Source organism: Phalacrocorax aristotelis, chromosome 2 (genome assembly GCF_949628215.1).
Source record: "Phalacrocorax aristotelis chromosome 2, bGulAri2.1, whole genome shotgun sequence".
In the NCBI taxonomy this organism is placed as follows: Eukaryota; Metazoa; Chordata; class Aves; order Suliformes; family Phalacrocoracidae; genus Phalacrocorax; species Phalacrocorax aristotelis.
Window position 1 is genome coordinate 73,706,973 of NC_134277.1, and position 288,358 is coordinate 73,995,330.

General features: G+C 43.8%; 3 protein-coding genes and 1 long non-coding RNA gene across 4 annotated transcripts; 3 read left to right on the plus strand and 1 right to left on the minus strand.

The window, feature by feature from the left end:
• Positions 1-20,715: 20,715 nt before the first annotated feature.
• Positions 20,716-46,518, minus strand: LY86 (lymphocyte antigen 86). The gene is made up of 5 exons (XM_075084098.1): positions 46,240-46,518; positions 32,218-32,304; positions 30,633-30,761; positions 23,465-23,517; positions 20,716-21,472 (listed from the first exon to the last, which is right to left on the minus strand). Exons 1-5 carry the CDS (start codon positions 46,355-46,357, stop codon positions 21,377-21,379), a joined length of 483 nt encoding a protein of 160 aa, XP_074940199.1. The 5' UTR covers positions 46,358-46,518; the 3' UTR covers positions 20,716-21,376.
• Positions 46,519-81,695: 35,177 nt separating this feature from the next.
• LOC142053035 (uncharacterized) lies at positions 81,696-135,869 on the plus strand. The gene is made up of 8 exons (XR_012659060.1): positions 81,696-81,772; positions 109,537-109,767; positions 112,852-112,956; positions 113,506-113,642; positions 129,368-129,512; positions 132,232-132,462; positions 132,824-132,893; positions 135,203-135,869. It is a non-coding gene; the product is annotated as an uncharacterized LOC142053035 (long non-coding RNA).
• Positions 135,870-141,503: 5,634 nt separating this feature from the next.
• On the plus strand, positions 141,504-201,121 carry F13A1 (coagulation factor XIII A chain). The gene is made up of 15 exons (XM_075084100.1): positions 141,504-141,722; positions 142,646-142,797; positions 148,606-148,794; positions 160,174-160,425; positions 167,072-167,190; positions 172,681-172,788; positions 175,304-175,478; positions 179,081-179,219; positions 185,270-185,373; positions 186,178-186,266; positions 187,240-187,393; positions 187,947-188,234; positions 191,597-191,757; positions 194,759-194,895; positions 198,848-201,121. Exons 1-15 carry the CDS (start codon positions 141,529-141,531, stop codon positions 198,990-198,992), a joined length of 2,406 nt encoding a protein of 801 aa, XP_074940201.1. The 5' UTR covers positions 141,504-141,528; the 3' UTR covers positions 198,993-201,121.
• A 42,444-nt stretch (positions 201,122-243,565) lies between these two features.
• Positions 243,566-251,751, plus strand: NRN1 (neuritin 1). The gene is made up of 3 exons (XM_075084101.1): positions 243,566-243,731; positions 247,871-248,015; positions 250,927-251,751. Exons 1-3 carry the CDS (start codon positions 243,677-243,679, stop codon positions 251,156-251,158), a joined length of 432 nt encoding a protein of 143 aa, XP_074940202.1. The 5' UTR covers positions 243,566-243,676; the 3' UTR covers positions 251,159-251,751.
• The last annotated feature ends 36,607 nt before the right edge of the window (positions 251,752-288,358 follow it).

Genomic DNA, 288,358 nt, shown 5'->3' on the forward strand with positions numbered 1-288,358 from the left:
GACATTACAACACCTTTATTCCTGGCATAAGACGGTATGTGGCTGTACTGCCTCTGGGTAGGTGCTTAGCTGCCTGGCTGACAGTGCTTCTTTAAGGCAAGAATTTTATTTTTGTTTTAAATACCTCTTCTCTTGCTTTGACCAGTGAGTTCTGCTGGTTGGGACATTCTGTATCAGAAAGGGACCCGTCAATACATGTGTTAGATACCTGCTGCCCTCTAATGGCTGCCTGTCCCTGCGAGCCTTGGGAGCACAGGTTTTGTACATTCAGTGAAAGAAATCTGCTTAACTCAGGGTTTTTTCCAGCGATTTCATAGCGTGCAACAAATATCTGGAGAGGGAGTGTGGCGACATCTCTTCATTACTCTTTGTGGTATAACATGCCTCTTCCTTCTCCCCGCGCTCAGTGCAAACCCCATCTTCTGCTCCTTGCTTCTGCCACATCCCATCCTGCTTTGATTCCTGTTAGGGAAGTACTTTCCTTTCCTAACAGCTTTACATAGTTTAGAGGGTGAACAAAGAAGAAGAACAACAGTGCAGTCCTTGAACTCTCTCGGCTTTCTGCAGACCAGAGGAGACCTGCAGAACATGGTCAGAGAGACACTGTTGTGGACTTGCTGAACACTTGGAGAGAGTTCAGACAGCTCTATTTGTGAAACGCTTCCATGTGGTAATGGAGACGCGTAGTGTCAACTTCTGCTAGATCACCACCAAACATGTAATAATGTCTCCTCTGTTCTGAGAAAGCTATCGGTGCCCTGCCTGCCTTGTTGACTTAGAGGACTTATATTTCTTACCAAGCAGGGACCATGCAGTTCCCTGCTGAATGGCTTGCTGCTTCTTATCTGCGGGCAAGGTACAGTGTGTTGCTCCCTTGGGAGCATTTCCTGCACAGGCTTCCTGGAAAGTCTGGTGCTCATCGAGTGTTGTGGAGTTGTTCTGGTTTTCTCCCCAAAAACAAAATCTTGAAGACTGTCTGGAGGTACCCTGCTGTATTGGAGCAGCACAAGGGAAGCAGTAAGATATCTGGAAGGAATTTTGCAGATGAGTTAATGATTAGTGGAGTATGAAAGAATAATACCGACTCAGCCTGCATCTGTTTGCCAAGGAATCTAGCATCCTACTGAGGACTGGAGGCCGTAAGCGACAGGGGAAAATGGAAGATGAATTGCAGTTAAGCAGACAAACAAGCTCTCCAAGAGCTCTTGGAGGAAAGTTCCAGGGGCTGGAGCCTAACTTCATTCACAGCTTTCTCCCTCTTTTGACTTAACTACTTTTGCTAATTTTGATAACAATCTCAATGAGAGCACAGGATCACAACTGTTGTTTCATCACAGTTAGCCAGCCTTGGTGAAAGTTTAATGAAAACAGCAAGGCTGCAATCTTTGATGTTCCCTCTTCTATCCAGCCTGGAAAGAACAGTTTTAATGCTCTATTTATAAATTGTACTTTAAATCTGGGTTTGTACATTTTGGAAGGTGGGGGTGAAAGCCTGGCTTCATTCAAATCAATGGGAATTTTGCCATGATTTGTACAGGCCAGATTTTCATCCTTGTTTATGTAGTTATGCAGCCAGACTGAAGAACTATTGGGATGCCTGGGCCAGAAGAAGAAATCTTGAATCTCAACATTTTCTTTTCACTGCTACAAGCAGTTCGGGTGAACATGCTGGGAAAGTCCCAAGGAAACTGAACTGACATAGAAGTCATGTGTTTAGCTGGCCATGCTTTAGACACTTTTTTTGTGCTCTACATCTCCTTTCTCACTGCCTGAACTGAGAATGATGTGCCTCAGACCAACCTGATCTGCAGAGAGCTGCAATTCTGACACACAGCCATCTGCAATGCCTTCACCGGCAGGGGAATGCCGGATAGCTTTTTAAGATCAGATAATAGGCGGGTGCAAGACAACCAGAAGTCTGAACATACTTAGTAAGCAATGTTCCTGACTAATGTAAGCAGCAGTCGAATTAATAGCAATCTGCATTTGGTAGCCAAGGCACTATGGGATGTGCTTGGATCAGGTTTGGGCACGCACCGGGTAAAAAAACTGCTCTGTTAGATGGGTTGCTTTTTCTAAGCTGCCATTATAGGTCAGTGCAACACACTGAACTAGGAGCCACGTGTGAAAAGGATTTCTAGGTCACATCCCTATGACTGTGAATTTGCACCCCATGGGGTTTTCAGGTGGTCTCTCTATATCTAGTAGCACTCATCAGCTTCTAAATTCCCCACTCTGTGTCTGCTCAGCAAAGAGCATGTGCAGCTGTTCATTTCATTTGACAAATCCTGCACCTCATATTCCAGAATAACAGTCAACATACTTAAAATTTCTATTTTGGGTAGAAGAGTGAAACCAATTAGTTGCAGTGTAGTTTTTACTCCAGAAGCTGCACTGATTTTAAAAATGGCTACATCTGTGCAGCTTCTTCCACTAAAACACAGAGATCCAAGGTGCCAGACAAACCAACATGAACATCCACATATGTCTGCAACACTTGAAAGCAGCTGTATGATTTTAAACTAATTTAGTTTAATATTTTGCCACCCAGGCATAGCACCTGTGTAGGGAAATTTTCACGGGTACCACCAAGGACTGTGCTGGATTGTTAGAACAGGCAATTCTTAAGGTAGAGCTTTGAGCTAAAAATAAGTCACTCGGACCAAGTCTCCACATAAGGTTGTGCTATGCTCCATAGCTTATCTGGTAGCAGTGACTTCAGAGGAACTTCATTGAAGAACGCAAGAAGAAAATTTGATCCCAAGCTCAGAACTCAGAACCTCCCGTAGGCCCCAGAAGTGCATAAACAAATGCTGGTGTTTGTTTGGTGCAACACTGTCCATTCTTTCCACAGAATTTGCCTCAGATGAATGAGGATCTGGTCAAGTACAGACTAATCCTGGACCTGAACATGATGGCTGAAGAGTTGCTGGGCTGGATCCTACAGGCCTTGTTTAAAACAAGACAAAAGAAAACAAAAAAGACAAACCCAACAGTCCTGCTGACACAGTTTGGATTTTTGCCTGAGGGAGACCTACCAGGTTTGACACTTTGTGAATGAAAAGTGGAATTGTTAGGGTGATTCTCCCGTTTTCTTCAAATAAACACACCAACACTCCCATCAAAAGCAATGCTCTGAACAGAACCAGTTTGGCTTCCTCTCCTAGGCAGGACCCACCAGAGAGAATTTTGTTGAATCTTGCCAAGATGCTCGTGGCTGTAATAAGCTGGATATAAACAGGGCAAAGGGACAGCCCACAGGCCTTCCCTTGCCCCTACCAGTGGAAAAGGGATGGGTGAGATTTCCCTGCTGTTGTTCGGCTGTTGGTTAACAGAAGAAGCTGTTTTCTATTTGGGCTTGCTCTGGTTGAGCAGCCCTGTCTGCAGCTGTATCGTGTTACACACACTGTTATGCAACCCCATCCTCTCTTGCAAACAATGACAGGAGCAACCTAAATCATGAAACATAAAGACTATAATTAAAGAGGGGAAAGTGCTTATTTTGCATTCAGATACCCACAGCCAATTCAGGTTAGCTGAACTAGCAAATCGCTTGGCACAGGCTTAATGAGGATAACATTTGCACTGGACTAAATGATGGTTATTTTACCCCTCTGTCGGCCAAGACAGTAGTGTAACCTGACTAATGCTGCCCTGGCTTGGGCAGTTCTCTCTCTTCTCACAGACAGTGAGATTTATACCACGAACAGGAGGAGCCTTGTAGTCAAAGGCTCTACCTCAGGTTTCAAAACCATTAGCATCTGCGGGAGCTCTGGTCCAGGATGAAGCTTCAGGTCTGTTTCTTATAATTGGAAGTTTGCAGGTCTACAAATCTGACACTGTCTGCTGAGACTATGCCCTCTGTTTCCCTGCTGGGCTTACCCTCTTCACTCTGGTTTATGTATCCATGCAGCTTGTTCCTGCAGTCGGCTGCGAAAAGTGGAAGCCCCCAGCCAGGAACTCTGAATTTAAAGAGAGTGTGCAACTGTGCAAAACCTCTGAAAGCTTTGGAAAAGAAAGTGTTTCTGAACCCCATACTCCTTCCCTTCTTCCTTTTCAAGAAAAAAGAGCCACAGTTTTTAAGATCTGATACTTCTTTCAGATTTTTCTTGCTGGAGGTCTTCCTTGGGGGAACACAGATTAGTAGCTTACGCAGGCATTAATAGAACAGCAGCTGTTTAATGTTAAACAAAGAGATATTTTCATCCAACTGATTGCTAGATATTTGAGTTAAATAAGAATTAATTAAGAATAAAGGCCCTGCTTCCCTTTTAGCTTGCAACTTTCACACTGGTGAGCATCTGCAAGGGACTCAGTTGAGTTTTCTGATTTGTGCCACAGTCATCAGGACTCCAAAAGTTCTAAGAAAGATGAAAAAAAATGGATGTTTTTATGTTGCTGCCTTGGGGACTATGAAACTATATACCTGCTAGATCTTCTGTTGACCCTAAGGATATCTAGGAGGCAGAGAAAAAGAATTTAAGTTTAAAATGTAAAATATGGGGAAGGTGAATCAGCACAATTTTGATGCTAGTGGCTCCACCCACCTGTTTTAATCATGCATCTTCCCCTTTTTCCTGCTGTAATCATTCTCTGCACGTAGGCCGAATTATTTTACAGATCACTGAATGCCAGAAATGATGCAGGTTACACTGACCCAGTATCAGTAACACCCACATCTTGCTAATTTGTATTGGATATGAAGATAGTTACCCATGACTTTGGGCAAGAAGGTCAACAGTTTACTTTACAGAGAGTTCTGCAAAATACCGATGGCAAAACTCTGCAGCATCTGGACTGCTGGTTGCATAGCAAACATTTTCTTGTCCCACTGCTGTCCAAACCCCTGCGTTATCCTTTCCCACAGCCACCCCATCACAGCCAAAAGCTTATCTATCTGAAGAGTAAGGCTACTCTTCAAATGGAAAGACGTTGCATGATATTAAATAACAGCTCTGTTTTCCCCATATGCATATATTTCTCACAGTTAATGTCTCATTCCTTTGCCTCAGTCTCCAAGAGGAAAAGCTCAGGCATCTTAGCCTTGAAAATAGCTCTGTGTTGCCCAGGCAGTTAGCTGAATTTGATATACAACAGGTCATTCCACAGAGGCATCATTAAAGCTGAGGGCTGTGTTAACCAGGAGGGTGCAAGATCACATTTTACTGACTGTGGCATTAGTCAGGCACGAGACACTGCCTCTGTTAACACAATGAACCAGTTCTCCAGCCCAGGTGTACCTATACCCCCGCTTCTCTCAGAGCCCCACATCTAGAGACACTTCTTAACCTCCCCCAGGTCTTAAGCCCCTCATTTTTTTGTACAGCCTGGGATGAGAACCTCAACAGCCCTGGGCCAGCCTAGCTCTGTTCCTGCTTAGCTTTGCTATAGGTTTTGGGTGGGAACCATGATGATTTTGCATGCTAACAAGCCCTTAATTGCACCTGCATTTAGATGCCTCCTCTCCTTATCTTAGCTTAGCTCACAGCATGTGGTTCATCATGTGCCTGAATGTAACAGGTGACCAGTCTTACGTGTTGATGGAGAGGAGCTTATTTACAGCTGGATCATTTCCAGGCTATAAGGCCAAAAGAGCCTAGGCAGGAGGTTTGTCTTTGGAGGCACCGGGGGGATTGCCAAAGTGGAGCTAATGGGGTTAATTCAGCACTCCCTTGCCTTTAGGGCTGTCCCAGGTTGCTCACCTGCTTTTAGTCAAGTGATGAAGCAGCAGCTGGTGCAACCCACCATTTTCATCACCTTTATATTTGGCCCTCCAGCAATCAAGACAGTTGGGACTTGACCTTCCTAGCAACTCTTTCTTTCGCTTTAGGAAAGATGGAGGTGGGAGAGGAGGTGACTGGAAACATTGCTCCTAGTGCAGGTTCCTGCCCTCTCCTTCACGGAGAGACAAGCTGACCTGATGTCCTTTCTGTCTACAGGAGCTTCTCTAACTCTGAAAGTACTGTTGCTAGCTGAGTTTTTAAATGAAGTGCATTGTTTATTTTTGATTCTATAAATATAGGCTTAAGTTCATAGACAGCTGTCCCTTCTATAGCTTTTTTTAAAAAAGAAAAAAGCTACTTTAGGAATACTTAGTCCTAAGCTGATGCTCAGTACCAGAACTTGGCTCTTTGTGATGCTGTAAGGAGCACAGGGAGAAACAGCTGCCTATGGACTGTAAAAGAAAGGCTCTTTAGCAGCTAATGGTGTCACCCCTGCAAAGATCCTGGGAAAGCTGTTTCCATAGAGGATCACAGTGCCTTGTTGGATGGAGAAGCAGTTGGGTGTTTGATACTTCTAAAGAAGTCAAGTATTTACAAAGCCAGATGCTGACATCAAACACTTGGTAACCGAAGAAGGTGGAATTGTATGTTACGTTGGTGTATTCTTCTTTTTCCCACCTCTTCCCTTCCTCTAGATTGCCAGCCCATTTTCTACTTTAACTGTGTAATACCAACAGCCATTTGAAACAGGTTGTTCTTTTTTTCAGCTCTCAGTGACTCTAAGTCAAATTCAAATAGTTAATTTCTTCTACATATGTTAAATACAAAGGTTTTTCTTCTGGCTCAAGTGCTGCATTGCTGAAGTCTCTTTTCTCTATTTTTTTGGAATCAAATTTATGGTTGTCTCTCCACAGAGTATGAAAGTTTCTTTTTATTATTATTTTAAGTAAAAAAATATAACTGCCGTGGTGTCCCACTTCCTGGATGACATTGGCAACTTTATGTGTGGCTACTGACATTTCAAGAGAACCATCTTATACAGGCAGCCTGTGTTTGGCTAAATTTAGCAAGCCACGGATCAAGTGGCAAGTATGTTCCACCCAGAAACCTATTTTAGGGAGGAACTCGGCATAGGCACCAAGAGGTTAAAAAGCTGTGTGGGGAGAAGGAAGAAAAAAAAAGACAAGAAGCAAAATATTTTGCAAGAATTGTTGCTATGTTCTGAGCTTCAGCTCTTGAACACTGGGGCTCTGAATCATGTTCATTGGGGAAACAGCTGCAGCTGTTTAAGATGCTACTGCTCCTCAGCTGTTTGTTACCTTCCCTTTGCAGGCTGGGCTCTCAGCACAAACCTTCCTCAGCTGCTTAGGCTTAATGTACTGGCTTCTAACCTGAAGCAAATAAGAACCAGGCATATGTACCCTTTTTCCCCAGCATTACTGGGAAGTGCAGCAGTCCCTGTGAGAGGGATGGGGAGGGTATGGGTATTGTAAACAGCCCCAGCAAGTTTCTGTAATGGGTTTGGAAGGGCTGCATTTATGTGCGCTGTGTGCCTGAGATTCCTGACTGTACCCTGATGTCCCAGATCATGAAATATGTTTCTACATATTCAGTTGTGGTGGGGTTAGTTAAAATTGTTTTGGAAAATTGACTTGGCTAAATCACAGAGAAACTATGGTGTGGACATGCTGGTCTATAATTAATTGATGAGCGCTAACCAGATAAAAACCGGTTGTCAGCTCGCATAAGCGCATTCATATGGGTTTGTGCGTGTTTAGCCAAACAGTTCAAACCCTGTTTTGATTCAACTGCTTCTAGACACTGCTTATTCCCTCCTATAAAAGTGTATATTAGCAAAAATGAGGTGTAATGTTGTGTGCCCATCCTCTCCCTACTAACCGGGCTGCCCTCCGATGGAAGATGCAAGGCAGACTGCCTCCCTGGGAGCCCTGCCAGGGGCTGGCTGTAACGGATAAGAGCTGCACCCGGGCTGGTTAAGCAGCGCACCTGGTGCTGTCTGCTTTGGCAGTGATTGGGAAACACATTGAAGTTTGCTGGCATAGCCCCCTGACAGTGTGCCTGCAGCTCACCTGGGCTGCAAGCAGGCCTGCGAGCTCATGCAGCTATGAGGTCTTGTGTTGCCCCAGCCTGTGTGGGTGGGGAGCTGGCACAGCCCCTCTCCTCCCCTGCTGGAGGAGGAGATGGATGAAACTAGGCTGGGGGCAGCTGAGTCACAGGCTGGCTCCTTGCTTACTCTTGGGGCAAATTCTTGATTGAGGATCCAGAGGTATGTTAGAAACAGGAAAGGGACAGCTAGTTTCTAGTGGGGATGCTGGGCTGAGAATCTGGAAGTATAGGAGATTCCCAGCTGTGCTACTGGCCTCAGCTTCCCCTAGAAACAAAATAGGGCTAATAACTACTCTGTCATGAAGTTCAAGCTCTGGAATATTGAACATTTCTTAAGGGAATATTCATGGGACTATCACTTGTGTTTTTATTAGCAACACTGGCACTTATTAAAATGGGAATAATCTGGGGCTCTAATAGGCTCTTCATCGTGTAGCTTGCTTATTCTTTTATTGAGCTCAAGCCAATTGACAAAATAGTTCATGGTCTTCTGCAGCAGCTGTTAGTGCAGTGTGAGAATAAGCATGACTAAGATTTTTTCCTTTGCAGTTTTTGTACCATAGTTGCAGAAAGAGTGTGTTCCCTTTTTTTCTTAGGATGTACTAACCAGGTCCTTATTATTAAATCTTGACTCAGAGTTCTTGACCAGCCTGAAAGGCATCTTAGCAATGAGGAAACTAATGCAGTAACTGCTTTTGGTGCCCAAATGTTTAGGAGAGATGCTTCCTTAAGCATTCAGTACTTCTTTCACAAAAGTCATGAGAGCACTCAGGACCCAGCCCTAAAAACATCTCAATCTCTGGAAAACCAGAGAAGGCCATGTTTACCTTTCTTGGTATTCTTAAATCTGGAGGTGGGGGAGGAACCCCACCCCAGACCTGAAAGGAAGCACATTTAATTTCCCCACCTCATGGGGAAAGGTCAAGTATTTCTCAAGTCCCAAGAAACTCCCCTGAAAAAGAGCAGAAACCCAATTTAATAGTAACATTTTTTTGCAAGCAGCCTTAAAATCTCAACAAGAGGAGGCAGAATAAAACCTCCTGAAAACACTACCTTATTTGACTTTATTTGGGACAATAGATTGGGGTATAGTTTTCGGATCAGACTTGTCCTCCCCCATTTTCACTTCTGTGGAAGTGAGCAAAAGTAGAAGGGGTCATTTCAGCCCCTGTTTGCAGGATGCAGCAGTGTTGAAGAGCAGAAAGCAATACTTCAAGGCTGCTTGGAAAGAGAAGGAATTTAATAACCACCTTAATCAGTGAAAAGGACTTTTTCCTATTGATTTCAGTGAGGGCTGCCACAGACACTAATAGATTGAGGAGAAATTGCAAATAGACTAAACATCGCTGCAACTGGGCGGGGGGGGGAGAATCTGTGGCACCCCACCCCCATTTATGGTAGGAGTAGGAAACAGACAAGTTCCCTAATGGAGCCCCTGCCCCAAACACACAGGCGGCAGAGGCTTCAGCTGGCTATTGGTTTATCAAATAGGAAAGGATTGAGAAGAGCAGGGAAAAACTGATGGTGCCATTTTAATGATAGAGGAAGGCTGCCCTAATGCCTAACTGCTGCTGAGCACACAATCCAGCTCTCCCCTTTCATCTGTTCCTCCTCCATAACTCTGAAGCAACCTACTTGGGGAGACACAAACAAACCCACCACCCCTCACCCTTCCAACAGGGATTTTTTTTTTAAATTGTTTTTTCAGTAGCATCTGCTTGCTGTGGGATGGTGGGGATGGTTGCGCTGGCCTGAGAGAGAAGGACAGCTGCAGACAGAGGTTGTGAGGAGGTAAGAGGCAGGGATCTGAGAGTGATTCTCAGGAAAAAAAAATCTGCTGACTCTTGTGTTGGCAGCTGAACCTGTTAATGAACTGGCTGTGGATCTGCTGCAGGGGATGGGCAGCTGGTACTGACAAGTTTGCTAGTGCACCAGCCTGTTACTGGAGGTGGCTTGGGAGCAGGTACGTGCCGTGCTCGGCTGTCCCCTCGGCAGGGCAGTAATCTCTGGCAGAGAAGGGGTTGGTGGCCCACAACTGCTAGTGTTCTTGAGTCCTGCAGCAGGAATAGCCAGAGTCACTGTCAAGGTTTGAAGAGGGTTTTAAACAGAGTATGAATTTCAAAAGGGGACATGAGAATGTGAGCAAATACATTGCTTTGCGTTATTTGATCTCTCCTGCGTTCACGGTGGGGGTGTGTGTGTGAAGGGGGGAATAGAAAAAAGGAATTTGTGCATTCTTTGTAAGGGATGGAGGGAACACCTTATTCAGCTACCAAATCCGCTTGTAGAGGGAGTTTGCCGCTCCCTACATTTTTGGCTGGCTGCTGAGGTCAGAAGGGATAACAGTAGCACTGTGCTGGGGTTAGCGTTGCTCTAGTTATGAGGAGGGAGCTCTGTCTTGTCAACATAGGCTGGAACCATCTCATAGTATGGACACAGATGATGTTGAAGTCATTAACACTTCAGTGATAAATATCTCCTCGCATGGTAAAGTCCTAGGAAAGTGGCTTTGATAAAAATCAAGAGGATTGCTTAACTGCTGGAAACTCTCTACATTTATGGCACTTGCACTCTTTGGTGTATGACACTAGGCATGCTCCAACAAGTAAGGGCCCAGCAGGACAATTCATAAGGCTTGTGGCCTGGTCCTTTGTTGCCTTTTTTGGGAGGGCCCTTCAAAGCAGGCGACAGGCTACTCTTACCCTGCTGGTAATGGCAGAGGTAGAAACTGAGGCACTGCAGCCCCCTCTGTGTTTCATAGTGGTCTTTCCTGTATCAGGAAAGCCAGGTGTGAGGTCTCTCTACAGGAGAGGAGGGGCTGCCAGATCCTCAGGAAAGCTGGTAATTGGGTTGGCTTCCAGAAAAGTGGTGCTTGTGGGTAGCTCCTCTAACGAATCCCGGGAGCTCTTGGAAAGTAATTTGCTCTGGTCCCACCAGCTGAGGACCATCCTCTCAATGGCCTTATTGGGAAGCAGCATGGGTAGAGGCTTGTGTGAGTGCCTGTGGCAAAGGCAGTATTTCAGAGAGGCTTTGAGCTGACTGCAAGTACACAGGTCAGCTCTCCCACCTCGTGTGTGATATGTGATGTTCAGGGATGATCAAGTGTGTAGTACTCATGTGGTAAGAAGAACTTGTGGCCTGCCTCTAGCTAGAAATTTGGGCACTGCTGTCCCAGAGCACATAGCTTGCAAAGCCTCATTTCATTGGCTGGTAGTTCTGCAATTGTGGTAGAGAAGGGACAAGATTCAGGGAGGAAAAAAGTGGCCATGAGAACTTTTAAATCACTAAAAAAAGACACAGACACTGCAATCTCCACTATGACTCATCTGCACTGTTATTTGAAAGAGGCAGGGTGAGCAGTTGTGGACCTCCTTGCTCAAGGGAGCAGCACTCATTTGTGAACTTGCTGAAGACCTGAAAGCAGAATTGGTGGAGGTGAGCGGTTCCCATGCTGAGCCTCTGACCACTGATTTCCCTCCAGCCATGGCCAGATGCAGCTTAGGGAGAGCTAGATGGTCATGGCTGGCTAGTTTCTTCCCACCTGTTGTTTCTACTGCTGCTAAACAAGTTTAGCAAATATGTTCACATCATCATCTTTCTCCTGCAAACAAACAATGAAATAGTTGTAGGAATATCAGCAGTTCCTGGATGATGGGGCTTTGTACTGCCGTGAGCGTTGCAAATGGGAGGTGTCTGTGAGGAAAGCTGGTGTCTGCATTATCAAAGTGTGAGTGGAGATAATTTCAGGATGTTTCAGGAATGTTTCTCCCACTTTGAACTGTATTCCAAATTCACAAAGAGTCAAAGCACTGCTGTGAACTGCAGCAGCTTGTTCAGTCACCTTCCTTCAGTGAACAAGCCATGCTCCCGTGGGGCCTTGCTGGGACATGAAAGTGCCGACAGATGAGTTCTGGCAAACCTTGCAGCATCGCTGCCTCCTCTCTGGGGATTAGGGACCCGTCGAGTCCCAGCAGGAAAGAGTATGTCCCCTCAGCTCAGCAAATCTTGGTGCAAACTGCTGAGGGGGGAAGGTCTGTGCTGTTTCACTGTCCGGCGGCCCGGGCACAGGGCAGAGGAGTGCTGCTGTCCCCTGCCGCTGCTGCTGTTTGCTCAGGGAGTGGGAGTCGGGGTGATAACGCGTCGTGATAAAGCGCTTTTGTTGTTTGCCTGCTTGGTCAGAGCTAGGTAGGTGCTCTGCATTGCTGTGCCTTAAGGGTGTAGGCTGTTTAAAAGAAATTAAAAAAGGAACTTTGAATGGGCTGGGTCCAGGTGTCAGAGGGTTAAAACCGAACAGTTCCGGCAGTCGCTGGAGGGAGAAAGCTGTATAACATCACCTTACACTGAGTAAACATCTCCCTCTTAGCTAGCCAGACCTTTAAAATTTTGATGCAAGAAAGGAACGCTCGTACAGTCATAAAGCCATCGCCTGTTTAAGGAGCTTTTATTTTTTTAGCCAAGTTTTTGCAATGGTGTATCGCCATCATCAAGGCAGGAAAAAAGATTACTGGGGGGAGAAGAGGCTGGGGGGGGGGGGGGGGCGGAGGTAAGACTAGTTGCAAGGCTCGGTAGTTTAACAGTGCCACCTCCTGGATGGCCGGGCAAGGCAGGGATGTCCCAGCTTCGCACTGACGTGTCCCAAGCTTACTAGTTACCGGCAGCAGCCGTGAAGTCCCGCACGTGGACTTCTTGCCAAGCGGTGGGCGGTGCGGGGCTGCAAAGGGGAAAATCAGCTGCAGCTTAGCCTAGTCAGCACAGCAGCTAGGTAAGGTCTTTGGTGTGCAAAGGCTGGCCCAGGCAGGACTCTTCTGCTTCACGCACAAAACACAAGTCTTCAAAACTTTTCATCTGCATGGGATGAAAAGAAGTCCTGATCTCACCTCCTTTTCCAGAAGTGGGGGGCTCAGAAAATCAAATGTTTTGATTTATAGAGGGGCAGGACAGATCCTCTTTGATAAGGTCAGCTCAATTGTCCAAATGCTGATACTTACATTTCATAAAATGTTAATTAAAGGCAGCAGGTATTTTGAAATGAAAAGCCCCTTCCTATGGCACTGGTGTAAAGCTTCCTCCTTAGGAACAGGCCAGGATTTCCTGGTGTGAGGGGGTGTCTGTTGCCCCATCCTCTAGACCCCTGATCTCCTTATTAGCATTAATAGGCAATTATTATTGATTATTAGCAATAATTAGCAGTTAACACCAATTAGCACAGGACATGTGCTGCTGCACCAGGCAGCCCTGCTGGGGCTGCACTGGGTGCTGCTGCAAATGCCTGCTGAGCCAGGATGATGTGAGGATGGCATGGCTGGGTGGCCCTTTGAGATGGGGCATTGCCTGGAGAGCAAGGACTTGCCTGGAACTGAGGAGCTGGAGCTTGGGGTACTGTGGAAAAGGCTGTCCTCAGGGAGGCCAGCAGAATAGAGTCTCAGCTTTGCAGGAAACGTTGGTTTCCCCAAAGGGTTTGGTTCGCAGCCTTATTTTTACTGCGGCAATTGAGTTTCCGTGAAGCTGAGCAGGATCCAGGACTGCTTTGCATGTGGGTGGCAGTCCCACAGCAGTTTAGGCAGCTCTTAACCTCTTGCCTTGTTTTCCTGCTCCTGGCTACGGTGCTCCTATGACCCCTGCAGAGCCAGTTCAAGAAGTTAAACCAGCAGAAAGCGTAAGACAGAGGTGAGCAGCTTTCTGCTGGTTCAGTTTCATGAACAGACGTGCAAGCAGAGCAGGGTGAACCTAGTGTGGGTGTGAGGGAGGGAACAGGAGTGCCTAGGTGTGGTGGCAAGGGCATGAGCACAGCCCCAGTGGCCTTGGTGCTTTGCTCTGCCCTGGATGCTGTGTTTGTGACGGCACCCAGTGCAGCTGGGGCAGGCCTTCAGCAGCAGGGTGCTCTTCCTGAGGCATATCAGCTGCCTCAACATACTCTCAAGAGCACTTAGAGATGCTCAGGACCTTATTATCCCTCTCTAAGGAAACAGTTTATCTTTGCAGAGGTTCCAGTAACAGCATGGGGTGGTTTCTTGCCTACTTTTTTTTTCCTCTAGATGGTACAAAAAATATACTCAATACAGCAGACTAGCTTTCTAATCTTCCCTCTGTTGTACAGCTTTGGTGAGTTCTTTGGATTTATATCTGTATTACACAGTCTTCCCCACCCTCCTCACTTTCATCTCATCCTATGGTGTTTCCTGTGGGTGTAGTTACTACCAAGGGAGCAGGAGTGGCAGGAAGGTCTTGAAATGGCTGTGATAGAAAAACCTGGTAATGTGGTAGTGCTTCCTGAGTGGCACTTCAGCCCATGGTGGGGCAATGCAGAAACCTCCACAATGCTTTTGACATGAGGAATGCTGTGTCTTGGGACCTTGACCCTTCAGCTGGGCTGAAGGGTTTGTGGTATGAGCCAGGCTAGAGAACTGGCTGAGACTAAAATAAGCAAATAAAGCTGCAGTGTAAGTCTAGTGTGCTGACACAGCTGGGAATTCCTTCAGCCAGTTTTGCTGCTGAAGCCCCCATATAATCAAGTACAATTTAATAGTTTTCAACTTTCTTCCATATCACTTGTGAGTGAGTCTTCTTTCTACCAGTCTGCTGTGTGACCCCAGTCTGTGTCTGGGAGGTTGTCTGTTTAATCAATCCTTTAGCCACCATCCTTTCCAGACAAACTACTTTGCTTGATCTGGCTGCTTCCCCTGAAACTGAGCACCTCATCTTCAAACCTTAATATTTGCCTATTAGCTCTGTTTCACCTGTGTTTGGGGTTTCATGCCAAGTGGAGGAGCTAAAAACCCAGAAAAGTTGCTGAGAAAATGTCTTTCAATCCTGATGGTGATATCAGTTGTGTGAAGGTCTGCACAGAGATTGTGATTTCCAAGCCAATGTAGAAAATTTTCCCTGAACTGTGACAGGTGGACTGGGATTTTTCTTTTTGCCTCAGGATACTCTGGTGTGGTTAAACCCTGACGTACCCATGAGTCTACTTGAGACTAAGTTTCTTACCTCTGCTGTACTTGGGTTTTATGTCCATGTTGCTCCTTTTTTGCTGGCCAGTAAATGCCAGAGTGGGAGCAGTTTGCCATTGTAGACACAATATGAGACAGCTGTGTGAGCAAGCAGCAGCAACTCGGAGGCAAAAAAAATCCTGCAGTGTTGTTTGATTGCCACCTTCTGCAATTGCAGTACCAAAGCTCATTGTAGTTGTGGCTCTAGGCCTGTTTATTTATACTCATCTGCAAGGTACTGATGTATTTTTGAACTCTCGTGTCTCTTGTGTGTTTACCCTTGGAGATGTTGATGGAAAAATTAGAGATGGAAAAGTATTGTGTATTCCTGATCTGGATCTGCAGTTCCCTAACATCCAGGGAGACCTTGAATTTGATGCTACTTTCCTGTTTCTTAGGGAACAAACCAAGCTATGAATAATAAATACAAGCTCTGGGACAAAACAGTGTTCCATTCATAAAATTCAACAGTAAAGACTGAGTAGTAATTTCTCAGCCTGTTGCAAAGCAATAGGAGCTCCATGTTGGGACTAGAAAGCTACTGACAGCTGCTTCAGTTTTTGTTGTGCCACTGTTAAATTGGTTCAGCTTCAATTTTTATCTAGATACAACAAAGGTGTCTCCAGCTAAGTGATACAGATTGAGAACTATACTAATCTGAGCATTTTGAACTTGAAAAAATAAAGGTAAAACAAACCCCCTTCCTTCTGTTGACCTCTCTCTTGGCTTTCAGAAAGGGAAATAGCTGGGGCATAACTTGAATAAATCAAATAGAAAGAACAGAAGAAAGTTATGGCATTGTCTTTTGGGCTGAATTAAAACCTATTTTGCAGACACTGAAGTTTCTGCCTCAGTGATTATGTGGTGAGAAAGGAAATTATTTGCATCCTATGATTTGACGTGGTCCTGTTTCTGCAGTTATTTGTGTTTCAGCACCCAAAGGGTTCTGTGGGAGCTCAGGCAGAGCACTGCTGGGAGGGAGGTAGGGAGGAGGGCTTAAATCCCTGTCAGCACAGCGGTGCAAAGGTTGAGAGGGATCTTTGATTTGGGTGCTCTAGTAAAGAGCATCTCAAGCATTCAGTAGGGAAACCTGATTATGACTCGCTCGCCTACTTCCCTGGAGCGGCTTGTTGTTTTCCAAACTGATGTTTGTCAGGTGGTAGAAGGAGGTGAATTTTGCAAGGGGCAAGAGATCCTGGATCGAAGTATTTGGTTTTGCAAGGTAAAGCTGCATTAAACTGGGGAGAAGCAAATCAGCAACAGTGTAGAATAATCTGTGCATTTTATCACTCTGCTAAGCCCAGCTGTAAAACTTACCATAGGAAAGCTAATAAAATGGGAACGACACAAGCAAACAGAGGGCACGGGACTATTGGCAAACATTTATTTTGGCTCTGGTGGAGCCACTCCCCTGATCAAAGTGGCTGGAGTTTGAACTTCTTTTAAGTCGTTCCCTGCTTGGTCTGGGAGTGCCCTGCTCTTGCATTGATGGCATCAGTACCCTCTTTGCAGTGGAGTGGAAGACGGAAAGTATCAGTAGGGAGAAGGAAAGTATGTGTGAGGCTGCTTTGCTGCAGTGTGAGACAACAGTGGTTTATTTTAGCTTTGCCAGCCACTGCCTCATTTAGGAAAACAACCTAAGGCTTATTGTATAACTAGATAGTACAGGCATTATCACAGGGCCAACAGGGAATGCTGTACCATCTTGCAGGCTCATGCCTGGCAGACTGAGTAGCTCTGCAACCCTTATCAACAAAATACCCCACTGGCAGAAATCCCCTTGAGCCTCAGTCTGGGCCCTTTGGGAGCCTCTTCTCTGTCTGATCTGTGTTCAGGTTTCCCCTCTCCTCCCCCAGCTAGAGATGCTTGAATCCCTCTTGGCAGTTGGTCTGGCTGAAATGAATTGCTCCTTGCTGATCCTTCCAGGCTCCATGGTTGGTGTGTGGTGGGGGGGCTCACTTGGTGAATGTGCTGTTCTCGCTCAGTCTCACTGGCTGGGGAAGCACTTGAGCTTCTGGGAGAAGGTAACATGGGTGAGGAATGCAATAGCGCCATGGAGAGAGGCAGAGGGAGGAGGAAGTTTTAAGGCCTCATGAGCAGGATTTTTCTATGCAAACATCTTGCATCTCACTTTATAGGTTAAGAGCAGAACAAAGGCAGCTTTATTTCTGACTTTCTTTCCAGTCCAGGGTTTCTTTTCTCACCATTTTTGTCCCTTTTTTTTTTTTTGGTACTCTCTTGGGGAGATTGCTGTAGACACCAGTGTGTTTGAGTTCATATCCAATTTCAGGCCAGTTCCTAATGTGTTTGCACTGGAGAGGCCTGAAAGACGAGTGGGGAGCTGGGCTTGAACGTACCTTCTAATACTGTGGCTCTCCTCACTGGGTCAAGGTGTGCTGAAGAACCACAGAGTGTTCCTGCCTCAAAGGAGTGGCCAGGCTGAGGATCAAGGGAAGAGAGCAGATGGGGGGAAGCTAACACTGTGGGTGTTACTCTGCAGAGGATTGCTTCATGTTTTTTTTTTTTTTTAACAATTCATGTTTTAAATGGTTCTGCATTATCTAGCTAGAGTATTTGTTATGGGGGCCCTCCCTGAAGGTGTGGGTATTGAGGGTAAACTGGAGCAATCTGGAAGGCTGGCATTGCAATCCAAGCAAGGCTTTCCCCTCGCTGTCCCAGGGGACCATATGTGACTTTTTGTCCTCTTGTCTGCCACAGCCAGCTCTCTTGTGCTGTGTGAGGAAGGTACTGCGTTCATCATGTGAGGTCCAGGAAGACTTTCCTATTCTAGGCTGCTTGAACACTGTGGCATGTGCCACATTAGTCCAAGAGCTGTCCTCCAGGGCAGCCCCATCCTACCACTGCTCAGAAGCAAGGGTCTCTGCAGTGTACAGCCATGTGACAAGGCTGGGTGGGTGAGAGCTAGATTTGTGGCGAATCTTCATGCTGACCTAGGGATGTGCTGGTGTAAAGGAGTGGTGGGAGCTCTGTTCACATCTGGCTTGGGCTTTGCCTGCTGAGATACAGAAGTCTCTGACTGGGCTGTGCATGACTTGGTAGAAACATTGTAGTCACTGTTTTATTAGCTTTAACTGATTATTGAGTGTATTTGTGGCACACTGATCATTGTGTTTGTCTGAGCCCTGTGGGAGCTCCTGGAGACCAGACTCCTATCCCATCTTTCTCACTGAGCCATTTGTTAGTCCTGAGAAGGTTAATTGAGAATAATCCAGGAAAGAGACTGGGGTCTATATTCTAGGCAGATCCTTCATCATAGTCCACTGCATGAGAGCCGAGGGTAAATGTATCTTCATGCTTTACCTTCCCAGTGTCCTCTGGGACAAAAACTTGATTTTTTGTTGGAATAACACCCTTCAGATGTCCTGTGTCTCTCACTCCCCTTTCTCATGCTGCAGAGCACTATCAAAACAATAAAATGGAGCCACTCTGGGATTATTTTAGGGCTACACTGGAGAGAGTAGAAGATGGTGTATGAGAAATTTAAACAATGGATCTGTATGAAGCATATGTAGCATCTTTCAAAAGACACAGAAGTAACAGTGTGAAGACACTTCCAATTCAGGCATTCTTGCCAGCAAGGGCTGAGAGCCCAGAATCTGGCCATGGGGTTCACTTGTGCCTCATTCCCCTGACTTCAAGGAGAGCTGGCTGGAAATGTGCAGATCTTTGTTTTGGCAAAACCCAACCACCTCCTTGCTCAGGCTGCAAATCCCTGGAGGATAGTGTTCTCACCGTTGCACAGCTGAGCTATGCTCAGAGCCTGGATGTTGCCACAGTGCCCTTACTAAGTTTTTTGAGGCTATTTCAATATGACACCTGTAGTAGCTACCAAGTGTATTTGAATTCTGGTGTGATAGTGTAAATACACCACAGACCTTCTGGGACAAGGGGTTTGTTAGCTGTGCTGGGATCAGTGAAGCTGAGCCCTGTTTTTGTTGCTTGACCATGAACAATGGTGTCTGATTAGAAGCAGGCATTCACAGAAGAAACAGAGGCATTTCTTAGGCTGAAGGGGCAGAGCTGTTTTTAATTTAGAGAGCAGTTGAGGCCTTGAGCTGCTAAGGCCTGAATGATTTTTAGACAAGGATGCTCCATGGCTCCGTGGTATGGCAAACGTACATTTCTCCTCCTAAGGAGAAAGGTCCAGTTTAAGCCTTAGAGTACTGGTTTAAGATTTAGTCTTGGTTCTTCAGCTTAATTCCTGGAGAAAAAGGGCAGGCAATTTTTGTAATAAGAGGCTAAATGTTGTTCAGCTGGTGCTGGGAGTGAGGGTCTGCAATGTCTGTGTGAGCTGGGCAGTGAGGGGTCATTGATGGAAGATGTGAAGGGTTAGAAGTCTGATGCTTGAGAGGTCAAATTCCTGCTTTTTGGGCAGCTGAGACCTCCTGCCACAGCTTCTGTGACAGATGCTCTAGGGGATCCCCCGCACTATGTGGAGGTGAAGGCGAGCTTGTTTGCTGTGGTGGGCTTGGGGGCCCCTCCAGGTGTGCCCCAGGGTGTAAGGACCTGGCAAGAGGATCTTGGCTATTATGAGATCAATTTCAAGTAGAAGTGCTTAAACTAGCACTGGGTTTGTTTTTCATCAGATAACAGACCAAGAAGCTTGATGGAAGGAATTTGGGTTTTAGTCATGCTTTTGTGGTGTGGAAAGGAGCTGAGCAAGTGGACTCTTGTGCGAGTGCTGCTGCTGAATGCAGTTTTGTTAGCTTCTCCTCAAGGTATGGCTCTTCTGATATCTTATGGAGAGAGAGGTGAATCTAAAGAACTACTGACTTGAGGAGAAGAAACTGAGCTTGTGTCTGTATTGTAATACTCTTATTAGTTATGAATACCTAAAACACATCAACAGTGATGACTTGGATGAACTGCTTCCAAAACAGCATCAGCACTTTAGACTTGAACCCTGATGTGGAGAGTGGTGGCCAAACCTGTGATGAACTCCCCTGGCCTTCTTTCTTCTCTCTTCCCACCCCCCTGACATCCCCCCCATAATCGGAGTGTAATAGAATTGGGCCAAAAAAGCATTGTGTTAAACGTGCTCGGTCTCATTTTATGGCACTTGCTGGTTCATGTTCAGCAGTGGTAATCCTCCCTAATGTGAGTCAGGCCCCAAAGACTTGCTCATCTTTGCTAGGATGGCAGGTGAGAATTTTGCTGCAAGGGACTATCCCTTGCTGCTAGCTGTTGGCTGCCCTGCAGCATTGCTCATCTGTGCAGCAGGGATGTTCTTGCTGCTGAGGAATTTGTCTGAGCTGCAGCAAGTGGATGTGTAGAATGGAGGCCATGTGTCAGAGCTCCAGTGTGGCCAGCTGTGAGCCACAGCTGCCCTAGCTGTACATGCTGAACCTCTCCAAGATGAGGCATGCAGCCCAGTGCTTGCTACCGTCCTTTGTAAGCCTGTGCTCAGCTCCAGGACCCTCCTGCGGCTCTGATTTCTGCCCATACCTTTCCAAACCAGAACTCAACCCTACTCCTGATCCTTCCCCTACACTTCGAGTCTCCCAAACAGGTCTCTACACTCTGCAACCCAAGATCCTAATCCAATGTGCTGCCCTATGCTTGGTTATCTACCTACCCATCAGCTATACCAGCTGCAAAGGCTCCTGGAATGAGAGGGTTTGGGGAATGTGCTGCACCTGGGAGTATAATTTGTGTTTACTTCTCCCGGGGCTTCATGCTCAAAGCAAGAAACAGTTTGTCCTCTGCTAATGTAAAATGTGTGTCAACATGAATGATATTTCATAGTAAAAAAAGTGCTCATTTTTTTCCCCTCAATCTTTTTTCCTCCTCCCCTTTTTTCCCCACTTTAAGCTTTGGATAGATCCTAGAATCATGAGGAAAAATGAGGAAAAAAATTGTTCCCTCATTATGAATTTATTGAGAAACAAGGAAAGCACATAGCTTAGGTACAAATTGGTTCACATATCACTTAAAAGACATTAAAAACCAAAGAATTCCAGGTAGACTCCAGAAGACTCAAGTGATATGAATCCAGTGACAGGCCATGGTTTACTGGAAAAAAAGGCATGCTCATCCTACTTGGTCTTTGTTCTGTGGTTATAACAAAACCTATACTAGTGGAGGCTCCAGACAGGCCTCAGGAAAGGTTGAAAATGTTGAGTGCTGTAACTGCATAATATGTGATACATATGAAAGTCATCTCCAGCCTGTGTTAGAAATGGATACCTCTAACTTACTGGGGGAGGGAGGAAAAGTTTAGGCTCTCTCCTGTTCTGCCTCATGTTATTTTCATCCTAAGATGAGAATGTTGGTATCAGATACTTTCTACTTGCAGCTGTATACATTAGAAGCAAAAAGTGGGCCACAGTGTGCATTTAGAGATAAAATTGCCACTAGAGGGTTTAGTGACTTCTTGAAAATAGTGAATTACAAAAAGGAATAGCATCAGAACCATCAAGTGGGGATTATTTTCTTCAGAATCATTGTAGTATGCAAGCAGCTCACTTGGCTTGAATAATTTTGGTAGTCTGTAGCTTTCATGAAATTGGTTTGTTGCTAATAATAATCTAAATAATTTTTCACGGTAAAATCGGCACAAGCAACAGTGGTGTGATCTTCATTAGTCAGCTTTGCTGAAATGGTGTAATCTCCCTGTATGAGACAAACACAAAGCAAGAGATTAGCCCATCAGTAGTATATAACTGCTGCTGTTTCTCTGAGGGAGTCCTCTTCCTAGAAACAGAATAACACTTTTCCTATCAAGTTCCTCCAAAACCTTTCCTATCCAAACGTTTCAGAACTGGTAAAGGACTTGCCCATATTTTCTGCCAAAATACTCTCATCAGGGATATCAGTGCTGACAGCAAAAGTTCAAAATTAAAACAGAGCAAGGGGAACAAAATGTATTGATGTGTTAAAAATTCCTTTCAAATCTGTATAACTTCTTACATCTCTTATGAGCAAGCACAGTATGGCCTGTGCTGTTTAGTAACTGGAAGGGGAAGAGGTGCTCAGTTGTCTGGCACTTCTTTCTTGGATCTTGTTATTCAGTGTATACACTCGTATCGGTAAGAATTTTTATAAAAGAGAGCACCTTGGGGGATATGAGTGTATAGCTGACTCAATCTGTGATAAATTCCTATATAATAAAGCAAGAAATAGTTTAATTTCAAATTGTATAGTTAAAACTATTAATAATTCAGGATTTGGGGAGAACTTATATCATCACAGTGCAAAAAAATCTCAACCTTAAAGAAGCATGGATTTTTTGTACTGGTCAAAACTGTTCTCTCCAGGCACTTGGAAAAGGAGAAACACTGGGCAGGGGAGGTGACAATGCTCATTTAACAGCTTTGGAGGAAGAGGTGAACTAGACTTCATTCACTCTAGATTACTGGCACTGCAGTATTTCTTTCTGTTTTTTCTGGAGTGTGGAGGGGAAGAAAAACTTGGGGTAGGAGAGCTTGGCAGCAGTGGCTCACTGGCCTTGAACCACAGAAAACTCTTGCCCTGCTCAGGAGTCCTTCTGGTTGTGGAGTAGAAGGAGGCGCAGCTAGAATGAGTCAGGTTTCTTGGCATTTGCCTTTTACCATGGGATTTCTAAAGCAATAACTGGCCTGTGTCCTCACAGAGAGGTTCAAGCTAAGTGTAACATCCAAATTTAGAGGCCCAATGGCAACATGCTCATGAGAATACAGCCTTGTTGTAATTGCTGTGCAGACTGTGCAAATGTCCTTCGGGCTGCTCAGATGAGGCTGTTCTTTGTAATGAGAAGATGATGATTGCTGCATAGAATCACTCCTTATTGCTGGCATGGAAGGATGGAGTTATTTGCTTGATTGATTAATTAACAGAAGAGACTTCCTATTCCCTTTCTCACAAGCGTGTTAATTCTCCAAAAGCGTATAGTTTCATTCATGGAAGGGAGTTCATAATAAGTAATTTCCATTGCTACTTAGCGATTATATTTTTTTTTCTCCTTCAGAATAATTTTTTGCTTATGGGTAAAGATTGTTATTAAAAGAGGATTGTGAACAGCCTTAGAATTTCTTGCTCCACGTTCAGCTAATTTGCCCAGAACTGGAGTTTTACTCGTCTGTGCGGATGTTTCTAGGGCTTCCTTTTGGTCTAAAGACCTATTCCTCAGTTTGTCTACAGCCTTTACTACAGAAGTGTCCTCAGTATGTTAGTAAAGCTGCTCCTGGAGCAGGATGCTGACTGTTATGAGCTTGGTCATTCCAGTGTCAGAGAACAAAAGGCATTGCTAAACACAGCATCTCTAGGCATAGCCTTTAGGGAAGCAGGCTGGTAAGGGCAGGATAACAGTCTGTATAAGAGGCCCTAGCTGCCTGTGTGAAAGCCTTGGTCCCAGTAGTGACCACGATCTTTTCTTCACCACATTCTCAACCAGATGCCTTAATGATCCAGATCTTACTTTCTCCCCTTCAATCCAGCCTCTTCATGTCTGTGGCTAAAAATCTTTTGTTGTGTACTGGTCAAATAGAGCTTCATGTCGTGCCCAGTTAATAATCGCTGTGCTATGTCCAGCATTTGAGACCATGCTGATATGATTTCTAGTAGTCCTCTGACCATACCTCATCCAGAAAGCCCTTCTGCTTGGGAGCACAGCTGCAACCAACTTACCTGTGGGATTTCTTTGATCCCCAGTGTGACTGGTCCCTCATAGTACAGGTGTTCTGAAAAGCAAAAATGGTGATGGGTGGTTAGACATGCAGCACATGAAGGAAACAAGCAGCTGATCATAGATGCTTTTTAGTAATGGTACTTCAGAGTGCTCCAGTGACAAGTGTTATGGAACTGCAAAGTGCTCTGTACACAATCTTTTAACAGCCCTCCTGAGAGAAATGTCAGGATGTGTACTGCCTTATGGGGAAAGCAGGGCAGAGCCTGGGCTAAAGAAGGACCTGCAGTCCCTGTCTGAGTGGAGGAGGGAGGCAGGCATGTGTTTGCACAACTGGGTGGGTGTTCTTATGTCAGCATGGAACCTGCAAATGGGGAAAAAAAAAGGGAAGGAGGATTTCCAGACACAAGTCCTTTAGCATGATCTGTTAAACACCTGCAGCTGCAATAGTCGAACTATAATATTTAGGTAACTTTAAGAAAAACCAATCTGAGCTGGGCATTTCTGTAGATGTGGACTTCTGACTGCTTGCCAACATGACCTTAAAGTAATAAGGACACCTCTACCCCACTGCTGAAGGAGCATTCACCAAGATATTACATGATGTGCTAAAACCATCACAAGTTCTGTTGGTGACTGAAGAGGGGCCCAGGAGTTCCACCTTCCAGTCCTGATTTCCCTAATCGTGAGGCATGCTTGCTTTTTGCTGTTGAAGAAAGGGAAACTTTGGCATTAATGGACAGAATTAGCAAGCTGTTCTGCAGTTCCTCCTACTTTTTCATAGCTTACTGGGCCAAACTGTGCAGACTCGACTGAAAATAAAATTAGTAGATGTTTCAGTATTTCAGAATTTCTTGCACAACTTGGCCTCCACAAGTCATGGAAAAGTCTAAGAACTGTTTAAGGATTCTCTTTTGTAGGTGTTATGATATATTCTTTACTTTGACAGTGACAGAGGAATAAGTGTTTCATCATATTTATATGAGTATGTGCTGGCATCTTGACGCTTGTCAATTCTAGACAGTTGTTTTAGTCCAGTCTCACTGTGCTGGTTTAAACTGTTTCTTGTGAAAGGTTGGACAAAATGTTTGTAACATGTTTATGCCGTATGGTCCATCCCACCATGCAGTAGGTATCTGACTTGGAAATCAGTCCACAGAAGGTCTTCCCCACACAAGCTATGAAATGCTAGTCAATGCCTTATAACAAACTTCTATGAAAGAATCACGACTATAAGATAAACTAGGAAAAGAGTAGGAGAAACCTGAGACATCACCAATGTCCTACACCTTTGCATTAGTGAGGAGTTTGTTAAATGAAATGCCCTGATGATCATGGGAAGTGGAGAATATTCGGAACTTCTTAGTGTTGCCCTGAAAAACCTAACACAAAAACAGAGAGCAGAATAAGTATGTTTTGGCTTGTCACTCTCAAAATGATCAACTATGCTGCAGCACTTATACTGTACTCATTCCCCTCTGCGTCCCTGGCTACTTCACCTGACACCAAGAAGTCTTTTGTTTTTCAAAAGAACAGTCCTCATCGCTGCTTCCTTCTGTGCATGAAGCAAGAACCCTGGAGTCTGACACTTTCCCACTGCTGAGAGTGGTGACTCAAGGATTTTAAAAATGCAGTACGGCCCACTTCTCAGTTCACAACTTACTGGAGTCTAAATGGGAGTTAAAGACACTGTAAACTGCACGACTTGGGTGATGAGTGATTCCCTTGGGACTTGAGCTGTATATGTGTTGATGTGTGCTAAGCCATATTGTGAGCTGCCCACTCAGGGTGGTGTGGACTGTGCAGTGGCGTGGCTTGTGGTTTGTGTGTCCTTTTGTTCAGTAGAGATCCTTGTTTGACTGTCTTTCAGTCAGCTCTGAGCCTAGCAAATCTTGGATGGCAGCAGAGGAGGGTGAAGAGGAAACTGGGCTGTGAACTATCAGACTTTCCTGAAGTCCTTCTCCACACAGATGTGGAAACTCCTCTTGGATCACGTGGCTCCTTATGGTCTCACCTAGGCTGTTGGAAAGCCATCCAGAATCTAAACATACAGATGCAGCATTCAAGCTCTGCAAAGCCTATATTTTAAAATGAAGTAGGAGTCATCAGGCCACAAATTTGCTTCTTAAATGATGGCAATGCTAATCTCCCCTTCAGTGTAGGTAGAAGCTATTTTTTTCCTACTTTGCTGTGACAAAGTAATGATTGCATCAGAGCTAGATGAATGCAGTCTTAGGGCTCTGCCCCAGCTGTCTCTGAGAAGTTTTCCATGATTGCTCTGAATTGGGGTAGCTATGCCTTTGCTCAGTAATCAATGGAGTTGCTCTCATGGGCTGTACTATCTTTTAGGGAGCCTCAAACTGTGGTGTTAGGTGGTGTTAGGTGCTGTGTGTCCAGTTTGAGGTCCACGTTTACTGTCTTGTGCTTCAGTGTTGCCCTTATTTAGCTCTTTCTAACCAGGGGTCTTGCAGTGATTCACAGTTACTAATCATATGGAGCTACTGGAGAGGTTCCAGTGAACGGCCACTGAGATGATTAAGGGACTGGAACATCTCTCCAATGGGAGAGGCTGAGAGAGCTGGGACTGTTCAGCCTGGAGAACAGGAAGATTAGGGGAGAGCACATCAATATGTACAACCACCTGAAGGGAGGGTGAAAAGAAGATGGAGTCAGGCTCTTTCCGGTGGTTCCCAGCGGCAGGACAAGAGGCAGTGGGAACAAACTGAAACACAGGAGGTTTCTCCTGAACATCAGGAAATAGTTTTGGTTGGTTTTTTTTTGGTATGAGGATGTCGGCAGAGCACTGGCAGAGGTTGCCCGGAGAGGTTGTGGAGTCTCCATCCTTGGATATACTCAAAACCCCTACCTGGGCATGGTCCTGAGCAACTGGCTGTAAGTGGCCCTGCTTGAATAGGTGGGAGTTAGACTAAATGACCTTCAGAGGTCCCTTCCAACCTCAACCATTCTGTGGTTCTCTAACCAGGCTTCTAGAAAGCTCTTGTGACCTTCCTTGCTTCAATAATGGGGGGCAGAGGGAAGGACTATGCTGCTTTGAAAGTATGTCCTGATAGGAGAGCAAGGGCAGCTTTCATTTTCAGCTAGTTGAGACCTACCAGGAAATAATATGAAGCCATAGATCTCCTGAATTTTATCATTCATATTCACTTTGGACCATGGTAACCTCCTCAGTGCCTATGCTGGCTGGATCAGACTTTTCAAAGCCCATTCAATGTTCTTGTCACATGAGGATTTCTGCTATCATTCCAGAAGTGTAAACATCCCCCAAGGCTTCAGGGACTGTAGTTTATCACAGCATCATCCATATACTCATACATTTTTCTCTATATATTCATATATTTTTGCATTCCTCCATTTAAAGAGGATGAACACATCTGTTGCAGTAAGTGTAACTGTCACAAACACTGAGCCTAGCTCATTGAAAGAATTCTGTGGTCTTTTTAGAACAAGACCAGATGTAGTTGCAAAAATGTGCAAACATTGGGAACAGCATAAACCATGAGTGCATTTTTCCAATTAAAAATTCCCCTATGTCTTTATTGGTCTGCTAGTAAGTTATGGTATCTGTCAAGCATGCTGTCATCAGTGATGTGCTTTCAGTCCACCTTCCATTTTCATCCCTTTTTCTTAAACACTTAACTGAAGGAGACTTCTGTAGAGCATCCTCGAAACATTTCCAATGTACTACTGATTCAAGGTGATATTACTGTATTTGTTGTAGCAGCTTTTCACTATTGTTTCTACCAAAAGTAACTTAGTCCTCTTCCTTGCCCGTGAGCAGGCCTCTAGTAGCTTCCAGTATGAAGCAGAGCTTTCAAATGTGTAAGAGCTTCCTGAGGATTACTTCAAGTTACTAGTCGTCATTTATCGTGAAGATGCCTCTCATTCCTGACAAAACACCTATAATGAAATTCTCACTCCTCTTTCTCAAATCTTCCTTGCACTGAAAAATCTTTAAACGTTCTCACACTCTTGTACTATATAAAGGCCCTGTACATCTGCACCCACCTCTTCCTTTTCCTATGTCTTAAATCTTTTTAGAACTTAAACGCTCCATGTTGGAGTTCTTCTAGGACACGATCTTGCAGCCATGCAACAGACACACAACTTCTGTGAGTTTTAGGGATGCAAGAATGATCTGAATAACTGCCAGCTACAGATGTATAGTTGAGTGAGAAAAATGTATATAAATGCATAGCTGCATGAGAAACATCCACTCTCTTTACTGGGGAGGAAAAAGTGAGATGAAGGGGCTAAGCAAGATGGCATTGTATATCAGCCCAAAGATCTAGCTTTGTGGTGTGGCTGCTTTCTCAGAAACGTGTACCTAAAGTCTCAATGTGATACCCAGTTCTGTAACTCATGCCAGGTTCTCTACTTTTATTCACAAATATTATTTTAGAAACTTGATCACCGTAACACCTACCGAAAAAAGCAATAATGTAAAAGAACGGAGGTCCAAAGCAAAAGGATTTTTCTCTATGGTCTGGGAGTGTGCACAAGGAATCATGCAAGTGCTCTGATGGTGCCTTTATCAGTTGGGGCTGAGAGGAAATTTGTGGACTTGCAGAGGGATGCAACAATCTTTTGTCAGGAAGCTTTGTTTAAGCCTGCAAGTTGTGGTTGGCACATTGCTAAATACTACCCTGGTAGGTCTCTTTCTCTGATTTTAGTGATTGCATTGGGAAATCTGTTAAATCTTATGTAACTACTTTGTTTGGAGGAAATGGGGAATAGCTAGCACTTTATACTAAAAAAAAAAGGAAGAGCTGAGTTCATTTTATACCACAAAGTGTTTAGCAGTTTTGTTATTATTGTTTTTAACTGGACAATGGCCTATTTCCTTGCAACCTTTGAGCTAACAACTTCACAACAGGCATATAGCTCAAAGAAAAAGATCTTGGAATCCTATTTAGGAGTCCCAGTGTGCAGTGCCAGATGTGACCTTTGCCTAACATAGTAAATACTATATGATTATGATGAACATGAAACCTCCAGCTATATTAAGTCTCCTAAAGTATTTCCAGTCATGGCAAAACTGTAGCATTATAGGAGAGCAAAGAAAATGAAACAACCCCAAACACCCAAGACTTTGCCACGTCCGGCTCTCATAAGTCTGTTTTTCTTGTTACTTCTGCTCTGCTCATCCACACGAGTGAGTGGACCAACAAAGCCTGTAGCAGAACTATGTTCTGGCTCATTTTGGGAGAGGGAGGAACAGGCAATTTGTGGTCTCCTTGTGGAAGGCAAGAAAATTCTGTGTGGGACTATATTTAAACTCAGGTCAGCTCTGGCCAGATGTTGGAAATGTTGCCTGTACAACAGGGAAAGAGGGTTTCTGCATGAAAAGCTTCAGTTGAAAGGGCTATCTGCTCCTCTGAACCTTTGCTTGGCTGCAAACTTGGCCATTCACAGTGGTGAATGGTATTAGGTCATATTTACAGCTGTGCTAATATGGTAAATTGTGGCTGTGCTGAATTGCCTCAAATTGGTCCTCAGCTCAATTCTATGTCCTAAAACATGGGTTAGACTCAAATATCAATTAAATAAGAACTAACCACATTTTCAGTTCGAACCTTAGTCTGAATAAGCTCACTTCTTTCCCACTGTGACTTAATTACTAAATAAAAACAGCTACTGAACAAGATGATGTGTATTAAAGAGTGTGTGGCAGCGGTCCTTGTTCTAACTTAGGGATGCTTCTAAATGAAGATATATAGTATTATTTAAACAATCAACTATGGTTTTATATCATAATGTACTTCAATTAGTAGGAACAATTACCTGCCAGTTTAAGATTAAGGGACTTGGAAACCCCAGGAGGCTTTGGCTTTGTGGTTTAATGTGTGAATAGCAGTTTGTGCTCAGCTCAGGACTGACTCTACTTCTTCTTAATGTATTCTCTAAAGGATTTCATTTAGTGTTTCATCAGAATAAGATAGTTTTTATTCAGTAGGTCTGAGTGGGTACCCCACCCCCCTTGTAATTCAATATACAATTGAAGAAACCTCTGAATTTAATCTTTTTGTCTATCATCTGGCTTACAGGATTCACCTGATTGGTTGCTCATGCAGCATTTCTATCTTATTCTTTGTGATATTTCTGTGCTGTGTGAAATGTCTTAGTAATTTTCGAGGGGCTGTCTTAGCAGTAATGCTGTGCAAGGTCTTTAAATTCATAGCCCTTGCACGTGAATGGTTGCAGTGTTATCAGGATGGGGATGCAAGTGAACAGAAGGGAAGCAGAGCTTCTGAAACTAACTGGTGCTCTAACAGCTCTGAAACTTCCCTGCAGCTCCACCTGTTTATTTTAAAATCAGCCTAAAGAGATGATCATGGTGTAAGAAGGATTTCAAAATAACTGTTGAAGATATGTGTATATTACAGTCCAGAGGCATGACCATAGCTCTTCTGGACATACCATAGCTAACTTTGCACTACCTGGCCTGGGTTGTGGCAGAAGAGACCTTGAGGTGCCCAGGCTTACCTGGGACCAAAGATGCCTGCTTTCTGGGGGCAGCTAATGCCACTGTAAACCAACTAGTGCAAGCCTGCACCACTTGGCAGCTTGACTGACATAAGCTAAAATCATCTGACTGATGCATAGGCACATGTTGAGCATAAACAAGGTGCAAACCATAGATGGTATCAAATAGTATTTTGGTCCAAATATCCTTATTCGAGCATAATTCCTCTTAAAGTGAGTTAAGAACTGCCTTTAAGGACAGGAAGTATTACTTGCTTAATAGTGAAGAACAAGTTCAGAACAGCTTGTTTGTTTGCTCAGCCATTTCTTTTACAGAACTGGCCTTTATTTTTGTCATACTTCTTGCTCACATGACAGGCATGTAGCTGTAAATAGGGCTTATGGACCCCTCTGCTCTCTGACGTTACTACAGTTATTTTTCATGGACTTGAAATCCCATGTGTGTGCAATATTCTGTGATTAAAAGAAAAACAAACAAATGGGTTAGGAGAAAAGACAGGCTCTGAAATTAAAATGTCTCTGTCCTACTGTGTTTCTGTCATCCATTAACATGCTGTTGAAGTAAACACAACATTACAATGTATTGGTACGTTCAACAGCACAGCAGGTGCATCCAGCTTGCAGTATTTAGTAGCCATCAAACACTTAGAGCGCTACCCAAATTACCTCCTTTCTTCTTTCCACAGAAAATAAGCTTAGAAAGACCCGGCTCGCAAAGCGCCTCTGAGTAGGTTAAGATGGTCTTCCCATTTATGATCAGGTCAACGTTGACATACAGTTCCTTGATGCTGTGTCCTAAACACAAAGCAGAAGGACCGCTCAGAGAAAAAGCAAGGGTAAACAGGTTTGTTAATTTTAAAAAAGATTCTATTTTTCTTCCCCTGCTGCTCAAGCCATTGAATGTTTTCTCTTCACCGAGAACTCCTGATACAGAGAAATCCATGCTTCACAAACAGGTCTCTAAGTCCCTTAAGGTATATAACAGGAGACATAATGGCATGTATCTTAATTGTTAAATAAACTATGCCCATGATGGTGCCAACTGGCATAGAAGATCTTGTGCCCATACATCTAAACTTTGTTTCCTGCTGTCCCCAGCAGAGGGACCATATCCAATGGGACCCCAGGAACAGCCTGTGGCCTGTACCTGCTGTCTGGGAAAATGGTAGCTGGCCTGAGCTATGCCAGGGACCAGCGTAGCAGCTTGGCAGTGCTGGGAAGTTGCCTGCTTGTGCCTGGCTTGCTAACATGGAGCCAGTGAGGCTACTGGATTTAGAGGGAGGTCCTGTACTCTGAGTTGTTGGAAAGTATTTGCAAATGCCTGTAGTATGATTTTGCAGGCTTGTTTAACTTCGCAGCCACCTGAAAACTGGTGCTTCCGAGGCAAAATGGCAGCATGTGTCACAGGAGGGAGACCTTTTGCATGCAAAGCAGCATTCCCAAGTGCTAAAAGGTACTTGGCACACAAACATTTTTAACACCAGGAGCATACAGCAGTGCTCTCATATTTCTGCTCTGGTAGTAGAAGTTCTAGGTGAGCTTGGGGTCAACAGGGTTGCAAGAAAGTGGCTTTCCCATGCAAGGATCACAAGTCAAGCTATGGCTAATATTAACTTGTGCCCCTAGCCCATTAGGTCAAATGCAGTTCTGCTTTTGACCTTTTATTGCTGATCAGTCGAGTGCTGGAGCGTATAATTTCAGCTAGCACAGGTGGTGAGCTGATGGCATGTCTGTGCCTTAAGCAAGCACTCCTGCAGTGCTCCCGATCCCCAACACTCCCCAGCATGCTTCTTTGCATGGCAGGGAGGTGCCCCCACCTTACTCTGTGGGGTTCCCTTAGTTCAGTCTCCCACCTGCAAGGGTCAGCCTTGGTGATTTGGCAAGCACTGCTGGTGCTGACACAAGAGTGTTGGTGCTGTAGCTGTCTCATTCAACAAGATTCTCCCCAGAATACTTAACTGTGAAGACACTCTAGAGAGGCCCCCATGCTGGCTATACATATGTACAGATGAAGGGTAGGAGAGGAATAGGGGCTGAGGGCTGATACGACCTGCTTGGGGTGACACATGTAGTCTGATACAGAGCTGATAACAGAACTGACATACTGGTAGCCCCACATAGGTTTTGAAATGTCTCAGAAATGAAGCCCATTAATATTTTATAGGAGGTTGTCACTCTTGCTTACTTCTTAATACCAGCACCCACACATGAATTACCCATTTATGGTGTGAGAAAATAGCAATTCACTTACTTAGGACGATGGCAGCTCTGATGTTGAAGGTGTGGGTTGTGACATCAGAACAACGGTCAATGCTGAAAGCAAAATCTTGCTGGGAATCTGTTTGGAGACAGAAAGCAGTGGGTTGTGAGTTGTATTTTTAATGAGACATTGACTGTATAGAAGAAAATAATAAAATATGGAAGTGTTATAAAAACCCCTAACAGATTACATATTCCTTAGAAATTCTCCAAGATGTGTTCAAAGCTCCCATACACTGTGTTTAATAGCTACTTCCGTCCTTCCTGCCACTTCAGTCTGAAGCACATTCAGATGATAGCCTATATGTGGCTTAAAACCTACTGTGTGGGAAAACGAGCCAAGTTCAGGGAAAGCAAGTTCCTCACATTGGTGGGTAGTCACTATTCATTCAACGGTGAAGTCTTAGCACAGCTGCTCTTCCCAGGTTCTGCGCATTGCCATTCCTTCCTCAGCACTGATGAGCAATTGGTTATGATGAGGTTTTTAAATTCATTTGTATCACAAGATGGCTTGGTGAGGCTATCTGGGAAACTGAATCCTGAAGTGGGATGAAAAGTCCAAAAATGAAAATAAAATTGTGTAACTGAGATCCTGCAGTACCTCAGGCTTGGTCCACCATCATGTGATGTTTCTAACCCAGAAAATATTCTACATTTCTCCCTTTCTGGAATACTTTAGCAGAACTGGGAACAAAGAAAGCCCTACAGCTGATGACTGACAAGAATGTGGCTCTTACCAGTTCCTGCAGTACCTCTTTCTCTGCATCAAGCACCAAAACTCTTGTACAAACATAATTGCTTTCCCCCACTAGCCCCCATGAGACCCTGTGCCATACCTGAGGGCTTGCCAACATGTCAGTCTCTGGTGGCAGCCAGCAGCAACAACTTGACTGCTCAGATGCTGCAAACAGCAGCATGTGCAAGTGTTTTCCAGAGCCGTGGCTGGGGGTGAAAGACTTGGCCAGTTTGGCATCATATCATCTTGAGCCTCAAGGCTTGCTTAGGCATAGGTTTATCTCTCATGGTGGGTTTCCAGCCAGCCTGTGCATCCAACGTCCTTCTCTGTGGAAACCAGAGAAGAGACTGCGGCATGTGCAGAAGCAGTTATAGGCTCTCCCCAGTTTACATAGACCTGGTGGTTACAAAATATAGGCTAGGGAATTGAATTATCTTTCAAAGTTATTGTTGCTTGAGGCAGTCTTCTCACTGAATTGAAAATAATTGATTGGGAGATTTTACCTTTGACACTGTGGTGAAACTTGAGTTACGAGTGTCCTCTGTGAGGCTGATCTAGCATCTCCGTAGTCTGACTCTATTTTTGTAGCAGTGCCCCACAGCTGTAGTGGCTGTCAGGGAGCAAGCCTGGGTGACCAAAGCCTGATTGTTTAGAGGGGAGCATGAAATGAATGGAAGTGTTGGGAGGAGTTGGGGGCTTTAACTAAGGCAGGCTGTGCAAGCACACGGATTGTCAGTGTGGTCCAAAAGGAGCTCCTGAGTCCTAAGTTCTGGTAAATTAAAATAACTGTTTAAAGGAGAAAGAGAAAAGTCACTGGTATTTCCCACAGCTCTGTGTCCCTGTGCTAGATTTTGCCCTCCACACCACTAAAGCAGTCTCTGCAGTTGCATGATCTGCTTGGGACAAAATGTTGGTGCCTGGAATTGCTTATCAGCTCAAGTGTGACAAGAGTCAGAAGGTTGTCTTTCCTCCCTTTCCATATTCCTGTCAGTTCTTGCTTTGTTATTGCAGCTTCAGAAGCTGTTGCAATCGGGTAGGAAAGTAGTTTCCTGCTCCAGCCAGAAAATGTGTCAAACTTCTGTTTTCTCCAGGACCGTTATGCCTGCTTCCCCTCTGGTCTCTACTGCCTTTCAGGGCTTGGTTTCTACTTTCCTCTGGACTTCCGCAAGAGTCCCTCTCACTTCTGTTTTGTGTGTGGTGCAATGATAAGGTTCAGGAAGCAGCTGCTCAGATTCAGAGCAGCTTGGGCATTGATGCCTACAAACAGTGCTAGTTGTCAAGTGACTAAAATTGTTGGTTCTGTAATTTCCAGAGGGAGCTATGGTCAAAAATGGCACTGCAACATATACGATGCTCTTCTCTTTTCAAAGAGACTAGGCTCGGCTTTAGTCAACAAATTAAATCATGGTATTAGGGCCAGAAGTTGAATTTTTAGTTTAAAATTTATCATCAATAACTGTTTGAATGGAAAGGGGATGTTCATTAAACCAATCTTCTCTGGAAGGCATGGGTTTATTACAATGAACCTGACCTCAGGGTTGTTTTAGGTTGGATGTCTCATGCCTGTTTGGATTTTTTTCCTATGGGTTGAGCTCTTTTGCCAGATGACATATTTCATGGTGCATTGTAGCCATAGGCGTCTTCTAGTGCACTGCTAGTGATGCAGTATAGGACTCTGGTGTATCCAAAGAAGTGTTGTCTGGTCCCCAGAGAGGAAGAGAGTGTGGAAGCACTCACATGAGAAATACCAGCAAAATTTGTGAATTAGAGCACTTGGATTTTGTATTGTTACTCTGTTGCTGAGAAATGTAAACTTTCCCACCGGCAAAAGAAACCCCAATTAATTTTCTGATCATCTCCCTGTGGAATTCAGGATATGAATTTACAGTCCAACATCTCATTGTGGTGTATGTGGAGGCCTCCCACCAAAATCAACTGAAAGGATGGCTGTGTTGCTAAAGCTATGGTGCCAGGGAGTCTGGATTACAAAACATGTAGGCAGAAAGGTTGCTGCTAAAAGGAAATGAAAGAAAATAGTAATTTTTAACTGTGATAAGTGAAGGTGTCTGTAAATTCAGCTGTGAGCTATGAACTAAGGTAGTGTGCCATACCCCTCTTTCTTTAAATGTCAAGGAGTCCCTTGTGTGGCAAAGGCAACTCGAGACAGTTGCCATTTTTGTGTTTCATCTCAGATGCACAACTGTGAGTCACTGTGTGTCTCTTACAGAGGTTTAATACTTATTCTTCCTTGTTTGCCTCAATCTGAAGTGAGCTGGTTAGACTGAAAAAAATACATGTTATGTCTTTCACATGTGCAGAGCAATAACATTTACTGTTAAATCTCTAAATTACGTGGGGCTGCCCTTCAGCCTTCCACTTCCCTGCAACATTTCATAGTGCACAGTACTGTATGTTCCCAGACTTCCCTCCACCCACTCCCTTCAATCTGCTCCCTCTTCCATAATTAAAGCTAGAAACTCTTCAACTGGTTGCAGAGTTTTGCTTTTCCAGTTCAGCTTTGATATGTTACCAACACTTAAAACATTGCTGGAAATTTTGCAAACACGTGGAGGTTTATCAGTGAAAATCTGCTTATTGGGGGGAAAAGGCTGCTTTTTTTTGTGTCTCTGTATCTATGTGAGAAGGGCTTGGGCTGCAACATATTTGCAGTTAGCATGAAGGTGCCTGGGAGCAGGATTTTGACTGAAGTTTCTCTCTAGACGGTTCTAAATCTTTCAGTCAACTGCTCTGAGAAAGAAGCAAGTCTTTGGCTTTTGTAAACAATCAATGCACTGTAAGTTGTCTTAGACCTGTTTTTTGAACGTGATGCTGTGGCTAAAGCTGAGCTCTCAACTGTATCTAGCACTGAATGTACAGCTCTCGCTGAAGACTGGCTTCTGTAGTACAATCCTGCTTTGTGAGAGATAAATTTGGGACATACCTGGCATCTTGCTACTGATCACATCTTATGTGGTGTAGTGTCAGCTGACCCCATGCCTCCCACCTCCCATTTCACCCTTATCCAAGTAGCCTAGTGGAGATTTATTGCTGTATTGGCTTGGTATGTGGTTTTCCTTGCATATGACCTGTAGTGGCACCACAGTGCAAGATTTCAGCCTGGCTTGCTATTGAGAGGTGCTCACAGCGATTCATTTGGCTGGGTTTTTCTAGAAGACTGAGCAGACGTGTGGTACAGCCTAGAAGCTCAGATGAGTTCCTTACCTTTTCTTAGAGTTACTTTTCCTGCTCTTGTTCTTGGCAGAAGGCTCATAAGTAAATTAGCTCAGACATATTTGCAGTGGTGTATCCATGTGACCCTCCTGGTTATAAGTCCTGTACCTTTGATGGAGATTATTACCGCAGTAAGAGGGACACCACATGGGAACACACTTTCACGCCTCAGTTACTGTAGTTGTGGGGCCACCATCTCACACTCCTGCTGAACATGGGTGTGCACCAAGCGACAGGGCTGTGAGCTGGGGCTGCCCTTATGCCCCACGTGTCTGTTCAGTGTCCTGTGCTCTAGGAGTTGATCTCCAGCAGGAAGATGAAGGAGACAGCTGGGAATAATAATGTGCTAACCCGCTATGGCTATGTCCCTCAGAGCCTGAGCTGCCAGATGACTAACTGGGCACTACAGAAACTGCATGGACAGATGTGAAGCACCTGTTACAGGAATTTTGTTGGGCTGGTGTACAACAGCTTCTGTCTTTTATTCTTCTCCCTCCCCCCATCTTGTTAACTATCCTCTACTGGCTTTACTCTCATCTGAATCCGCTCTAAAATCACATTGTTTCCATATGGGCATGAAAATCAGTGGTACAAGTGAATAGAAGCAGCAAGCAGGCAAGGCTTGCTTCTAAGAATCCACATCTGTAAGTCTTGCAGTGGTGAGAAGACCCTCCAATCTGGTAAGCTTTGGGTGTTTCAAAATAATGCTTTTTAGGAGCAGATAGGCCACATAATTGAATGGAATGACATAGCTGCACTTGGATAGGGTCATACAAGGACAGGCTGGTGCTGGGGGAGCTGGAAATTAGCACAAGGAAGAAACATATTTAGTAATTACCTAACACGCCTCACCTTCAAAGCTCTTAATAAAATTAAATCATTAGTCCTTATAACATTCAAGGTGATGAAAGGAGAGGGAAAGAATGAGGAACTGTTTGGGATCTCAGACTTTATGTATTCACTCAACATTTTCCCTTTAATGTCTATTTAAACGAATTAACCTGAATGCTCAAGGTTATATTTGATGCTGGAATCTACTTATAAGGTACTGAGAAAGAAGCATCAGCTGAATTAGCGGCTCTCCAGTTGTTCATATAGATTTCCCTGCACACCTTCAGTTTAATGAGCTTCCTTTTGGGCCTGCCTTCCCTGCATGCCACTGCCATGTCCAGACATGGCTGAGAGAAGCAGAGTGACCTTCTGTTCAGAGGAAAGCAGAACAAATTGTGAGACACAGGTCAGCTGTGGCTAGTTTGTCATGAGGATGCTTCATCCCAAGATGCTGACCTCTGATATGACCAGCTCTGGCCTAGTTTGGACAGGCACTCTGGCCTCCTTTACAGAAGCCATGGTATGTTTTATCTCCTGTACCTTTCTGGTTTGCTTAGGCAACACGGAGGTGAAGGAATACGGAAGATTACAGTTCATGTATCCTTAACGTCCTGGAGGTACAGACTGTGGGAATTCCCCTTTGCAAATAACACTATCAACTTGTGGTCTCTGAGGTCTGCTTAAACCTGAAGCTCTTGGAGATGGCTGGTGGAGTGAATAACTGCTTCCTTTATGATAAAATTTGCATGGCTGTAGAGGGAAGCCTGAAGATTTGGTCTCAGTATAATCTATAATCTAATAAAAGACCTCAGAAAACTAGCAAAAGAAACTTAAAATATGGTTTTAAAAAATGTTTATGCAATATTTAAATCATTTCCACTCCTCTCCCAAGAATACTGAACACTAGTAATGCAAAGAGCAATTATATGCTGTTTGGTTAGATTAAGGCACAAGAATTACTGCCTTGTATTTATGACTCTAGTTTTGGAGCAAGGCAATTCCAGCGTCTTAGAAAATTAGTTTAATTAAAGGATGAAGACTTAGTGTCTTACTATTTCAAATAAAACTCATTATTGAGTATAACTGATGTCCAAATTTGCAAATATTCAGAAACAGTAACTCGGAAGGCCAGCAGCTTCTCCAGACATGTTGCTGGAGTGCTGACTGCAATCGTAGCAGCATTTGGGACGTGAAGAACAGACATGGGTGGAGGGCTCAGCCGTGAATAAAGGGCTTGAAGTGTTGCAGATAGAGAAGAGAGGAAGAGATTTGCTCAGTACCAAGCCAAGGTCACCCAGCTGCCACCTGTGGCCATGGACCTGCTGGTGGCCTGGGCGAGGAGGTGTGTGTGGTGTGATGAGCTGGAGGGAAGCCCCGTTAAAGGCAGCAGATGTGAAGGTCTCTCTGCAGCTGGAGGGCTGTGTTTGGGGATGGGGGTGTCACCAGCGTGCACAAAGCAGCCTTACCAAAGATTTGATCTGAGTCTCCCTGCCTTTTCCTGCCTAACCCAACTTTCTTGACAGCAGGCTTGTTAGAGCTGTTTGCTAGGACTCAAGGGGAGTGTCCGAAGGTTCATGGAAAGGGGGGTTTCTGTGCTTTGTGCAGTATGACAAAGCTTTGTCTAAGTCTGTTTGAGAAGGCAAAACTGAAAGATGCCAGCTTTGAGAGACAGCACATACAGATCTGTATTTGTATTTGATAATCCTGATTTGTCCTAGTTAGCTTGAGAGAGAAAGGGAGGCAGGGCAGGCTTCAGCTACAGCAGTGTAACAAGAAAATGCTGCATTAATTTGGGCCCAGCAGGGAATGTATTAGAGAGAGAAAGTCTTTGTTCTTCTGTTGGTAAGAAAACACCATGCGCTGCGTGAGTAAGATGCATACAGTAACTGCCTGTATTCCTAATCAGTTCTGTCTCTTCTCTCTTCGTGTGTTTTTTTTTAATCGTTCTTTATACTGCTCTACTTGAGACAGAGCTCTCTGGACATCAGTGCTTGCCAGTATGACTGGGGATTCACAACAGACTTGCAGACTTGTGTCAGAAATAGAACCAAACATTACTAGAAACTGCCCTGCTGTTAGACACATGCCATGCTCTGGGATAGCAGGCTTTACCGCTGATTATACAGAACAGTAATCAGCAGCATATAAATGGTCTAAATGTTCCCATTTTCCCAGGATGGGTTGAAATCCACCGCAGGAGCGTGGCAGTGAGCTATAATTGGAATGGCACGCTCCCTCTGCTGAGGAAACTAGCTCGGTTCCTGCCTGTGGGATCACCACTGGATCATTTGACAGGAGCCATCCATCTTCAGGTGAAGAGGAAACGGGTGCATTGAATTAATTTGTGGTAGCTTTCAAGATCCTAGTTTTTGGCAACTGGAAGCTCTCCTGAGTCTCAAGGCAGCATCTGGGACAGATCAGAGGTTTTGGATTTGGTACGTGGTTTTGTACAGGGTATTTAGGTATCCTGTCCCTGATGGTAACTGCTCCTCCCTTGTTTTAGGTTGACATAAGCCTCCTTGAAGTTGGTGCAGTGACACCAACACGCAATAATGCTGAAGTCCTTTTTGCATTTTTCTGAGGTGTGTTAATTTTTCATATATTATTCTAGATATTTTTGCTGATGGATGTTAAACTGCTGCAAGAACCTGACCTCCTGCCTCTATTTTCTTTGGTAAACTGTAAGCATTGTAGGGTCCAGAGCTATTTTGAGGCCTTAATGACAGCTTTAGATGAGATGGTGTGGCAATGTCAAGAAAGCCTAGCAATGCTTCATATGCTTACACAGAAAGCTTTACACTGGAGCACTTATTTGCAGCTGTGGTTTGTTTTTGCTCCTGACTTGATGCAGTGAATGTGCCTTTTGATAAGTTCTACTTTATGTAATACAGGAAGCTGATCTCAAATTTTCATCAAACTATTAACATAGCTGTGACTCACCTGTTTAGTATGTTAGACTGCTCCCTCTGTAGATACTAAAATTTAGTGTACAGTAGCAAGTTCTTCCTTGCCCACAGTACGTCTCGACTGTAATGCAATATACAGTTTTCTAGGTATGTGTCTCCTATTTATTTCCAAAGGGGAGAAAACCTTTCCTATGGCTTGCCTTGCAGACTGTTACCCCTCTTGCTTGCAATTGCTTAGTGACTCAATGGTTACAACAACCAAAGACATGGCAAAATTCAATAGGTGGAAGAGGTGTCTACTAGTTTAGATTTAGCAGCTGGAGATAAGCAAGGAGGGGCTGTCACAGGCAAACAACCCTCTTTTGCAGTCCATGATGCAGGCCCTTCATTGATCTGGTGAAGAAATGGACACTGTGAGGAAACTTCTGAGAACTAAATTAGATGGGAGAATTTAAAGCATGGTGGGAAAAGTTCAGCTGAGGTTAATTCTTTGCACTACTAGTCTCAGTGAAAGCATTAATATTGATTTTGCTAAATGGTTCAAAGTCTAGATGCTGAACCTAATGTTTTTGACAGATTACCTTGGAGGTACGAAATTTTTCTCCCGCTCGCCCTTAACATTTACATTTTAAAACTTACTAAATACTCTCCTCTCTCTGAAAGAAGACATAAAATTAAACGTGACCAACCTTAAGAGGTCACATAGGAAAAGAAAGTTTTAATCCTCTTTAATGAAGCAGAGAATGAAATAGATAGGGTAGTTTTAATTGATGGAGGGACAAAAACCCTAAAAGATTTGCATGTGCACTTGTGTCTATGCTACCTTGATTCTGAGGATAGTTTCCACTTGTTAGGATCTTGTGCCAGAAATATGCATGTCAACATCTGGCCTTCCCCCTGGAATAAGTAAGCTATACCAGATGAGTATAGCAGCAAGGCTATGACACTAAGATGGCTTGGTCAGAGCAAACAAAGAAAGTGTTTTCAAGTGAAATTTGTAAATTCTTTGATTGCTTGCCCGTTAGCAACCTGTGCAACAAAAGATCAGAGGGGAGTTGGTGTCGTGTGTCTTTAAATAATTTAGAAGCAGAAGCAATTGCTGGAGACTGCTTGAGGGAAATAAATAAATAAGTAATCCAAGAGAAGCATCTGGCTCAATCTGTCTGCCAAAAAGCCAAAGAATAATGGAAAAAGAACCTTCTTTTACCAAGTGTCTAGAAGAACATTTGCCCTGAAGATGCATGAGGTGAGAATTTTTCGCAGGCTTTTCTTTGCCAGCTGAAGCTATTGAATTACTTATATTCTTTAACTAAAGGATGTAAGTCTGTGGCCAGTGAGGAAAAATGGCTAGTAACATTTGGTTGACACAGGAGAGAAAGCATGCTGAAAATTAATGCTACACTGATGACAGTTTAGCAGGTTTATTTGCAAGTTGGTATTGTTGATTGAGCAGGAATGGGTGTTACAGGTCTAGTTTTAAAAAAGAAAAAATAAGATTTTAAGAGAAATAGTATATTCAATCCTTCAATATGTAGGAGAAAGGATATGACCTGCTGAGGGGGACCCTAGTAAGACTGAAACTATTTGGCATGGACAGACAAATCATCAGAAAATTGTAATGTGACTTAGTCTATTAGTCTCCTCTTTTTCTTTTCTTTTCTTTTCTTTTTTTTTTTTTTTTAAAGCCCTGAAGAGTCTCCTCAAAGCAGAGCTTAACAGGAGGGTGTCTATACTGCATTTTCTGAACAGAGCAGGTTCTACATCACAATAACCCTGTGGACTTCAAGGGGCCATTTTAATGGAGATTCAAATCTGAGCTCACAAGTTTAAAGAGAAGCCATACAAACAGGTGGTTCTCTATCTGTAAATGCAATCCAGTGGAAGCTTGTACGGAAGTAGGCAGTACTGCTCACTCCTCCTGTACCAATGTAGGGCAGTAAAAAGCTTTATAGAACTGACCCTGCTTGAAGCATGACAGAGCTATCCAAGCACACATGGAGCTCAGTGGGACATAAGTTCAGCCTGACTCTGCTCTGTTTAGGAAGAGGCATTGGCATGTAAAAATAATTCTCTAGATGACCATAGGGCTCTACTTCTTTGTCTAGCAGAAAACAGTAATTAAAGCAAATGGTTACCCACATCCCTAAGTAGGTTTTCTTATTTTTAAATCTGTAGGTGTGCAGATATAAAACTTGTAAAGAAGGGTGCACCCAGTTTAATATTTTTTCATACTTAGGTTCTGGAGGTTGAAATTAATACTGATTGGTTGCTCTTCCTCCTGAAACTTCAGCTAATGGCTCTTAACCTGACTTCACATGAAAAAAGAAGAAAAAGCAAACAAATTAAAACATGAATTGGGAAAGATGTTTGTCTGTGATAGTAAAATATCCCATGTAGTCTGAACAGTGTTTTATAAAGTCTAGGGAATATCTCTCAAGATGTCAACTTCAAATACTACTACTTTGACTTTCCTGAAGATCTCCCTTTAATTCCCTGTTATTTACTCCTGTGCACAGAAAACAAAGTCCTTAATGGCTGATGCTCTCCAGACCCTTTCTATGAAACTTCTGCCTCACCAGTAACCTTTTCTGCACTGTCAAGAAATCTACAATTTCCGCCAGCTCTAAAATCTCCCAGGTCCTAATCTAAATGTAGAGCTTTATTAATCACAGAGCATACTGGTCTGGGTTTGCAGGTTGAAACAAAACCAGGCATTCTGAAATACTGATTTGTTGATGTAGGCCCAACTAACATTTCAAGAAAAAGCTGTAAAAACAGTTGGAAAATGTTTTTCATGTGTCTGCAGCAGCGATCACCTGCTTTACCCTATGCAGAGGGCCCCATTTGAACAGTACATTGTAAGAATGTTTTCATGGCTAATTAAGACAATTAGGCTTACATGAATGGTCTGGAAGCAGGTGCTGGTAGATTTGTTGAAGAGTTATATTTTGTAGACTCTCACTGCATTGCACTTTGCACTTTGAGGAGGGTGACTGACACTCAAATAGCACCGGAATCTGCTCGGGGCACTTCGCTGCCATTGCCTTCCTGCCTTTCCCTTCCCAGACAATCGCCTTTTAAAATGTAGCTGGAAAGATCAAAGCCTTATTACTGTAAAAATCACTGTGAAATTAAAAGGGATAGGAATCAACCATTTGTGTAGCAGGTTCTTTTCATGTCTCTGCATAGACTTGCCAATTATGGTTCTCTTTTCTCAGTCAGAGATGTTAGCCTGTGCTGCTTTTATCTCAGGATCCCTGCCCAGGTTTCTAAAGTGATTTGTGGTCATTCGAGATCTTCCTTCATTTTTGTCACTTGTTCCTGGGAGGAAGAGTGGCACTGATGGGAAATGTCTTGCTACTTATAGACTGTCTCGGTGTTATGTTTGCTGCAATTATATAGAAGAAGCAGCATACTGTCTGTTTACTTTTAGACCACCCATCTCTCAGCCCAAGTTTCTCACTATGGGCTTGGTGCTGAGAATTTTTGTCAGATTTCTTTTAAATGATTGTTTTACAAGTGCATGATATTGATCAATGGGATCTTATCCAGCCCTTTTTTTTAATGCATCCCTAGGGGTTCTGGTTACTGAACGTTTAGTCTGACATGGCTGGGTGGAAACGGGATCCTTTCAAAGGATCCAGAGCATGGAGCAAGGCTGGGGGCTTGATGCATGTCTGTATCTTATGCATTATAGGGGCAGGATGCAGTTAGAGCAAGGGCTTGCAACAAGGAGTTGGGACTTGCTTCTGGATATAGGAGCTTGCTACACTTTCTCTGCCTGTCTTCAGTTATCCACCCAACATTGTCTGGTACATTTATCACAGTTGTATTAGATCATACTTTTGGCTTTAGTCGATTTTTACTGCATTATAGGAGAGGATCTGATAAACTGCAAAGTGAAAATGAACACTTAGCTCCTTTTTAAATGCTTAAACGGAACTCTATTAATCTGTTGATAGAGGGCATTCAGCTCCAGAAATAAAGCTGTGAAGTACCAGGCTAAAATTCTCTCAGCTTCCTTAAGTTTTACTTGATTCAACTCTGATTCCCTGATAACATCCTAGAGTTTTTAGTAACAACAATAGAGGTGAAATCCTGACCCTCTTGAAGCCAACAGGGAATCCTTTACTCAAGATTTCATACTAGATACCTCACTGTGGCCACTGTATCCCAAAAATGCACCATCCTCTGGCATCTTCAGCAGAGCAGGAAATACCATGGGCATTTCTCAGACTGGAGGGGTATGCGGGGAAGTCTTCCCCTGAAATAGCTGAAAAGTGTTGACAGTTGCCTATCATTGACTCTGTGCTTGCTGACATTACAAAGTTGTCATGAGGTTTGTTGGGAAAGGGTCTAGGTCTAGTCCTAGGCACTAGCATGTGTGTCCCCTCCTGGATAAGAACAGTTGGTGGGATACAGCTAAAGAGCGAAGCTATGTTCTGCCCATCTAATTGTGGTTTACAGTGAAATGAAGTGGGGACAAATTTTCCCCTGTCCTGAAAGGGTAATTGGCACCTTTGGCACTGTTGTGAGCTTGCCAGTGAGCTCAGTAAGAGCAGTGCCTTCTCTGAAGGGAACGGAGAGTAGTGTATTAGGATTTATCCTCCCCACCTGTAGATTTTTGGGCTCAGCCCAAAACACCTTTTATTTTTCTGCATTATGCAAGCTACCAGACTATGAGCTGGGTTAGCAGAGATGCAGACGGTACATCCTGGTCTGATGCTACAATTGTCGTAGCCTCTGGAAAAAGGCAGAGCAGAACATTGTGACAGCAGCTGTGAATGTTGCCACAACTGAATCTGCCAGAGCTGTAAGGGAGTGAGGAATTGGGCTTCAAACAGGGAACCTGATTTAATTCTTGCATTGTTTCCACATCTGTGTAATCTTCTCATCTCCCGTAGCTGTGTCTGGGAGGACAGAAAACCACTCTCAGTGTTGGGACCTGACCTGTATGATCTCTGGCTTGTGCTTCTCAACCTGCGAATTCCTCCTGAATGAATGTACCTCTTACCTTTCTGTGTGTGGCAAACCAAAATAAGTGACACATAAGCTCTAAACAAATGCATTTTGTTAGCTAGGCCAGTGGTGTGCCTGGTAAGAAGCAACGCCTGACTGATGTGTGCCCAGCAGGCAAATTTCATCATCATTTGAATTGACTCAAACTGTAGCCTGTGCCTCTGTCAAGGCATCTCACGCTAACTCAGACCTGTTGAGGGAACAGAATTAACTTATACAATGAATTCTTACTAAAATAAGGTAATACCAAAGCTTGTATTCAATATCTAATTAAGTATTTTCTTAATGGAGTATACCCATTTATAATATGTGAAGCCTGACTTTAGTCTCCTGGGAGCAGGCCAGTAAAGAATAGCATTACAAATATTTATTTACTTCTCTTGTCCCTCACTGGCTTTATTTTAATGGGTGTGCAAAACTGCATGAAAGCTACAGGGGAGAAAAAGCCCCCCGGGAAACCCTTTGTATCAGGATGAATTGGCAAAACAAACTCTAGGGTGCTCATTTGCCATGAATCGCTTTTCACGTCACGTGCGGAAAATGAATGAGGCGTCTGTGAATCTAATTCCCTTTGTCCCAGTTGTAAAGCAGATCAGCACAATAGGAGAGGCACAAGGCCAGCAAAGCAAGAGGTGGAAAGCAGGCACCATTCAGTGAATTCATTTTCAGTCATTCCAGTGCTGCCTGCGCTTTTTCTTCTCCACAGATTTAAAGAACAAACAAAACCTTATGGTCCCTGGGAAGTGCCTCTGTTAAGTGCTGCTGCTGAAGTCTCACTAAGCACAGTGGCAGTGGTGGAGGACACGTATCCTTCCCACTGTCACACTGGGTCCCGTGTCACTCCAAGTGGGAGGACAGAAAGCACACCACCACAGCCCTGCCACACATTAGGAAAACGGCAGATCAGTGCATTGAAGAGTCTGTGTCATCCCAGGGGTAAAAAAGATAAAGATTTAGGGTCCTCCTTTTTTTTTTTTTTAAGCGAACTTCAAGATGAAAATCCTAGTCATCTCTTTCATGCTGAACTGATTTTTGAAAGCTGTTTATTATTCGGAATTAGGTTACACTATTTCCTCTTTGTTTTCTTCTATCTAAATACGGTTAGATTTGTGTGTATGTCAACCAAACCAGCTATATTTGAAAGACTGAAAATATTCTGGCTGTGAAACCTAGTGCTGGCTTGGGAGTGTAACCCTTCCATTCATTGCCTGGCTTATAAGCCCTTCTCACTGCACAAGAACAACTTTGTTGCCCAGCTAAAAGGAAAATGGAAATTAAAAATAAATCTCACCACAGCTTTTGTAATATATTTCCAAGTTGTCCTCTTTGCAGACTGTGTGCGTAGGCCATTCTGTGCTGGCATTGATGTAAAGCAGGACGAAGATGAGAACAACATTTGATATCTTCATGGTGGTGGTGGTAGTTTGCAGGATTACTTCTCTGTTTCTTGCTAACTCTCTGTGGAGGGAGGTGTTCCTTCCTTTCTCCAAGGGAAACAGGAGTTACTACATTTGCGCCTGCAGAAGGATTAAGCGAGCCAATGCAGCCTTAGCTTACCACAACGTGGTATAAACAAGAGGCTAATCAGAATTGGAGGGTGCTATTTCTGTGCGCTTAGACTTCTGCTTTCTGCTTCATGTTAGTTTGAATTAATGATAAGATAAATAAGCTAATAACAGTTACTCACTGCATGGCATAGCCCTGCCTTGGTGCCTGCTGGAACAATGTAGCAAACTGTTTAGTTTTTCTCTCACTGCCAGTTTCTTCTCTTGAAGTCAAAGCATTTGGGTCAAGACTTCAAACAGGCTTATTTAACACTTCTGGCTGCAAAACATTGTGATAGAAATCACCCCATCTTGATCATACAAAGTCAGATCAGATTTTTCAAGGCGGACAGTTTGGTTACTGTGTTCTTTTTAGTAACATATCTGTCTGCTAGAGGGAAGAGACGTGTGTCTGATGAAGCTGACACCAAATAAGCAAGCCTTGAAACTTTTAGGAATGGGTCCTTTCTGCTTGACTGTGCTAAATACTGCATTTACATTCATTTTGTTCAATGGTTCATAGGAATGTACTATTTAACAGTATAGCCAATCAGGTAAACCTAGACTTAATTTTTTTTCCTTCTGTCTTCTGGGTTATTTAACTGCCCACTAGTGGTGCTGTGCACTTGTTATTTGCACTAGGTTTTTCCAAAGCTGTGCTTTATGCAAAAATTAGTGGCTATTGCAGATGGCAACAAATGATCAGTAAGGAAAGAAGGGAGGGTTGCTGTATCTCCAGTAAAATTCTCCAATTCAGTTTAAGATGCATGACTGGAATAAAATTTCAAACTGCAGTTGCCAAAAAAAGTCTTTCCTGGACAGAGCACCAACTGGAAAAAAGCTACAAGCTAAATTCAACCCTAAAGGAAATGTCTGCAATAGCCTTCTCTGAGCTGGAGACAAGGAGAAATTTGCTCTGTAGCATGACAAAGTTGGATAGAAAAATCACTTCGGCTTTCTTCCTCTGAAGGCTGCAAGTATCATTTGCTCTGCCACTGGGTAAAGCTGAAGAGAGGAAAGCCTATGTACTTTAGCAAACAGGAGAGCACCTAACAAGATAATTATGAAATAATGTTAAACAGTAGAGCTGTTCCTCAGGCAAAATCCTGGCCTGAATGAAGGTAATAAAAATAATCCTATAGATTAAAGTGGGGCCAAGATTTTAACCATGATGTATTAAATTTAAAAGCCAATTCAATGCAATCCAAGAGACCTTGCTTTGAATAATGCCTGCTTCATGTTTTTTGATATTTTCACAGTGGTAAATTATACAACCAGGGCTAGGGTGAGAATCCAGGCAACTGTCCTTAGGCATGGAACATGTACGAGTCATGTAAAGAGATTTGGGTTACAGATCTGTCAAAATTTGTCTGGACTTTGGTTGTACCCAGCTGATAGTTGATGAAAACAGGCACAATTGCAAAGGAAATAGTAAGGAGAGACAATGTCTAGGATTACTGTAATACATTTAGACTAGAATCATGTAAAGTAAAAGCCCCTTCCCACTAAGGTCTACAAAGACAGTGAAAATTTGATATAGCAGTTTATTACCAAATGCAAAGGCGCAAAGTACTTCATATCAGGACTGTGAGAACATAACGCCCAGATTTTTTTTTTTAGGAATTACATCATCATGGTCCTTCATTTAAAATGTCATCTTAATGCTCAATGGCGTTGAACAAAGCAAATCAAATGATGGGGCAAATGTTTGAAAGAGAGACCCACTGGGCATCAATAAATAAATCAAACCAGGCTCAGGACCTCTCCTGAGATTAAAAGCTTTAGAAGCTGGGAAAATACATGGGAGACATACAATATATGCCTGCCCTGCTCTTACTCTTCTCTGCACACTTGACTGTCCACACAGCTGGGAACAGGTTACTGGTTAAATGGAGCCTTGGTCTGGACTAGAATGGTTTATATAGACACTGGGCTTGTTCTACCTCCCCTTCCCTCTGCCCACCCCGTCCTCTTGGAACAGTGTTGCCGTTGCTGGCTTTTGAAGTGCTGACTCAAAGCAGCCTTTTGTCTCTGCAGAAGCTCTGTGGTAGCTGCTTTATGCATATCCAGGGGTCTAGGTCTTGCCTTGCAGAGATTTCAGTCTAAGCACAAGCAGACAGCCTGGGAAAGTGGAACAACACTGGACTCTTGGGATACAAGTCTTCCTTCTTCACTGAAAGTAGGATGGCTGGGGTAGGTCTCCTAGCAGAAACTAAATACAACTTTGTAGATGAGCTCAGGAGCTCTGCTGTACACAGGCAAGTGCCTGCACTGTTTCCCCGTCTGGTGCATAGACTCCCTTTTGCTCTTTTGAGACAGCTACTTCATCCTTTTTCTTGGCAGTGCTCCTGACACTGACTCAAAATGACAAGTCACAAGATTTTTTTGTGGGTGCGAGGTTGGAACATGTGTCTCGAGTAGGTCTTTGGGTAGCCAATGTTCTGAGGGGAAACAGCCATGCTAGCTAATGTTTTGGAAAGCTGTGCTGTCACTTCCACTTTGCCCCACCACGTTGTTTTCAGTGGGAAGGGATTTTTACTTTGGTTCAAGTTTATAATGTGTACTCCAGACACTGTTTCGCCATTTCATTCCCTGTGTAATCCTTGTATCTCCTAGAAAGAGCTTTATTACCAACTCCATCTGTTCTGAGAACTGCTTTCCCTTCAAACAGCCGAAGCCTGTGGGATGAGAAACTACATCTAAACGAAGTGGTATTGGTGCTGGCAGTGGGAATTCTGTTTTGGCAGGTTGCTTAGCTGGCCAACAAGTATGTTTCTTTATCTGTCTGATTGAAGGCTTTGACCATGGAGATAAGCAGCTCAAAAATACCTGTAAAGAAAGCTATTTACCTAAAGAAGGGCAGTGACTTCATGTATCTAGAGCACTCTTCAGCTTGTTTGCACGCTTTTGCAGTATTAAAGAGTGGAAAAGCCTATTTCTCCTTATCAAGAAGATTATTATATCTGTAATATAATTGGGAAGATTAAAAGATACAAAGATGGCAGACTAGTAAGCAGATAAATCTTACATCCATGTCTGTAATGTCTTGAGTTGGCTGCTACAAGACTGCTGATAGAACTGTATCAGCAAATCACACCCACCCACCCATGCCCCTCCCTCCCTCCACGTACCTTATACCACTAGCCTCTCATACCTATAACCAATAGCCAGTACAAGCTTCTTGAAGAAAGTATAGCAATGAAGAGAGTTTTTTTGTTTTTTGTTTGTTTGAGATGTCTTTTTTTGGGGGGGGGGGTGTGTGTTTTGTTTTGTTTTGTTTTTCTTTTTTAATTGGTTGGGTTTTTGTTACTTTTAGATTGCAGTCAATATTGAGTGATAACTGATTTAATAGATGTTCTATTGATTAAACAACATACTATTAACTAGCCTAATTATATCTATAATTATAGATATACTATTAGTAGATACACTGTTACCATTAATTTACAATTGTATCATTTTGCACAGTTACAACCAAATATAAAATTAATTCTTATTCTCAGATCTTATAAATCACACCCAACTATTTTATTATAATCTTCCACCCTTCCCACCCACACTACTTGGTGCCAGAGTGCAAGTCTGTCGCTCTTTACTCGCCCCATGCCTTTTCAGCCACGGACCTGATAGAGAGTTGCATGGATTGTCTGCAGGGGTTCCCTTCACTGTCCTGGTAGGCTTGGGTGCACAGGTAGCTTCAGTGCTGTTTGTAGGTGCCTCAACCCCTACTGTCAGAAGATCCCACCTTCTTTTTTTCTGTACCTGATTTTATGTCTTATTCCCCCTTTTTTCTGTTGCAGAACCCATCCTTTTTTCCCTACCTTTACCACCTTCCTTTCTTTACCTTAACAGTTTGTGAACAAGCAATTCACCTTTTGTTGTTGTTGGTTATTTTTTCTTTTTTTTCCCCTTCATTGGTCTCAATTCTGCTACATCTGTACTCAAATTTGATGTTTCCAACACCTTTACTTAGGCAGTGTTGGCCTTATGGGGTATTATTGATACACTTGCCAAGGCACAGTTATCCTCTTAAGACTACATCCTAAAACTCCCTTACAATTACCTGGTTCCTACTGGCAATGGTTTTGGGTGTTTTTTTTTTGTTTTGTTTTTTGAATTTCATATACCCACTAAGGCAAATTATTCTGCTTTAGCCTAGATTCTTCTACCTACCTCCAATTAATACAAGTAATTTCATATCTGAGGTGCAGCCTGCATACCAGAGCAATATAGCTACATGTTTTTCATGCTCTGTTTTCTGCTCACACAATATCCTTGCCCTTGAATTGTTTTAATTACTCTCTGGGTTCCCTGCAGAGGTTTAGCTAGTCATGAGGCCCAGTGCTCCAGCAGGGCTGCTTGCTCTTGTTCGTGTGACTGCACCTACCCTATGACTTTTGCCACAATTGTTATGGGTATGTTGTTTTTCCTATGTTCCTAACTAAGTAGTCGTGTTTGGAAAACTTTTTCAAATGTAGACCTGGATAGTGCTTTGCCTGATCTCAATAATGGGGTTTCCTCTTAAAAGTTTCTTTTAACTAAAGACTTCCCCCTCACTCCCCTCCCCCACCTCCCCCACCTCATTGCGCAAGTCCAGTATAAGGTGAGTCCTAACCAAAGTTTAAGTTCTTTCTTTCAAGCCAAAATCTTTTTTGCTCTCCTTTGGCATCTTTGTGTACGCCTGTATCATATAATGAAACATTTCCACAGGGAAAGCTTCACATTAAAAGCTTCACTGATTTCTCTTCCTTTTTCTCGCAAATCTTTCTGAACAAAAGCTTTCCAGTTCATATTTCTCAGAGTGGGTCTCCTGCTAGTGAAAGATCATGAGTGAAAATTTCTCGGCCAACAAATGAGACTTTTCAGAGGAGACACCTTCACTCTCCATAAAAGTCAACTTTTTCAGCTGTGCTTGTAATACTGTATTTAATATTTTTGTTAAAAAAAACAACAACGCCTAGAAATGTAATACAAGCTAATGTGCCACCACCTCCTCTTTCCAGCTGCACACAAGCAGGACTTGCAGATGGGGCTGCTGTTTCGTGCTTTCTCTGAGCACTGTAAGGCTGAGCTTTGCTGAGCCCTGGCATGCTCTCAGCACAAGCCTCTTGTGGCTATCTGGGCTTGGACAGCTGCTCAGGGGTACCTGCTCCTTCTGAAACACTGGTGCTGTTTGTATATAACAAGAACCTACATGATTTTATATAGGTCAGGTTTTAATTACTTTGACACCTTAAATAGTAGCAGACTACTATGTAGTTACCTTGCTAATTTAAATAGCTCTTTTTAAAATTAAAGCTTTCAGGAAAAGGGAGTAGTCAGTGGTATGGAGAAAAGGAAAGAGCTTCCTCATTTTTACCATTTATATTAAATGTTCAGAAAACTATCTGACTTTGTATGTTGTTACAACTTTTCAGGAACCCACCTGGATTCTACAGCCTGTGACACAGACTAAAGGTTCCTGGTTCATCTGCTGCCAAGTGAGAGGGTGTACATTTGCACCAACGTACACACCTTAGACCATACAGCTGTAATAGATGTGTGCAAAAGTGAAGCCTTGTACAGCTTCCTTCTGGTTCCAAACTAGCTTTTTCCTGAAGGAAACTGGTGGATGGTCATGCAGAAAGGGTGAAATTAAGCTGCTGTCGTGGAGCAAGCATGCTCCTGGGGTCCAGAGGAGGGCCACAAAAATTATCAGAGGGACAAAACACCTCTTCTGTGAGGAAAGGCTGGGAGAGTTGGGGTTTTTCAGCCTGGAGAAGAGAAGGCTCCAGGAAGACCTTATTGTAGCCTTTCAATACTTAAAGGGGGCTTATAAGAAAGATGGGACAGACATTTTAATAGGGCCTGTAGCAATAGGACAAGGCGTAATGGTTTTAAACTAAAAGAGGCTGGGGTTAGAATAGATATAAGGAAGAAATTTTTTAGAATGAGAGTGGTGAATCGCTGGAACAGGTTGCCCAGAGACTTGGTAGATACTCCATCCCTGGCAACGTTGACGGTCAGGTTTGGACGGGGCTCTGAGCAACCTGATCTAGTTGAAGATGTCTCTGCTTATTTCTGGGGGATTGGACTAGATGACCTCTAAAGGTGCCCCAAACCATTCTATGATTCTAAGACTACTTCTGGATTTTAACACGTGAATCCTTACGTTAATAATGTCTAATATTTCAAAGACTTTTATGCAATTTCTGTGCTGTTCTTATATAGTATCTTCATATAAAGCCATAGTTTATTTGTTAAAACTCCATATAACTATAAAGTGCTGGAAGACAAGATGGAAATATTCTGGCTTTGGGGCTTGTAGACTTCTACTGGTAGCAGAAACAGCATTTGAAACATAGGTATGAAGTTGACGAGTGGTATTCAGGCAAGAGCAGTTGTCTGGTTTCCAGCTTTCATTCATCACAATATGTTTTTATTGCCCTCAGTTGTACTGTGCTGGGGACTCCTCTGTAGTGACACAAACTCTGTGCTCAGACCCAAGGAAAGAGCTAGGTTGGCTCCTGTATGGCCTCTTCTCTTTGGCACCTCCTTTCCATGGGGAGAAAAAGTATCAGAAAACATTTTCTCTTGGTAGGTTTGGAGCAGGAAGGTGATTTTTGTATACTATCCCTCTGCCATTTGCTTGCATGCAGGAAGAAAATGTAGGACAAGTTTGTTCTGGTGCTCTCTGAAGAAGATAGCCATACTTGTGAAGTGGCTACAGTGACATATGTCCATGTAGGGAGTGAGTGACTGAGAATTTGGGATGTTATTCTTGGATGGGTGTTGCCGCATTTGTCAACTTGTCTGCAGTGTGCACTTTTGAATAAGGTGACAGGAAGGAGGAAAGCAGACTTAGCACTACTAGAGCAGAGGCAGTGATACGTGCACACATTTATTTGTGGTTTTCATGGCATGCTCATGATGCAGATGGACACAAACCTAAGGCTGGAGAGATAGTCTGGCCTTAGAGTCATGTGGTCTCTCAAACCATAGTAGGAGTGGAAGCAACAAAACCAGCTTTGGTGCAAAGAGAAAAGCATTCATCTGCATCTCTTCTCCTTGGTTCCACCAACTGGCCTCGATAACTGTGCAGAGTTATTACTGTGGAAGTTGAGTTTTGAGGTGGGTGGGAATCTTCTAGTGAATACTGTTCTTCTCAGAAAATACCACTTCGCTGAGTCCAAAGCTTCTTATGGAAATGATGGTAATATGTGGTGGGAATGTGCATACCATCAGGGGAGTTTTCTCAGCACCAGGAGCAAGCACTGCGGTTAGCAGAAAGCTCCCTTTCCAGAATAGCTTGTATAAGTTAAGGAACATTTTTACTTCTTGTGAGGCGGGACTTCAAAGCAGGGACTTGTATGGGAAATTCTCCTGGGCTAACAGACTCTGAGCTGCCATGGGGATGGCCTCCTTTTGTTCAGGTGATGCTCAGAATGGTAGAAGCTTTGAAATCTCAAGCTTCAAAGCAGGGTGAGCAAAGGTGTTACTGGCCGCTGTGCTGTCCCTTCGGTGGACTGCTTCTCAGTACCTGGCAGTGGCAGCAATATGGTGAGGAACTATTTTGGTAAACCACCTTTAATTAGCTAAGCAAACAGCCTCTGGCTTAGCATGAACTTGGCAGGTCTCGTTATGTTAGGAGCTAATCTCTCCTGTGTTACTTCATGGCTGCACTTGTGAGCCGCTCTTTGGCCAGGCAATATGTTTAAACTGGTGTTGAATCAGGATCACAGTGGATCAACAGACTCTGTTAAAACCCCATGGCCCTCCTGGATGGACTGAATTTGTTTGCCAGCATTGTGGTGCTGGTGTGCAACTTCAGATCGATGCAGATCGGTGCTGCTTAGGCTGTAAGGAATGGCACACCAGGACAGTTGAACGGAGGCATGGTGTTGGCTTTTGTAACTCTGGTGGAAATGGGTGTTGCTCCATCCTGGCTAATGGTGTTTCCTCTGTGTTCATGGGGAAGTGACTCTTTCTGTAGAATAAGCTCAGTTCGCTGCCTGGGAAATGCTCAGTGGTGTCCAGGTGTTCCTTTCGTAATACGCCCTGGGACCTTGTGATGGAGCAGGCTCAGCAAAGGACTAGTTAATATTTGATATAAGGAACTTACTATTTGATATAAGGAACAGAGTTTCTGGCCCTACAGAAAAATTCTGTTTACAGGTGATTTAACAGGGCAGGAAGCTATACCTATAGATACCAAATATCTATAGCCAAATGTACACTGAAATGGTGTGAAATTTCGTAGTTGCACAAGTATTGTGTTGGGGAACTTGGCAGCTCTGCGGGGTTTTGGACTGAATAATCACCCACAAGCAGGGATGAATGTCTAAAATAACTGCCCTTGTGCTTCTGGATCACCTAGCGCTGATAGTCTTTCTCTCCTACAATTATCCAGTTGACTTCCACACAGGCCTGACATGAAATCTTTGAAAATGTTCTCATAATCACATGCTGGCAGGTATGTAAAGAAGTGTCTGTTCGCTGAGAGCACTGTAAAAGGGAGAGCAATTGAAAGTGGAGGTCTCTTACCAGTAATAGATATTGTGAACAAGTACCTTGGCCCTTCCAGGCAAGAAGGCAGGGCTTAAATTAGGCAAGAATTTTGGATTTCATTGACCTATTTTGTCATTTGCTACCTTTTGGTACCTGGGCATTCCCTAACGTATTTTTCTGCTTTCCTTTCTGACTGATGGGTGTTGAGGTCGGATTTGTTTGGATGCATGGAAAAAAAGAGACGAAGGAACTGCAGCTGAAGGAAGACTAAGTTTATACTGGATTCTAATGGATTTTAGGAGTGAATTTCAGACTGGTCAGCCTACTGCCAAAACGTTGTGAGTGAGTGACTGTAAATGAATTTCATAGCTGCTCCTGCTGTTCTCCCAGCTATGTTCTTCCAGCAGAAGCATGTCTGCTAACGGAGTTTGCAATTGCTTCTGGTGAAGCTATTCCTGAGTTTATCCTGCTGTCCTAAAACTGTAGAAACACAGGGTTTCTCAGTGTCCCCTTGCTATCAGCATGATGCCAATGACAAGAACGCAATAAGGTCGCTTTCTTGGTGGCTTGTACAGTTGTTTCAAATGCTGCTTTGGTGGAAGATCTCTCCCTCGGTGTTGAGCATTATTGTAATTGTGCAGGGAGAGCTTGCTGCAACCAAATCTAAGTCTGACAGGAAGGAGCAGAGCCTGGTACGGGCTTCTCCTTCTTAGATGGGGGGAAGGACGTGCTACATCCATTCCTTACTCAGGCCCTCAGGGGACAGAGCTGGTACAGGGATGGCTTCAGCTGAGGCAGGGTGTTCAGACTTGCCAAAATCTGAGTTCTCTGCTCAGTCTCCCAAGGATGCCAGTGCAGTGAGTTGTTCTCCACCCCGCTACCTCAGCCAGGCGCTCCAGCAGGCACAGGTTGGTGTAGATTGCATCTGATGTGAGGGTGGGATAGAGCTGAGTGCAATCTGTGACAGGAATTTGCCAACAAGGCAGCAATTATAGATATGGGATTATATGTGTGAAGGGCTATTGCCACGTCTGTAATGTTTCTAGAGAGAATGGCAGGAGCCATTTTAGGATGTGACTGCTATTCCCTGGTCTGTGTCAGAGGTGGGACAGCAGGGATCCTTCTTTAGTGGTATGAAGAGATTGAGTCCAGAAGCAGACAACTGTAAGCTGTGCATTACCCCTGGTTTCTCCAGAGACAAAACAGTGAGAAAAGCATCATCTTTGGTCCAGGTCCTGGCCTGATATCACATTTCAATGCTGACAGTACCATTATGTCTCTTCAGGAGGCCAAACTTGCTTTCTTTAATAAGAGTTTCTTAGGGATGGGGCAAGTAATATATTAGGGTGGGCTGCTTTTTCTCAATGGATGTTCAGAGAGCACCATCTGGGAGAGCTTCCAGCTCATTCTAGCTTCTGTTTCCGTAATAGAAGTCAGTATGGATCAGTGCCACAAGGTATTTCTAGTACGCAGATTGCCAGAGATCTAAAATTAATGCATGGACCTTCTTGTCCCAAGAGACCAGTGTGGCTATGGATAGCTTTCTTCAGAAAAACCTATCTAGCTGTCTTTGTGTGATAGCTTTCCCTTCCAGGTAGGCAAATGCAGCCTTTCTGAGTTAGCAAAGACATGACAGTTTGGACTAGCTAAGCCCAATTTGGATGTTGCTGAGATGAAAAAAGTGGGATTTTTTTAGAGTTTCCTCTGGCAGAGAAAAGTTCCACTAGCAGTCTTGGTCAAAGCCTGTCTGAATCTGTTTCCTAGCAGAAACGTGCTCATCTTTCCTCCCACTTCTGTTGCAATCTCTTCCAGAGGATTGGTGATGGTGGGAAAGAGCAATTGCATTGGTTTTGAGGACTCGGTTTGCTGTGAGCACCCCAGCCCAAGCTCTGTGCTGGCTGGAAAGAATGACGTGAGGAAATAAGATTGCAGAGCCTGGGGAGAAGCTTTGCAGACCACCTGGCCTTCAAATTCCTGGCACTGCTCAAACTTGTCTCTGTAGGAAATCCATGTTCCAAGTCAAGATCAGGTCACATGAGAAAATGAATTTGGCAGGAATATTATGAGTCCCTACTCATCTGCCAACAAATCCACCCCAAGCATCTTGCTCCATGGCTCTCCGCTTAGAATAGAGCAGCACAACTGACAGCCCAGCATAGCAAAAAAGTACTTACAGAAGTGCCTCGAGGTGGCTTCTGCAGGCTTTCCCATGAACCAATGCTGCTGCAGGCTGACTTTCTCCTTGCTGTGTTTTCTGCTTTTACAGAAAAATAAAAGGAAAGGGCTGAGGAAGGGCTTGGCAGCAAAGAGAATTAAGGTGGCAGGAAAAAAGACATTCCTTCCTTTTAGTTTTCTGTGTTCCTGCTGTCCTAGGAAGACTTGAGTTCTCCTGGGTGCTGTTTACTCACTCAAAAAATGTACAAATGTAGGGACAATTCATACTTCTGTGCCCACCTGACCTCCTCTGACATCATTAGTAGCAACTGGTGAGATGTTGCCGTGTGCATTTAAGTGCCATTTTGTGCATTGTTTTTCCCAAAATATTTCCACTTCAGAGCAAGGTGCATAAAGAAAACGAAATTCACGACGACTCTGGCACAATTATAGTAGCTATTGAGCTTAATGTAGATGCCATGATGGGAAATATAATCTCATTTCTTCTCCTTTTTTTTCGTCTTTTGTGTTAGGTTCTCTGTTATCATCTTTATGTAGCATGTTCAGAAATTTTATTGTGTTGAGCATATCTGGGGATTGGGAGGTCTCTTTATTACAGAAAGCAGAGATTTCTGAGATGGGTTGTCAACAACTTGCAATGCTTAAACATCCCTTCAAGGTGACTGGATGATGAGCTTTGTACAGAAGTGCCCCTTGGGGCAGTATAACTGGAAACATGGGACTTCCTGTTCAGGCCACAAATTTTTTAAAATTAGAGGCCTGAAATTAGATATGTAAATCAACCCTTCTATATGCATAAGCACAAACATAACTTTGGAAGATCCTGATTTTCAGGGTTGCTGCTGTAATATCTAACTGAGCACTCAAGGCTGAAACTCTGAGCTGTGGTGTTTCCTAGTGGAACTGAGTAACCACACATTTGAATAGTTTTCTTTTAAATTTGTGAACACAACTATGTATCTGTTTGTGTATTTATTTCTATATCTTATATAAAATAAGACATAAAATATTTATCTTCTGTAAATATATGCATGTATAAACAAATATACAAACAACTAAATATAAATACATATTTATATGCATTTCTATTTCGATTATCTAAGTTCTGATAAAAGACAATTAGAAGTACCCTAATTATTCACTGGAGTGGAGAACACCCTGAAGAAAAGTCTTTTAAAATCCAGGTATGGGAAAAGCAACTAAGACTGGCGGGATAGGTTCCTCCCTTGGTAGTCATGCAAATAGTGCGGGTATGGCTGTAGTCACTGCAGCACTGTGGGTGAAACAGTATTTTGTTTTCCTTCAGTTTGTCTCATCCAGTGCTCTCCTGTCTTTACGAGGATAGGTAAGGCTGACAGGTATGAGACTGAGGGCAGAGGTTGTGACATGCCCAAAGTCTGGAATCTGGGAGCTGAATTCCCATGTGTTATCTTTGTGTGTGTTGGGACTGTATCTGCTCTGTGACTCTCAGGGGATGGAAGGGGCTCTGCCTTGTCAGTGGGAAATGCTTCTGCTCCCAGTTTGCACTAACCAAGTGTGTAATCTGCAAGAGAAGGCAGAGGCAGCAACGATGCTGAAGGAGCCGAGTTATTTCAAAGGCAGTCTTTGGTGAAAGAGCACCTGCTTGAGGCTGAATGGGGTATCCCCCTTCTTCTCTACGCAGGTGGGGGAGGTGGATGCCAGTGATGGCTCAAAGGGGGTTTGTACACTGGGGATAGTTTCCAAGGTGAAAACATCAATTTTTCAGTGCTCCCAAAATCTGAAGAGGGTGAGGGAGGGAGTGAAGTCTTGTACTCTGTTCAGACCGGCCCTCTGGATACTGGAGCAGGTAGCCTGTTAACGAGTCAGTTAAACTATACAGTTAAAGCTGAGATACTTATAACTGTCAGCAATAAAAAGGAACAAGACACAAAAGACTTGCATAGCAGCGGGGGAAAAAGCACACAGGAAGTTTTCCCCGAAGGCTTTGCCTGGATATGCTTTGCTGCCATTGAAGATTTATCTTAGAATTTTGTACTTAGATTTTCCCAGGAGAGGCTGTGGGCCCTCCTGCTTGTTTGGGAGGGTGGAATAGGAGGGCAGAGGGATGGACAGGTCCAGCTGGAGATGTCCTGGGTGGCTCCACACATCTATTTCCAGGCGAGCCACCTGATGGTGCTGTTTGTTCAAGTTCCCGGCCGTGGTGGGTGCTCTTTGCCTGCAGAGCTGTGGACCTGCATCTAGATGTGCCTTATCACAGGGTGTTTAATTAATAAATAAATAAATAAATGATAAAAAAAGATCTGCATCGCCCACCTGGCTCTGGCGGTGGGAGCTCACCTTTCTGCCAGGCCTCGAGGCAGCAACTGATGGGTCTTTTAAGCTTGATTTCAAGAAAGTGCCTTGGAAAAGGTCTGGGGGAGGCCAGGCCTGGGTGCATCTGCATTTTGTGGAGGCTGACAATGGCTTGCTAGGTTTTCCTAATTTATTTTGCATTCTCCTCACAATTTCCATTGTGGAGCTTTCCCATACGAGAATTAACCATCACAAGCGGTGCAGTGCAGCTCTGGCAACCTCCCTGGAAATCACGCAGCCTGAATAATGATAAGAGCTGAAAGCAGGACAGAAAATCCACCCTTATGCTCCCTAAATCAGCACTGGGTGACACCACCCCAGACAAAAAGCAGCACTTGGTGACACCCCTGTCTCCATCGCCTGCCCCCCTCACAAGCCCAGCTCCTTCTCTGCAGGGGCTCGCATAGAAATGCACAGGCAAGGCAAGAAACGCAAACTTGGGAAGCTTCTGCCCAGTACCAGGCACCTATCTGGGGAGGCCAGGATCCCCATTTGCTCTGGAGGGTACAGGCTTGCATTTGCCATCTTAGGGACCAAACCCCTCAGTTAAAGACTAGTGGTGCTTTACAGCGTAGGTACTGGGGACAGGGGTGACTGGTGTGAGCAACCAGGGCCAACATATAAGGGAGAGCAAAACAGCTTACTCTCCTGTCTTGCCTGGTTCATTTTCTCATGGTGAAAGAGGGCAAGGAGTAAAATTTAGCCCAGGTTGCCCCACTCACTTCTGCCACAGGCAGCACTACCAGTAGGTCCCTCTGAAGTGGACAGGCTGGCTCCTCATTTATTTCTCACCGTCAGGATTATTAGTCCAACTAGATTTCTTTCTGTTTGTGTTTGCTGCTTGTCTGTGCTGACAAAACATGCGTAGTTTGTAGCTCCCTCGCTTCAGCTGGCTGCTGTTCCATTTTAATGTGAGGCGCTTCGTCGGAGGTCATTTACTCAGTATGTTGCTGGGCCATTTACAAATATGAGATGATGAATATTTCATTGTCATTCACGAGGAATTCTGTTGAAGTGTACAGCTTCATGATGGTGAGTCAGTACGTGATGCACTCAACCTGAAATTGTTTCCTTGCTGCATCTCTTGTCAGATGTGCTAATCGCTGATGGTGAGGAGGTAATATTGGTGGAAGGGGGAGGAATACAAATATGTATTAACATAATAATACTCTTTATCTCACCTTGATTCTACTTAAATATCCCTGGAATGAGCACTGCTCGGGGAAGGGGCTCTTTTGATGAAATACTAAGAGCAGTGATCTCTTCCCCTTGGCTCTAAGAGCAATACCCAGGCTGCCTTTCCTCCCGCAGTGCCACACCTCCAGGAGGGAGGCTCTGCTGGATTCGGAGACTCCCTCTTAAGTGCCAGGAAGAGTGAGTACTTGCAGTGGAGTAGGTGGTGAGACCAATTTATCTTGCTGCAAAACATCCTAGTGGAGGCAGGGCACAGTGTGCAGGGGATGCGTGCCAGTGTTAATGCCTGCTTGAGACTGCAAAGAGCCTGGAGCAGTAGCTCTGCAGAAGGAGACCCAAGCCATTTGTCTCAGAGTCCAATGATGATTCAGGCACCAGTATCACTAGGTATTTGATTGCTGATCCAACTGAAGAAAATGGAGGCTGGGATATAGTGCTAAGGTTGACAGCAAGGGTCTATAAAGGTAGTTTACCCAGCAGCTGTCAGCTGAGAGGGAGGATGTTGCTGTATCATGGCAGTGGAGTGGCAGCAGAAAGTCCCAGCTGCATGCTGAATTGTGCAGATATGCTGGTGGCAGTGCCTCCCACCTCACCCGCTGACTGGGGAAAAGCCAGTGGGAAGGTGTTTCCATGTTACAGTGTTGCATGTCACTGTAAAACAGTTTGTGTCGCACTCCTGGGTTTTCTGGATTGCATGGCTTTCATGGTGAACAACGTCTCACTGACAACTAGTGCTATGAGGAACGTTAGGGCACACTGTTTCACTAGAGAGAAAGTAATCCAACCAAAGAGGTCCTGTAACCATCCAAGCTTCTCCAGCCCTCTCCCTCGGTGGTGCTCAAGTTGAGCCCTGGGGGTCTGCCAGTAACAAAGGGTATTTTAAACGGCAGAGACAAGAGAGGGAAAGGAGGCCACGTGTACCTGGAAGTCATCTGCTTCCCTGGATGCTCAGAAGCTTCTCTCTGCTGCCCGGACCACAGAGATGGTCTGCAAAATGTGCCTGCTCTTCATTTACTGCTGGCTGGTCATCTGGTTCCTCAGAGGTAGAGCAAGGGAGAGAAGCTGTGAATATATTTGTTCCCCAGTCTGCTGGCTTTTTTGGGACCAAGCAGGAGTTTCATGACAGTGACACTGTCTAGTCATTGCTGTCCAAAGGGGTCTGGTGTGAATTTACGGTACACGAACTGGCCCTCAGCACCAAACTGACTGGAAGGAGGTTTAAACTGAATGCTCTGTGGGGTTTTTACTTTGGGGGATTTTTTTTTAGTTTGTTTTTAAGATTCTGTAAAGTCTCTATAGCATGGACAGTCCATCACTGTGCTATTCAAGTCTGCCTCTGTGTGTGTGTGTGTGTGTGTGTGTGTGTGTGTGTGTGTGTATAGATACATCTGGTATGTTTTCTCTTATCGGATGTTTTGGCATAGTTTCTGGAAGCACCCCCAGGAGAGGTCTGGTTATCCTAGGTACAATGTCATAGCTGTCCTCTGGTTCCTGGGGTTGGGTCCCCCCAGGAAGTGCCCAGACCCATTGAGGACAGTGGGAACACATGCTGTAGAAGTAGGGTTAGGCTGAAATAGACTTTTGTGACTGGAAACTAATCTCCATCCTGCCAGAAACTTTACTTTTATGCCTGGGAAAATCAACCGTTTTGACTCCTTTAATACCCTCTGTGCTTCATCTCTTCTTTTTTGAGTGGATTTTGGAAGGTTTTTCTTTGTTGTTTTGTTTTGTTCTTCTTCTCTTTTTAGACTTGACTAATGTCTTCATGGTTTTTCACGCTGGTAGCCTATGATAAAAAGTGCTCACTGAAAACCGCTGAAGGACAGGCTAGCTTCTAAAAGGAGGATATCGTCTGGAAGTTAGATGTATGGGAACTTGATGCCAATATTCATGAAATGCAGTAAAGGCAGGCTCTATGGAAAAAAATATGAAGGCGTCCTAGACTCTATCATAGTCTTTATTGGGATGCTTAGTAGATTTTTTTTTTTCACTATAATTGGATTATTAATTTGACCAATTGTAACGACAGACTGAAACTGATTCTGTAGCCAGTTCTTCCAAAACAGCTCGATTAACCTGTAGATTTTAAAAATATAATTAATAACTTTTTGTAGAGTGAGACTTCTTTTCTGGGGGGATGCAGGCGTATGTGGGTGGTTACTGAGAATACATGGTACTCTAATCACTTCTTGCTGTCTCTTTTTCACTCTCTTTCTGATGCACATAGATATTATGGGCCAAAATCTGCTACTTCTGTCATCCTAGAAATAAACAGGACTAGTCATAGGGCAAAACATGACTTACTACAAATACAAGTGACAAACAGTACCTGAAGAATGAACAAAAATGGTCATTTTTTAATAACACTTGGTCAGTTTCCAGAGTGGAGAGCAAACGAATGAACTCATATTATGCTCTAGGAGAAGAAAGAAGGATTACTCCCGTTCTAGAAAAACTTGGTGAAGGGAGGGCAATTACAATGGAAATTGCTTTTTGAGGCAGGGTGTCTAAATTTTGATTCAGGGTAGGTTTTCTCAGCAGCATCACTGACGTTTCCCAGTTTTTCACACTATGATTTCACAGTACTTCAGCTGTGAGTTAAGTAAGTTCAGATATTGCACAAAAGAGTAAATATAGCAGCTTTAACTTTTTTTTACTTAAAAAGTAGATGCTCCACCCGTCCGTGTCCTCCATTAGTCACTTTTCTCACCAGACATGGATGCTGTATACTTTGTGAGTCCATCTGCTGGCTGATGTCTTTTCTTGTCCATCTCTTAAGGAAGCCTGAACTGTGAGAGCCATTAAATGTGTTTCAGACCACAGTGTAAACTAGTGTGAACCCTTCCTCTGTTCTTTTCTGTATCCAGGGTGGTGGTTGGGCAGATGGAGGTGCTGGTAAGAATCCCAAAGAAATATGAAGGGGGAACCTCCCCTAGCAAAACATCCCTCTGTTTCTCTACCTTTTACCAGCCCATGCAGAACTACCTGCATCTCTGGCAGCCCTGTGTTTGGTGATACTGAAGACCAACTGCAGACTGAGCTGCATTAGCAGGATCTTCTCCATCAGGTCAAAGGAGGGGGGTGGTTATCGTCCTTTGTGTGGCACTTGTTAGGCCACGTCTGGTGTGCTGTGCCCAGTTCTGAGTCCCTAGCACAGGAGGGATATTGGCAAATTGGAGTGAGTCTACTAAGACATGCAGGGGGCTGGACCATATGATATACAAGGAGATACAAGAGGATACAAGGAGAAGCAGAGGGAGGATGAGAGACAGCAGACACAAGTCAAAGCACAAGAAATTCCAGCTACATATAAGGAAGAAAATCTTCACAGGCAAGGCACTCGGACACTGGAAGAGGTAGCCCTGGAACATTGTGGGATCTCATCTTCGGGGGTATTAAAACCTGGAAGTTGGACTAGAATGACCTCCAGAGGTCCTTTTGTACTTAAATTATTCTGTGGTTCCATGATTTTGTGCAGGAGTTTGAGCGAGTGTCTTACACAATCTGTACTGCCTCTAATGCACCACAAAGACTTCCACGCAAGCGTCTTTGTGCTCCCTTTCAGAAACGAAACTCCCTCAGGACTCTCCATACCACAGCAGCTTTGCCACAACTTTACAGACTGCCACTCCTCACCCCATGCACAATGAACTTAGTCTCTGACTGCCTGTGTTTTCCTGTATGTGAAAATGACTGTTAGACCTATCTCAAGCTGAAAACATCATCTGCTTTAATGAAGAGCCTGAAACGGTACAAAACACACATGGAAATTAGGTCTACTTCAGTCCAGTGCTTTCCAGGTATTTCCCTGTGCTCCTTAACAGAAAAGGAAAGCTTCTTCCTCTGGCAAGTCTTATGAAGGGACTTACGAGGGAAGGTTCCTCTTTCTTTTCACCAACAGATGTCATTGATGAACTCTCTCCTCCTTTTTTCCCTAAAGTTTTGGGCCATCAGGATTAAATAAACAACAAATAACCACTATGTTGACATCTAACATGAAACAAAGAACCTGGCTTGGGTCTCAAGAAGTTGAAATTAGGATCCATGCTTTGGATCATCCAAATGCTGTTTAGTCCATACCAGCATATCTGAATAGGATACAGGACAAATAGGAATTTTTCTTGAATTTCATTTTTGAAAAAATCTCATCTCCTATTCCATGGGAGAAAAAATTAGAGAGGACTGTTTGTTCACAAGTCTTCCATGTTTTCTAAAGATCATAGGATAATTCAGATTGGAAGTGATCTTGGGACATTTCTAGTCTTGCTCACAGTAGGGTGGGAAATGAGGTTAGACCAAGTTACACAGGGCTTTATCCTGTTGGATCCTGAAAAACTCCAAGGATAAAAACAGTACAACCTCTTTGGGATATGACACTTCCAAAGAGGTCAGTTGTTCCAAATTTTCTGGAAAAACATCGGTAAGATGAAGCTCTAGTTCAAAGGAATATGTCACACTGTCAGCAGAGAACTTTGAGCAACCTGACTATGGCTTGAATAAGTCATTAAAATGTCCTCGAGCTTTCCCTTTGTAAAGTTGATCCAGTAGCACTGGAGGTGCCAGAAACACTGTATCCTAGTTCAAATTGCAGCTGAGCTTCAATGCAGTCACAAGTGCTGGCACTCTCCTTGTCTTCAGCCCTGGAACTCATCCAGTTCTGGACAAAGTCACACTGGCCTTAAAATCCAGAGCTGAACTCTGGAGGCAACGTGGAGGTTTTTTGTTAATTTGGAGTGAATGGGAGAAAAAATCACTGAAGGGCGCTCTCTTGTTAACAGTCAATAAAGTAAGAAAGTTCAGGATTTCTGTTTGAGTTCCCATGCAAAGATATGTTCGCTGTGAAATTTCTTTGCAGAAGCTGCTGTGAGCTGGGAACACTGCAGCATATGCCAGCTTAGCAGAAAGATGCCACAAGTTACTGGGTTTGACCCAGGAATTCCTGGTCGAAAGATTATGGCCTGCAGTCTTTGGGAAGCCAGACAACTGCCATGTTTTGGATCAGCAAAGTTCTTGAGCACTGTGTAAGCACTTGCAGAGTCCACTGCGTGAGTCCCCAAAGTCCTCTTTGCCAAACTTTTTGTGGTCTCAACATTAGGACCACTTTCTTGAGGGAATGGATTTGTGATGGGAGTGTAGAACAGCAAGGTTAACTGTGTCTAAGCTAACACCATTCACAGAAGCTTTCTTTGAAGCATCTGCTCCGAATGCTGACAAAGACTAGCTAGTTTTTTTGATAAGATGGAAAAGTTTCTTGCTTCTTTGTCCCTGTCTCCTTTCTTATGCACTTGAACTTTATAAAGCACCTTTTCCTGGTCAGCTTCAATAGGATAGATGAATTTCTGGCATTTATCTTGATGCCCAATGCCAGAGAAAAAATAATCAATAAATAATAATTCCTTCTTAATACAGCCCTCCTGTGTCCCTGCTCAGAATATTCAAGGTCACCAAGTGCTGTTCAAAGGCATGGGAACAGTAAAGCCTGTGCTCTGAATGCTATCATATACTGTGTGTCATCAAGCTCATACATTGCTCTCAGGGACTCCCCATGGCAGCATATAATAGCAATCTCAGTCTGACATACTCAGATGGCTTCCTTGTTAACCAAGTACAAGAAACAATTTTATTGGACTGATGCGCATGTTTCCTTTGATAATGATGCCCTCCATCAGCCTATTTTAGCAATGTTTAATTAACAGCTTTCCTACAGCCCCTGTTCTCCTCCAGTCTTTCTCAGAGCCTTGTCATGGTGGCTTTCTCTTATTTGTCCATTGCCATAGAGGTCTCTCTTTTTGTTCTAGAAATGGATGTCAAGCTACTGTTTGTAATTTGGGATCAGTTAAGGAGATAAACATGTTTGACAGTCCCCAGCTTGCTGAGTTTACTTCATTCAAAGGGAGTGAAGGAGTAAAAATCATCAGAAGTGTGTAAGTGATACAGGATCCAAATTTAAGGAGATTGGGGTACCTAGAATCCCACTCTCTGCTGATGCTTAATAAGACCTAGACTCCCAGATTTTTTTTCAGGATTTAGACATTTCCTTCACATTCTCTGATCATAGCACAATGCAGACAAGCTTAGACATATCTTCTACATGACACAGAGCTCTTTTCAGCGGTGGTTTAATTTCATGGTGTAGACTAGACATTCTGTTTATATTCTCTGATTTTCCGCTTTCAAACTGCACTGTTATGTATCTTTAGGGTTCTGGTTGTTGTTCCATATAGGGGCCAAATCCTTATGGGAGGAGCTCATGCGCACTCATGGATCCTTGGGTAGTTCCCTGTAAAATTCATGCAGCTTGGTACATACATGGTCATATTTTACCTCCTGTTTTGATCAACTCTCCCACTTTTTACTTTTTAGATTGCGGTCCAAGTTTCAGGGATATTTCCTGTTTGTATCTACACCGGCCCTACTTTTAACTTAATTTTGTATTGTGTTTTTCATTACGTCTTCCAGATAATCTACTAGCAAAGTTGCAATTGATAATAAACAGAAAGAACTTCTCATTCTACTGAATAAACATAGGCCTTTATTTATGGCTTCACATGCAGAGCACTGTGTTTTAGAACCACCGGTTTCCATGATGAGCGACTTTTTCCATGTTGATGCTGCAAATAACAGTTGAAAAAGTTTGGAAACCTTGTCTCTGCCTATAAATACAGCAAATGAATCCTTCTTAGCCTCTTCTGAGGTCTTGCAACTTAAACTAGGTGGTAAAATCCAACCACTGAGGATTTATGAAGCTTGGGTAATGGTAATTTATTGACTTCAGTGTTCTTGCTCATTTACAAAGACAGTCAGCTGAAGGAGAAGCATTCATACTTTATTACTCTTCCTTGAACAATGGCATTTTTATTTCTCAGGAATTGTTTTTCTTTTTCATTTTAATTTGAAGGCAAAACACAATTTCCCTTAATCTGACACATAACAGAAGATTGTCCTGAGATGCTTTGAATTCCTTTTTTAATGATTACAAAATTCACTGTCTGATCTTACTTTCTAATAGTTGTAGGATTAAAAGTTAAAAAACAGACTGCTCAAGGAGAGTAAAAGTCATTGCTGAGATGTCATAACTACATTTTTTTTCTATAATAAAATATGTATTTTTGACCACTCTTTCACTAATCATCCTAACTTCAGTGGATGCTCTGATATTACTAATGCCTCAAGAAAATAATAAAAACTGTTATGAGAATAACAGAACTAATTAAACCTGGATGCCTGTGAGTTTGTGTCCTAAACCATACACCAGTGTAAAACTACCAGCTCTGGCAAGAGCAAACATCAGCGATGTTAGTCTGCTGCCGAATGTGTATGGGTTTGTTGGCTGTCTCAGGCTTGCTGGAATATATAGCATCTGAGATTTGCCCGGTTTCCCTTAACGGAAAGCACTAATTTTGGTCTTTCTTCTCTCTCCAGCTGCCAGATCCCTGAAACTTATAAAAATACAATTATCTGTGAGACTCCAGTCCTTCTTTCAAATTTGGTTAAAATTAACTAAAGAGAAAATTCACTAAGGGGAGCTGACAGACAGGAATCAGGCCAAAAATATGTCAGCCCTCATGTCAGTTGTGCATGTCATGTTAATTTAATACCGTGTTTCTCATAGACCAACCTGCGGGGTTAGCTACTCCGGTGTCCAGGAGGTGTGATTATTCTGTGCCTGTTTCAGTGAGGAGCTCCTCAGAAATGTTCAGGTCCATCCCCTCCAAGCACTGCTCAGCACCGAGAATCATTGCATGCTCTCAGAGGGTGCTCAGAGGTTTTTCATTCCTCGTGGATTTGGGGGCACACCGGACAGCTCTGCACAAGGCAGGTGGGGATGCTTCTGTGGGTTTGCTTGTGGCTAAAGGCTTTAGGCAAGAGCAGCAACCAGGCTGTAACAGTTTGGGACTCGCCTCTGGAGGAAGACTTGGGCTCTCAGTGAGCACCAACCTTCTGTGCACAAGCTGGTGTTGCTCTTTTGGCAGATGAAGGCAGAATTAATCTTTCTCTCTAGATCAGAGCTAACACAGTAAGTCCCCTTGTTGCTGTTGCATTTTTGACTGTACAAGACTCAGTCCAGCTCTTAATGTTTTGAGCTTGTGTAGAGTAAGGTGCTTTCAAGTGTGCAGTAAGTGCTGTATCCAAGGTACAACACCCACTTGTGTTTGGCACTGTCACCCCAATAGCATAATATCTTGCACAGGCTCTGTTGAAGAGCTAGTTTTCATTGCGTGGGGGGGTTACCAATTTTAGGGCCTACTGCTGCAGAAGACCCATATGCCTGGATTTAACTTTGCGCCTGAGAGCACTTCTGTTGAAATCAGTAGGCATATTCATCTATGCACAGTTAAGCTGCATAGGTTGTCCTGCCTAGGGTCTTTTCTGCAAGGTGTATTTAACACCCTATGTCTGCAAGGGTACCATAGCCACTATTCCACTGGTATAAAGGAGGTAGTAGTGTGTTACCTGCCTTTTCAAGGTGCCCTGCAGAGCTGAAGGCTAAAAAAAAGTATTTCTCCATTGCACAGTGAAATTTGGTGAAGAGATTTCAGACAGAGCTCTAAACTAGTTAGCTGTAAGTACTGTAAGCAATATAGCTGCATTAGCACAGAGCTCAGCTGGGTAAATTAGCATTGCGCAGCGTAGACATACCCTAAATTTCTGGTATGGTTTCCTCAGTGACACTTTTTCAAACCACAGCTTGAAAATAAAATATGATTTTTTTTTCACCCCTCCAAAACACTGTGTTAGAAATGCTTGCACACATTTTTCTTTTTTTATCATCGCACTATCTCCTCTTTTAAAGTAAATTCTAACCTGACTACCTCTTTTTTGTTGGTGGTGTTTTGTGTTTTTTGGCTTTTATTGGTGGCATCCTCTTATTCATCTAAGCCTGGAACCCTTGTAACCAAAGCTGTTTCATCTGGGATACAGGAGATACAGCCTGTGCATTATAAAATCTATTGTTTCAATTCTCTTATTGACCTCCTGATGGAAGACTAGACATGATCAGGAACGGAACCAAGATCTATCATTACGTCCCTATATAAATCTGTGCAGTTCTGATCACACCTTCTGAACTAGGATGCAATAGGACTGGAAAACGCTCAGAAAAGGGCAAGAAGGATAATAGATGCTGTAGCTTTTATAGCATGAGAATAAGTCATGTTCTTCAGTCTGGGGAAAAAAAAGGGACTGTGGGAAGACAGTTGAGGGGTACCGTGGATGTCTGCCATCTTGACTGGCACGGAGAAAGTGAGTAAGGAACCGCTAAGGGCTGCTACAATGTAAGAATGCCTGGTGAAATTCACTGGGGGAACAGGTTTCAAGTCTTTAAGGAAGAAGTCTTCTCACAGTGATTGATAAGCACTGAAACTCATTGCTACAGTGTGTGGGCAAGACCAAATATTTAAAAGGCATTAAAATGATGACATGGATGAAAGTAACTACGTTGATGGTAGTTCAGCAATGATTAAGGGGTTTAGTAGGTGGAAATAAGGAAGGTAAGCATGGGTTATTCATCTCAAAGGGAGAATAAGAAATCATTGCCCTTTGTCCCTCTAGGAGTGGTTGCTGGCATCACTGTGTAACCTACAGTGTTATTTTAAGTACTAAGCTTGTTCTACCTGTGACAGCAAAACTACTATTTTGCAGTGTAAGTTCTTAAGCTAAAGCATTGAAGAGCAAGGGAGAAAGACACAAAACATGACCAGATGAGGTATATTTGCTCACTCAGTCTCCCAGTGAAAGAGTAGCATCATAACAATATCTGTTTGAAAAGTTTGTAAGAAAATGAAAACTGCCATGATGTGTCAGAGATTGATGCCTACCCTGATATACCTCCCCTGCATCCCACAGTCAGGTGCTGAGGGAATTCCCAAGATTAAAGTTACATCAGGATTGCTCTGTTTAATCAATTACAGCAGCTATTTTAGATCCCTGTAAATTGGAAATAAAGGCAGGGGAAAAATGATATACAGCCAAGATCATAATAACCTGTATGAGGCTTCAGTTCTGCAACTGTTTAAACACCCGGTACAAGGTTCTCCTTCAAGAAACTTGCAAAGGGGAAGGTGTTTTTGCAAGAAGAGTCTTGGTTCAGTAGAGAATGGACTACATACAGTGTTTGTTGAAGTCTTACATAACTTTTCTTAACAGCATTTTTTTAACAGCTATGTGATGATTTTCTTCTTCCTGGCTTCACCATCCCAAGAATTCGATGAATGAATGGAGTGAAAATCGTGGACTGTTGGCATTTTTCCATCCTCCAAAGTGGTAAGAGACAAAGTTCTTAGCTTATTATTTATATATGGATTTTGGAGTTGGTTTCATGTTTGGACGAGTAAATATAAAGGTTCTGGGATCAGATAATTTCTGCCCATCCAAATGCTCATTCTGGGGCAGAACAATTACCAGAAACTGGACTGCAGGCAGTAAAATACAGGTTTCAATACACAGAGTCTGGGGTTGGCTAAAAAGATAGCATGACTGACATAAGAAATCTGATCCCTGATCTTAGTTATGTGCGAGCAGTCAAAAATAGTGTTATTTTTGCTAGAAGAGTTTGTTCTGTCTCTGCCTTTATACCTGGCAGAGAGGCAGTAACTCCAAGGCACAAGTCAGGAACTCCCACGCACAGCCCTTGATTGCTTCTTTTTCAACTCACCATGCAATTGCCATATGTGAATCTAGCAAGTGACACTTCCTAATGTAAAGCACTATCACTTTTCTAAAATTACGAGCTTAAATAGATTGTATGGTTGTGTAAATGAAATCAATACCAAGCCTAGAACGTGAAAAAGGTGGACTTCTAATAGAGGACGAGTGCTCACTCCTAATAACAAATAGTAGTTATTGATACTGGCAGCAAGAGACCAGGAATTCAGATACCACAGAAACCTTGATTCCTGTGTGTATGTGAAATAAAACCTAGTGACAGGTATATTGAAACTCCGCAATGGCGGTCAGGTTGTCCCCATCCTTTTCTGTTTTCATCCTCTGCCTGTTCTGCTACTGAGATAGCTAACACATAGATCAGGGTAGAGCGGCAGGTAATCACATCTGATCCTTCATTTTTCCAGTATTTTAAGACCCATCTTTCACAGATTCTGAGTATCCTAGCAATATGGATACAACATATAGAGGCTGTTTGCAGAGATTGGAGAAAAAAAGTGAGGCAGCTTGGGAAATGTCTGTTTTGGTCTCCTCCAAGTTGAAACAATAGCACTTCTTTAGAGAAGATCCAGAGCCAGCACGTGCAGGCACTGCAGTGGTGAGTAAGATGGATTTGGGTCTGGATCTCCAAAGCACTGACAGGTAAATTACAAAGGGCAGAATCTTCATTACTGGTGATTTAGGAGGCATAAAGAGACACAACTTGATTTGTGGATCCCAAGTGGCGTTTTCAAGGCTGACAATTAATAATATGAAATCGACTTGTAAACTGAATGAATCTGACACAGGGTCATGGAGAGAAAATTAAATTTGGAAGCACTAGTGCCATTTTTCTAGTTACTTGTGAGAAGAGTGTAGAACTGTGTTTGCAGATACCTTTCTACTTATCTCCTCCTGTGCTTTTTTCCTGCTCTCCCACCCCAAAATTCAAGCCTTTCTTTGGGGATTTAAGCATTTAACTTCTTAATCTTGTAATTTGAAGTTACAAGACAGTTGGGTGACATTTTACAAGACGGAAACCATTGAGTCAGCCTCTCATAACTACACAACTGTTAAAATCCCCATATGACTAATCTCTAATTCCCAGCAGTCTACTGCAAATAAAATCATATATTGAACTGTGCTACTTTAATATCCCAAATAAAGCTCCCACACCACTTCCAGTTCAGCTCAGAGCTTGGGTAGCCTAATACCATGGTGATGTTTATACAGATCAGACTGCATTAAATAAAACTCTCCCCGTAAACATTTGTGGGAGATTATATTAAGGTAAACAGTCTGTGAAATCTCCTTAAAAATGTAGGGTGCTTAGCCTCCTGTGAAATGGTATTTAGGAAGATAAAGCCACAACAGTACTTCTGAAAGTGTATCTTTACTCCTCCACAACCAAAGGACTATTCTGAAAAAAAAAAGATTCCTTTGCCTATGCTGATTTTCAGCCCCATCCTTTCAAACTTGCATACAAAAGGCCCTTTGGGAAGCACCTCTCTTGGTTTGCTCTCCAGACACTTGTTCCTGGACCCAGGAGATCTCATTTGCTCTGATTGCTCTGATTCCTTTCCAACTAGCTGCTCACAGGTGATATTAGGGGATGTATGGTATTTGTACTGTTTCACAGCTTCTCTGTTAACTTCCAAAGGAATGGGATGATTTCTGAGTTGGAGGCAAATTGAAAGATAGCAAGTATCAAACCTCTGCATTTGCAAAGAAAAGATGGGGTGCACAAGAAGCTTCTTCGGGGCTTCGTAAGGATTGCAAATAGTTGCTGTGCAGATCTGTGCAGCACAGGAGCTTTCTTCTGTGTGAGAGAGCAAAGTGTGGCTCCTCTGACTGATTTCAGAGGGACAGGCAGTACTTCAGGTAAGAGCCATGGCAGGGCTGGGATCCTCCAGGCCCTCAGATTCAGAGAGTTTTGGGGATGGATCCAGGCTCTCAGACGTGGAGGTGTCTGAGGATGAAGTCCTTGCTGGGGGAGGCAGAGTGAGCAGTAGGAGACTGGTACATGGTAAATGAAGATTTTGCTGGCTGGCTTGCTAGATCAGGAAGCCTGACCCTTTCCTTTACTCACCTTTCAAAGAGGGCAGTGGTACAATGGTGGTATATTCTGGTTCTGTAATATATTCTGTATTTTCAAAAATGGCTTATATCTTTACTAGTGAATGTGTTTCACTTAAAACTGCAGTTTCAAGACTTTGTAAACAAAACAAAACAAAAATCCCAACAACAACAAAAACCACTTGAGTATTACTAATTGCTGTGCTGAGGAAGCTTCCCGCATGCAACCTGAGCTACACTGGATGATACAACATTCGGCCTTGCATGTTTCTCTTCACTTAGCAAACACTGTGACTTGGAGGATGACCTGTGCTACTGTGGATTTTCACAGTATTTTTATTGTGATGCACACAAAAGGAGATCTCAGAAGCACTGCGTGATGTACAGCCTGCGCGACTGCTGTCAGTGATATGTTCCCAGTACCCAACGTGGGAAAGGGAAATGCAAATGAAACATTTGTCTCCTCGGAAAAGGCTCTGAACTGCTTGAATCAGAGGGACAGGCTGAGGCTGCTCTGCAGATCAGAGCTCCCCTCTACCCATGTAGCAGAGAGCAGAAACTGCCTTTGCACTTCTTGACTGTTGGTACAAATTTGCTACTCCTGCTCACCAGCTGGTGAAGTGAGGTGGTGGCTTCTGCCCAGAGGGGGACCCTGCATAAAATTAATTGATGGCTGCGAACTTGGCACCTTTCAGCAGAGAAGCAAAAAAGGCACTGACTCTGAGTCCAAATCCCACCCCCGCTGTGGTCCCTTTGCATCAGGCTGATGTGGGGGGACACGCAGTACTGCCCACTGTGCTGCAGATGCTCTGAGCTGCGACAACACGCTACTTTGGGGTTGTTAGTCCAGCAGCTGTCACGGTCCTTCCACGGATGCAGACTTTTAAAAGGAGCTACAAAATGTCAGGGATTTTATCTGTGTGACCCGCTCTTGCTGTGCAGACCAGAGTTGATGCGCAGCACAGAAATGCAGGTAAGATGATGCAAATAAGCACACAGACACACACATGCATAAGAACTTTTGCTGGGTGTATTTTAGGATATATGGTTATTTCTGATGGCTATGCACATGCACAGTAGGCTTTCACCTCCTTGTGGCAGAGAAGACCCTTGATCTACCTAGGGTAGAGGCAAGGTTTTCATTCACTCCTCTACTTATTGACCTCATGCCATAGCTGCAAAAGATGCGGCTCATCCTCTGCACCTTGGTGAGGATGCTCGTGCGAAGAGTTGCAGTTCTGCTCTTACCTGCTGCTTTGCCTACCCCTGAGGGCAGGGACCTCTCACCCTGCTGCTGCTTCTTGTCCCTCCAAAAATCAAGGACTACCTATGTCTGGTCCTGAAGCTTTGCTCTAAATTGTCTACAAAGCTTGTGAAGTTAACAAATGAACAAAGCTGTCAAGCTTCATGTATTTATTTTGACTATATAGCATGGATTTCTGGAGCCGTGTTATTTCATATGACTTTTGTGTGTCTATTTTTAAAAAGTAAGATTCTGATGTTGGTAGCAACAAAGAAAAGTTTGAGAACCAAAACTCATCCATGTCAAAAATCTGAAGACAAGTAAATCTTCTCAGAATTCATAATTGTTTAAAAAACCATTCTATTCCTGAAGCAGTAGTCTGATGAGGAACTGAGTCATTAATTTTGAATGCTAATGGCTGGCAAGTACTGGTGAGAAGGCTGGGTGTGCACTCCAATGAATCAGACATGGCTGAGTTCAATGCTGATCAGAAGATCTAGAAATGTTAAGGAAAACTGCTGCACGTTTGGATTTTATAGTAGGAAACACTGCCATTATGCTATTAAGAAGTTTTTCAGCTAATGAAGTGCGTGGGACATTTTCATGGCATCTAGCCAAACATGTAAAATACTGTGTGAGAGAATAGAGTGAAGATAGGTAAAGACCAAGAAGTTGTTAGTCTTGTATCTACATATCCTGGGGCAGCTAAAAGGTAGGTGAGAGATCCCCTTTTGATCCTGCCTGTGACTGTGTCTAGGCTAAGGCATATGCCTAAACAGCTCTCAGTTTCTAGTATTTTTGAGCATTGCTTTTAAAAAATTTTTTTAGAGCTTGCACATGCTTTTACCTGATTCTTTGCAAGCACGTAGGGCCTCAAAGGCACATAAAATAAAGCTCCTTCATGTTTTTCATCATTTTTTTTCTTCAAAATAACAATAGAAAATACCACAAAAAAATCCAATCTTGTGAATTTTTTGCTTCAACCCATTTGCTGTTTCCTGATACATTTGGTGAGGAACTACTATGAAGCATCTGATCACATCAAAGGGTGTTTTCCAGTAACATTCATGCAAAGGATCCCAAGCAGAGGTAAGTGTGCTTGATTTTCTGTGCTAAGATTAACAGTGTGGAATAGCAGCCACTCCACAGTAAGAGACTCTTGTATTTTTCCCACATGTCTCAGAAAGTCATGCTTTTGAAGATGTTGAGAGCCAACAGATGTTTTAACTGAGATGTTTGAGGTAAGTGCTATTAGAAGCAGTAACCTACCTGACTGTCAATGTGATACCTACCATACACAGGTTCTACAGAGTAGCTTACCTTAAATTTTAGGGTAGATTTTGCAATATGGATGTAATATGGAGAATTCATTCTTTGGATTGATGGACTTAGTTAGAAAGTTAGTTAGATTAATGGACTTAGTTAGAAAAGCAAAAGCCCAGCTTGAATTGAAGCTGGCTGTAGATGTCAAAAATAACAAGAAAGGTTTCTGCAGGTATGTCAACCACAAGCAGAAAAAGAAGGAAAACATAGGCCCACTGTTAAACAAAACAGGAGAGTCAGTCACCAACAATGCTGAAAAGGCAGAGGTCTTCAACACTTTCTTCACCTCTGTCTTTACCAGCACTGTTGGGTCAGGCTTTGGGAGCGAAATTCCTGGTTGATCCAAACACCTGATCCACCACCAGTGAAGGAAGAGGTAGTATGTGAATTAGGAGCTTGACCCCTACAAATCAATGAGCCCTGACACCATCTACCCGAGGGTGTTGAGAGAGCTGGCTGACATCGCACGGCCACTCTCCATAATCTTCGAGAAGTTGTGGAGAATGGGGGATGGCCCAGAGGGCTGGAAGAAGGCAAATGTTACCCCTATCTACAAGAAAGGCTTGAGGGAGGATCCAGGTAACTGTAGGCCCCTCAGCCTTACTTCAATCCCTGGAAAAGTTATGGAACGAATCCTCCTGGGGGCCATCACAAGTCAAATGAAGCATGTGATTGGGAAAACCAACATGGCTTCACTAAGGGCAGATCGTGCTTGACAAACCTGGTGGCCTTCTATGACAAAGGGACTTACCTGGTCGATATGGGGTGGGCAGTGGACATTGTCTACCTGGACTTCTCCAAGACCTTTGATACAGTCCCCCAAGGCCTCCTTCTGAAGAAATTAATGCATTATGGCCTAGACAAGTGGTCTGTGCAGTGGGTGGGGAATTGGCTGATGGGCCACACCCAAAGGGTCGTGGTAAATAGCTGTTTTTCAAAGTGGTGATCTGTCACAAGTGGGGTCCCCCAGGGATCGCTATTGGGCCCAATGTTATTCAACATCTTTATAAGCGATCTGGATAACGGCATCAAGTGTAGCCTGATGAAGTTGAGTGGGGAAGTAGACACTCTGGAAGGGAGAGTTGCTCTGCAGGAAGATCTGGATAGGCTGGAAGAGTGGGCCAACAAGAACCTTATGAAGTTCAACAAGGAGAAGTGTAAGGTCATGCACCTGGGAAAACATAATCCGGGAGTGCAGCACAGACTGGGATCCCCCTGGCTGGAGAGCAGCTCTGTGGAAAGGGACCTGGGTGTCCTGGTGGACAGAAAGCTCAACATGAGCTAACAGTGTGCTGCTGTGGCCAAGGCGGCCAACAGGATGCTGGATTGCATCAAAAAGGGGATCACCAGCAGAGATGATATAGTCATCACCCCACTCTACACAGCGTTTATCAGGCCACACCTGGAGTACTGGGTACAGTTCTGGTCCCTGCTATACAGAAAAGATGCGGACAGGCTGGAAGGGGTCCAGAGAAGGGCCACCAAGATGATCAGTGGACTAGGAAGCCTGCCATATGAGGATAGGCTGGGAGAGCTGGGTTTGTTCAGCCTTGAGAAAAGAAGGCTCAGAGGGGATCTCCTCACCATGTATCAGTACTTAAGGGGTAGCTACAAAGAAGATGGAGACTCCCTTTTTACACGGAGTCACATGGAGAGGACAAGGGGGAATGGACACAAATTGCTCTTGGGGAGATTCCAACTGGGCATCAGAGGGAAATTTTTCACAGTGAGGACAGTCAACCATTGGAATAATCTCCCCAGGGAAGTGGTTGACTCGGCCACGTTGGACACCTTTAAGAGTCGTCTGGACAGGGTGCTGTGCCATCTTGCCTAGACTGTGCTCTTCCTTGAAAGGTTGGACTAGATGATCCCTGAGGTCCCTTCCAGCCTGTGATTCTGTGATTCTGTGATTTAGACCAGATAGTAGGATAAGGGTAGTCTTAAGACCTCAGTTGAAGACCTCCAAAATCTTCCAGCATGGAAAGAGTAGGTCAAGCACAGGGCAGAGGGAAGAAAACCCTGGAGGGAGAGCCACTTGGTGAGTCTGGCAGAATAAAAGCAAAAAAAAAGGCTTTTGTAGATCAGGTGCTCATAAGGAGTGGTGACAGTTATACAGCTATTATACCCCACCTAGTTTCCCAGGCAGAAGGCTGAGCATGCAGTACTTTTTGCAATCTGTTCTGCTTGAGAGTGGTCTTGGCAGAGGTGCCATATAGAATCATAGAATAGAGTCATAGAATCATTAAGGTTGGAAAAGACCTCTAGGATCATTAAGTCCAACCATCAACCCAACACCCCCATGCCTCCTAAACCGTGCCCTGAAGTGCCACGTCTACATCTCCAGGGATGGTGACTTCACCACCTCTGTGGGCAGCCTGTTCCAAAATATGCACAGCATTGTATTAAAAGTAGGTTTGATTATTTCTCATGGCAATAGTAGAGCAGTAGATGTGGCAGTAGGAAGTGAAACAGTAAAATGAGTGCAAATGGAAGCTCATTTCAGTGAATGTTCCTATTCTGCTGCTGCTTCTGCTGCTGCTTCTGCTGCTGGAGGAAAGGTGGCTGAGAGACAACAGCGCAGCAGCCTGTCAGCTACCTTTCTTCATTAACTTAGACTGCAATAAAACACAGCTTTTAAAAACAAAGTTCAAGTAGCCAGAGCCTCTCTGTGGAAATTAATTTCCTCTGGGAGCTAGTTTCACGTAACTCATCACCTACTTCACTGAACATTATTCAGCCCTGTCACTGGTGACAGAAGTGCTTGACAGAGCTGCTGAAAAACTGGGTCATGTGGTGGATAAAACATAGCCCACTTTCCCAGGCTGTTTTTAGTGTGGACCTCCTGAGATCGCAGTAAATAATAAATACCTGCAGGCCACCATGGGCACTTTGTGCACTGTTGCAGAGCTTATCTTTGGTCCATGCGAGGAAGAGATCATCTAACCATATAAGCCCATGAAGTAGGTATGCAGAGAGAAATTTTTGACTGCCTGTCTCTGAGCTGTTACTGTGCTGTTTTTTTCCCGAGTATGGGTAGGTGTATACTGTTGGACAATGCAATTTCTACCCCCACAGGCCTGCTTCCCAGGTTGGGGATGACTTTTGAGGGCTTCATTGGTGTGGTGGTAGCAGCTGTTGGTCATCAATGGCTTAGCAGTCTCACTGACAAGAGGAGCCCTGTGGGCACTGCTCCTGGGTAAGCACCCAGCTATGCCTGGTTACAGAGGGAGATGTTTGGCTGGGAGATCAGTGGTCGCTGCCAGAACAGCCGTTTCATGTCTTCCCCATAGGAAAAGGCTGTGGGCCACATGGAAGTTAATGTCTTTAAGAAGTCTTTATTAAAAGTGCAAAGCAGTGCTGTTACAGGCCTTTTAAAAGTCATGTCTTTAACTTGAAAAGGAAAGGCAAAGGACTAAAAAAAGGAGAAATTTGTGATCTATTTTTGCGGTGTATAATTCTCTATTCCTTTCTCTTCCCTTTCCTTCTCCCCTCCCCTTTCCCTTTTCTATTCCTCCCTAGAATGGTTAGGAGTTTTCCCAGTTATTGTTTAACAACTTGTTATCCAGCCTGTAAATGCTGGATTTCGGTGCTTCCTTTCACTGGAAGAATCAAGGCACTGAATCAGTAACAAGGCTATTCTTTGTGCCAAGTGCTTGTTTGTGATTAATGTTAAGCAGATATAAGATTTAAAAAAGATTAAAATATCCTCCCTACTAAAATACTTATCGTGTAATTTTCTTCCACAAAAATATATGTTTGGACAACTCTATTCACACATATTTTCTTTTTTCTGTCAGAGTGTACTCCAAAGTATTTTTACCCTTCCTTCCTCACCACTCTGCTTGGATACCTTTGTAGTGACAGGAGACAATATCCGCGTGATCCCAAAGGTGAAGTTGCACGTTGTGGCTGAGCCTTGCAAACAACTTCTATCTTCTGAGGAAGAGAGATCCTCCTCCTTTTTGTCCTCCCTAGCCTTGCTCTTGCGCTCAGCTGTGCAGTCTTGTGCTGACTCCGCAGCTTGTAAAACTTTTTACTGAACCATTTCCGCCTCTATCGTGGCAGAAAACTCAATTGCTTTTTCTGAGGTAATTTGCTGCTGGAGTACTTGTAGCAATTCCCAGAGGCTCCCAGCAAGCACCAGAACTTGTGGAAGGTAAGCAAGAGAACACGTCTAAGTGTGATGTAGAGGGTGTAAGACTTCCCCCTTTCAACAGTGGCAGCGAAATTTTGGATGGTCTTAGCCGTCCTGTGCTGCTTCTCCACTGAGACGGAGTCACTCATCACTTGAGCCATAATAACTCACCATATGTGAACTCTCAGCCTGCCTCAGGAATGAAAGGTGGGTATGTTCGCATAGAATACCATCCTGAATGTTCAGGTGAGATGAGTGTTCCTGCTGTCTCTCAAGCCACATCTTACCAAGATGAGGGCTGCTTTTACAGCAACTGTTCTCTAGCAGCAGTGCATCCCTTTAGTGTGGATAGGAGTATTCCTTCAGGGGATTTCTCAGCATAGAGAGAGATGTGGATTTCATCCTTCCAGAGTTTTTTTGATAGTGATAGGTCCATGGTTAACATTGAGGTGATGCTAGTCAGAGGAAGAAGTGAAGAGAGCTGCCCACATTGGAAGCGGAAGATTGGATTGGCAAATACAAGTTGCAAAGGACTGCAGAGATTTGAAAGACAGTGCCAGTGGATCAGCTCCATTAATCTTGCCACTGTCAGCATTTCATCTCCATTGCCTAGCAGTTACATCCAGCTGTCTCTCAGTTCCCTCAGTACAGGCAAGTGAGGAAACAGAAATCCCTCCTGGGAAATGACACCCTTGTTAGGCTTCAATCCTGGTTGGCGCTTCACAAAAGAAAAAAGCAGAAAGGGCTTTAATAGCAAAATAGAGAGCCCCAGCAGTCTGAGCAGCATGAACATTATGTTGGTAGATGGGCACCATTGCCTTTAATAGGTTATCTTTTTCCATTAGAAGACTGTTTAAACTTTTAAGTGGTGCACAAGCTCATAAGGGCTTTTACTGTGTGGGTTCTGATTTTCATGTGGGTTTTGAATGTGTAGGAGAAGATGGTGCATTAAGAACTGCTCATGAATCTCCTCTATTTCCAGTCTTCCCCCTGGGAACTATTGATGGTCATTTCATCTTTCTTATGTGACTTTTAAGATCAAAAAAAAGAAAAAAAAAAGAAAAAAAAAGAAATGGTTTTCTAGTTACTTCCTAGTGGCTAGAAACGAGAAGTAGAACATAAATTCCCAACAGCTTAGGTTCAGCTAAACCCACAGTCAGGATCCTTGAAATTTATTCTGATGTAAGTTCCAAATAAAGTTAAAGCCATGGAAAAATAAAGGAAAAAAATAGCAGAAATAAATTATAATTTTTCTATCGTGATTTGGGTTAAGAGTGCTTAAATGGTTGTACTGATGCACAATATATCCAGTGATATGACTGGCTTCCAGAAGGGAGGTGGGGAACTGTATAAATGAATTACAGGTCTGACAAAAGGTCATTTTTTTCCTATCATATAGGCTTTAAATCAGTCAGTGTGTCTCACTTGCTCTTTCTTCTGATCAGAGTGCTGCATATTCCAAAATCTCCTTTCCCTGGAGTTTTGCAGCTAAAGTAATTTCTAATTTGCTTTAAAACTTGTTATAGGTATGGTAAGAAGCTTAGTCGTATACAGAAAATGCTCCTCACTTTGAAGATCTTGTTTGAAGGGCCAATGGAGAGATGTCCTGAAATTAAAGATATTTCAGGTTCAGAGAACAAAGGGCAGAAGCACACAGATCCAAGAAAGAAAGGTAAGCAGCTTATCTACTGGACAAATTTCCTTGAAGTAAGTGAAATTATTTCCCCAGAGATAATTTAGTCTTAGGAGTCAAATTGTCACTAAACAAAAAGCCAAATTAAGAGCAGCAAATTGATTTTGCTTCCAGTGTCTTTCTTCCATTTGTTCACTAATTAAAAAGTGAAGGATGTGATAAATCCAACTTTTTTTTTCCTCACTGCTGCACTGTGCCCTGAAGAACCTCTTCACTGTATCCATTTTATTGGGGGGTGGTGGGTGGTGGAATGAAAGCTCCTAGCTTAAATTTTCAGAGGTGAGCACATACTCGCAGTTTAACTGGAAAAGCAATTGTTTTACAGGCAGCAAACACCGGCATCTCTGTTTATCATTAAGGAAAGCTGTATGTCCAGCATCCATGAGAAGAGGGCCCATACATAAATATGAGATGTAAGCAGTCAGGTCTGTGGTTGTGGTCAGAGTCAACCAGTCAAACACATACAGAAACAGGGAAATGAAAAGGCTTTTTTTTTTTTAATTAAAATGAAGGAGTTCAAGTCTCTTTCTTCTTGACAAAAGTTTGCGTGTGTATCTTTTGCTATCATCTGTTTCCTCTCCCAATACATGCACGCATAGAGACTACATGTTTCTTCCTGCTTTTTGGTCTTGCACAACTTTCCTTTGCTGCTCCTGGACACCCAAAGCACTTTGCATAATACTTCCCTTTTGGCTTCTCATTTTGCCATATCTGAAGCTAGCGTTTCTCAGCAGGTTCCTTCTCTCCATTATTCATTTGTTAAATGAACACTTTCTCCCCTGAATTAATATCTTTTTCCTGAAGAATGGACGACAGGGCTGCATAAAACACATCCAAGTGTTGTTTGCTTATTTGCAGACAAGAAAAGCAAGGTGCCAGCTCTAGGGGAAAGCTCAGGGTTTGTGCTGTGTCATTTATGTTTAACACTACAACAGAATCTGTTTTTTGTATCTGGCTCTTCAAAGATGTAACTTCTGCAGCGTGTTTTGCAGCTCCTCTTGTGCGTGAGAGAGTAAAGGACACTTTAAAACACTTGAGATCCCTAGAAATATTAAGAAAAGAAAGGGAAGAAGAAAGTACAAGAAAACACACTCATGGAACGGCTGAGGTGATGTAACCAGGTGTCTTTTCATGTGTATCCTTTATATTCCCTTCTATGTCATCAAATTTAAATGAGCTGATCCTATGAAGGATTAAAGCTGTAATGTCTCCATGCCATGTTTCAGTGTTCTGGGCTTTTTTCATGGGTTAGCATTTAGAACTGTAATGAGCTTTGAGGTTTGGTGGAAGCGGAAGATGCAACCATTTACACATGAAATGGTAGAAAGTAATGCCTTTTCCTTGGTGAAGGGATGTAATTCTTACTTGCAGCCATGATGAAATCCCCTCAGTCAGTCACATGGCCCCTTAAAGCACCTGGGAAATGGGATGTTTCATTTGGGTTCACTGAGGCCTGATTTGCTCTTTCTGGGTGGGGAGGAGGAGAGCTGATGCTGGAGGAGAGATGGCCTGGACACAGTTCCTGTTCGGGTGCCAAAACCAATTCTAATCTGCGGAGGCAACTTGTGCACCTCTATGTGATGGCAAGCAGAGCTAAACTGTTACTTCTTTAAGAATGCAGACGGGCTGGCACAGCTAGTGGTGTGGGTGGGGTAGCTGTGGCCTGCTGCCACCCTTGCTGTCAAAAAGGGTGGCATTTGGGTTCAGTGGGAACAAGGAATAGCCTGGAAAGAGTAAGAGAGCTATACAGAAAATTAGTGGACTATTAGAGATGTGGAGAACATCATGCAGTGACCTGCTCTGGGAGAGAGCAGAAGACACTTGTGCTGATGAAAGAATCAGCAGTGCTGCCTCCCTGCGAGGAGTAAAGAAAGTAAGAACAGCATTGGGCAGACAGGCAATGGCACCTCCATTTTTTGGAGATGCAAAGCAGTTTGTGGTGGGACTGGTTGGCTTGATTTTATCCAGGCAAGGAAGCTGTTATCTTCTGGTTGTAACAGGGTTGGGAAGCTTCATGTTTTAGCCTTCTTGTTACTACATGATTGGCTTCATGGTGTTTGCTTAGGTCTGGCACATCTGGCAAAACAAAAGTGAAACCTGCATGTGGAAGATCTGTGTCTTTTGGCAGCCTTGCTGTACAGTGCATCTGATCTCTGCCCCAGTGGCTGCCTAGTTGCTTCTTGGTTCGGCCATGTTGGGTGCCTGGGCAGCATGCGTGGAGCAGTCCCCACTCCCCAGGCATACACAAGGGTGGTGACTAAGGCTGTCTGTGTGCTGCCAACACCAATGCATCTGGCCAGTGTTTTCCCTCCAAGTTGTTTCCAGGCCCATCATGCCAGCAGGAGAGGAAGTCAGGAAACATGTGTGTTTGCGTGTTGTTGGTTAATAACTTGTTTATAAACACCTTAGGCTCCACCCAAATCACACTGAAGTCGATAGGATTCTTTTGGGCCTGAGGAGCTGGACCTGGCCTGTTTGTAGCCACGTACAATGAAAAACCAAAGAGCCAAATTCAGGGTGCATCTCCCTTGCACTCTAATATTATTCCATTATGAATTTCATTCAGTGTGTCTCTGTGTACAGCCATGATCATTTGGCCCATGGTCCCTGCCTGAAGCCCTTTGCAATCCAATCTTGATTAAGTAATTTCCTACTGTGACTAACAGTCCAAAGAAAACACCCTGGGCCTTAATCCATCCTCTGTCCCACACTCTGTGGGGTTTACTCTGGGTTGAGATTGTCCTGAGTATAAATGGTAGTTGGTTATGAGGAGTCTGAACAATTCTCCATAATGAGAAAGAGTTGGTTACCTCCTTCTCTGTATGGTTAGATGTTCACATAGGGAAGTCCTGGAATTGAAATCCTACCTTCATGCAAGGGTGTAGCACAGACCCTAACATCACAGGCTCCTTAACTACTCCAAGTGGGTAGAAGAGTTCACTCCTTGTTTGTGGTCCTTGTAGAAGCAACTGGCAAAAAGCGACAGTGAGTTCTAACTGTAATGTACTTACGTGTCTGCTGTGGAAAGGACTGGATCCTGAAACCGGCTTTTAAAGGTCTAACTCACTCTGATCTGACCTTCCTAGTTATTTGCAAGCACAGTTTGACATTTGGATGATTAGGCACATAATTTATGGCTGAAATGGGGGTCAGGTTTTTTTCCTGGGATCTGACCCAAGGTGTGGATAGGTCACACTAACAGAATTCCTTATATATCTTTCCTGACTTCAGCAAACTCACCCTGAACAGGTTTATAAAACTTTTATTGATAAGTCTTGGCTGAGAGAGAACAGGTATGGACAATCTCTACTGAAGTGAGTTGGTACTGTTGTAGGTAGCATGCTTCAGGATAGTCTCAAAGTGGTCCCCACTATCCTTTCTTCTACATGAAGATAATGCTTATATTAAATATTTATATGGGCGGAAATATTTTCTTTGTGATTGGCATTGTGGTTATACTATAGCAAGATAACCCATGCAGTTCCTGTGAAACCACTGGTCTATCTAACTGACATAATATCTGCTGGCATGAATAATAAGGATGGTCTGAATCCGAAATGGCTTGACAGGCCTTACTTTATCAGTCATGGCATGAGCACACAACTGGGATGGAGGGGATTATTTGGGCATGCAATGAGAGCACAACAGTGCAAGCAAACAAGCACCTCTGTCATCATGAGAAGTCGGGTTTCTGGAGAGAGCTTTCCGGTTGCAGGAAGCCACCTTTTGCTGTATTTCATAAGTTTCCACATTTTCTGTAAGTTCAACAAGTATACATATGCAAAGACAAAATCAGTCCCTGCTCTAGCTTTATGGGAGCAGAGAAAGCTTTCATGAATGATGAGCTGCCTCGTACACAATTGTCGTGGTTTAGCGGCAGCTCAGCCCCACACAGCCGCTCGCTCACTCCCCCACCGGTAGATGGGGGAGAGAATCAGAAGGGTAACACTCATGGGTTGGGATAAGAACAGTTTAATAATTAAAATTAAAAGAAACAACAGTAGAAATGCAATGTAAAGGAGAACAACGAGAGGTGCAAAGCCCCGGGGGAGGGGGGAAGGGAGGGGAGAGGGGGAACGAACCGCCGAAACAAACCGCACGCGCCGCAGCCGCCCGCCGACCCGACGCCGCGCCGCCTCCGCGCTGCCGCTGCCCCCCCTCAATATATTGGTCATGGTGTCACATGGTACGGAATGAACCTGCCATTGGCCAGTCGGGGTCAGCCGCCCCCACCATGGCCCCGCCCCTCCCAACCCCCCCCCCCCGCCACGTGGCAGAGCGCGGGAAGCTGGAAAGGTAGCCGACCCCCACAGCGAGGAGAATTAACCCCTTCTCAGCCAAAACCAGCACAACAATTCTCCAGCACCAGCCATGGCTGGGTATGTGCTTACTCTTTTGCGCCTTAATAACGGTCGGTAATTGCTGTGTGGCACTTGGTTGCAATATGGGCAGGACTTTTGCCTCTGAGCACCCTGGGTGGGTGCAAGGGGCTGGCAGCTGTTGTCCAGCTGGAAGTGGATGTAGCATGTTTAAAAAGAAGATATCTACATTATGTTTGTCCAGAAAAAGCTTTCTCGCTTACAGCTTTTTTTGTTGAACCCTCTTCATATTAGTTTAGATTACAGTTGTACTGCTTGCCCATTTTAAAGATGGTGCATGTGTCTCTGGTGGTGAAGGAGGAGATGGGTGATTAGAGGTTGGTTCTAAACTGGACCTCTGGATCCAAACCCTGTCAAACTTTAAAAAAAGTCTGAGTCCCATATTGAGCTGAGCTCTAGGGCTCTGGGTCATGGCTGATGGGCAGCTCTAACGCTGGGCTACAGTATAGAAGCACAAAAACCAGTTGCGCTGTCAAAGTTTGTTTCTGAACTGTATGACGCTAGCTAATGGCTAAGACAGAGGCCTCTCAGACCAGGTCTATAACATGCTGCAGTCTTATGAAAGGGAACTCAGAAGTTCTTGTGTTGGAAATTATCTCTATAGCTTGCAATATCAAATCTTGCTTGCATATGACCTTGTGCTCTTTAGAACCACATTTTCCAAACCTTACGTCTGTTGCCTAAAAGGTGTAGCTGTACTTGAACACCCAGATAGTTCACTCTGTGCCCACAGCTCAGAAGCATGTTTCTGTCACCATTTTAAATATAGTAGCTGTGTTTTTCCTGACACCCTGTAAATTTCCTGCAGAACATCTAGGAAGATTTTTTTTTTTGTTTACTTTAGATGGTATAAATAGCCCCATAATGGCCAATGCTCTGTTTTGTGACACAGGTTTAGGCTGCTGTTCTTTCGCATGTTTCCAGTGGTACAACAGCTTCCCCTTTCTGCATATTACGGTGAGGAACCGGCCTTATAGCATTTGCCAACACAGTTTCTGTTTTCTCACTAGGATTGTTTCAAGTGAAGGAAAAATGGGCTGGTTTATGAGAATGGGGTGTTCTCTGCCACTCTAGAGGAGGAAAAAGTTCCTGCCTTTCATAAGGGATCTTTTCTAACTGGTTTGAAGTCCCTTCTTTCTTGACCTGTCAGTGCATAAGGGTTAAAATGGAAAGAAAAAGCAATGAGAATGAACCTTCTTGGCAGTAGCCATGAAAGCTACAGCCTGGCCTTCTTGCCACTCTATGATTTGCTTTATGGGACCTGAGGCTTTACTGACCTGCTGAACAAAGACGATCAGGTCAAATGAAGATCAGGCTATAGCTCCTCAAAGAGCCTTTTTATTTTATTTTTTCTTTTAGGGACACTGAATATCTAGGTCTCAACTGAAGGCTATTTTGCAGCATGCTGGTCTGGAGAAAGCACAATAGTTTCTCTCTTTTTCTTTTTTTTTATGTTTTTCACTTCTTGGATTTCTCATCACCTGAAAAACATGCAACCAGCTGAATGGTATTGAATGTTTTTTAGCCTTAGAACTGAAAACACTCTCTGTAATTGATGGTTTGTTTTAAGTCCACAGGAAACTACTTGTCACTACACATTAATAAGCACTTTTCTAGCTGTTTGCCATCTTAAGAAAAATAGATGATGAAGCAGAAAACCCTACCATCCAGAGTCTGCTATTTTATCCCTCTGTCAAACTAATACTGAACTAACTCCACACAAAACACCATTTTCATTATCTGTATTCACTATTTTTCCCAGCCTCATTAAAACCTGCCAGAATAATAAAAAATGAGCTAAATCCACAGAGCGCTCATTCTGACTTAGGAGCAGGGAGGCTGTTGCTCCTCCTGATGGTGGCTGGACCCTATTCAGTGCAAGAGGGGGGGATAACCACCCTGGCACATCAGTAGGCATCTGTGGTGCAGGATGGCCTATTTGTCCTAGCTGGTACAGTAAAAAGTGGTGGAGAAGACAGAGGGGCAGACATTGACCCACATTCACAACCTGAGCACACAGGCAGCATGGCAATGTCATCCCCACCCAACAGGCACGTCTGGCTGCAACAGGGATGTAAATAATTTAACAGTGAGATTTATGGGCTTCTTTCTCACTGTGGTATCTTAGATTGTATTTAGTCACTTTCACGAAGATAATTGCCCTGAACTGGTGTGCTAATGGCATGTTAATATGTAACAGTAGAGCTGACATCTTCAGGTCAGTGATTAAAAGGGAAAACCTCTCTTCTCTCAGAGAAAAGTGTGAAAGACTATTTTTCTCTCTCTCTTCTTTTTTTTTTTTTAATTTTTTGGGCAAGTTTTCAAAGGCACGATGGAATATCTCTCTACAGGTTGAATTTGCATCTATTTGAATTGAAGGCTTTTTTGGCTGTAAAAGCTCATTGTTTTGCTCATTCTCACAGTAATCAAACCAGTGTGTCAGACTTGATATGTATACACCATACAGAGTAGGATATAGCAATTGTTTTGAGAGGGGGGAAAAATGGAGCCATTGCTTGCAGACAACTTATTTATTTTTAAAAGTTGGAAAAAGTCCCTTTTTGTTTATTTGCTGCTCTGAATAATTGATGTTTCTGTTTTCCACAGCCATTTTCTGACATGCAAATAGCAATTTATTTTTATGTGGGATAAATCCTTCCTGTGTGCTTCCCACTCTGTGAAATGAGGTTGGGGGAAATACGCCTTTTTCCATGAAAATTCTAATGACTGCATTAAAGCATGACTCAAGTAGGCACTGTTCTAAGCAATAATATCAGAGTTGTCACAATTGTGTGGGGGCTTCAATGTTCCTGGATGGTACTTACAATTAGTCTGCAGATCCATGAGTCAAGGCAACTGTTAAATTCTCTCTGAATCTTAGATGGGGCCCAAATGACTTATTTTGAAGTGCTAATAGAGTCATTTGAAGACATAACAGAGAACTGAGTGCCAAACAGGACCAGCTAGAAGCATAGGTGATGCAGGCTGTTGCCTTGGGCAGCAGCAGCCTGCCAAGGATGCGGCAAAATGGTCATGTCTTCATTGTTTGCTACGCCAGTGCCCAGGGAAATCAGGTTTGCTGCTGCCAGGGTAGGAATCATGATGCGTGAGCTTGGGGCCAGCTGCTTTTGGTGGTCACTGCTCCTGCCTGGTGATTTAACTTCTGAGAACAGGACATGCCTGAGATGAGATGTATGGGATCATGATTTAATGGGATGCTTTTTCCTGGTGAACATAGACATGATCCTGACCAACCATGGTGGCTTGTTCAAATCCTGCAAGCTTTGTAGTCTGTGTAAGCACTGGTAGAGTCTCTGCAACGTCCCTGCCGCCAGCCAGTGCTGCAGCCTGGATAAGGCCATAACCCTCCGCATCCTCCTCTGTCCTCTGAGTTGGATTTTGTATGAGTCCCTGATGTTCCCATGGATGGGATGTGGCAATACAATTTGAAGCTTTGACAGCTCTGCAGTGCAAATAGGGTAGTTATATTTTCCAGCACATGGAGGTATGGATGTTATTGGAAACTTTTATAGTGAATTTCAATGTAAAACTAAAGTAGATTTTATTACATTACATAGAATTTATGTCATGTGAATAAAACTTTTAATAAAATTCAGGCCCCTGAAGTCATGAGTCTGAAGTTCTGGAGTCAGTGTTACTTGTGGCTGACAGGCTTCTTATTGCCTTGACCCTCTCTGTCTATGCTGTTAAATCTTGATAATTAACTAAGTCACCTCTCTGACTCCCCTTTACAAAATGGTTGTGTCTTCCATGATCTTCCACAACACTGGGACTCTGCAGCAACCTAGTGTTAAGGGAAACCTCCTCATGGTTTCTGGAGACGGAACCCTCTGCATAGCATAAGCATCAGATCAAAGTGGATTTCTAAAGGATATGTCCAGCTTTGACCATCTCATTTCATGACTTCCCTCTTCAGTAAGGAATCTGAGTGAAACAGAAGTACAGTCCCAGCAGTGTACTCAGAGGCTGAAGCAGAGCGCTAAACAGAACTGGGTAGAAAATGTTATGTTCCAGCTGGAAAAAGGTATAATTTCCTGCTAATCCTCGTCCAGTGCCTACACATACTCTTCATGCAGTTGTGGATATACTATGGTATTGATTGATTTCACGAGTAGAATGGGAAGTATTTCTTTGAGAGTTTGAAAGCCAGAAATCATTTTGCAGTTGGCTGTAGGATGGATGTCATTACTTCTGAAAGCAGCAGCTCAGGGTAGTGTGACTGGCTTGGAACAAACATCCTAGGCAAGACTTGCTCAGCTGGTGATCTTTCTAAGCACTTCCTCCCTTTTTTCTCCCTATAATTATAGAAGTATTTGTATGGGGAAATATGCTGACCATTTTTAACCTGGATTCCACTAATTAATGCCACAACAGTCATCTGACACTGCCGTAGTGGTTTCACTGGCAGAAAGTGGTGGCAGAGTTCCCAGAGACTGGCAAATACAGGTTTATAAGTTAATTTCTTCTAGTAGCTGTAAAAGGTAAAGGTTTCTCCTTTGCTGTTCTAAGAGTCAGCATTAAAGACAGCATTGTCTTTAACCATCTTATGCATCTGTTTTTAGAGATATTTCTGTACAGTTGCAAATTAGTAGTTTATTGTGGCTGACCAAGTGAGCTCTCATCAGTCAGCTGAGCTGTGGCTGCTGAACAGATGCCTTCTTGAACCTACCCCAGCTGCTAAGGAAAACACATTAGTGTAAACTGCTCCCTAATGGTCTTTGGTGTAATAACTCTCATGTGGCACTTCAGACATGAAAAGAAAAATCCAGGTCACTGGAGCTCTGGTGTTGATTGTGGTGAGATTTCAGATGTAACTGCTTCAAGTTGCTTGTATTTAAGCACCTGAATTAAGACCTGGTTTAGTTTTGGTCCACAAAGTTCAACACCCTACTTTTGTGTATGACTGAACAAGCCCCACAGGAAAAAAATAAAAAAGGAGAAGCTTTGGAAAAAAAAATATCTCTAGAATAATTAAAACTTGGCAGAAGTGTTTCCAGGCTCTCCAGCTACATGTTTAGCTCAGAGTCCAGCACAAAAGCAGTATCTCCATTGAAACTGTATGAAACGTGTATGTATTCACTGGTACTGCAGCAGTGAGAGAGGCAATATATGTTTTTAGCTACATACAATTTTATTTTTTTTTACGTAAAAAGCAGCATATTTGATGTCTTCAAAATTTGGTATTATGGTATGCAAGGTGGGTTCATAATTACTTTTATGTGTGCAACTCTTTTATGGCAGGGAGTATGTGGCTCAAGGCGGCTCCTCAAGAAAGCGGATGCCTCCTCTGAAAAAGTCTGTACGCCTCTGATGGATGTACACAGTGCCTGCAAACCCTTTGGAGTGCTGCAGATTCAAACTTGGCTGTTGCTAGGAATGAACTAGATGACTGTAGCATCAAAGAGGCTTCAGTACCTGATGATGAATGTTAGGCCAAAGAGCTGCTTAAAACAAAAATCAAGTGATTTTCAAAATATGTATTCCTGGCAAATAAGTTACAATTTATTGCCTTATTGCAGAGAAGGGTACTCTCAGTAATTCTAAGGCACTGTTTCCTAAGCACTGGTACTGCCACTGCATTGCCTTATGGCAGCAGGAGCAAACCATGGAATGATGAATATTTAATGAAAAGGTTGATGTATATCTACAGTGAATCATTTGCTACAGAATTGTAAATAAAACAGTATTTTTAATTTATTGCCTCAGGCTATTTAAGTATACCATATATGAGTTATGTCCACACACGAGAGAAGCTAAGGTTAGAGTAACCTGCGCTGCAAATTTGGTAGCATATAAGTATATATTTTTATCTGGTGGCAGTAGGAAGTGTGAGGATCAATTTTCAAAGTATGTATGTGTGTGCTCATATGTCTGTGCACTGAAAGCTAAACGTTCAGATGCGTCCGATTTAAATTCAGCTGTCTAAACCCCCCAGTTTGTGTCCCCCCCCATCCTTTTCCTCTGTTGTGTGTGTTTTTGCATTAAGACAGTCTTCAAATAGGTGGTCACACTGTATTTTCTTGCTTTGGACTTCTCACCTTGGTCAAGATGGGTGGTGCTTTTTCATTTCCTTTTATTCTCGTTTACATTACTTCATACACTTCCTCTGAACCCCGCACTGAATACAGACTTCCCTCAGGAACTGCAAATACTCTGATTATAGTTTCTAAGCTGTTCATGAAGATGCAGGATTTCTGCCTGCAGCTAGCATTGCATGAGGTGGTGTTAACCCCATCTTGTATGAAAGCCTCTGAAATGCAGATGTTAAAGCCATTACTGCCTGATGTGCCAGGACTTGGCACATAGGCAGTTTTTCTCTCCTCCTCTGCCACGTTCTCCTAATGACCTTAAAGTAGAGGATTTAGGGCAAGAACAGGGGCTCTTGCTCTACACTATGAAGTCTTCAGTTCCTCTGTGGGTATGCAGGAAGGCAATCCATGATACCTTTCATTTGTAAAGCTACCTTATCTCCAGGTTTATCATCAAACGGAAGCACCACAGATCTCCCAACTTCTGTGACTGTGAGTCCTATCAGACCAGAGTCCACTTTAATATGCCCCCTTTGTGTCCAAAGACAGAATTCATCCTATACACTGAATGAGACTGAAAACTGTGGGAAAATACTATATAAGTAAACATTGGATCCTGGAGTATATAATCCATGGGAATAATTTAAGCTTTGTGCAGGCTTCTCCTGACTTTTGGGAGCTAGAATTTGCAACACTTCACTTCTTCAAACTGAGTAGTATGGACTAGTGCCTGGCCTTTCTGAAAGGGAAGGAACTAGCCTCTGCAGTCTGCCTGAAAATGGGTCTTTGGTTCATTTTTTTGCTCTGCAGGTATGTGGTTTCTTAAGGCTGACTTTATTCCTGAACTTGAGCACCTTCCTTGACCAGTAGCCTCACAACTTCAAAGCAATGTGCTACAAAGTAACACTAGTATGGAGATCAGTATCTGGCGAGACTGGCTGTTTTAAGTGCTGTAGAAAAATAGCAAGAAAATAAGCATATGTGAGACCAGAAGGCCATTTATCCTACTAGCAATTCTCATATGTGCTCATTCAAGCTTACTGTGACATACCCTGGGGACTCAGCTGAAACATTAAACTTTGGCATTAAAAGAATGGACTGTGTAAATTGGTCGGAAGGGTACCCAAGAAATTTTACTATTTTTGCTTATGATATTTATGGTGAAGAAGCTTCAGCTTTCTAGGAATATGTCTTATTTAGTTTCCTTCCGAGGCTTCTTTGTTATACAGAAGTGTCAATTTAAAGATACTATGCATAAATAAGTAAACAGTGCATTTCTCAGAAATGTTTCCATTCTGTTTTTTCAAATGTTGTAGATGTCTATAAATCTCACATTGTTCTGAGAGATGGGATGAAAACAGAGCTGGAGATCAGTTTGGGCTTTTGGCAAACAATACATATTCATGGAGCCAAAGACAGTGAGAATGATTTGCTATTGTACCAGCCAGGACTCTTAGTGGGAAAAAGAGACAGCCAGTTTAAGTATGTTAGGTGAAGAGGAACCAGGTAAGATTCAAAAGCCAGGACTTCAGAGTAGTCTAGCAGGTGAGAAATTCTCTTAAGAAGATCAGCTCCTGCTCCTATTTCATTAGGAAGGAGAGTCCTGGTCTTCAGTGCCCCAGATGCATACTTTCATTGTTGGAACTAGGGAAAAAACTCAGAGACTCCCACCTGCCCCCACTGACTTGGTATGAAGGACATGTCTGAAAAACTCCTCATCCTCATTTTCAGATTCCTCCTGCTTGGATTCAAACCTTAATCTGCTCCCTGATTGATACCATTTTCCTTTCTCTTGAATTTCAAAGTCTTTTTGAGGGGGATCCATCCCAATGTAATTGACTATCACTTCCTCAAGCCCCTGACACGAGCCATTGCAGTGGGGTTCCTTGCAGGGCTTGCTGAGCCCCAACGGGGTGGCAGTGAGGGAGTCAGCTTTGAGCTGTTGCTGCTTCAGCTCTTGGCCTGACAGAGAAACAAAATGGAAATTAATCAGGAGCATGAACCCAAGTGGAGGTGCTCCTGGTACCGCTGGAAGAGGCAACCCAGAGGCCTTTGGCAGGGGATTATAGATGTCAGCTTTTGTGTTTCCTTGGTGAATGAGTCACTGTGGCTGTGTGTCTTCCCTTTTTAAGCATTCACAGCAACATTTTTTCCCTGTTCATATGACTGCTCCCAAATACTACCTTCAGATACATCTATGTGGGCTTTTGCAAATCTGTATGAACTCTCTCTGCTTTGCTGGATAGAAGAAGCCAGCTTTGACCCAGCAGCTATTTAGCCATGTTAGCACAGTCCAAAACCTAGCCTGATCTCTCTGGCAGGGTTTAAAAGCTCAAGCTCAGGTTTTGCTAGCTGGCTTTCCATTGTAAAAGTGGGTTCTTATGCAGCTAGATGGATCAAAATAGAGGCAGACTGATCTTGCAGTTACTTGCAAAATAAGGCTGACTTTATCCTATGAATTTGTAGTATAAGAAACAACAAACCTAAGTAGCATGTCAGCTCCTGACTCAATTTTTCGTGCTGCTTCTGTTCTGGGAGAGCTGCTACCTTGTCAAAATACGACATGTACAGGAGAAAATACCAGAAAGAAAATCAAGAAACTTATGGGATGTTCTCATCATATTAAATTTTGTGGTGGAACATGGGACTGTTCCCTGTGATGCCACGTGCTACAGATCATGCCACAGTATATAACTTTAGTTTGAACTTTCTCACTGCCAGTTTTGTTGTGTCAATATTTGAGTGCTCTGCTGAGTCGGCACCACCGGATGCAGGTTGTTCCTTATCGAGTGCTGGCAGGAAACATTGCACCAGAAGGGTGGACACAGAGCAGGGTGGTTGCTGTGTGCTTGCAATGGGAGATAATTTCCCGAGTGGCATGAGATAGCATGGTTTGTTCATCATGTCTAAAGCCCAGCTCTTGTGGCATTTTCCTCTGATTGCAAAGTCCACTGCAGAAGAGTAAAAACATATGATACTTAAAAATAGGATATATCCTGAACTATTGCAAATGCCATCTGTTCTCAAAGAAACAACTGGTGATAAAAAATAACCTTGGGTTGAAACCTTGCATGAAGTTGCCATTTAAAATAAGTGGGGTTGGCTTTGTTATTTTTATTTTTTGGAGGTGTGGAGAAAGGGCTGTGAGATGGCAACTGAAAGAAAACAGAAATGTGGAACTGGAGTGTACGTGTTACAGACATGTAGAGAAATCGTGTCATGAAGACCTGTTAAATAGCAAACTCTGGGATCTAAAATCATAGTGACACTGGAAGGGACCCATGTACTGTTTTAAATCAGCTCATGCAGATGACTGCAGTAAGGTGTCACCAGAAGGTGGTTTCTAGCGAAAATGTCTGCCTGACTAGTCATAGTCAGATAAGACCTAATTTTCCAGTTGGGTCCAGTTCTCTGGTGAATGGAATGGCTTTCTCACCCATTCAAACCCATCCAGTCTGGCAGTGAGGGGTGGATCAGTAGCTTAGGGAATACCAACTCCATCCCTGTATGCTGCTCCCAAATTGTACCGAGAGCCATCGCCTGTGGGAACATGAGCAAAGTCTCTTGGGCTTTAGCGGTTCCCAGTGGTCAGCACTGCTTCTTCTAGCCCTATTAGGGTGTGATTACATGATTGGAAGGAATTGAATTTTCACTGATGGGCAAGTTGCTGCCCCCCACATTAATGCAGTAACCAGCTATGCCACCTGCCCCAAGTCTGATCAAAATCCTGAAACCCTGTTAGTAGTCTTGGTCACCTGTGCTGTTTTGGATACCCTGCTGAGAAGTGGGATACCCTTAGTGTATTCCCATGGTTTGCTTTGGTACTGGAACAGTCTGAAGGTGAAGGGCCAGTTACCAAGCTGAGGAGCGAGTTGCCTCCTTTTACATGAGCTCATGGCTTCAGAGCATCTGTCGGCTATTTACAGATGTGGTAGCATATGAAATTGTCAGGCCACAGTAGTGATATAAAGGAGCCTGCGTCTTGGGACTCTTACACCAGTTAGAGATCTGAAAATGGAATGCCTGCATTTCAAGGAGTTTGTGTTCTACACTGATGTGAAGAGCAGCAGACTTCTACTGAAGCCATGTGCCAAGAAACTGTGTGAGGTAACGTGAGTGAGCACCGCATGGTGTTTACTCTGACAGGATAGTCATGTCCCAGGAGAGTGTCCTAATCCTGTCAACCTCACTGGTTTTGCTAATCCTAAATGGGACAGTGGTGAGGTAAGAAAAGGGTGGTTTAATGAATAGATTTGATAGTGATATTTCTGAGTCTTTTCTTTTTTTACATATCACAGCCCAGGAATAGCTTCAGTGATGTAATGTTGCTATTTAGAATTTTTTCAAAGCATGTTTTGAGTTTGGTGTCTGTGGGATTGATAATTTTGCTTTAGAAATGAGTGCGCCTAAGGTAAAAGGCTGCACGCATGCATTTTCAGGCTCTGTCAATCTATCTGAATTTGGCCTGCCATATTTCCAGTCCTCTTATCTCTAGTCTGAATGTCAGAAGTCTTGAACAGTACTACCTTGTGCTCAGCCTTTGACAAGCAGCTGAGGGATGGGACAAATTTACCAATCACATTCTCTGCTGTGTGGGGTAATAAAGCAATAACCTGCTTGCCAGTGTTTGGTCCTAGTAGACCTAACTCCTGAGGTTAAAGACTGTTAGGTACATGCCTCAGGGAATGAGTAATTCTTTTGTTATGTGCTGCTACAGCACATTTCTGCATTGTGGGGACATGCCTTTCCTGTGCTGCAGCAGAACCTTGCAGCGTTGCCCCACAGGAGAGTGACAAAAGACTGGGGCCTGATGTGGCTGGCATAGTTCACAGTGGGTGGAGGAACAAGATTCTGATTTCATGAGTGATAACAAGACAAAACCTCAGTTTTGCAGGAACTCTTTTTTTGCTGTTGTTGAAAGTAGTTTCATACCAGAACAGTGCAGCTAACTTACCAGCCCACAGAGTAGAGGTAACGCCGAGCCCTGTTTAAACAAAATACGCCATTCTTGCAACACAGGTTGTATTTCTAGTTTCAAGCCTTGCATGTGGGTCAGCTGTAGTTAATGTTTTAATAATCTATGAATATTTCAAAAATACTCTGCTTTTGTCTACCAGCTTTTTTCATCTCTTGGCAATGGCGGTCTTGGTCTCCTATGGCAGAAGTTCGATATCTCTCTAAAGTTGAGGTAAAATCTTCTGTACTCTGAAATGTTAGATCAGCCTCATTTTTTTCCAGCTGTCAAGTTTAATGCATTTTTAAAGGATCCTTCTACTTTAAGGTACAGCTAAAGTTGTGAGAGGTTAATATGTAACAGTGCGCATATATTTACTGTACATGTATCTGTTTGTGAGAGACCACGACTGAAAACTAAATTCTGCCACCCCCTAAATTTGGTGGAAGTTCAGCCCTGCTCACAGGTTTCGATCTAGCTGTGAAGTTTGTAGCTTTGTGGATCTTTATAATGGGATAAATGAAAACTCTGGTTTTAGGCAATGCTAAATTTTGGCCCAAAATGTATGAGTTGGCTTGCAATACATTCCCACTATGAGCTTCTATGTCTGTATCCTATCGCATTCTCTTCTGTGACTTCCACCTCATGTTTGCTGTGATGCCTAATATTTAAACAAGTTCATTAGATACGTCCGTGTTTTAAAAATATAAACTGCATTTTTCAGGCTAGGGACCAACATGTTAAAAACCATCTGTGATATCAGTTGCTCAACTTATGCTCTCAGAAGAGTCTGCTTTACTTAAAGCAAGTGCTCTGCACTTACAGAAAATTAAAATGGGTATTAAGTACCTTAATTCACTTTTGAATATTTCAGCTGAGACTCTACCATTGTAAAGCTTCTATTGTACCTAACCCTGTGGGCTCTTTTGAAAATGTGGCAGGGTTAAGTTCTTCTGTCATTCATCCTAGTTATTTGTGAGCCCAAATGTGGAGTTAGGTAAGTGATTTCAAACACATAACCTTGAAAACAGCTGGTGAAAGTGGTGAGTAAAAACTACATGAAATTCCACAGCCTGAGGCTTAGCCAAAGTGTCCCTTTGGCTGTTCAGGTTAATGTGATTAGCAGGGAAGGCTTCTTTTTCCTGAAGCATTTATTCCAGATACATTTCTTTAGCCCTCTGCTCTGCTTGGTTGACTGCAGCTCATCCTTGCTCTTCTGTACATAAACAAGTTGAATTCCTAGATGTTGAATTATGAATTATCTTCTGCTATCAGAATGATCTCTAAAGAGGGTAAGAATACTTCTGAGAAGAAAAAAAAAATCTATTTCTGTGTTGGATTTTTGTAAGCCATGCTGGTATGGCCATGCTAGGGGTTACCTAAAATTGTAGCCCTGTAAAATGCAGCAAAGCTGACATAAAAGCGCAGGGGGAAATGCATGTTGCACAAAAATTCTGTGTTTAGAGAGTGACCCTCTGCACTGCAGGGACACGTTAAAGAGGAATATTAAGGGTGGTAAACTTTAGTTGTAGAGCTCTTCTGATTTTAGTCCTTTTAAACATTTTTGATGATCAGTACCTTATGCCACGTGGGAACAACAAAGGTCTCCTCAAAACAGCAACACCAAATACTGCTTACTTGAGGTAAAAAAATCTCTAACACTTCCTCATTTCTTGCTCAGTATGTGCTGCTCCTGTCCTCAGCCATGGTGGGCATCTTGATTTAACTGTTCAAGTAGAGGGGCCTTCTGCAGGTCACTGGGGGTTTTTACTCTGTCATATAGTTCAGAGAGAAAGACATAAAAACCTCCCAACCCCCTTCTCCAGCCTAGGCTGTGAGCTTTTTAGACTAATGCTTGGATGTATCCTTGGCTAATGTAACCCTACATTCAGGTTCTTCATTTGTGTCATTTTCTTCTGCCCAGAATTTGAGGACTTCAGACTTTTTCAAAAGCAAATTGCAAAAGCAATTGCAGCAGCAAAAAGAGCTATAGTAGTTCCAACAAGACTGTGGACCATGAGGAAACCTGGTGCACATCCCCTGCAGACCCATTGTAGGGGTCCAGCACTGTTGCTCACAGTTCTGCCCAGGTGCATCTCTGTGCATCTTGGAAGTGTTGGACTCACAGTTGTGCCCCATGTTGTGTACATACATGTACTTCTGCTGGGGGAAGCTTTACGCTCTGCCCAAGCTTCTGACTTCATGGCCATGAACAGCCACAGTCACCTATTATAAGTTTGTTTTCTCATATTACAACTGCTATAGTAAAAATTATTAATTCACTGCTGGTCATGAACCAAGACTGACCACGGAGACCTGTAGACTCAATTCTTATTTGTACACAGACCCTTTATATCTACTTGATGTATCATCATCAACAGATAAGGCTCTTTGCCCTTGCAAGAATGCTACAATGGGTTTGGACATACATAAGAATCAGGAGCCAAGTATCTCAGAGTGCTGAATGATTTATGAACATACATTTACAGGAGAGATGACCACAGCATTCGCTGTTTCTCTAATGCATTTTATTTTGCATTCAGAAAGTAAAATGTTGAATGAGGCAGAGCATCTGAGGGCACATCTACATAAGTTAGGGATGACAGCCTTACCTTCTCTGCCCGCACTGAGAGCTATTTAAATTCCACACTGCTTCATGTCGAGCCAGCGTGGAGCATGAGCAGTGAAAAGTTTGAGTCTGCAAGAGTCTGTGTACATGTGCCCTTCTACGTTTCCCAGTTGACACAGTGGCCTGAGTTGTTCCCTTGCAAAGCTGCTGTCAGGCACTCAAAGTGGCCCATCCTTCCAGTAAAGATTTTAGATGCCCAGAATGTACTTCTTTTGTTGTTAGCCGTTGCTGCTTGCAATTCTGGAAAATTTCGGTATCTTCATGCAAGACTGTATTGACCATTACTATTTGCCTAAGATGTTGAATCATACCATAGAAGCTGTCTTTGGTCATGTAAGCCCTTGGCTGTTCACTGAACTTTGCTCAGACTTCTACTTCCACCGGTTTCTTTCTCAGAACTCCTCCTCAGGCAATCACTTCGGTCAAGCAAGACTCCAGGCTTGCTTCTGCTCTTCCAGCTCTTTCTAAAATACACCCATTTTCATGTTTGATTAGTCTGTGATCAGTGTTCTCTAATTTGTTGTTTGTATCTTGTCACGTGAGAGACCAGAATTTTTTTGGCTCAGTTTGGCCAACAGCTGATAGAATAAAAAAAATGACACACTAATGTGAAACAGCTCTGTGCCAGGACTAGATGGTCCCCACACTTCAAGATAATGTGGGAGATTTGTATTTTTGTAGAAATATCAGTTGAAACATTTCAGGAGCCTCACTTGTTTTAGCTCTTGTTACATTTATTTCTAGTGTTTTGGTTTGGATCACCTCAAAAATTCCCTTTTCCTACTGGATTCCTGGCTTACGGTGTGAGTCTATCAGCATCCATAATAAGGTACAAGGATGGCATTTACACACTTTTTTTTTAAAAACAGTTGGGATTGTCAAATTCTGATGGTATAGTTGGTGGCTGAGTTACCAAGATAACAAAGTTTCTCCAGAACAGAGGTCTGCTGCTGTGCTTGGCTGATTAGCTCTTCCATTTTATGACAGTGTGGTCATAGCTGAAATTAAAAAGCGAAAGGAAAAATTTCCTCCTTCACTTAGCAAGAGCTTGTGGCAGTTAATCAGCTGCATGTAGATGCTGCATGGTACACAGAAGGCACATCTGCTCGTTGTCACCTTTCAGGCCAGAGACTCTGTAGAGACACAGAACATTATTGCTGATAGCTTTCCCACATTTGTTGCCATTTTCACGCTAGCTAATCATGCAAAGATGGTCTGAATTTTGTAGGTAATATCCTGCATACTGAGAGAAATGTCAAACTGAACAGAAACACAAAACCCCTTGTATTAGCTGATGAGTTGCCCAGAGTTCCCAGAAGTAAATGGGAGTTTGAAAGAGTTACCTTACTGAGGAGAAGAAAAACCATAGGACTCAACTCGTGCTCAGCTATGCTTTATTTGAGCAGCTATTTCTGTCTCTACTTTAGTGTGTCCTAGAAGAGCAGACTCTGGATAAAGATCTTAATTTTCCAATCAAATTTTTTTTTCCAGTAAAAATCTGTATCAGATTCAGATTTTTTCTGATAAAAATAAATTTTCAAAAGCAACACACAAAATACTTTTTATTAAATCAGCTTTGCTCCCTTCCAAATATGAATAATGGAAATCATATGGTTTTGATGAAGCGATATGAATAAGGTACTTGGCTGAGGTTGAATATGGTGTGGAAGCCCATTTCAGTAAAAGCATAAGAAAAAGTGTATTACACCTAGCTCCTAGCCAGGAAAGAATGTCTTTGCAGAGAACCCCCTTTCTTTTCAGCCTGTTCTACAGTTGCAGATGGTAATCATGACTCTAATATTTCTGGCTGGGAAGTAGAGACATTAATATTCTCCCAGAGAACACAGAGCAGTGACTGTAAATCACATGGTACTCTGGAAACACAGAAGGAGATGTTTTCTTCCTTGGAGAGTTTAAGGAAGGGCCTTATTCCCATAGTGTATTACCCATATTTAACTGGCATTTTGAGTGATACCATTGTGTCAAATAACAGTGTAGCACATCTCTTCCTGGGTAGAGGGCTGGCAGGAGCACCTGCCCGTACTGGTGAACTGTCCCTTGTGGCCTCTCCCGTGTGAGAGCAACGAGATGTAAGGTCTGGGCTGAAATTTTCAGTGTCTTCCTAGGGATTTACCTGCTGTCTTAAACCAGATTTATAAGGATTCACCCCTTCTCAGCCTTGAAAATATCTACTCTATTGCCTTTACTTACGGCAATGCCAAAGGTTTTGAGAAGTTTCTTTTGCTTTATCTGGAGCCATTGTTTTGGGCGTGAGATGCTATCATTGGCAGTATGGGACTTTTTCTAAATAATCATAGTATCAGATTAAACACATTTGTGGACACTAAAGAAGGACCCTGTCTGAACAACCTCGTTTCAGTCTAAGGGGAGAATGATATGTTCACCTGGAATGTCTGTTTTACTGGGGACAATTCTAGAAGTTGTTTCACCTGATGGTGGTGAATAGCAATGACTGTTTCTTAATCAGGACAAATTAAGACACTTTTGCATAATGAGGATATATTCAGCTGGAGCCAAGTCATTAAGTGACGCTTAAATTCATATTACAGTCTAAACTTCTGGAAGTTTCCAAATAAGCATTAAATGAAGATGCAAGGCAACAAATGTAATTTTTAATTGTTGAATTTTTTTGCCATATTTTACATCTCTTAACAACTATTTAGACCAAGATTTTTAATAGCTTTTCTTTTTTACAGCTGTTAAAATAGAACAATTTACTGTTCATCAAGGTACCTCAATTCAGAGGATTTTAGTGTATTGTTATTGGCAGGTAAACGTACAATTTTTTCATGTATTTTTTTAAGTTGAGGGTAGTCGTCTATGGGCAGCTTTTTCTGCACATTCTTGCCAAAGCTGTGACACAGTACTGTTTCCTTATATCAGTCACTGGGTTACCGTAGGCACAGGCTGCCGCAGTGGGTGGAGGAGGCAAATTTCTCAGGTGCTGCCCCATGCCCACTGTGGGGTCTCAGAGAACAGTACCCAGCTTTTTGCTAGCACAGCTCTCATCTTTGAGATGGGTGGGGAGGGACCTCAACCCACGTGGAAACAGAAGCACCAGAGTGCTGGGCTGGGGGGAAGAAACCCTCAGAGAAATGGAGGAGTCAGTGGAGCACTCCATATTTTCTGGAGGAGCTGCTACAGGGGTTGGACCTTCCCTGCTGCTATTTCTGTATTTCCAAGACCTCAGCAGCATGCCATCCTCACGGGGACAGGGAGGAGGATTGAATGATGAAGTCACTCAGCATTGTTACTGATTTTGTTCCCACCTGAACATTGCCTGTGAAAAACTACATCTTCCTGATGAGAAATCAGCTGCTGCCTGAAGCCTTTGACTTTGAGGTAAAGAGAAACCCAGAAGTTGTGTGTGTACTTGCACAGGTAAGAGAAGGGCTGATGGGTAATCACAGTCTGTGTGACAAAATGAGTTCAAAGAAAGGTTCCTGCAAAAATCTAACTTCGAACAGACCTGTGATGTCTCTCAAGTGGGATGTTCAGGTGACAGTTTTGGCCACAAATATTTTCTTGCTGATATTTTGGATCCAGTGCATTGGTTAGTCATTAATAAGAACCTGAAAGCATTTTTTAGAAGATCATATGTGTACTTAGAGGAAAAGAGCCAGAGTCTCTGCCACCTTAGATCAACAGCTTTATTTTGAAGTCACACAAGTACAGCTGTGTGTCACCCTGAAATATCAAGCTCCTTTGGCTGATCTTACTGAATTACATACCCTTTGTTTTGCCCTGAGAAGGTATTTGGTTTGATTTTACAAAGAAAAAGTCAGTAGTTTCGATAGATGGATACATCCCTACTTGTATGCCAGTGAGGGCTTAAAAAGCACTTACCCTTTTTATTTCTTACATGGTCCTGAGACAAGGGAAAAAAGATTTCTATTAAGCATCTTTATAGCTGTCAGATCTGAAGCCAGTAGTGTTCCTATTTTTATGTACTGTGACATAATGGTATAAAACCATCCCAGCTCTGAGTGTAAATATGAGGAGCCTGAGACCTGTGCTTTGTCATTTGTCTACCTGGTAGGGCAGGACTGGGTTTCCCCGTGGTCTGGGAAGATGCACGCAGGGCAATCTTCCCAGCCTTGCTGCAGTGTGGTGTCTCAGCTAACAGAGCAACACGTTGCCACAGGGCAGCAAGCCAGGTCTGAGGATTTCCATATACACTTTCCTTCTCGGTCAGTGCATTCATATATGTGTGCAGAGGAACCGCAGCTGAGTGCTGCACAGTGGGTGGATGTGGGGCTCTGTGGGAGGCCACAGAGGAAGGTGAGCAGGAGCCTAGGCAAGGCTCTGACTGTATACCAAAAAGCCAGGCTTCTCAGAGAACCAGGATTTAGACTCGTGGCTAATAAATGAATGAGGCCAATAAATAAATTACTTCCAGCTATGCTGTGATGGGCAGTGGCTTGTTTCCTGCATTACCTTGTTTTTCTACCTTGTAGTTTCCCTGCTGCGCTGCATACTGTTGATATCAAGGACCACAAGCAGACCAGGGGTCAGTCGCTCAGCTTGTTGTGTTTTAAATGCAGCTGGCAAGAGGTTTTTATCTGTCAAAATACCTTAACTGCTTCTTGGGCAGGATCCCTGGAATCCAGGAATTTACCTTGCTTAACACATGTGGAATATGGCACTTAGCTTAAAATGGAGACTCCTCTTTTTCCGCGACTGGAAACCTCTTCAAAATCTCAGCACACCCACACACTGAAGGTCAGGCTCATTTGACGCGTACCCAAGATCTCCCTGGGTGGTACAACACATTGCTGTCTCTGCACAGTTTTCCTTTTAATCTGCTGTGCTGGGCTTTTCAGCAGTGAGGTTATTGCAGTCTCTCAGAAGCACTTTATTTCTGTGAGAAAAAGGGTAAATTTTAAAAAAGGACATACTGCCTGTCTTTCTCATGGGGTTTGGGTCTTAGTGTGAATCTGTAGCCTTTGCTGAAGCTTATATTGATATGATAGGTGTATGAAGAGACAGATTTTCCTTTATGAAATATATACTGTCTTCTAATTCTCTCTGTTATGGTAAGCCTCAAGTCCTGCTCAAAATCCCATTTTGGTTATCCAGCCTACTTACCAAAAATAGCATAATGCTGAAATACAGCAGAGGCAAATTATTTTTTATCTGTCATAATGGAGGACATTATCAGCACAGTAAAAATGTGATGATTCCTAGTTAGTGGAGTCAATACCTTCAGGGCTGAATTATAGCTCCTTTTGATAATACCTTCAAAAAGTGGATGGAGGGCCAGGAAATGCCTTTATCTGGGAGAATTTCTTGCCAATCTCTTTGCTGCAGGAGGATGACCTTAGCATTTGCTCTTTTGACTCAGTTTCACGGCTAGCTTCTCCATAGTGTCATCTGTCTGTTGGTGTCTGTTTTGGCACTATTAGCTGAGGTAAATATGGAAGAGAGAAAAGGAAAACATGGCTGCTAGGGAACTTTGAATATGCATGAAGTCTTTAAAGTAAGTAAATCATGGAGGAGAAAGAGTTACGGAAGATGGAAATGAGCAGAATGGAAAAAGGTGATTAATTAAGGAGTTTTATGTTATACCCAGGGTCCACTAGATTCTGACCACATCACTTTGTCTCCCTTGGGCCTTCACGAGCCAGAACGAAGTTCAGCCAATGGCTTAAAGACTTAAGAGGAGCCTACTAAAACGCAGCCTAAATGACAAAGGTCATGAAAAGAGAGATTTCTGTCCTTCAGTATATCAGGATCCCCTTCTTTTGTATCCAGATCTACTTCAGGTCACACCACTGACAAACACAGGTCTCATTCTCAAGGTGTCTAATTACTAGGAATCAGTGATGTAAATTTCCTCAGTCTGAAACTTTCTTGAAACCTGAGGCCTGTGCTAGGTATTCCAAGGTCTTTGCTTTAACCTTTCCCAAGAAACTCATTGTATTGGCAGTCTTTGAGTCATATCTGTACTTATACTGATTGAATATTTAAATATGTTATTGCAGGTCAGAAAAAGTGTTTTTTCATTTCAGTGCCATTTTTCAGTTCACTTGCAATGGTGATACTTCTCATGGCGGCAAAGGAGAAACTAGCATCCTTTATCCTCTTCCTCGGACAAAGAATGGCTTGTTGGACTAAAGTAGTGAGGGAGACCCATGTTATGCTGTTCTTTTGTGTCTTGCATGAGTTCTCTGAAAATTAGCAGGTAACTGCTGCTTTAGAAGTCAAGAAATCTCACATGAGAAACCTTGATGATGATTTTGTCAGAATTGACATTTTTCATCTGAAGTAGTTTTTGATGACCAGTTCGGTATATTCTAATAACAGAGCTTGTTCTGGAGAACTTCTGGTAATCTCTCATATGAATAGCTTGTGTAAAGAAGGCCACAACTGGAATGCGAGTTATAGTTCCAGGGCATGAGAGATGTGAGGAAGGATTGCAGTGCTTTTAGAACAAGTTAGAGGCAAATGCCTTGTACTCATTCCAAAGCAGACCTTTGCAATCCCAGCATTTACTCACCTCTGAAGAAAAATAATAATGACTGTCCTTCTCAAACTCTTTTCCACCATGGCAGCATATCTATAAGTAATGCAAACCATGGAAGGTCTGAGTGTATCTTCAAAAAATATCATGCAGCATAGCCCCATGGAATAGCCATGATTCAACAGTGGCTGTTTTCTAATTCAAGTCTCAGATCTTTTAAAGATCTTGGCATCATTGAAGATGAAGGTTATAAATCATTTTGAGAGGAGCAGATTTAAAGTGGAGAAATTTTCTCTGAGGAGACAAATTTAGAAACATGAAATTGATAAACCGCAATAAATATAACCGAAATGTCTGAGCATATCCCATTCAATTTCCTCTTCTTGTGTGAAGTATAATCAAGAGCATTTTTGTTTTTTTCAGAAAGCTGTAACTAGGTTAGAGAGCACTACTAGGTCAATTCTTAGTCTGACAATAACATAATAGCCTGAAGCCCCAGTGCTGACCACTGAAGTGCTTCTTCAAACATCTCTTTTGAACAGCGCTGGCTGTAATGACACTTGGAGGTCCACATGAGGAAAATATGCCTACGTAATAGGTCAAATTGGAGTTCTCTTTCTCACATCTCTTCTAAATACCCGTTAGAGTCATAGTCACTGGGTAAATTTATTATTATGATCTGTCAGTAAAAGCCTCCAGATTATTCATTCAAATGGTGCTTTTTAAGGCCAGTCTTGTAGGGCTGGGTCTCTGGTTGACCAAATGATATTGTGTTGATGGAAATAATTGTATGTAAAGAAACTGCATCTCTTGGCCTTTTAGTGAAGAAATGACAGGCTTCAAAGATGCAACTGTCACAATGTGTGAGACTGCATTGCTTAATATCCCAGCGTTCCACAGCTGGAGAAAAATTACTGTGATGGTTTGCTGAAAAAAAAACCCCACAAACCCAAAACAAAACAAAAACCCCCAAACACCTATCACCAGCTCTTCTGATCAATAGTCATTGTTATAAAATCTCAGACAGGCAGAAAAGTTGTTTGGCTCTAAAAGCTGAAAGAAAATAAGTGGGTGGTGAAACGAGTTGGCTTGGCTTAGGTTTTTTTGAATTCTGTGGAACCACTTGTGTCTTAAACTTTAATTTTTAAGCACCATTTGTCAAATGTCCTTGGGCAGCACCCCATTACTGACTCAATAAATATATTACAGGTGCTGTTATGCCTCTCCAGAGCAAAGGCACCTCTGCACACTTCACATGTCTGTTCCAAGCAGTGACTGTGAAACACTATCCACACTTGCAGCCACAACAGGCTTCCCACAACTCTTACTAACACTATGTGATTCAAAAGGCGTTGGTCTTTCAGCAGCCACCATACTTCCAGGAGCAGATGCAATCCCTATCTAAATGGTTAAGATCAGCCAGGTGACATGTGGGATTAAGTTCTGCTGGTGCTAGTGTAGCAAAAAGTCCCTGTACCTCCTCACGTTCCTCCTCTTAACCTCTCACACCGGGTGCTACCTGGTTTCCAACCAGCTAGCTTTCTTGGTGACTCTATTTGTTTCCTTAACTCATACTCTTGTTTTTGGCAGATTCCAGGCCTTTTTCCTAAAATGCCTTTCTTAATATAGCATGCCACTGCTTTCCTTCATGCCAACCCAAACTCTCAGTTCTAATGTGCCACATGCCCAAGCCCTCTCACTTCTCTGTGTTTGTTCCAGTTGAAGATGAGCGCTGTGTGTGCCATAGGCTTTTATATTCTTGCTTTTACAGGGCAGAATGTTTATTTGGCATAGCCCACCTTACATTAAGGAGCCATTTCCAATGATGGCCTACATGGGGAATCTTATGATTAATTTGAAAAAGCATTTGACAGGGTGAAGTGAAAAGATTTCATGCTCTTTTGTGCCACATGTTGGACTATAGCTTTCTCTTCTTTTACAGAGAAGAGGTTATTTTGAAAAGTTTTCCTTTCTGTATCTTTGGTTATTTATATTGAGAATCAGTCCAAAATATTACCTGTCTTTCTTAAAAAAAATTAATTTTGGATTTGAAAAACTATTTAAAATACCATTTTTCCTTCCTTTTTCCCTGCTCATTCTGCTTTCAACATACAAATGTACATATATATATATATGAAAATGAGAAATGGAAAAATAAGCCTGAACCTTTTTTTTTCCAATTTGAAGGAACCATGCCCATCTGAAAGGATCTTTATTCAGATAGGAACTGGTAAAAAGGAGTGTTTCACTTGATTAATTTAAGTTCTGCTCATGAGAACACGAAAGGAAGCTTTTTGCAAAAGTTTCTTTTTACAAATTCTGAAGAACTGGGTAGCACTAATTTAGCAATATTTCTTAAAAATTGAATAGTTGAAGGGATAAAAATGGAAGTATGTTATCTTTGGGTTTTTACTGTTACTTTGCTTAGAGATTAATATGTAAAATTTAGTTACCTTCAAAAGGCCTCACAGTCATCATCAATTGCTTGACTATTGTTATATTAACAATTTATTTTGTCAGACGTTAGTTATTATCCAGTATCTTATCTAAATAGTACCTGTTCTTATTAAAAAACAAAGCAAACCAACGATCCAAAACCTAAAACCTGTTTTTTTAGGAACTGAAATTTCAATTCCACAGGGAATTCTATTATTTGTAATGTATTTATTTGAGCTTCAGAAGAAAAGCTTAATATTGTACATTTCTTAGAAAAACAAAAATTGCTTGATTTTCAAGTAAAGGGTATGAAAGTATTTATATATGTCAGTGCCAGAAGGATTAATTTCTTTACAGTGTTTTTATCCGTTCTGTATGCATTTACTTCTAAATTATAGCAAGATATCAACAACATTAGAAGTATGGTAATGGAGCATCCTAAATTAGGCTCTTTAAAATCAAAACTGTGTACCCACTTCCCCCGTGCACTATAGAAATAGCCTTGTCTGGGGCTTGATCTCAAAACATCAGGGACAGAAAAAGGGTCTTCCACAGGCTAACGACATCTGGGTAAAATCTGTGGCTCGTAGCAGAGTGGCAAGCAGATACCCACCGCCTGGGAGGTCGGGAAGGAATTTATGACATACACATGGACTCATTATATGGTATTTTAAATGACATGTTCATCCTGAAGTGAAGAGAGACATTTCAGTAGTTTCCTAAAGAAATACTCCCACTTTCCCTGCTGTAGAGTACCTGTACCTCAGCACTTTCTTATTTCTATGTGTCTTTTGAAATTTCTCTGTTTCAGAACATCCTGTGATTGGAAAATCACAAGCGTGCCTGCAGCCCTCCAGAGGAAACAGAGTGATTCAAAGGCCCTTCTTAGGCTGTGATGGGAAACAGAGAACCAGACTTCAGGTGTAAACTGGAGAGCACTTCGCTGCCAGCAAGATGCCTTTTGAGGTAGCTGCAGCTCAAAAGATTGTTGAAATGAGCAGAACCAGAGTTTGACTAGAAGCCAAGAAAAAGAGTAGCTCAGGTCAGTTAATCTACCATGTTGTATGTGGGGGATCTGTGATATGGTACTGTCTCTGCATGCTCTGAAATAGTGTAGTTGAAGAGAATCAAACTTCAAACGTATCCTTGCCTGAACAGTAGCTGTTAGGGCTTGCTAGACATCACTGATGTAGGGTTCGGGAAACTATCCCATAAAAACCATGGAACTGGTGACAGAAATAGTTGTGTAGCCTGTAGACGTCCCAGGCAGGGGTCTTTGGGGAGGAATAGGAAAAGCACAGAGAGGGAGACCAACCTGTTCAAAGGTATCAAACAACTTCTGTACAAGCAGCAGTGGAATAGAGTTGGAGTCTTCAGCCTGTGTCAGTGATGGCGTGTCATGACAGAAGCTGGTAAAATTATGAGTATGAGCTGCAAAAACAGTAGGTGACTTCAGATTTTGTTATTCTTAGTTGCCATTTAGACACCCCAAAACCTGAGCAAGCCTCCTGTGCTTTACACACAAGCTTTCTTTTTATGTCTGAGCCACAGCTGAGGGTACTTTGCAGATACTTAGGAAATCATGTTGGGAGGGGATGCAGAAGCAGAAATGTTCAAAACTAAATGGATGATGGAGCTTGGAATAATAAGTATTCAAAGGGGAGAACTGAAATAATGGGCAACGCATTCACCATCACCTCTCCATTTTGAAGAGAATGTCAATGCTAATTTATTTATGATATTTGGTATTTCAGTACTCTGCTGATAGGACAAAAACAAGCAGAGAGAACTGTAATTATTGAAAGAGGAAATATCACAAGTTAAAAAAAAACCCAACCATCTCTCACTTTCTTGGAAATTATCCCCTTCGTCTTTCCCCCTCTTTCATCACACATGCACAGTCACACCTACCTGTAGTCTCCTCCCCACAAATACTAAAGGGCAAGGCCCTCAGTGGGTGATGAAGAAATTTAGAAGTCTTAGCCCAACTGCACAAGAGGATATTAGCTGATGTCAAAGTTCTTGTTTGGCATCCCAGCAAGGGTGTAGGGTTGATGTATTTCTGGAAGATAGCTCTGTGTTTTTCCTTTAACCTCTTCTGACTTCCGAGAACTCTTGTGTAATTGCTCATTTCACAAATCTCTGGCTGTACCAGAAAAATTTGTTGCCCTAAGGTCAAGATTCAGTTGTGTTGTGTCATCTTTGAAGCCTGTTCTCATTTCTGGTTCTGGCAGGCTAGCTACCTGGCTTCAACAAAGGTGATCTGTGTGAACCCCAGTCCAGATCTGAAGACATAAGCAGAAAATTCACGATGGTGAAACTGGATCGTTTGAATGCAAATCTGAACATCATAAATACGTGTCTGTAGCTTCTTCCACAGACTTTGGAAATGCAATAGAAATTTCCACTGAAAATTTCAGCTGATTCATAATGGTTACTGCTGCAGCTAAGCAGGTTTGGAGTGGGTCTGCTGACTGGGTTTGTTGATCCCTTGAGCAATAAGCCTTGCAATAGAAACAAGCAGAAAGCAGAAGGATTCTAATGGAATTTCCACCTTGAAAATTTCATTTGAGCCTAACCTAGGGAGACATGCACAGCAATGGAGAGCTTGATCTTACAAACAGCCTACTCCCTGATTCCTTCCATCGTATTTGATGGCACCCAGCACTTCATACAATCCTGTGTGTGTCAGGTGGCCATGGATTTCTTCATGTCAGTACAAGACCACGCCAGCAAAAATTTTCCTCCAGAAGCAGTCAGGCAGCTCAGAAGACAAATTTAGTCCCTTAATAACTGAACCAAATGAAGTTACTCTTTCAATACTATCGTTGCTGGTCCCGTGCTGGTGAAGCAATCATTTGCTCTGAATGAGATGACTCAGCTCCTTCCAGACAAAAAAGATCTGAGCTCTGAAGCTGGTCTCTGCATGCCCCCTGACATGCTACGGTGTCATGGTGTCAGGGAGAAAGCAGAGAGAAATCCTGAATAATTGGTGGTAAAGAGATTGTTCTCTTATCATAAGGTTTTCCTTAGCACTCTAGAACAAATTCCATCTGTCTGACAAATAGTTGACTTCTAGTTTAAGGTTAGAGGCGAGATCATATTTATTTTTTTAAACTACTTTTAAATATAATGCAATTTGTATTTCCAGTGAGGCGCTAGTCAGAGAAGGTGTGTTGCTTATGAGATACATTTATTATCCCCAAATCTCTCACCCTGGGGACATGTTAATCACGTCTGGATTGAATTCACACGGACTTTTCTCCTCTGGGAATACTGGACCACATCACACTGAAATGGCAATAGCTGGAATTATATTTTATTTTCATCAACTATATTTATATGATCTTACCTTGGTAACAGTATCGATGCTCCTGTCAATCCTTCCAAAAGCAGTTTCTTCTATTGTGGTTTCATGGCTCCTTTAATTGCAAGTTAGGCTAAGCAAATTCTTACTCAGCTTTCATTTGGGGAAAAAAAACTCCCACAGAAATGTCTTTGAGAACTTCTGTAAGTGAGGGCTCAAGAAAAATGTAAGCCAAAATATTTGGTCTGGTTAAAGGGCTATAGAAAACTGCATCCCTCAGTAGTCCCATCACTGCTCTATCACTTGTTTCCCCAATTGATAGTGGTGAGTTTAAGCTCTGCCATCCTTCCTTTAATTCCTTCGTAGGCTTACTATAAGCTGAAACTTCTCCCATTCAAGACCATTTACTACTACACTGCTGCTGACTACACTGACCTTGCCCCTCACTGAATGCTCTGTGTTGGGCAACACTTCCATCCACTTCTTGGGTGCTATATTTGAAGGTCTCTTCTGGGCATTGGAGTCCTACTGAAGGGCTGTGTGAGAAGCCACTGAACAGTGTCTCTCCCTGACCTTGTAGCTCTTGAGTCCTCTGTGTTTTTTCCTTGGTGGCTTCAACTAGGGTTTTTATCTGTTCATAAAGACAAATGCTTTAGTTAGAAGATTTAATTTTTAGAGTTAAAAGGAGATCAGAAAATCCCCCCAAAAAGTTAAACCACCTCATGACACTAAATAGAAGCCTCAGAACTTTCCAGGACTTCAACTAAGTCCATTCTGCTCCCTAGAAAACCTGAAAATTCTCTATATCCTTTGTCACAGAGCTCTTACTTTGGTTCTGGCAGCCTGGGAGAAGGGGAAATTATGAAGAATTCATGAGTCCTGAGTCTTGGGCTGGAGGAGCAAAAAGGAGAAAAGCTTTACCAGGTAGGTTGATTTATAGAATGTTGCTGTTTGGAGTTACCTGTAGGACTGGGATGTGTTATCCTATAAAGCTGAGAGAGATGGATGACTAGACAGAGGGCAGGGGAAGCCGCAAGAGAGATTCAGTTATTAAAAATCTCTATGATTTATTGTGTTCTGATCCTAGGTAACCTGACGGACATCACCTTCACATGGTAGCAAGGGTCATGTAATATACATCTAAAAGGTTCCTGTAAATTTGCAAGGGACTGTTACTGGTCATTTTCCCCTCTGATTTACAAACATTTGCCCAGGAAAAGGAAGTAAAGCTCTTTGAGTGAAGCCCTTTTATCTGTGGCAAAATATTTTAGGAAAACATGCTTGGGGCAAAAGCTGTTTTAAATCTCCCTGGGTTATTTTCTTTCTTGTTTTGTGAGACTACTTTGTTGTCTTCATGGTTTTTTATCAGTATAATGCTTGTGGTTGGTGTGAGGTTGGTGTGGTTAATGTTTTATTCTGGCAAAGCTCAGATCAATACATTGTGCTCTCTTTTTTAAATCTAATTTCATACAGGCTGCTGCTTTTCCGGGGTTGGCAATTTCCTCCACAACCTTTCTGTCTACAGGTCCCTGAAACTGATGTGAATTTGTCTCTCACAACTTTTGACTTAATATTGATGTTGTGACTTGGAACAAGAGCTCCAGGAGAGGGTAAGACGAGGTGTCCAGCATTTATTTGTTGTGCAGCCTTTTTTGGCCTGTGAGTCTCAGCTCTCATAAACTATGTGGACTCTGGCTTGACCCTAGCTTGTTAGGAAAGCTGTAACCTTCCTGCACGTCCTCACCCCCTCAAAGAATATTTGGGAGGAGACAGAAGTAGGGAAAGAGAGTAAGGAACTTTTGAAGGGCACAAACATGTGACCTAGTTTTCACTGCCTTTTGGTGAAGAGTGTTTGTCTGACTGCTATTTCTAAGTTCATAATACTTTTTTCCATAAAATAATGATCCAAATTGTGTTACAGAGAATCTCTTTTCCTGATGCCTCCTTGTCCATCTACCTGGTGGAAAACTTTCTGTTGCAGTGTTCAGCAAATTGAAATGACAAATTGAAATGTTTAACAGAAATCTATATGGGCTTTATTGTAATTTTCATTTCAGATACATTATAGTCCATTCATTTACGTAAAAGTCAAAAAGATAATGATTTTATCCAAACAGTCCTTTCAGGCTTTCTGAAAAGCATTCAAATTAAATATTTATAAAGGATTCTGTTTCATGAAACATTTGGAAGTTTTGACTTTGAAAAGTTGTTTTTAAAGGTCTGGTTTGGTTTGATTTTTTTTGTCTTGAATAAAATCTAGGTGTTGGTATCTTGTAATTTATTGCGTGATGGAAAGTTCGTCTCCTAATTAGCTATATTTGTAATGAGGAAATTTCCCACCTCCTTTTCATAAGAATATTAGTGTTCCCTGTAGCTAAGTGACTAAATTCCATTCTGCAGTTTTCAGGCTGTAAGAAGCATTAATTGAATGTGATATTCTTCTTCACTTCTTGACCTACAATTACGCATAGTCAAACAACAGTGTTGTTTTGCCCTTGAGTTGAATGTATTTTAATTCCAGATTAAAAGAGTTATTCTACATGGTGACACAGAAATTATTGTATTCCATAGGTGTTAAGAATACTAATATACTAAAACACAGAGCTGTGTAATTATGTGCATTTATCCTGCAGCATTAAATACCGAATTTCTACTCAGTCTGAAACCTGCTAGGTCTCTGAAAAATCCCCGACTATATAGAGCAAAAGCTAGGAATGTAAGTGTAATACTGCTGAGGAGTAGAGATTACCAGCACTACAACATGCTGTACAGCTTTTGCTTCACACTAGAAGAAATTTTCTGAAATGAAAACCTGGTTTAGTTCATTTTTTGGTGATATTTCTTTTATCTTCCTCTTGCTGCTTATAAGATCGGTAGAATTGGTACGACAAGCAGCATGTTGTAGAAATCATACCAGTAAAACAGAGGTGATACTCTTAAAAAACTTGCTTAGCTTAGTTCTTCCAGTAATATATTTGGAATGTGCATATAAATTGGGGAGGCAGCTTAAAAGCTTTGCTGGAAATTGTTTGGGGTGCCCTTCCTAATGGGTTGTACCTAATGGGTTGCACTCCTGGTGACGAACAGGATCAGACATCATAAACCTATTTGCAAGAAGATTTGTCTGATGTTCTTGGTCTCAGGGACCACTACCAGCCTGATCCAATGGTGACCCTGCAGCCCTCAGCATTGTGCTACAAGAAAGGATGCAGTGGGGTTCTCTTTTGCTGGGAAGGTACCACTGAAGAGAATCTCACCGCAGAAAAAACTGAGGACTATTGCTTCCTAAAGCCCCAGTCAGTGTCACTGAAGTGATTGGAAGGTTCTCAGGAATGTAAGTCTTGACAGTTTTTGTGTTTTTTCACCGTGAAGAGCAGTTTTGTAGTTTCCAGAGGATGTTCTGCAAGCAGATGTCACGAACTGGCAAATGTTTGCCTGTGACCTTCCTAGCTAAACCTCAGGCTGGGCTTCTGCCTGTGCTTCTGAAATAGACTCTGCTGCAAGAATAGCCAAAGGACTCCAGTTCTCTTCCTGATTTTTGTCTCCCTTTGCTGCTTTTGTCATTATGAGGATCTTTCACACAGATTGCACTGCCTTGCTGCACCTTGGTGTAGCAGGAAGACCAGAACAGGCTCTCAGTCCTAGACTGCTGCTCATCTTGTGCTTTGCTCTCCTCAGAGCTCTGAGGAGCAGCACAGGAATGTACAAAGAGTGTCTCTGGCTTCATCCATGTGAGAACCTGTGTTGTGTAGACAAGCAGATGAGATTTTAAATAAACGAAGTGAGTGCAGGTAATGATTGTTATATTTTAGCTTCTGAAGACCATAAATGTAAGAATCAACAGTTTTAAAATATTTATACTCTAACAGCACACAGGTATTTGTGTGCTGAAAGGAACTGGAAATGTATATATTCACTGATATCCAAATATCCCTTGTAAGGATATGAAATACTTAACTGGAATGGACCCTGATCCTTGGCTGTCACTGACTTCCCTGGAAGCAGGTTTGGGCTTGTGATCTGATGCAATTTGCAAGGTGGGATTTTAAGCCAGGGATAAACTGCAAATTTCTAAATTTCTTAGTTTATCTTCTTTTTCTTTTTCCCCCCTTCCTAACAGAGTCATCTTAGATAGACTCTCCCTCCCACCACTGGCAACATTAGGAGTTTGCTGAAGGCTGCTCCTTCTTCAAGTCTTCTAGTAAACACAGGGATCACTCACTAGAAATCCCCTCCCTGTCTTTCCTTCCCAGTAGATCACGTGCAGCACTCCAGTAGGAAATACTCACTCTTCTAGGTCAAGTGGGATCCCATTGTTCTCATGCACATGGCCAGGCTCTGCCTTTTGCTTTACTGTTGCCTTCCAGAGCACATCAATGAGGTGCATGAGGGTCGCCTTTCTTTTGCTCACTTTATGAGTGATAGCATTATTTTACCAACAACCATGTGTGGTAGCTTAGAGTAGCATTGGTTTGTTATTTCAGTACTTACTTTTTCCCTGCCAGTATGGATAGTCTGACAACATATTTTGGTAGTATGTCATACAGACTTTTTTTGATGTTTGCTCAGCAGGCTAGGAATTTATTGATTTATTTGGGGTTTGTCACAACAACCAGGGAAAAATATTTTGAACAGCATTTTGGACAATATCAGCCTGAAAAGCTGTACAAATTGGCAAGGGGAATTAAGAGACCTGAAATAACTTTTAACTCTATTATCAGGATATATCCTAAACTGAAGGAATACCATATTAAATAGTATTGTGAAATCAGGAAAGGAGATTGAATTCTTTTGTGTTTATAAGTAGGACTCGCTGACAATAAAGATACGCAGGCTCTGACTTGACTGTGCATTGCTTAGGTTGGACTCAGAAGGACATAAAGGAAAAAAGAGACTATAGATGTGGACATCAGTAAAGTCTTCAAGATTCCCATTTACAGGCCTAGTAGGAATAGGACTCCTAATGATAATGAGCAGAGAGAGAAGATTTGAGGCAAGAAGGAAAGTATATATGAGACTATTAAGGAGAAGCAGGCTTGAGAAAAGGTGAATTTGTTGATTTACAGAGATGACAATCTTTTCATTGAATGAATATAATATAAAAAACTTTTTTGGTTGCTTGAAGTTTGAGGTGGGGAAATTGAGGATAAATCTAGATTTATCTCTTTTTATTAACATTATGGTTTTATAAGAATATATAGAGATGTATTTGTTATAATAGGCATTCTGTATTAATTGGAAAATTATCAAGAAAGGATTCCCTGCATACAGAAAACACTTTCCAAACTCAAGGTTCACTTGCCAAGGAGAGAGAATCAACTGGTGCTGTAATGACTTCCTGATTCTGAAAAAAAATTGGAAGGGCATGATGAACAAAAAAAGAAATGTTCATAAATCCAAGGTGTCCTTGAGTAAAACAAGGCTTCTGAAGCTTAGAAGATGAAGCAGCAAGCTTTGAGGCTCACGGGGGCAGAAATTAATGGCAAGCAGGAAAAGAATTAAAAGGCTTCAATCGTTAGTAGTTTCAAAGGAACCATTTCCTTTTTTTTCCTTGCCTTAAGTGGAGGCTGATGTGGATCCTGGAGAACTAGGCTTAACCTTGATGCAGTCTGAAAAGAAATTTGAAAGAAACATTTGTAGCTGTTGACCCAAATGATAACCTAACACTAGCATGATGTTGCACAGAACTGATGTCAGCCCCACAGACCAGTGCTGAATATGCCCTTATGGTCCTCACAACCTCCTGGGGGCACCAGAAATCACCATCCCCACCCCCAACTTGAAAGTGATAATGGAAACGAGAGGAAATCTGGGCTTCCAGAGAAGTGAAGCTCTTCATCAGTCAGTCAGTCTCTGTCTTTCAGATCTTTATTATTTATGCTGTAAGGGTGGCACTGCTGAACCATAGCCACCTGAATGTTCAGCTTTTCATCTTAGAGCTTGCTGCCTGACCTCTTGCTCTCTATAAGGTGATGCATTCCCCCTCTCTGGTGTACCTGAATACAGTGGGATGAACAGCTCTCTGGAGCTGACTCTATTTACTGCAGAGAAAGCACAGACAACTGATTTAGGCTATGCCTGGCTGGTTGTGGTGAGAGAAGTATCCAACCCTCGCTCACTTGGTCTAGGTCTGAGTATGACAAAGAAAGAAAAAAAGGAGTGAGGGCTACAGTGAAGGCAGGTGAGAAAAAGCTAAGTGGAAATAAAGACAGCAGATCCTTACTGCAGACTCTGTAAGTAAAATGCGATGTGTAGATGTGACTGGGTTAATGGCACTCACTGTGATACCATTGCCTGCTGAAACCTGGCTATCCCAGAGGACAGGGGTATCCCTGGAGCAAGAGTTATTCAAGGGGCTAGCCAAGGATGATATGAATGGCCACCACATTTCATTCCCTCTGTCACTGGCTGTGGTGAGCTCCAGGATGGGTCTGTAAGAGAAAGGAGAATGGTGGGCAAAGAGGAGACAGAGGTTTGTGCTGGACAGGATGAGATGGCAGGGTGAGGCAGTGTCCAGTGAAGTCAGGGAAGTAAAAGGGTGGGTTTTTCTTTGTTTTTCTTTCCTGAAGAAGCCTTCTTCCAGCAGAGAAGTTTAGGCATGTCCAGCTGAGGGGAACCACATTTATATCTTGTATCAGGCCCCCAAAGTGACTTGATGAAAGAAAGAGACAAGATATCAAAGACATTTTCAGAATAATGTGGTGTTGAGATCTGGGTCATTGGGCTGATGTCCAAAGAGCTGAGCAGCCCCAGAAGAAAGCAGGAGGTCTCTGGCTTCAAGTTCCCACTCTTTTCACAAAGGTTGCAATATATGAAGGAAGGACAGTACTCCTCCCTGGGAGAAGCAAAATTTGGCTAACCAAGTACCTTGATGCCCTGTTAATTTCTGTCCTTTTATTTTGCCTGTGACCTCTTCAGGCAGTTACCACTTGAAACACGTTGTGCTGCAGTTTCGTTCACTTTCTTTCCTTGGAGGTGGAAGATATGCAAAGCCTGTTGAAGAATACATGCATTTGAGAAGTTTAGGTAGCTCTTGTGAGTTCTTTGATCAGTTTTTGAATTTCTGAATATCTACTTTTGCAACCATTCTACAAACTGAGAGAAATGTCTATAGTTCTCAAGCAGGGAGGTGGGGTAGCCAAGATTTTCACAGAGTTCATACCATACTGGCATAGGCCAGTGGGAGGCTATGTTGGGGACATCTAGCAGTTTGCATTCTAATTAAGAAACAGTCTCTCAGTATATCTGATTGCTGTAGTCTGAAGTTATTACCTTGGACAAGAACCAAGATGGCTGGTGATCCAACATCAGCTGCATCTATGTGAGTGGAAAAAGTAGATGAGGGTGGTTTGGACATAGTGATCCCTGAATGCTAATGAAAAGAGAAACATATTTGGCACCATTACAAGTCAGGCACTCTGAAGATTTCAAAATTGTGTCCTTTTTTATAACAATAATAAATTTGTCAGTTACGTGGGGAATCTTTGTGAAAAATGGATGTCTTTTACTGCATTCAGAGTCGTTGCTCCAAATCCAGCAAGATAATGGCCAATAAAACTTTGAGCTGGGAAGTTGAGTTCTGCATTGCTAAAGCCTTCATTATGTGTGGTTTTAGAAAATGTACACATGTGCCAGAGTGTCTCATTGTTCTTTTGCTGTTTTATTATTTTGTCTGTATGAAGTGGCTCTGATTCCAGCCATGGAATGTAAGTTTAGCTTATATCGATCCTGCTGTCCGTGTATAGGTCCTTAGCAGCTTTGCAGGATGCTATTAAGAGCAGTTAGGTTTTATCTGCAGGTGATCCATACTGAATTCTGTTCCCTATTGAAACAAATTGCATCTCAGTCTGAATGTACTTGATGTACTTTTTTTTTTCATTGTAGAGGGTTGTAATTGAAACCCCCAATTTTTTTGAATGCTTGGAAGGAATCAAGAGCCAACCTACCTGGGCATGTGACTTTGCAGTTCCCAGAACTGCATTGCTAAATGGCAGTCTCTGCTGTGGGCCTATAGCATAGCATCCAGACTACTCTTGCCTTTATAGTACAGGCCAAATTCTTCATTAGGTGTTAGGCTGAAACTCACCATTAGGTTATCTGCTGCAGCTTCTGGGAAAACACAGGTTTCCTTTACATCTTTAACAAATACAGTAACTCCTTGCTTGACAAAAGTTTATATTTGGCCAGGCTGGAATAAAATTAACTCTTCTATGACCAGGTTCAGTTTTCAGCACTCAGTGAAAGTACTCCACCTCATGAGAAGTTAGCATCAGAATCTGTAGATGCATCACATTACCAGTCCACTTGTTGGTTCTTTAAATGTTATAAATCCAATTCACAAAAACGATACTTCCCAGGTAGTGCCTGTTTTTTTCCTAACTGGAGTACAGTTTAAAAAATTTTGTATACGTTAGCACCCTTCATCAGATCCTTGGAGGGACAGGGTTATAGACATGATGACTTCAAACAGCATTCAAATACTGCAGCCTTAAGGGTGGGAAATGTGAGGTCTATTTGTAGTGCGACCAGTGCTATGCTAGGAAAAACGTAACACCTCAGGCTGGAACAAAGCCAAGAGACAAGGACATGTGCTTGCATAAAAACTCTATCCAGACAAATCACAGAATATTCTAAAACAGAAGAATGATGTGGTACCCAAGAAACTAAAAAGATTGTTGGTTTAACGTAAACCAGGCAATGTTCTGGCAACACCACGGGTCTTACAAAAGACTCTGAGGACTGTGTATTAGTGTGGCATCATTGATATTTCTCATCAGATCCAAAATGAACTCCTTAAGGGACTGTGCCTTGTGTTTCCTCCACATAGATGGAAAAATGCTTGATGAAATTATGTTTGTAGACAGCATCATGCCTTTGCAGGGGAGACTGGGCATAAAGCACATTGAGAGTAAAACCTTACCATTTAAGAAACTAGGTTGTTAGAAGGGTGGCAGGAGAGTTTAGGATAGGCTGGCTCCTGACATGCTCTGCTCTGAAGGACTCCTTTCTGAGAGGGCAGCAATGTATTGGTTGTAGGTCCCCTCCTTGGGTAAGAGAAGCTCAGTGATGACAGTGGCATCTGCCAGAGGATCAGAAAATGGAAAATGTTATTCTCTGCTATCTCTTTACTATCTCTGACACATTGTCTGTAGTGCATAGTTTTAGCACAGCATCATAACATGTATGGCCTTGTGTAATGGGTGTGCTGTACCAAAAAAGTGTAGAGAGATTTGCTGTTCCCCTTAGCAGGTCACAGCACAGACGTACCACTAGGAAATCTCTTCCTGAAGTGACCCAGCCAGATTTTGCTGCTGGTTATATGCATTTGGACAAACGCCATAGTCTTCAGTACTGTCCCTTGGATGTATACAGCCAATGATGGAGGATCAGACACTTCTTTTTATCTAAGGAATCAGAGGATTTTAAAGGAGAGAACTGAAACCAGAGGATTACTTTCATTTTATTTGATTTTAGAGGCAGACATTAAGGTTTTGAATTTGTTATATCTGGCTGTCAGATACAGTGAGGTTTACCACGGTTAATTTTACAGAATGAAATATAACCCAAAATCATTTAAAAACAGAACCAACTTTCATCCTTTCCCAGCCAGCATATTTGTAAACAATACAGTATTACAAAACTTACTTCTAATTGTGTGTTACTGTTTCTCCTGTAAGGATGAGCAGGCATTTTCACCCATGGGGAGCAGTGTTCCACTAAGTATTTGGAGATCAGCTGCAAACCACAGAAAGAGGTCCAGATGGTTCCCCGACATCCATCTGCTTTTGATAATGCAGCACACTCATTCTTCTCTGCAGCTGGGAAACTCCTTCCTTAGTCTTCTGCTCCTTCTCCTACTGCTGGCCAGCAGGCTACAAACCAAGTGTCTCCTTCCAGTTTACTCTGTGTTTGCCAAAAACTCTGGTAAGTCTGCTCAGGCCAAGTGCTGCCAGAACTCATCTCGTCTCTCCTCACCCCCTCATCCCTGTACTCCTTTCTGGGGACAAACATAGGTGCTTAAAGGGCTTCAGTTGCCTGCTACTATGGCCTGCCATATTCTACAGCCCCAGCTCAGGAAACAGCATCTGTAGAAGGGTGCCACTGAAGTCCTGTCAGATGTTTTTGGCAAAGAAGCAAAAGGGAAGGCTGGGTTTGAGCATGGGAGTTTGAGGGGGAGAGGTTTAAAGCTTCTGTGCTGGTCTCCAAAATCTCTCCAAAACCACAGCACTTGAACAGGAGTTGTACGTGGTGTGGGTAGGCCTGGGTCTGCACCAAGTCACAGGACTGAGTGGTGGGAAGATGGAGAGGGCTTCGGCTGGGGGCACGCGTCCTCCATAGCTCACCGTGTGTTCATTGTTTTCTGATGGAAGGTGAAATGTTCAGCCCCTCTCCTTTTCTCTTTTTGTAATTGCTTTGCCCACCGCTAATTTACATCTCAGGCATAAAAGAAATCTTTGTGTTGAAATGAAAAACATAAAGCTTCACTGTAGAGGCGATGTAAGATGAGCAAAATGTTATAAGATACTGAACAATATCCAAATATTTTTTAACTTTTTCCAGAAAAATATGTCTGCAGATCTGTGTGCCATTGCAGAGATTATTCTAGAGGGATTTGATCCATCAAATGGAACAATATAATGACTTGTGACCTTTACTGAGGTGGTGAGAGAACAGAAATAAGAAAAAACAGAAGAAAAGCAGCACAGAAGGTAGAAATTGTGGAGAATACATCAGGAATTTCTGGAACATTTTACACTTCAAAAATATGCACATGTAGGTTGTGAACTGCTTCATAATAGTTATAGGACATGCCTCAAAAAGTCTGTCAGAAATGCCAGAGGGGCCAAGGCACTAATTTCTTTTTAGACCAGACTCTGACAGTAAAACAAACCCAACAGGAAGGTCCACAGGGGTGTTTTATAGAGATAGTGGCCAGACTGTATAGAGCACTGGTGCCTTGTGTATCATTCAGGTGTCTCCAGGTATGGATCTGTGGTGGTTTTGGCTGGGATAGAGTTAATTTTCTTCACAGCAGCTAGCATGGGGCTATGTTTTGGATTTGTGCTGGAAACAGTGTTGATAATACAGAGATGTTTTAGGTACTGCTGAGCAGTGCTGACACAGAGTCAGGACCTTTTCTGCCTCTCACCCCACCCCACCAGCGAGCAGGCTGGGGGTGCACAAGAAGCTGGGAGGGGACATGGCTGGGACAGCTGACCCCAACTGCCCAAAGGGATATTCCACACCATATGATGTCATGCCCAGTGTACGAATCTGGGGGAAGAAGAAGGAAGAGGGGACATTAGGAGTGATGGCATTTGTCTTCCCAAGTAACAATTACACGTGATGGAGCCCTGCTTTCTTCAAGATGGCCGAACACCCGCCTGACGATGGGAAGGAGTGAATGAATTCCTTGGTTTGCTTTGCTGGTGTGCATGGCTTTTGTTTTACTTACTGAACTGCCTTTATCACAATCCATGAGTTTCTTCACTTTTACCCATCTGATTCTCTCCCCAGCCCACCAAGGGGGAGTGAGCGAGTTGGCTGGGGTTAAACTACAACAGGTTCAAATGTCCAACGGCTGTCTGAGGTTGGAAATGGCAATGACAAATTTTGCACCAAAGCAGATATTACCTGTATCTCAGGTACTATGACTAACTTGATAGAAATTTTGCCTTCTGCCCAGATCCAGTCCTGATCAAACTTGTACTGCTGAGTGCTCTGCTGGTGGAGAGACCCAGAGCCTGTGTCTGTGAAACCCTGGTGAGAGACTTTGTTTTACCCCTCTCCTCCCAGTATCAAATATCCTAGTCCTATGTCACATACAACAGACAGTAGAATAGAAAGATAGTGCTGATGGTTCCCTGGTTCCCTATCTGTCACCTGAAAGTTGTCTGTCTGGCCTAGGGGTAGCTTCTCAAAGATATGCTTCCTGCTTTTCTTATGGCCAAACTACACTAAAGAGAAAAAGGATTTATTAAAACAGAAACAGAAGAGATGCAGGAGCGGGGGAGGGGGGGGAAGCCACTGGGTGGGATAACTTTCTCATGAAATAGTGCAATTAGGTTGTGTTATGATTTGACTCTGTCATGGGAAATTAGCCTTCAGTAGGACCTTAAGAGATTGTTAAGCCATCTTTCCTTCTGAAGGCAAGTGCAACTATATCAACATCATCCCTGACAGATATGTGTCTAACTTCTCCTTAAAGGTATCCAGAGATGGAGGCATTAAGTTGGGGCCTCAAAGTTTAAATAAGCATTAACAAGCTATAGTAATGAGCAGCTGCAATTACTAGAATTAAGCCTGTGCTCTGAGAAGCTGGAAAAATTAATCGACATTTTAAAATATCAGTGTGTAGGATAATTAGCCAAGCCGCAAAGCTGATTCAAAATTAAGCTCTGGAGAAAGGTGAGACAGTGAATATCCTGATCTTGCTTTTTCTTTTTTTTTGTCTTTTGCCCCAATAAAATTGAGTGCTCTCAGTGTCTTTTATTATACTGATTTAACTAAAGATGCATTAACATTTAATACCTTTTGGCAGTGGGAAAGGAGGAAGGAATGAAGTCAGAATTTAAGGCATTCAGTGTGGTTTTACCCATGAGTTACCCTCTGTCTTCATTTCACATGGGGTGGAGGTGAGCAGGTGGTGTGTGTTAAGGCAGTAACTTGTTAAAGCTGTCCAACTTCTTACCTACCTTGACTTTGGATCTGCTAAGCTCCCCTCTATGGGTTTGCAAAAACTGCTGCTGAAAATCTGTATTTATTACTAACTTGAGTTTATCTGCTTTGAATATCTGGCCAACAGGTTTTGTCTCTTTTGTGTTTACAATGGCCTTCTTTTAGCATCCTTTCTCTCCAAAATTGCTGAGGGATGTATGGGGAAAACTATTTGCCTTCAGAATTGGGTCATGAGTTAGTGTCCGAGAATTTTGTCCTTAAAACTAAACTGTCAGCAGGAATCATTGAAATTGCTACGAAATACGCTGTTAAAAAAATCAGTTTGTTTTTACTTGGACAACTTCTTATCAAGCCCTGTGAGAATTCAATTCCAAGTCCAGTACAGCTGAAGGAGACTACTGTTTGTACTTCAGCAAGGCTGCGGTTTGGACATAAGTTAGGCTTGCTTTATAGCGCAGACTTAATTCCATCACATATTTTGCTCTAGAGCCAATGGAGTTAAGGCTACAGGGTTTTCAGCTGAGTGCATCCTTTACAGATATAAATCCCATTTCTAAAATGGGAAAAAGAGAAGTATATTGTGACTGACAGCTCAATCTGAGCTTTGCATCTAAGCAAAACCCCAGTCCGCGTGCGAGGCAGGAAGTGAATTGCAGAGCTTCAGAAATAGCACAGAAACCTACATTCTGCTTGCAAATGCACCGTTCATAGCTCCCACAGGGGCTGTAGCTCAGCCCCCTGCAACAAAGGCAGCAATCCAGGTGTGGAATAACATGTAAAAAGCTATGTTGTGATATGCACTCACAATAAGGCTCCTTACAGCAGGTAGGAAATCTTCTAATTGCTTGGAGTATGTGTTGGAAGGTTGCCTTAATGCAGAAGGTTTGCATGGAAATGGAGCTGAGCGCAGCAGAGCCAGACTTTGAAGGTTCAGTCTGGTCCCGTGAAGCTGCACTTAGGTCAGGCTTGGTGCATGCTAAGGGAAGAGAGCCAAAATCCAGCACCTCCGGCTGAGCATGGGAAGCACAACCTGGCATTTGTGGCTAATGAGAGGTGTCCAAGTAGTTCTAGGCAGGCTGGGCTCCATCCAACAGGGTCAGCTTTGCTTTGGTTTTATTCCTCTTACAATGGGACTGGGTTTAAATTACAGTGGGTCTGTGGAGTGAAGTCTGACTCTCTTAAAATGACACAGAAAAGAGAGAGGTTCACCTGACCGTGAATGCTTTTTTTCCCAGCTCCCAGGGCTGTCACTTCCTTTCTTTGCAGAATTCTGTCATTTCTAAAGCATAGTGTGGGCAAGAATATACACGCACACAATATGCATAAATGCATGCCCACAGATTACTCTGGTAGAGGCAGCATCACAGTACAGGACAGAGCATGGAAAGGGCCAAGGTGAAAATGACCTAGTCAAATTCTGCCCTCCCCATGCCAGTGCATGATTAAGGTCACGAGCTGGATTGTGCCCTGCATGGTCAGGTGAGGGAATTGGCATGGAGTGGCGACATGCTAGCTGCAGCTGTGGGAGGCCTCCTGGCATCGCACAGATGAGCACAAGCACAGCGTCTCTGTTCAGCTGCTGCGTAGGATCTATGGCATCCCCAAAATATCATGCAGGGTACAGTCTAGCCACAGGCATGTGTCTTCCATGTCTCATGCATTGCTTCTAGGGATCAGTGGGAAGGCAGAGTCCAAGTGCCCTCACCAGGCTGTTGATGGTGGGAAAGGATTGGAGGGATGGTAGGAAGCTGTGTCCTAATTCCATTAGTATGGCATAGGTGGTTTTTTTGCATCCCTGACGTAGTTAGCTTCACCAACAGGCTGCTGAATCTACCAGCGTCTATCCAGAGAGTGTTAAGACCACGGAGGATCGTATTGCTTTTTTGGAAGGCGTGAGTTTCTAGCACTTACTGAAAACTTGAGGATGAAATGTTAAAAATCTTGAAATTTCTAGAGAAGCAGTGAGAAACAAAAGACACAAGCACATTCATGCCATGGTATTCTGTCATCATGTTTAATGCAGTTCATACTAATTGTGTGTGTCTGTATGTAAACAAATACTTACACGTCTGCTAAGCAGCTTGTCTGCTTATGATTCTAGGAGTTTTTCTTATTAAAATGAAGAAAATATATAGTTTCATATCACCTATATTTGCAATCCCATTGTAAAAGAAGTTTTGTTGTAGCTTCTGCTAGTGCATCTCAATAACCACTATCTGAATCTGGTTTATTCAGATACACCAAACATATTTGGTTGCAATGATGGAAATTATAACACTGGAATGTCACTTTTTATTTACCTGAATGCAAAATAAACAGGCCTCTTGTTCATTCCCACCTCAAACAATAATAATCTGGAAATTGTTTTAAATGCAGGAAAACACCCGTAGGAGATACAAATGGAGAAATGGAATTGTCAGCTTTCCAGAATTATTAATCCTGGATTTTCAACTAGGCAAACAGAATTTCATCTCAAAGAGTAATTTTCAGAAAATCACGACTAAATGAGAGGACAGCCTTCCATTGTCCCAGTTTAGTTTATTTTCATCTATACTGCATGGTATCCTTTTCCGTGATTAATCCCATAGGAGCACTCAGTGTGAAGCAGATTATGGGAAAGCAGTCTAATGAAAGTAGTTTTGCGACTTTAAAAATACAACCATTCCCAGGATGCTCCAGTTGGCTATTCAGAGTGAAGGTGAAGGACACTAGTGCTGGATGCTTGAGGGCTGGACCTCCACCCACCAGCTGCACTTCCTTGTGCACTGTGTGCTACAGCCATGCAATGGCAGAGCTATAGGTTTGGGGGGGGGGAGGTGGTGGTGCTACCACTGTTACTTTGGTAGAACCATAAAAGGATACGTCCACAGCCCAGGCTACAGATGGGAATAACTTGCCCTTGGCCATTTCCATCAGTGGGAGAAGTTTTGTACTTCTTTTATTACTGTGCATAACAGTTTTCTCTGCCAAAAGCTTCATTGATCAAGGTACAAATGAAGGTATGGAGCTGACATTTGCTGTCCTCTCTGCAGAGAGAGGAATGCTGGCTCTGCAACCTCAGGAATGAAGGAAAAAAAAAAAGAAATTGCCCTGCTCCCCTCCTGCAGAGCAGTCATTAACCTCGCTAACAGGGAAGGAGGTAGCTTTTTTTAAACCCTATGGCTAGGGTATTACACATGCAACTACTTTTAATGTCAGCATTGATGTTCCTGAGTAAGTATGTACCCTCCTGAAAAAGTAACTCAGGTGAGCAGAGGTTCTGACTGTGCATCCCAAGTAGATGAAGGAGAGCAGGGCTTACAAAATAAAGGCTAAAAGCAGCCCTGTTTATGATAAAGGAATATCTATGTGTTTTCAACTGTAAGTGTGAATTTCAAGGAGTAGATATATATATTATTGAGTATGAAAAATGAAAGGCTATTCACCAGTGTTTTAATATTATGCCTTAATAAAATGATACTTTCCAGAGCCAGTCATGACTTTAAGCCAGATCATGGCTAAAAATATTAAGGGAAGGATCTCCACAGCAACAACCACATTGATCCCCTTCTGCAGAGGAAACGGAAAAAGACTCACGCTTTTCTAACCTGAATAAATTATCCAGATTATCAGAACTGTAAGGAAAGCTGTATGTACTTAGCTCTGCCTGTGTGCCCATGAGTGTGCACACATGTTAACTGGATTGCAGCCCTTTAAATACCTATGTCAAAGGGGACAGCTCTGAAAATATGCACAGGAGAAAAAAATCACCATGGTTGTACTTTAATAGGCCAGCAGATACCATGCACAGTGCAGTGCTCACTGCAGCACTGGGTGACTCCAGTCCAACTGCTGGGCTGGGCTCTCCTGACTGTGGTGGTCTGGAGATGGGATGGAGGTCACTGGTGCTCTCCTGGTCTTGCTTCAGCGTGAAGCTGGGAAATGGCTAGTTTGCTCACACTGATTTGGAAGCACAGACACATTCTTACTCCAGTCTGGCAGTTGTTTTTGTGTTGGGTGCATTTTGCTTTGCTGAAGAAAATAATCTTGGTAGCCGGGGAGGGAAGAACAAGGATGGAAGAGTGGCGGGCAGGAGAAATATTGAAACTGCTTGACTTTGAGCATCTTGTGCAGGAGTCTGCACTGGAAGACTCCCCTTACTGGGCTGCCCGTATGGTCAGTGGAGAGAGGCTGGCTTTTTTAGAGGCAGCCCAAGGAAAGGACATGACTTAGAATAGAGGTAGTGATGTCAAGATCTTTGGCAAATTCAGGATGCGTGAAAGACTCCTAAATCATGTTAGGGAAGCCCAAAAGCATGTGGCTTTCAAGCACAGGAAGACAAGGTTAGGTCTGGAGTGCAAAGGCTGTGTCTTTCCATCCCTGCTTCTCATGGTATTAGGAAGAGCACTTGTTTAGCTGCTTGTTGGTCCCATAATAACCCTGGATTGTCAGCCAGCGAGCAGGCTGCCATAATTTTCTGGCTTGGGTTTCTAGCTAGAAACATCCCTCAGTTTTTCTGGGATCACACATTTTAAATAAATGGTGTGCGATTGGTCTGTCTTTTGCCTTTTATACTTTTCAGGCTCATAGGTGTTTTGCAAAGGAGGTGCATGCCCCTGCTAACCAGTCTTATGCCTACTGATAATAGACTTGCTTTTCCTTATTTTCTCCCATGCAGGCCCGTGCAGACTTGGTCTTGGCTAGATGTGCTAAGTAATGCCAGCTGTATCCTGGCCCCGTTTGGAGCATCTGCTGAAGGATGGGTCCAGTATATACTGCAATGTTGATGCAGACTGGATTCTAGCAATCACCTGTACCTTATGGTAAGCTGGCTGGAAAATGGTTAAGACGGCTGCTGTCAGAAGTGTATGAGGCTTTCTCCTGACTTGCAGTACATGGTGTTCAGGTCCTTCAGGTGCCAATGGCAGAGGGGTACATGAACAAGCAAGAGGTTTAAGTTTGATCACGTCTGCAGAGCCTCTCTGGCTTTCACTGCCATCACCTCCAGATTGTTGTAAAGAACAGTTTATGGCAAAACTCGTTACTCTGCTTTTCATTTTTTAACGTGCAAATTTTAAAATGCTTGCCAATTCATTTCAAAAACCCTATGGGCCCACCCCTTGCTCTCTTTTCTGTCCTTTGCTATCTGCCACCTTGCTGTGCCCACTGTGGCTCAAAGGCTGGCAGCCTGCTGAAGTGCAGAGCCTTGCCACATGGCATGCGCTTTTGGGCAGGATTTTGTGCTGGCTGGCAGTCACACTGGACCGTAGCAGTGGGGAAAAGCTAACAGTGGCAGCTGGAGTTAATGAATCCTACATCACCCTGGAACAGAGACAGGAATCCCAGAGCTCAGGGGGTTTTCATGGAGGTCTGCTGCAATCTTGATGTGTGAGTGACTGCAGGAGATGAAAGCATATCTGGGTGGGCTAAGGAATACATATGCACTCAAAATTTTTTGCATTATGTTTAATTCAGTGCTTGCACATTAGTTTTTTCTCTCCATCTCTTTTTAAGGTTCATGTGTCTTTCTGGGTAAGGAAAGATATGAGTGGTGCATATGGTTAAATGAATGTCTACTATGATTCTGTTATCATGTGCAGGACCTTTAAAAATAAAGTGCTCTCCAGGTTGTTGTCTGAGAGGGATTGCTATACATCAAGGCAAGATGGCCCTTACAGTGAATTACACACTTGTTTTTCTCTCAGGTAGTTGTTATTTCTCTCTTTGCTTGTTTGATTTAATTTGAAATAAAGCTATTCTGGTTGTAGGCAGTTTTGATTTAGGTATTCAGAAAATTGAATAGGATTAGGTCTGTGGAAAAGACCACCAAGGAAATCCTACAAGAACAGCACATTGCTTCACCCACCATTCTGTCAAAGCCAGGTCTGGTCAGAACATCTCCTCTGTGTCACCCCAACCTATCTGTTAGGGGGACAGATTCTGAACCAGGCCATAAGCCGGGGTAATTTGCTTTCCCCTTCACACTCCTTCCCCCCAAACTAAGGTCCATGTGTTATAACTGACAGTCTGGTCTAGAAAGCTGAATGGATTCCTAGATGCAAAACTTATGCCTGGGCTCCTGATAACGAGATAATATCTAAGAAGCCACCAATTTCTTTCATCCAGATCTACTGGATGAAAGTCTTCTCAAATATCAGAGATATATCTAGACCAGCTGTGGGTCAGATGCTTCTACTGTGTATGTGTTTTTGTCACAGAATCAGCTCGCTTGCATTATAGTTTGGGAATAAGAGACTCAGCAGCTTTTAAGCTGAACTCTGCCTCACAGAGTGCCTTCCTGGGGGGTTATTTTAATCTCTTTGTTGTACCTTCCTGTCGAATGTAATGGGAAATCAATGATGAATAAGAGGTCCCTAATCTCCATGGATACTTGCCCCTGCATGGTGTCAAAATCTGAGCTGGCTGTTTATTTTCTCATAATTTCCATATGACTAATTTACTTAAGAAGGGGAGGGGAAAGAAGGAGGCTATTTGGGGTTGAAGTAAAAAATGAGAGAAAGGAAATTTGGCAGTGGTTCTCAGCTGGAGATGCTGGGAGGCCTCCAGAAGCCTCCCATACCTGCATCCCTTGAGCTTGTCATCAGCTCTCACGCTTTGTTCTGTGCTGGCAGAAGGATCTTGGAAGACCACAGCTGCTGCAGCTGCTCATAGACCAAAAGGTGACCTTTTGAATAGCTGAGGACTGATGCATTATTTAGTGCATTCCTGGCTAAAATCGAAATGAAAAGATTTCGTGAGCAGAATGATTTGTTTGTCCTTTCACTTGGAAGCATTCTCTTTGCACCACACAACAGTGTGGCATGCACAACACTCCTAGTGTTTTCTTCTCGGCAAAGCTTTTGATAAGACAGGTATTGCACTTTGAAAAACACTGACTGTTAACTAGGAAGACCCTACTAGCCAAATGTAATAAATTTCAGTTTAGAGGTACTAAGTTTGCAAAAACCAGCCTCTATTTAAATAATGTGTAGGAGTCAAAGCTTCCTGATGAAGTGTATGTCTCTGGACTATTAGCTGATACTGATAAGTGTCATAACCAGCTGTTATTTCAACATGAAGTGTTTTACCTCTTTCAAGTAATCAAGAATCTCTTGGAAGATGCCATAAAAAGGACATCCATTATGGGGTTGTCTAATGAATTTTTTTATTTGTTTATTTGTTATTCGTATAGACAGAGGCTGAAGAAACTGCTTCCCAGTGATCTGTGTTAGTCACGTACTTAGGCACTCCGGATATCTGTTGGGTGAAGAAGGGGAGGCAGATAGGAACAATGTTTCACAATGCCAAACTTTAATTTTCCTGTGTGGTCTTCCAGACAGAGATTCAAAGAACCTGAGGCTGGAGCCTACCTTTCCTGCTGACTGTGAATGACCACTGCAGTATACTCTGCTTCAAGTCCATCTGGTCTTGGGTCTTGAACTTTATAAATACCTTCAAAAGATCTACCTAATAGTATTTTTCCTTTGAAGTTTCCAACACCATTTATGAAGGCTTGAAAGCAGTATTATTCATGTATTTCAGATAAGATAGCTGAATTGTCAAGGTAACAACTGATTTGAGAATAGCCAGTTTTCTTCAAGAGATGAGCACGTGGAGGGACCTGGGGGAAGATCCAGTGCTTACCAGGGATCTCACTGAGCTCAACAGGCCCTGAAATGGAGGAAGGAGAAGAAATATGCCCAAATGAAGAGGTGCCCAGCAGATCATGCTACCTCATTGGAGAACCCAGTGGTATAAATTCTCCATAAAATGGTAGGTATCTGCTTTTATTGGATTATTTTTATTAGTAAAAGATTAGATGGGGTAAGGCAAGTAAACAGGGATTCCATAAATGACTACAAGTGTTTCAGTTGCCTGTTTGGCGTTGTCTTAATTGATACAACAAACAACACAAGATGACCAGAAATTACCAATTCTCTGCTCAGAAGATAAACTGCCTTTAAAAAGAAAGGAATGAAACCCAGTTCTATGATTTCTAGGATCCCAATTAATTAATATGGACATGACTGAAGAAGCATAAACACCTGAGCAGCTTTCAAGACTTTTCTCTGGCATGTTCTTACTGACTCTGAGCCCTTATTTCTAAACACGGTGTCTGTTCATCCTATTGCAGCACCCTTCAAACCAGCCTCCCCTGAAGGATCCAGCAGACATGGTCTGAGAGAAGAACTGAGCACAAGTTGGTAAGCATTCGCTGCAGGGAGTTCTAAAGGCTGTGGGATTTAGTCAAACAGTAAAGTACAAGCTTCTACTATGACTCATCTGGTGTAAAACTAGTGCTAAGTATTGTACATAATTAAGACAACATTATTACAGTGAGATAACACTTCTTTTTTTGGCATGGTTAAAGTCTTGAAAAGGTGTAATGTTTTCAGCCTTCAGAGCTGTGAAGAAGATGAAGAGTTCTGATGGGAGTTCATTCTAAAAGATATCATGGCTACAGTGAGTTTAGAGCATACTTTGCATTATTCCTGAAGCTCTGTGTTTTTCAGTTTCCTTCATGAAAGGCTGTGTTTTTTGTTGGAATAAACATAACCTTAAAGTAATATTCATTAGATAAGACTTGCAACAATGGCATCTCTAGACTTCCCAAGGGTTTGCTAATTTTTATGCCCACAAAACACACATTTTATTTTGAGCCACATTTCTTAAAGAGGTGCTATTGGTATTTCAAGTAACAGATGCAAAAAATTATATTTACCATTGAATGCAATAGAAAATGTTGGCAACAGTGGTGTCAGAGAGCTAAAGGTTTGACATTTGAACACCAACTGTCATCAGGTATGGAACAGAGGTATTAGTCAGCCAATGGCCCTACCAATGAGAAAAGTTAAACAAATAGGTCATTACAATTTGCCTACTTGCCCCAGATTTTTCTTCAGAGGTCCACAAACCAACTTTGCTTTTTATGAATGCATGGTGATTAAAATTTATTGTGGTATAATACAAACAAATTCAAATTATTGGTTGCTCAAAAGCCATTTCTTCAGGTTACTTGCTTCTCATTATCCTTAACTAGTAACTGCTTTTCATGACATTGTTTCTGTTCATTGGTTAGCTGTCTAACTTGCAAACAAAAGGTAGGAGATCAGGCTGCAAGATGGTGACATGAACCGTTTTAAGGGACAGGACTTCGAATGAACCCATTTCCATCTGTGTACTCTAGTGGATGCCTTTGAAGCTTGTTTATGCTCTTACTTGAAAATATATTGGCTACTTCTTCAACTTAATGTTACCAGCACTTTTCTTATCATTCCCTAACATGCTGCTCTTACCTCATTTTCATTCACATCTCCAAGGAGTTATACAAGTATGTCACAGGGACTACAGAATTTCAGGAGGAATCCCAGGGAAGCAAGGCACTTGGGTAAAGATATCTGAGCCACAGCCAGTGAGCCCCTTCTTTTTTTATGAGTTGAACTATATATTTTTATAAACATAAACTATATTTATATTTATAAGCTATAATTTTTTTCAAGTCTGAAGATTAAGAATTCCAGGGGCCTTTCTGAGAAAATGATCGTGTAATATAAAAGATAGATCAATTCCCGTTTTGTTTGCACTGCTGTTTTTCAGATGAGTTTCCAATCTATTAGTGAAGCAGTAAATGCTCCCCCAGCAACCAACTACTCAGGTTTTGAAGGGAAATCAAAAGTAGTGTAAGGCTGTTGAAGAAAATGGCTCTAAAGGAAAAGAGTGGAAGATCCTACTATTCCTATGATACCTGAAAAAGTTTGTGAAGATTACAGCTGGGAGAGAGATGGGCCAGAGAGAGATGAAGGAGTCAAGGACAGGATATCTGCCTGCAGAGCCTTGCCCTAGCATGCCTTCTTTCAGGCTCACAGCTTAAATCTTTGTTGAGGTTGAGCTGCTAGGGGCACGCAACCAGAGGTAAAATTGTGGGAGAGGATGGATAAGCCTCAAATGGAGAGGGCACCTGTCGACCATGGTTATTACCTTGGACTTTGTACAGCTTTGACAGGACTTACACAGCTTCTGGGCATGAGAGAAATACTGCACACACTTATTCTGCATAACATAGGGTTTTAACGTTAGTGAGCAGCCAGGGACCTTGCTGTGGGTACACACTGGAGTTACCCTCCTGATGCAGTGTCTCTCAGCTGGTCTGACTTTTGTCTTTGCTCCAACCATGAGCTCACTAGGAGCACAAAGGATAAAGTATTTGTATTCCACTGTGCACATTGACAGTAATTTTGGGGATGCAGCACAGCACCATAGAAAGAGACAGGTATGTGGAGTATTTAGAAGGCATTAATTTCTTCTTAAGTTCTCCTTTTTTGAACCACTTTGCAAAAAGTTACGGTGGGAATAGCAAAGGAAAGAACTTGCAGACTTCACAAAAATCAAAGCCTATAGCTTGTGCTGGGCGGGTATATTTTGCACACATCTGTGATTATGAAATTACTTTTAAATTGCTTTTGAACTTCATCTGGATAATGATTCATCATTTCAATTTCCTTTCTCCCTCCAGAACATCTGCCATTAACAAAGCCAACAAGTTGTGATGTTTTACAATCCACATTTGAACCTTCTTCTCAAAACATTGCACACTTCCTTAAATAAGCAATTTACTCAGCTCATTTGTACAAAGATAAGGTCAGTCTTGGGATGGAAAGATGGATCCACAACCCCCTTTGGCAACCATCTTTGAAATGAGTCAAGAATTGGTTGCACTAGAGGCTTGTTAAACTGCAACATCATGTTGCAGAAATGCAACATCAACAGGCAGCTTAAGTGTTTCTGTACAAACAGATATTGTACAGCCTTGATTTGGCTGAGCTGAACCCATTACAGGATTTAGGCATATGTCTAAATATGGAATTACTTACATGACTGCAGTTAAGATGTGCTTAAGTGTTTTGTTGTGTATGGGCCTACACACTACATCTGTGTTTGTATTAAGAGGAAAAGCTGTTCTACAAGACGTTCGAGCATTTTAAAATGTATTTTTGTTCTGAACTGGAACAGGGAGTTTTACCCTGAAATGAAATTTTAGGAAATCTTTAATTCTAGAAATCTTGTAATTGTGCGTACTTGAAACATTGTGTGTCAGTAATGTTGTAACGCTTTGTGACATTTAGATTGAAACATTGCATGTCCACATATGTTACTAAATTAAATAGAACCAACTGTCAACTAAGCGTGCTGGAACTGCCTGGGTTTTGTATTACCGGCCCCCTGGATGCAGGAAGAACTCTGGTCTGGTCTAGCTTCTATGCTGCATGAACACTGTTGTTCAACCTAGCATTAAAACAAGGATATTCATCTGTGCGTGGTGTAGAGCTGAACCTACTAAACCCTGCTCAGCCCAAATGGCTTTATCTACAGACATCTCAATTATCTCGTACCAGGTCTTTGATGTGAGTGCTTCAGGGACACGAGGGACAGACCCCGTGCTTGTGCTTGTAGGTGGTTTGGGTCTTCCTTGGCTTATCAGTTCTCACCTGGATGTGTCCAAGACGACTCCACACTGTCCAAGAGCTGTGGTAGTTTGGGCACAGCACAGATGGATGACCCTCATTTTCATCTGATGCTGTATGTGACGAGTCAGCCCCTCTGGAGCTGAGGGCTGCAGCTCTGCAGCAGCCAGTCTGATTGCAGGACTGAGCTGCAGCTACTTAAATGCAAGCTGGGTCTTTGCAGAAACTTTAAGGTTCCCTTCCCTGAGGTCCCCAGCCCTGTCCTGCAATAGACATCCTAGCATTCAGCATCCGGGGACTGCAGCCTGACTGCAAACTTAAAAGTTAAAAATATTAAATTGAAGCTAAGCATATTTTGCTGACTTCTTACTAATTGTTTTACTGTAATCAACTATCATTTTCTTGCAAAATGTTTCAATGTCGTGAAATCAGCGTCCACTAAAAGGAGATGGATGCACTGGAAAAAATTCAAACAGCTCTTGTGAGTATGTAGCAAGAATGATAGAAAAAGTCTTACCAGATGGAATATATAGTTTGCTCTCCCTGTCTCTAGATACAATGGCTGTTCATAAGGGAGGAGGAATCTGTCAGTAGTCTCTGAAAGGGGATTACAGTCCCTTTTCTCAGTCTCATTGCCTGATGGACCAAGTAGGGTTGATCCCTAGGCCAAGAGCTTCTTTTTGGGTATGTGGTGTTGAGCAAAGTGGTGCTTAAGAAAAGTCTCCTTCTTTGGCCCAAACATATGGTGTGTGTGGTGAATTTTATTCAAACAAATGGTTTATCTAAAACAGTTTCCCTGCTTAAGTCTCTAGGTAGTCATGGCTTTGCTTTGATTTCCTGTCCTTTTTTTTGTGTGGTTGAAATAAAAATCTAAGGTCTGCAGCCTTTGTGTCTCTATCAGCTTCTGGGTCAGCTGGCCACAGCAGAGTAGTTGTCCTCTCCCATTTTTGAGAGATGTTCTTTCATTCTTTAGGGCCTCAACTCCAGCAAATCATAAACCAGTAAACTTATCTGGAGCCTGTGAATATCATGTCTTATTAAAGACCCCTTTGCCCTAGTTTGGCTTCTTTCTTGCTCTTTCTGTAAGAAATTAGGGCAGTCCCTAGTATCAAACCAGCTGAATGGTTTGGACTCACATCAGTAAGAAGAGGAGTAGGAACCTGGATTGTATGTTCATAACAGACAATATGATTGTTTTCTTATTTTGTTGTGGTTACTACATGTACAGTTATATTTCTGTCTGAGAAAGCAAAACGCCTTCACAGATGAGTACAAAAAGATGCAGGTGTTTTCCCAAGCCTGAACTCATGAGCTTCTATGTACTTTACTGTAATCTGAGACTTATTGTAAGAAATATGTTTTACGTAATTGGCAGTGGCAGCCACGTATGCCAAGAAAAAATAGTGTATTGAACTGTATACTGTGCATCACTGATAATGATTTGCAGCAGTATCTTCCATGAAAGTGAAGGATAATTTAGCACTTGAAAACCAGGCCTCAAAAGTCCCTTTTCTTTTTCCGTGCCTAGGCTAGGATTCATCTCACCTCACCGTAGACATTGGCAGTGTAGACATATATGGTAGGACCCATCACCCCAAGCTCCCTTTGCAGTCAACACAGGGAACAGGCACTTTTAGGCCATGATTCATCTGACCTATTTATGTGTCTGCTGTAGGAGGAGATGAATCACTCCCTAGACTAGATCTGTGTGGAGGATAAAGGGAGCCTAAGATGGCCAGCTCAGATGTAGATGTTTATACTGATCTACAGTTTGAATTTAGTCTTGCGGTTTGGAACAACAATTTTTCAGAGAAGAGTTAAATTTCCTAAGCCACATTTTCCTAGCAGAATGTGTATATGAATATATATATATATGTTTTTTTTCTTTGTGCAACAGAAACATTTGCAAAAATATATTTTGAAAACTGTCCCTATATCCCCTTATCCAAATGTTCTACCATCTGAAGGCTGCCATTTTCTCTCTCTCTCTGCCTTTGCCCCCCTTTGACACATACAGACACGTGTACACATGCCATGTTTCAGAGCTAGGCCTTCTGAATTTTCAGCATCAACTCAAAATATACTCCTCTGTTTGTGATAGCCAGAGCTGTTACACACAGAGAGATATATTAGCTGGTTTTGTTTTTTTAAAAAAACCAAAGAAAATATGCAAACAAAACCACCAAATGAACATTTCTGAAATTTGTTTCCATTTTAAAATATCATCTTTTATTCATATTTTCTGCTAGAATCTGCTCTACTATGCCTGCAGCCTTGGCATGGCAGGGCATCGTAGGAAGAGGAGCATCAGTTTCTGGGAGACAAGTACTGATGCAGAGGGAGGGGGAAGACAGAATTGATCATCTAAGAAAGGGTGCAAGTTCCTGAGTCAAGCTCTGAGAAAACAAGAAAGAGGTAATGTTTTATTATTATGTATAGAAGATCAGAGTTGAAAGAGTCTGGCTTATGGTGAGTGAGGATGATATCCTCACAGGTACACTTGTGCACATGTTGTAGTATAATGTCCCAGTGCATCTGAACACCCATCTAGACTGCAATTGGCACGAGGGTAATATTTAAAAGGAGGAAAGGAAGTTACCCTGTTGCAGAGCTTTACAATGCTCAGCTGCTGTCGAGGAGTGCTTGGTGTAGCTACAGTAGTGGTAGGCAAAATATCCCTCCCATCCAGCCGTTGGCATGCAGCACAGCAACCCATTTATGTGAGCACCTGGTTGATCAGTTTGCTTGTGACAGATCTTGGCACGCCCTCTGTTCTGGCTGTAAAGCTTTACTGACTCTTGTGTTTTGTGGGATTTTTTTGTCACCACAAACTCTTGTCTGGCATGGGAGGACTTGGAACAGAGTGACACTGGCTCTGGTGACAACAGGAAACTGCATTTTGGATAATGCTTTACGGTGCAAGGTTTCCAGCCATTTAAAGGCTTTTCTGTGGGGATCGGAAGGAGACAGTGTCCATCATCCAAAGACCATTGCAGTGGGAAGCATGCCCATGACTGCAAAGGTCTTTGGCAAAGGCCATGAGCATCTGAAGGCTGCCTCTGAGAAATGGGCATGGGCTTGCAGTTCCCCACAGAATGTAGTGCAGAAGCGGCTTCAGGAAGAGAGAGTCACCAGTCATCCCAGTGCATCATTCATTAAATATAAGGCCCTACAGGAAAACCAGGGCTTCATGTTCTCCGTGCCCACTCCTGCATGAGCCCTGACGTCAGTAGTTTCAAACCATGGAAGTTAAATTAAGGCCAGCAGTCTAATAGGCAAGGGAGAGCAAATGCTAAGAAGTCAAGGTAATGAGAAAATACCTGCCATCTGGAGCTGTCATAAGCATGAATTTACATCACTTCCCACAAAATAAATAAATTACAGCCTGCGGAACGTTACTCTCCCTGGATGCAAAGCCCCGCTCCTGCTGCTACTGCCAAAAATTTTGGCCTCCCTGCTTTCTGTGTGATCATTGGCTTCTGCCAAAAGCCCCAGAGACATGTGCATGGGCACAGGGAGGCACCTGCAACCACTGGCTGTTTGAGCGTGTTGGCTGGAGTGGGATCTGTTCGGCTGCACCCGCTCACTCCCTTCCTTGCTCTGACAGAAAGTTTTCCTCCTGGCTCTGACAGCACCGCAGCCACTTGGGGAAGCACATGACTTCCTCGGGAGACAGCATTTCTTATTTGTGTTGCAGGCCTCCAGCAGGCATGGCACTGAGGCAATATTTATATCAGTTTTTGTAATGTCGTTGCAGCAGCTGCAATTTTGGGAACTGAAGTGCTGGCTGGAAGTGGAGAGAGAGGCACAAAGCACACCATGCCACATTGAAATCAGGGTGGAAAGGAAAAAAAAAAAAAGAAAACAGGATATCAGCAACCAGCCTCCTCCTCCAGAAAGCTCGTTGTGTTCCCGGGTGCCAGGGGTGCCGCTTGCCCTCCAGATGGTTACCACAGGGCCCATCTGCCTAAAAGTGAGTCAATGGAAATCACAGCTCAGGGTGCCAGCAAGGGGACTGGATCTTTCCCTGCAGGGTGCCGGCACTCCTGGGGGAGCAGGGGAAGGGGAGTCCCTGGGCTAGGTGGCTTTCCATGCTACATGCCTAACAGGTTGCTGGGGTAGGTGGGAGAGACCTAAAGCCCTTTGGCTATGAGACATCATAGTGCAACACTTGCGTGCAGGTAGCGAAGCTGCCTCCAAAACTGCAGCAGCCTGGTGCCATGCCTCAGCAATCAGCCCTAGCAGGCTTGTTAGCCCAGATACAATGCCGTGCTGGTGCAGCCACACTGCTCCCCGGTCCCCAGCTAGCATCTCTGCCCCACGCTGTGCAGGGTCCTGGCTTGTGTGGAGCTACCTCGCTGTGGCTGTGGCCTCTACTGGGCAATCCCCAGGGGACCAGGATGGGGGTCCTGTCTTAAAGATGATTTACTTGCTGTTTCCTGTTACAGGAATGTGACTCGATTCTCTCCTCTTTGACCTCCTGGCTTGATTTCAATGATGTTAAGCCATCAGAAGTTTGAGGCTTCACTGATATGACGGGCATGGAAGCCATAACTGGCTGAAAGACAGTGGAGTCCTCTTCACTGTGTCTGGTCCCATGTGTGTAAGAGGGGGTCTCCACTGTCCATACATGCTCTTAGTAAGTGACTTGTTCCTCTGCTGCCAAACAGCAGTGCATGGCAGGACAGGGCGACTGAATTCTTCCCCGTACACTGATTTTTCTCCACATAACTCCACTGGTCTGTGGAGTTATGTCTGACTGAGGAGGTGTTGCACAGTCCCCAGTTACATTAGAGCTTGGTGGAACTGAACAAAGTTGACAAGGAGTTAAAATGCTTCTGCTAGGTACTGCCCCAGACACTGGTTGTTAGGTGATACACATTTTATCATGGGCAAGAACTGAAGGTCATTTGCCCCAAAGGTAGCTGTTTGGTGCAAAATACCTTCACTCTCCTGAACTGCACAGGGTCTCAAGAAAAAAGTCCTCTCTGCTGGGCCACCAACGATGTCTCCATGCCCATGTTCCTCACAGTTCTCTGAAAGGACTGCCATGAGGCACCAGGCAGGGGAACCACTGCTATGTCTGCCTGGGAGTACTCTGAAAACCAGCACCTGAAGATGTATTGCAGGCACCATGAGGTAGAGACGCTGTTAATGACTGGCAACATGGGAAGTATGGTTTCTTGGGCTGTGTCCCTCAGAAAATCCCCTCTGATGTCCCACTTCCTATGCCTGTGTGTCATGAGCAGCTCTACTCCGTCTCACTAAGAACAGAAACTTCAGTGCCCAAGCTGTTTCCTTAGCCCAAGCACCCTGAAATGCTCCTGGTGAGTGTGGTTGGGTGAGACAGGCAGAGAGGGGGAGGGAGTAAGCAGACATGCCAGCAGCAGTGGCAGATCCTCAGAGGTGGTGTGGGGAGGGCTTGGCAACCCTTTCAGCACTATCCTATTGCAACAAGAGGGAGGAGGTTATACAGAGGTTACTTAAAAGCCCCCAACTTTTTCCAAGCTTCTATTGCACTTCAGAAATTCAGCAAGGGAGAAGAAAAAAAAAAGACTATCTGAAAAGAAGGTACCCTTGCTAACTAAAAAAATTTCCTTTAAGATCTTATTGCTATTAAATAATTGTTACATTTTGAATTGCTGTTTTCAGGAGCTTTGGGAAGAAGTTGTGTTCTCAGCTATGAATATTTTCTTAGAAGCATGGCATGGCTTTTTCATAGCTACATGCTTACACTGAAATAGATGTGAAAGCAGTTTTCACTAGCTCAAAGAGAAGTCTCTGATCAGCCTACATCTGAGATTTCCCTTAAGGTCATTAGTGGATAAGTGCTTTTTTCTTTTCTCCCCACCCCCTTTCCCCCCACCCTTCTTTTTTTTTTTCTCTCCCTGTCTTTCTCAAAAGTGGATTTTCTGGGTGCAGAGTTACCCTTCAGATACTGGGTGTTTGTGTGCATAGGGGCAAAAATACAATTCTCCAGTAATCATCCACAGACTCTTGTAGGCTGTAGTATTTGGGATGATTGCAGTATAACTTAGAATGTCATTTTTATTAGGGGGAGGTAGTGTGTGATGTACTTTCTGGAAATATAATTTGCTATTTTGGATTCAATAATGCCATTTTGAATGGTGGGAGAGTGAATGATTTTCTAGTGCTTTTACCTGAAACTCCCTAATGTTTTTAATGCCCTGCTTCTCCTAGGCAAATACTTCTGTGTTAGGCTTCCCTCTCCTTCTCCCGCCCCCCGTTCTTCTCTTATTCATGTGTTTTGACAAACACAAAATGCCTTCCAATCCTTAGAGAGCTGTACTCCATCATTAGACTGACGCTTTCTGCCTCTCAGTTTTTATTTATGTGAGTCTAAAAATGTGTACCTCGCTGGCATCTCACACTGTTTTTGGTTTCTTCCATCTTACATGTTCCATGATGCCTCATGTTTGCTTTTTCCTTGCACTCTTTCTTTCTTTCATGTTATTTCAACATTTTTAATACAGGATGTCTGAAACAACAAACACCAATGAAGAAAAGAAGAAACCTCTTCTGAATGGGAGAAGAGCCCTCCCATTAAGCAACTCCAATGATGAAGAAAATGAAGTCCCTGAGATGGAGGCTTTTGGATTGATACCTAGAGGATTTAATCCAAAAGGTACAGTGTACAACTAAGACATGAGTCTGGTTTTACATCTTCCATACTCACCTCTGCCCAGGTCTGTGAATTAAAACCAAGCCACTTTTTTCCTTACATGATTTAATCTCAGATAGCTTTTATTGCTGCTCATGAAAAAACTTCCTAAAAACACCCGTGAGCATGGAAAAGTTACTGCAGGTTATGGGTAGGGAAAGTGAGGAGTGGAGAAGCTGAGTGACCAATTTTCAGTGTGAACTGTGGCAGTGGTTATAAAAAGGCAAGAATGGGTTTTCCCAGTTTGATCACAATCACAGAGTCACTGTAGGACCTGCTGGCTTCAGGCATGGCTGTGGGAGCACTGGGGTGAAGGGGGCAGGAGGACCCTCCCCTCTTAATGGCTCTGCTGGTTTGTGCAGCCTTAAACTGACTGTGAAACTACTGTAAAATGCCGTCTGGCAGGGAAAACTTTCGCCTGATGTTCAGCTCACTCATAAAAATGAATGCGATACTAAAAGGAATCCCTGTATTTTTAATTATTCTCCTTTGAAAAGTGTTTCAATCAGTTGGCTGGGGAAAAAAACAATATCATGGTAGGGGATGGGCAAATCAAACCACGTTCTCAGTGCCAACCCTTTGAAGTGAACCTGAAAAAAAATAGGTAAGATTTGATTTAAAAGAAATCAGTATTGGCTCCTGAATGAGTCACCAACCAAATGACGTTAATTTTTTGACCTAATTGAAATGAACAGCAGAACTTGTTGCACGTGGCAACTCAGGGTAGCCAGGTGTAATAATACTTAATGGTCATACGGGACTTTTCATCTAGGATTGATAGCGTGCTTAATAAATGTGGACAAGAATTAATTATTGCATTTTACACATTGGGAAACAGGAAAAGAGATTTTTAAGTGGCAAGTTCAAATTTTTATTGCAAAGTATTATTTCTGTAATCCTAATCATGTGCTTTAAGCACACATCCCTCCCATTTTAATACATACATATTTCTTTAAAAAGTGTTTCTTTTTAAAAATGCCTCAGCAAACCAACTGGCATGTTAAGACTGTAGAAACTTTGCTTGAACATTTTCAAACAACCCTGTAACTCTGGGGCAAGTATGTGTGCTTTAATTATCAAATGTAATGCAATACAAATCCTGACTAGATATAGTTTCAAACCCAATATGGTCACAGAAGCTGGAGATGCGTAAGGGTGTGGGATACCTTAAAAGGAATGCAGCCTGTAGCTAAAGACCACCAGCACCAGGAGAAAGATTCCTATTGTTTTTTGATGTGTTTCACATCAGGCTCTGAATGAAGTGCAGTGCTGGTGGGTGGGAGCCTCTTGCTTTTCAGAAATGCAACGGAAAGTTAGGAATGTCAGGTCAAGTGAGTTGAGGCAGGAGCACAACATGTGCTTAAGGTGCTGCTGGTGGTGAGAAAAACAGCCCTTGTCCAAAGCAAGAGTTTGTGTGGCCATAAGATAATCCTGGCTATGGGACTGGTATGGCTGAAAAATAAATTTGTGTGCAACAGCAAAACTCCTTTTGTACAGCTAGATCAGCACTGCTGTCTGCGATGCTTGTAGCAACAATATGCAAGAGGTGACCTGAATGGAAGGACTGCAGCACTGTTTCGGTGCACATCAGCTGTGATCTAAGCCTGTGATACCAGCTGATGTAAGTGTGGTCCCTGGACACACTATTCAGAGGTAGGATGCTTAAGTCACCTGTCGGTCCACATTAAAGGTTTATAGCCCAATGGAGCTTAGACTGGGAGTTACACTCAGGAGCTGAGCCTGCCCAGAGCACTTGCAGCATTGTGCTTGGGGGATAAAGCGAGGGTCTGCAGGCAGAGCAGGAGTGGCAGAGTACGACAGGGCTCTCGTGCTGCAAGCATATCCTTGCAGAGGACTGCTTATGCCACCTCCTTCCTCCTCGTCTGCACACCTCTACACTCCTGGGTTGCCCATATTTTTGTACTGGTTCCCACATTTCATTGGCATAACACTCTGGAAAAAAACATGCAAATACTTTTATTTCTGCTGTTACAACTCAGATGTTTTCTAGCCCTTGGCGTAGGATTGGACACCTGCTATGAACATCTAAACGTCAGTGTCTTCACCTGTGGCAGTTCATAGTCAATACAGAGCCATCCAGTGAGTGGAGGTGAGGGCACAGGCTGTCCGGAGAGGCAGTGGGTGTCACTGCCAGTGAGATCTGTACCCTTCTCTCAGCTCCACTGGTGGCAGCAACTGGTCATACTAAGAGGTTATATACCAGGCTCACATCATTTAGACGCCTAAATTTAACTGAATCTTGCCCTTGATCTCTGCAGTGTAGGTGTCTGCAGCTGAGCTATTCACCCTCGTTTCCCTTGACAGCCAACAGAGAGAAACAGGCATTTTTAGGGTGTGATTCATTTGACCTATTTTAGCTACTACTCTAGGATGAGGTAAAACCCTGTGCTTGACTAGCTCTCTGCTGACACCCACTTCTACTCCGCTGAATCACAGCCGGAGCGAGCGGCGGAGGCTGCGGGCGACGGCTGCCTCCCCAGCCTGGTCAGTGGGCTGCCTGCTGCGGGAGCCCAGCTTGCTTGCGGGAGGAGATGCTCAGTGAGGAGGACGCGCAGCCCCCGAGTGCTTCTTCAGCAAGAAGCCTGTGTCTCCGTGAACACGCCTGTGCTGTGTCCTCCCCCTGGCTCTTCGTAGCCAGCTCATCTCACCGCAGTGTGTTACGAGTGGGCCTGGCACTTACAGCCGCTCGGTGGGAGGACGCAGCCCTGCGGCCCCACGGTCTGCAAGCTCCCCACGCACCCTCCTTTGCAACGATCGGCGACTCGCCAGGGAATCGTGCTGCTTCTATTAGCAGAGGGATAGGCGCCTCCTTTGGAAACTCGCACTATGCCGTTTGTAATCCAGAGCCCTTTCTGGTCCTGCAAGAAAGCCTGATGTTTGAAGGCTGTTCTTGTTATTCAAAAAACAGCTGAAGCTTGTGCTCATTTATTTCCATGCAAGCTTAATGTTGTAAAAGCTTTAAGAAAGCATCAAATTGCTGACTGTCATGCAGCAAACCTGCTTGAACTAAAGAGCAGACCAGGCTACAGGCAAATTGTCAAATGGACCTGACTTCAAAGGAGCCCTCAATGGCCACCTGTCCCTCACAAAAAGATACGCAGTGATGTGCACGACGCCTGGACCCTTCCTTCTGATCGTACTCTGGTGATGGTGTTAGCACGTTCCATTACCCTGCTCATGTTTTGTCCTCCATAATTACCATTACTGTAATTAACACACACTCATCAGGTTATCTTCATCTGGCAAGCTCACTGTACATTTTAACACTGAGGGTGAAAGTGAAATGTGTTTTCTGCAGATGTGTGTGTCTGTGTTTTGACAGGGGCCACGTAAATTCCAGAGATGAAACGGAGCAAATGCTGAACTGAGGGCCTAGGGTAGCTTAACTTTGCCGTTCCTTGCTTGAAGTGGCTAACATGCAAAGGAAGGGCAGGATCACTGTGGTCTTTTATTTCCGAACATGATATGAAAACACAGCGAACCCTCAACTCCATTTTTATGCCTCCCTGAAAGGAGGGAGAAGCTGAGCCACGCTTACTGATAGCTTCACCCCTCACAGAGCCCTGAGATATGCAGCTTTTATATGCAATGCTTTTGTCCTGGGAGGTGTTGGGAGGCATAACAGGAGAGACTCTCCCCTGCCCCTGTTTTACTCTCCTCTGGGAAATTCCTGCCTCACATAATTTAATTGTGAGCTTTGTCAGCATTATTGTGAGTGAGCATCGGTAAGTTTTGCAAGGAGGGAGGCAAAGACATGCCCACTTCACAGAGGGGCAAGGAGAATAAGTTCTTAGCAAAACACATTTATATTTCACAAAAAAAATCTCTGTAACTTCAGCCAGCGCTAAAGCCAGTGTGGATCTACAGAAGTCGCTTCAGAAGCCTGGCAAATTGAACATAGAATAACAACATTGCCATGGGACTTTAAACCTGCCTCAGTATTGAACAGGGTATTCCAGCCTTTCTACAGATTAGAGTTAGCAGGAGGTGGATGGTTTTGGGTTGAGTTAGTTGTCCAGGGCTTTTCCATTAAAGGATCCTTATCTTGCTGTGTCCTTTGGCAGTTTCCTTTCCTTCTGTTTCCTGCAGGGCAGGGCTAGGCAGCTGATGGTGACAATGCACAAGTGGGACCTGGTCCTGCTGTCCTTATTTCCCCCTCTCCCATTAGGTGTCACCCAGAGCCCAGGCCATCTGGCTTGGCCAGGGCAGGAGAAGGACCACGCTGGCATCCAGGAGAGTTGTTGTCTGTGGGGCTCTGCTGATGCCTTGAAGACATCCCTGCAGAAGGGCAGGGCTAATGCACACACTGCTGTAGTCTGGAGGCTACACACCTGAGAGGGAGCTGCTCTGCTGCTTGTCCAGAGCTGACCACTACACAGTGCCTCCCTGCCTTCAAGGAGAAGCAGTGTGCAAAGCTGTTGTCTGAGCTTCTGTGAAATGGGCTGCATTCAGCCCTCAGCGTCTTGAATATTCGACTCATTCACTGAGCTCATCATTCCTACTCACACTGTAGTCAGTATCAGGCCAAATTAGCCACCATCACGAGTACACACAGCTCCACCAGCTGCTGTAAATGTGCGCCTCTTTTTGCCAGGCATGAGTTTGGCTCTGTCGTCGTCAGTATAAAATGCAGAAATTAGCTAGTTGCTAATTGCCAGCACCTGGAAAGACAAGCTGAGAGCTTCAAATCAAGCTTTACTCTTCTGTCTCTCTCCTGGTGGTGACCAGTAATGGTCCTCCTGGCAGAGGTTTTGTGATTATCTGCCGAAGCATGTAGGCAAAAGAATGATGTTCAGCTCATCTTCGTGTGGTGGCTCGTTGTGTGAGAAGACTCCCAATGTGAAGATTCCTGCTATGGTACAGTCATGTAGCTTGTGACCGCAAGTGCCTTTGGCTATCCCAATGCCACCCCACACTGGTCATTAGCTGAGCAGACTAACTTCTAGCAGTGGTAGGCTATAACCATTTAGACAGTCCTAATTTGAAGGGAGTGAAGCTTTGCCCATGCATATTATAGATGCCTACTGCTGTTTGCCTATAACTCTATGCTGTAATTATGTACTGTAATGTTATATTTAGTTTTCGTAAGAAGACACTAACAGCAGTGGAGGTGTACTGAGAAGCTGAGTCTAGACACGTACAGTGCACCAAAACCTTATTTAATACAGACAATCCAAGTTCTCAGCTGAATGCAAGATCATTAACTGCCTCTCAGGCTCTTAAACACTCGATAGTAGTAGCATTTTGCAAACATTAATGTATTTAAGCATTGCAAAACCCCAGTGAATTTGCATTTTACAAATGGAGGGCTGCAAGAAGGAAGACATGAAGCCACAGCTGTCAAAGGCCCACTAATTGCACTGGTAAATTTGTGATAGTGAGGTCCAGCCTTGCAGAAAGAGAATGCCAAAGGAAAGATGGAGCCCACCTCTCTTGGGAACATTCAGCATTCCAACCTGCCTTTTCTGCAACTGCTTTTGCCATTCACTAGAAGCCTTGCAGCCTTCTAGTGCATGTGGACTGCACTAGAGTCCACAGTGGCAGGTGGACAGAGAAGTGTCAGTCCATAAGTCTCTGCTCAGCCCAGAGGATGTAAGCCCCAAACAGATCCAGCATGCTCCGCTGCACACTGTTCCTTAGCGAGGCAACACCAGGGAAGGGGAGAACAGGGGCTCTGATGATGTTGATATCAATATTGACATTCCAACATACTGACTCCTTCCCTCTCTATTCATTTACATCTCTCTGCAGATTACCTGCGTGTTGTGAATATTCATATGTTCAAGGAGCCCCACGAGATTAACAAGCAGCAGCACCACACTGACAAGTACTACAGCCCCAAGCTGATAGTGCGTCGGGGACAGCCTTTCCAAATCCAGATTGACTTCAACCGACCCTACAAGCCGCAGACAGACCAGTTCTGGCTGGAGTATTTGATAGGTAAGTGCCTGGCAAAGGCTGTGTCATACCAGAAAAGTAAAGTTGAAGAGTCTCTCATAAACAGGAACACAGCAGTACCTAATGGCTGGATCTTTTTCTGTTACGATTGGTAAACCATAAAACCAGCCTTAACCATGGGCAAGGAAGCACTTTTCTAAACACGGTCTGAATCCTTACTCAAGAAAGTCAGAAGAATTGCTTGTGAGAGAAGGAACAGTATTTGGGGCTTTCTGTTTAGCCAAAAGCTGTACTTTATTGAACTTCCAAAGTTATCTCTGGTTAATGCTGTATGGCAATGCTGAAAGGTAAGTGGAATGGGAAACACCTGTTATTAGTGTTTAGGAGATGCAGGGAGGAGTCGTCTGTTGTTTAAGGTGGAAGAGGTGACTATGTATGAACTGGGTTAAGGAAAATTTGAGTACACAAAGGGGAAAATTTATGCAGGGTGGAAGAACAGGAGGCCTTGCAACTTCACAGGCTGCATTTACAGCCAACTTGGTAACAAGGGAGAACGTTCAGAGATTGTAGCTTTGGACCAGCAACTTACTCAGGGCCACATCAGAGGCTTTCTTGATTTACTGCAAAAAGAGCAAGAAAGTATTTTTCCTCTCACTGAGAGATCTTCATCAGAGACCCAGGTCTGAATGTACCTGTTGGCCTATTGAACGTATGGGACTAGAGAAGGGGAAGAGCAAACAACAGAGTGGGGCTTTCTGCTGTGCTCCAAAGATGGCCCCACCAAGCACTGCGCCCTACATCACAGCTCTGGGAAAGCCCCAGCTTCATCTAGACTGATCTGGGAGTTTCTGTGTTAAGACGTCAATGTTCCCCTTATAAACTCTCTAAAGTAGGTTTGAATTGATATTTTAATTTACTTTCCTGAGAGAAGCAGTTCCGAAATTTGTAACATTGATTTTTTTTCCACCATTGAATTATGATGATGTGGCCATTTATTAGATTTGTTGCCTTTTAAAGCTAGATGGGCATTTATCTCGTAAACATATGTGCAGTGAAAAGGTTGCTGTCTGCATTTTTTGTCATGGGTCTCTTCTTTCTAATTTAAATTAGGGTTGGAAGGCATGTTATGACAGTCCAGTGAATGATTGGCTGAACTGCCACGAGTGCTTTTAAAAATTTAATATGCATAAATATCATTAGTTCTTTTGGGATTTAATTAAATTCAAGAATGTTCCCTTAATCTTTATATGTTTAAAACAAACAGCTGTAGCAAGAAGTGGAAAATGGAACATTTGTTTTTTATTGCATTGTGTGCAGTTTGCATTTGTTTTATTTAGATATTCTATATTGGAAGAAGAAACTTAACCCTTCTTTTGATGTTGCACAGTCTCCTTAGAGCACATATTCACTGATTTTCCTGTTGCTCTTTCCTAACACACCTGTCCATGGTTTGTACCTTGAATCTCTAAGCACGAATAAAAATCCCTTCATCCTCAGCCATGGTAGGAGTGGGGTTAAATGCAGCCCGAGCCAGGGGAGACTTTGCAACAAACTCAGCTCTGAATGATGACTTTGGAGTCATCCCTGAGTCTGTGGATGACTTCCCCTCCCCATTCTTCACTGTTACTGTCCTTTCTGTGAAGCAGGAATGGTAATGCTCATGTCCCATGTGTGGGACTGGAAATGGTGGCTGGAAATCAGCTGAAGGAAAGTGCTGCATATACAGGATAGTATGCAGTGCTATTTCCCTCCCCTGCTTTTTAACTCTCTGCTTCTGTGAGCACCACTGCCCTCTTGCTACAAGGAATTTAGCTCACAGAGATTCAACTGGGAGAGGAGATGTTCAAGATGCTCTTCTAGGAACTGGTTAATACTCAGTGTTCCACAAACGTTTCTCTTTATGCATATGTGGTGAAAACCCAGTATATTTGTTCTCAGAGGCTAGCAACAGAAAGCAAAACAAAAACAATCCACAAAGGAGAAGGAAATCATCCAGAGATGATCCGCTTGACTCTTGCTACTTCTTTTAGTGGCAAGTCCAATGCTTAATGCCCTGAAGAGGAGAAAGAGATTTCTTGTACTTAGGAAAGGGCACTGAGTGTTCAAGGTTTCAGTGCTGTGCTCTCAAACCTTTTGTCACAGGCCATTTACATCCAGATTTTTTTCTGTTCATCTGCCTGAAGCGTAGGCAACCACCTCCCGTAATGCCTGCCGCCTGAAAACAAGAGCCCAGCCCAAGAGCTGTTGCCTAGGCTGCCTCTGTGAGCAGAGCAGGGGGGCAGGCACCTCGAGGGGGCAGTTAAGCCCTGCTGTCTTAAAACGGGATGAGCTCTTTTCTGGATTTTTTGCCTTCCTCCGTTGATTCTCTCCTGTAGACTGGCTCAAGTAACAGCCATATAGCAGAGGCAGCTTAAGCTCAGACAAGCTTTTTGCACTAAAACAAGGGATATACCTCCTAGGAAAGTGCTGAGTTTGAGAGATTATAGTGGTGGACACAAAGAAATATCAGCAGGTTGTTATAAAATGACATTACCAAGGAGCTCTCCTTGTGCCTGAGCAGTGGATCTCAAACAGTGCAGCAGAACTGTAGAATAACCTAGACTGGAGGCATGTCTGGAGGTCTCACATCCAAGCCCTTGCTCAAAGCAGGTCCAGCTTGCTCAGGTTGCACAGGACCTTGCTCTGGGGCCAGGTTTTGAGAACCTCCAAGAGTGGGAAGGTTACCCCAAGAAATGCGGACCAGGCTGTCTACAAGCTGTAGAATCTTTTTGGTGTTTCAAGGTCCTATTCTCATAAGGTAAAAAGATACTTTTGGTAGGGATGGCTGGCCGTGGCTCCCAGGGAATTCAGCTGGAGCTGGGAAAACTCAGCATCTCTTTTGCAGGGCAGTGCCTACGGTGAGGGCTGTTTATACAACAGCACCGTATAAAGCTATTCAGAAATTATTAGTTCCCAGCACTGGAAATTTCCCAGCATTGACATTAATCCATCACAGAATTTTTATCCATTAAAGACTAATTTTGCTCCTGAAAAATGTGACAATGGTAATAACTTGGTCCTCTGTGTGTGCAGAACTATTCTGTTTCCTTTATTCCCTAAAATTTAGTTTTACTTCTCTTTTTTTTTTTCCCCTCCTATTTTTTGCTTCTTTTGCATCATTAAGAAGATGATTAATGAAGCAAGTAAAGCAAGTAGAGACTGTTTAATCCTTCTAATTGATAATGAGTCAAGGGTACCTGGGACAAATGTTTCCTGCATCATGTGAAACTAGGTCTGAAACACTCACAGAACAATCTTTAGTAACAAATTTTTTTAATCCACAGTGCATTTAAAAACCATTCACACAAGAGTCTGGAACTCATGGGGTAAATTGTATGAACAAATATATATATGTAAATATATAAATAATTCAACCCAGTGTCTTGAAAGTCACTTTTACTGATATTTTTCTGAGATGATTCCTTACAACTAAAGTCCTTTTTGCTTTAACAGAGTGTTTTATGTAGAGTCATCATTGGTGAAAATGGCTGAAGTGTTAACGTGAATTATTATAAGTCAATTTTGCACATAATGCTTCATTAAATTAGGATCATACTTGCCTGCCAAAGTATGGAAAACAATGAATGTGCCAAAAAAATCCACACAGAAAAATACCCACTTATAAAGAATAATGGGATGTTATTCCAGTTCTCATACTGGACTGCAACCCTGCCTCAGTACCTGTGGTTTGGGAGCTGCTCCATCACCACATATTTCCTTCCTCGCAGCCCAGTTGCTGGCTTTAATGAGAGGAAAGGTGAGGAGGAAATACTCATTTTATTAGTCTGGGGTTGAGATGAATGAGCCACCGGAGAAGTGTAGATGCTGTGCTTACATCTAGTTCCCCACAGCAGGAACAGTTTCAGTTTGCTTGGAGCCCCAGGGACCCCAGAGGAGCCAACAACTCCTTCACCCATCTTGATCTCTCCTGACTATTGACTTCATAGCGACAGGGACACTTTGTGCTGCTCTCGGCTTTGCACAGCGTGGGGCTCAGCCTGTCCAAGCACGGCTCCTGCAACTGGGGCAGCCAGTTTGGCGTGAGTGCTGCAAAGTTTCCTCAGTCACTGCTACACTGGTAGTGATTTCTCTGAAAAGCAGATGTATGATTAGATGGGCTTATGCTGCCTTCAGTCTTGCTTTTAGTAGTAGTTTCCTGTACGTGGCTGTAAATCCTAGAATGGTTGATGAGTTTATATGGTGCATCCTTACTGTAATGGTATATTTCCTCACACCCTCATAAATTGTTGTATATTCTTATTTTCCTTAAATGGTTTCATAAATCCGTATCTATTGATCTAGCCCTAAATATTATTATGAACATTTTATTCATTGGCATACTTCTGGAATGATCATAAGTCCCAGTCCTCCATGCTACTATCACCTTTCCACATGTGTGCAGGTGTGGACACCCACGCACCCACCCATATGCACTCCTCAGGCTTCTACAAATCATTCAATTTTGGCCTGACGTGAGAGCAGAGACTTGCTACTCTTTTTTATATATTCTTCCCAGGCCTGCTCCAGAGGAGCATGTGTTAGAAACACATGAAAGCATCTAAGAACAAAAACATGTTAGAGCTGATCCCACAGGGCTTATTTAGGTGACACCAAACTCCCACCTATAGTCAGAGAGATATCTGAGTACAACTGAATAACCAGTGGTCTGATGCAGGACTCTCCCCTCCCCCTCCCATGGATCAATAGATCTCTTCATACTGTCCTACAGTGTTCACAGCCTTTCCCCAATTTCACAGCAGTGTTGGGGCATGGGTTATTCCAGTAGGGTTGAGGTTTTATTCCTTTTGTCAGGCAGTAAATCTGTCTTAGTGGGAAGTATTGCTACCCCTGCTGTCACCTGTCCTCCGCAGCAGCTCTGGGGCAGGGCAGGTGGTAGCTAATGGAGTGGCCAAGACATGAGGTGTGAGCTAACACCTCAGATGTCAATGCTGTGTTCTGCCTCTTGGAAAAAGTTGCTGACTGGAAAAAGTTGGATCTTGTTTTTTTTTAGGAGCCTTCTTGGCATTATACAAAAGCAGCTAACTCTGCTACTAGGAGCACACTCTGTTGGTGCTGGTATGTTACTCAGCGCTAAGAGTTTATTAAATCCCTGTTTAACAAAGAACTACAAAAAACTGAACAAAGATACAGAAACACCTGATGGTCTGAACATGGAGTCCCATTTTGGGGAAGAGAGAATAATGTATTAGCAGTGGAACACATTTCCTAGAAATTGACTCCACGCAGAGACGAGACCCGTTTGCCAGCTCTTAGCAAAGACAACAAAATTCACTTTCTGAATAAAGGTATTGGGGGTATTTTTTTTTGCTCCCTCTGGAATTCCCAGTCAGGCCCTGGAGGAGCAGAGATGAGGGAGTCCCTCAAGGTGCTCCATAAATGCAGTATTTAATGCAAAGGAATCTTTGTTATGCTCTCCTTTTGCACTGTTGCAGAAACATCAAGTGGCACATAAAATCTAGGTGCATTTTTAAATCATTTTAATAGCTAAGGTGCATGACTCCAATGTGTGTTTTACAACTGTAAAGTACTAGAAACATTCACTCCTGGGACAGAGTGGTCAGATGTTAAAGGATTCCTAACTGGAGCCATAATAAGCAAAAATTTCTTGAAGATATTTGGGTTTCCTACATTTCCATGTTTGTATGCAGCACGTCTGAAGGCAATGGGATTTGAGGGTGGGAGGAACCCAGATGTGATATTAAAGCAGTCGCTTTAAGACACTACTGCTTTTTACAAAAATTTGTTTCTCCTTCCCTCTTGTCTTTATTGTTTGGGATTTTATCAGAACACCTTTCTTCTTTTTTTGTGTGTGGTTTCTCCCTCCCTCCCTCCCTCCCTTCCTTCTTTCCTTCCTTCTTTCCTTCCTTCCTTCCTTCCTTCCTTCCTTCCTTCCTTCCTTCCTTCCTTCCTTCCTTCCTTCCTTCCTTCCTTCCTTCCTTCCTTCCTTCCTTCCTTCCTTCCTTCCTTCCTTCCTTCCTTCCTTCCTTCCCTCCCTCCCTCCTTCCTTCCCTCCTTCCTTCCTTCCCTCCCTCCTTTTCCTCCTTCTCTGCTTTTCTTCCTTCTCTGCTTTTCCTTCTCTTTTCTTCCTCCTTCTTTCTCTTCTCCTTTCTCCTTTCCTTCTCCTTTCCTTTTTTCTTTTCTGATATTTGTTGTAGTTCTTCATAGTGATTAATAAGACATGGTCCCAGTATGCTAACACCCATCCCCAGGCTGCCTGCTACAATAAGGCTTACCTCTGCTACACAGCTATTCTACTTGTGGCTTCCAGGTCAAATTTATTTATCAATCTGTCACAATTATTATACTTCCAGGGTTCATATTGAAATAGATTCTTTACCCTTTGTATGAAAGAGCGTATCTAGACTACACAAATGAACCTAACAGGAAAACTGTTAACCTTACTGTGTGTCACGTATGTCCCAAAGGGAGACAGATTCCTTGACTCCTTTAAAAAACAATCTTCTAAGGAGGGTTCCTAAAAAGGCTCTTGACAAATAGCTTTGTTCACTTCCCTCTCTGCTGATGTATCCTGCTTCCATCAGGGAGGAAATGCCCTCTGAAGCTCACTATATCTATCTCTAATCTCTGTGCTATCAAATTTTCCCTCCTCCCTGCCAAAAGTAAAACATCTACTCACTTGCGTAGGGCCTATCCAAGAGCACCATCGGTCCCTCTGCTGGCTGTGCTAACAGCAAGGCGCTAACTCAGCAGTGGCATTTAGGAGCTGTTCAATGCAAGTACACATACAGCAGTGTGTATGTCCACTGGGGATGGAGGTATGGGCTTCCAGGGGCTGGGCAGGGGAGGAGGAGGAGTGCGGTTTGAGCAAGCCCTGGTCCCTGTAAGTCACTTGGAAGGAACAGCAGCAGGCTTGGATAGCCGGCAAAGGAGTGCTCGTGTTTTGCCGACTGAACTTGTTCTACCTACCTCTCGCTCTTCCTCTGTTGCTATAAATCCCTCTCTGGTGTGGCAGTTTTACCCAGAAATAAACACAGCTTGCCTCCATGCCTGACGGGCTCAGAGCTGACATGCTATGGAGCTGAGGCATATGTTAAAGATAACTCACTTTGAATGCATATGTGTGGCCACAGTTCTGTGTTTTAGGTGGCTCATTCTTTTGCTACTGCATAAAGAAGGCTTTGGCAAGCTTTAATAAACACTTCACTCTGCTTTTTGCCCCTGTAAAGTGTATGTGTGTGTGTGTGTGTGTGGCTGGGGGCATTCCATAAATGCCCACACACACATATGCTTCAGTCACTATGCATTTCTCATGTAGACCTTCACTCATTTACTTATTTTCAAAGCCTTATGATGCAGCACTGAGGGAGACGTGAGCTCCTTTAATAGCAGCAGCAGCTATTTTTCTCCTTTGCTCCTGGGTGCCTAGAAATCCCAGGAGGTGTAGAGCAGGGCTGAGCTGCAACTGAAGTAAGCAGGACCTTTAGGATCCCACCTTGGATAGCAACAGAAACCAGGGTGGGATAAGAAAGAAGTACATAAGGGTACCTGTGCACTGTGAAGCAGGGGAAATAGATATGTTTGGGCCATTAAACCTCTGGTAAAAGGGAGGTTTCTCTAAAAATGATGTCTTCTGGCAGTATCGTGGCCCAGTGCCTAGAACAGAAATGCAGAGAGCTGGAGGCCCATGAAAGACGGCTACTGTGAATTCTCTCATGTCCTCTCCTGCCACGAAGGCAAGACAGTCAGCAGCCCCCTTTCAGTGCCTGATACCTTCTGAGCTGCAAAAGGAGCCTATAAAAAATTCACCCTGTGCCTGGTGGTAACAATGCAGCAACCTCTAGGCTTTCTGAATTCTCAGGTTGGATTTTCCCGTGTCCACCTGCTTTTAGAGAAAGTGGACGGGGACATCCCAACAGTGTGATGTCATGCAATGACTTTGTCTTCTGCAGAGCAATTGGCTATGAAATGCCCTCGTGTGAGGGCCAGGGCCTCCTACACCCAAAGCACACATAAGCATCAGGGAGTGAGGCAACCACAAAGAACTGGCTGCAAAGTGTGTTTCAGGCTGCCAACTCCTGGAGCAAATCAGAGAGAGAGGGATCCTGAGCCAGCTGATGCTGCTGGCAGAAGCACCCTCCTGTCAGCATAAAGAGAGTTTATCCTCTTTATATGGCTCCTAGTCCTGACATACACCCAGGCACCCTCCTGCCTTTCCATGGGTTGGGTTAGCACCAGCGATCCTACAGAGAGTGCTCTGCCAGGCATTCACAGGCTTTTCTTAATGAGTCTTTGGATAACATTGAATCTTCTTCCTTAGAGACTCTAACCCAGAGAATGAAATCACCATTGCATATAACCCCTTCTGAGAAAGGGCTGACATTACAGTTATCACAACTATGAGCCAAAGATGGCCCTACTTTTCCACTGCAGCCAGAAATGTGTGCTCAAGGTAAAAGTCAAATGGCCAAGCCACCCTGAGAGGACTTCCCTACGATGTCGATAAACATAGTACTGAACCTACGTAAGGATTCTTTTGCCAGCAACCTTATCATGTAATGCCAAAGCTACTCAGCTTTATAGCAGATGTGTGTATATGAGACTAGCGTGGCTGGTGCTGTCAGGTGTCTAGATGTGTGATTACAATTCAGCACCAGAAGCTCCTGTCAGAAGTAACAATTCCCTTGCTCTTCCATTTGTATTTAGGTTTTTGTTTCAGAAGATTGGGGAACCTGTCCTTTCTTCAAAGAAAACATTGGAAATTCCTCACTGTGCTCTTCAGGGCTCTGCCCATCTTCCCAAGCTTCTTTGTGGGTTCAGGATTTATACAGTTTTAGTGAGCACTGAACCTTACTCGTCAATCAGAAGCAAAAGATGTTTTCTTGTATTTACTGTTTATAACATCTGCAGATTATCCTGACTTCTAGGATATCCCTTCCCTGGCATCTCTGCTATGTGTGCAGGGACGCAGGCAGTACCCCAGAGCACTTTCCCCTCATGGGTGAGCAAGGTAGCGCAGTGACCTCTCTCATACTGCCTGGGAGCAGCTGTGTGGGGCATGCACAGGCTCTGGGCTCAAAAGACCTTGCATACTCCTCAGCAGCAGGTATAGGTGCTCCCTTGTCAAGCAACAGGTAGATTACTGTGTCTTGTGGCTTTGCATGCAAGAGGGACCTTTGTTAGGAAGGGGAGAGTTGTGTGTGTTGAGGTTTCAGAAAATTGAGCACACCAGAGGCACGGTACTTTGCCAAAACTGCTATGAGGTGCCAGTGAGGGGGTTTTCATAAGGTTGTCTTGCAAAGGCCCTGTGGCCTCTTTGGAATCCTCTCTGGTTCCTATAGGCAGATTTACTGGGGAGTGGTTCTGCAGGCTCCCCATGTGCGCATGGTGCACACGGACAAGGCGGTGCAAAGCCCCCACCGCAGTACAGCTCCTTCGGTCCCCAGTAGGCTCTTACACTGATGTGCATCTTCCAGTGAAGATGACAGTGTCAGTTCCTAACACGTTAAGATAGTAATCTCTCCCCACTCCCACCTTTCTGAAGGAGGTAAGGGATGTATTTTTAAAAGTAGCACTTGTTAAAGATTTTCAAGGATGTCGTTCAATTACTTGGTTTGCTCTGCTGCTTTGTTTGTGTGGACTGCTTTTTTTAAAAAAAAAAGTCAAAACTAGAAGCAAAATATCAACTGTAGAGGCAAGCTAGGTCATACCCAGTTGCACTACAATAGAACAAGAATATGTTCAGCTCTCAGATCGCAGTTGTTAGCAGGCACAAGACTCTCATCTCTGTTACCTCTATAGGCTCTTCCCTCTAGACTGTCTTTCCTTTGATGGGTTATATTTGAAGTGTCCAGTGCTTTTTATTCTAGTGTTTTCTATTGATTTTGCTCTCTTATTCTAGTCTTTTTTTATTCTGTAGGTCTTTCCCTTCTGTTGCATCTCTCACTGATCTGAATGGGTTTCATGGGCTACAGCATCCCTGGCCGACAGGGCAAAGTGGGCTATTTATGTGTACTGAACCTCTGCAAAACGGAAATTCATATGCATTGAATAATCTCTTGGGTGAAGCACAGTAGCCCCAGATTTCTTAGAAACACAGATGTTGTGGCAGCTCACAAGCTTCAAATTCAAGGCTGGGGTTGTCCTTTCCCAGAATGTAGCAGCATTCAGATCTGGGATTATCTTTACATCAGCTATATAAAAATAAGCAAGGAAAATCAACGCCCTTGTGCGTTTAATTTTGAAGCTCTTAAATAGTAGGAATGAAAAATATAGAAGTCTGTCTCACTGTCTGCCATCACTGCTTTTCATTACTTATTTTTGAATGAGAGAGTCTGTATTTCAGCCTAAAATATAAAACGAAGAATGGAATTGAGAATGAGATAAGGAACTCAGCCTTCTCACAAGTGTCTTTTCTGTCTACGCTGCTGGTTGGCTTCCAGATATAGTTTGGCTCTACCTCAGGCTCAAAGGGTGGATCCTCACACAACTTTGAATCCTGGCAGTGTACATGTTTACATGTAGCCTGGCTGCCTAGATGCTTTTTATAGTTGGCAGATTAAAATAGGTTTCTCTGTAGTGTGATTTGTCTTAATATGAGGTAGACTATCATGTGTGGTACTTCAGAGGTGTGTCATGCTTCAGATGCGTGTTATACTTTGGAACCCATTGCTTGCAGAGAAAGTTTGGCTATACAGCCAGGATTTGCTCGTTTATACTCTGGATGTCCAGAGTTGGTTCCCACTCTGTCCGTGAGGAGTGGACGATTAGGAGGAACTGAGCGTTGGGTATCTGTAAGTGGACTGACTTGTATTTCCTCCATCTGTGTGGACTTGCATGAAAGAGCACTTGGCCTCTGCTTATCAGTGCAGTGAGAAGAATGAGGTTCTGCTCTGCCAAAGAGCCCCAAAGAAAATATTCGTGCCCCATTGGGTATTTGCATGATAGCAACGAGGGTGGTGGGTGCATCTCAGCTGGGGAAGGGACTTTTACCTAAACTTACCAACAGTGTAGTTGACACCAAGTCAAGGAGCAAGCTGGAGCAGCTTGCTGCACTGGGATAAACGACGGTGAGCAAGGAAAGCCTGGGGTAGCCCCTGCTCATATTGCCAGGACTACACTCCTGGCAGTGCCCAAGCCAGCAAGACTGAAGCTTACTGGAGTGAGATAGGTGGGGGTGTCTGCACAGGCTGCCTACTGGGAGGTGTTGCATATATTCATGGGGCTGTACTGCCAAGTGACCAGGCACTCTGTGAAGCTCTGAGTGAGGTAGGTGGTTTCCACCCACTAAAACTTGCCTCCTCCGTTGAAAATAGACAAAGAGATACAGCACTGCCAGGAAATTAAGAAATTATCAAAACACGGTGAACCTCTTCATGGAGTTATTCTCCCCTCTCTCTCCAGGTCGCTACCCACAGCAAAACAAAGGCACCTACATCCCAATCATAGTAGGTGATGTGCTGAAACCTGGCGAGTGGGGAGCCAAGATTACTCACAAAGAGAACAACTCCATTCGCCTATCCATCATGTCCTCTGCCACCTGCATTGTTGGGAAGTTTCGCCTGTATGTTGCTGTCTGGACTCCCTTTGGCATCCTCCGGACACACAGAAACTCAACAACTGACACTTATATCCTGTTCAACCCCTGGTGCCAGCGTAAGTACCTTATCAGAGTCAAAGGCTCATGCTTTCTGCTGCTGGGCTCATCAGGTTTTGGGAGGGGGTGGTCCAGGAAGGGGACCTTGGTACCAAGGTGGTTGGAGACAAACCACATTGGGTCTGGAAATGATATAGCAACTCTGCCAAGAGGCAAGTCTTTCAGGCTGGGGAATAGCCCTGTGTGAGCAGGACTCCATGCTGCAGCCCTGTGCCTGCGCTGTAGCTGCATTCTGCAGTTTTATGAGGCTAAGCCTGTGTTTACCAGCTCGGGTAGCACAATGATGTTCCTTTTCTTGTAGTAAACATACCCCAAGACTTTGCTCTGACCTTGATAGGCATCAGCTTGAGCCTCCTGCTTGCCTGTGTGTGCCTTAAACCAAGAAGTTGATACAGGCATGTTTTTTTCCAGGATCTGGTGTGGGGCAGGATGTGGCAGCATCCCATACTCTGTTGAGTTACATTTAGGATCAAATATCTGCAGCTGAAAGCCTGCAGGAATTCAACGGGAGCTGCTGGTCCTGCACAGGTTGGATGCAGCCAACCTGCTGCATCATCGCTGGTGGTGCCTTCCTGCCGCTACATGACATTTGCCCTTATTACTCTCCTTTTGATGGTGTCTAATTACCAGCAACCCTGTCCTCTGTGAGGAACAGAATATTTTGCAAATGAGCCTTCTTTGATAATCCAGTGGGTTGAAGAACAATTTATATTTTCTTAATCTCCCTTGATACCAGGTAAAATCAGCACTTACACTGACAGAATTGTATTTTACCCAATGAACTCCAAGTGTGGCTTTAAGGAGAGGGCAAGGAGGACTGGAGAGTTTGGCTCAGCCTTCTGACAGGCTGTAGCACTGCGTCTCAGCTTCTGACACTTCTAAGGCTCTAAGTCTCACATACATATTGCTATATATTTAGGTCACCAGCTAGCTTCTTCAGTTACCCTTCCTTCATCTTTCAATGTTTTTACCAGAGTATTTACATCAAATAATCCCGTACCAAACAAGGGCCATACTACTGAGTGACGAGTAAGTTTAGTGTTATTAATAGAGTCCATTATTCAGCTGCACTACTGTCAGTACATCGAATGATTTGTGCTGAATTCATTACTTGCCCCTGGTCCAAGGGAATATAAGCAATGATTAACTTATGCATTATTTAGGAAGATATATGTTAATGCTGAGTAAAGCGGAGTTAGTTAAATGGGAACAGGAGGGAAGGGCATGGCCCAAGGTCCCGTGACACTGTGAGTTACTTCTGAAAGCAGCACGCTAAGAGTTCATTCTGGGAGAGGAGGAAGAGTGTTCGACAGAAAGAGAGGAATCATTGTGGAAGTTATCACCCACTGTGAGCAGACAAAATAGCTCAAGGTTTGTGAAGGCATCATCAGCCTGCCACAGCCCCAGCTAGGGAGGTGCAATTCTCCACCCCAAGGTAGAGTATCCCTTGGCTTTAGTTGTAAGTGTCATAACAACCAGTTTGTTAGCTAGCGCAGTGACTAGACAGTGGCTCAACATCTTCTTGAAAGGGATAAACCCCAAAGGAAAAGCTTCTTAAATTACCTCAGGTTGCCTCATGACTAGCATACAATCGGCTAGGGCCATGTACAACTGTAATATGGAGAAAAAATCTGATGTAGGGGGCTTGGCTGGTCCACTGTGGTGTGATTGGAACCACACAGGCTGATTCAAGGTGCTAGTCAGGGATTGGAAGGGGAAAATCAATCCCTTCTTCTCACCTCCTTCCCCACCAGCTCTGTGTGCTGATTGGTATACATCTGTTCATGGCACACAGGTGCCTTGCTCTCCTATGCTCTACCTTCCTCACACCTGAGCTGAATGGGGCCAAAAGCCAGCAAGATTAAAACCACAGCATGGGAGTAAACACACAGGGAACAAGACATGTAGTGGTTGTCTTGAGTGTTAGCCATTGGCAAAACTGATGGAAAAGCTCTGCTTCAGGAAAGCAGAAGAGAATCTCCAGGCAGCAAGGATGTGCTGTGTGCTCTCAGGCCCAGGGGAGGCAACTTGGGGTCACCTCTGGAGGACCATGTTTTTACCTCCAGCTTATCTATTCAGGTGTGTCTCAGTGACTTCAGGCCCTGTTCCTTGCTGACTATTGTAGTTTTTGTTTTCTGCATGTTTCATTTGGATTTATTCTCATTTCTTGCCCCTGCTTTTACTCCTAGGTAGTTTGGACTAATTGGCTCCTGTATCTGCCTTTCCTCCTTTCCTTGTGTTAGAAAACCACGGACTGTTTCTCCATGCTTTATCCCCTGACTGGAAAAGAGTATTCAGTGGAATGACAAAAGGGTATAAAAACTCAGGCAGTTAAAGTGCAGAGAAAACAATAGTTTGAATATCTCCTAGACTTGTTTGCTGGGTTAATAGCTAAGCAGAAAAGTCTGACTGAAAAACCTCATTAAAAAGAGAGAAGGCTGATGCCAGGGATGAATGGAGATTGTTATAGCAGGGAGCAAGGTACTTGCTCTGTCAGTGTCTAGCGCAGCTTTCTGACTCATCATTTTGGAGAAACATCAATGTGTCGGTATGAGCTTTTCCTTAAGACAGAGGAATTTATGCCCTTTCTTATTACACTCTTTCTCACTGTAGTTCAGTTTTGATATATCTTCCCAGCCAGGGATGCCATTTTTTTCCTGCTACTTCAGAACAAGTTTGAATACTTTACCAGCTAAGCTATGGAGTACTTTGCTTCCAAAATCATCAGATGCTTTTATATGTTTTAATCTCCTTAGCTACATCTAAGGCTGATCACTAAGACTAGTTTACAGAAGAAGATGCAGGGCCTGGTCCTGAAAAATTCTATACACTAGCCCCAAACATCTGGGAATTCAGCAAGCAGGGGGATTGAGATTTCAGACACTCAAGTGAAATTTGCCTTACTTAATAAGTAAGATAAAGCCTTTGAGGAGAGGCAGCATCCTTTCTTCATCCAGCTGATGTAGCTGGGAAAACCAGATGTGCTTTTGGGCATGCAGAGCCCTCTTCAGTTCTGGAACAGAAGATACAAATAGCAAGTAGTTAAGGATAACTTCCTGGAGTTTAACTTAACACTTAGCAGTATCAGACTGCATGAAAGCAGAGAAGGGCTCCTTTGATCTGGATACTGTGAGCTATTTCCAAGGAGATGCTGAGCCCCAGCAACTTATTGCTGAGGAATATTCAGTGCTTATCAGGAAAAGACCTAGCATTGACTTTTGTGGCTCTCTCACAGGCGGAGATGCATAGTGTCTGTGAATAAGTTGCAGACTCTGTGGGCTGAGGGTATGCATTTCATTCACCCAAGTCTGCAAAATGCATTATATTTAAGCAATTAAATATACTGCAACTTTATTGAGTCAATTGCATATTTCTTCTGCTTATGTGTTTCAAGTGTCCTAATACAGTTTGAGGACTGGTAACATGTGGTTGACTTTAGACTCCTCTTATGTGTTATTAGTCATCCGAATTAGGCACAATAACATTTTCTGGCGTTGGTAGCTAGATCTTAAATTTGATCTCCTGTATCATAGATTCCACATAGGTAAAATTCACACAGAGCTCCATCTTTCTGATACATTAATGTAGGCAAGCACTAGCAGTTGCAGGACAGCATACTGAGCTTAGTCCTGGGTGGAGTGGGTTTAGTAGATAACTGTATTTAGCTCTTGCAGCTCTGTTTTTACCACAGGACTGTCTTCTTCCCATCAAGAGCCCTGGGAACTTTCTGGTTCCAGTGTAGCCCAGCCTTGGTCTCCTGAGTTCCCATGGGAGAGCGTTGAGGGGAGGCTGGGTGCTCAGGGTAAGCCTGCTGCTTCCACCCATCTGCTGGTGCCACTGTGCTCAGCAGTCACTGTCTGCACAAAGAAACAGCATTTCCAACTCCAGCCAGTTGTTATGGTGGTGAAGGAGGTCCCCTCATACTGGGTAGTGTCCTCCCATGTCCCAAAGGGAAGGAGCTTCTCTGCACTCCTCATCTTTTTTACAGGGAGCCTGTGTTCAGTGGGATTCCACACCTCCAGTACTGCCTTCATGTGAAGTGTATTTTCACTTTATCCATCTTCAAACAGAGAAGCATAGAGGCTAATTTGCTTCTTTGTAGCATTGCTAGTGTCTTAGTAATTTCCCAGGATAAAAGGAGTAAAAAAAACCCCTTAAACTGCTAGAGGAAAAGAACAAACAAACCCAGCGCATTTCTGTGGAATTCTTCTGTTTGTCAGATGTGAGCCTCCGCTTGCACAAAATAATTAGGAGTTGTACTATGTAGAGCATGCTTCAGCATCAAAGTAGTCACAAATGCCTCGTATTTTCTTCTAAACAGTCTCAAGGGTAGTGAAAACTGTCAAAAATCAAAGCAGCTGGCTTTTCTGTGAAACACAGAAGCCTTTTTACTTTATCAAAAAACACAAATATTTAAAAAATAATTGACAGAGAAGTTAATCAATTTTTGTCTGATTTAGCAAAGATCACGCAGTCTCAAAATAACATAAGCATCTCAATTGATACCAACCAGATCAATATTGATATTTTTAATCCCTGAAAGAAAACAACAGCTGTCAGGAAGGCATATGAACACACTCCACTGAATGCATAACTGTACGGAAGAAGGTGTGAGTTCTCCTTCTTTAAATGCATTCTCTGTACCATTTGTATGGAATTGTTTTAATGAAATCCAAAGCTCAGTGAGTGAATACATATAAGCATTCCATCAGAGAATCAGGTAGACCCAGCCTAATGAAACAGAGCCTAGATGATCTGTAACATCTGCAGTATTTTTGGTAGGATGTTATGCAGAACATTTCTAGAGCTGGGAGTTGGACCTCAAAAAAGTCACGTAATATACAGTTTCATAAATATGAGGGTCCCTGCTGGCATAGATGACTACAGTGTTTTGATTCACTGTCAGGTTTTAACACTCTCTTTCACCGGGTAGCCTCTGAATATAATAAAACCATGATCTTCCACTTTGTGCCTGGGTGCAGGTTGACTAGGTCATGGGAAGTGACAACCCTATAAAGACACTTCTTGATGACCCAGCCCTTAGAAGCTGGGTGAATACTGCCACCCACCAGACGCAAGAGTGGGTCTCAGACCTGCCTGCCTTCAGGGAAACCTGATAAAACTTGCCACTTTTCTGTTTTCTTGGAATTGGACATGGTCTGCAAAGCCTCTACAGCAACCCTGTCAAAAGCATAATAGCAAGCACTGATCTCCTCAAATACAGTAAATGCTTCTTACATCTATCACCAGCTTCCCTACCATTCCTTGAACACCAGTGTGGATATCATTATGTTACATATCTATACATAATCCCTTCTGTATGTATAGACATAGAGACATAAATATATCTTCAGAGAAAACAGGACTTCCAGCAGGGACAGGTGTATAGACTGGCAAACTCTTCACCTAGCTGAAGCCAGTGTGAGTCTTGCCATTGATTTTTTCAGAGGGCTCAGATTTTAGCTTATTTTCAGCCAAATTGCAGTTTTATGGGCAGTTGAAGAAGATTTTGAGGATGAGGTTTACAAGGAAGTACAAATCTGATTTGCATTTCAACAAAATACAGCGAATCAATAGGCTTTTAAAAGTTAAATGAGCCTCTAGGAATTTGTAGGGGGATGCTGAAGAAATCCACTACGGCAGTAGTGAGTGGTAGTTTTGTACTCGCTCATTTCAAACTATGAGAGTTTATTGCTTCCCTTTAATTTGCTATCTGGTACCACATTACTGATTTCCTCAAATTAATTAATTCCCATACTATTAGTTGTTAAGCTGTACCTCTTAGTCTCAAAAAATAAGCATTGGCACAGGAAAGAAATCCTCAACTATTCTAGTGTCACAGAATCAAGCCCTGCTTCATACTTACCTGTGAAAGTCTGAATAGTTTCATGTCATTCAGGGCTATTTATGAATGTTAATAATGGGTTATTTATATATGTGAATCATGTTTGCAGGGTGAGGGTCCACGCATATGCTTTTGACTCTTGATATAAGACCAATCTAGAATATACCCTTTGTATATGTTTTGATAAAGATGCCTGTCAATTACTTCCAGCTTTCGCTTGGACACTTGAATTTCTCCTCATATTCGCTGGTCAGTCAAGCGACTGGGGGAGGGATACTCCAGTCAATAACTTATGTACAGAAAAAGCAATCAAACCCTTCTGTTAATACACTATAAAAACTGTATTCCAATTTTTTTTTAATGCATTACAGATTTTTCTTTAGATATCTTGACTTGAGCTGTTTTCCATTAACATTAATAGGTTTGAAATTGTTCTTTGATCTGTTTGTATGGATGCAGAATTGCATCATGGTGCTCCAACTTTTAAATTAGTGGTACACAGTGATCATAAAATTCTTGATAAGATATGACATTTTAATCATACTTTACAGATCCTGAGAAAACAGGCAGGACTTGTCAGCATTTTTGCATCTTCTGCACTTTTAAGTTGTATATCATGTTCCTAACTGGGGTTACTACCTCCTTATTCCTGTACTCTGTTGAAGCAAGTAATGCTTTGTTTCATGGGAGAGGGGTACTTTTCATCAAAGGTGACTGTACTATAATCTACGATTTTTTATTGGTCCTATATAAAAACTTAAGTGACTGTGTTAACATTTATTTTCGGTGAACTGGTGCAGAGGATGCCGTGTATTTGGATGACGAGAAGGAAAGGGAAGAATACGTCCTGAATGATGTTGGTATTATTTTCCATGGAAACATCAACGACATAAAATTAAGAAGCTGGAGTTACGGTCAGGTGAGCTATTTAGACTTTCTCTGGCTGCTCCCAGCAGGACAGCAAGTGAATCTAATTGACACCAGACTGTGGTTGAGACTGTGGGCTCTGGAGTGCATTACTGTTATCTCCTTCAGAAAGACAAGGGGCATAATTTTAAAATTGTATGAAGTGGGTATATGCCTAATCCAGAAAAGCAATGTTATAATAGCTAATATTTAAAGATCTCGTTTTAGGGGCATATTTCAAATACTAAGAGGCTGCCTGTTGAAAGTTATAGTCATTAGCTGAGGTTTCCACAGTGCAGCAGTATTTCTGCTGCTACTTTATTGCTGCTTCAGGATCAAACTGATTTGGTGAAAGACTAGAGAGGGTTGGGGTTTTGTGGTTTTTTTCATTTTTCAGCAATAGGTTGTATTGTTTTTTGTCTCCTCCTTTTAGTTCTAGCGACTTGATGGAAATTATTCTCATCTGCTCAGCGTGGGGGGGTTGGGGGGGTGTCAGCTGGTCACAGGGTTCCCATGGAAAACTGGGATGTAATCTCAGAGTTTTAAATTTCCTTGCCAAGGTGGCAAAGTGGGGCAACCTCTCCCTTTGCTGCCTGGATTTGACAATATCAGTCTCCAGTGGCCTCTTGCAGCCTGTGGGAGACAACTGCTACCAGGCTGGTGTGTAGTATTGCTGTGCCTTCAATAACATCAGACTCCTATTGTTTGCTTGCCTATTTTACCTCAATCTGTTTGTAAGCACTAAACAGCCTGAAAATCCATATGGGATGAAAGTGTTAAGTAGTTGTCTGAGAATAAGGGAAAAGACATTAATGAGCAGAATCAAAACTAGCAACCCTAGCTGTCGCTTAGATGGCTCCAAACGACAGGTTTTGGACATGGTGAACTCAGCTTATGTCACCTCCTGGATTTTCACAACAGCATGATTAAGAAAGCACTCAAGTATTTCCTTAATGCTACAGTGATGGATCCGTTCAGTTTTTGTGGCACCTCCCTGGTGCAGCCTTGCATAAGGGGCCTTCTTGCTTTGCTTTCTTTCTCTCAGCTAAAGACAATCTCAGAGCTTGAGCTGGATGGATTGCCGGCGTACTTGCCGTGGAGAGCTCTTTGAACTCACACCTCTCTTATTTAAGGGTACAACTTCATCTTTTTTCCTGTGGCTGCACTGCCTTAGGGAGTTCCTGCCTCTGCACTGCTCCTTTGGTTGTGTCAGCACCGTTGTTTGCAGGGTCTGACTGTCATTCTGACTGAGATAAAATTAACCCTTAAATGAAGTGGTGGTAAGCAGCAATTCCATAAGCTGATGGTGCCTCTGATATAAGATGTGGAACCAGATCCTGAGGCCAAAGCTGGGTGTGCACTTAAGTTGACCAAAAATGCCCCCTCCTGGCCCTTCCTTCCCCCTGCAAGTGCTTGTGCAGCTGTGCAGTGAGTCAGACTGAAGAGCTGATCTAGCTGAATAAGCATCTCCTTGATCTTTTACTTTTTTCCCCTGCGTTATTTTTTTTGGGTCTCGCTCTGTTCCTAGATTTGGAATTTGCTCTGTGACAGATATAAAGGGAGGCAGAGAGAGGAATGTGTGGTCAGAGGTAGACAGTGCTGCTTAAACCAGTTGCTGGATTTATGTCCTAAGATGCTAAATTTATGGCCTACGGTGGCTTCGCCTGAGGTGCTTATATTCTGCAAATCTGGCACCTTCCTGACACAAACAGCAGCCTCCCTAGAGAATCTGCATTATTTATTTGGTTTTGCTAGGAGGTAGTTCTGTCTGGGAGGTTAGGGCTGTCCCATATCCCATTTCCACCCTGTGCTGCAGTGCACCTTTTGCTATCACTTGCCCGTGTGAAAACTGAGAGCGGAAGATGCATCTAAGGGGGCCCAAGCCAAGAGTTTTAGTGGGATTAATCATTTTGTATGGGTGTAACAGACATCTCCAACTGCAAAGCAATGGAGAAACATTCTTCTCGTTCCCTCACTTTCAGTGAGATGGAGAATGTAATGATCCTGATCTTACCCTGACTATTTCCAGCCACTGAAAACATGTATCTTCCTCATTTTCAGCAATCCTGGATGTTAAGAATAAGAGCATTGCTGTGAATGAGTAAAAGTACCAGCTGCAAGGCCTGTATTATGGGTATATCATACATACACGCATCTTATATTTATGCCATATAACCCTGTACAACAATGTAAGTAAAAAGCATAAGGCCACATACAGTCATAGAGGTGAAAGGTATATGGTCATATACAAAAATACAGATAGACTTGCACATGGAAATATTCTTAGGCTAAAAAATTGCTTTGAACAATGACAGCTGGAAGCTTTAACTCAGGTTGTAAATTAAAAAGGAACATACAGTTCAAAACTGGGTTACTAGTGGGAGATGATTCTCACAGCTGCTGTCTTTAATGAGCAGCATCAACATGAGAGAGAGAAGGAAAGGCAAGAAAAATGGACCAAGGAAGCAAAAACAACAGACTGGTTGAAACATGGCTGTAATGCATGAGGATTGAGGTGTTCCTTGAAACATGACTGTGATTCCTTTCTTCTAAGAAAGCATAAATAGCCAGTCACTCAGAAAAACCCACAGGGTATTCAGGCGAATTTTGATTTTGAAAGAAATCTAGGCACATAGGAATTCTCTGGCTGAGAAATGTCAGACATTGGATGCTATATTGATCATTCAGTGTTGCTTTTTTGTGAGAAAAATAAACTAAAACAGGTGGGCATAGAGTTCTTGTTGCCATCCTGCGTCGTCTCATGTCCACATGTTGAGCTGCATTAGCTTCTGCAGCCCACTGTGCACATGTACTTTTATGGCATGTGCATTTGGTCAGATCAGACCACTGGCAACCTGAGATCACATCTGCCTGCAACTGACTGTGAGAAATACAACCTTAATTCACCAGTGCAAAAGGCGATACAGCCCCTCTTACTTGGATTTAAATGGAAGGTTGTCTGTTAGAAACAGTTTGGCATGAGAGAGGATGCCCACTGAAGGCCAGCCTGACTAAATACATTGCTCTGGAACACAATACACAGCCATGTGCGGACAGAACCCCCTTGCCTATGTGTTTCTTCATGCCTTATTTTCCATCTGCAGTCTTTCCCAGGTGGTTTTGCCAAGATTCCTTGATCCCGAATTTCATTTATCTCTGTCTCAGCTTGAGTTGAGCAGGCAGTGCCCGTGCCTGTTCCAAGTTCACTCACCTGTCTTGGCTGCCTGCCACTACTCTGGTTCCTCTGGCACTTCATGGGTGTTCAGCTTTACAAACGCTACATTTCTATTCCACTTCCCTCTAGATAGCATTTTCATGCCAAGAGAAGGAAACTTATTTAGGTGGATGTAATGTTTTTAAATCCCTGGATGGTGAAGAAGGAGAAACCAGGCTTTAGAGTTAAGACTACTCTGCATCCTACACTACTGCAACAGTGTAAGGCAGCTAGACTTTACAGCTTGTCCTATCTCTTCTCCTGCTAATCCAGTTATTTCACAAGAATTCATGTAATTTTGTAAATGCTAAGGTGGAAGGCAACAACCCCGATAGCAATTTCTTTCCTCTTTATTCTTCCTGTATATGCTAGCAAGATTGACAGTGTCTCATAAACTGTAGATGAGAAAGATTTAATTTGCAGGGTAAACTTCATATTGATTTAACTCAGGTCTTAGGCACTGCTGATGACTTGAAGTGCAGAAAGCAGATTTTGATCCTGGGGAAAGTGATAAATCATTGGGCTAGGCCAGAAGAAAAGTGAACTTGAAGCAGGAAGGATGGCTATGAGTACCCTGAGTTTACATTGTCTGTTGTGAGGATTTTCCTTGGGAAGGAGGGTCTTTACAGTGCAGTCATTCACCTGAGATTATTTACGTCACATAACAGTGGAGTGGACTGGACAGTCTACTATGCAATTTTTCGGCTTCCCAGGGATGACACAATATCAGGAGTATGTCCCCGGGAAACACTGATCCCTCTTTTCCTATTTGCCCAAACACCATGAATTCAGTTTTGCTCAAACTATAAGGTGTTACTCACTAGTGAACCTCTGCTCCAGAGAGAACAATTCAATGCAAGCGTGGGTGATGATGAGAGCAGTGTGCCACTTTGGAGGATGTTTTCTGGAAAGGGCCCATACAGTGGCAGTATCCTGAGCAAGAAGAGCCAGGCAGGCTCGAGGCAGAGGCAAAGAAAAGGACTTTCCTTGGCCAGGAAATGGCTGAGGATGGTGAAACATGGTGGTGCCTCTGCTTTCTTGGCCTATGCCAGAGCTCATCTGCTGCCTGGGATGTCACCCCCATCCCTTCCATCTTCCCTGCAGCATCAGCAGCAGTCTTAACTCTTTGGGGCTTCCTTTTCATCTCTCTGGCCTCACCCTTCCTTCTCCTCTGCCTCTCCCTGGGCTGCCAAAGCAGCAGCTTGGCCTGGGCTTTTGCTCACTTTCTTCAGGAGGCAAAAGTCAGATCGCCCTTATCTGCCGAGGAGCCCTAAGCCAGGCTGGAGACAGTTGCAAAGTCAGTACAGCTCCAGGAGCAGCATGACAGCAAGAATCCTGTTAGCATGGATCATTTCTTTAAGGATGCAAGCATTGGACGTAAAGCCTAACACGGCAAGGGGATGAGGTCCATGGAGTTTCTGTAGCAGCCTTGAATGTTAATATAAGATTGTGTATCTAGAAGATATTTTTTCATTAATGTGCATTTCCCTCTCTCCTGTCGTTTTTCAGGGGACAGAGGTATTTTCCTTTGCTATGCAGTTTCTCCTAAGCAAAATGAAATACATCACAGGGCAAGTTCTGTGACAAATGGTTTCTGGTCTATTTAGGCACCTCTGCCCTCAATTCATTCTTGTGCTTGTTCATGCTGGATCGAAGAAACTGTACCTTTTCACTCTATTTTTGAAGAAGACTGCTTCATGTTACTTGGTATTTTTGATGTCTAAATTCTGTAGACCAGGATTAATCTATATAATCAGCTTTTGGCTTGTCAATTTTAAACATATTTAAAAATTAATTTTAAAATGTGTCTTCAAATTAACGTTGGCAAACCATTTATTGTTCAGCTTCCCAGCATTGCATTGGCTGGGTCAGAGAGATCCTAAAATTAACAGGTCTGGAATCTGTGAAGGACATGAAGTCCTTTGTGAGCAGACTAGCTTCTTGTAGTTATTATTGTAATATCTTCCTATTATATACTTGTTAGCCCTTAAAATTTTATGTCCTGTCAGAAAGGCTGTGTTGTCATTTTAACCTTCTGGAAACCAGACTGAGATTGAATTGAAAATGACAGTCTCTTTTCCCTCACAGCATCTAACAATTTTTTGTTATACATGGGTGATTATTCTAGAAGAAAACTTGTATTTTTAAACTCAGAACTTTGCCTTGACCAGCTAAATTTGAAGCTGATCAGCTATTAAAACAACAATAAAGATAACTTCTCTTTTGCTTTCCAGAATAAAAAGTGACTCAATTTTCTCTCTGTTTCCCTTTTTATTTTCTTTTATCTAGTTTGAAGAAAACATTCTGGATGCTTGCCTGTTCCTGATGGACAAGGCAGAACTGGAGCTCTCTGGGCGTGGAAACCCAATCAAAATCTGCCGTGTTGCCTCTGCAGTGGTATGTAATAAATACCTAAGATGTCTCAAAAGTGACTTGTAAATCAAAGCCAGACTGGTTTAACTGGCCCTCGTGCCCTGATGTGCTCACTCCAACAGGTGCCAGATCAATTGTCCATTCTGACCTCTGGGGTCTGGCATTTTATTTCTCTCCACTAATGGTGAAATATTTATGTTGGCTCGTCGCCTTTTCCTGAGAATGGTACCTTACTGGTAGGAAACCCACTTTTAGATGTTTTACTCCAGGCATAATACCATTCTTGTGTCAGTGTGCTCACTTTCTGGTAGCTGGGAATAACTGATAAAGCTATTTCTACCATGGTTGGTAGGGTGGCATGATGGATGGAATTTGGGATGGGGAATTGAGAGACTTTATGTGGACTCCAGTGCTAACCTCAAAGGGGTCATATGACACTGCCATGGTGGATGTCACTGTGTCTGATTTTTAAGCCTCAGATGGCTTATTCAAGCTGAAGACATTTATGTAAGATACGTCGGCCCCAGAAGAAAGCACTGAGACCTGTGTTCTTAAACATGGAGCCCACAAAACTTACTGTATTCGGAATGCAGGTTCCTAAAATAATCAGAAACAAAGAGTAAGACGACTTCCCACATTCCCATTCTTTCCAGCTGCTAGGCACCAGCAATCATGCTGTGGGTACAACAGCAGCCCATCCCTGGTATGCAAGATGAAAGACTCATCCAGGATGTGGAAGGCAGAGGCTGCATCATCTCCTCTGCCTTATCGAGGTCTGAACTGATGCCTTCTGCTTCCCAGAATACTCTAGTCATTGAGCTAGCATCATTAGATGTTCTCCAAAGTCAGGTACTAAAATAGACTGTCTGCTAAACATGGCTGCTGGAGATGAATGATCCTTTAATCCACTTGTTACAGCATTTGCCCAGGCTTTAAGAGAATGAGCTCTTTGTCTTAGATGATATTGAAATTGAATCTCCAGCCTCTCAGTGCCACATGCTGATTTTTGCATAACATCAAGTTAAATAGAATTGCTTCAGCAAGAAGGGTTGAGAGCACCCCCACTTCTCATTCTCTTTTAACATTTTGATTAGTTCTTTCACCCCAGACATTAGAAATATGGCTCCAGATTCAGACAGAAGAAAGAACTGAATGTGTTTCCCTCGTAACTGGGCTAGTAGATGTAAAGGGTCCCTTGTGCAGGGACTCCGAAAGCCCTATGGACAGAATAGCACGAAGTTTATGAACCCAAAGAGGGCTGGGATATGACTTGGGTTTTGAGCCACTCAATCATTTTAGGGAGGTAGAGTTCATCACTAGAAATCCAGGAGTCAATGGACTTTAGGTCTAATCTGCAGGATTATGCCATAGCTGGGTGGGATTTTTGGCCATCTGAAATCTGGACCTCAGTGAGAAGTGGCCAAGAGGTGTTGAAGTCCTGCCCATATTCCTTACCATCATTCTTGCTCAAGATGTAACATGGTAGGGCTGAGTCCATCTGAGGAAGTGCCCTGTGCTGGGATTGTTCTGAGGCTTCCTGACATTGCAAAGCAGGTAGAGTTGCCCTCTTCTTTGTCTCTTTACAGCCAGAGGAGAGCCTGAAGGTCAACATGCTGCCCTGTCTTTGAAGTGCCTCTTTTCTTGGCATGTTTCCCACAACAGTGAGATGGACACAACCCCTTAACCCTTTGGTTATGACTCTGAATACTTATCTTTATTCAGTCCTAGGGTTCACAGGAAGTCGATTTTCTAATTATAAAACAGTAGTTAATCCAGCCAAAAGCTTTTAAATGAGAATTGTGATTTATTTGGCTGGCATGTAGCTGTTCCACATTAGCATAATTAAAAGGTATGGAGCGAATGAGCTTTTTGCACAGCCTCAACTGATTTGGTTCAAATTGCAGCTAGGAGATGTATTGCTCGTTAATGCCTATCAGTATAGCCATTAGTCAGCAAAACTCCTTGCTTTGTACAGTCTTACTGGGGAAAACTTATGCAGAAAATTCCTTCTTGTTTTCATGTGTGCTGGACCAAAGAAATTAGTTTCTACTCTAAAAATAACAGTGGAGTGGTTCTCCTCTCAATCTGCTGTGAAACAGGAGTGATTTTATTAAAATCTCTGGGCTGATATGGACAGAAAAAACAGATGATGTTAGGAAGGAATCCAGCTTAGTATTTCTGAGGCTTGCTTATCAGTGTATAACTGATCATGTTTATTATAGATACATAGCAGTAAGCATGTTTAATGTTAATAAAACTTACTAAACTGGCAACATGGATACTCAGTATGGTGATTTATTTTTGCCATTATTTTTAAGTGTCTGTCCTTCATTCGAAGTTGTTCAGTGATGGAGAATCCATGGCCCTTAGCAAAATTGTTCTATTCATCTCCTACCTTCATAATTAGACATTTCTGTCTTACTTCTAGCCCAAACTTGGCTATATTCAGTCTCTCCCACCCTATCTTTGTCTGCTGGGTTAAAGACCTCTTTATTATTCAGTCTCTGACATCCCTAATGCTCATTTCCTTTGCCTTTAGATCAACTCCAGGGATGATAACGGTGTGATTGCTGGATCCTGGGACAACACATACGCTTACGGCGTTCCACCTTCAGCCTGGACAGGAAGCGTGGACATTCTCCTGGAGTATTACAGTTCTAAGCAACCAGTGAGATATGGCCAGTGCTGGGTCTTTGCCGGTGTCTTCAACACATGTAGGTATCTGTGAGAAAAGCCTCACCCTGCTATATGATTCTTACATAACAGAGAGAGCTTTTAGGTTAAACTAGCTAAAGTACTTCCTGGCTCTGTGGTGTTCAGGAGTAAATAGTAGAGACACTTAAACATACATGGCTAAAATAGATGCTCTTTAAATAAACTTTTGGCATCTCCTTCAGTTTGACTGCTCTTCCACTGAAATCTATTAACTATTTATTTGTTCAGTAAAATGTATTCAGTAACTCACAGAGGGCAAGTTTGGGAAAGAAAAAATTAGTCTTTTGGCACACTCCACAATTCTGTTAAGAAATCTGAGATGAACAGGAGGCTTCTTGGTGTCTCTGCTCCAGAAAGACTAAATCTCACCTACCGAGGATTGTTCCTAGCAAGGCTGACGTGCACTGTCCTAGCACCTGTCTACTGAGCACCATTAACACTTTATATGGAGTGCATGAGCAAGAACAATGAGGAAAATACTGGCCTGGTTTATGAATTGTCTAGCACTACAAGGTTAAGTCTAAACACACTCACTCGAACTGGGGTTCCAATGTTGCAGCAAACAGGGTGCTGCAAGTTGCAAAACCCAGCAGGGAAAGCAGTGTTGGATTGGTCCTATTTTTTTACTGTCTAGCACTTGCTAACAGCAGCATCCCAGATGAACACTGCTAATACACTGGAACACACTGCAGCATATTATGAGTTAAGAAAGGCTCTGGGAGTGTAAAAAATGTGCATTATACAGATAATGGGGACCAGACATTGGAATGAATACTTATGTCAAGTGCCAACGTAGAGCCAGTCAAGCAGTTCCTATGCTTATGGCCCTGGCCAATAGAAGAAGCTGAACAGAAACTGAAAGTGTCTTTCTTAAGCCCAGATGATCTTTCTTAGAGGCACTTACAACATATGCATTTAAGCGTCAAACCGGGGGGGACCAGATCATAAGACCACAGGGACACAATGGGTATTTCTGCAGATTTCGAGCCTACTTTGTATCAAGCGTTTTTCAGCCACAGCTGAAGGTCTAAGCTTTAGTCCCCGTATTTAAGACACAAAAAGGAAATTACAGAAAAACTCTCCTTGAAACCTTCCCCTTTTTCGCCTGTCACATGTTGCTGTCTCAAGCAATAGCATTATACTTCTCTTTACATTATACTTTTATCAAAAATGAAGGATATTAATCACCCGTCTTCTACAGCAAACAGGGAAATGGAATAATTAATGACAAGTTACGAGTCTGGTTCTTCAACCTCAGGCAGCCTTGGACACCTCTTCATTTTCACTTTAGTTTTGCCTGTTCTGTACATGTATGTTTCATTTTGTACAGAATTTTCCTCCAGTCTGCATAACTGAACTTCATAACTCATTTTGGTTACCTGAGGTAGTTCAGAGGCTATTCAGAACAGTAAGGACCTTGGAAATAAAGCTGTCTTCTGACCACCTAGCCTTCTGCTGGCACACACTTCTCACAGCTGCAGCAGGGGAAGCAGTTTCAAGTTTCTCTGCTTCTCTTTCATATATCTGGAGAGGTTCCTGTTTTGATCTGGGGAGGTGCTGGCAGGTGTTCTGTCCTTTGACACATGAAAATGGTTCATTTTATTCCTGGTGCAATGGGATAATCGGCAATCACCCACACCCAAAGAACTTGAGAGATGTCCATTTCCTTCACTGCCTGAGGTCACATGTTCTGTCCTTGATGCTCCTCAGCCTCTGCACAACACAATGGGTTCAAAAACGCTCTTGCAAATGTTTCCAGTGGATGCAGTTCCTCACAGTGGCTTCCACCTGTTGCCTCATCTGGATTTCTCTAGATCATAGACACACCAGTTCTCCCACCTTCCCCCCTGCACTGGCCCTGAATCACCACTACATAGTATTTTGCCTGCAGGCCACTGTAAAACTGGGACAATGCGGTGGAAACCTGGAGCCTGCCATGTAAAAGGGAGAGGCATATTTATCTGGGGCAAAACCAGACTCAGTGTGCTGACTAAGTTAGTCAAGTGAGGGACCTGGTACTTTGCACTGCTGCAAGGATTTCTGAAGTAAAAATTTGTTGAGCATTATGAAATTAAGATGTTGCCCAGTGGCTGATCTGATAGTCACTGACACGTCCATATGCTGACTGCTGCACAAGGAGGACAGCAAAGGTCCAAACAGCCATATGCAAATAAAAGGGTTGTTCTGAGCTGATTTTGTGTCTTTCTCAGCTGCCAATGTTTTATCACTGTGACCAGTCCAGTTTTCCAAGGTTACTATATTGTACGCTCTGGATAGTCATCCGTTAAAAATGCTAAAACATTCTGGAAAATGGTCATTAATCTTGAAATTGTCAGGCAAATTATTTTCAATAAGCCCTGATGGCTCATATGCTGGAGGCCTGGGAGGGTGCTTGAATTAAGTTTAATCAATAGGTACATATGGTATTGGATGCATCCAGGTAATTTGTCATCCAGGAACTTGAAATGAATGTGCAGCATTACACTTTATTGGGAGTCACAGTAGTGACACTAATGAATATACAAAATCCAGCAGTAGCAGCAAGGGTTGTTCAACATTGCAGCATCAGAACTATTTTTAAATATGATTTTCAATAAAAATATTTTCCTTTTCCAGAAAAAAAATCCTCTATTTTCTGCAGAACCACGTTGGCTCCTGAATTGAAAAACAGGAACTTTTTTTGGCTGAGAGACAAAATATTTCATCTGCAGAAGCTGAGATGATGTGTCACCCTGCAGCCCCACTCCCCCCTTGGGGCCGTGCTCCATGCCTATTTATCAGCCAGGGTGCACCACAAACACAGAGGCCTAATGATGCACTGCTGCACTTCAGACACAGCCATAGTATTTCCACATATCCCAAATTTACCACTTGTCAAATAGGAAGAAGAGCCATTAGTGCCACCCGGTGATGGTCTGAGATTTTGGGGTGGGGGTGGATCCTTCTTTTAAGATTCTTTAAGGGAAGGGACTGTTGAGTCCAAAATGCTATTACTTAGCAATCAATACAAATTGTGTAATGCATTTTGTTCAGACTCTCTAACTCTGACGCTTCGCTTCCAAATAATGCAGTTTTTATGCCCATTAGCAGAAATTTTCTGCTTTATTCTTTGTGTTCTCCAGGTCCCTTCTGGTGTCAAATGTCAAACAAAAAAACTCCAAATCAACCAAGGGGAGATGCTTTCTATTAATTTTCTTTTGAGTAGTGCCACGATTCTCCTGAGTTACTAATACTAGGAGACCTAATATATTTTGCGTTTCTTGCAGGCTCAAACTTATTTTTGTTTATACCACATTTGGTCAAGCAGCCAGATTTGCCCTGAAAAGCTACAGTATGGTCACTATGCAAGACTATTCTAAAACTATTGGTAGTCAGCTGCTTAGGTTATAACCATTGTACAATTTCATATGGTCATCATTTTGGGACCAAATAAAATATTTAACTTATTCTATATAAAGGCAGATAGGAGGAACTATTTGGGTTGATTTGACTGAGTTTTTCAATTTTATTCTAGTTATTAATAGTTTCTCCATACTCATCCTGTCATCCACAAATGCAGTCCTCATATTTGTCCTTCTCATCACACTTCTCTCTCCCACAGTTCTGAGGTGCTTGGGGATACCTGCAAGACTCGTTACCAACTATTCTTCTGCCCATGATAACAATGCTAATTTACAGTTGGACTTCTTTCTGGATGACGAAGGGAAAATAGACACCAAACTTACAAAAGACTCTGTCTGGTGAGTTGTCCTCGCAAATGCTTTTAATGTGTCAATTATATAAGTAGTAAAAAACATGACAGAAATGCCTGTGTTTTATTTATTTCTCTGTGCATTAAAGAACACTGCTAGCTTATGTAAAACAGAATGAATGGATAGTTAGTAGGCTGACTAATATGAAGTGCTTGTCATGTAAAGAGGCATACCCTGGGGGATCCCACTACTAATGTTACCATTTGGTATAGTGCACATTTAAGCATGCTGGAGGAGAGCTGGAATGGGTTTGTGCTCCTTAGGGCCAGGCCATTTCTAAAAATGGAAAGGGGTAGGATGGGCACTTCCATCAATCTGGAGCCAGGCTCAAAGGGATACCTAAGTATCTATAGAAAAATGACCGTCTTGTCCTGCTTCTACCCGGTTTTCATATTTGTAGGCTGGTTTTACACTGCGTACATGCAGTCACTGTTGCAAATAGGTACTTTCCAAAATAAATCCAGTTCAGTTGAAAAAGAAAGAAGCCAAGGTATCGTACAAGTTACTGAAGTGCTGTCACCAGATTTATAAAAAGAAAACTCCTTAGGAACAAGAAATAGAGTCTATGTATTCTTTTGGAGAAGACAGTGCTCTAACTTCCTCCTCAAAATCTTACTGTCTCCTGTCTGACAGAACAAGTGTAGCACATATTGATTATATGCTCTGTTCAGTAGAAATTATGTGTGGGTTATTGGGCCTCAAGCCTCTCCTCCTCAGAGTGAAACAGTGAATGTGACCTTTGTATATATTCAGGAGATACTTGTCCTATTCAGTGTTAATATACTTGATTTGTGTCAATGAAATCTTCAACTCAGCAGCATAGCTGGTCATCAGCATGTGTCATTAACAACTTAATCTCTGGAAGTCTTTATATTAAAACTGTAATAAACCCATTCTGTGGTGGAGGAAATGACTGGACCTGTTGCTGTAACCTCTTTTATGTGATTTCCATAATGTGCTACCACGAGGGAATCCAAGGAAAACGATTAGGTTCATTTACATCTGAAGCTTGTATCACAGCATCACAGAATAGTTGAGACTGGAAGGGATCCCTGGATGTCATTCAATCCCCTGCTCAAAGCAGGGTCAGCTAGAGCCATTTGCTTGGGGATGTGTCCAGTTGAGTTTTGAATATCTCCAAGGATAGGCACTCCACAACCTCTCTGGGAAACTTGTGCCAGTGCTCAACCACTCTCACAGTAAAAGTGTCTCCTGACGTTCAGACAGAATTTCTTGTGTTTCAGTTTGTGCCCATTGCTTCTTGTCCTGTCATTGGGGGCCACTGAGAAGAGTCTGGCTTTGTCTTCTTCCCCCCAACTCCCTAACCATGCATTTATACACATGGATAAGATCCTATTGAGCCTTTCCATCTCCAGGCTGACTTAGACATTCATTTCATCACAGAAGGCTATCAGGTTGGTCAGACATGACTGGTGCCTTGTAAATCCATGCTGACTACTGCCAATCACCTTGTCCTTAATATGTTTGGAAATGATTCCAAGAAGAATTTGCTCTATATCCTTCCCAGGGATCAAGGTGAGGCTGACAATCTGTAGTTCTCCTTCTCTTTCTTGAAGAAAGGAGTGATACTTGCTTTCTTCCAATCCTCAGGAACCTCCCCCAATAACTATGACCTTTCAAGGACAGATATGAGTGGTCTTCCAATCACATTGGCCAGCTTCCTTAGCACTTTTTGGGTCTATCCCATCAGATCCATTTGAATTCTGTGTGTCCAGTTTGTTTAAATATTCTCTAACTTGTTCCTCCTCTACAGATGGTAAATTTTCATTACTCCAAACTCCACACTGATCTCAGGGGCCGTGATTTCTGAGGGCAAATATTAGCAGTAAAAACCAAGGCAAAGACGACATTGAATACTTTGACCTTTTCTTAGTCCTTTGCCACCAGGTCCCCTTCCCCATTCAGCAACAGACCCACATTTTCCGTAGTCTTCCTTTTGACACTGATGTACTTGCCTTTCTTACAGTTTTTCACATCCCTTGACACACTCCGTTTGATCTGGGTTTCAGACAGGCTTTCCTAAACCTGGCCCTGCATGCTCAGACAGTGTCTCTGTATCCCTTCTGGCCAGCTCTCCCTGACTCCACCTCTTGTGCACTTTTTTTAATGTTTGAGTTTAGTTAGGACCACCTTGTTCACCATGCAGACCTTGTGCCACTTCTGGTTGATTTCCTGCATGTAGGGATGGTCCATCCTTAAGCTTGGAGAAGATGATCCCTGAAAAATAACTAGCTCTCGTGGACCCATCTTCTATCCAGAACTGCCTCCCGTGCGATTCTTCCAAGCAGGACCTTAAACAGGCCAAAGCCTACTCTCCTGAAGTCCAGGGTCCTGGTTGTGGTCCTACTCTTGCCTTGTTCCCTCCTGTTAGGATCCTTGGGCGTTCCGAGTTTGCTTGCCTTCATCTGGTCTATGTGACAGCAGGACCTCAGTATGTCTCATGGGGCTGGTCCTTCTATGGTTCACAGAGAAGTAAAGGAACAGTCACTCTTTGGAAACCTCCTCTGCCTATAAATGATGTGAAACAAGACCCAGTGACTGGCCACCTCAGTGCTCAGTCCATATACACCCAATAATGGATCATTGCCATGCTTCAGACTTTTCACTGTCTCATCTCTTCTTCTCCCCTTCTCCTAATCTGATCTATGAAGTAATTTTCACCCACTTTTGCCATTTCCTTTTACTTCCCTACCTCTCCTTTCCCCACCTCTCTTTTCCCCAGCTGTTTCCCAAGACTTCTTAATTCAGTCCTGGTTTTTTCCCATTCTTTTGGGACAGGGCCAGATCATTCAAAATCATCCTTGTTCCACTGAAATCCATACACAGCTTCACGCTAGCATTTCATCCTCCCATCCTACATTTGCCTTTCTTTGGCTTGATTACTTTTTGAACTGCCTTGTTCATCCTTTTATCCTCCTGGTGCCTTTATTAGTACATGGTGCACATAACCCTTTGGGCATGACTTAATATATTACACACCTCTTTTCATTTCTCCTCTGTGTCCTTTCTCTTCATTACTCTGTAACACCCCACAGTAGCCCACATGCAGACTTTAAATGGCTTGTGTCTTAACCTTGATTTTTTTTTTTAATGTCTCTTTTCTTTCTTTTCTTTCTTTATTTTTTTTTTTTGAAGAGGGCAAGCTCAAGGTATTTATAATGATTTTTTAAAATGTGTTTCTCACTTTTATTTATAATCTCCTGAAAACTGGAAGCAAAGCTCTTTTTCTTTATTAATATATCATTTCTATTGCCTTGTACTGCTGAAGCTGATCCGTCTTCAGGTTTTAAATACTCTCAGACTTCAGGGATACTTGGAGCCAGGATTTTTAGTCCAATAAATCTCTGAGTGTGGGGCTCCCTCTGAATGTTATCTGACATTTATTTATTTTTATTAAAGATCATCTTCTCCCTTAGGATAGGAAACAACGACAACAACAGCACATATATACAAAATTACACAGACTTTGCAAAAAGTTATTTTTATATACCTGGCCGGATTTGGGCCTATCACTACCTCCTCTGTCCCCTTACTTTGTTCTCCTTGTCTTTCTTAATGATGATATAAAGACACTTAAAGAATATTTATCTTGGATGGGAATCAAGACTCACTCCTACTGTGATGTCCAAGCAGACCAATGTCAGTACCTCAGGAGAAACTTATTCGAAGCCACCTGGCCCCATGGGGGTTCATCCATGTCTAGACCCGTGGAGAAAGCCCTTCCGAGACCTCTGCTGTCCCATTCACTTTCAGCTCACTTTTCTGTAATTTCTCAATAACGTTATCAGTGCCTCTCTCAACCCCAATGCCTGAGCTTATTAGCTAATGAAAGGGCAGCAGCTGTTTCCAGCATGTGCCTGTCTCATAAGCAATACGAAGTACCCTTCTTAAATTGTCTCCCAGGCATAAAACCCACCTGATCATCTTTTATTAATTTCCCCATTGCTTTGTTTAGTCTATTTGTAATTATCTCTGTAAATATTTAATGGTCACTACATTGATCTGTGTAGCCATTCTTGCTTTCTTTAATGTCTCAGGCTTGCTGTAGAATACAAGAAATACAGAATCAGTTTAACAAATTACGGCTGGGAAGCCAGCTTCTTGGCTGTGCTCACTTCTACCAGAGAGAAGTTTCTGTTACATTTTGGAGAGGGAAATGTTCCCTCATCCTCCTTTCCTTAATGCTCATGTGCTTTACAAGCAACCTCTTTCTGTCCATTCACATTCAATATCCTTAAGTGTATTTGTTATTTGCATGGCAGCAGACTTAAAAAAGTTGCTGTCCTATCACACCCAACACTGCACCAACAGAAACCAGTAAGAAAGGTCCTGTCCCCTAGGATGAATATACAAAGAAAAACAGAAAAAAACCTGCATTACCTAATTGCAGAACTGAAGCAGAGCTGCCATTTTCCACACTGTTATCCCCCACTTGGTTTTATCATCCTTCCCTTCTGCCTGCTCTTCAGGTTCTTCTTTCGCAGAACACAAAGCCAATGACACATCTGAGTTTGATTCAAAGTGAACCAGTGAAGGTTTCAGGGCAGGGATTGTTTCTCTCGCATGTTGGCATAACAGTTTTCAAAAACCCACCTACCACAAAGTGCGTCCCCATTCTCTGGTAGCCCTCAGCAAAGCTCTGCAAGCGTGATTCAGCATTGACTACTCTCAGCAGCATCAAAAATTCTTTGAGTATGCATCATTTTCCTTGAATAATTCCTTTTTCTGTAGTGCTGCTTCATTAACTCTCCAACTGACAAGTTTCACCCTGATCCAAGCTTTCATTTCCACTTTGAAATGTCTTGTTAGACAAGCCTCAGATCCTTCCGACTCTGCTCCATGGCTGTTTTTCACCTATTATTAATGAAGTGGTCAGAGTTTAACAATCCCCATTTTGGTTGCTAATATCATTGTGTGTACTAGGGGCTGTATCAGCAGCTATGCAGATGTGATTTTATTCATATCTGCTGTAGGATATCTATAATTTGCAAGCAAATTTGCCCCTTTCTCAACTCCTTTCTTCTTTTATTTTTTGCACTAATGAAATTCAAACACTTTGCCAGCTTTATTGCAAGACCCTCTTCCTAGACTTTTTTTCTTGCTTGTGCTCTCCCTTGAGCACCAGTAGCATTGCAGGAGGTTATAAGATCTGTCTTTCTTTTCTGCTCATCTTCTAAACATTCTGGGCATACTGTGATGGTGCTGTAGTGTTTGCTTATTTTCCTGAATATCCAGCCAAGTGAGGGCATTTCACCCTCAGCACCTAGATGAACCACTCTCAGAAATTCACCCTTCAGCATACTGTCCTGGGCCCTGAAGGCAAAACTAGGCCCACAGTGGTTGTAGGTGGGTTTTATGGAAAGCTGTATGTTCTAGGAGATCTGACCCCTCTCACTGACGTGACACACTGGGAAGACCTGGTAAGGAATCCCCAATGAGGATAGTCTTATAAAGCCTGTGCAAGGTCTTTTTCTCAGCCATCATGGAAAACAGCTAAGCATGTTTGTTTTAAGCCAAGAAAATAAAGCTACACACTGTACGTTACAGAGTTGATCCTGAAATCTCTTCAGAAGAGGCACCAAAGCTTCAGTCTTGATAGTTATAAAGCAGACTGTGCTTCAATGGCTTGAAGAAGATTCAAAGCTTGCTTTAGCAGGCACACTGAAGTGGAGGTGTCTGGCTGGAAAGGGATTGTAGTTTGCATAGATCTTCATATACCCCTACAATCTCCAGGCACTGGCAAGTTTTTTGAGACATTTGCATTCAGAACATGTTAGAAGAATCAAAAAGCTTCAACTTGCAGTCAAGAAACTACAATGGAAGATTGTGACCTTCAGGTTTTAACAGATAGGTACCAAAATATTAGACCTAAAAAATATATTCTCTAAAAACACCCAACTTTTTCACCCCTCAATTGGCAAATGTTGTTATTGAAGCAATGGCAGGACATAAATACACAGATTTGCTTTGGTCTTCTTTCCAAGAAATTAATATTCTGGTATCTTCTTCTGTCCAAGGAACTATCATTGCTGGAATGAAGCTTGGATGACCAGACCTGATCTTCCTGTTGGTTTTGGAGGATGGCAGGTTGTTGATGGGACACCCCAAGAAACCAGTGATGGTAATATTTCTTGAAGTTCTCTTTGGTCTCTTCCCAGTGCTTGGGTTCTTTGTGGCAAACAATGAGCTGACGATAGCTGAGACAGTGGCACCATATGGCCAGTGACAACTTCTTGCACCAGATAACCACACTCACCTGTGTCCAGGCCCTTCTCCTGATTTGTTTTGAGCTCTAAAATAAATCTGTCCTTATTATAACACTGCTCGTGATACACATGCACAAAATCCTCCATGAGAAGAGCCCTGCTTGGTACTGAAGAGGTGTAGTCCTGTTACAAAAAGATGGCTTCTAAAATTTTAGAGAAGATATACAGGACCCTGATCAAATTCATTCTACTTCACTTTGTCTGCAGCCCTTACTAAACTTCCTGAGCAGGTAGTAGGCAGGAGAGAAAAAGTGAAAATCCACTGCTATTTCTTCCCAGTCCTTAATTTTCCAGTTCCTAAAAGACATGCTAAGCAAATTTGCAGTGAAATCTTTCCCAGTCTGTGGGATAACTGAGCCCTCCCAAAATTATTTGTTTTAACCAAAACCATCTGTAACTGTGTTTCAAGCACTTGAGACTTACAGTGGACTTTATGGTGCCATTAATGTACCAAACAATTAGGCTGTTTCAGATTTGAGTCTGTGTTGTTTAGAGGGCTGGTAGCAGAAATCAAGCTTTTCGCTTCTTGGTCAGGAGGTCCTGTAAACTATTAAAATAGTTCACCAAACCCCAAGAATTCTTTTTCTTTGAAAATATATACATTTGGACATGTTTTTAAGTTAATTTAATCTCTTACTTTGTCTCTCTTCTCCCCATAGGTATGTACAGGTGTGGCCCAGCCTCAGTTCAAGCCATTAAACATGGTCACGTTTGCTTCCAATTTGATGCTCCTTTTGTCTATGCTGAGGTACATACCTGAAAATTTTTAGTGCATTAAGTAGTATCAGTGGGACCATAGGTGAGACAGAAGATAGGGCTCCACTACAATTCATGGATTGAGAAATTACTTCACATACACGCCACATCAAAGAAAAATCTCATAATTTTATTTTGGCATGCAGGCCAGTAGGTGTGATATGGCTCTAATGAATGACAGAGATTTCTCTAATCTCTGCTCACCAATGTAATAAGCAGAAAACGCTACTCTGGCTCCGATAAAACTTCAGGCTGTGGTCATTTATCCTTCCTAGATTCTAGCTATGCTGGCAAACGAGTCACTAGCTGTAGCTGCTCATCTTCATCCCTTGTTAGCTGTTACCTTCTCAGGCTTGCCAGCAAAGCTGCTTATGTTAAAGCTCCCTTGCTTATTTCAGTCAAAATGGATGCAGTGATTTTAAAGAGGTCTTTGCTCACCATGTTCATTTTGGCTGCAGTGTGTCAAGGAGAGCTCACATGGGTGGTTTGACAGGCAGATCTGAGAGGGAAATGGCTCCATAAGGAGCAAGAGGGCCTGGTCTGGAATTTAACTTCTTGCACCACCAGAGCTGGTGTGCCCGGTATTGCAGCAGCTGTAGAGCAAGTTTCTCTCTAATTGAATTGTACATAGCTTAGGACAGAAGAGGATAAAGGTATTTTATCTATGAAGCATTCACTTCTCTATAGTCTAAAGCTTTTTGGTGCAAGGAATAAGTAAGTAATCGTGGTCCCCGAGTCCAAACAGTATCTTTGTACCCTACTCAAGTTTACACTGTGTTATTCTGGAGCTGCGAGTAGTAAAATTAATTTAGTCACTATTGTAGCATATGACTAATTTTAAACGTGGGACTTCAATGTGAGTGGGACTTCAAGTCAATGTGTCATTGTTTTGAGGTGAGCTAGGCTGGCTTCCCTTCATCTCTCTACTTCCGTGTATCTCAACCTTTTTTCATTTGATTTTATAGGTGAATAGTGATATTGTTTACTCAAGAAGGGAGAAAAATGGAACCCAACTGATAGAAAAAATTGATACAGCCCATATTGGGCAGTTGATTGTGACCAAGGAAATTGGGGGTGATGGAATGATGGAGATTACTGAGGAGTACAAGTTCCAAGAAGGTAACCTGAAATGGGGTGGGACCATACCGCTGTAGATTTACCTCAGTCGGATCTTGGATGGTGGATTTACAGATCTCTGGCGCTGAAGGACCTGCATGAAAAACTGCCAAGGTGCCCTCTGGAACTCTTTATTTGTAACTTCATCCCAGAAACACTGAAGATGCCTTGATAACAGCACAGACCTTGCTATTCAGAAATGCTTTGGACTGAGTAAGCTGTAGTGAAAACAAAGGGTAGTCATGGAGTAACTCAAAGCATTCAAAACAATTGAAGGCATTCTGTGCAGCTGTTCAGGCCAGATGTTTGCACAGAGTAAATTAGTGTAGCTCCATTAATATCAATTAAGCTAGGCCACTTTATCTGATATGGCTTGAAACTTTAAGTTGGAAGTTGTGAAGTCCTCCTAATAGTAACTTTGCCACAGGAAGCTTCACTGTCCTCATCCATTCATTTCAGCTACCACAAACTATGGAAGATGCACCCTTGTGATCACTAAGTGCGCTAATGCAGTACTGCTGCTTCTCTTCTAAATTTGGTTTTCATTCATTTCTAGGCTCAGAGGAGGAGAGACTGGCTCTTGAGACTGCTGTGATGTACGGTGTTAAAAAGCAAAGTACCCAAGATATCGTGTATCAGCCACAGGCGGATGTTGACATGGACTTCCAAGTGCAAAAAGTGGTCGTTGGCAGCGACTTTAAAGTTACTATAACTTTCCGGAACAAAAGTCACAACTACTACACTGTTACTACATACCTGTCAGGCAACATAGTGTTTTATACCGGAGTCACAAAAAATGAATTCAAGAAACACTCTTTCAGTGCAAAACTGGAACCTTCTTCATGTAAGACTTGATAGCTGTTTTCAAACCTGCTAGCTTTTTTTCTCTGTCATTATCTGTCACCAATGTCTCTACCCATAGGTAGAGCCAATGCTAGTAGCTAGGGTTAGGAGTACCTACCCTAGCTGGGAGGAGAGCCAGGTATCAGGGCACTCCATTCCCAACTCTGGACCTGCCATCGGTGTTGTTTAGAGCTGAGGTTGTTCTCTTCAGACTGTTTCTCCCTGTGTAATGCTCTTTTACACCAAGTTGCATGTCTGGGAACTGTTAATTTTTCTTACTTAGTACAAAAGAAAGCAAAGGAGTGAGGGTATTAAGCTGCAAGGTATCATTTTTCATACCTTTAGTCTCCTAGCAGTATCTCAGCAAGTGAAGGGAAGTTCTGGTTCCCCAGGGTGTCAGTTACAGGGATGAAAAGATTAATATCTTGTCTTACCTGAAAGAAGATGACAAGCTCTGAGTAGAGCCAAGTGCATATCTGGCTTTGGAGGACAGGGTGGTTCAGGATTTTATATTTACAGTGACCTAAAATGTTGATTTGTAACTGGAGTGTGCCACTGTAAAACAGGGGCATTTCACAGCTGGGCAGGAACCCCAATGGTGAGTTATCTTTACAGATACCATATTAGTTTTTCCTAGTACCCTCTGGATTGTGGTGGGAAGATCCTGCCTCCCTCTTCCCATGAGGAAAGCAGTTCCTGGCAGCCTAGCTCACATGTCTGAGGGCAGGATTTTCCACTGCTCAAAGTAGGAAGAGGGGTGTTCTTTTTTATTGTGGACATTAATTTATTTTCTGTCAGCCATGGCAGGCCCATTCAGAAAACAGGCAGCTAGTGTTGAGGATCTGCTGTACCCCAAACCACTATGGAGCAGGCTGGTTGTAGATCCCTGGCTTCTCCAGCAAGAAGTGACTGCCAATCACTTGTTCTTCTGACTGGCCTGTGCGCTTGTGTCAGTGCCTCCAGCTCAGCAAAAGTGATGAGAACGTGTTCATATGGAGGCTAAGTCTGAGCATCCTCTACTTGAGTTCCCTACTGAAAAAGTCAGGAGCAATGATTTTGCCTTCTTGATGCTGCTACTGGGCAAAACCAATCTCTGCTGAGCGTAGCAGAAGTGGCAGGACTCTGGGAGGCCAAAGGATGGGCCTCCTGATCTGGGTCTGGTGCTGGATCACAGCAATGCTGGCTGACCTCTGAGCTTTCTTATCTGTCTTGTCTATCTCATCCCAGCTCAGGAGACACTGTGAGCCCTCCCTCCTCAAAGAGGATAGGTTTTGTCTCAATGAGAAGTGTCCATGGAATCACGGTTCTGCCATGCTGTGGGGGAAAAAAAAAAAAAAAGTCCTCCACTTTGAGCATGATCTAAAACTGCACGGTTTGATTTGGAGCTGATGAATCTGCATAAAGTAGGAGTCCACTTATTGGGATCTACTGGTGAAGGTTAACAAAAATTCTACCTCCGGTCTATAGGAAAGCCCTAACAGCTGCTTTCTGGTGCTTTCTAACTCCCTGGCTCTTTTGTAAGGGGTCTGGAAACGGGCTGACTCTGGGTTGCATTGGGTTGTTCCAACACAGCCTATCAAAACACAGTCTGGGGTTTTACATTGGCTTGCATCAGTTACTAAATATTTGATCTGAAATCCTGCAAAACTTTTTGGAGACTTGGATAGGAACAATAAAAAAGTCATTTTCAACTGCTCAGTCTAAATTCTGTGCCACTTCTTTGACAGGGGAGAATTCAATCTTACATTTGCTCTTGCATCAAAGGTCTGTGTGAGGTATTATTACCTAAAACACAGCTTCTGCAGTGCTTTGAGGCTCATCTATCTCCTCTGTGCAAGAAATGAAATGAATAGATGATGTTTAAGCGTCACTGAGCTTCATAATTCATTTTTTCTAAGTTAAGCAAATGGTTTGTAAAAAGCTTCTTGAAACTGTGCTGGAAACTCTGAATTGACTGATGGCAAGTGAACACAGACTACAGAGAGGCACCAGAGAGAACAGAACATGAATTTTTTTGCATGCATACCAAAAGTATGTCCCTATCACTGCCTCTGGCCAAGGAGACATGTTTTAAGGCATTACCACCTTTAAGGTGGAAATTATCTTATAGCTGAGCTACAGCCATCGACTTGTGGAGCATTTTGTCCCACAACAGGACAAAAAAAAACCCTCACCAGTTATGCCATCTCTGAAGGTGATACATAAAACTTGAACACGAATTCTTTCAGCTTTGCCTTGGAAGGGAGTAGGCGTGCAACCAGGAACGGTGTCTGAGCAGATGGGCAGTGTGAAGGGAGGCAGCGTGATCATTTGCAACTGTGTGAGAATACTCTGTCAGTGGTGTGATGGTAGGATACCTTCCAAGGCACTCAGGCAGAATTTGTAGGCTTTGTTCATGGCAAGAAATGTGTATATGTGTCTGGAGGCAAGAAAAAATTACAATATAATACAGATGTGTCAAAGGTATTCTTTCAGCTCATGCTACAGAAAGAATGAAGCAAACTAAGTTTTCAAACAGGAAGAAAATGCATGATTTTCAGAATAATGATTAAAGGAATTGTGTGGGTTGAAAACATCTTTGAGGATTTGAATAGCTTAAACCTTCCAGTGCCTTCAAAGGTGCTTTCACATCTACTCGGTTATATTTAGGTTTTCATTTTTTTATTTAAAAGCTGTAAGGCAGCTTGGTGTTGTGTCTCCCTTGGCTTTCCCAGATGCAGTAAGTGGTACTGGCAACTTACCAGCACAGCCAGTGCTAAGGAAATGGAAGTCTATTATTCTTTTTTTCCTGTGGTGATCAAATTTAAACAGAAAAGTTCATCTTTTGTTCCACTGTAAATTTCTATTAGATCGTAACTAATTTATTTATTTACTTACCTTACACCAATGAGAAATACTTTGCCTAATTTAATTAATTGACACTTTGGGGCATTATGGGAAATTCTTTTGCAAAAGATACAGAGTGAGATGGAGGGAGAGATGGAGGGAGAGAGGGAGGGAGGGAGGGGGAGCAGATCAAGTGAGTTTAAGGCTTATTACCAGTCTTGCTTCTCACTGATTTTGTGGTAGCAGCTAGAAACCTTCAACAGTGACCTGGGCCCATGGTGACAGGCACTGGGCAGAGGCTGTGCACAAACCCAGTCCTTGCCCTAGGGTACTCACAGCCTAAAAGGAAAGGGGGGAAAAAAGAGAGGGAATGGTGAGGAAAAGAAATGAAGATAATTTGGGCAAAAAAATCAAAGTCATTCTTCGGTGGCAGGCCACCTTTTTTCCAAGGCACTCATGACACTAGCCATAGTGGGAGGACCAACTAGCTGTGAGATTGCTTCAGGTGCCTTTTTTCTTTCCTGTTTCTCCCCTCAGCCAGAAATTTTGATGTTGTGATCAAATCAAGCGAGTACCTGAGTGACCTGCTGGACCAAGCCTCCTTTCATTTCTTCGTAACGGCACGGATTGATGAAACAGGGAAGATTCTGGCCATGCAGAAGGCAACAGTCCTGGAAATTCCCACCCTGAGGATCAAGGTAGCTCAGGGCTGGGGTGGAGGGGAGTGATCACCATGATGCGCGTGGGCTATTCTCTAAAAGGCTGTCACGTTGACTTCTGGGATGGGGGCCGTGTATGTGTTATGTGTGTGCACATTAGACCTTCAGTCTAACGTGGACCTTATAGAGCAGCAGCTGGCTGGAGTGTACAAGGGTATATAGGTATGTTATATATTGTTCTGAGTATCCCTACATTAAAGACTCATGTCTTTATGTCTCAAGCCAAAATGACAGCATCACTGGTAGTAGAAAGCTAAAGTGATCTCAGTGGAGGAAGGAGGGGAAAAGATTTGAGGAAGCTGGAGGAACTCAAAGGGTAAGAGAGGTTGCTCACTCAAGTCATTCAAGTTTTTAACTACTTCAGAAGTCTGTTGTATTTAAAACATCACAGCACAGGGGCCTCTTGCTGAAGAATTAAGGACACTGCTGTTGAGATGATTTTGCTTGGAAAGCTCCTGCAGGTGGTATCAAAAGTTCCTCCAAATTTGGACAGGCAGCATCCGTTTGGGACGATGCTTTCAGGATCTCAGTGCTTTGCCTGCCATTCTGTGAATGTACTGTTGGTGGATTTCCCTGGAAGTTCAAGCATTTCTGCAGATGATAGCATGGTACCTTTGAAAATCTAGAAGTGTAATGTCTGTGACAGGACAAGGACCCTATGTTGTATGGCAAAGGCAGGGCTGAAATTTAGCATGCTCAACTCATAACTGGGCATCCAAATAAATTGCCTCATTTTCAAAAGCGTTGAGCCTTCATCTGCTCTGAATGGTGTCATTTGGATCTACTTTTTTCCTAATACTAAAAAAAAATCAGAACACCTGTTCAGGAAGCTTTACATAAACATGAATGCAGCTCCCTAAAATTCAGGACCTTGAAAGAAATCTAAGTTTATAGACCTTTTCCCCCTTGTATATTTATTTGAACCAATATTCATGTTTCCCTATAATAATATATGTAGTAATCTGAAACAGTAGCCTTTCTGCAGAAAAAGCTTTTTAAAATTGTAGTTCAAAACTACAGTGAAGTTTGCAAAATATTTTGTGGTCTGCAGAAATGTCACTGATCTGATCAGATGATTGGTGTTTTCAAATAAAAGTTTTTTGATTTACTGAGCATTCTGGAGAGGAGGTAACAAGACAGATAAAAATCTACTTCAAATACCTGTCTTCAGTAACCAAATTTTGAAAGTAGACAGTTCTTTCAATTCAATACTTAAACAGAACATCTTACACAGGATCCCAGATTTCAGCTTCAAAATAGTTTATACTCCCTAGTGTTATGAAGAAAAGATGTTTAGTATATGAGATAGGTTGTTGTCCAATAACCATGTCTTCTCATAAAACTGAGTTTGTCTCTTCTCTGCTTCTTTGTGATGTATAAAAATAAGCTGACATTTTAATAGCTGGACTTTATTTAAGAGAGAGTGTGTGTGTGTGCATGTGGGTATATACCTATGTACTTATATAGGAAACTTTGCTTTATTGTTTTTTTAAGAAATCTGAAGAAGCTTATCTCCCTAGAATTCTTGTCAGATTTCTTCATTGAGTTTGACTGACAGACCGGAGTTCTTAATGTGAGAATAAGGGAGAAGAAGGAAAAAATATATTTCCCCTCATGCCTTCAGATATACTTTTGATCTTTTTCTGTTGGTCTAAGGAGACTTTCAGAGTTAACAATGCAGGAAATTGCGCCTTATTCTAATTTAGCTTGAGACCAGGTTACAAAAATAAGCTTGGCAAATACAGATCATGGTTTCAGTTGCATGTGTGAGAGTTCAGGACGATTTCATGTAACAGTGATCTTAAATGGGCAATCAAAATAAGGAGGACATAAGTCCTCTAATTGGGCTAGGACTTCTGAAAATGCCACTGATGTCTTTTTGCAAAGTCGGGTGGCCAAATGCTGTTGAGAGCTTAGCTGTGAGCATCTTATTCTTACTCTGGTCAATATATTGATATTTGATGCAGAATGATCCCTTAGTCCAGAGTCATTCCAGCTTTCTGCAGCTGTCATACTCTTTAAAAATTTGCAGTAGGGCTGCAGACCCCAGTGTAGCACTTTAAATTTACTAACAAGGTGCTTGTTTTGCTACCTTTCTCAAGACCCTTTAAAGTAGTCCGAGGACCAGCTACGATCTGCGAGCCATAAGTTGAAAGCCCTTGCCTGAGCCTCTTATATTCTGTGAGAAACTATGCGTTTCTAGGGAAAAAAAGGAAAACCAAACCATAATCCCCATGCAGGTAGTCTTTGTTTAAAAACACGTTCATTTGGAGGTGTTTTCCAGGCAGCTTACTACCAGCATGGATCTGAAGGGACAGACAGATCTCTTCAGTTGTGTACTGTAATACATGTGGAAGTCAATGAGATCACTGTTCATTAGTCTTGCAGTTTAATATTTTCCAGTGCAAAATGTATTGCTTTTTTGCTATATAAAGGGTTTGGAGGACAACTGGCTCTCAGGTCTACAGACACTGCATGTGCAGGGTTAGAAACTCTTCAAAGCACGAAAGGTGGTTGCAAGGTAGGGGGAAGATGGGCATAACGCTTTTGGGGGATGCAGGCAACGTGACCTGGTGTTTCTATTTTAAGGTAATAAGACCTGCCTACGTCCTGAGCAGGCCATGAACGAAGGGGGGGAGAATCTGGGAGAGAGGCAGGACTTGCCCTCAGCTGGATACTCAGCTCCAGGCCTGTGCATGCAAATTTCTGGTTTTTCTATGGAAATGAGGGCCTGCCTCTTGACTTACCATGTGACTTCAGAAGAAATGGCAATGAGTAGAAAAATCTGCAGTGGTACCTGTTGGCCCATCCAACAATTTTCTTCTGACTAGGCTTTCTCTGCCTCATGTTGTTTTGCTGTGTGCTCCACTCCCCCTTCTCTCCTTCCTTCCAAATACTCTGTATTTAACCCTACGGATTTCACTGTAGGGCATTTTATTATTATAGGCTAGTGGAGCATTGTACTTTCCTTTTCTTGCAGACCCAAGGTGAGATAGTAGCTGATAAAGAAATGTCTGTGACTGTGGAATTCACCAATCCTCTGAAGCAAACCCTGGAGAATGTCACGCTCCGCCTTGAGGGACCTGGTGTGCTGAGAACGATGAAAAAAGAGTTCAGGTAGGGAAGAAAGCATGACTAGCTGGGAGTTCATCTGCTTGCTCACAGGAAGAAGCTCATCAGAGACACTTAACTAATGTGGCACCAAATAGTTCAATTCAGACACTATTTCCTTACTTCAAAATTCAATACACAAGGGAGCTATAGGTCTCAATAGTCAGAAGAAGTCAGGCTGTCCAGAGAGGCTGTGCAAGCATTTCGTCTGTTCGGTACCAGTGTTGGAGGAAGGGGTAGTGGTTGTGGGTAGTTGCTAATGCAGCCTAAGTTTACTTTTTCATTATATTACATTACTTTTAGTGCTTGACAATAGCTCCTACAAGCTGCTATCACAGGAAGAAAGACAGGTTTATCCTACACATGAAGTGTTTACTGCCACTTGCTCCTTATGTGCAAATGATGTCCCTTAAAATAGGGCTTTTCTCCACTCATGTTAATCATGATCATACAAGATGTTCAGGTACCTCAGATGAACTTTGCAAGCTTATGTCAGACGTGAAATGCGTGTTGCATGCAGTAGAGCCTGCCAGGATGGCTGCAGCCAGTATACGAGCACACAGCTCCCCCAGTAGCACCACTGCCCAGGGCTGCCCTGGCACAGAGGCACGTAGGGAGCAGAGTGCTCCCAAGTCTGAGGAAAAGGAAACTCCTCAGTCACCATTGTTATACTCAGAGCTGCATCTCATGCTGACAGTGATACACATACACTAAGCAAGTTTTTTCCTATCACTCTTTTCATTTGAGTTTAGTATTATAAGCTCAGCTTCAGCCACTTCTAGGATATATAACTGGGATCCTTGGAAAATTTTGCAGCCATTGCTTAGTCTTGGGCAGCCAAAGCGATGTTATCTATCATTACCTGAGCTGATGGTTCCCAGGTTGTGCAAAAGGAGTTTGAAAAATTGCCTGTGCTTCAGCAGCTGCATAAATTGTCAGCATTATCTGTAGCCAGTAGGGGAGGTCTGAGCCTGATTGCACCTGGGCCAGGGATAAAAAGATCAAAACCAGATTCCAGAGTGGAGCTGGATAGAAAAATGACTGTGAAAGGGCATCACACTGTGCTTGCTTTGTGCATATGGTATGTCACAGACACTGCTGAACATGACTCAGGATGTTCCACATGAGTTACACAAGTTGCAGCAATAGCCCTCATTGCTGCCCGGCCGTGCCAGGCTCCCTGTTGTTCTGCATCCTTCCCAACCCAAAAGCTATTGTGGGCTGGTCTCACCTTCAAGGGTGCAGAAGTTATAAGGTGCATCAAAGGCACAGGAGTTAAGGAGAAAAATGACTCACAGAGCGGACGTCATTTTCCTTCAAGTCACCGTGTTTTCCCCTGTTGAGTAGTGCCCTTGGTATCATTTAAAATGGAAATGGATCAGCTTAGTCATTTTAAGATTTAACTTCTCTGAGATGAATTAAGGCTGCAGGTTATACACACAGAGGACAGAGCAGGGGGCAGCTGTAGTTTATTTAAATAATAATCACATCTGCCTCCATGCATTCACAGTGATAAATGGCTCTGGTGTGGTGATGGCTCAGCATATTACACAGAACCATTCATCACTGAATTCTCTCCCAGGAAAATCAGATTAGGGCGGCTTTACTCCATTTGCAAAGGGAATTAAACCTATTCTAGGCTTTCTCCACCCTTCCACTGCTTTCCTGTCCATCAGGGACTGTCACATGTGGGATGTGGCTTTTGCAGTTCTTTGTGGGGATGAGACTTTTGACCTCTTTGTATTTTTAAAGTAGCCTTTCTGTATCACTTGGGTGACTCCACAAAACAGGTATGTGTGATCCAGCTGATACAACATTATTCTGAGAATAAAGTGGCTTGGGGGCTTCAGTCTTGACTATTCATAAAGATTTTATATATTTATATATATATAGTGATATTTAGCTATTAGCCTCAGACAGATGAGGAGCATGACTTATGGAAAAGCCTTTGGCACCAGCAGTTCCTACTTGGGACATAGTCTTTGTATGACAAATGAGAATTAACCAGGCACTGATGGATAGTGTTAAAAGGATTTTAGCCAAGCATGCATTCACACTAGCAGGTAAGTCACTTTGGGTGTTTCTACATGTCAAAGCTCAGATAACATTAGCATTTGTAGAGACAAGCAAGTTGTTTTAGAAGTAGGACAGTAGACAAACAGGAAAAGGTGGGTTTGGTTTTCCAGCACAGCTGTTGTCTTCCTGCATGCATATGTGCATGTGTGTATATATATATCCCTACATAAAAATATAAAGACATATGCAGAGATTATAGCACTTTAAACCAGCAATGGTAGTGCTACCCTCTCTCACTGGGGCACTGTGAAGATGTGGTCTGGAAACCTTAATTCTTAGAGTATTTGGCCCCCAAGTGCTCAAGAAAGTAGACTGAACCTTGCTGCACAACAGACTTGTATAATATCTTCTTCACTTTCCATATAGATAATCCCTTGCAGATAATTCCCGTAGACTCTAAATTCAAAAATGTATTTAACCTTGTGCAGCAATTGAAGTCATTACTTTATCATGCTACCATTTTAGCGGGCATTTTGTGGAGCAGGCAGGCCAGCTGAGTGTACAGAATATCTCTTATTAAGAACAAAGATAAAAAGAGGGAAAACACTTGCTGGAAGCGATCTTTCATGCTCACGTCAAAATATGATCTTCCTCTGCTTTTTTCTTTTCTAAAACTGGGTACGTGCCCCAGAGTACCTATGACTGTACATGCAAAATGCAAGGCAGTGCCATGTAGAGACACCTAAGCTAACCTCTAAGGAGCTACAATACCTCCCATTTTAGCAGGGGCAGACTTTCACTGAAACAAATATTCTGGTGGGAGGCTCTCAGGCTACCTCATTTAGAGTTAATTAAGGTCTCTTGTCTTGTGGCAACTTGTGCTAAGCCTGGGCAGTCATTTCTGTCCTGACTCTGACATAGGATATAGCATCTGAGAGCCAAATTCTACCAGCTGAGAATTTGAAACGGTGACTAAAGTTTAGGCTTATTTTACTTTATTCAGTTATCTCACAGCCATGTGAGATGAGAACACTGGCTAAATTCATAATCCTCTTACTGAATGCTGAGGAGAAGAATATTCATTTTTATAAATAGCTCCCCACTATGCTACCTACTCCATTGGTTCTTTTGGAGCAGCTGTATCCTGACATCCCCCAAATATAATCAATCAATCAATTAATCAATATCAGCCTTCAAAATCTGCACACAAAATATAATGAAAGCACTGAGAAAACACAGAAACCCAATACTCGAGGCTCTCTGTGCACCTTAATTATAGCAAAAATTGAAAATCAAGGGCAGTGCAGAATACAGTTGCTTTATAGTATGAGTTATCCAGTCATACATACTGTAAAAGAGTAACTGCTAACAGCTGGACTCCCAAGAACACTTTGACTTATTTGTATGGACATGAGGAAGTCATCTGAAGTGGTCAGTGAGGAGATCTGCTGATGTTTCAACCATGGCAGGGTGGTACAGGGCTGGCAAGGGGCTCAGCATCTCATCAGCACTGCATCTGGTTTGCATGAGAATGCCCTGGACACCTCTAACAAGGACTTATTTAACCATTTAAGGAATCACCAACAGGCTACAGGCTATAATAAACGGGTAAAATAGAATTATAAAGTAGAAAAAATATATGTTAGCTATAAAGAAGGTCATCCTGAAAGTGATTGTGAAAGGAGGTGACAGGAGACAGAAGAAAATGGATTCATTTTGGAAATTTAAAATTAGCCTGGAGGAAAGGCTAGAAAAGGCTTTGACGGGCAGTTCTGAGAGGAATAGAGGATGGAAGGAATAATTTATCGGACACATGAGAATGAGTGAAATATAAAATTTTGAGGTGTGTTATACTGTCCACCTTTAGTTTCTCCAGTTGTGGGTCATGTTGAGAGCACTGGCTGACTGATCACAGTATTGTTACTTTCATTTTTCCCTACAGGCAAATCCCAGCGAACTCTACCTTGATCTGGGAAGTAAAATGCATCCCAAAACGACCAGGGTTACGAAAGCTGATTGCAAGCCTGAACTGTGATGCTTTGAGGCATGTGTATGGTGAGCTGAATGTCCAGATTCAGAAACCATGAACCAAGGTGCTGCCTTCATCTCTCATTTAGCTATATTTCAAAATATCATGTTGCAGGGGTGGGAGGGAAGAAATAGAAGTCTGCATATTGTTGTTAATTTGGTCATCCTTGTGCTCAACAAAATTTGATATAGAAAACTAATTGGTAAGACGGGATAGCATGAAAAATCCCTTGGACAGTGAATGATTTAAAACTAGATATATAGCATTAAAGGCAATTCTAGGCCATGTTATTCCTATGGTTTGCTTGTATTTATGTTCTTTTGCATTAGTGCTGCAAGGAAATCTGAAAAGCTGTGTTCACCAGAGTAGTCTGAACTTTAGTTTTAATTAAGGCCTGATATTTCACTGAAAAGGAAAAAAAAAAATAAGAACCCAGTGTTATAAATTCTTAGACTGAATTACACAACCTTATGGTAAATCATTCACTCTGCAATAAAAACAGGTATTTCTAGCTAAAGGGACTGCTTTATCTTCCAGTGTTATAATTTCCCAGTTCATGGAGAGCTCGCTTTGCTGGAAGCATCTCTTAGGATGTGTTATCTCCAGAATATTCCCAGCTTCTTGTTTCCTCTTGTTGCTTCCCTTTGGTTTTGCTCCTACTTTTTCATGTGTGCAGGCACCCACACATACTCAATCTTGTATTTCATGCCCTCATCCCACCCCATATGCTGTTGATGTGCTGTTCCTCTCCTTTGCTTGATGAAAATACAGAGTTTTTCATTCTCCTGCTCAAAGTTCATCACACCAAACTTTCATTTGCTGGTCACATCTCTTGTGTATGATGTGTTCTCTCTTCATTCTTTTCTGCCTTTTCTTCTTTCCTTAAGCCACCTTGTAGCCCCATTTCCTACATGTGTGTGTGTTGGAAGGTTTCACTGCCCCAGAGCAGTTCAGGTTCTGCCAGCTGGTAGATGGGGTGAAGGAGAGACGAGTGGAGGGGACAGCCTAAGGGTCTTCTCCTGCCAGCCCCACAAGCCTAGCAAATACCCTGCGCTGGGGCTAGGGGTGAGTTTAGGTTAAACACCTGAGGATGAGTTTAGATTAAACCATGCCCAAAACTTTGTGGGAATCATGGCTACTGCAGGATGAAGTCCTGTTACATGAGCAACCTCAGGACTATACAGAGACAGAAGCTCAGCTGGAAAAGGAGTAAAGATGTATCCTGAGAGTCAGAAACTCCACAAGCTGGATCTGTTTCCTGCCTTCCTCACAGCATTTTCCTCTGAAGCAGGGCCTTCCAAGGCATCACTCATCCCCTGAGGACCTTCTGGCCCAGAAGTGGCTCTGAATCTGTGGTTTCCATTAGTCTTCCATGCAGGGTAGTGCTTCATCCTAAGCCATGTACCCCATTGTTCTAGGGCAGCAGGGGTGAGGGGTTGTGTGTGTGCATTTTTCATCTCCCCTGAAATCCTTCTCAGGATCTTATTCCATGAGGCAAAGAAGCATGTGCCACAAGCTGCAGCAACTCCTCTCCACTGGCCACAGTGTGTAAGAGCATGTCCTGTACTAACAGCACAGGTGAGTTGCCTGACCTTCCAAAGAAATTAAGAGGACCCTCATGCTCATTAAACACTGGGGCTTTACTGTACTGTGTATGGCCATGCCATTTTGTGGTCTCATTAGTGAGAAAGCAAGGGAGATGACTTGCCCTCTGCTCCTCTTCTTGCTACACACAGCCTCTTGCAAAACCTGTGACCAGCTGTTAAAAATAAGCAAGTCCTGTGAGGGGTGAAATGCAGGCTGTTCTTTTGTTAAAGGATGTGGAACAAGGCAAAGGTTCATACAACCTCATATGCTCAACGATTACCCCTGGATCGAGGAACACCAGACTTTGGGGGGCTTTCACTTCAGGCATGGGCACACCCTTGTTTTGTACAGCTTATGGGACCACATTAGAAACTCTGCAATGTCAAAGTCTTCTATATAAGTACTCTGGGGTACAAGGGACTGAACAGTGTGTTGTAAATGCAAGGTGACAACCCCTGTTAAGTAATTAAGCAGTCATACAAGAGTCTACAGCTTCTAATAAAATTATCCATTTTTGCTCTTGCATATAAACCTGCTTTAGATTCCAGACTTTTTATAACTACAGTGTAATAAGAATTTAAAATAAAGCATGTGTGATTCCACTTGTGTCTTGTGTTCTGTATTTTGATCAAACATTTCTACATAGTAACACTATAGACACCACTTGCTGAATCTTAATTGTAAAAGTTAAAAAATTCACTTCTGAGCCATGCTATCAAGTGTCTTTTTTCGGTTTTTGGTGCTAAGGAGAAAGCCCTATGTTTATTTAAATGAACAAAAAAAATTACAGGCTCAGTTTAACTATTTGTCTTTGGTTTTCCTTCTGTTTTAACAACTGACTACCTAATGCATTGGAGAAGGTGACAATTCCCAGAGCACATCACAGTGCCAGCAAAGAGAATCACCAGATTCCCCTGGAAATTGCTTTAACATGTCAGAGCCCATTAAGTGGCCAGTATGCCCCTAACGAAACCATACCTACATCCCACTTCTAAAGTGTGCTTCTCTCAGCTAAATATTTCAAGGCATTTTACTAACAGTCATTAAGCTGAATGATGTTCACCAAGAGACAGGAAGTATTTTTACTGATAGTTTATAGAGGGGTATATTGAAGCAAAGAGAGGTGATGACTGGGAATAGAGAGAGGCCAGGGATGTCAACAGCCCTTGGCATCACCAGCCCACTCACTCTATGGAGTTGCTCCCAAAAACCTAAGGACAAAACAAGGATGGCCTCTAGGATTTCAGCCACTCATCCCCCTGTGGATGAGCTGTCACATGAATCATGGGCAAAATCTGACTGAAGAAGCAGTGAGTGCCGTGGCAGAACTATATGAACACATAGTAAATAATCAATCAATAACTAGGTCAGATTGGCAACCCCAGATCTAGAAGATCTTTGAACCTGAAAAAGAGTTGGAATTCAAACTCTTCAGTCGAAGGTCTCTTTTAAGTGAGATGAACTTGTGTCCTCAACCCAACCATCACATCTCAGAGATGGACTGGGGAGGAAAAAGTCCAAAACCAAACCCCTGCCTCCACAGATCCCACACTCCAGCAGCTCAGAGAAGCCAAGTACAAACAGAAGTCCGTGCACTCCTGAAAGCACACCTCATTTGTTACATCCAAGCTACAGAGCAGGTTGCTTCAATTCCAATCAATTTGTCACCTTCAAAATCTTGTTGTGATCAAAAGGAAACACACTTTACAGGCAGACGTGGGAAGAATACATTGTTAGTGTTATTAAAAATAGTCTAATCAAAGAATTATTATTAGCTGAGATAATTAGGATGGAATTATATTCTTGTATTTTTATTACAATGATACTAATGTCAGGTAAAACTGATGCACATGAACTTTCTAGCATACTCCGCTTTCTCTGCTTTTATATGCACCACTACACTGCCCCTCGGATGCCTTCAGTAGGGGGTAGGGACATGTGTAACAGCAAGTCATCAGTGTCCCTGGTCCTCCACTAAGCAGAGTCTGGCATTAGTGGGGAGAGTTTCTTCTTGCTCTTTGCTGGGATAAGCACAACCAAAGATTTCTTCCTTCTCACCCTATGATCCACCAGAGGTCATTTTTACATGCTTACTAATACACTCCACATCTTGTTTGAAATGTCTTTGTTGGTTCACAACTCCACAGTAGATCCAAATTTGCTATATGTGATGCATTATAACCTGTGTTGGGTACTCATTGTTTGTTCTCCTTTGTTACATTTAAAATTTGTCTTACTTGCCTGTTAATGTTGCACCCTTTGATGACCAATAATTAACCACTAGTGAGCTATTTGTAGCATCACGCCTTCAACATCATCCTACACCTGTACTGCCAGGGCCCCTGTTGTCATCCCATACTAGTGAACTTTATGTTGCATTTTATTTTGGTGTCATAAATAGTTCATTCTACACAAAATAACTACCTGCTATTACTGTCTATTAGTTACAAAAAATACATATAACAACAAACATTTCACCATGCAGTTGGATAAAGCAAAGCAAAAGCTAAAACAAAGTCAGTAGTAGGCATCAGATCATTAGATAATTGCTCTTACACCTAAACAAAGAATAGAAAAAGCTTGACAAGTCCTGATGCCTGTGCTGTTAGCTTATCACCAAGCTGTGACCTTTCACAAGCAATAATAGCATCCTATTTGTAGAACAAAATCAGAGAATGTGACTGAGCATTGGCTTTTCTAGTGACTGGTACTACCAGTGATAATTGGTTTGAACTGAAACTAATCAATAAATGCTCTGCCAAATGTGTGACACCCCTGGCCCCCTGCCCTTTTCTCCTGCTGGGGACTTATATACTGTCCCTTCCTCAGTATATTGCTTTCATGTTTGTCCTTGTTTTCCCTGAGGAGGAGGTGGTAGTTCTGGTGCTAGTTTCTGAACTTGAGTGATGGTGCAATAGAGGAAAATGACCAGGTCAGAAGGGGTGGGAAAAGTTCAAACCAAAATTAATAGCCCCATTATGAAAGAGGAAAGTCGAAGTATGCTGTGAGTGTTGGTGGAAGGAGAGGGATTGTCCTGTATATTGGAGCTGGCATGATACCTGGTACTGAGTAGGGGTGTGATATGTACATTAGAGAAATGTATATTGGAGTAGCACCTGTAATGGAAAACAGTGCCTGAGAGAAGCTGGGAGGTTTTGACATGCAGGTGAGAGCAATTTACTCAGTGCTTAAAGGCAAAGTTGAAAAGGTTGAGTTGAATATTGAAGAAAGAAAAAAAAAGGACTGCATGTTAAAGAGGGAAAATATAGCTAAAATAATGCAAAGGGAAGATTCCTGGTGGGGAGAGGTGGTGGGAAGAGAAAGCTTTAAGAGAGGAAGGCCCCAAGGCTCTATTGCCTAATGTAGGGAATTGACAGAAGACTGGCAGTGGTGGCAGAAGGCAGACCTCCTGGCCATTGGTGGAACTGAACATGGGCTGGCAGTACAGAGATTCACCTCCTCTGTAAGTAGGTCAGCCTGAGGGTCACGGTTAGGCACAGAAACAAGCAAGGCTGGCAAAGTATGGAGAAGGGAAAGTCAGAAAGTGGGCTGGGTGATAGAAACCTGAGCACTGCGAGGCAGTCAGCACCTGCAAACACACAGCGTGGCTGTGTGTGCACTATGAGGAGATCCAGGCTGGGCTCAGCATTTTCCTTAAGTCACGTGCAGTCCAGCCCAAATGTGGTTGTGTTTATTGGGCCTCCGCAGTATTAGTCAGGGAATAAAAAGGACCCCTATTGACTGCTCACTCAACTCCTGCTCAGGTTTTGGCTAATACCTCATGCTAGGGTCTGATGTATGCTGGGACCAGTGCCACTAGGTCAAAGCGAGAGCAACACACAGGCAGGATACTATGGACAGGGAGGGCTAGAGATCATTCAGCAGTTTCCTGTCTCCTGTGGCCATAATCCTTGCATATTGATAGTTCTTCAGAATCCACTAACTTATGGAAATGGTGTAGATCAAACTTCCAGACTGGAAGGTATAGATATATCAGCTTATCCAAAAATCTTTTGAAGCAGATCCAACAGCAGCCAGAGAGCTGAGGCTTTCAGGCTTCCGGGTGTGATACAGGGGACACCCACAAGGTGATGGAGGAGGAAGAGCGAGCACTCTTACTGTAGACTAGGTAACTATTTTGATCATAGGTGCATGAGTTGCAAGTTATGAATTAGAAAACTTCTGGGTTAGAAACATCATTAATTAAATTATGAATCAGTGAATTCACATGTTAGACGAGTCTGTACAAAGGGGATTTGGCCCTTGTTTGAAGTGTTTGTTTTCTTTCCTAGTGTATTCATAAAATAAAGTTTAACTTACAGAGTATATTGTCCTGTAAATTTCAGTGATCTAAGTGGATCATAACACCCCTGATCATGAGAAATAGGAAATGTTTGGTCCAATGAAAACTGTAGTAGCAATGAGTGTCATTGCAGATGCAGGTATTTTGCTTCTGCTATAGTAACCTCCTTACTGGGCATAAATGAAATGTGGTGTCTGTTTGGTAGCTTTGGTGGCTTTTTCTTTTGTGAGCTTTTGCAGCTTTGTTAGATTGTAGCATCTACCACATGTTTGGGAAAGGAGTTTCCTGGGTGTGCTACCAACAGATATGAAGAAGCACCTCATATTTACTTTAAACCTCGTTATCTTACTGACCTCCTTTGATGCCATATATCTCTGGTACCAGAAAAGTCAGAGAAAACTTCCCTCTCCCACATGCGGTCTATAATTTCATAGACTTCTGTACTGTGTTTCCCCCAAATAATTTCTTTTTCAGGCTCAGGAGTCCTACCTGAGTCACTTTTGGCATGGAAACTGTTACACATTTGTGATCGTTCTTCTTTTTCTCCTCTGAACTTCTGCCAGTATTATGTCATTTTAAGTACCATTTTAAAAGGCAGCTGTTTTAAACATCTGTATTTTGAAAGGACACTGCTAACGAGTGAATGGCCTACCTGTGCAGGGATAATGCGGGTCTGTTGGGATGCAGGTTTGTTAGGTATAACCTGGACCCAGTTGTGGCTGAAACAAATAGATTCAAAACCTGCCCTAGTTGTAGTCTCTGTACAGTCAAGGCTGAACACATTTTATCCTTTTGCATGGAGTATTTAATGAAATGCCCCACTGTCTCATGCAACCACCCGTTGTCTCAAGACAACCACCACTGCCCTTGAAAAGACCATGAATCAGCTTTCTACAACAATTTACTGATGAGTAGGGCATTAACATCGGAAAAACAGCTGATTTTTCATCACTATGCAGATTCATAGGGTCCTGAGATGTTCTTAAATGTTACCTGCATTCTGCTCTTCTTCAAAGTGAATATGTTTTGGTATCAAGTGGTTCTGTGGTGCTGTTCAGGTTGTTTTATCTGATTACAAAACTCTTCTCTTTGGAAATAGGCAGCAGAATAATAGTAAAATACTGCTGTGAAGTTCAGACAACGGAACAGCCAAAACCTCATGGAGTAAGGGGTAAATCTAGTGAGCTGTAACTCAATTTTATTATTCTTCAGCTGTATTTGCATTAATAAGTTTAACAGGAGCAGATCTGTAGAGTGAAGCGGCTGGTGTCAAGTACCCAGAAGCTACACTCTATTTTGGAAGGTTCCTACTGGACGTGCCACTCTCTGGTCTGAATGGCTATGAGCACTTAAAGAGCCTTCAGCACACTCTTCAATCCCCTCTCTTGGACAAAATTGAACTGAAAAAAAGGTGTGCTCCAAGACCACTCTGATGCAAACCAAAGCACTGCAAGCAGTTGTTTCAAAAACATTTTCCTGGTCAGAAGTTGTTAGGGATGGTCAAGGTTCAGTATGTGTGACAGCTGTGTGGCAAAGATCTGCCTGGGCAGTGTGATCTGACAGCATCGAAGCATTTGATATTTCCCCGTGAAGGTGTACTGGTACAAAAGTACTCACACCACTACTGCTCACTCCTGTAGGAGGCATAAATAGACTGTACACTGGAAGGCGCCGTCTAAATACACCTTCAGAAACAATGGTATGAACTCCTAACAGCCCAACTTCAAGGAGAAAAAATCTGTAGTCTCCCACAGGTCCAGCTTCTTATCAGCAGGAATTCCTGGTGCCTTTTACAGAGTGGCGCACTCTGATCCAGGTTGATCATTGAAAGTATCTACGCTAATCTAGCTGTACCTGTTCTTGTGATTGTACTGAGAGGCATGTTTTGGGAACTTGTCTCCTTTTAACCAAATGCTATGTACATCATTAGTGATGTACACTTGCTCCAAATCCCCTTTGCAGCTGTAAAAGTTTACCTTGACGTTTGCTTAAAAGATTGTTTGGTTTGTTGTCCTTTATAAAGCAAACAGCTTGAGCTAATTTAGGGACTGTTATAAAGATGATGTTCCAAAGCCTCTGCTGCCTAAACAGTTTAGTTTATATGAAAACATTTTCATGTACTAAGATAAACTTTGCACAGGGCCATTATAAACCCCGCTGCAACATGCTAGCGAATTATTTTCTACCTTTCAACCAGTTAAGTAAGGTAGTGACAGTTTTTTGCATAATGAAACAATACTTTGTGCTCCCATCAGCTAGCTCTGGAAGAGTTTTTAACTAATACAACCTGTTCCCAAAGCTCAGTTGGCCTCATCAGCATTACTGGTGCCCAAGCAAAAAAACGCCTTTGTGTTCAGAGACACTTAGCACTGGGGAAGTGTCATCATCAAACTGCAAATTAACTTGCATCTAACTGTGGTTACAGCTGAAGGTATGAGGTTAGGCAAATGGGAAAAACCACCATTTTGAGGAAAAGGGGGAAAAAAAAAAGCAGACTTCGGAGTGGAGGGCATCAGGAATATAAGAAAGTAGAATAAAGATAAAGTGTCTTATTGCTGTCTTTCTAGTGAAGCTGTGTAACATCAGGATGTTCTTGTAAGACATCAGTTTTTCTGGGAAACAGCATTTAGTTTGTTCAGCTTTTCGTTAGCTGGACTTCTAAAAACCAACTGAACTAATGGACGAGGTGAAGACACTCCATTCATCTTTGCAGTACTTTGACTCCTTACTAGTGCAGACGAAGACACCAGCTTCTTCTCTCTCCAGCATCATGTTTTCCATGGCTCCCTCCATCCCTAGTTTTCCTCTTCAGTGTGGCCCTGAGGCCACTCCAGTATTACGCACCCTGTGCCGTGTTTGCCCTGGAGCACAGTGGGCTGTGCGTGTTGGAGGTGACCTGAGTGCTAGTGCACCTCCCTACACTTCCTCACACATTTTACAGCTATTCTTAGGGAAGCATGACCTCAACGCGTCATAGCGGGAGATTCTTCTCGCTGCCTTTTTGTCAGTAATCCGTTTCTGACTGTCACCGTATGCTAACCTATAGTCCCAACCAGATTCCTTCATGACCAGCCAAATTTTAAAATCTCAAGAAAATAGCTTGTGTTGTAGGCTAGTTGTTGGTATGTATGTATCTTATACTTGGCAGTTTGGCTGTTACATCCTATAGGGCACAATGCTGAAAATCCTTGCATGTGATTTTTAAGTATTAGACATTGATTGCCAGAGAACACATACAACAACTAGGGACAATAATGAGTGAGAGGGGCAGAAGAGGCTGTCTCTAGAACAACATAGGTATGCCATCAGGCAAACTGGTTATGCAGTTTTCTTTCTGACATCTGTAATTCCTGTCACCAAGTGGATCTTGGTTCCTTTATGTCACTGCTCAAACAGTGGCCAAATACCTCTCTCCCTGGAGCAGGAAAGGAGCTTTATGGCTCTCACCCCTTCTTGTTTAGCAAGGACATCTCTGTTGCCTCTGTCCCATTCAGTCCATCCTTTCTTCAAAATGCTGTAATAAGTGCTTTATACAGATGAAGTTATGGATTTGGACGGGGAATGATGAGAAACCCTGTCTTTCCTTCCAGTCTTCCGGAAATGCCTGGGAAGTTATCCACCCTGGCGCTATCATTCTTCTCCTTAGCCAGAGCTGGAGGTCCCCTCTAAGGAGAGGTACTGGGCAGCTGCCAGGACAAAAGCTCTGATATCAGGAACTTATTGGATTTGTATTTCTGGAGGTCAGTGTCGGGATTAGCTTCAATGGCTCTACAGCATTTGGAGCTGCCCAAACTCCTCTGCAGAGATATTTTCCTCTCCTGGGAAGGGCTGGTTTAGGTTCATTGCAACCAGAAGTGAGCTATGTTTTGGGAAGTCCCAAATCAGGCATACAAGTTGCCTGCCTTGCAATATTTGGGACAGAAGCAGAATTCCTATTGCAGCCATTTCAGAAGATGCAACTTCTGGCCATCCTAAATTAAGTGCAAATCTTTTAAGAACAGTCTTCTCTAAGTGACTTGTGATGAACTGTATTAAGGCAAATTCTTTTTCATTTTATTTCAGCTTTCTTGTACTTTGTGCAGAAGCAATGTGATAACAGTGACAATAGCACAGTAGAGTAATTTTGCTTTGCTTTCAAGATCAGCTGCAATGGTACCTGATCTTGGCCAGGTACCATGACCAATAGCTTGAGTACTTTAGTGTGTTAGAGCAGTGTGTATTTGTTCTATCACATCTTCTGTATTGAACACGGAATGGATATTACCCAGCCTCTAAGCAAAAACTGCCAAGAGAGGCCAGTCTGGCTTTTAGAGCAAGTGCAGCACTATACAATTAATGAGAAGCATACACAGCAGTATATACAGTATTATATCTCAGTAGACCAGCCTGGATTGAAAAGAAAGTGGGGTTTATTTTTCCTCTTACGTCTATGTGAATGCCTTTCCTTGACAACAATAAATTTTACATAGCTTTTCTTTAGCTACTTTTCATTATTCTAAGCAGGTCTGTGTTTGGGAACTCCTGTAACAGATTGTATAATTTCTGCTTCTGTTTTTTTATAGGTTTTTCTGCTTCTAATCTGGTTTTGCCACCATGTCAAAGAAACTGATGAGAGCTCAACTTGTACCTGCCGATCAGGATGCCACTGTGCAATTTACTCAGTGGGTTGATTTGTCAAATAAGGTGCTGCTTGATCAGATTTTGAACAATTATGCAATTATAAAAAGCAGCATTTAATCGCATTTGAAGAAAGAATGAGCTAAGACCTCATAGAAAAAAAAGAGTGTGGGGAGGAAAAGTGTTACATTTCACTTATCTGCTTTGGTGGCACTGCTGTCTGCAACATTGCTCACATCAGTGTATCCCCTACTGTCCCAAAGGGCCTGATGTTATGAACACTCAACAGAAGTACAGTTAACAGTATTTTTCCAAGCTGGACTGCAAGCCTTGGGAAAAGTGTTCTCCCTGAACACGCTTATAACAACATAGGGCTGTGGTGGCCAAGATAGGACAGTGATGCATCTCCTTGCAATGGCAGGGGAGGACTCAGTACAAGGTGGCCCCTCTCCTTCCCACATTACCCAAAAGCCTTCTGTCCTCTCCACTGCCCCAGAGGTACTTCACAGGAGCTTAGTGCCAGAATTGAAAGGCCTTGAAAAGGGTGATATTTGAAGAGATTTTCAGCCATTACAACTTAAGCCTACAGGTCTCTTTTGCACAAAACTTGTCCCTAGGAAAAAGACACTTAGAGATAAACCATGGACAAAAACAATAGTGCTGGCAGGCCCCGGTTGGCAGCTCTGACCTAAGCATGTAAGACAGTCTGGGGAATTTGCTCTTCCCAGGTACTTGCCTTACCCTACTCTTCCTAGGCCTATGTAGAAGACATTAACAGGTCGCAAAGTCAAGTGTTCAGAAACAGGATTACATGACTGATAAGTCAGCCCCTTTGCAGGGCAGTCATCACCATTGTATATACCAATTACAAACCTTTTTTCCACAGGAATAGTCCCTCCCTTGGCCAGGATGGATGGTGCAGTGCAACAGGAAGGAGGACTGTGAAGTGAATGCAGCCCCTGCCTGCTGGATCCTAGTCTCATCTCCTGCAGGAGTAAGGGAGAAGAAAATAGTGAATAAGGGAAGGGATTAACAGAATAACAAGATGAGGGTCATGGTTGTTTAGGCTGTGTATGCCCTCACTGGCACTGTACTCCCCTGGTGGTGGGCTGGTGGGTCCATCTGGGATGAGTGATGGGTGTTTGCAGCTCTGGATGATTGATTGCAGGCATGGGGCCCCTGTGTGCAGAGGTAGCATACTCGTTGCTGTGGGAGAAGTTAACGAGGGTCACATGCTGAATCCATAAAATGCAGCAGGAAGACTAGCTCCTCTCAAAAATCAGCTGTTAATTGAGCATCCCACTTTTTCCTGGTAACTTTTGGCTGCTCACCACTCTGTGTGTTACGGGGCTTATCAGGAAAATGTAGTCATGGTGTACAACAGAAAGCCCATGAAGGAAGAATAACTCTGCTTTCTGAGCAGTGCTTGAATAGCTGGTGGGGAGGAAAAGCTGGGCAAACTGGAGCTTGTGGTGCTCCTTGACCCCTTTCCCCAGTCCTCGCTGAGGTTCCCTCTCTGTTTCCTTGGCCTTACTGAATTCAGGAAAGAAACCTCAGACATGTTGCAGTGCCCACAAAGAATAAAAGGACGGTGTGACAAAGCTGAATGGCAGAAGGCAAAATTCCTGGCCAAGAAGCAGGGTATCTGTGGACATTGTACTGGTAGTAGGATCCCCCCTTTCAGCCCTGAATATCTGTGGCAACACATGCTTGGGATAGGCTGTCCATACTGCAGCTTGGGAGTGGGAGTATCCCATGCTGCTTTTGGTGGGACAATAGTGGCTGAAAGAGTGGGCCACTGCAATAATTAACTTTACAAGGACTTTGTTGTCGTATAATTTTAATGATTTATTATATTAATTGATGTTATGTATCTGGACAGTTGAATACTTTTATCTTCCAGTAGGATTAGGGCTTTCGGGCAAATCCCAGCCTGGTGAGTTCTCTAGGGAAAGTCACTGCCAACAAGGCTGCTGGACTTGTACATTCTGGATGAGCACATGTGACATAGTCGAGAAGCTGTCAGTCCTTCAGTCCCACATTGAGCCTACCAGCCTGGGGCTTTGATGCAACACAAACCCAAGGTGACAGAGCTGAAACCTGGACTTAAAGGTTGAAGTGGCTGGGAGGTAACTGAGATTAGTTTGGCAAGTGCCTGTAGCAACAGAGATCAGAAATCCATTCCTCTCCTGTTTGCTTGGTCATGAAGACCCATTACAGAGGTCAGAGAAAGATTTGACTTTGTGCTACCCTCTCTGCCTCTTGAAAATAAAATAAAAAACATGTAAAAACACCAAATAATTAAAAGACAACGGTGTTTTTCCTCTTCATTTTCTATTTCTTGTGCTTCATGAATTTTGAGGCATATCGTTGATGTCTGGCTGGGTTACAATAGATCAATTCACTGTTGCAAACCACCCTAACAGGCTCCTGGTAAAGGACATAGAGCAATGAAGTCAGCTCCAGGAACAGCACTAGTTTTCCTAGTCACACCAGAAAAGATAAACACTAACACAAAGAAGAGCTGGTAAATCTTCAGAAGTCTGGCTGTTGATTCTCTTGTTGTCATGTGTATTGACTTTAGGGGATTTTCAAAAATTAACAGGAAAAATCAAGGGGATTAATGAGAATAAAACCAGAGAACCTGGACAGGGACCATAGCTCTATACTGTAGGAAAGAACTGAACCAATTGAACCCACCGCTGAAGTCAGAGAAAGGGGGACATTTCTGCTGCTAAGTCATTTGCCAAGGGAGTCAATGAGGCCAGCCAGAAAGAGCTGGAAGGTGATTCAGGATAAACTAGCTCTGCAGCTGATTTTTGTGCATCCTTATGCAAGTCAGTTCTGTTTTGTGTCCTGGTTTTACAGCTGGGAAGGGGTCATACTACTTGCAAGCATTGCCTGGAGCCAAGGAGCAATGTTGAGCCATGGACTCCAGAAAGTGATCCTCAAAAAAACAATGCTGGTGGTTTTTTGTTTTGTTTTGTTTTATTTTTTACAAAAACTTCACACTTGCTGGGAAACAAAAAATGGGGAGAAATAATTAGAGTAAACAAACTTTATATCACAGGCTAATTCTTACTTGGCTTCAAATGAAAAAAACCTGTGTGATAGTCAGAAAGTTGGGCATTTTTCCCGAAGACTTACACAGGCTGTGGATTTTAAAATGTCTTAGAATTGTGGTATTATTACACTAGATTATTATAAATCCTGTATATAATGTAGAAGTAGGTAGAGGACTTAAAGTTATCCTATATGTAACATGTCCAGCAACAAATGCCCCAGATGCTTGCTTTTGGTGAGGGTTGATTTGCAGAGAGGCACAGGGAAGGTTTTTAAAGCTACTGAATTAAAAATGCTTGGCTCCCACCGACTTCAGTGAAAGCGCATGGCCCCTCTCAGGAAGAGATGTGTCTTGCCAGAACACATACAGGAGCATTGATAATGTGCAAGCTGTTCAAAGAATCAATATTAACTACATTTCATTGTGTTGTAAAGACAGGTAAAAGTAATACCAAAAGCAGCTGTTGTGTTAGAGTTGAACTAGCTTACATCTGGTCTTGGTTTGGCTTTGTGCTCTTTATTGACTAAGAGGTAGTGTTTGATTGCAACACAGAGATCTACTTTTAATTAGCTCAAGTTGGATGCTTGTAGCCTCAGTCGCTGATAAATTTAATTTTATAGTAGTGCAAACACTGAACTCAACATTGTTGTGTCATCTTTGACTCAGAAACCTCTCTTAAGCAGTACATCAGTTGAAGATTGCTGTGTGACAAGCACAGTGAAACAACATCTCCATACTCCAGCCAGGCTTTCTTTTCTCATCAGAGACCAAAATTTTTACTGCTGTGTCAGCCTTGGAAACACTCTTCACCTCTTTCCTGTCTCAGTGCATTTGTAAGTCATCTGAAGTGTCTCACTACACTGAAAGCCGCTCCAGAGTAATATGGAGCAACACAGTGATACAGCTTTTTTGACACCCTAGAACATCCAGTGATGTTTTGATGCCTTTCATTCAAAATTAGCCACAGCTATATCACTGTAAAAGCTTGTTTCATTCTATTCCTACAGCCTTGATGGTTTTCTGCTGCCTTTGAGTCAGTCACTTCAGCCGATATTGATTCTAAAGCATTACCAATTGTTTTCCCTTTAAACTGACCTACAGATTTTTGAAATATTAACACATATACTGACTGTTGATGTGAAAATGAATCAACTTTGTGGTAAAGTACATTATATATCCTGTAGCTTCAATGTTAGCCTGGTCCCCTGGAGGTTTGACAGGAAGATTTGTAATACCTTTGAGCTCTGAGCCTGGCTCTGTTTGACTCAGTAGCCTTGAGTAAATTATTGAGTTCCCAGACAACTCAGAAATCAGGCACTGAGCTGTGAGGGCAAGAGCACCAGAAGCCCAAGGGTCAGTGCTTCTTGCTTGCTGTCTGTCCATCGCCAAAACTGTTTCTTTGCATTCATTTTATCTTAGGCAGTCTTTGGAGTCATTGCCCTGGTTAAATGTTTGGACACTGTCTACCAAAATGCCCTCAAAGTCTCCACACACATGCATTACACACATACATGCATGCTCAACTTTAGGCATCTCTGAAGCAGATGGTGCAACTCAGACAGTATTGAGCCCTGGCCCTTTAGGATGTCTCAAGCTGGTAAGAAAGTAGCTTACAGGGTTTTTTTGTCTCTTCATGAACATGTAAAGGGTTATTCAAGAGCTACTGCTAAGAAATAATCTAATTTAACACATGGCAATAATCAAGCTAGGTGTTCATAGAGGCAATACCAGGGTCTGGACACTTACTACAGGGTTAAATTTAGTCTGTTAACTCCAGTCTATACCACAGGATTTGCTGATCATTCTGCTTCTTTCCCTGCAGTGTAAATGTCACAGAGGTCCCTGTCCAATCTCTCCATTCAGTCCCAGGGGTACACTTAAATACCCCTTGCACGAGAATTTTCATCTGGGATGGGGCCCTTTGGGTTTGGTGCTCATTTGCTAGATTCCCTGTCCAAGTGAATGTAGTATGCAGAATGCTTGCCTGTGTTTCAAAGCCCTGCTTACGTCTTAAAAATAACTTTTTAGAAAACAATTCTTCTTTACCTTCTCCCTTAAGCCAGATAATTCACTCATGTCCTGAGTTATATATATCACTTTTCCTCATGTCTTCCTAATAATGGCAATGGTATTTTTCTGGGAAAAGGTCCTTGCTTATTAACCATTCCTCTTCTCCTGCAGCTTGTTTCCTTATTGGGATTATAATTCTCTGCAATATCTTCACTGATTTCTTCTGGAAATGTTAATAAAACTTAGTTCTTTATACATAGTGATCTGTAAATGTAAACTGTCAGGATTTTCAAAAGCGACTAGTGATTTTTGCAATTTCAAACTGCGATGCTGCAAGAAAGCTGTTTTTCCAGAGAATGTTCCTCTGCCTTCTGAAAATAAGTTTTTCCCCTCTAAAGTAGTTCAGGTTGGATGCCCATAATGAAATGACCAAGAAAATGGATGCCTGCTACCAAGTAGCTACCACTTAGCCTATGGGCCTGAACATGGAGCCTCGTGTCCAACCCAGTATGCTGGAAATACCCACAGTGGTCTCAACCAAGGCTGTGCCCCCAGTCCCCTCTGCTGCTGGAATGATTGCTGCATGAGTCCTTGCAAGGCTACCACCCCAACCTGCCCCCGCCCCCTTCACCACACTTATACCTTCTCATCGTCCCATACAAAGCATTTAACACTTAACTTTCAGCTGGTGAACCTGCCAGCAAGGTTCCCAAACAGATGGCAAGTCTCACACATGAGAAAAATTTCTATTTCTAGCCCCATTTTGCAGAACACAAGAGCTCTGGAAGAAGCTTGCTCACGGCCTCGCAATGAAATCACAGTGCTGTGATAAGCAGACGGATGCTTGGACCTCCCAAGCGCCTTCCTCCAGCCTCAATGCCAGGGCAGGACCTGCCTTCTTGCAACGGCCCTGCTGCTTTTTCAACCATTGCTAGCTGGTCACCGCAGAAGCACAGGGCTTTGGGCAAGCCAGTGGTTGTGCCCTAAAAAATTGAATGGCTACAGGCCATGAGATATGAATTTTCAGGCTGTGTCTGACCTTCAGCCCTGGGTTTCAGAGCCCTGCATTAGACTACAAACATGCAGCATACAGGAATAAAGAGTGACCAGAGAATACAAGAGAGTATGTATGTGCTGTCTGGAGAGCTGGGATCTCCTCAGGCTTTTCTGTTGTTTCAATCTGTTTCTCTGACACACTGAGAGGGTCTTGCTGTCAGGAGCAGTGGTCTCCTTCCGCCTCAGAAAGGGAAAGGCTGAGGGCACTACACAGCAGAGTGACAACTTCATGCTGTCTCCATTGCCTGGAAAGTTGTTTTGTGTATGGAGCTGGACAGGTGATGGTCAACTTTGACAGCAGGGCTGGAAACCAGTGAGAGGAGGTCCTTGATCCCAGGTATCACTGAGACCCTCAAAAGAAAGGTGGATGTCTGTAGCTTCTCTCTACAGCCTGAGTGCAGTGAGGGAAAGGGAGATGCCACACCAGAGCTGGGAGAGACTGTCCTAGAGACCAACTGAGACATCTTCCATTTCTTCAGGCAGAGAGCACAGCAATGTAGATCTGGAAAGGAGGATGAATTTAGAATTACAGGTGCAAGAAGCTGCTGGGAGAGCCTAGAGCTGAGCTGATAAAGATCTCCTGGGTAGTAAAGACACAGAGACTGTTTATTGCTTTGGCCACCACAGGTGAATGGGTCTACTGGTTGGACAGTCCGAGCATGGGAACTGTTCCCATGCATGCAAAGCAACACACCTGTACCATGGTGGTTTTGAAGCAGGTGTCTTGTGGGAGTGGAACCTTCACAAATGAGTTTTTCCTAGGCTGTTTTAATAAATCAAGAAAGAAAGCATATTCTGACCAGCAATTCCTTGTTATTATTTCAGCTAACTGCGAACTCTGCTACTATTTTGGCTCAGCCACCTGCTCACAAAGCTTAGTTTGTTGCTAAGTGTCAAAATACCCTAAATCAGAACTCATGTCTCAGCTAGCAACCAAGCAGCAGTAACCCTAATGAGTCTGCAACATGATTTACATACAGAATCTCAGTGTTTGCTACTATAAGAAGAGCAGCTATAGAGGCTAGTAGGTCTGCATCAGCATAGACATAAAAATCTATCACAATTCTGGCCACTTCTTTTTTTTAAATACATAGTCAGGGGATTTAGAACATTTTAACATGACATATTCCCTCCTGAATTACTGAAACTTTATATTCATGAGATGTAGGAAGTCCTAACTCAAATTAGTATTTTTCAGAAATATTATAGAAACCTTTTTTGGACTTCGTAGGGCTTTTTGGTTTCCTGTTTTTGACTAGAAATGAGTATTTTGACACAGGACAAAGCAAAGTTACAGGTAATTTTGTAGTATTTGACTCTACAAGTGTTATGGTCAGCAGGTCAGAATTTGGCTATCAGGATATCTGGACTATGGCAGTGTGCTACTTTGCTCCCACTTGTTTTGCTCTGCTTGGCTCTGGGTACGCTCTAGTCAACAACAATTGGTTGTGAAGCTCATTAACATTGCTAGAAAATGTTCGTGCACGCAAGGGGATGAGGCGTCAAACATTCAGATACTCATTAGCAGTGACTCAGAGACCAGAAGACATTAACTTATAACAACACAAATGGTGAGGATGATGCTCCCAAATGCGATTTGAAGCCTGGGGTAGCTGGAGGAATTTGTTACATAAACTAGTCATGGTGGGCTAGCACCAGTGGGAGTTGAGCAGTGGGACCAACAGGGTGCAGGGGACATCTGCAGACTCTCACCTGGCGTTCCTTTCCCTGGTGACACTTGATAAAGCACACAGGAAACACCAGCATTCAGTTTTGACCTTCAGTGTTTGAAAACACAGAGGGAGAACTGTAGAAAAAAAACGGATAATAATCTCTTTCTCTTTCTTTTCCTTTTTAAACCAACAGGCTTGACCCAGCAGGCTGCCAAACAGTACAGGCCTGCTTTTCCTCTTCTCTTTCCGCCCCAGCGGGAACCATCAATACCTCAAACTGTGCCATGGTGGGAGCCCTGTCTGGCAAGTCAGCTGCTCATCAGCTGGGAAATTGCAGGCATTTGCAACCAAGCGGCCTGATTCAGAGAAACTAGCAGAGCTGCCAGAGACTGGCAGGACCAGTGCAGGAGGGGCAGAGGGTCTCAGTCTAGGAAGGAGGGATGACAGATCAGACGAGGGGAGAGTAATTTGCAGCACCCAAAATCAGCTTGCTGGTACTCTAGTAGATGAAAAACTACATCGCATAGGGACACTTGATGCTTCAGTTGTAAAACTACATCTGGTTCTGGTTGAGCAAAGCATGAGAGCACTTAATGATGTCTACGTATGAAGTAATCATATGCACGCCAACAGGGTGAATCATGTTCATCATGCCAGGTGTATGCCGAAAAAACAAGGCTTCCTAGGAGGAACACTTGACATTGCCAATAATGACTCTGCTATTTGCCTGCTGGAGGGGAAGGGGAGGGAGGGAAGGGGAAGGGGAAGGGGAAGGGGAAGGGGAAGGGGAAGGGGAAGGGGAAGGGAAGGGAAGGGAAGGGAAGGGAAGGGAAGGGAAGGGAAGGGGAAGGGAAGGGAAGGGAAGGGAAGGGAAGGGAAGGGAAGGGAAGGGAAGGAGGGAAGGGGAGGGGAGGGGAGGGGAGGGGAGGGAGGGGAGGGGAGGGAGGGAGGGGAGGGAAGGGGAAGGGAAGGGAAGGGAAGAAGGGAAGGAAGGAGGAAGGGAAAGGGAAGGGGAAGGGAGGAAGGGAAGGGAAGGGAAGGGAAGGGAAGGGAAGGGAAGGGAAGGGAAGGGAAGGGAAGGGAAGGGAAGGGAAGGGAAGGGAAGGGAAGGGAAAGGGGAAGGGAAGGAGGGAGGGAAGGGAAGGGAAGGGAGGAGAGGAGGAGGGAGGAAGGGAGGGAGGAAGGGAGGGAGAGGAGGAAGGGAGGGAGGAGAGGGAGAGGAAGGAAGGGAGGAAGGAAGGGAGGAAGGATGGAAGGAAGGAAGGAAGGAGGAAGGAAGGAAGGAAGGAAGGAAGGAAGGAAGGAAGGAAGGAAGGAAGGAAGGAAGGAAGGAAGGAAGAAGGAAGGAAGGAGGATAGAAGGAAGGAAGGAAGGAAGGAAGGAAGGAAGGAAGGAAGAAGGAAGGAAGGAAGGAAGGAAGGAAGGAGGGAAGGAGGGAAGGAAGGAAAGAATCTATCTTTTGGAGTGGAAAAGTAGTTTCAAGAACTGGAAACAGTGTGATATTCATCTGAGAATGGCTTTGTGAAAGTTCTCCCAGTCTGAGATAATTTCCAATGAAAGAATCAAAAGAAGGCCAACACATTTTTTAAAACATAAGGTGGAGGAAGTAAGCCACACATCAGTATTGCACTCACCCTCTGCACAGAGGAAAGGGGGATGCATAGCTGGGCAAATTAAAGCCTACATGCCATTTGCCTTCAAGCTTAGGCAAGCAAAAAAACCCAAAACAATTGAACAACAACAACTAAAAATCCCAAATCGTAAAGCTATGGAGAAAGAAAAAAAGGAAGGAGGAGAAAAATCTAAAGCCACTCTCCTGGGAAAGCTGCTTCCTTGCATAAGGAGCCTAGAAAGTTTAGCTCCTCTAAGCAGTACCGATCAACATAAGGAGATACTCAAGAAGAAATCCAGTTCCCACTGAAGTCAACTTCACTGCTGCTTTGGACTTCAATGATGCACAATTTCTTGTGTTCTGTTGCAAACAAAGTGCATGAAAATTCAGTGTATACATCCTACCACAAAAGAATGGGCCAAGAGTATGGAGGGCTTATTCCTCATCCCTTTTAAAACTTGACACTCTGCACTGCAGAAGCACAGATAAGTACATTTTTGGCATGGTGCTCAGAAAGATAGCTTCAGATATAGCCATCAGTGAAATAAAAAACAGTAATAATGCCAACTCTTTTACCCATAAAAAGCCTTACTGTAAGAACAGGAAGCTAAATAAAATACATTACTACCTCCTTTCTCCAGCACCACATGATGTACAGTACAAAGGTATTTAAAACAGCTATAATTGGATATAGTGTAGCTTGAAAAAGTCCTGAAAGGGCATAATTACAATAATCAATGCAATAATATAGGATGAGAACTTGTATTATAACTGGACCTGCACCTTAATTCAAAAGATTTTCTTTCTAAAGCAGAGCCCTGAAATCCAGGTTGTTTTGCTTTCTGAGGCTATGGCTGATAAGCATGTGAAGCAGCAGCTTCTCCATCAGTGCTCCACTTCAGATGAAGCCTTGCCCCCTGTCAGCCTCACACGGACCCTCACGTGTTCTGGTGAGGAGCTGGAGAAAGTGCATGGACTTCCTCAACAGAGCACTGTTCATTCATAACAAAGTCATCTGCACTACCCACATCCATTAGACAGAGTTTGTAACACCAGGCAGAAAAGCAAGTGCCTAAAATTTTCATGAACTGATACTGGTCCTTGAGACATGAATGGAAAGAGAATCAGAAATGCGCTTGTGACGATGAGTCATGGTTTTAAAGGGATGCTGCCAGGTAAATATTTCTTTTCAGCCTTCCTCATTCTATTACTGGCACAACAGCTTGTCTTGCCACACCTTTGAAAAATCTGCAGGGCTAGATCCTTGCCTGGCAAATGCTAACTGAGAACCCTAAGCCACCATTCCCTGTTCCACTGTCTTAAACAGGCAGGAGAGCCTTCCTGTTGCTCTCAGTCGGGGCTCAGTCCAGGAATATTGGTCAGCCATAGCAAGTCACCTGTCACCTACACAGGACAGTCTTCAAGCTCTGGGGGAGTGAGGGAGGTGAGGCATTCACTGGCACAAAGCCTAAATGGTCACACCAGGATTGAGATCACAGCATTGCATTTAATGAAAAGGATACTTCACCACCAGTCGAGTGGTCCTCAGCTGTACTAGCTGGGCACACCATACACATTGTTCCAGTGGTGGCAGAAGGGCACTCCTCCACCAGCTACCCAAAGATTAGTGACATGCAGGCATCATGGTCCATGAAGGGTCCATTTTAAGGAGGGAATTCTACACAAAAGCATGGGGTGGCCCTGCAAGCACTCTGTCATGGCATGAACTTATAAGAAAGCAAGGAGTGCTTTAACAAAGGTCCAAGAGAGCAAATTACATGTAAAGCTACCTAGGTTTCCAGAAGTATCTGTATTAAGACATATACAGAAATTCATGCAATTGTCTTATCAGCTACCCACCAGCGATGGAGGCTATATGAAGGAGCCAAATGGCTCAGTTTCCTGCTCTTCCTTGTGCTGGAGTATCTACATGAAGAGGTCCCAAACCTACATTTGGAAGTGTTGACTGGGGAGAGAGATCTTTGGATGTCCCAGTCAGTCAACAGTAAGAACTTTCTAAAGGTGAAGTGAGGTAAGGTAATGTGTAATACCCTAAACTTAGCGCAATAAAAGTGCCGACAAGGAAGCTGCAGCTAACATTTCCTTTGTGGCCTGCAACTGCCAGAGGGACCTTCCTCTCACAAGTGCAGAGATCTTTAGAAATATTTCACCCCTCCCCTCATCGTGGCATCCATGTAGGCCTTGATAACAAACAAGTTTCATTATTTTGGACTTCTGTGACAATTCAAGGGAAAAGATTTTGTCACACCCTTTGCATGAGTCCCAGTACAACTGTATCCTGCAAAACATTGTGCATAGCTGTGTGAATGTCCAGCTATGTCCAGTTCAACAAACAGTCCATTGAACAGCATCATCTATGTGCTGGGCACCACCAACATTGGGCAGCATAAAGGCCTATTCTCTGAGTGCCGTGATCAAGGGAACCTGAGGCAGTATACAGCATTCACACTGTGGCTGACAGGAGGAGATGGGATTCACATGGCTGCTACTTGAGTTAAGCTGTGAAGACTCTGCTACAACTCTCACCTGTCTCCAGATGATGCGCAGAAGATGGTAAAAAGTAGAAAAGCACATTAATTAGGGCTGCTGAGCAGGCCTTCAAATCTGGGAGGTATGTGAGGCAGGATTTTATATTCTGTTATACTGGTGCTGGGCTAGTCCCTCCCCTCACCACATTCAGCTTTGACTGAGCCAAAAACTGTTGTGACCTGATTACACTAGCTTGGGGTAGAAGGTCAGATCATATTTGATTACATTTGAATGATTCAAACAGATTCTGTCCCTCTTGACATGGACCTTTATGTGGCAGGGAAACACACCCAGATCATGGCAATCTGTCAGGCATGTCCTTCAGGATGGGTACCATGGAGCATTTTTTGAGGGAGTGTGAGGGAGGGGAGGGCAGCTGTTCCTCACAGCTACTCCTCCTGCTTCAGACAATGAAAAGTCTGAAAGATAATTAACATTTTTTCTCATAGAGAGAGGATTTCAGTGAGGTAGTGTGGTGGATCCAGCCAGGTCGGTGGGGCAGGGACAGGAGAGTCAGCCATGTGAAAAAAGAGGGGCCAGAGAAGGGAAAACTATTAGAAGGTATGGAGGTGGAAGTGATGGAGAGAGAGGGGCATCTCAGGGGTAGGCAGTAGCATAGGTGTTACTAGTCAGGGTGCAGAGTGATATAGAAGGTTATGGGGACAGAGGACTCTGCCAGCATATGCACAGAAAGCTGCTTGTCCCTAGTGGGAATCATATTCACCAAGAGCAAGGGCCTGCTGGCTTCTGCTGCTTGTGTTGTCAGGCTCCCTACTACTTTGGCACAGATTGGATGAAGGACCTGGATGGCCTCAGGCATACTACTGGCTTCCTCCAACCTAGAGTCAAGCCCACCATCAGTGTAGACAGCACTGAGATACACCAAGGGTACTTACTATATGAATGGCCAGTATGGCCGAGGTATGTGCATAGATTTCCTGCACTCATCAGTGATGCCCCACTGGAGAGGATGGTGTGTCCCACTGGTGGTCCCAGCACAATGGGGTATGTCATACTTCCTGCATGCTATAGTGTCACCCTGAATGTCTTTAACAGCCACAACTTGTGGCTTGACCAGCCAGTGCATGGCTTTGCAGATCTCTGCAAAGTTCACCTGCCCTTGCACCTAGAAGAGGATGTGAATACACATTGTGGAGACCACAAGGACCTCTGAAGGCAACCTTTCACATCCAGGCATCAGTGGGACACTGTTAGGACACATACCCCTACAGATGCAAGGTGCTCATTACAGATGATAACAAAGGTCTAGATGCCCCCACATCATATCTCCAGCAGTGACCCACAGATGCCTAAGGAATACATATGGCCAGGGCAAATGTATATGGTATTTTCTACTGACACTTCCTCAGGATTCAACTATTTTTTGCTCATGGCTTTTCTGAGCTGGAGGTTTCTCTGTATATTTAGTAACCTCCAAGAATTATTAAATTATTACCTCAATCTTTCATGAACCCATGTAAACCATAAGGAGCTTCAGCTTCCTTTGGTAAAGAGTGCCCCAGATCTAGCCATTGCTACATGAAGAACTGCCCCTGCTGCTTGGCTTGACTCTGATTCCCACCTACTTCATTGGTGCCCCCTCACATCTCTCAGGTGGAGTCTGCATGATGCATGCACAACGTTGTCAAGGCACAGTGGGCATCAGCCACCTAACGTCAAGCAGACATCATTCAGATGCTGCATTTTATGGGTCCCTTCCAACTTGAGGTATTCTATGATTCCATAACTCTATGTTAATGCAGTGGTAGCAGTGGGTGTGCTGAGAGGCAGCATCTCGGCCCAGTACTATAGGGAACTTTCCAGAGGTGGTGTAGGCAGGGGCAGGGTCCTTCTCAGCAGGTGTATCTTGTGATGTGCAGTGTGAATGCACTGGGGACAGAGAGGTCATGAGGGGTGAGGACAAGGCAGAGTGGTGTCAGTGGGCAGCCCTGTGTAGGGCAGTGCCGACGTAGTTACATTGACCCCTGTAGTCATTTAGTTCACTCTTCCCTGCCTACCAACAACCACACATTAGCTCTCATCCTCTACTGAGACAGCAGGTTCCTGGGGTTGGGACCCCCTTCGTGAACTGTGTTTTGTTCAATATCCAGAACTGTTGTGTTGCGGTCCTTGACTTCTTGCTGGGAGACAGGTGGAGTTGCAAGGCTCAGTCACTGAATGGTAACTCAGCATAGATTTGGGGGGAGGGGAAAGCATTTTAAAATATTGATGTCACAATCCTACCCTCCTCCTCAGGTTCTGTTTTCACTCTAGCTCCCTAATAAAAACATTAATCTAAAAATAATATAATAGAGAAGCCTTCCACATTGACATGCGAAACAATCTTTGCTCAAAACCTGCAAGATATCATCAGCTTGCGGAGCCTGTCAGCAGGTCAGCACTGTGACTGAGGTTTATTAGGAGGGCTGACAAGGTTGTGCCAGTCTGTCTGTGCTAGCAGCAAATCACAAGGTTTCTAATTCAGAGCTTCTTATTAACAACAGTCCCTGTTCCTTGTTTTTATTTGTAGGACTGATTGAGGGTACTGTAAATCTGTAAGTGAGCAGTCCAAGGACTTGAGTTAGAGTCTGGGGGTCAGTCTCAGAGGAGAACAGCTTTAAAGTATGTGCACTGCCTGTGATCCTGTGATTCCCTGGTTTACCGAGATAGAAGCTCTGATAAAAAGAGCATGAGAGCTAATACACAAGAGAAGTAGGTTGCCCACGAGTTATTCATAGTAACTTGTACATGGTAGTAACTAGTAACTAGTACTAGTACATGGTAGTAACTAGTACAAGTTATGGTCCCTTACCTCTAAAGAGTGGCACTCTTGGAAAAACACGGCTGTCATGCAGACCTTACTAGATAAAAGGCAGTTTGCCTGAAAAAAAACCAGAAAATTATTTTATTTATTGAATCCTGGTGCTTTGTACCAGATGACTCATTGTCACACTTCCCTCTTCTCACTGAACTAGAATCGTGTAGCACATTACTTTCAGCCATTGTAGCTTGCTGATAAGATTAAAGGACAATTTTTAATCTTTAAGATTTTTCTTATCCTATCAGAGATCAGGACCATTCAATTTTTTCCCTCTGGTCAGCTGGTTGGTATTTGGAGTTGAGGAGTGCCATTTAGTACTAGTGGCCTCAGACCTGAAATTTAAATATTTTATGGAGTTGTTTGCATTGGTTCTGGGACCCTCAAGGTGGGGGAATGGAGGTCATTTGAAGTCACCAGCTCTGCTTGTTGGATTTTAGCCAAGGACATTTTCATAAATATCTTCCTTGAGTATGGTATTAAAAAATGACCCAAATTACAGTTTTGCCCATTGTTTCCCAGAGTCTGATCTAACTCTCTAGGAAGCTGGCAAGAGTTCTCTTTGATTTTAATGAGAATTAGATAAGGACTCAGAATACAATGGACCAACTATTCATTTAGCGTGAAGTCAACAGGGCACAACTGGCTTCAATAGAGATGTGCCAATTTAGAGCATGTGAGAAACTGGCAACATATCGTTCCTTAACAGCTGAAAAAATGAACTAACTTTACAATTGCAAGTTGATGTCAGGATTTTGGTATCAAAACATTTGGATCTATGCCATTTGGGGCAACAGGAGGGCTGAATAATGAAAATTAAGTCATCATTTTTTTCTCAATCAGTAGTTCCACCTCTGTTATTCTTTCATGTTAAGTGTCAAAATCCCAAATATTTGTATATAAGAGATTTTGGTGTGTGCTGATCTGAAAGGAACACAGTCTAGCACAGACCTTCTGGTAAAGCATATCCCCCAGCTTTTAGAACAGAAGCAGTAATATAAGTGTATTTGTCAGATTATGAAAGCTAGACAGACAAATAGACCAAGCCTTAATTACCTATCCTGGAGAATTTCTAGATCCTGTTAAATTGCTTTATTCTATTTTTACTAAATAAGAAAAAGATCCACATGTGGGAGGATGAATTTGTGTAGAAATAAGATGGAAGATTAAGACAAGAGCACTACTTTATTACATATAGCTGTTTTCCTTAGGAAAAAAAAAGGTAATTAGTTAAGTTAATTACTTTAATTATACAGGCATTATAACAGCTTTTGATCACATTAAATAATGACACAACGCTTATGAGGTAAAGTTCACCTAAGAAGAGTCAACACGGGTAGCCATTTGGGCTCAAAGGGGTGGCTGCAGTTAGCGCACAGCAGGAATTTATGTAGATAGAATTAGGATAAAGAAAATTGATTTTTAATCAACCATGAGGACCACAGAAAGAAATTACCACACTCCTTGAGGGAGTAGAAGTACAGTCACCCCCATGGGAAGAGAACTAGACTTCATTTCTCAATGAAGCTGAATTTCGCCAAGATTCAGTAATTAAACTGCTTTCTTTAACAGTCAAGATATTTGCAGCCGAATGAATGTTTCTGCCTGCTTAATTGATAGAAATGCACATTTGCATTCATTGCTCGCCAGGGCTAAATTACAGCTGCATCATGCTGTTGTCTACTTAGAGGCCAAAGACTGTGGAGATGAATCTGAGCACTCAATAGAAGCTGCAGGTCAAACCCCACCACCTCCACTCGTGTTGAACCCTAGTGCGTGTTCCTCAAATAACACCATTAATCACAGCAAGCCCTACTTGACACTAGCTATTCTCATCAACTGAAGGCAAATTTTGAGTTAGAAATGGCAACTCCTTCAAGGTTATGTGTTTCACAGGCAGCTTATCTGCATTAAGTTACATCGGTGTATGTTGAAGGAAACATTTTCTTTGGTCTCTGAGTGAGTTTGACCTTTGTTATTAGGGCCAGGACAAGCTGTCACAGGGAATGGACCGCTGTCACACCACAGCTGTGTGTCACGGGTGTTATGAAGAGCTACAAGGAGTAAGGGGTTGGAGACATTTGAAATTGCTTGGGATTCACCCAGAATTCACAGCATTTTCCAGGCAATCCAAAGGCAATTTCTGCAATGTTCCTTTCCTCCAGGTTTTAGGCATTAAAAATAGAGCAGATCATTGGCACTGCCACCACTGCCACCAAACCTCTGAGCTGTCGCAAGCTGGCTTCTTCTGGGATACAAAGAAGTTGTCCCCAAAGGGGACACCGACTGCAATGCCAAATGCCTCCCAGGGCTGGCTGGCACCCCCAGCACCCTGTGGCACACTTCTCATGCCCCGAGCTCCCTGGGCAGAGCCACTGGTTCAAGCCCTGCTTGCGCCACACAACAGGCCTGATCGGCCCACCGCTGACCACAAAGTAGATGCAACAAGCCTTAAGGAGAGGAAGGAGGAAAGGTGAACCAGCAAAGGCTGGGAAAAGGAGTGAATCTGAGGAGAGAGGAAGAAAAGAGGAAAGAAAGGAATAAGGAAGGACGTGAGACAGCTATTATGGCATTTCAGTGGATCAGCAAGGTGGAGAATAACTGTGTCTGGGAAGAATTACATTTGCTCACTCCTTTCTAAATTAAGACTTGTAAACTAAAGTGAAGAAAATAATTGGTGGAAGCAAGATGCACACGTAAAGCAGGAGGAAAAGCACGGCTGGTAATGAGGAACAGGATTCTCCTTCCTCACGTGGAGGAAATGCCAGAGCAATGAGGGAAGCAGATGTTGCTTTCTGGCAGCTTGAGTGAAAGTTAATGTCAGGAAAGTCAGGAGGGGACAAGATGTGCCACTTGCCACTTTTTGTGGTTTTTAAGTCCCCATAATGGCCTTTTTTATCAGATTACAAGATCATTTGAACTGGAGAAAAGACTGAAAACGGATGTCCTGCTGTTTGTGCAGGGAGGACGCCAGGGCAGCAGCCAAGCCGAGGGACTCTGATGGGTCCCAACTGGAGACAGAAACACCCTGGTGTGAAGAGAAATGCCAAATGCTCTCCCACAGCTTGTGTACAAGCAAAATTGCTCCTTACCTTCTCAAGACCCCTTTAAAATTTGAAATGCTGGAAAATTATTTTCTCTAAGATAAACAAGGAGGCTAGCTCCCAAATGGGAATCTTCATGGAAACAGACTTTAGAAAGCTGCCTAAAAGAAGTTTCCTTCAAACCTTTCATTTGTTGTAAGATTATATGAAGGAGTTTTAAGTTTTGTTTTTTCCTTCAGAAATGTCCTGAGCTGTGTGAGGGGACTTGCATCTCCCCTGGGTCTTCCTGCCTCAGGTTCACACCTAATAAAGCAGTGATTGACAGATGTTATGATGAGAAGGCTGTTTTGTAGCCCCCAGGGAAACAGAGGATTAGTTACTACCCAAGGTGAAGTTGCAAAGCACCACTATGACACCTACTGGACCCATGGCTGGAATAGCCACCAACAGGTCTTGTCAATGAGAGGTGAAACAGCTAACATGTAGCTGCAAGTTCAGACTCTGATGATGCCCTGTTAGTCCAGCTGCATGAGCTTCTACACAGGCTCAAGGCAGTGGCACATACAGAAGTGGCAACTACTTTTGCATGGAAGTTATCAAAAGCTTTTTTTGTGACAAAGCTTGTACTGGAAAGCTTGCCGTGGAGCTGCCTGTGTTCTGCCTCTGGGTCACTCATGATATTGCTGTATTCAAGGGCCAACTCCCTGTCACCATAAACTGCAAGTGAGATGGCTGAGACCCCAGCTTTGGGAAAGGGCAACACTGAGTGGCTGGAAACAAATTGGATGAATCCTCAGGTCATGGAGGACTGACATTACCTGCAGACATCAAGGTTATCTGCAGAAAAGAAGAACTTTATCATTGAAGAGGGGAGGCTCCACAGGTGTAACTCATCTTAAAATGCTGTGTCTTTGATTTTAGTCCGGGCCTTAATGTATGCCCGTGCCTATCACTGTCCTCAGTGGAGCTCTTTGTGCATGGGTACATGCTTATGAAGAAGCCAGTTCTCAAAGTAATGAAAGTTAAATTAAGCCTGATACCTGACAATGCTTAAAAAAAAAACAACTGTGGAGACAAAATGCACCAGTGTAAAGTGGACTTTTAAAGACATCACAGATCAGACAACACCCTCCTGGGCTTGCCAATGTCAGGACTTGACTTGAGTCAAAAACTCTGAGTGTATGGATTGATTACATTAATGGGATGAAGCTGCAACTCTTCTTGGAGCATCATTCTTTATTTCAAGACCACTGAAAGGTACAGTGTGGCCTTCTCCAAGAAGCAAACATCACCACCCTGGCTGCACCTTCCAGCAGTCATCAAGACATGACTACAACAGGTTGGCAACACCACCTGCAGCAGCAGCTAGAATATGACTGTGATTCCTGCAGCCACTCTCTATGTCATTTTCATTCACTGCTTTATTTCACTTCTTTTATATATTGCTTTTTGTGCTTCTTAGCTAATAACCAGGTAAGACAAAGTCATCTCTTATCATGTGTGATCCTAAAAGCAATACCCAGAGCAGTGAAACATAGTAAGGAGCTTGCCAGGTACTGGAGCACCTGTTATGAATCTCTGTTTCTCCAGACAGGTTGCTAGAAAAAAAAAATCAGTGCTGAAGACAGTATCCTCTGTGATGGGATTTACTTTAGTTTTTTCTCACTTTGTATGTGGTTTGCATGTTGTCCCTTTAAAAAGTAATCAGAATGATGAGACGCTTCCATAAGTCAGGAAGGATTCCCAAATCTTCCTCTCCCCCAAGGCAGGACAGTGCAAGACGACCCTTAAAATCATCATCAATATAATAAAATTTAAAATTTTGCCTCTAATTGTTAAGGGTGCAGGACAAAAAGATGATGATACAATAAAATTTACTGCCTTATATTTAAAGTGCTTTAACCACTTGCCCATCCCTTTTTGTGTCTTCAATAAGAAGCTGAAAAGTTCTTTAATGGTGGCTGTTACTACAAAAGCAAGCCAACAAAATCACTTGCTATAAAACCCTGATGAAAGTTGATGATTTAATCTTGTAGCAGTAAACCCAAGCCTTTACATAAGATGTAAACCTGATTAGTTCTTTAGCCCAAGACACTCCTTTATCATCAATGCATATGCATCAAAAGGCAAAATTTAACCTGGAGTAGCTCTTCTTTTATGATCTTCCCTGAAAATATTACTTTTCCATCCCCCGAGGCCATCCAGAGATCCTCAAGAAATTAGAGACAAAGTTAGAGCAATTCTCAGGTCAAGCAATTAAATCAGCTTGTTGGAAACCCAGGATCAAGGAAGAGCATTTCCCTCCTAACTGTCTGAGCTCCTCGTGGGCTCAGCTCGGGGGCAGGAATGAGACACTACCCAAGTCCTTAACCACAACTCCTGAGAGGTGGCATATGTGTTGTCTACTGTGTTGTATAGTGGAACAGCTCTCAGTTACAAAAGTCCAGACTAGTCTTCTCCTAAGTTTATCAGACTAATTTAGATTGTGCTTATTTAGATCTCACTTTAAAAAAAATACACCCCTGTGTGCCATGACTTTACATGATTTTCTTCCCTTTAAGAAAAACCACTATGTTAACAATTCAGCTGGTGCAAATTTCTCTTAGTGTCTGAAATATCCAGAATGTTCTTCAAAACAAATTCTTTACTTCTGGCTAATTTTCCCCAGACCTGAAGAATAATGAACAGTTTTAAGTCCCCCACCAGCTCTATGGCTCCTCAGTGGAATTCTTCTCTCCAGTTTTCCAAGTTCAGTCACTTTCTCAGGATGCAATTTCCAGCTAATAAGACTAATAGTTCTGTGCTTAGCAGTCCTCCACATTCAAGGACCTGGAACAGGATACACAGGAGAGATATTTGTTTTGGGTTTGTTAGGGAGTTTTTTGCCTCTTGTGGCAAGTGCCATCATAGCCTCAGAATTTTCTTAGGTTTGTGAAACTGTTTCTGAGGTTTGTTACACCGCTGTCTTCTAAGTCTGTGCATCTACGGTATCTTCACCCTTACACTTTGCAGAGCTCATTACATTAATTACTTGACCTTCCTTATAATCAAGTGAATATTCTGCTGCTAACATTACTGTCCTTTCTGTGTGACGCTTCCAGATCTATGGAGCGAAAACAGATCCTGTTGGAAGAGCTATCAGGGGAGTTTTTCATCAAATGGAGCCCAGGATGGAAAGAGATGCCACATGGATCCCTGTGAATGGTAGCAGATCCCCTGTTCTGGTCCACTCAGCCCACATGTGAAAGGACATGAGGGACCTCTGACAGGTAGCACCTGCTGCCATAAGGAAGCATAATACAGTGAGTGGAGCCGAAGATGGTTCCTTAAAAACCTATAAGTGTTTAAAAAAGTGAATAAATCATGTATACAATCACAATATTCAACCCTACTAATTTAAAAAATACTGCTATGGTTGATGTCAGGTTGGAGTCTCTTGGCCTGAAAGTCACACCAGATTTAGCAGAGCAGAGTTTAAGCTCCATCTTGGAGAGAGATAGCTGAAACAACCTGGACCATCACCCAAAATACAGACTGCACACTGTGGCCAGTGAAAAGCCACATGGTGTGGCTGGCAAGGTTTTATAAGGTGCATTTTGATGAACTACATGCCTGTGAACAGAAGCAGTAAGAAAATAGGAAGAGGGAAAAAGAAACTATCCTAAGTGTTGGAAGAGAAACACAGGAAAGAAAGGGGCATAAGTAAGCAACAAAAATTCTTTTAAAGTAAATTTTTGAAGGGAGATGAGGAAACCAACCTAGAGTAGGAAACCAAAAACATTTCCTGTTGGTGGATTTTTACTGTTCAATGTAAAACAAGGTGTATTCCCACAGTGGATATCTGTTGGATCACGTGAGAGAAACAACCAGCTCCATCAACCATTTTTCTAACAGGCTGAAATCTGGGATGAAGCAGGTAACAGAAAGAACCAGGGTGATATCGAGGGAGGTCTGTTTTATAAAGCCAAGGAGCTGCAAGGGCAAGAAATACAAGGTTAAATGTAGACCAGCTGCAGAGGTGGAGTCGTCCCTAGTGAGCAGGGCATGGACTAGGATTTGAGAAATCTGATAGCACTTCAGATTCATCTTCCACTTCGCTGTGCTGTGTTTTAGTCCAACCAATGTGAAATAGAGCTTTTTCCTACTTACCAGAGTAAGTAATAGGAAATAAAGTAATTTAGCACTCTGGTGATACTGGTCTGTTTTGCTGTATATCAGTTGCGTGATGAGTTATCCTATAATTGACAAATCAAAATAAACTCTGTTTTTCCAAGATCATAAAAAAAAAAATCCAACCCCAAAAAGCAGTCTGAAATAATCTGTTAGTAGCCTTTAGAACCTGCTGGTTAGAAAATAGCTGAACACCAAGAAGGAAAGGCCAGCTAGGTTTTCCTTTTATCTGGGACTTCTCTGCTTGGATAGCACCTGCAGACCTCCTACCACTTACAGCCTGTGAGCCCAAATATACTTGCAATGCCAGACCTGAGTCACATTGGAGTGGTTAGGAGTGTGGCCACCTGGGCAGGCACTGAGATGAAACAAGCCAAAAGGTGACGCTGGTATTAATAGTGCCAAGCCCTCACCAGCCCAGCACTGTGCCTGCATCAAAGGCTTCTAGCAACATATAAGTAATAGATAAACTATATAATTATATAAATTATATAATTAAATTTTACTTGTGAACTAGGAACTCCAGCATGAATTTTACTGTCCAAAGGAGCAGGGAAGGTCAAATCCCCTTCTCAGCCATGTCCCAGAAGCACCAGGACACATCTTATGTTCTTCGCAGGTTTGAGGGGAGGGAGAGTTTCCTTAGTCGTCCACAGAGAGGAGACAATGACATTTCCTCTGTGGTCTCTTCACAGGGAGACCCAGCTGCATCTGATACAGGACCTCATGACAATCTGATGATAACAACCCCAGCAGCCCTTGCTGGCTGACATCGTCCCACCATCAGAAGCACTGGAAACACCAGCATCTCCCCTGCACCTCTCATCTGACACAGTCCTGGCGTGGGGGACACCCCTTAACTGGGCACACACCACCGAGGTTCCCAGCCATCAGTGGCTACCTGTACCACCACATTTAGCAACAGCAGCCATACAAGCACATCTAGCAACCTGTTTAACTAGCAATAAAGTACAGAAAGTAGTAAGAAAAAGAAACAAATATGGATCTTCTAGGAGCTTGTCCAGCTGCTTGTCCAGCTTTCCCTGATTTGCTTAAGGTTTTCTTTTCGTACATAGAATTCTAGTATAGACAGAAGAGTGTTTCCCAGCCTGCTTTGCTTGTAAAGGCACAGCACCTTAGCAGGTAGGAAGACCTTTTGTTTAAACAGGAACATAGGTTGTTGCTAACGTGCAGTAGCTCGAAAGCAGAGAAATGTGTTAAAAAAATTACAGTGCAGAATTCTTCAAATTAAACAATGCCCTTGTTAAAACATTTATAGAAGAATAATTTTTCATGGAAGAAAGCTAAATGATCACATTAAAGGCTTCCACACCTTGAGTTTTCAGAAGGAATGCTTTAAAATAAAATTTTAAAAACCCTGAAAATCCTGTACCTACAGGAACACCTAGTCTCAATTTTCAGGCTCATATCGCTAAAATTCCTTGTCAGATTAACCTCAGACTTTACACACACAAAAATCATCCTCTGGCTAGAGAAAATAATTGAAAAATTGCAAGGAGAAAGCAGCTTTTTTGCAGAAAGTCAGAAAAATGAGGCTTAGCATGTAAAGCTAGGTATAATCTGCACAGTAGAATCACTGGAGGCTTCTTAATATATGAAATATTTTTGGTTTTAAGCTATATACGTCACAGTCTCACTCTATTGCGTTTATAGACTATCAGACTGCTAGGCTTCCTATTGTTTTTCCTGATACTTTTTTTCTGTTTCAAGACCTTCTTTTGAAGAACAGCAGAATCCAAAACCAATAAAGCTGTAGTAGGTGAACAGCTGTCTCACTTTTGAGATGCATGGTGCAGCTCTATCTTCTAACGCGCTCGGTGCTGACTGATGCAAGACATTCCCCAGGTGTTCACATCCAACTTCTGATTTCTCAGTAGCTTCATCACTGGGGGACAAAGGGCATTAGCTGTGAGACTGGGCTGGAGGGCCTGCAGCAGCCTTCACCTCCTGGCCTGAAGGTTTTGCTGGCAAAAGATACGCCGGGCCATGGCCACTGCTATGAGTTGTGGCAAATGGCTCTGCTTTTGTTTTCACAGAGAGAAGCCCAGTCGCACCCAGTTCTCTCAAATAGCTTGTGAGTATTGCCCTGGTGCTTCTGGTCTTGGCTGGTTTCTTCAACCTACTCAGCTGGAGACTTCCCTTTATCAAAAGTGCAGAAATATCACCTCTTCCCTTCCAATGTCTAAACCAGCTTCTTGTTACTTTGGTGCAGGCTTGGCAGAGATGAAACCCACGGCCTTCCCTGCTGAGCTCAGAGGTGAGTTTGCAAAGCATGGACACTTAGCAGGAGAGGCGTGTCAAAGGTTTGCCCAAGCAGGTCACAGGCATACTAACCCAAAATATTGCAGTTTCCTTGAATTTTGTTTCTTAGGCTACCCAGCTCAGCCCCTGCTTTTGGTAACAGCAATTCTTGGATGCATTTTTCTCCATTAGACAGAGTGCTTGGATGCCAGTAACTTTGTTATATGTATCATATTGCAACACAACACACTGCTTTAGTTCTTGTACAATGTTCAACGCTTTCATGAATTATATCGATTCTAGAAGAGTCTGATCCTGCTCTTATTGAAGTCAATGACAGGACTTCCATGAAACCCAATACATGCTCACTATCCATTTAATAGCTCCTCAGAAAGCAATGAAAATATCAAGTGGCAGGAGGCAGGCGAGAGAAATGCATTGCACTGACTCTGCGGTGGCCAGTTCTTGAGATCAGCCCCAGCATTAAAGCCGATCATAGCCCCAAAACATTGTTTTGGCAACCAGGATCAAGAGCGTGGTGGGGATGCGGTGGGTGGTCTCCCTTCCCTCAGGGACTCCTGGCAGCTCCCTGCAGGGGGTCACTCTTTCCACACCATCAGGGATTTCAGGCAGGAGGTCAGCTTTGCTGTCCCCTCGCTCCGAGGCACAGCTAACACCACACACACAGCCAGCTTAGCATGGTAAGAAGTCACTGCCAGCCAGCTGAGCTACACAGGCTAACTCCATTCGTCCTCCTCTCCCATCTCCAACACAAGATCAAATTGATCTGGTATTCAGTACCTGTTACTGGGGAGACATGTTGATTAAGGGTAGAAGCTGATCTCACCGTGATATGGCATGCACTGCTCTACCTAGTGCTGCGCACCTAAATTTCCCTTAGCCATCCTTTCCTTCCCTGCTCAGCCTGGCAATCTCACCTGAAGAATTTCCCCCAAGAACAAAACAAGCTGTGCGTTGCAGGGAACCCAATTATGATACCAGAGCTGGGATCTGGGCACTGTCTAAGACTGCTAGTATGAATTTGCTAGAGAATTTCCCAGATACCTTTGTAATTTATCTTTTGGACACTTTGGGGGAAGTAGGGAGAGAGACACTGGAAAATAGGCACATACCTCATCCAGTTCTAAGTAAGAGTAAACACCGAGGTATGCTCACTGATATGTTTAACAGGTTATGTAGGAAATCACTAGCTGTTCAAACATGTAATTATATGTTAACATGCCTCCCTAACAGGGAAAAAAATAGCAATGATTCAATAATTGGGGTATGGAATGCTTTTCTTCTTTGTTTCCCTTCAGACTGGAGGCAGCTTATGCATCTTTATCTGTCTAAATTAAAAAAAATAAAATGACCTTTTAGGAGCCCTTCAGCAGCTTGGCAATTGTGCCCTTCTAGTTCTTTGAACAATCAGATAAACTCAAGAACAATGTTATTTCCTTGCCAGGAGAGTATAAAATAAGCTATGGTTTCTCACATAACCTGCTTCCCTGTGCTCCTGAAACTCATACTGCACAGGCAATGCTTTTCCCTGATGACAACTCAAAGCCTAGAGAGCTTTGTTTTTTGCCCTATTTAAAAATAAATACATGCTAATTATAGGACAAAATAAAAAATCTCCATTCTACTGCGCTGTGAAATTCTGCTACTTGGCATGGGCAGCGGGTTCAGTGCACTGTTGCTGTGAGCAATGGGGAGGGCTGAAAAGGAAAAATCAATGCCATTTCTTGTTCAATTAAGTTCATTGTGATTCAGAACCACCTCCTCACACTGCAGAGCCTGCAAGAGATCAGTGCTGCAATCACTACCTTTTAGCAGCTTGCTTTCTCCGTATGGACCTGCACAAGCCACTCACTGGCAGGGCATCACACTTTGCTCTGAGAGAAAGAAAGAGTGGGAAAAAAACCCCACTGTCCTTACAGGACCCTCTGAAATACATTGGCATAAATCATGGGACTTCAGGTGGGCATGTCACAGAGGGGGAGGGAGGGCAGTTCCCTCAATGAATCATTTTATTTAGATGTCAGAACTACCGCTGTCTTTTTACCCTTCAGTAAAAAGTTCGCTCTCCTTGTTGCCTCGCCAAGAAATATCTGCAATACATATCTTGCTGCTTGGTCTCGCTCAGGCTAAGCAGTGTGATGGTCTGACTCAAAGTCTTTTGGAAGTCAACAGAAAGATGCTGGTGGACTCTGCTCAACTACAGATCATATCAGACACCCACATGCCCAGGAATCAGGGGTTAGTAATCATGGCTATCAAGAGGTCATGACAAAGGACTTTTAGGGCCCCTACCACCCCATTACCCACTTTAGCTATCCTATGGCAACTGTAAAACCAAAAATTATGCATTTGCAGTAAATGGGGTAACCTGGAGAGTTTCTGGTGCCAAGGCTCAGCCTGCTGAGGATGCCAAGGCCTGCCATGGTGCACGGTGCCCCTTCAGTGCCAGCACCAGCACCAGCACCCCACAGGCCTGCTCAGCACCTCCCGCAAGAGGAGCCCAGGATGCTTTTGAGCATGTCTCACTCTAGTGACAGGACATAAAAACTACAACAGCCTTCCACTTTCCAGTCTGCTTTTAATGGCTACCACCTGCTCCCCAGGTGGAGGGGGCTTGTCCAAGGCCCTTGGGGTTCAGTCTCAAATTACTAGGGTCTAGCAGAGCAAGCAGTTCATTACAAAACTGAAGGCAAGAATGATCAGGGGTGGCACAGGCAAAGAACAGCATGAGAAGGAGATGTAATAGGCAAAGGCCTGTGGTGCTCACAAAGGTGGTTTTAGATATATGTTAGCTAATGGCAATGGGTAAATGTTGCATGAAACATCTTAGTCCACAGCTATCCACATTGCTTTCCAGCTTCTTTATTGCACTGCCAGATCATGCTGAGGAGTAAAACAAGTCCTCAAGTTGGCTGCCGGCGGCTGTTTAGTTGCTCCATGCACCTACAAAGAAAAAGCAGCTGTGGAACTGGTCTTGACTTTCCAGCTACAATCACCCACAAGGCAGCTGACATGTGGCAACAATATTTGAGTTAATTCTGCCGGTTGTGGCATACGCGAGACAAATGTGGCCCAAATGCAGGTTCTGAAGAAAGATGTCTTTTAAGGAATGTATATTCCTGCTCAAGTCACACCTTTGTGAAACTAGTTCCCAGTTCACATCCAGAAGCAGCTTTCTGTTCAGGTTCATGGGACTTACCTCTCACCTTTCCCAGTTTTCAGTGTCATAAATGGCTAACAGTGGAGAAGGCAGGAGATGAAGAAGTTGCAGGTCCTCAGCATCTCTGCAAATCAGATTGCAGATGCATGTACAGATCCATCCTGCTTTTCCTTGTCACAGAGCCCTTTTCACCTTTGTATACATTCTTCCTCCCAGATTTCATCCTTCCTAGGCAAGTGAGATCTCACTTTAAGTTCTTGCAGTGCATGTGTGGCTGGCAGAACATCTGTCCTGGCAATGTTCTTATCAGCCCACAATTAATTAACACATTGTTTTCCTGCTCCCTAAAGCCCCAAGTTCCCCTGAAACTTTGTTTTTTGTGACTAAGGATTGATGAGGAAAAATTTGAAATGTAGAAGCGGTATCTTCCCATGATAGCTGGAAATCTGATATGGCTGGTTCTTTAAATATATATTGTTTTTTCTAGAACTAACTATATTGACTGTTATAAAGAAAACAGAGTGGTATTTCAATTATTGAAGTCCTACTGCAACTGAAGGGTAAAAGCTGCTGTGGCAGTAGATACTCTATAAATCAATGGAAGAAACACATGAATCAGAATATCAGCCCACTGAGGAATGTCCCATCTCACTGTAGTCAATACAATTGTGGTGCCGATGTCCATGGAAGCAGGAAATGCTCACGTGCCAGCCACTTTTCAGACTAGTTATTGACACATACTGAGGATAAAGGTTTTGTGCAGCCAGTTTACATTCTGACAATGACGTTGTTATTACAGACTCAGACTTTAGTTCTGAGCAAAGATCCAGAGCTCGGTTACTGGCATTTGCAATCAAAGAAAACTAAATTATCTTAATACCATAGGAGCGCATTCAAACTTATTCTCATGCACTCAGGATGACTGATATCCAGACGAAGGTGACTATTAAGGATGTTAGAGAGTGATCAACAACTCTGGCATGATACATACAGCTCATCACAAACCTTCAAATTCCTTACACAGTGTGGATTTCATCATAATGAAGCAATCACTGGAACAACCTCCCCAGGGATGTGGTAGAGTCCCCAGCACTGGAGGTTTTCAAGACATGACTGCACAGGGTGCTAGATAATCTCATCTAGGCTCCATTTTCTATGAGAGGTTGGACCAGATAATCTCTGGAGATCCCTTCTAACCTGGGCTGTTCTATGGTTCTGTGTTCTATGGCAATAGTAAGCCTGGATGCCAGGAAATCCACTGATTATCAGCCTTTTCACACCCATTTTCCAGGTCTATGTACTTTCCTCCAGCCTATGATGAAAAGTGTATAGACTGGCCTTAGGTTTGTTTCTTAAAGGAAAACTTCAGTGGTAAAGATGCTAAGGATTGATACTGCTTTCTTCTGAGACTGCTTTACTGAAACCATCCTACTCTTTGAAACATCCACAGGCACCTTAAGCAAATCATGTGTTGCAAACATAATTGTAGTGGGTGTGAACTCCATCTGGCTAGAGCAGTGCAGGCTTGCATACCTCCCTTCAGCTTGCCTGGGCTCAGCAGCAATGCCAGTGCCACAATCTGATATAAAGGGGTCGTGCTAATAAGATGCAGAATTTCAAGTGCATGCACAGGCACCCTCCTAAAAACATATCTCTGAGGAGTGCAGTTAAATGCAAACACTACTGTTTCTGTAATAGGTAATGCTCTCCTTACTTGATTGGCTGGAATGAGCTGATCACGGTCAAGTGACATCTTGTTTTTTTAAGACTGCTTTTTAAAAGAGAAAATTACTGAAGAATGAACACACAGGCTGAGCTTTTTCAAACCAACCTAGTGAAGTCTGGCATTCTGGTTTTCCCTTTTGAAAATCCCAGAAACTGAGAATGAAGATTGCATTATTTTAATCACTTTCTAAGTTTATATCAGATCATTGTTTTCTGTGTCAAACAGGTTACAAATATCTTACCCAGCATTTTCCATTTTTTCAAGATTCGGTATCACGCAATCGCATCCCTTTTACCTCCACTCAGCCATATATGTTTTTTTCTTCCCCAGTTTTATATTTGGAACCACAGCAACAGTTTATATTTTCAGAAATATATTTTCATAGACATCAGATGACAATGATTTTCATGGTGAATGACAGGACTATTTTAGTACTGATTTCTAGGCAGATGTGGGGCAACTTCTAAGTCTCGAGTGCATAAGTTCAATTTTTTCTGCTTAGCTAAAGTCAGACACATCCAGCCAGTAATGAAGTCAGATGTCTAATGAGCAAGCCCACCCAAAAAGTCTTTAGAAGTCTGGCCATTATCGAAAGGTATTCCGTTAATCCTACCTGTCACATTTTCAGAGTGTTTTCATTATTTTTCTACTTAAATAAAATCTTGGAGGATCATACTGTGAACAGCTATTCATTTATCACCTAGGTTTGATATTTGCATGTATTTTTCTGGCTGGCCACCTTCCTCTAGGGAAAGTAGCAACTGAGGGCTGGGAGCCACAGCACAAGCAAGGACAGCCGCCTCTGCAGGACTGTAAAGCTGTCAGTCTGTCCCCCCTTCTTGGGGGACCTGCGAGACGGGAGGGTGGGGAGAGGCAAGTCATTGGCTCCTGTTTCATCTCAGCTTTACTAGGACCAGATCTCAGGCTGATCATGAGGGAGAATAAAAGCAAACAGTCACCTCCTGGTAGAGACGATGTTACTGCAGGATGAGCTAAGAGCAAATACATTTCTCACACACCCATAGGAGGGACTTTTAAATATCACCGTGATCACTGGTCCCTCCCCTCCAACCTAAGCCGATGCTTAGAATAAATCCGTCTCTGACTGACAGCACCAAAGATTCAGTTTCTATCCCTATTACTAGCCTGCAACTGTGAACTGAGGAGCCCACAGTGTGAGCTGTCTGAAGAGATATTTTGCATTAAAGAAAAAAAAAAAACAACTATGATGGGAAACAGAAATGCAGAGGTGCAGCCAGCTTTGCCAGGGAAAGCAGCTCTCTCTGCTGCCATGAGCCGGCTGCCTCTTTTGAGGTTCAGCCATGACAGTCAGCTGAAAGCTAAATGAGAAATACATCCTCTAAACACAGTGGGTCCCCTTGTGGTAGATGGTTTAGATGGAGCTGAGCTCACTTTATATCAGCAGCCCAGCATGCTGTTCTTTGCCCGGTGGTGAGAGTGCAGGGCTGCCCACCCAAACACTTACCCAGCCACTCAGGCACACAGTGCAGCCCATGCCACCATGGTGGCTATAGGCTTTGCCATGCCAAGCAAGGCAGTTTCACTATCTCTGGCAGAGCTATATCTGGCCAGAAATCATGGATCTGTCCATCTGCCTCCTCCACAGCAGTGATCACACGCACCCGTGGGATGGCAGCGCCACCAACCCTAACAAGTGGAGCATGAGGCTGCCGCCAGGACAGAGACCTTTTCTTAAAAACAAGGGCAAAATCGTGCTGATGAGCAAATTTTCCTAACAGGGACTGAGCAAGGCACCATCAGACACTCCTCTTCTAAAACATACACAGATGTCTCTTAGAGACGGGCTGATATTCAAGCACCTTCTAAAACCATGTTGGAAAAAAAGAAGAAAAAAAACCAAAGATAGTTTGATAAACAACTGACCCCACTTCATCCTGCTCCCCGGCTCCCAGCAGAGCTGAGAGTGCTGCTATTTGAGATGATCTGAAACCGCTGGCTTTTGTTCAGAATCTATAGCACGACAGGCCCCTTCCTGGGACGGAGGGAAGGTGGTAAGGCTGGAGCCAGGTTTGAATTTCAGGCAGAGCTGGACTGCCCCAACAGTCAAGAACATTTAGAGGAATTTGGCCGGGGCCTTTTTGCCTCTGTAATTGATGCCTCTAGCTGTTAGATCTTTTTTTTGTTCTTGTTTGGCCAGAAATCCCCCAGAAATGCCTCTTCTTATGAGATTTGTGGCCAGATTGCCAGAGGCTCCAGCCATTTTCGTGGTGATGGATGTACCAAAAGCCAGATATTAAACTCTTCCTGATTGTGCATTGGAAAGTGCCCTGAAGTTCACTCCAACATAGATTTACATAGTGTCATGTCAAAATCATGTTCAACGCAAGCCTTTTGGAGACAGCCCAACCTTTAACCTGAAGCTATAGTTGGTCTGCCCTCAGAAAAAAAGGAGCAGACAAAACCATAGCAGATATTAATGTATAAATAAACCAATACAGTTATCAACAGGGTAGAGGAGTGAAATGAGAAATTCCTCTTGCTGCAGCCTCCACAATGTGCTGTCCTGCAAGGTGCCTTGTCCTTCTTAACAGCAAATGCAGCCACGTGCAGCCAAGCTGCCAAGAGCTGGTAGGTTCAATGTTTATATGCATGTGCCCCAACAGACACCTCTTTCATCCTTTTCCTTTTTTATGCTGATAATGCACTGACTGTCAGCATAAAAGATCTTTTGGGCTATCTAACTTATCCCTCCCCGGAAAAGGACAGGGCTCCACATTTTGATATCCACTTCTGTCTCTCTCTTGCATTACAAAAGCACTCATTACCACAGCAGCAAAGAACTGCCTAAAAGTGTTTTGCCTTAGCTCCAGCTTAAACTCAAGCTTTTCATTCCTTTGAGAGAGAACATGGTGCACAGTCCAAAGCTTAGCCTCACTTAGGCTTAGACCTTAGCCTCCTTGCTGCCACCAATGTCTTCAGGCGTGTGTAAAAGACAACTCTACTCTGGGCTGCAGCCTCATGGCTGAGTGAACAGAAGGGCAAGCTGCCAGGGGACGCGGCACCCACTGCCTGTGTTTTGAACTGCATTCGCTACCATGTGTTCATATGCTGAGCTGGCTCTGGGAGCTGGCTGAAAATGAACCATTTTTTTTAATTCCTTAGGTTCGTTTTCAGCCAGCTCTGTCCTCTAATCCGTCTCACCATCCATAGTGGAAATCTATAAATGGGAAGAAGAGGTGGAACAAAACAGAATAGTGGGAAGTAGGCCAGCATTTTTCATCTGCAGGACCCAGCTGACTGCTAGCGTAGTTACCCAACATTATACCTGCTTTCCAGTTGAAGAAGAAGAGGTTGGGGTTTCATGATGGCTTTAAGAGGATGCATGTACAGGCTGCCCCTGTACGCATTAGGTAGACTCAAAGAGCCAACGGCATTCACCAGCACTATTTTGTGAATGCAGGTCTTTGCAAGGAAGCTTTTCATCTTGCCCTCCAGTTTCCTCACTTCCAGTTGTACTGATTCATTTAACCCCGTGCAATCTCTGTCCTTGCCTGGTGGGCTACAGTCATTTGCAGCCTGTGGGGATCATGGGGACCCAGCCTGGCAGCTGCTGTCACTCTGTCACTGAGGTCTTAGGATTGTCATGGGCGGTTTGTAGAGCAGTCGGACCAACAGGAAGCCCAGCTGGTCTAGGCCGCTGCAACACTGCCGGCACGGTGGGATTGCAAAGAGTGGGGGACCTGGGACTGGGGGGAGTGAAGGTCAACAGTAGTTCTCCTTCCAATCACTCCCTCTTTGGCTCCTGGAGATGCTACAGATGGCCAGTGAAGGTCAGGGCTGAGCTGGGGGGGAATTACTTTGCAGTGGAAGAGCCCAGGGGGAAGGCTGTAGGATGGGGGGTTTGATTGGTTACTTTGCACCAGGAGAAGCCCATGCCGGCACCTTTGGGTTCCTCCCACACTGCTCTCCAGGCCAGGATGGCCTTGAGGAGGGTCCCAGGAGGGTGTTAGGCTGCAGGAGCACACCAGGCCAAGCCCTGTCCCGGGAAGTGCTCCATGTAGCCTCGGCCGGCACCATCTCCTCCACCCAGCCCTGCCACACCTGTAGCCTGTCCCAGAGGATAAAATGCTGTGGCCTGCAGACTCCAGCCGGCCCCACTGCGGCTCCCCGGGGCTACCCCACGCGTGACCCCTTTCCCCGCGCCACCCTCTGCAGTCCCACAGCAGGGCTGCTGCCACTGGGATTGAGCACAGGCAGCAGGGCCGGGAGAGACCAGCTTCCCCCCTCCCGTCCCCCCCCACCTCAGCCTGGGGGTGACGTCATGGTGGGGGAGGGGCGGGCAGGGGGAGGGGACCCCCGCACCTCCCTTTTTCCTCCTCCCCGCTCTGCAGCGCGGGGGCCGGGCCGGCCAGCCCCGACGGGGCGGCCCGGGCGCGGGGGGGGGCTTCTGCCGTGTTTTCCCCACCCCCGGCGGGGCGGCTCCTCCGTCTGCGTGTCTGTGTCTGTGTATGTGTGTGTGCGTGTGTCTGTGTGTGCGTGTGTGCGCGTTTCCCCCCCCCGCCTCCGCATCCCTCCCGCCCCGGGGGGACGGTCCCGGCTGCCGCCCCCACCTACTCCCCGCCGCCACACGGGGCAGGAGGAGCTCGGGGGGGGGGGGGGGGGGAGTTTCTCGGCGATTAATGGGGCGGGGGGACACAGGGAGAGCGGATAAACCCAGCCTGTGATGCCTATAAATGGCGTTTTTCGTCCAAGGTGCACATTTTAAAAAAAAAAAAGAAGAAGAAGAAGAAAAAGAAGGGGAAAAAATCCCCGGTCCGTGTCATCCCCCCGCGTCAGGGCCGGTGGTGGGCGTGAGGCTGTACTTCCTCCGCCCCCTCCTAATGGAGCGAACCATTCCCAGCTAGTCCTCCTCACCCTCTCCCTCTGCCTCCCTCTTTCTCTCCTTCTCCTCTTGTCTCCCCCCCTTGTCTGCAAAGTCCTCCGCTGCTCGGAACTTGTTGGCAATGCCTATTTTTCAGCTTTCCCCCACGTTCTCCAAAGTAACTATTTAAAGATCTGCAGCCGCAAATGGTTTTACTAAATGTAGGATGGGACTTAAGTTGAACGGCAGATATATTTCTCTGATCCTTGCTGTACAGATAGGTAAGTGGACTGCCAAATTCGGTATCAAGTTGTGCGCACCAAAGCCCGGCTGATGCATGCAGAAGCGGAATGTCTGAATAACCTGCGCTGGCGGCCGCGGTTTGGGGCGGCGGAGGGAACCCCGCTCCCCGCAACCTCTGCCTTCTTCCCGGTGGCATCTTCGCGGTTCTTCACGCTGCCGAGGCAGGGGGGTCCGCAGGGAAAGGGAGCCCATTTCTTATTCCTCTTAAATCACTTTTGTTGTTCGTTTTCCGAAATCAGTGCATGCTCGTTCATACTCTGTTTATTTTTCCCCCTCTTATTCTTCCTCTTTCTCCCCCTATTCTCGCCGTCCCCACGGACGACCGCATTTGTATTTGCTTTTCGGATATCCCCTGCATTCCTCATCACCGACAATTTGGGCACTCCAGTGCTAAGAAATCTTCCCCACCCTCCCCGAGGGACAGAGAAATAAGAACTGGCACAAAATGGCTTGCGAGAGATCTAGCTGGAAAGTTGTGGGTTTGGGTTTTGGGGCTTGTGGTTGGTTTTTGGGGTTTTTTTTTGTGTTTGGTTGTGGTTTTTTTCCAGAAAATCAGGGGACAAGCGAAGGGGTCCCTTTGGGAACTTGGAGGCTTTCTCATTTGCAGAGCAGCCTAAAAACAAACAAAACCGAACGCTAACTTATTAAAAAAATGCAGCCGAATGTGAGGATTAAAGAAATAAAAATTATTAAGAAATCGCGAAGTCCCACCGCCCGATCGTTGATTTTGTGCTCGAAGGACCACTGTCAAAAAACGAGCGGGTCCAAAAAATTTCTATATATGTAAAGTTACTTAAAATAGAACAGGTTTCCCTCCACGCCAGTATGTGTTTTTGTGTGTTCGTTGCTGGTTTTGTTTAGTATCTTGGGTTTTTTTCGCTGGCTCTTCTTGTTGGTTTGCTCTCAGGTTCATTTTATTCAACATTTCGTGTTTGAAAATTTTTTGAGTTACAGACATTAAACAGTCTCCAAGTTAATGACCAGTTTGGTCCTGTGTGGGCAAAATTTAAGGATTATATATGGAATATGTATGTTCCCCAGCGTGATTCAAAACCGGGCTTCAAGGCAAGGGCGATTAAAGCGCGTCTTTATTATCCAGATTGTCAGGTGTGAAGAGACCTTTGAAAATATTTGCCTGCGAAGGAATTCTGCTACAATAGAAAAAAAAATGCTTGGCATTGCTATTTAGAGATCCTTTTGCTCGGTCACCCTCCTCTCCAGACAATCTCTGCAGCATTTTGTGGGTACCAAAAGAAAGAAGAGGAAAAAAAAATAGAAGGGAGAAGAAGAAAGGGAGGAAAGGAGGAGGCAAAAAGCCTTGAACATTTCGTCATGGAGAAAAGAAAAAAAAAAAAAATATTGCGATGAAATGTTGACCTCTGGAAAATATGGATATAGGATGCAAACCCCTCCATTGGTATTACCATTTCATTTTAAATGAGGCTGAACTCTTCAGAAGGCCATTTTCTGTACTGTCAGAGAAAGAAGGGGAAGGCATTATTTGGATGTCTTCCTTAATTTCAGTCCTTGCATATTTTTTGTTTGTTTGTTTGATTGTTCGTTCTTTCGTTCGTGAGGAGGAGGAGGAATTTCTCTCATTTGTGTTTATTTGATCCGACCGAGGGAGGATATTGTTCACGGTGAAATTTCCAAAGGTAGCTAGAGCCGCTGGGAGCCGCCGTCCCCGGGCTGGCGGGAGCACAAGCTGTCATTTGGAAAGTTACCCCCAAATATTGCTGCACACCGCGGAGATGGTGGCAGTGCGGTCGCTTTGCGGTGCCCTGGGAGAGGACGGCTTTTGAAGCTCCTCTCTGCTCCTCCTTCGGTATTTCGGGTAACCTTCTCCCCACTCCCTCCCTCCTTCCCTCCCCCCCCCCTCCCTCCCCCGAAATCAGCTTCTGGTTGTCGGTGTGGGGTTTGCAAAGGGCCATTTGTTTTTGCCCCGTCCCCGGTAAACGGTTCGTATGAAATGGACGTTCGGCTCGTTCCCAAAATGTCTAGGCTTCCCGCAGCAGCACCAGGACTTTTAAACAAATAAATTTATTTGTCCATTTTTTGGGGGCAGCGGGGATCGGGACTGTCCGAAATCCCTGACATTTAGGGAGGCGCGGGGACCGAGTCTCCGCAGAAGGCGCCCGGGGACAGGAGGGCTGGACCAGGCGCAGCTGAAGGGCAGGGGGACTGGGACGACGGGGAGCGGGTTTCGGGAAGGGTCACGGTCCGCTCCGGACGGCGCCTGCCCTCCTGCTGCATTGCAAATTGCTGCACACTCTTGTGAAGGGGCGGGGAGGTGTGTGTGCAGGTCGGGGCCACGGCAAAACACAGGCGACCTAGTTCAAGAGGAATCCCGCTGTCGTTTCCCTCGCCTCTCCGCTTTTGCTTTTTATTTTCTTTGTGGTGGTGGTGGTGGCGGGATTTAGGGAGATTTTTGGAGCGGGGGTACCCTGTGCGGAGGGAGCGGCGCGGGCACAGGGGGTCAGGCCGCCCCTCGGAGGCGGGGGATGCTCTGAGCCCCGCTGCTCCCAAACCTGACCCTCTACCACCCTCCCTCCCCGGGCCCTTTCGCACCCCGTATTTTCAGTTCAGCGCGTCACGTTTTCTGAGAAATTCGTGGCAACATCCCCTCCCCTCTCCCCCTGTAGCTGCCGGAGCGGGGTGGCGCGGGTTTTGTAGGACATGGTTTTGCCCTCGGGATGGTCCTCAGTTCTTCTCTATTTGTTTGCCTGGCTTTTTTTTTTTTTTTTTTCCCACCGTAGCCAATGTCTGTAGCCTGCTGGGTTTTTGATGTGGCGGCTGGTGCCGGTGTGTGTGTGTAGAGGGGAGTGGCCACCAAGCCGTGTTAGCGATGAATCAAACGGCGAGAGGGGGATCTGGGTTGAAACAGTCTCTTCTGGAGTCAGCCATTTAGCCTGTAACCAGGGCCCGGCAAGGAGACAGACAAACGCACCCCGCCACAGCCACGTCCTGGGGAGACGGATCAGGAGGGGACCCCCACCCGGCGGTGTGGGCGGGCGGGGGTTCCTCCGAAAAGGGGGGGAACCCCTCCCACCCCCGCTGGCCGCAGCGACACCCCAACTGCTCTGTCCGGGGCCGAGGCCGGGCCCAGGGACACCACGGCGTCCCCAAGCCCCGCGGTTAGGGATCGGCATCCCCCACGCGTGTCGGGTACCCCAGACCGCCGGCTGGGGCTGAGGCTGCTGCGGGTGTGTGCGTGGTGCCGCACGGCCTCACAGGCCGTGGCGTGACTCCTGCGTGTCGCCTCGTGCAGCAGCAGCAGGAGCAATGTCCCCGCGTCCCGTCCCGTTCCCGCGCGGGGCCTGGCCCGGCAGCCCCGGACACCCGGGAGGAGCCATCCCATGCACGCCGTAATTCATTTTCTTTCCCCGTTTGCGAGCGGGCGTTCTTGGGTTTGTTACTGTTGTAATTTCACCGGGTTTAGCCGTTCCCCAGCGCAATCCCGGAGGGTGCCCGAGGCAGCGGGGATGAGGGAGCGGGATTCACCCGTGCCCCTTCGGCCCCGCTGCCCAGAGCCCACGCAGCCGCGGGGCCGGCGCCCTCGCAGCTGCCTGCGTGGCTTTGGGGGCGGCTTCTTTTCGTGCCTTTACCTCAGCTATTTCTAGAGAAATTTTTAATGATTATTTTGTTGTTGTTGTTGTTGTTCCCGCTGAGTGTTGCACGGTATTTGCCAAGCGACCCGGGCAAGGGGGAGCCGGGCGTGTGCGCCCGTGTTTGTAGGGAGAAACGCGCCCGCTGCTTCCAGGAGGAATTTTCTAACAAAGGAGCAAGTCCGGGGAGAAGCAGGCAGCGCATCTTCACCCGGCCTCCCCTCCTCCTCACCCCTCAAATAAAAAAAAAAAAGAATAAAAAAGAAAAAGAGAAAAAAGAACTGAAATCGACAGCGTTAAGCCACGGGCACCGAGAATCCCGGTGCTAAAAAAAAAAGCAAAGAGCGAAAAGCCCCTGACTCACGTCCCCGAGTACCCGATGGCGACCCTGGCTCGGCCCCACCGCCCCCAGATCGCCGCCTTTATCAATGGGGGGGTCGGGGGGAGGGGGGGAAGGGACGAGGGGGGGCGGGGGCCGGCGGAGCTGACCTGTGCCCCTGCCCCCCCCCCAGCGTACCTGGTGCAGGCGGTGAGAGCGGCGGGGCGGTGCGATGCGGTCTTTAGGGGCTTCTCGGACTGTTTGCTGCGGCTGGGCGATAACATGGCCAACTACCCGCAGGACCTGGACGACAAGAGAAATCTCCAAACGATCTGCGCGTAGGTTTTTCCTCTCTCCTTGGGGGCCGCGGGGGGAGAAGGGGACCGGGGATCACCCGGGGCTGGGCGAGGGGGGCAAGTGGGAAGGGAAGCAACAGAAGTAACGCGGGGTTTGGTGTTTTGGGGTCGGACTCTGTGCTCCAGGGTCCCTCCAAGCGCACTTCCTTGGGGCCGGGCCGGGCTTGGGGAACAGTGAAGTCTGGAGGGAGTTTTTAAAATGCTTTTTTTAGTTTTTCCCTCCGTTAATCTGGGGGGGGGGGGTTTTCCCCCTCTCTCTCCCCCCCCCCCCCCCCCGCACCCCCAGCTCCTCGCTCGTATTCCTTCCCTTCTTCCCTTCTGCTTTGCACTGGGGTCTTGACCCCAGTTGCACGGGGGTTGTTATCCCCGTCCTTATGGCTGCCTTCGGCACCCACGCTCACTGGGGGTCCCCGGGGTCCCCCCGGGCGCTCAAGGCAGAGGCAGGCCGGGGGAAGGCAGCTCTCCCCGGCCTGGGACATCAGGCGCTGGAGAGGCTATTCTTCGGAAGACAAAATGTCATGAAAAAGAAAAGAGCCCAGCCACGATCTTAATCGCCCCGCGCCGCTCGGGGCCCCCCCGGCCCCCGGGGAAAGCCCATTTCCCCCTAGTTTCGCCCCGCTCCTGGCACAGAGGGGAGGAGAAGGAAGGGGCAACGATAAAGGGGGAAAAAATCAGAAAAAGGAAAACAACTACAAAAAAATAATAAACGGGAAAAAAGTGCTCGCCTTGCAAAATCGGCTCCTGCTCCTTTCCTTCCCAATTCCTCTCCGAAGCTGGAGGAACTGGGACAGCCTGGAGGAGCCCTAAATTTGGGGTAGTTTTTCCCAGAGCTCAGGGCAGCAGATCTTACCAGGGGGAGGGAAACCTGGGGCGGCTGCCGGGGTCCGGGGAAGCATCAACCAGCATTTTCGGTACGTCTGGGGAAAAAAAACAAATCCGGCTGCACAGGGTATCCTCCCGTCTCCCTATTGCTGTTTTCCGGCACAACCTCCCCATCGCCGGTAAAAAAAAACAAAACAAACATACAAACAAAACAAACAACATCAGCAAAACAAACCCAAAAACAAGAATAAAAAGGAGAAAATAGCATTTAGAAACGAGATAAGGTCCTTACGCATAAATATGTTTGGAATTTTTTTTTCTGATTTTGCTCCCAGAAAATCAGAAAACGATGGACATGGAAAAGAAAGGAAAGGAAAGGAAAGGAAAGGAAAGGAAAGGAAAGGAAAGGAAAGGAAAGGAAAGGAAAGGAAAGGAAAGGAAAGGAAAGGAAAGGAAAGGAAAGGAAAGGAAAGGAAAGGAAAGGAAAGGAAAGGAAAGGAAAGGAGAAAAAAGAAAACTCTGTAACCCTTCTCTCTTTCTACCTAGAGATTTCTGAGCCAAGCACCTACTAAGGCTGGCACCTCGCTGTAAATGCTGGGTTGCAGTTTACGTTGTGTCCTGCATGAGGAATAAATACCCAAGGGCAGCAGTGGCCTAATATTTTGGCCCTGGAGTGCTGGACCAGAGGTGGTGCCCACCTGTAAAAAAGTACTTCTTTTCCAAGCAAGACCCTTTCCCTGACCACCTTCCACCACCCGATTGCCTTTACCCTGTGCCGGGATGTGTATTGAAAGAAGATGGGGAAAGATTTAATTTTCCTTTGGGAGATGCAATTACAGCAGAAATACTGCAGGAGAGGCACACTCTCAGACTCTGGCTTCTCAGTATCTCATTATTTATTACAAATGTAGCAAACATTGGGAGTCTACAACCAGCTTAGAGTGCTCATAAATTAGAGGCTGTAGGACTACTTAAAACAAAAAAAAAAGAAAGAAAGAAAGAAAAATCAAGATCCAAATTTGCAGACTCCTGCCTTGAGGAAAGGGGTAAATAGGAGAAAGAAAGGCAGATTCAGGGTGATTTTCGATAACCCAGACGCAGGGAGAGAAGGTCCGCCCGCCCCCCCCCCCCCCCAGGTGGGGCAGTGGGACGGGTCCTGGTGGCAAACCCCGGTCCAGACCCCCTGAACAAGAGAATTAAAAGAAAAAGGAAAAACTGTGTGGGAACAGCTGGAAATTATCCTGAAGAAGGAGAAACCCTTCGCTGCACACAGACCCCTAGCAATGGATGGGGAGTCCCCCGCGCCGCGGGCCGGTGCGGGCACACAGGAGGGGAAGATGTTCCTTCCTCCTCCTCTTTCTCCTCCTCCTCCTCCTCTTTCTCCTCCCTTCCTGCCCATGCAGCCAGGGCCCGCTTCCGCCCCAGGGGATACCTCCCGAGGGTTTCTTTACGCCGCACCGGGACCCTCTGGATTGCCGCCTCCGCCTGGGAAAAGCGACGTTTTTCCCACCCCCATCTGCCCGCTCCCACCGGTGACGAAGAACCCCCGGGACGAGCCTGTGGGCTCCTAGGCGAGCGTTTGCCAGCCGAGGGGCACATGCCCTCTCCCCCCGTCAGGCAAAGACCCCCCCCCCGGCAGAGACCCACCAACCAATTTTTGCTCCCTCCCGTCCAGCTGGGACTGGTGCCGGAGGCAGGGTTGGGGAGGAGGGGCCCCCCGAAACCGCAGCCAGCGGCACCCCCGCGGGAGCAGACAGGGGAGCCGCTGCCCAGCGCAAAGCCTGTGCCCGGGACGGGCTGTGGGGAAGCCCGGGGAAGGCAAGGGGCCGAGGATCTCTCCCAGAAACAGGTGTCTCGGGGGGGTGGGCAGGAGCCGGGTTTTTAGGGCGGGGGAGGCGGCGGCTCCTCCCCGCCGGGCGCCAGCCCCCTTTAAGGCATGTCCCCGCTCAGCTCCGCCGTCGGGGGGTCGTCGGGCCCGAGGGGCGCCCCCTCCATCTCCCGCATCCCACCCCACCCCTCGGGAAGGTGGGTGCGTGCCTGTTTTGATGCCGGCTGCTCTCCCCTCCTGCAGGTACTGGGATGATTTCCACGCCTGCACCCTCACAGCGCTCACCGATTGCCAGGAAGGAGCAACAGACCTCTGGGAGAAATTGAGACGGGAATCCAAAAACCTCGATTTCCAAGGCAGCTTATTTGAACTGTGCGGAGGCGGCAGCGGCGCGGCACCGTCCCTCCTCCCGCCGGCTTTGCCCCTGCTCCTGGCGGCTCTGTGGGCCGCGCTAGTGACCTGGCTGCCTTTCTAGGGGGGGCGAGCACACCCACACCCACACCCCCTCCATGTGCTGGATCTATAGAGGAAGTGTCCATCCGTTGCTTTGGGGACGTTGTGCTTTTCTGTGGTTGATGATGATGATGGTGGTGGTGGTGGCTGATGATGGTGAAACACCCATGTAGGACTGTGGAAGCGTTCTCCTTTTTTTTTTTTTTCTTTTTTTTTTTGTGTTTTATTTGCCAAATGTTACCAAACAGGCAGCGGCGCGCAGCCCAAATCGGACCTCAGCTTTACTATCGCTTCGAATCAAAAATAGAAAAAACAAAACAAAAACAAAAACAAAAAAATAGAAACACAAACTCGAGCCCTTGTTGTGCAAAAGCAATCTCAGGAACGGCTCTGGGCCACCTAATGCTAAGGCTGTAATCGGCCGGGGTACCTCCCGGCGGGCCACGGGCTCCTCTAAAAATGTGGCAGTGTGCGAGGCGAGAACAAAAACGCAGGCAAAAAAAAAAGGCACTGGCGATGAATTCAAGGAAGATGTCCACGTGTGAAGCATATGGTGAATAATTCACAATCTCTCATCGTTCCTCCACAGTCGCTTGTTTTTTGGTCATTCCACTGAAAAAAAAAAAAAGAAAAAAGAAAAAAAAAGAACATTTTTCCTCGAGGGGAAAAGAGAGAGAGAAGGGCGGGGGGGATGCGAACAGATAGGGAAGGAAGGAAGCAAGGAAGGAAGGAAGGGAAGAGCGAGAGAAAGAGATGTATCTAAATGGCCGGAGGAGTGAAGGAATGCTGCTAACAGATCTCTGAGAGTTTACCTTTACTTGCTGTTCGAAGGCATCTTTCCGAATTCACTGCCTTTAATTTTTTTCCTCCTCTTTGTTTTAGATGTTACACATAACCAGTAAAATACCTGAATATCCAACTGTAGAGATCACAAAAGGGGGCTTAAATGTAAACCTGAAGAAAAACAAAACAAAACGCCAACAACAGCAAAATGATTTTGAAAAAAAAAAAGAGCCTTGATTTTAAAAGAGAAGAAAAATGTAATTTAAACAAAAGTTTATTATAAAGTCAATTCAGCAAAAAAAAAAAAGATTTGCTACAAAGTATAGACAGAAGTATAAAATAAAAGTTATTGTTTGAAATGAGGGTGTCGTCCTTTTTATAAAATATGCTTAGAGTATCTCGAAAAGGACAGGGCTTTTAAGGCAAGGAAGGCTAAATCCCGAACCGATCCCTTGATGAACACGACAGTTTCAGTTCAAACAAGGGCAGGGCGGCTGAACTGGTGAGTCTCAGCCTTCCTTTTTTTTTTCCTTTTTTTTTTTCTTTTTCATTTCTTTCTCAAAAATACGGTGTAAATCCTCCCCTCCCCCTCCCTCCCCCCCCACCCCCCGAGACCCCGAAGCGCAGCACCCCCGTTTGCCGGGGAAGTGCCCGCGCAGCGGCGGCGGGGGCGGAGGGGCGGGGGGCGCGGCGGTCCCGCGGGCGCGGAGCGGGGCGGAACGGCGCGGAGCCCCGGCGGAGGCAAGGCAGCAACCACCATTAAAAAGGAGGCTGCGGAGCCGGAGCCGGGGCGCAGAGGAGTCCTTTCATAATTAATAAGGCAGCTCAGCCGAGGGAGCAAGGGGAAGGGGGGAACGGGGTATTGATTTCGCAGCAGAAGCTGCTCTAACCTCGGCTATTTATAGGCTCCTGATGCCTTTATAAAGGAAATACACATCGGAGAGCAAACACGTCTTTTTTACGGACGCCTAGCTGGCGACCGGGGGTGGGTGGGTGGGTGACGGGGAGGTAGGGGCCGCGAATTGGTTTGAGGTGATTTATTCCGGTGGGTAGCCGTTGCCTGTGCAATAGCCCCGCTTTGCCGAAGTGTAGGGTGGCAGGGTCTCTCTCCCCTTCGCCTCCTCTCCCTGCTCCCCTTCCTTCCCGAGGTCCGCAATGTAATGCGTAAGCAATAGCAAATGTAACAGTTCATAAATCAAACAGTGGGTCGCAAGCCAATCTGCATTTCCCAAACGGATTGAATCCCAGCAACGAATGCGCTCAGGAACTGGAGCCAGGCGCCTTTACCACTGGAAGCAATGTTGATTTTTTAATGATAAAATACATTATGGCTGTGTTGAGGGGTGGGGTGGGGGTGTTGCAGGGCTCAGCCTCGCTTCAGCAGACCCAGGTCTGCTTGCATTTTCTTTGCCTTTGCCCTCCCTCTAGATTTAACCCCCACCACCACCAAAGAAAAAGGAAAACCCTCGAGACCAAAGCTTTGTTTAAACGATTTGGGTTATTTTTCCCTCCCCACAGCGGATCTAGACCTGAATTGATTTTTCCTTGCACATCTCTATATTCATGAGGTCAGGCATTGCTGCTACGATTTCCAGTAGCACGAAATGTCAGCTGCCGCGGACAGAGGGGTGCAAGGGGCTCCGCAGCCTGCTGTCTTCTCCGGCTGGGCCCCGGGAACATTTCTCCGACGGCGGGCAGCTCGCTTCGCCCCGGGGTGCCCGGGCGCCGGTCCCGCCCGCTGCCGGCATCCCCCGGCCGGGCGCCGGGATGTGCCCCGGAGGGTGCCCGCCCCCCGTCGAAGGCCGGTGGGAGGGGGAGCCTCCCAGCTTCTCCTCGCCCCTCGGAAGAAAGCTGGAACTCCGTAATAAGGGGGTGATTTCCAGCTCGTTAGTGGCCTGGAGTTATCTTCGCGCGAGGCTGAATTACTAATGGACAATCTCTCCATAATTAGCACATCCCCCAGTTAGCCCTCCGTTGAGGCGAATGATAAAACGGTGGCAAACCGGGGAAAAAAAGAGACGAGCGGGTGGGGAGGGGGCCGGTGGCCGGGCCCCCCTCCCCCCACCCGCCCCCCAGACACCTCCCAAAGAGTCTCCCGTTTCGGGCCTCTGACTGTCGGGCGCCCACCCCCGGGGCGCAGAGAGGCCACCGGCCAGCCCGGGCGAGCCGGGGCGCAAGGTGGAATTATTTGCTGCTCAGAAACCTGCAGTGCGCTCCCGGGAGTTCCCGCACAGGCGGCAGGGACTGCCGCAAACCCCGGGCCCGCCGGCTCATCTCCCCCCGCTGGGCAACCGGCGACCGAGGCTTTCCTCGCCAGCAGCTCGGGATTTTTTTTCGGGGAACACGAGCAACGAAAAAACTCCCTACCCTCCTTCCCCCCGTTCATTTTATAAGAGCCCCTCAATGCACAAGGCATTGCTTGCTCCCTTTTCTGCCCCTTTCGGGTGTTATTTCTGAAGCCTGTGTGTATATAAATATAATTTACTTTTTTTTTAATCCAAAGATGATTGCTCCGTCTTGCCTTGTTTTGTGGCCAAGGAAACATGAGCTCTCCCCCAAGTCCCAGAAAGGGACTGAGCGTACTCGGTTTGCCTTCTGTCGCCTTGCACCTGTAGGGTTTGTAAGGGCTGGCAGGAGAGGGCTGCTGGGGGGGGGGAGGCTGGGGTGTCGCTTGCAGGGCTGGTCCCACTGCCCAGGCAGCGGCTGCTTTAGCAAAAGCTGGAGAGGTTCAAGCCCTTAACTCCTGGGCAAACGTGACCTGGTGAACTGGGGAGGGAAGAAAACACAACAGAAAAGCATTTAAACGTTGACAGTAAGCACAGTAAGATCATCACCTACTTAAGCAAAAAATAGACATACACACACACGCGGAAAAAAAAAAAAGAAAAGAAAAGAAAAAAGCCCAAACCCAGATCAACGCAAAAAAAAAAACCCATGGCTGAAACAAAAGACAAGGCAGTTCTTTTCTAGCTGGCTGGATAATCGGGGAGGGTTGCAGCCATTGCGGCTTTGCCTGCCCTAATTCCTGTCCCCAGCTCCGGCTGAGCAACCGCAGCCCCGCAGTCCCCGGAGGGCCGCACAAAGCTGCCTCCTGCCTTCCCTGTCAGTGCTGGATGAACCTGCGCTTGGCGACCGGCTGCTCTCTGCCAGCCTCCACCTTTTAGCAGCCTGGCTCAGCTCTGGAGGGAAGGCTGGGCCTTGCTGCCCGCCTGGGCTGCCCTCCGACGCGGCGAGGCTGCGCCAGCACTGTGCTGAGGTGGTGGCAGTCGAATATTTTGCTTTAAATGGGGTTAAAAAAAAATAGTCCTTTTCCCATCCACTCCTGTTCAAAAGCTGTAACAGGGAGATGGAGCAGGCCTGTGCTGGGAGCAAAAGCTTGAGCCACAAAACTGAAGAAAACTGAATGGTAGCAAGGGCAAACAGGTTGGTCCTTAAGGAGGAAGCAGGGTTGATATAAAAGTAAGGTGCTGTACTCATTACTCACAGGACTTTCCAAGTGGCTACATCTATGCCTCAGAAGAAGCATCGAGATGCTGTTGGTCTCTGACTGGTCTGCACAGTCTAGGGCCAAATGTATCGGTTACTCTCCCAAGCCCTCTTCCTTCCCAGAGCCCTGTTTAAATCTGTGCAATTGCTTTCCTGCCCAGTGAAATTCAGTAGACTCTGTGAAAGGCTGACAACCCAAGGAGACAGAGGCCAGCTCAACCTTCGTATTCATCAGTGCTGATTCATTAATAATTAGTGCCATTAGGTACACTATTGCAGTGCCTGATGGCCCCAATTAAAGGAAAGTGAGCTTGTTAAATCCAGAGAGCCAGATTCTACCTCTTACTCCTGCCTGATGCAGAGGTAGTGCTTCCAGGGTGGGCAGCAGGAATAGCCCTGGTTTTCTGGGTATGAAGCCTCTCTGCCTTCCTCTTCCCTCTTCCTCCTCTTCCTCCTCCAGCTTTTCTCTCTCCTTCACTTTAGCTGTAGATCGGCTTAAGGGCTGCTGCAGAGTGAGGCCGGTGCGGGAGGTGGTTGGCAGGACTCGTGGGAGGAGGTAGCAAACCAGGTTATTTTTCAGAGCCACTTCATTCTTCAACACAGGGCAAAGGAGGGGGTTTGGGGTTTTCTTTGGAGGGGGTGGGGGTGGGGGGGCAGGCAAAGTGGTGGGCACTGCAGAGGAGTCTGTTACAAAATCAGATGCAATTTTAGCTGTCTGAAAGAGTTGCTTTAGGCTACGAGCAGCTGATGATCAATGGTGCTGTTGGCAAATACACTTCCAGCTGGCTGCTGTTTCTCTTGAGGGACAGTTTCAACCCGAGGCCCACAGTAGTGGTGGTACACCAATTGGCTTTCATTTGTTTTGTGCTAAGGACTTTCTCCTGCCCAGTTCTACCAGTGAGAAGAAAAGATGGAGGTGATGTGGGAGAGAGACACAGCACTGTCATCGGTGAGTTATTGGCTGTTCCTTTCTCCTCAAATTTCCGTGGTGGGTCTGTGTTAGAAGATCCTACTCAAAGCCCCATAGTCCTGAGCTAAGAGTTTGCTAATGGATGGGCAGGCTGTTGGCATAGGCTTTACCTTTCAGGAGATACTGCAGAAATTGGTTTAAATGATTCAAATGACCAGAAACCCAGCCTGTGGCCCCTGCCCTAGCTGTTTCATTTTTATTGTTTGTTTTATTTTGTTTGTTTTTTTTTCTCTCCTAAGCTGATATGAAGGAAAGATGGAAACAGTCTGCTGAAGGTCAAGGTGAGACTGACCATCAGTTCACCCGAGTGCTGCTTTTCACCAGCAGAAATCCATGCCCACAGGTGCTGGAAGTCCCCTCAACAAGAGAAACAGCATTGCTGCAGGGGACAAACAACTCATCCTGACCTTCTTTACACAGCCCTTCTCTGGGAAAAAGTATCCCCCAAAGTCAATATGTATTCTGCCTAGGTAAGGATTTTGAATACTCAGTTCTGCCTCTGACAGGGATGCTATCCAAATATGAACTCCGGGTTCATGCCACCAAAATATGAAGTGCTTGTGTGTGCATCGTACTTCGCACCTTCTGGTTTCTTGCCTATGATACCAATTTATTAAGGATTGTGAAAAACTTAGTAATCTCTCAAGCATCAAAGATCAAATCTGCAGGGCACCTGTTTTGCTGTGGAGCAGCAGACTCAAGAGTGGGTGGGCAGTGCATCCTTTAATACCACTTTAATACCACCAGTTTTTATAACACTTTGGAAACTACTGGATATTCAAACTGATGCTCCCCAAGGCAGGGAACAAAAAAAACCCCAAACCCCAGCCAACCAAACTGGAAAAAAAAAAATAGAAGAAAGAAGAAAGGAAGAAAACATAAGAACATCACTGATATTGACAGGAATTGTTTTAATCAGATTTATCTCTCCTTAAACCACCTATTTTGCTGCAGACACTATCAGTAAGTCTACTTCAGGACCAGTAAGGTACATGGTCTAATTCTGCCAAATGCACCTTTTCAAGAGTCAAATCACATGTCTAGTATAGTGTCTCTCTTTGCTGGTATCTTAAGTTAGAGAAGTTTTGCAATAAATTGATTGTTTGCTATTTATGCTCCTTTTAATGCATTTTATTTTGACTGGGTAGTGAGGGAGGTCTTATGCATTCCTGTGCTCCTTTGGGACACTTCCAATTTTCCAGTCCTCTGGCACAAGCTGCCTTTGCAAAGGAATGATTCCTGTAAAGCCACTGCCCCTTTTCATTTCCCATGTTCCAAGAAATCCCTAAATTTTGTTGTCAGATGAAAAATCCAGAACATATTTTGTTAGCATGGAGCATTGGTCACATTAGTTTTGCAATGCCTCATTTAAGGATCCAATATGTCAGAAAACTGTCCTAAGCTTTGTTTTTTATTGAGACTTAATAGATGCCCTTGTCCCTTTTACTAGACCTGTGATGCAAGACTTGGTTTTCTTCTGTTGCCAAGACATTTCAGTTTATCTTCCTCACCCTTACTTCTACTGTCTATTAAATAGGAGTAGCACTTTGAGATCTTTGGTGGGTGAAAAATGCTACATGAGGAGGTAGGCATTATTAATTAGAATGATCTTATTTTACCTTTTAGCTTTCATCAGAAGAAAACCATCTGGATTGATACGACAACAACAAATAATAGGTAAAGGATGCATCCCTGTGGCTTCATAGATCTGCTGCGTAACAGAAAACATTCAGCCCTGGGTGCACAAGAATTGTGGTTGACATCTCCTTCCAAAGAAGCCTCGTTTTAAAGAATGTTGTAGCATACCTACCTAATGCAGATGCTGCGCTGCAAGCATTTCAGGTTGTGAATTTCAGCCTGTGCTCTTGGCTAGGCTGTTGAAGACAAGTTGCCATACCTGTCCTTCTTGCAGAGATCCCAGTCTATCTTCAGCCATGTCACTCACTGCGGTCGAGCTCCCTGTTTTGCTGTGCATCAAAGGTTCATTTCATTCCCTTTCTTCCCTTTTCTTTAGCCATCAGTGATTTGCGCTCTCTCCACCTAAATCAGAGATCTGGCACATCAATACTTAGAAGGCTTAGGAGAAGAAGAAAACATCAATATTTCACTGAACACACAAAGTTGCACAACTCCCCAGTCTCCATTTTAATGTCAGCAGTGGTTAGTTTGTTGTGGGTTTTGTTGTTGTTGTTGTTGTTTTTGGTTTTTTCTGTAAACAGTGATTTCAGCTTCTCTTTGAATCCCACTTGTGTGAATAGCTTGGTTTTCTCCATTGCTAGTGTTAATAAGGAACTGTAAGGAGTTTGTTCAGGCTTACTAGTCAGGCAGTCCTGAGGCGGCTGACTTTCTAGGAAAAGCCACAGCAGGAATAAGTGAGAGCCAGCCTACGCACCAGACACAGCTTTTGCTGGTCTTTAGCTTATGCTCCGACTCATGCTCATGTCAAACAAATTGCCATTAGCAACTGTAATATAGACAAATGCAAAGAAAAATGTGCTGGACGCTTAGTCATGGAGCTGCGCTTAGAAATGATGGCCCATTATAAGGCAGCGTCACTACAGCGGAGCTATGCCAGCTCACGGCAATTTAGGACTTGCTCCGCTCGCATTAGTCCGTGGTCTGAAGTTTCTGTTCGTGTCCTTTGTGTGAACTAGATCATGCAAACAGCAGTACTGGAGTCACAGGGAAGTCGAGCAGAGTTCCACATGAGTACCGGTAGGAGAAGGAGCAGCAATTACCTCTAAATTCACTCTGCCAGCCTGTCGTTTCTGAGCTCTCCCCCTGCTGCTCTGTAACTGGAAGCCTTGCGCTCTAGAAGAAGGGGAGAAGAACATTTTGCTCATGCTCATATTAATCAAGTCATCTTGTGAGCTGCTGAATCTGTGAAATTGTATCTCCTGTGGTGTTCAGTGGTAATGACTGTCTCATATATGGACTCTCTGGTGTCTAGTAATACAGTTGTGTTTCTGCAGTGGATGTACTCCCAGGGTTTTTTTCCTCTGCCTGCCTACTTCGACAGCACTTGTAGGCAGCTTAAACCTTTGAGACTTCCATCCCCTGTCAAGTTTGATCAAACTCAGCTTACAACCTCAAAAAATTATTTAGGAGGGACTGACTGGCACTTGCACAGACAGTGTGATCTCATAAGTTTCCTTTCCTTGGGAAACTAGGCTACCAACCTAGTAACAGGGGGAAAAAAATGCTATTCTGCTAGCAAAAAGGACCTAAACACTGGGAGGAAAGAGGGAAGGTGGGAGAGGAAAACAAAGCTGTTTTGAACGGAAAAAAATCACTGCCTTGTGGCTGCAGAGCTCTCACACACTTAAAGGGCCAACCTTGGAGTGGCACGCTGGAGAGAATATTCTCCAGGAGATGGCAAGATCTCTTGTGAAAATTAGTAAGGGAGAGAAATCACCTGGATTCATCTCACCACCAGGCATCCTAAATGGATATTTATATAGTAAGGATTGTCTCCGGTGGTACCTGTTTCTCTCTGCTGACTATAGGAAGACACAGACTTGAGGAAGACACAAGGCTAGCGCGCAACCTGTGTGCCTGCAGCATCTGAAGTGAGGTGGGTCCTATCCCGAAGGGAATGATCCTCTTACCGCTCTCTCCTTCAGACCAAAGTTTTCCATGGTGCTGCTGCAGGGTTTGTTACTCTGTGTACCACGCTTGTATTTTAGAAAAGCTGCTGTGTGTCTTAATAGCTGCAGATGTATGCATGGTTTTACGGAGCATTTATAAACACTTATCCTCTGTGCACTAAAACCTTTCCTGTCCTTGTATCTTACAGAATAAAATCATTTAAGTGATCTTTAATGATTCTAGTACTACATCTTTATAAAATTGAGAGCTGTCATCCTGTTTTTATTTGATATCACACACTGTCTGAGGCTGTCAAAAGTATTATAGTGCATACTCATATAAAATGATATTTAATTTCAGTAATTATAATGTCACTAATTGTATTTTTGCACCTGATGCAATTACTGACATTCAGCTCTTGAGCTCTGTTTTGTTCTTTCTAGATTTAGGTGTCCCTTACTCTTTAATCTTCCTCACCTACGGTAGATCGTACACACAACGAAACTCAGAAATAAAAGCTCAGACCTTCCCATCAACGGATGCATTCCAAATGCACAGGATAGTTTGAAACTCTGTGTGTACCCAGAGTGCAGGGCATGCTCAAAACCCCTCTCCCTATTACTATGTCTTTTTTATGAGGATTAGAGGGGGTTGTGTTATCCAATTGTTGCACAGTGCTTAAGTGCTTGTACTTACCTGTTGCTAAAGGCCTTCAATCTGCAGTTTTCAGAGGTTTTTTTTGCTTGTAGCCTTTCACTTAATATACCCTGGGGCTGCTGTGGCAGCCCCTTGGCCTGGCATCTCAGTGCTCTTCTCACAGACTTGCACTGGTGCATTTATTACATCATATTCCCTGAGAAAGGCCTTGCTGAGGCCTTCCTACACCTCAGCCATCCTTCTGTTCTCTTCCTCACCTTCTCCTCGCGTTGCTGTCAAGTTATAATTTGTAGTCTTCGCTGAGGTTCCCACACCCTTTCCACTTGGTGCCTTCTAGACTGATGACTCCATATTAGAACAAATGCGACAGATAAGGAGTAAATAATAGTCATTTTAATATATGATAAGTATTACCTAATTACAGTTGTGTACAAGGCTTAGCAGCCAATTAGCATGCAACATTTGTACCTAATTAAGCATAATCCAGTCAGTGCCAGTGCTGTCATCAGACAAAGATCACTGAAAGGCAACTGGAGCAGGCTTTAATGTCGAGTATAATTTTACAAGGGGAAAATTATAGGGGGTGGTTGTTGGTAGGGCAGTGATTCCCTCCTGCACTGGAGAGCACACCCAGGAGAGGATGTTCACCTGAGGATTCCGACTGCATGTCTTCTTGGCTGGCCACTGGGTACAATTTTCCTTTTAACATTGAACTTCATGTATGCCATCAGCTACAAAACCAGTGAATAAAGCATGTGTTTTGTGCCTGTCAACCTGCCTCAACTTTCTTTGTGTTAAAGCACAAAGTAAAATATCATCTGGGCCATGGAATTCCTGCTCTGTCCCAGCAGAGTTTAAGGTCAGTGATCCCTCTTCTCAAAGATACCTAAGACCCATTTGCCTCTGTGTTATAGTCCACATGGAAACTTGTTTGGGTTCAATTTCATTAATAGAAAACCTTTTGTGGACAGTACATCTTTATTATTATTGCCATATGTCAATATTATTGCCATCTATTATTTCATAATAGGAGTGGCGTTTATTATTTTAGCTTGAAAACTGTTCCCAACTGTCTTAAATTAAACCAACATAAATTTAATTTAACCTGAAGGGAATGATTACCTCCCAGACAATTGCTGCGCTTCTCTCTGCTGCTATCAGTACGTGGTGCAGCAAGGTTTCACGTCCTATGACAGAGCCATGGCTGCATCTGGGCTGGAGTGTCCATGTGGCAATGAGCACTGACTTCAATCAGTCTTGCTGTTTTAGCTCATCTGCAAAAGCAAGCCCTCTGAGTGGCCAAATTCACTGCTTGGTACAAGCACGCATACTCTATAGACCAGATCATAACAGTGGGGTCTGAGCTGGGTGCCCGGTGAGTGATGAGGTACTGTGGCAGTGGACAGGTATTAGGCAAACTGCTGCCTGTACAGTTTTGCATAAACTCTTACATTCCAGCTTCTTTGGAGCAAAGACGAGGAGGTCTGCAGAGATGTTATCTTGGAAGAGAAAAATGAAGGCAACTAGAAAAGATAATTTGCACTGAAGTGTCTGGAGGACTCAACTTTAACAACAAGGTGAGTAGCCTAGCAGAGGACCTACAGCCCCTAAAACAAACACATCTGAACACCTCCTTACATCAAGACATTCTCTGCCTCAACATCCCAAGCAGTATCTCCACAACAGGCATCCAGGCAGCCATCAGAAACATGGCTTATGTCTAGTGACTTAAAAATCACCAGTGAGGGTGACTCCATACATCCTCAGCCCCTCTCAGTGCTGCACTTTCTTCACTGTCAAGGATGTCTTTCTCCTTAGCCCAACATGAATCTTCCACCTTTAGACGTGACTATGAACAGGTTGGCCAAACATCTATCAAGAGTGACACAGACATCACCAATCTCTGTGGGCCTCTCCAGTCCTCTTCTGTTGCTTTCTAGAATTCCAGTGTGATAAATGAACAGCTACAGGAAATATTTGTTCTTTAACATATTTGCTCTTCACAGAACGTGTTCTTTTGATTAAATAAACAATATTATATGGCCATCATTCATTGCCACTGCTAAATTGATGAAAATGTTTGCTGACCTGTATAGAACCAGGAGGGGTCAGCTTTTCTTAATCTTACTGGGGCAAAGACTTCTGAACAAATACATGAGTTTGCTTTTGCACTAGAAAGTCAGTATATGTTACTTTGGGATCATAGAGATGGAAGAAGTCCCAAGACATGAAGCTGTGCTGGTCATCTGCACACAGCTTGCTAGTATCTAAAATGATCAGCACTGAAACAGTTAGAAGTACTGTCATTTAAAATTGCTGTCATTTTACTTCAGAGTTAACTCAACCTTAGTTACAGCTATGCAGGGAGGGGGGATTACAGGGAAGGCAGTGACTGATCTTGCTGACATTTGGACTAAAGTCTGTCGAAACTTCTTGTCCCTAGGGGTACCTTATGCTAGTTGGGGACAGCAAGTGAAAACTGCTTTCCACTCTTCAGGCTGGCATTGCCAGGCTGAAGTCCAAGCAGAAGAAGCAGAAAGCTGGCATACTTAGAGATGTGCAGCGTGGGTGCCTCCTCCAGAGACATGCCAGCTGCTGGCTGCTGCTGGCTTATGGAGAAGAGAGAGTAGCAGAGACACCCATTCTCCTGGGCAGTCTGACCTGTGCTAGGACTGACTGTGAAACATTTCTCTGCTGATAAGTGTTGAGAGCTTCCCCGTGTTTATGTATTGTTTGCAAACACTCCAATCTGTCATGTGCCAAGGGGGGAACCGGTAAAAAAGCTTCTATGGTATCACTTTAGGTACCAGCCATACAAGCACAGCCTCCCTCAGGCTCCGGCTCCCTTCTTGCCTGGTGGCATCCATTCCCTACAAGGTCAGAGAAACATCTCTAATCCAAGAGGACAGGCGGTTGGTCTCTATCAGCTCCTGCTTTGGGCAGAAGGAAGGTCTTCTCAGTCAGATCTGCCATGTCCTCAACTGGCCACCCTTCTCTCCCATGGCTTTTTTGCAGCACACCTTTCCCCAGCAGCTTTATAAACTATATTCCCCTCACCAACCACAACTGTAGTCAGCTGAGACCTCCAAATGTCAAAAGCTATACTAGGAATAGTATCTCTTGGCAGCATGTCCTGAGGAGCTGATGGACTCCCAGCAAAGGGAGCAGATTTTGAGGCAGTAGAGCTTTAGTACTTTTGCACTGTGACAGACAAAATTTGTATCTAGGGTTACTTACAGAAGCTGCTTCAGAAGATAAACGTGTAGGAGGAAATGAAGTCAAGAGGAAAAGGCTTACCCTATTTCCATTCAGTGTACAGGAAAGCTACTTCATGACATGTGAGGTTCGCTAAAATTTCCTGTGTAAACAGCACTTGGCTTTAGCATGTGGAGTCAGCACCTTGCTTGGAGGAGCTGGGGTCAAGATTGACCTGCACACACTCTGCATTTGGCACTGAGAAAAAAAATTCCTTGGGGCTGTGGAGACCTGAGGTGGAGATTTAAGTATGTATTTAAAGGTCAGACAGCAGCTTCAGCAACTTATTTTAGCTCTTTTCCTCTGACACATTCCTAAAATGGGCTTAGTCTCTGGATGCACCTGTTAGAGTATAGTGTGAACAAAATTTTTTATGATCATAAAAGTAGAGTTCCAAGACACACTATATCTTTGGAGAAATATAGCTCTGGAAGACAAACTTAGAGCAAAAGAATACACTAATGGCAGCTGGAAGTATTGTGTTTGGTAATGGAGATGACCATGTGGAAGCTGTCCAAGGAATACACAGAATATGTATTATTTTCTAGGTCAGTGAAACTCCAGATACAAAATGCAACCATCAAGTAGTTTCCTTGGGGTTTGTGACGCTGATGGAAATTCTGAGTCCCTCTGGGCTTGATCTTCAAAAGTACCAGATCCTCTCAGTTCCCAGTGTTATCAACTGGAGCTGTGGTTGCTGATCTTCAAGCTTAAGCAAAGGTTGAGTTAGAAACTTGAAGACACTAATGAAATATTTTGTTCTTAGCCTGCTGTGCAGATATGGGTCAGCTGTAGCTTTTAGTCCCATGTCTTAAGTGCCTCATGGTCAGATTGATGGAAACATTATTTATGAAAGAAAAGAAAAAGATCATGTAGAAAACAAAAATATGAAAAGAGTCTTAGGTCATTTTGAGTGTGTTCTGTGCTTACCCCACCACCTTTACCTGTCCTCCCTGAAATGCAGGCTTGGTTCTATGCACATGAATTCTCTGAAGCTAGTTTTTGTTCACAGACTTAGCCAGACTCCCTTAGGTAATGTTTTTTTTTTCACTTTCATCGCCAGGCAAATTCTGACATAGCTCTTCAGCAGGCGGAGGGGTTTGTTCTGAATCTCCCCTGAAATCAGCTGATGGGGCAATGTTAGATAATGCACGTCCCCAAGAAAGTTTCAGATGCAGGGCTGTACATTATTCTTTAAGTTTATCTTCTTGGTCTCCCTGTACTTGTCACCCAACACCCCAAAACTCTTCTGCCAGCCTGCCTCTGAAGCTCCCCTTTCTGTGCCCTCTCTTGGATTCCCAGGTCCCCAGGACAGGCTGAGCCCAGGTGACAGATGCAGTGGGGCGCCATGTGGGCTGCAGGGCAGGAGCAACCCTACCACTTTTACCTTCGACCAGCTGCCCCCCAATAGCAGCCCCCATGCTGGACCACACCCCACAGCACACGGGAAAGAGAGACTCGCCACTCACGCCTCGCAGGTGTTGCATGGCAGGAGCCTGCACATGAGCAGTCACTGACCTGCATCCAGCTGACGCAGGTCTGGGTGGGACAAGCCCATGTGTCCCCCGCAAGCACAGAGCCCAGCCTGGCATTGCCTTCTGGAAGCCCCTGCTTTTCTCTGAAGATTGACCAGGAAGTCTCTATAATTTTCTCTGTAGATACTTGCCCTGGCCTAAAAGAAACAAAGTGGCCAGAAATGGCCTAAAAACATGAAAAGGTCCCACAGGCACTTTAATCACAGCAAAGGTTGGGTATTTTTTCCACTCTTGCATATAAATTAGAGACTAGAGACCTAATTCAGTCACACCTTTCCTTAACAGGCTAGTAATTATTTACTTTTTAATTGTTTTGGTTAGGCTAAGAGCATGAAAAATATAAAGGAAACCCAAATTCTGAGCTTTTCTGTTTTTTTTCTCCAGGGGTGTCTTGCTGAAGGACACCTGAGGAATGCCTGGTGCCCTTAGCTGCATGAAAGGGGCAGGCACAAGTCAAAAGATGTGAACTGCTTTGCCAGTCGAGTATGAGGTTATCGAATGATAGATCCTCCCAGATGGCTTGTCAAGTACCTCTGTTGAGCAGGGGCATTTACAGAATAAGGGCAGCATCACTCAATAAAATTTGCAAAAGTGAAAGACAAGAAGAGAGCATTTGCAACCTGCTAAATGTTCCTTCGTAGCTCTGTTGCCTAACAACCACTTGGTTGAGCAGCAATTCCATCACAAGTCACAGGCTCCTGTGGACAAGTCTCATCTAGCTCTGGGCTTTCATTTGCAGCTGGAATATTTTGTCAAGCACCTTTTCATTTGCTTGACTGCTAAAGTCAAACACACCAGCCTTTATTCTTAGCCATCCTTTAGCAAAGCAGATAGTTCAACTAATATTAATGGTTTAAGGTAACTGCTGCTTACCTATTGCAAACCATAGTACAGACTTCAACATGTACAGTATTAACCAAAATCATCCATAGGAGCTTCAGCAGCGCTTGCGTGAAACACTCTCCTACCATTGGCAAGGGCAGCTGGAGCCCTCTGGGAGAGGTCTGACTGTGGCTGATTCACCTACATCATGCCTCTGTGTTGAGTTGTTTCCAATCATCTATTCCTGATTAGCACCCTGTGTGGATGCTGCTACTGCAAAATCAGAGTGCATTGTTCCTGCTTAACTCAAGCCTTGAGCTGCTCTTAAGAAACAGCAATGGCACTCTATATTTGCGCCTTACCTTAATCAGTGATAACTTTCAAGTGCAGGCAAGTCCTGGGATACATGATTCATTAACTTAGAGGAGTGAGAGCAATGTAATGAGTATGCTGAGAAGTCCTGAGGGACGATGTTCTATCCAGCCAGCTCGTGGAGGGGATCTGAAATGCATTTTACCTTGGAGGTTTTGGGAAATAGAAATGGGGTTCTTTTTTCACTTGATCAGTAAAAACAAGGGAAATAAACCAAAGGAAACCAAACCAGTGCTTTTGTGGGATACACTCTTTCCTCTGTCCTTGCGGAAACAGTTGGGGAAAATACCTTTTCACTCTCGTATAGATTGTCTCCTACAGATGCTGCTCACTGCAGAATGCTGCCTGTTTTGGTGGCATCCATGTCTATAGCAGCAGTGCTCATGGAGATCAAACATCCATCAGACCTACAAACAAAGGAGGAAGATTGCCAAGTTACGCAGACTATTATCAGTCAGACTTAAGATGGGCAGTTAGATATTAACTCATGTATTAGAAATAAATTGCTCTGAACCAAATATCTCATATCTCCAGTGAGGGACAAGCACCCAAAGGAACTTTGGCACTTCTGGGAGGAGAAAAGAAGTCCAATGCAATAATGCTCCTTACCAAGTGCATATGTGTTTGACTTGGGTCCCTGAGGATGGCTCCAAACACTAGGCTTTCCTGGCTCTTGCTGCTCCAAAGAAGGGACACTGCTAATATCCTTATAGCCTTCAGACAGCATTATATGGTGTTTGTCTCTCATTTTCTTCTCCACAGTGATAGGACAGAGAAGCCAGTGCTATTCCCATGAGGGCTGCAGAGTGTGGCAGAGGAGAGATCCTTTGTGCAGACAGACAAAAGCCATGGGTTGTGCAGGCTGAGGAAAGTCTGCTGCTCTTCAGTGCACCAGATACAGTACAATATCACATGGTGTTTTTCAGGAGTTATTCCCTCTGTGCTCTGTTTTGTTTGTAAAAAGGAGTCAGGGCACCTCACGGCAGCCCAGACGAACTGTTTGGCTCTCTTGCTTTTTTGATCCATGTGAGCGTCCATTTTTATGGCTGGACTGGTTTCTGAGAGCTGACTCACATCTGGACCATTTTCTGATCTGTGTGGGACCCTCCATGGCAAACTTCATGCTCCTATACAGCTTATGTCCTTATGTCCTTCTGCTATTGTGGCTGGGGACTTCTCCCCACTCTCCCCGAAGTGGCCTTGTGCTGCAGCAGATTTATCTTCTGAACATCTCTGTACTGCTGATGTAGCCTGACAACTTCAATGGAGAGCCCCAGTCCTTGCACTCAGAGTGAGACTTGGTGCCCTAACTCATTCATCAATCCACTAAAAATCTGTCAGCCAGTCTCCAAGGTGAGTCTGGAAGGCCCTGTGATGGAAAGGCCCTTGATCTTTGCTCAATCAGCAAATCCCAAATACTAGTGTGTGAAAGCACTATGGCCAAGAGAGCTCAGGAGCAAACCATAGGCTTAGTAAGATGGGTAAAGCCATAATAAATTAGTTGATCATTGATCTTGTATCTTTTTTTCGGCTTGTGAATTACCCAAGAATGCACTTGGTTTGCAAAGGATAGGACAACCAGTTCAAACAGAAATTTGTGCTTCTTAGCTTTGCTGTTTTTAATGCCTAGAAGGAAGACACAGGACAGTGGGAATAAAAAGGCGGCATGACCACAAACACCATATAAAGCTCTAGTGAGGAATCAGAGTAAAAGACACAGCAAAGGTCAAACTCCACTGTGGTTTTTTTAATCTAAAAAGGGATTTCATTGTGTTTTTTTTTTTAAATGACCTTTGCTTCTGTAATGATCCCTCTTAGAAAAAAAAAATGATTGCACAGTGGGCCCAAAAGCTCTGTCACTGTTCACTTGTATGCCAGAAAGTAGATTGAAGTGGCCAAAGCAAAACAGGGCATGGTGGGCTGTGGCCTGATAGGAGCAAACAGGGTTGACAACACCAGCATCACACATTGCCAGATCCTGCCATCCATTCCCACCCCCCTCATTAGTGCTGAGGTGAGAGCATAGGACCTTTGGGCTGATGACATCCAACTTTGCAGTCACAATGTCAGTATCTTGATTTACATCACAGCACTAACAGTTTTTCAGCACAGCTAAGGAGGTGGACATGCATAGCAAAGGGTGAAAATGGGTTTGGTACTGTCACTTGGGACAGCACCTCACCAAGCACAGTTTTAACAACAGAGACTTTGCGCACAGATGAGCCCCATTCCCTAGATATGCTTTGACGGGACATGCAATCTTGTTCCTTTTCCAAACACTACTCCCTCCCACACAGGCATAAACACTACAGAAATGTAGGCAGGACTTCTAGGTCATCTATAGCCACCTGCTTCGGGGCTGCACTGTTAGGATCAACAGTTCAGAGAGGTCACCACAGGCTGGAAATGTTTTCCTAGCAGAACAACAAGGTGATCTGTGATGTCAGAAACAACTCACTGATCTTTTTAATAAAATATCCTGGATCCACATATGACAACTTTGGCAGATGTCAGCTCTCTGCCACATGTTAAAATTTAGTTCAGCTGTGCTTAGGTGGTTGGCATAAAGCAAATTAATTCTTGTTATTTAATAGTATGACCATGAAATATGGGTTACTCCACACTTGACACTGTGTCCTAGATAGTAATGCATGATTTTTTAAATAGGAACCACTTTCCTTATATGCAAAATCAGTCATGAGAGAGATAAATGAGGCTAATAATAAACAAACCTTGCAAAGGCCCTTGGGATCGCACAGAAACGAGGTTCAGATGGCTGCATAGTGATGGAGTTTCCCCATAGCTCACATAGAGGAACGGCTGCCAAGTGTTAGCAGTCACACAGCGCCAGCTCCCAGAGGGCATTTCACCACAATGGCAAAACAACCTCAGCTAGGGGAAAGGTATGCAGCATCGAGGTTAGGAAGTCCCAGAACTTCTCATTGTTTGATATTAAGATGTTCTTTCATGAGAAAAATTACTCTACACATACCTGATTTTCATATTGCTTCTCCCCGTGACACTGCAATGGGCCATAGTCGAGGACAGACTACTGGGATTATTAGCCAGATCAGCTACTGCTGCTACAACTATCAGGTGATATCAAGGAGGCAGAATAGCAATCTCCTCATTTTTAAGGTAATTAGTGATAGAGAAGATTTATGGCCACTGTGTTTATTGACTGTTTAACTTATTGGGCAAATAGCCCTGTGATGGAAACAAATGTAAACCAGGTAGAAGGATTCCAGTGAAAGATCAGGCTGGAAAATGTCTTTCAAATAGTAACTGGAAAGTCTTGCATGGAGATGCAAGACTTTATCTTGCAAACATCTTGTTCACCACTTACTTCTGTAGTAGCTGATGGCATCCTGCATGTCATATAACCCTGAATCTGATCAGGAAGCCATGGATTACAGGGGACTCTGGAACAGGTTTTAAGGATTTAGTGCATACAAAAGGCTAAACTTCCTCCTCAGAAGTGATCAGGCAGCTCAGACAGCAAAACTATAGATCATTATAAATGTAGAAAAAATAAAGATCTAGAATTATTAGGGACTGTCAATAATTATTATGAAGATCCCCTGAAAAATATAGGTGCAAAGAGATCTCCTTCCCCAACCTACAGTGCTGCAATGCAGCATCCTTCCATCTCAAGTCTAGGGGAAAGCTGAGTGAAGGACAGGCCACTGGCTCCAGCCCCATCAGGCTGTGGCCTGGCATGGTGTGGTGGATGGAAACAGAGAGCAGATATTTCCTCCCATGGTGTTTTAGATGTCCTTTCCCACCAGCCCGTAGGGCTAAGATGGAGGGAGCATCACAGGAAGCTCTCTCAGCGCCTGGTGCATACTTGTGAGGAAGAAATAACACTTTGGAGCCAGGCATTTGGCAGTCTGGGATTTAAAAACATGTAGGGGTTATTGTAGGAAGTTTACAGGCACATGCCATGCACAATGTGGAAAAGATGTCACAAGATTACAGGTGAGGCTAGGTCATTAGCCAAGGGTGACATGTATTTTGGTGGATGATTGCCAACCGAAATGACCATCTGTGTCAAATCAAATGAAACTGGCCATCAGTACACTTGTCAGCTAGGAAAAAAATAAAACAAGGAAGGAACACTATTTTCTGAACTGTCAGTTCAGTTTTACAATCCTGAAAACTTGGGCTCACCACAAAGTACCTGGTGAGCACACACTTAACTTGCAGCATTCAGGCCATCTCTACAAGGTTAGGAGAGCTACTGGCGTGCTAAAAGATCAGAATAAAGCTAAAATGTCTTTGTTGGCAGTATGCTTGACAGTTGGCAGGATCAATGTCTCTCTGACTATTTTTAATATCTAATTCATGTCGATGGAAGAACCCAGTTAAAATTGATTTTGCAAGCAAGAGAAATGTTTTTCTTCTGATTTTGCTCATGAAAAAAGAAATCATTACTCTCAATGCAAAATATCCCACCCCATTAAAAAAAAAAAGCTAAGCATTATTTTAGCAAAAGTAAAATCTGTTTGGGGGAGGTTTCTAATTTTCTTTGACAGAGACAGAGGACATAGTTTTATGATTGTTCTTCCTGGAAAAAAACTACCTCCCAACTGCTCCTTTTTTGACTGAAGTTATTTCAGCCATCTCTACCTGCAAATGCCTTTTTCTGTGAGGAATGAAACTGGAGGATGAAGTGTGCCAGCCTAGTCCCTCGAGCCTCATGCTGTTTATTGCTTTGGCTAAGCAGAGGTGCTACGGAAAGGGAAAGATGGTGTAGGTCAATTTCCACTTGAAAGACAGGACTTCCCTACTGTCTCTTGGCCTGAGGGGCTGTGCGTGGTGGTCTTTTTTTTTGTCTCAGGCAGTGAGGACTCCCCACCCTATTTCAGTCTGCTGAAATCACCAGCTTTTCTTAGAGTGCTACGATTAAAGCAGCTTAATGAGCTTGCATACATCAGCCAAACTTCCTTCAGTGACATTTAAACTAATGTAATTTATTTCACAGTTGCTGCGGACTAATGCATAGGATCAACTCCCACTGCTCACCTTATGCTTGGTAATAGGCATTAAGCTGCTGCCATCGGATGCTGTGTCTGAGCCCTCAAGCCCCTAGGGAAGCAGCCCCAACCGCTGCGCTGAAGCTGGTGTTTTGCCCATCTTGTCCAATGTTAATCTTGCCATGAGTGGCCAAGTTTAATACCTCTGTGGAAAAAAAACCCACCCAAAAACCTTAAGAATGACACAGACTGCCTCTTCTACAGATCTCATTGTATTCTACTGAAGTTTACATCCTGAAACTTATAATTATATGTTTTCAGTCTTCCTCTTCCATTTTTCAGGATTAATTTTTCTCAATCCAGATATCTTTTTCCATCGTGGAAATATCTCCTTCATTAATATCTCCTACCAAAGGAGTATATTTATGTAACACCCCTGAGAAATGTGGGCTGTCTGTCCTTGGCCACCAGCTAAGCCACTGTTTAGGCACTGCTGGCTTTCCACAGGCTTTCCAGGGGTTTAATGATGTCTCAGGTCAAAGCTTAGCCCAAAATTTTTAAAAAAATGAACATCAACAGGTATGAATGGAATCTGACAGCCTAGGTCAGTCTGAAATCCTGATGGTCTCCTACTTATCTTGGGTGAGTGCATTTATTGACCCCTTTGATTCTCCTGACTTTGGAGGTCTATCATTTTGGTGGCTTATGTGGGAAATTGATGTCCTGGTAACATAGATCACATCTGTGGAAATTTCACTGGGGTTGCACTCCCTATAGCAAGTCGAATCCTGAATAACAACCAGCTTCCCAAGTCTGTATTTGCTTTGGGACTAAAACATTTCACACTTGGTGCAAACCCACATGCAGTTAGAAAAGTATCGGCAGCATTCCCACAAATACCCAATGGCAGTGTTCATTTTGTGCCAGCTCTGAGGATGAAAGCCTGTCTTCTGCAGAGGAGTAGTGCAACAGCAGCATGCCTCTTAACCTAGGAGGATTTAGGGAATGTGAGAATTATGAGATTCATCCTCTGAAAATACTCAGAAGTATACTTCTGGGGAAGTACAGTGAAACATATTTTCACATAATGTCCATGAATATTTGCTGAAATTGGATTTTGAATGGACTATCACAAAGAGTCAGACAAAACACCTAGTTCTTTGTGCCAATCCCATCCAGTCAGACAACACAAATGTAGCATTCAGCTAGTGTTGGTCTATGCGGTTTAATGTACAAATCTACTTAGATGCTTGCAGAGCAATTAACAGAAAAATACCCCTGGACTGGGTGGGGGAGACTCATTTTCAATAAACTATTCATATGCTAAATGATTAATTAAAATTCAGTCTACACCATCCAATCGCAATATTTTTCTTTTTAGGGAGTCAAGAAAAGAAGAGAAGGGGAATAATCCTCATTACAATTATCGCAAGAAGCCTTTGAATGGTGATGCACTGAAAAACTTTACATGTTTCTGTACAGTAAAAATTAGTCTCACCTTTTCCCCCTGCTCTTTCATAATTTAAAACTCACTTGCTCTTAAAAGTTCAAACCTGTCATGTAGTTAATACTCACTGAGAGCTAGTGTAGATGACATGTTTGAAAATAATTGGGTTTAGGAATAAGGATGTTATCAGTGCTGAAAACCCCTGTCTTCTTCTAGTGGTACTGCAAGTGGCTTTAGTAAAACACTGCTCAAAACAGTCCAGTTATAATTTGACTAGAAAATCAACTCATTTGTTATTGTTAGCTTTTATTGCCTACCACTATCTAAACTTTGTTATCTTAGTGGCATAGCACCACTGATGAAAATCTCTTTTGATTAACCATTCTTGCAGCTACCTCAGCACTACTACAGTCAAACAGCCCTCTATGTTTGTTTAAAGAAGCATAAAACTGAAAACCGAGGCACTGGAAATTTAGAAGAGTTAGAAAAGTTGAGGGAGAAGTTAGAAACTGTATCTTTATGTTAAAATACAGGCTTTAATTATGTGGTGACAAAAAAGGTGTTGTCCAAATACACCATTAGTCAATATTTCTTTGAAGATGTATTGGGCTTGCATGGCAAGGTTTTTTTGGGGGGAAGGCTACAGGGGTAGCTTCTGTGAGAAGTGGCTAGAACCTTCCCCTATGTCCGATAGAGACAATGCCAGCTGGCTCCAAGATGGACCCACCACTGGCCAAAGCTGAGCCCATCAGTGACAGTGGTAGCGCCTCTGGGATGATAATATGTTTAAGAAGGATTGGGGGGTGGGGGAACTGCACAAGAGAAACTGCAGCCAGAGAAAGAAGTGAGACTATATGAGAGAAACAGCCCTTCAGGCACCAAGGTCAGTGAGGAAGGAGGGGGAGGAGGTGCTCCAGGTGCCAGAGCAGAGATTCCCCTGCAGCCCATGGTGAAGACCATGGTGAGGCAGGCTGTCCTCCTGCAGCCTGTGGAGGTTAAAAGTGGAGCAGATATCCACCTGCAGCATGTGGAGGACCCCACGCTGGAGCAGGTGGATGCCCAAAGGAGACTGTGACCCTATGGAGAGCCTGCACTGGAGCAGGCTTCTGGCAGGACCTGTGGCCGCATGGAGAGGAGCCGACGCTGGAGCAGGTTTGCTGGCAGGACCTGTGACCCTGTGGGAGACCCACGCTGTAGCAGTTTGTGAAGAACTGCAGGCTGTGGGAAGGACTCATGTTGGAGAAGTTCATGGAGAACTCTCCCATGGGAGGGTCCCCACCTGGAGCAGTGGAATTGTAAGGAGTCCTCCCCCTGAGGAGGAATGAGTGGCAGAGACATCATGTAATGAACTGACCACAGCCCCTATTCCCATCCCTCTGCGGTGCTGCGGGGGAAGAGGTAAAGAAAATTGGGAGTGAAGTTGAGCTCAGGAAGAAGGGGTAAGGGGGGAGGGAGGGCGGGGAAGATATCTTTACATTTGGGTTTATTTCTCATTACTTTACTCTGATTTGATTGGTAACAAATTACATTTAATTTTTTTACCCCAATTTGAGTCTGTTTTGCCTGTGATGGTAACTGATAAATGATCTCTTCCTGTCCTTGATCCATGATCCTTTCATTATATTTTCTCTCCCCTGTCCAGCTGAGAGGGGAGTGATAGAATGGCTTTGGTGGGCATCTGTCATCCAGCCAGGGTCAACCCATCACAGAAGGAAAATAAAATATGCAGCACACATGACAAAACACCAAACAGAAAATTATCTAATTTTGTTCCTGGGTGTTTCTAACACACTCTCACCTTAACACTTGACCAGAGCTAAAGCAATGGTACATTTATTTCCACAGCATTGCTAGAGAAAAGTGGTAGAGGCAGTAAAGTCTTGCTTGTGAATTAAGTGATTTTGAACACCCAAGATGAGATATCTACAACTTCAGTATAATCACATATTGTGTCCAAATTGTAGTTCTCATCTTAGAAATGCAGCCCTGGTAAGGGCCTCTTAGATCATGCAATCCAGGGTCCTGCACTTACAGGCAATGACTTTGTAGGTTTCCTTTCATCAATTGCTCAAGCTTCACCTTAAAGCTAATTGGGTTATTTTGGCTTCATGGCACCCCATGGAAGGCTGTGTGAGGACCTCATCACTTTGATAGTAGCAAAAGCTTCTCATTTCCAGTCTAGGCTGACTCCCAGGCATTTTAAAACCATTTGCTATCACGCTAAACTGACTTTTTTAGGAAACTCTTTTCCCTCTCAGAGGTATTTGTGGATAGCAATTCTAGCTTTTGTCAGCTTTTTCATTGCTAGGCTAAACAAGACAATTTCAGTCTTCTCTCATAAGACAGCCAGTTGTCTCCCTCTCTTTCCACTGGTGTCCCTGCCCTGCTCCTGTTCCAGTTGAAGTGCATTGCTCTGAAAATGGGGAAGCCAGGTCTGGACCTGTGAGCCTGTCATACGGTCATCTTCCAAAAAGGGTATTATTCTCAGGCTAAGTTATAAAGAAATGAAAACAGGAGTTGAGCATGGAAAGGGTCAGGCAGCCTCAAGGTGGCAGGACCAATTTCACAGGTAGCACCAGCAGTACCAGACCAAGGATGGAGCCAGATTCTCTGCTTGTACTGGGACTGGGCTGGTGATCAGAGATGCGCAGAGACACCCAGTAGATCAAGAAGCCAACTTTGATCCCAGTTGAGGGGAAGGGATGAGATCTCCACTTTTCCTTTATGCTCTTGGTTGTCCCAAGTCAAGTCAATGGGTCTGTGGATCTGGGTGGAGAACTGCTGCTGCTTGGGGCCTTTTTCTGTTGCCTGCATAGGTTTCCTGACAGAGGAGATGTACAGGGTGACATATGCTGTGGCACAAGACACGAAAAATATCAGCTGGAGAGAAAAAAGCTTTCCTAGATATTACAGCCCTCCTGCCCAGTCTTCTGTCTTTTTAGCATCATCCATACCTTCAGTCAGTTCTCCAAGTAAGTAAATGCTTTACTCCCTCTAACTGTGTTTCTTTCCCTTTCTACTCTGCTTTTGTAATGTTGTCAAAAAAAGCAGTCAAGCTTTGGGGATGTTGGGAAAGCAGGATAACACAGGCACAGATGCATCTGCTGCCACTATCTCTGTGAGGCCCCAGCAGCTTTTACAACTCAGACAATTATCACCAATTTGGCTGTTGCAAAAGCTTCTCTATTCATCATTTTCAGCATTTCAAATGAGAAATGTATCCAAGCACAGATAATATCCTCCAGGATATAGGTATGCAACAATCAAAGATCAGTGACTTATAGGTAGCCAGAAAAGCAAACCTTTCCGGAGATGCTGCTATGCAGAACAACACATAAGCTCTGGCATTTGACAAACAGAAGTGTCTGACACATAAAAGTTTCCAGGAAAGAGTCCCAGGCCCTGATAAAATTACTATAGCCAAATCCCTCCTCTGAACATCTATTCATAAAAGTAGGTCCCCAGCTGCATGAATTGTTGCCCCAGGAAGTGAAAGATGCACTGCAGAGATTTTGATCTGCATAGGCTGTTGTTCGCTCCCTCAGCATCATCCTGCGCAGTTAAAAATACCCTACTTCATCCGGGAGGTAGCGGATGAAAGAAATCCTGTGTCTATAATTTCCACATTAGCTGTTTATGAGTTTGAAACATATATAGAGGCTCTTCTGAGTGTACATGTATAGGTATAAATATATATATAGGTCTTTGTATGTGTGTGTGTATGTATACGTACATAGATAGATGTAGTGTGCATTATAGACATGAGCCAAGTTTGTTATAAAAATTATACGCAACAATTAACAGGGGAACTACAAGGAACTACAGGACTCTATATTAGACTGAGTAATGCCAAATAAATGTCAGTAATGCCAGTGCTGACAGGTTGAGGAAAATAAAGGTTTCTCGGTCACTGAACTGGACTTCCAAGTATCTAGCTGTCTATCTAGGTATGCACAAACTAAATAGGTCAACAAGATACTTGCAAAACCTAAGAACCCCAACATGGCAAGCATGTACTTTTCAAATGCCTGATCAGGACACTTGCTGCTGTTTGAGTGTATGGAAAGCATATGTTTTATAGTCAGTTAATAAGAATGCAATGCAATATATTAGAAAGTGTACTACACACATTCTGTATATATGTATCAAATGTATGTATTCTACAAGGCACGACTCATAGTGTTTGGCTTCTACCTGCTGGACAGTTAGACCTCACTGGTAACTTAGTACTATATCATGGTTAAACAGCTTGGATGCTTGCTACACTGCCTCTGTAAAAGATGCTTTACTAGCCTCTCTGATGGTGAGCTGAGTCTCTAGCCAGACAGGTCAGGAGAGGTAGACCTTGGAGGAAGAGGCAGACATAACCTTGAATACATTTATCTTTTTTCTTTTTTTTTTTTCCCCTCCAGATGTGAGAGAGACTTCTGGGCAACTTCAGTGCCCTTGAAAATGTTTCGGAGTTTCGCAGCACCCACCCCCCTCCAGCACATGGGGTAGATGCAGAACAGCACTGTGCCTGGGGAAACAAGACATGCACATCAAGTGCAGCTGAGGATTAGGACAGGTGAAGAAGGGGGAATTGTGAGCATATTCCCCACAGAACAGTAGATCTGACTTTCCAATCTATGATTCTGCTTAATTTTGATAGGGAGTCTGGTAGCAAAGTGCACCATGCATGGTAGTTGGATAAATAGACAGTTTTAGGTGGTTATAAACATTGCAGTGCTACCACTCTGGTGCATGTTTTGCACAATGCAGCTGCCCTAGGAGTGACTTGCTACCTGATAACGGTTGCATGCAACAACTCATAACCCTGGTATGAATGCTGCCTGCTCCTGTCTGGGCTGACAGACATGAGAAGATCCAAGCATCTTGTGGGGCAGGCCTTTCATAGAGAAAATGTACAACTCTCAGCTTTGCACGATTCTTAAGCTCCTGCTCAGAATATTTAGGCATATGCTTAAGCGCTATCACAATTAGATGATGTCTCCCAGACTGGGGCCTAAGAATACCCCTCAAAATAGAAGATATTAAAACCACATTTTGAAACCTGCAGCTGCCTAGGAAATGGGTCTACTGAAAGATGAGCTCTGACATGAGCTTCCCTTCCCTCCCCTCCCCTCCCCTCCCCTCCCCTCCCCTCCCCTTCCCTTCCCTTCCCTTCCCTTCCCTTCCCTTCCCTTCCCTTCCCTTCCCTTCCCTTCCCATCATGTGTCTTAATGTGTGTATACTCGAAGCCCAAGATGCACCTCTAGCCATCCAGAAGTTCAGAGCTGCACCTAGCATCCAACTTACCCTAAATTCAAGTGAAACAGCACCTGTCCATCTGGTGCACTCCAGGGCAGGCCTGGGAATCTGCATGGATGGAAGGGATGCCTCTGACTTCCCCCAGATGTGAGCTAGCCCGTGGAGGCAGCAGAGCCTGCAGGCAGCCTTTGCAGTATCATGCACACAGCTTTACAGGCTGTGAGTGCATCAGTGCAGTGTGATCATGTTTCAGTGACTCCCTTCTCATGGCCCATCAAAGTTTCTGGACCTAGTGAGACAAATGTTGGGTACCCGATGGGGTACTGGCAAGGCAGCAGCAGTGGAGCAGTCAGTGCCAGCAAGTTACGTGCAGGAATATGCTACCAAAGAGCTCTAACCATAGAGGTCTGCCAACACACCTACACATAGGCAAGTAGCACAGCCCTGCTCCCTTTGGGTAGGTGTTTGTAGGGCACTGCTCTAGCCTGTACACTGGAGTTACTTTGCTGCTTCTTACCCCAGAGATGCAGGTTATGGGGATGGGGGAGAGAGGAAGAAGGATTTTATCTCTTGGTCTTGTTGTGAGTTTGTTATCCCTGTTACTCACTGGGTTCCCATATAGGATAGCAAAAGGAACAGGTACTGATGATCTCCAAATTAATGCAAGATGTATATTTTGCCTCAAAATCGATCAGGATAGACTTTCTGCCTCAGACAATAGATCTCCTATCACGGCACCTCAGGGCAGCCTCTCAGACCATTTTCACCTCCTCAAGATATTTTCCCTTTCTACCAAAGCAGCCACAATATTTGTAGTTTGCCTCAGTCTTTAACTATCAGACCAGCTATCCCCAGAGTATTCAGCCCCCTGAGCTGGAAGGCAGGGGATGGGGAGTGGAATAAACCCTCCGTAATCCAGGAGGAAGCTGTTTACAACCTGCTGAGCCACCTGGACACTCACAAATCTATGAGGCTGGACAGGATCCACCAGAGAGTACTGAGGGAGCTGGTGGAGGAGCTCGCCAAGCCACTCTCCGTCATTTATCAGCAGTCCTGGTTAACAGGAGAGGTCCCAGACAACTGGAGGCTTGCAATGTGATGCCCACCTACAAGAAAGGCCAGAAGGAGGATCCGGGGAACTACAGGCCAGTCATCCTGACTTCGGTACCGGGGAAGATTATGGAGCGATACATCTTGAGTGAGCTTACCAGGCACGTGCAGGACAACCAGGGGATCAGGCCCAGCCAGCATGGGTTCATGAAAGGCAGGTCCTGCCTGACCAACCTGATCTCCTTCTACAACCAGGTGACCCTCCTAGTAGATGAAGGAAAGGCTGTGGATGTTGTCTACCTGGATTTTAGCAAAGCTTTTGACACTGTCTCTCACAGCGTTCTCCTAGAGGAGCTGGTGGCTCATGGCTTGGACAGGTGCACTCTTCACTGGGTAAAAAACTGGCTGGATGGCTGACCCCAGAGAGTTGTGGTGAACAGAGCTAAATCCAGCTGGTGGACAGTCACAAGCAGTGTTCCCCAGGGAACGATGCGCCAGGGTCAATTGTATGAGGTTTAACAAGGCCAGGTGCTGGGTCCTGCACTTTGGTCACAACCACCCCATGCAATGCTACAGGCTTGGGGAAAAGCAGGTGGAAAGCTGCGCAGCGAGGAAGGACCTGGGGGTGTTGGTTGACAGCTGTCTGAGTATGAGCCAGCAGTGTGCCCAGGTGGCCGAGGCAGCCAACAGCATCCTGGCTTGTATCAGGAATAGTGTGGCCAGCAGGAGCAGGGCAGTGGTTGTGCCCCTGTACTCAGCACTGGTGAGGCCACACCTTCAGTTTTGGGCCCCTCAGTACAAAAAGGACATTGAGGTGCTGGAGTGTGTCCAAAGAAGGGCAACGAAGCTGTTGAAGGGTCTGGAGAACAAGTCTTCTGAGGAGAGGTTGAGGGAACTGGGGTTGTTTAGCCTGGAGGAGGCTGAGGGGAGACCTTATCACTCTCTATAACTGCCTGAAAGGAAGTTGTAGTAAGGTGGGTGTTGGTCTCTTCTCCCAAGTTACTAGCTATAGAACGAGAGGAAATGGCCTCAAGTTGCATCAGGGGAGGTTTAGACTGAATATTAGGAAAAAATTCTTCACTGAAGGAGTGGTCGGGCATTGAGACAGGCTGCCCAGAGAGGTGGTGGAGTCACCATCCCTGGAGGTATTTGAAAGACGTGTAGACAGGGCACTTCAGGGCATGGTTTAGGAGACATGGTAGTGTTGGGTTGATGGTTGGACTTGACAATCCTAGAAGTCTCTTCCAACTTTAATGATTCTATGATTCTGTAATTCTAGTTGGTGAAAGACAGCGTAAAGGGCTGCTGATACCTGCAGATGACTACGTAAGTTATGGCACAGAGCAAACTAATCAGAGAGTTATGCACAACAGATTGTATTTTCCCGTTCTGTGAGATGTACATTGGGCTCCACATTCCTGTAAAAGAAAACATTAAAACCATCCATCTCTGGAAAATTGCTGAATGACGGCATGGGGGAAATGGGGTTTTACATTGACAAAGCTGTTTACTAAATAAGAACTAGCTCCAGTCAATGTTACCTGTGCTAAATAAGAGTAGACAGGTTGACTATGTATACGTTTGTATCCCTACAGTGCGCTGTAGCTCCTGGGCCCTGGTGCAAGGAAGGAAATTGGATTCCTTTACCCAGCTGTTCACTTATACCTTCCACGTTCAGCACAGCACCTGAGCCTCCCATGTCCCTGGGTCACTGTGCAGCTGAATATCTCACACCTGAGAGACATGCTGCTGTTGTGGACACATAACAGTCATTTGGTAAAACCAAACATTTCCCAAAATAACTGTGGTGCTTGGGCTTTTCGCCATTCAACCATTCTGCAAGTACCACTGGGACATGCTGTTCTTCAAGGGCCTAATTTTTCAGAAAATGCAGAGCAGAGAGTACAAAAGCATTGTTGTCCCAAAGCAGAAGAACACACCTTCCACAAATGAGTCCTCTGAAAAAAAAGAGACCATGTTACTTCAGGTTCTCAAATAAAATTACCATTTTGTGGAAGCCCTGATAATTCTAGTCATTTCATGAGAAGCAGCACCTACATGTATAAGCACGCACATACACACCAGCCACTCTGCGTAGGCATATGTGTACGTAGGCATATGTACACACAGCTGGTGCATACATCTATACATTCATATACTATAGATAGGTACAACTTCTACGTGCAGTCTCATAGTTAAATGAACAATTTTTAATACACAGATGTAGGTATGGATAGTATGTGTGTCTCCCTCCCATGGGCATTTGTAACTGTGTGCCTCTCTCCACATGCATACACAGCCTGTATCTGCATAAAAAGGCTAGAAGTCGGCATCAGCAGCATTGTGCTCTTCCTGAAGGAAGAGCTGATGTATGTAATATCTCCAACCAGAGCAGAAGCGGGCAGCTCGTCCCAGCAGTGCACTGCGGTTTCCTAGGTAACTGAACTTGAAATAAGGTGATGTCTGGAACTGGGGTTTATCAAATCAATTTCCTGAAGGTGCATACATGGGAACCCCCCATGTATGGATCCTACTCACTGTAAGAGCCGACAATATACCACTTATTTATTTTGGTAATTGAAGAGTTCGTTCTCTTTTAACGATGAGCAACAACATTTTTCCATTGAAGCCATCTGTGCGGGCAGGGACGTGTAGAAAATATGACTGTGCATGTTATGCATTATTTACGCAAGGCCACAGCTATGTGCTTTGCACACAAATGAACAAAAGACAGACCCCTGCCCTGAGGAGGCTGCAGGATGAGCGCAGGTCCCACCTTGCCTGTTTATGGTACCTCATTTTACCCATGTGAGCAGCCCGAGTATAGCAGCCAGACTGACGCAGGCTAAGTTTCTTCCTCCATCACAGACTTCCCACACGATGGTGGGCTACATGGTTGGGGCAAGGTCTACAAAAATGTTTGTGTGCTTACGTACAGTGTTTGGCTGATTCTGAGATCTGTGGGAGGGAGGGCGATATCTGTAGGAAAATGAGACATAGCTTCTCTGGTTATATCTTTGCCCAAAAAATCTAAATGAGATGGGGGCCTCTGCTGTTAAATTACGTCCACCATGCTTTTGGCTTGTTCCAGGTAACAACCAATTCCTAAGCACTGTCTGAGCGTGGCATGGGCCAGGTAATGTAGGAAGAGACACAGAGTTATGTCATTTTGGTATGTTCTCCTGCACTGTCCTCCACATGCAACTCTCTTGCTCTTACACCAGTCCTCAAATCACTCTGAACTCAGCATCATCCTGTTAAAATACTCACTAGCAGGAGCTCCTTTTTGCCATCTTTTTTTATTAGACAAGACAACTGCACTCGGTCATAGCAGGATGATGGAAGCAATCAACATGGCTATTCTTATTGCAGCCTAAGAGGAACCAAGCCGAGCAAGAATGGTGGAGTCTCTCACTATCTGCTTTTAGAGTGAGGGAAATGGAGGTGAGGCTTCCACAAGCTCATTGCCCAGAGCAGAGCCAAAATAACCCAGCTAAACATAGCTTACATGCATGTGTCCAGCCAGAATCACCTATTCACCAGGAATGCATCTGACACCAATCTGTACCAGCTCTGTGAGAGAGGGACTGCCACCATGCCCCTTAGCAAACCTGGCCCAAGACCAGAGATCCTGCTCATCCAGGTTCAAGCACCTCTCTTCATAACCCTGGTGAGGAACTGGAGCCCTCCACGTTGTGGGTGTGGATGCAGAGGATGTCAGACCAAGCCCACAACTTCCTCAGCTGATGGTCTTCCACTGCAACTGCATCAGGCAAAACAACAGTAGCCTGGGACCACATCTGCCCAACAACCTGTGTCACTGTATCACCACAAGCTGGGAAACACTTCCCACCCATGCCCAGCAGATACATGGGGTAAATGGGTTGCCTTTTCCTGGCTGATCATCAGGAAGAGTTTACCCTTTCCCTTCTTTCCCTTTCCCTTCCCCTTTACTTTTTTCTCTTTTGTTTTTATTTCCCCAAAAATTAACTGTCACAATGAGATCAGCTATAGACTCTGCTAATACCGAGTCTTTGTGCATGTGAATCTGTCTCAACATTCTTTTTTGCAACACCTGGGAGGTTGGGCTTTTACTATTGCTTGATGGCTAAGGCCATCCAAAGGAGATAAACTATCCTTCAGGCAAAAACCTACCGACATGAGTAGCCAGTAAAGGGCAGAACAGCCCAGCACTCTTCTGAGTGGTCACTCAGGAGCCTTTCATGGAGCAACTCATGCTCCTCTGAAAGCATCCTCTGCTTGCTTGTTGGGTGCTGATAGCAGCAGTAAGTACTACATCCCCTGTCTGTACAACACAGGCCGCAAACAGCAAGACCACAGCGACCTGTTCCAGGAAAGACAGCCTGACTCTGTCTCAACCTCATCCTGAGACAAGTTAAGTGGTACTGGGGGAAAAGGAAGAAAACCCAGAGCCTCGCAGAAGTTATGCTCTGTGAGGCTGCCCCACAAAGCAGTTGTGAGAGCACAATTTGTCCAATAGCCTCTGACTCCCCACCCCACTCCAACCTACCTGCTGACCCCACACTGCTTGTACCTGATCAGAAGGAGTCAGAGATTGCCAGTATACAGAGGTGGCTTCTCTCTACCCTGCTGGGATGGGGTTGATCTGATGCGGCCAGCTGTGCCTCTGCTGGCTCTAACCCAAAGGGGGCATCTGTCGCCTCCCCCCTGGACCTTGGGAAGTAGCAAAGGCAGATGCAGCACCCACTTAATCAGAAACTGTTAACTTGGTTTGAAGCCCGCAGAGCCCAGTTTCAGAGCCCAAACATGTCATGGTGCCTAATGCATGGAGCAGGGGAGAAAGGACTGAGGGATGCACAAGAGGTATATGGTGTGCCCTGTGGGACATAGTTCGTGCCACAGCCTGTGCCTACTAACTTGTGGTCCCATTCAGGGGTGACTCTGTTAGCTGCCACAGCCCACATTGTGCCTCTGGCCTCGGGGCACCAGACAGCTCTGGGAATGTTTGTTGCTATTATTAACACAGATATGGTGTCCATGCCCATCTGCAGCACTTCTCTTATCTCACCAGGGTGTTGTGAGGACAAGTACCTTAAAAGACTGAGTCAAATGGGGCATCAGAGTAATGGAGATCATAAGGGCGCTGGTTGTAACAGCAGAAGATGATGACACATCAATGCCTATCTTTCCATCATATTTTGTTTAGCCTGATGTTTCTAATAACCCATGACAGACCTGTGTCTAGGACAAAGGCCCCTGAGGAGGCTGGTACAGCAGCACCAGGAATGCTTTGTGCTGTTGTTGCTGCTGCATTCAAAGGGACACACACACATTTCAAGTAATCTGAACAACCCAATTTGGTCTGAACATGCTCTGCATTTAGCCTCTACCTTTTCTTAGTGTGCCTGGCAGTGGTTTGGGGTGTAGGGCAGTGCTGCATTTTGGGCTTTGGCAGCTGCAGGACAGAGGAACCTCCAGAACATCCTGGAGGATGGCCTACCCTGCATCCCATGCACTGTGTGAACCATAACTGCCTGAAAAAGCAGTTCCCACATGCTGGCTGGCAAATTTCTGGCATGCTTTGTTATGGGGTTCCTGGGTGCTCTGGGGCACTTGCCCATCATGCCCACAGGTTCGGTGTCTCTACAGACCCTTGAGTCTGGTATTAAGGACAGATGGCCTCAGGGCTTCCCTTAGCTTGCAGCATCCTCCAAAGCTACTCAACACCCCAGGGTGTGAGAAGTCTTTAAAAGACAGGACACTATCTGAGTTTATCTTGTGGCAAAGGAGGCTGGAGCAGGTTAGCAATCTGCAGTGCCCATTAACAGAGATGCTATGCAATTTCCAAGGATGAATCCATGTTCCAGTAACTTCTTCCAAACTAAATTAGCCTTGGGATATACGATTGCAAAACTGCAACAATTAGCAGATGGCTCAGGATCAAGCCTGGGACCTGATGTGACCGCAGTCAAATGTGGAGGACGACTTCAGCTTCCAGTTTGGTACTGTGTCATCTTAATGCAAGTGGGGTTTTGGTTTTGCTTTTAACTGATGTCTAAAGCAAAAAAAGGAGGGATCTATTTTTATTTAGCAAGATATGCAGAAGTGTTATCAGCAAAAATATTGCCTGCAGTGTAGAGATGTTACATTTCATTTCAGGCAAATGCTGCTAGGGCTGCCTGGGAAGTGACAAAACATCTGACTGATTGTTCTCCAAGTGCTGCTCTGTAGCCCTTGGAAAATCAACACATTAAGTTTTCACTATAGGCAAGCAATTAGGCACAGAATCATTCAAATGAAATCAAAATCAAATCTGGAGAGAAAACTGCAGAACATTTGCTTGTCATTTTACCTCAGGAAGTTTCATTACCACTGTGCTCAGCACCAGCATGAGTGGCCCTGGGACGGTGCATCTGGAGATAGGGTCCACAGGGCAAGGCTGAAACCTTAGAGAGCACTCAGTGATGAGACTGAAAAAATGTTCGCACGATGCTGAGTGTACATTAGGGTGGGATATTCTGTCCATCCACCTAGCTCACCTCCAGCATACCTCCTGCACTACGTCCCAGGGCCCTTGGCCCCTTCCCACCTGCCTTGGGGAGACAGGTGAAAGGGCTTTCTGCCCAGTCAGTTCACGTGGGCTTTTCTGGTGCAGAAGCAGAGCACAGAAAGTGATGGCAGGGGCAGGTTGTGTGCACCTCTGTGTGAAATCAGGTCACAGCCCAGAAACTCACTCAGAATCAAGAGTTAGAGAGTGCTCCTGGGTCTTCCTGTTCACCCATGGCTTTAGGACTCAATGGAGTTAGTTAGCGTAATAAATGAAAAATCTATGCAGTGCCTTTAGTGATGCTGAGAGTCTTATGCCCAGGGAGCAGAGTTAGGATAAGAGCCTGCCCCTCTAGCCAGCATACCAGCATGAAATAAGTTAGACTCTCAGGAGCCAAGCCAAGCTAAATAATAATGAGAAATGTATATTTAGTAGAGAAGGAACAAGCTACCGAGGGCAGTGGTGGATTCTGTCATTACATTCTCCCTCTAAGATCAAGGTGGTCAGTTTCTCTTGAGATACATGCTCTGCCTCTGAAGGAGGAATTAGTTCAGTGGAGTCCTGAGGTCTGTGCTGTGGGAGAAGTCTGACTGAATTGCCATAATAGTCTCTTCTGGCCTTAAAAGTGAGTGGATCACCACATTTCCCTTTCCCTTTCATCCAGACTCATATTTCCCTTTTGTTTCTTTTCAAGTCATTTTATGGCACTCACAAAATATCTGAGTACCTCACAAGCTATGAATGACTTCTGGATTCAGCCTCTCTTAGTGGAGCCTGCCATCCCTTTCTCTCACATGCACAACCAAAGCCCTGAACAAGCAAGTCCCAACTTGCACCAAAACTCTGGTTTGGAGCTAAGGAGAAAACCTTAGCCTGTACCATCTGTTCCTGCACCACCCCCCTACCACTGTGGCTCCAAACCAGCACACCTGAACACTCTGTTTTCACTTCTAGGATGAAATTGCATGACAACCTGAACAACTTGGTTGTCTATGTTTTTTTAATTGGGCAATGTCTCTTCTTGCCTCCTTTCACAAACTATTTGCCTGATCAGAGACCGCCCAGATGCCATCTACCTCAGAAAGGAATCAGAAAGAGAAGGCAGTTCTGCACTTTCTTTGCTTATCTCATTCCTGTACCTGAGCAAAGGTTTAAAGGAAGAAGAGGGTGAGCACAGGGGAACTGTGCAAAACATGCATAATTTCTCCTACCAGCTAAGGGGAATTTAATGAAAAGTAAGCAGAGATACCAGCTGTGTGGAGCTATCTCCCAGTAGGCTGGTGCAGAAACCATGCTTATTTAGTCTGGGAAGCCCATTAAATTCAAAGGACCCCTCTCTCGCCAGTGTGGGAACGAGGTAAGTGACAGGTGTGAAGGTGTGGACTGAAGCCAGCTGGACTTCCGCTTGAGTAAAGACATGTTTGTCTTCACCACATTCAGCTGCACCCCTGTGCTCTGGGTTTGTTTATACACACCTTATCAGCTGCAGTGGTGCTCCTAGAGAGAGAGGGGTTTTTTATTTATAAGTACCAGCAGTATATCCCTCACTTCTAGGCCAGCAGGGCAATCTGCACTCCCCAGCTACTCCTACCACTGACAGTTGCTTCTCCATCTGGGCCAGAGACACAGGCACTCCTGTTTCCACGTGAGGAAAAAAGTATTTTGTTCCCAAGCCTCTATCCCTTTTCACAGGAGGATAAGCCATAAAGGTTATTTCTGTTTTCCTCTTTCTTAAATTCATGTGATCATACTTAGTCTTGCAAATAAATAACTATGGTTGATACGCTGAAATGCAGTAATAGCTAACCAAATTCTTAAAGCATATGGGAATATTTCATGTCTGAATTAAAAAAAATATATATCCTGTGGAGCAAGGGGTCTCAGCTGAGCTCCAGACGCCCGAGTGATGTCAGGGTGGGCTGAGATCACTCCTACCTCAGAGTGAACATTTGCACTAAACTGGAACTGCCTTTCCACTTTTTTACCCCTCACTCCTTTCCTAAGCAGTTGCTGGGAACATTCGCTTAATCAAGTCCCACTTTAGCTCATTCTGAGGGTTAAATGCACACAGTCGATGTTTCTGAAAATCTTATTAAGGATCAAAGAAAAAAGTCTGGACATGACCTTAATGGGTCATCTATTCCATCTTCTACCTTGTCACAAAACCTGTCCAGTGCTCCACTGTCACCAACATTGGAAAGCTTTTTTCTTTTGTCTAATATTAATCTCCCTTGCTGCAATTTATGGCTAAGACTTCTTGTCCTATCCACTACTGAGCTGATGAATAGATTATATGATGAAGAACTGAAAAAGTACAGGCTAGAGAAAAGGAGAGTGAGATGAACTGAAAACTGGCTGAACAGAAAACTGGCTGAACTGAGATGCTCAAAGGATTGCAATCAGTGGCATGAAGTACACCTGGAGGCTGGTCACCAGTGGTAAGCCCCAGGGATCGATGCAAGGGCCTGGACTGCTTAACATCTTCATTAATCACCTCGATGC

What these genes read in the sequence shown, in the direction of transcription:
- LY86 (XM_075084098.1), bottom strand. Translation starts at nt 46,357, where the DNA reads ATGAAGATATCAAATGTTGTTCTCATCTTCGTCCTGCTTTACATCAAT. An exon ending in AATATATTACAAAAGCTGTG is followed by an intron (nt 32,305 to 46,239) that starts GTGAGATTTATT and finishes GTCTCCAAACAG; the next exon opens with ATTCCCAGCAAGATTTTGCT. An exon ending in GGATCAAAGAAATCCCACAG is followed by an intron (nt 21,473 to 23,464) that starts GTAAGTTGGTTG and finishes TGTCTCATACAG; the next exon opens with GGAGATTACACCATTTCAGC.
- F13A1 (XM_075084100.1), top strand. Translation starts at nt 141,529, where the DNA reads ATGCCAGCAGCAGTGGCAGATCCTCAGAGGTGGTGTGGGGAGGGCTTG. An exon ending in TTCCCACCCTGAGGATCAAG is followed by an intron (nt 191,758 to 194,758) that starts GTAGCTCAGGGC and finishes CTTTTCTTGCAG; the next exon opens with ACCCAAGGTGAGATAGTAGC. An exon ending in ACGATGAAAAAAGAGTTCAG is followed by an intron (nt 194,896 to 198,847) that starts GTAGGGAAGAAA and finishes TTTTCCCTACAG; the next exon opens with GCAAATCCCAGCGAACTCTA.
- NRN1 (XM_075084101.1), top strand. Translation starts at nt 243,677, where the DNA reads ATGGGACTTAAGTTGAACGGCAGATATATTTCTCTGATCCTTGCTGTA. An exon ending in GATCCTTGCTGTACAGATAG is followed by an intron (nt 243,732 to 247,870) that starts GTAAGTGGACTG and finishes CCCCCCCCCCAG; the next exon opens with CGTACCTGGTGCAGGCGGTG. An exon ending in AATCTCCAAACGATCTGCGC is followed by an intron (nt 248,016 to 250,926) that starts GTAGGTTTTTCC and finishes CCCCTCCTGCAG; the next exon opens with GTACTGGGATGATTTCCACG.